This window comes from Myotis nattereri (assembly GCF_964212035.1).
Source record: "Myotis nattereri genome assembly, chromosome: 6".
In the NCBI taxonomy this organism is placed as follows: Eukaryota; Metazoa; Chordata; class Mammalia; order Chiroptera; family Vespertilionidae; genus Myotis; species Myotis nattereri.
In genome coordinates this window covers 59,799,760-60,088,117 of record NC_138081.1, presented here as the reverse complement: position 1 = coordinate 60,088,117, position 288,358 = coordinate 59,799,760, and the positions used below count along the sequence as shown (strand labels likewise).

Here is a 288,358-nt window from a genome sequence, read left to right as displayed (position 1 = left end):
ATAAGGTGATCTTTCCAAGAGTAAAGTTCCCTCATGGGTGTGACAAATCTTGAGGGTGACTGAATCTCTATGAAACCAAACAGGTTTAGAAGTAAGGAAGTGAGTAATTCCCTTCATGTGCTACCTTTCTGTATCTCTTATCTATGATTGTACTTATATTAGAGTTATAAATTACTGTTTTTTCTTGTGGTTACTGTGAGATGGACTTCATAATAGCATATCTAGGCTGCCAGAGATTTTTGGGTGTATATAAATTAGGCCTCAGCATTTTCTGGAGGAACGGCTATTCCTTTTGTGTCAGATAACAGAGACAATAATGTTACTGCTTCTTTGTCATATTCTGGCCTATTCATTAATTCATTTATCTTTTCAACCAATTTTTTATTGAGTGCCTGCTATATTTCTGGTAGAGTGCCAAGTGCTGTGGATACAGTGGTTACCAAAATAGACAAGGTTTCAACCCTTTCCTGATAACTTCCAAAGCCAACAGGTCATAAGTAAAGTGAAAATGAGGTATTCTCAGTTCTTCTCATCAATCCTTCCAGACGACCTTCCAGATAAAGCCAGGGCTGTGAGGGAAGCCTGGGTCCCGGGTGCTGGCCAGTGTCCAGAGGGAAGCCCGGGTCCTGGGTGCCAGAGGAAAGCCGGTGTCGGCAGCCTACTCTTGTACAAATTTTGTGCATCTGGCCTCTAGTAAAGAAATGAAGGGTAAAAAAGTAAGAAGCAAAGAAACCACCCAGATTTGATGTGAAGTACTTCATATGTATAATATCCAAATGCTTTTTTCCCAATATTCCCAACCTGTATGTTAGACAAGTCTTTCCCTCCCTCCCTCTCCTTCTCTTCCACTTCCTCCTCCTCCTCTCCTCTCAGCCCCCACCCCCACCCTTACTGAGTGTTCTGTGTGGCACTCTGGTGGCCTTGGGTCCCAGTGTTGGCTCTACCACTTTCTGGCAGGTGACCTCAGGCAAACATTTCTAAGCTTCTGTTTTTTCATCTATAAAATGGGATAATGCCAATTCCTATCTTACAAGGTTTTGTGACGATTAGGGGATATATATATATATATAAAATATATAATTTATAGGGGTAATAATATATATATTAATTAATTATACATATATATAAAGTGATTAATATTTTGCCTGATATAGATAATGTCTATAAGATCTGGTCTTCTCCATTTTTTATTTCTCTCCCAGAAGACTATGCTATAGACCTCTGTATACAGTGGGTGATTTTCTACCAAAATTTAAATCTATATAAATTGTATTCTTTTCCATTCTTGAATAATATAAACACAGCTGAGGATATTTTCTCCAGACGTTATAAGAGCATTCTTTCTGATATGAGATCAAATTTGGAAAATGTTGATTCAGGAGCAGAAATTTTCAGTAAGTCATAAGCAAGTGTTACATTTATAATGTAAATCCATGTTCTTCAATTAGCTCAGTGTCTGCTCCTTCAGCCCTTCAATAAATGTCATAAATAAATACTGTTGGATGAGTTCAGAGTTAAATTTTCCGGAATTAAATTTGTATCATTTTCTGAAGTTGTTTTAGTCCTAATGAGTAAATTCTTTCAGTAGACACAATAGTCCAAATCAGTGTCTGGCATTGCTTTAGGAATCCCAACTCACATTTTTAATGCATCTCAGATAATAAGAAAATACTTTATTTCCCTGTGTTGGCAGTTTGCAGGCAAAGCTTCCGCAAACTTTAGCATTCTTGCCAGTAACTGTTCAGTGGTCATTTCCAAACTTGTTTTGCTTAGACTACAGACCCATAGGAAAAGATTCAACACCATCATTATTACTCTCCCAACAGAAATGCTTCAAGTTGATCAGAAGACCAAGCTGAAATCATATCTTTTTAGAAGGAATTTTATCAGGGGAGGAAAATGAAGTTGCCTAGTGCTGATTGAACTCAGCTTAGTTGAGAGTCTAACATTCTTAGCCTCATTTTATGGGTGAAAGTTAGTTTTAAATTTAAGAGCAAGATGCCGCTCTCTTGTACCCAGTGGGATTTACAGAGTCAAACAGCACATCTATATCAGGAAATTCTATTCTAGCTTTTACTGTGCTGATGGAGAAAACATTTTTCCAGATGGATTTCTGTTTATACAGCCTTTAAAATTTTTACTTGCACCCAGTTTCTCCCATTGGCAGTACTTCCAGTTCTATTTTTTAAGACTTTAAGCCCACAATAGTGTTTATAGAACAGGAAGAGAAGTGACCTTCACTGAGAGAAAAGAAGGCACAAAATTCCTCATTTACTAGGACTATCTTTTAAAACATGATAAATGGTACTGATGCTTGTCATAGGATTTTCAGCATTTTATTAGGAAATGTTGAAGAAATTGTATAATGAATGCCCATATACCTACCAGTTGTATTCTATAAATTCTAAAATTTTGCTATATTTGCCTAATCATATCTTTATCCACCTCCATTAATTTATCTATCTTTTTTTTTTGGGGGGGGATACATTTCAAAGTGAGTTGCACACATCATAAGTGATGGACTCATTTTAAATCATGGATGATATCATCTAGCCATTTGGTATATTGCATCAGGAAGGACTAGGTTCGGCTGAAGCTAAAAGAGTAAGCGGAGTAGCTTAGTATGTTTAAAAGAGTTTGTTTTTTCTGATAAGAGAAGGCTGAAGGTAGGAATTTAAGGTTAGTATAATGATTCTAGCATCATCAGTGGCTTAAGCTCTTTCAATCTTTCTGGTCTACCATCTTAGCCTGCGGTGTTTATCTGTAAAATCTCTCATGGCCTGAGATGAATGCTGGAGCTCCAGCCATCTCATTTTCTAACAGTAGGAAGAAGGAAGGGACAAAGGCTAATTTTAATGGCCTATCCCAGAAAAATCAAAAATTTTATAATCAATTTCTCTACCCCAGGAAAAGAAAACTCGAAGAAATTTTACTGAGATCATATATTTATAGATGAACTTAGAAAAAATTGACATGTTTATGTTTATATTTTATTAGCCAGAACATATTTAAGAGGCTGAGAAATGTAACATAATATATTACTTTGATTATTTAGGTAGCTTATTTGTCTCAGCCATTTCATTTTGTTGGGAAAAAATCAAACGAGCTGAGATTTCCTGTACTAACCCAGCTGTGTGGCTCTTGGGTTACTATCAGAGACATTTGTGAGAGTACACAAGGTGGCTGTGAATAAGTTGTCACATAACTTGAATTCCACAAAACTCTTTGTCCAGTAAATTAAGTGGTCCTTATGTTGAAGAAATATCAATGTAGTACTTGTTTTATAGGAGGTTCATATCACTGTGATCAAAATGTGGTGTCATCAAAATGTGGTGGTTCGCCCAGCTGGGTGTGGCTCAGTGGTTGAGTGTTGACCCAGGAACCAAGAAGTCACTGGTTCGATTCCCGGTCAGGGCATATGCCCAGGTTGTGGACTCGATCCCCAGTGTGGGGCATGCAGGAGGCAGCCAATCAACGATTCTCTCTCATTATTGATGTTTCTATCTCTCTCTCCCTCTCCCTTCCTCTCTGAAATCAATAAAAATGTGGTGGTTTAAGGCCAAAGGACCCATTGGTTAGACTCACTATCCTCAGGGATACAATCAGCAGCAGCAGCAGCACAACCAGTTGTTAGAAATAAAAATTTTCAGGAGAGGACATTGGGGTGGGGTTGGGATGGGGAGAGAACATATGTAATACTTCTAACAATAAAGAATTAAAAAGAACAGAAAAAAGAAAAATTATCAAGTCCCTGTTCCATACCCATGAATCAGAATATGTAGGAGAAGGGCCCAGTAATTGGTGTTTTAACAAGCCCTCCAAGTGCTGCTGATGCAAAGTCAAGCTTGAGAACCACTAAGCTAGGTTATGTCTGAAGCTGCCTATGCCTCAAACTCTCCAGCAGCAGAGTAGGACTAGTCTTGTTATTTTCCCCATCACTGAGGTCACAAAGAGAATGCCAAGGCTGGGCTGATACACACTGAAGGTTGCAATGGGTTGATAATTTGGCTCAATGATGACAAAAATCCTGAGGAGTATTTTAATAGCATTGAAAGGGTTTGTCTTTGAAGAAGCAGCTTTATTTTCTGAAATTAAAAATGATTCACACCTCAGGAGGTCTTGGCAGAGGCAGAAGAGGGTTATAGGTTGATGATGTGGGGTGCCCCGTGTTATGAAAGATGTTTGAGGAGATCTGTGAGTCCATGTACCATGGATGACAAAAAGGGAAGGTAAGTTTTACTTTCATGTCCAAGAAATTAAAGTGGCTACCATAGGTAGAAAAATTAAACCATACCACCGTTCTTTTCTGTTTCCGACTAGAAGATTAGAACGCTTGAAATGAGGATTTCTCCATACCCTGTGTTTCATACTCTGAGAATCTGTTTGTTTTTTTTAACATCAAGAATGACTGTTCTTAAAGATTGTTTTGAAAATTTTAGCTGTGTTTAATTTATTTTCTCTCCTTTAATAAAGTATTCTCTTTGAACTTTGCCTATAATCAAAATGATTTTTGAAGTTTTATACTAAAGCCTGAAACAGAGACCAGAATAAAGCAGCGACTACCAACTCAGAGAAGCAACAGTCCTTCATGGAAGAATGAGGGTGGTAGAGGAGGGGCAGAATGGAAAATTAAATACAATTTAAAACATTTCACCCCCCCCCCTCAGGTTTTAGAAAATGATGATTTATCATTATAGTTGTAGAAAGTAAGTCCTCAGTTGCTCATTCTCTTTGCTGAAACTAAGACATTGTGTATTTGTGTCTTCTTTCTGCTTGTATTTCTTCTCATTATCTTGAGTTTGCTTCACAACTTGTTTGGTATTGCAGTTTCAGATCACTAGAGTATTGTTTAATGCATCCTTAGAAAACTGCACGTGGTTATATTTAGCTTTAAAAAAAGCTAACGTTCTTTGTATGTTGGAAATGCAAGATTAGAAATCTAGAAAACGGATGAGGATTATAATATCGTTGCTAGAGGCATGTAATAGAATTGTTAGCTATATGTAAATCCTGTAAAATATGAACTAGTACCATTTTCTTGAAAGATGTACAAGTATATTGACCACAAATGTGTTATTGCTTCTAAGTGAAAATCTAAACATTTCTGCCTTAGCCTGGAATGCTCAGAAAATGGAGGCCGAACCAAAGGTTTAAGTGCAAACCTTCATGAGGGGGTGAAATCCAGAAGTCACTGGTGATGGGCAGCATTGCAACGCAAGGAAGGAGGGAGGCAAGTGTGCAATATCCAGTCAGTCATAACTGGGAAAATGGTCACCTGATGCCCCAGGTCTGCTTGAGGAGCTGAATAAAAAGGGTTTTAGACTTTTCCATTTGGTGGGAAAAAAGATGGAAGCATTTGTTCAATAGTTCCTGTCCTCATTGGTTGAAATTTCACCTCATGAGTGTTAATTGCCCTTCTCCACAGTCTTAACGGAGAAGCCTTGGGGTCCAAAGCAAGAGACTAGCTTGAAGAGAGGCCCTTTGGGTTGCATCTGTGTGACGCCAGTTGGAATCTGAGCAAAACCAGTCGCTATAATGAGTGTTAGAATAAATGAAAGGTGAGGCAGAGAGAATGTAATACAGATCACACGGGGTATCAGTATCCCCCTCCCTGCCTCACTAACTTGTAGGTACAATAAAGTTACATTAACATGGTCATCAGAATCTTGCTGCAATGAAGCTCTGGCTGGCTCACTTGGGAACTCTGGGACTTTGCAGAGACTTCCTCAAGTGTTGAGGAAGTTCTCAGAGGACGCCTAATAAAAGCTCTTGTGGTATTCTCACTGCAAAACCCTTGGCTTCTGCTGGGCTGCCAATTCCCCATCTGACTCCAGAGCTGGTGATTCTTATACTTCTTTTTCAAGAACTCAACAGTCTCTTGCCAAGTGGGAAAAAAGTCATGCCTCAGGAGAATTGCTGGACCCTTGGAACCTTATAGGACTGAGTGAACCTGTTTTTTTTTCCATGAGCAAACCTGTAAGCCCAGTCACTGTCTATCCCTGGGGCACTCACGTGTCTCTAGGATTGATGGAGGGAAATGGTTCACGTGCCAGCTGCCATGCCAGACTCAGGCAGACTCTGCTCAGGTGCTTAGGCTCCCAAGGCCATTCTAGCAGGTGATACCTGGTTTGTCATATTCCTTTCCCGCATGGTTAGTTTTATTTTGGTGTGTGTGCATGTGAGGAAGGAAGAGACTTGAAATCTGGCTTCTGTTTCCCTCTCATTCTTCATGTGCATTCTTCCTCCACCCCACAAGTCTCCCCGCTATGCCTCTACTATCTGATTCTTGGTCATAGATAGAGCTTCAGATTTTCCCCAGAATTCTCCTTGGATCCTATGTAAATTAGGGGTGCAAACAAGTACTTGGGTGGAATTTGGGTGTTGCCTGATTCCACACATCAGAGAGATACAAATCTTGGCTCTGGCCCAGCTGGGATATGAACCCCATTACAAGTTATATATCTTATCTGTACACCTAAGTACTCTGCTGGTCGTTCTACAGATCAAACTGAAGAAAATCTTTATGAATATATATTTAGTTCTAAGTATATAAATATATATTTAATTTAGAACTAAATATTCTAAAGGCAGATGGTCCAACTTCTGTTTTTGAACAGACATGTATTTGACTTAAGCATTAATCGGCTTCAGTGAAGTGATTATATATACCAGAAGTATATATACTTGAGGTATATATCAGCCCAGCCTTGGCACTCTCTTCATGATCTTAGAGATGGAGAAAATAACAAGACTTCAATAGTCCTACTTTGTTGCTGGAGAAATTGAGGCACAGGCAGTTTCAGACAACCTACCTTAGTGGTTCTCACTTCTACATATTTTGATTCAGTAGGGATGGGACAAGGCCTGAGAATTTTTATTTCTGACAATTTCCATGGTGGTACTCATGCTGCTGACCTAAGGACCACACTGAGAACTGCTGGTCCAGTAGATAAAAGTCATTTCAGGTTGAAGCCTGATGACTATTTTGGCTTCTTTCATTCAGGCCAGAGCTTGTTTCATCACCATTTACTATATTAGAAGTGGCATTTAATATAATTGATCATTTTCAACTAGATTTTAATACTGCACCTTAAAAAAATTTCACACACGTGCCTTTGTTTTTTTTAAAAAATATGTTTTTATTGATTTTTACAAAGAGAGGAAGAGAGAGTGGATAGAGAGATAGAAATATTAACGAGAGAGGAACATTGATTGGCTGCCCCTGAGGATCGAGCCTGCAACCTGGGCATGTGCCCTGGCCAGGAATTAAGCCAGCAACCTCTTGGTTCCTGGGTCTATGCTCAACCGCTGAGACATACCGGCTGGGCAATACTGTACTTTTTGTATTAAGTACTAGTAAATAAAAGATTAGAAAGCAGGTGAAGTATCTACCTCCAAAGCAAAAGAGGGCTTTTTTTTTTTTTTTTTTTTTTTTTTTTTTTTTAAGAATGTCTAGTGCTCTGTCATGGATAGACAAGCAGTGGCCCATGGGCTAAATCTGGCCCACTGTCTGTTTGTGTAAATAAAGTTTTATTGGCAGGCGGCTACACACTGATTTCTGTACTGTCAGTGACTGCCTTCCTACTGTAACAGCAGAGGTGAGTAGCTGCAACAGAGACTGAATGACCCTTAAAGGCAAAAATATTTACTAGCTGACCCTTTTCAGAACACGTTTGCTTAACCCTGGTCTATATGTTCCTCTGAGCCACTGATGGCTGATTTAGGGAAGCTTTTCTCTTGAAACCCAGCAATAAGCAACATCAGTTTACTTTAGCAGATATGAAACTTGAATCCTAACACTTTTCTCCGCCCTTCCTCAACCCTTCTCCCCCAGCATGGAAAGTGGCCCAATAAGTGAAATGAAACTTGGCCAGATCAGCGATATTTAGAAAGTGGAAGGTGAAAGTGTTGACATCTGCTTGTATTTTGTGGTCTGAGCTTCTCTGGCAGCATGTGATATGGCGAGAGTGTTCTGGCCGGCCAGGCATCTCACGTTCTGTGAAACACTGTCTTGTGTTATTTGACCTTAGTTGCAGTTCTTGCCAACTAAGAAATGCAGTTTGATAGATCTGCATTCCTTCCTCTACAGTGGCTCCCTAGGTGAACTCTTCCTCTTTTCAGTTTTGATCATTTCAGTTAGTTTGAGTGCCTGTTGTATTGAGTGTCAGCATCTGCACCATATGTGCACATTAGTAAACACATATGTGTATTTTCAGGCATATGCGTATTTTAATACATAGGCATGTCTTGGGTTCTACCTCCTTTCTGATCTTTGTTCCAGGGCAGTTGGTTCACGTCCCCAGAGAAGCAGATGAGAGCACAGGATGAGAATATAACAGATCTTTAGGGGAAATGCCTGGGAAGGACTAAGGTGAGGAAGCAGGGTGCTTGGCGAATCTTCACTCTGCAGTGCAGATCTGACCGGAGGACAGAGGACCATTGCCTAGGAGAGGTCAGACTGCAGTTCTAATAAAGTTGTGGCCAGGTGGGTGGGGAGTCCTTAAGCCACAGTCAGAGGAGTCCCGTGTCCCACAGGCATGGTCTGTGTGAGTACCCCCAGCCATAGGTTGGGCACAGCCGAACACAATGGTGGACCCACAGGGACAGCAGCTGGGGTGGTCAGGGAATATGCTGCCCACAGCAGATCTGAGAGGCTCATTTCCATAGCCACAGCGCCCTTCTGTCTCTCACATATTGTCATTACAGCTACCATTTTAAAAACGAGACCAACCATAGGCTTTGGATGGTCCCCCTTTCCATGCAGAAGAAAGTCTGGGTCATGTAAGGCACGCTGCCACCTGACCTCGTTCGCCTTTCCAGCCTTTTCTCCACCACACACAACTGCCCGAGTGTGCCCCGCACTGTTTTTGTCTTGGGCAATGTTCCCATATGGTTCCCTTTTCCTCATCTGCCTTCCTCTCTCAGCCACCCATTAAAATTCTATTTCTGTTAAAAATATTTCCTCACAGAACTCTAAATGACATCAACAGCTCCCTCCTTAAATGTTTAACTCATATAGAAAACATTTGAAGTTATACGCTGCATGCTGTGAAGAGTACAGAGATGAATTAAATATGGATTCTGATCTGAAGGATTTACTTTAATAGGAAAAGTGGCATCCCGTAAACACTATATTAAAAGGAGAAAGCAAGAAAAGTCATAAGGTGGATATAGAGAAAATGTGGTGGGACTTTAGGAGAGGAAGTCCCATGTCAGAGAAATCTGCTATGAAAGGTAGGCCTTCAAGAATCACAAGGACTTGAGCATGAGGAAATAAGGGGATGGAGGACGGAATTCAGGTTAGAACAAAATAACAGGGCCTGCTGGTGTGGCTCAGTGGTGGAGGGTCGACCTCACAGTTGGATTCCTGGTCAGGGCACGTGCCGCGGTTACAGGTTTGATCCCCAGAAGGGGGCATGCAGGAGGCAGCAGCCCATCAATGATTCTCTCTCATCATTCATGTTTCTATCTATCCCTCTCCCTTCTTCTCTGAAATCAATAAAAATATATTTAAAAAAATAACAGGGGCATAAGCATGCATTTGTTAGAATAGCCTTAGTAACTAGGGTTTTTCAAACTGTACATAAGACCTGTTAGTGGTGTGCGAAATAAAATTGGTGTTCCTCTTATCAGAAAAAAGAAAGAAAGAAAGGAAATAGAACAAGCTGGAGAATGTTTGGAGTGCATAGTATGTCATAGAAGTATTATTTTGTGAAACTTTTTTTCTGGTTTTGATTTTTTATTTATTCAAGCATACACAAGGTTTATTTTAGTTTAACTTTTGTAAGGGGGAATTCTTTCATATCTAAAGAGAATTATTAAGCTGCAGTTTAGGAGGTAAAATTGTCTCTTTTAATTTAAATTTTTTATTGTTTAAAGTATTACATATTTTGTGAAACTTTTATATGTATATGTTTCAATATATAGAATGGGTTACTATATAAATGTATGTCTTACTGTGGTGGTCAAGCTTTTATTTAAGTTTATTCAAATATATATATATGGTGTCCCAAAAATGTATACACACTTTTAATAAGTATTAATTCCAATGGGTTAAATCTGAAAACAAAGAAACATCAGTTGAGTATACATTTGTGTCTACATTTTTTGGGGACACCCTGTATTTATGGAGCATCTCTTTCATGCTGGCCACTGGGCAAAATCCTGGGTATATGATGAGGAAAATACTGATGTAGTCTCTGCTTTCATGGAGGGCCCGACTCTCACACTTGAGAGGCATTAGAAATACCTGGAAGACTTCATAAAACACAGCCTGCCTCAGAGTTTCTCATTCAGCAGGGCTGGTAGGGCCTGGGAATTTGCATTTCTAACAAGTTCTCGATCGATGCTGAATACTGGTAGGGGATCACATTAGACGCTAGTTTAGTGGGTGACTTAAATAAATAGGTGATGACAAATTGTGCTAGGAGGGAGAAGAGCAGAGAACTATGAGAGAGAGAGAGAGAGAGTAACTGGGTAATCTATTTTATTCTGAATGGTCATTATAAGGTGTCTGTAAGGAAGTGACATTTATGCAGCTAGAACAGCATACTCAATGACCAGAGGACCTGAAAGCATGGAGGAGAGGCTTGAAACAAGAATGGAAAGGTGGTATGGGCTAGATCATGCAAATCGAGATATGTATATTCTTGGAGTGCATGAAGACTTTCTGAGGGTACACAGGCACATGGAGTTTTATTATTGACTTCAAAGAGGAAGGGAGAGGGAGATAGAGAGAGAAGCATCAATGATGAGAGAGAATCAATGGTCTGCTGCCTTCTGCATGCCCCACACTGGGAATCAAGCCCACAATCTAGGCATTGGCCCTGACCGGGAATGGAACCGTGACCTCCTGGTCATAGGTTGATGCCCCAGCACCAAGCCACGTTGGCCAGGCTCTCCTTTTTGTTTTTAATTCTAGATTAAGTTGCTGAATGCTTCCTCTTGCACATGGCCTTTCTGGAATACACAGAAGATTGGGAATATCTGCCAATTGATCTGAGTAGGATGGGGTTTTGGCTGCAGTGGGGCTTCCCCTTCTTAAGTGTTTTGGCTTTGAGGTTACTCTTCAAACACAGATTGCTGGCATTGGCCTGCTTGGCTTCAGGTTTCTTCTCCTTAGTTTCTGGCTTCTCAGCTTGTTCACCCATCATCTTGCAGGATGAGAAGGAGCTAGACTAATATACACAGGGTGTCTCCCAAAACTGTATACACACTATAACAGCTGATAGCTCAATTTTGAAAATGAAATGTATTTTAATAAACACTGACTTTATAATTGTTCAGCTTGTGTATACATTTTTGGGGAATATATATATATATATATATATATATATATATATATATATATATATATTTAGAACATTACAGCCATAGGAAAAATTAAAAAAAATCCTATCTTATCTATCTATCTATCTATCTATCATCTATTTACCTATCTTATCTATCAGAGAACATAATAAAATGATCAACAAAAAGATATTAAAGTAGAAAAATATATGAGGATAACTCTACCATAAGTACAATGGAAATATGAGTTTAAGGAGGAAGTGAATTAATGTACTCAGGTTGCCCTCAGATACAGAGGAAGAGTCCATACCTGTCTAAAGACTGGACTAGAGGCTTAAGTTTGTGAAGCAGAGGTTTCTGGAGGTGAGGGGATTAGCCTCAGGACGAGTAGAGAAAGGATAAACCAGGGCTGTAACCATGAGGTCTGGGGTGTGAAACTCTTATTCTTTTTTAAAAATATATATTTTTATTGATTTCAGAGAGGAAGAGAGAGGGGGAGAGAGAGATAGAAACATCAATGATGAGAGAATCATTGATTGGCTGCCTCCTGCACGTCTCACACTGGGGATCAAGCCCACAACCTGGGCATGTGCCCTGATCAGGAATCGAACCGTGACCTCCTGGTTTATAGGTTGACGCAGAACCACTGAGCCAAACTAGCCAGGTGAAACTCTTATTCTTATCTCTGCTCTTATTGTACTTCTTGAATTTTGAGTAAGTGTAACTGCCTCCTTCTACTGATCCCCCTTCTCCAGTTTTCTTCATTTCTCTTCCCTTCCTACAATACCCCCTTCATTTTCTTCCTTCCCCCTCTACCACAACATAGGGCAAATGAGTGCAGGATGGGGATACACATCAGGGATGGTGAGACGGAGAAAAATCAATGGATATGGGGAAGTTGGGGAGGGTCTTTTTCAGGCGGGGGAGGCACGGTGAGGTAATGAGAAAAATAATTGCAAAGCAGAAGCCATGTCATGTTTGTTTTTCTTTCTACTTTGTCCTAGGATGGATTCCTGGCTAGAGAAGCTTGGGAGGGCCTCAGTCCTATCCCTTGAGGCGGGTAGGTGGGGGAGCCGTCCTGGCCTCTCCCTTCGTCTAGAGGTGGGAAGGTTTTCTTTCCACGGAAGGGAGCTGGAGTACAGACAGCGATCTGGACTGGGAACCCGGGGAACTGGCTTCAGTCCGTTTCTGTCACTTTTTCTGTGACCTTGGGAAAAGCATCGGGATTCTTGATGCCCAGTTTGTAAAGAAGAAAAAAAAAAGGAATAAAGTGACCTGTACATTTCTCCCTACTCTAAAATGAATGTTTTAAATAATGAGAACTGGAAAGTGTTTACAGACGTCCAATAACTTTTGCTTTTCCTCATCGTCCTTAAAGAGAAAACTTACAGTGAACTTGCCAGTCCATTGTTTAGAAAAAAGAAAGAAAAGGGGGGGGGGGCATCTTTTCTCTTCTCTTTGAGAAACATCAAGATGTATTCTGCCTCTAATAGTTGCCTGGATAGAATTTTCCATCTTAGCACAAAGCAGCTCGACCGGCTTTCAAGTAATCCCTCCTCTGTATACCCCTAATTTAACAAGAGGAACTGGAAGAGGCAGACAGTGTGTGGGAAGACTGAAGAAAATAAGGAAGGTATAGAAACCGCTAGAGATGGAGATAAGTTAAACATTCTGGCAAATTGTCACGGTATATTGCTCATGCTGAATGGTTAGGCAGTTGGGAAGGTAGTTAAGAGACTGGCCCTAAATGCTTTATCTAATTGTGAGCAGCTGCCGATTAGTGCAGCTTGACCAACTGTTTCTAATTCCACTCAGTGGTGATGAAGAGAAGATTTTTAAGGGAAACTGGCAGGGGCTGTGTGTGTGTGCATGAAGTTGCTTACACTGCTTTTAGAGGTCAGAGAGTGCAGCGACTACTAAGAGATGCTCTTTGAAACCACTGCCGGCTTTCTTGATAATGATTTTCCTAAATTTTACCAGCTTTTGTTGGGCTTTCTCGGGAGGCAGACTTCTCTTGTTATCCAAATTCTGGAATGATTTTTCATGGGGAGTGATTCATCCCCCATCGGCGGGTGACAGACGGACTGTGCCAACACAGAAGCGATTGTTCAATGCAGGCAGTAAATCTAGAACAAGCGATAATACTACCATTTAGGAGTCTTCTCCTTAGGAACGTTTCATTTCACTTTTTGAATTAAAGAAACTAGGGAAAAATAAAAAAGTGGAAAGTCTTAGCGAGTTTTCTGTAGTTGTAAAACCTGCTGCAAATTACCTAAAATTTGAGAGTTTTCTGGAAGAACAAGGTTTGAGTAGTCCAGGCTAATCAGCTGGATACCTCCTTTGATGTTATGACTCTCTATTTCTATATTTTCTAACAAGATGAGTAATATTTCTTTTATTTGCTCCCATTACTCCTCCCCTGCACCATACATTTAAAACACAGTTATTTTAATGTGTCTGCATTGCACACTGAAGAGGCCATGCACTTGATAGAAAAGAAGGCTTCTATGAGACCAGGGAAGCCTTGCAGGTCTCACAGTAGCTGCCTAACTTGCCTGAAAATATGAAAAATGAGACAACCGGCCAACACTCCCCGGGAGAATAGTGCTACGCTCCTTCAGTGCCAAGGACCATTCGTTTTATATCCCAGATTTCGGTGTCCTAACAGAGAAAGTAAATTTCCTCATTGTGGACATGAGCAAAGATCTATCAACAAGGTTATTCTTCACAGCATTGTTTATAACAGCACAAAGTTAGAAATGTCCTAAATGTTTACAACTGGCATTAGTTACCTAATTTATGGTCATACACAAACATAAAAATGTTGTGGAAGAATATATAAATGACAAGGGGAAATGGGTCATAATGTACTAGGTGAAAATTCAGGATCAGAATATTATAAATTAAAATTGTGTGTGTGTGTGTGCGTGTGTGTGTGTGTATGAAAAACCAAAAAGAACATTCTGCATTTCTAAATTTCCTCTAGAGAACATTCATTACTTTTAGAGTTGGGAGAAAAAAAAAATCCCTTATTTTAAAATGAATTTCTCAAAATGTCAGTTCTTGTCAGGATGCAGCTAAGGAGGAGTTCCATGTCCGGCAAGGGAGGGAAAAAAAAGTCATGAGGGACAGCACTCAATAAACACCTAATTTTGTTTCTGATCTCGTGCCTGTTCGAAGCACTCACACTTGCTTGGACCCAGTTAGATAAATCAGCTCCTCTGAAACAGTCACAGTTTCCACCAGCTGTTTGGGATGTTTGAGGTTATGTTTTTGTTTCTGGTGAGCTGCACTGCCTATCCCTGGAGCTGGCTCAGGAACAATTGTAAAGGAAGTCTTTGAGGCCAACTCAGAGGAAAGCTGTTAATCTCTTGACATCCACAGGCATCTCAGAGGCAGCTCCATCTTGCTGTTGCCGTGTTTCTTCCCTGGCAGGTATCTTGGTGACAGAATGATGGCCACATCTTGGGTCTGCTTGTTGGATGGAGATCCATGACCACAAGTGATCACTCCTCCCGAGACAACAGGCATGTTTGACTGCGAAGATGTGAGTGGCAAGCCCTGGGCTTGGAATGCTTGCAAACCTTCTCTGGGTTCTGTTTTCCATGCTGTAATTCTTTTCCATGCGTTCAGGGTTTGTGAGTGCTCTGGCAGGAAGCTATTTATCATTGAAAGTCACCAAAGGAGTGCTGCTTTAAGAGCTCAGAGACTTTCCTTTAAGTTAGAAGCCATGGGTTCTCAATGCATGATGTGGCAGAGTTTCTGGAAACTGATTTGGGGAAGAGGAAGCTGACTTACGTGGGAGTCACCATCTCGGTTGTCAGTCTCTGGCACCCCGTCCCCTTTTCAAAGAAAAGAAAAATGGTGACGCTTCTAGTGGGAGCGGGATTTAGCGAAATATATTCTAGAGTGGAGTGAAATTTTACTAGACTTTGGAAACTCACCTTTGCAGGTCATTATTACTTGTTTTAGTTTAGTATTACTTCAAGGGTGCTTTGCTATCCTTGCTGCCCTTCTTCTTTTTTCTTTCATACTATTTGGAGGCAGACTAATTAGACCCAACCTTTTTATTTTTTTCTTAAAGGCTATTTGCAAATGGCCATTTAATTGAGCACCTATGTGAGCCAGCTACAGTGCATGGTAACCAAGAAGACTGCTATAAAGAGCAGCAGAGGCCTGGTGCATGACATTCATGCACTGGGGGTGGGGTGGGGTGGGGAGGGTTGTCCCTCAGTCCAGCCTGTGCCCTCCCGCAGTCCTGGACCCCTCGGGGGATGTCCACCTGCTGGCTTAGGCAGGTGGACATCCCCCAAGGGGTCCTTAGTGCTGCTGCAGAGGCGAGAGAGACTCCCATCACTGCCGCTGTGCTTGCCAGCCATGAGCCCAGCTTCTGGTTAAGTGGTGCTCCCACTTTGGGAGCACACTGACCACTAGGGGGAAGCTCCTGTGCTGAGTGTCTGCCTCCTGGTGGTCAGTGCGTGTCATAGTGACCAGTTGTTTCGCCATTCGGTCGATTTGCATATTAGCCTTTTATCATATAGGATAGTTCTTATATTCAGGGAGCTCACAGGAAATAAAAGAGGGCAAGTAAGCAGTGATGAGGCTAAGTGCTATGAAAAAGTGATTTGTTAGAGGAAATTTTATTCTGTAGAACCTTAGAAAGGCTGGCAAAGCTGTAGGCCTGACAGGTCTGTCCACCTTAAAAAAACCAGGAGAGCAATTGGTTAATTAAACATTCTAGACCAGAGCAATGCCTGAGTTTGCTGGTAGAATTCCATCAGTCAAAACTCTTTCAGTAGCGAGTGTTAGAAACTCAGCTAAGTTCAGGAATATTCTAACTTCAGACCCTTCCTGGATCTACATGATATCAGGAGTATGTCTCTCATCTCTTGGCTGAGTTTTCTTCAGTGTTGGTGTCATTCTCTGCCACTCTTTTCTCTGGTGACAATGGCCACCAGAAGCCTCAGATCTACTTCCCATCAGTTTGGCAACCCCAGAAGGAAAAGATGGTGCCTGTCACAACAGTTTCAACAGTCATCCAGGAATGATTCTCATTGGATCAACTTGGGTCATGCCAGCTCTTAACCAATCATTGTGGGCTGAGTGTGGCACACATTTTTCAGACAAATCTGAGTTTGGGATTCTCCCTTGTGCCTAGGGGGTGAGGTCTGTCTTATTTGAATTATAAGGACTGAGATCTAATGAATGGTAGCTCCCCAAGGAAAATGAGCTATTTATAGAAGAATTAATAAATTCTTGGCAGGCAGTTTCACCACAAGGCCCCTGATGTTCTTTTCTTGAAGAATTATTATTATTTGAATTGTCCTAAATCATCAGAATGGTTCTGGTAACTTTCATCCTCAATACAGAAGGGATTGGAGTTTTGATTTTCTGATTTTTCCCCCCAGAGGTTCTTTAATCCCTTTCTACATTTCCCTGCATATCAATGAGATCTTTCCTTCTAGGGGTTTATGGAAAGGTGCCCCTTCTCCTCCAGAACAATGGAGCCTACTTCTATTATGTTTGTGTGACTAAGAGGGTAACTCAAGTATTTAGTGCTGTTGTTCTCAAGGTTATGATCCCCACTATCACCTAGAAACTTGTCAGAAATGCAAAATTTTTGCCCCCATCCCATACCTACTTAATTCAAAACTCTGGGGGTTGAGCCTAGAGACCTAGGCTTTAACAAATTCTCTGGGTGATTCTGATATAAGCTCAAGTTTTGAAACCACTGATTAAGGGAACAGCCCAGTACAATCTTCTCTAGGAAGACTCAGAGGCCATCAAGACATTTCTGCTATATATTCTACCTCCTTAGGCTCCAGACACTAAAGGAAAGATTCTTTATCTCCTGATGTCTTTTGCTGGAGGTGCAGAGATTATTTTGTGCTTAGAGTAGGAACTTGGCAGTGAGCTGCAGCTGAGAGTCCCTCTGTAGACTCCTGTTGGCCACACATCAAGAAATAAATATTCCTGAAGATGTTGCAGCTTCCAGGCCCATCTTATGCTAAAAACTTTGGAAATCTTTCTAATTCTATGAGGGAATATAGATCTGACAGAGCTCTGCTACTGATCAGAGAGTCTGCAAATCACATATTCATGTGATTATGTAATCACCCAGTATAATAATACTGGGTTGGCTGCTGGACATACAATTGCCACAAAACAGACATGTTTCCTGCCCTCATGGAGCACAAGGTCTAGTAAAAGACAAAGACATGTAATAGGCATTAACAGTAGATTGTGATTTCATGGGGAAAAATACAGGTGTTTGGGAGTTCATTGCAGGCCACCTGACCCAGACTAAACTGTTCAGGAAAGGCTTGTCAGGGGAAGGTTTGTCTAAACTGGGACCTAATGGGTGAATAGTCATTGTTTGGCCAAGAAAAGAAGAAGAGAATGACAAGCAGCATGTACAAAAGCCTGTAACTGAGGGAGAATTTGGTGGCTTCAAGGAACTAGAAAAAACTCATCATGGCTGGACTGTAAAGTTTGAAGGGAGGGAAAGGTGAGGGGTAAGACGGTGGTATGGGCCAAATTATGCTCATCATATTTACTCATTTGGACCTTCTTATACTAAGAGCAGTAGTAATCCACTTAAGAGTTTTCAGTTGAAGAAGTGAGAAGATTTGATTTGTTTCATAATGAGCATTTGAAAATAGATTGGGGATAAAGTAGGGCAGAGTCATAGATCACAACCAGAAGCACAGTCAGAAGGCCATTGTGATAATGAAATAAAAGATGGTGGTTCATTGGCCTAGGATCATGGAAACGGGGTTAGAGAGCAGTGAATTAATTTGGGAACTGCTGTGTGGTTCAAGTGTGGGCCAAAGGAAAGAAAATTCAAATGACTCCTAGTTTGCCAACTTGGATAACAAATGCATAGAGGTACCATTTGCTGTAGAGGAGGCATGAGTCTCTAGGACAGGGGTGGGCAACCCCTGGCATGCGTGCCAAAAATGGCATGCCAGTAACTTTTGCTGGCACGTGAAACCCTCTCTTATAATCTTCCATTTATAATTTTTTTCTTAATATCGACTTTTTTATTTTTCAGATAAATTCAGTGTAGGTGCATCTTAGATAAATAAATAATTTTGCATAACAAGTTATCTTAAAGACCATAGACATGGATTGACGAGAGAGGGGAAGAGCAATTTCTATGCCTCTGCCTTAACTCTCCCTGCCTTCCTAGATCTGACCAGTGTTTTGGTTTTATCCACATACACTTGTGAATCTTTGTTCTCAGTGATGAATTTTGTTAAGTCTAGTAATAGGAGTAGCCTGATGGATGAAAGTAGTAGCTCATGCATATCTCTGAAGGTCACGAAATATAAACTTGATGTAAAATCTCTGTCATCAGTGATGCAGCGGCAAAAGTCCCACTGATAATATCAAACAGAGTCATAACATTTTCTGTCGGACTATCAGTGTACATGTATACATTAAAAAATAAATGTATTTTTCATCATCATATACTGTGTTTTTGTCACTCAAATGAATTTTATTATTTCTTCAAGGTTCTTCACATACGTACACCTTAAGAGATATCAAGTAGGCATAACATGTTCTTAAAAAATTAGGGTTGGCACGCAGAAGAATTTTGAGTCAGAGATTTTGCTGGTTTTGGCACGCACTCACAAAAAGGTTGCCCACCCCTGCTCTAGGAGAATGTCATGAGTTTAATTTTAGACAAGTTGAAATTGTAAAATGCCCACGAGGAGATATTCAATTTGTACTTGCTGTCCAGGTCTGAGCTCAGACAGGTGGTCTAGGTGAGAATAAGTATTTGACAGTCATCAACATATGAATAACACTAAAGTCAAGAAGCCCATGAGCCCTCCTAGGGAGAGTGAGTGGGAAGAGGAGGTCTTAGAGCCCCAAGAGCTCCAGGGTAAAGAGGTAGGCAGAGGAAGAGAAGACTGAAGAGGCAACTGAAGAATAGTCAGGGGAGGTCGGAGGACAATCAGCACATAGGATGTGGTAGACGTCATGGAGGCCAGGAAAAACAGGCTTCACTGCTTTCTAAAAGTACAAGATTGTAATGTCTTAGTTCTGTACCTGAGATCAGGCCAGGTCATCTCCAGGAAGTCGTGCAGTGCTACCCTTCACTTGCCAGAATCCTCTGTCTCTATTCCAGACGGGTTCATTCACAGAGGCACTTTTCAGGAAACATTGCTTTCCTGTAATTATTTTCTTAGACAGATAAAATAACACTTGCTGAGTCATAATTTACTTAAGGAGACCCCATCCCACACTTTCTTTCAGCTTGCTGTCTCTTCCTAAGTGAAATCAATTAGATTCCTCACATATTTCCCTCTCCTTATCTTATCTCACTCCACTTTCAGGTCACTGTCTTTCACGGTGCCTCTGACCCCCAGCGTGCTTTCAGACAGATGGCCACAGACAGATGTGCACTTTGCAGTTTAAGTTACCCAAATGTTGTGGTGGCAGTAGCACCTCTTCTGGTACCCAACTGTAATAGTGCTTTGTGGCCAACCTGGATCTTTAGCCACTAATGACTTCCCCAATTGAATTAGTATTTTTCTCCTCTTTTTCTTTCTCTTTCTACAGCTGGAAACTCCTGGGAGTAATTTTAGCTAGAATTAGATATGCACAGCTGATACTTCCAGCTGCACATTCTTTGGTTCTCTTTGTCTCTCCAAAAGCTCTTGGTGTTCTTACAATTTATTCAAGTGGAGAGCAGTAGGGATGGTGGCCCACCCGTATATTCTTTAAACGCATTAAAAATGATTCTAAATTTCTGTGGCCAATGCTGTCAACGGAAGCAAGTAGGGAGAATATTTCAAAATATATTGAGAGTCCAAATGAATATAATTCTTGGCAATTCACATTTTGGTTTTTAATTATTAGGTTTTTAGTAAAATGGCTATGGCATGGTAGGTCTAATTATGCAGTTCAGTACATAAAAAAGATATAGTATTTTTCAAAATTTTTTATCCTGCTCTACAATATGCCATGAAGACCAAAGATCTAACAGAATCTAATATGGTGAAAATATGGGAATTCATTCAGGGCGTTAGGAATAGCCCTCCAGGCTGATGAGTCCCAAATCTACTTCTCTAGGCCTGTCTTCTCCCCTAAAGCTTATCCATTGTCTCTATCCATTGACCCTTTTAACCTAAATGTCTTGCTAGCACTATCTCAAAGTCCATAGATTCCCGCTGAGCTTGTTTTTCCCTTCTCTAAGCATACTTCCTCTTACATTTTTTCTCATTTCCATCAGCTCTCCTGACCTCTCACTCAAGGCCTCTGAGTTGTCTTTGACTCTTTCTTCACCTGTACTTTTGCTACCCAGTCAGCTGCTCAGGTTCTCCTGGTCTTGCTACCGAATCACCCTTGCCCTCTTTTCCTCTCACTGTGGTTAGACCAGTTTGGATCCACATATTTTCATTGTTGTGGAACTATAAACATGTCCTAAGTGCTAAGTGGTTCTTCTTCCTTCTGTCTGTTCTCCTTTGAATCCATCACATAAAGAGATGGCAAATTAATTTTCTAAAACACTGTATTTCATCACAATGCTTTCCTATTCTAAAGGATTCTAAAGCTTCCTACTAACTGCATGGTGAGTCCAACACCTCCCGCCAAAAGACTTTAAAATCCTTGCATAATCTCTTCAGCTCCCCACTGGGATAACATTAGTGCAGCCACTCATTTTTTTATCTTCATTTTTCCAGATTGTCAAAATAATTCTGAGTCTTTCTGTCATTGAATGTGTTTCTTATCCAGCACAGTTTAATGTCAGTGCATATACAAGTATATACCTTGGCATGTGACTTGGTTGTTGACAACTACCATTAAATATGATGAAATAAGAACACAAGGGGAAGCCCTATAGAGTTCTGTAGGAATTATTATTATTATTATTATTATTATTATTATTATTTTTAACTCTGGACTAAGGTTGCCTTTGGTCTCAGAAAATGATGCTTTACCTTCCGTTGTATCCTTACCTAAACATTAAATGGCTCTTTGGCCATTTCTTTATTCATTCATCAAACATTGATTGAGCACCCTCATCCCCAAACACAATTCTTTTCTCTTTGAATAGGTAAAGCTGCTTAGAATCCACTTGTTTCATGAAATACTTAGGTCATCTTCTATTTGTTTGTTTACATTTGAGGGATTTGTCAGTGGTAAAAGCTGTTGATGGGTGTTGACTCCGGTGTAGAAAGTTGGACACTTGTTTTGACATCTAAGAAATAACTCTCATTTATCTATATTATTCTGGTTCCTATTGCTACATAACAAACACCACTCCAAACACAGTGGCGTCATGCCCTGGCTATTTTAGCATGCTTTGGGGGCAGGAATTTGGAAAGGAGGGAGTGAGGATGACTTATTTGAGCCTCCCCTCCCCTCCCCCATGTCTGAGGCCTCAGCTGAGAAGACTCAAAGTCTGAGGTTGACTAGACAGCTGGGGACTAGAGTCATCTGGGAACTTGTTCACTTGCATATTGGACACCTGGGTGAGGAGGACTTGACAACTGGGACAGCCAGCTGGAGTATTTTCATGTGGCCTCCCTGTGGGGTTTGGCTTCCTCACAGCATGGAATCCTCAAGCGAGTCAGACTTCTCACCTGCTAGCTCAGCGCTCCACTGATGACTGTCCCCCGTGAACAGGATGGCACTGCATTTTCCTCTTCAGCCAAGCCCCAGGAGTCACGCAGCTGCACTTCCAACATACTCTATTGGGTACAGTGAGTCACAAATTACCCAGGTTCAAAAACAGGAGAAACAGACCCTACCTATCACTAGGAAGGATACCAATGAATTTGAAGATATGCTTTAAAATTGGCACATGTGCCCGGCTGGCATGGCTCATCATGGTTAAACATTGACCTATAAACTAGGAGGTCACAGTTCGATTTCCAGTCAGGGCACATGCCCAGGTTGCGGGCTTGACCCCTAGTAGGGGGCATGCAGGAGGCAGCCAATCAATGATTCTCTCTCATTATTGGTGTTTCTCTCTCTCCCTTTCCCTTCTTCTCTGAAATAAAAAATAAAAATATATTTAAAAAAATTGCCAGATATATAAATTGAGGAGTGAGCTGTAGCTCCTGCCTTTGGAAACATGACCAGGGTTGGTGTGTGGGGCACTGTGCTGTCGAGTGCTGGTATGTCAGGGTAAAAATAATCCGAAGAAGAAATAGTAACACTCTCTATACTTATCAAAATTTGACTAGAGCTTGGTGTTTTTGAGGTTTGAGCCTTATCCTATCTAATAAAAGAGAAACATGGTAATTAGCGTACGACCGCTACCCTTCCCATTGGCTAATCTGGGCGATATGCAAATTAACTGCCAGCCAAGGTGGCGGCCGGCAGCCAGGCAGCTTGAAACTAACGTGAGGCTTGCTTGCTTCAGTGATGGAGGAAACCAACATTCCCCGCCTGCCTTGCCGGCCTCTGAGCCTGCAGTTTGAAACATTGTAACAAATATAGAAGCTAAACAAAACCCTAGAAACCTGCTTTCAGCGAGCTGGGATCTCAGAGCTGGAGTTGATACATTGTTTTGATTATAGAACACAAAATAACCAGATACCTGCTTTCAGCAGCAGAGGCCTCAGAGCTGGAGTCAGAGCTAAAGCTGGCCCAGAATAAAAAAAAGAAAAGAAAAAAAGGAGCAGTTGGGAGCTTCAGCCCTCAGCCCCTCACCCAGACTGGCCAGGCACCCCAGTGGGGACCCCCACCCTGAAGGGTGTGTGACCAGCTGCAAACAGTCATTATCCCCTCACCCAGGCTGGCCAGGCACCCCAGTGGGGACCCCCACCCTGATCCAGGACACCCTTCAGGGTAAACCAGCTAGCCCCACCCATGCACCAGGCCTCTATCCTATATAGTAAAAGGGTAATATGCCTCCCTGCACCGGGATCAGCAGAGCCGCGAGGCCTCCCAGCACCAGGATCAGTGGAGCCGAGAGGCCTCCCAGCACCAGGATCAGCGTGACAGGGGGCAGTGCCCAAACCCCCTGATCGCCCTGCGGCTCTGTGTGTGACAGGGGGCGGGGCCACATCCTCCCTATCCACTCTGCTCTGTTTGTGACAGGGGAAGGCACCCCAACCTCCTGATCAGCCCTGCTCTGTGCCTGATACGCGGGAGCTCCCCAACCCCCTGATCGCCCTGTGGCTCTGTGTGTGACAGGGTGCGGTGCCCCAATCCCCGGATCGGCCCTCCTCTGTGTGTGACAGGGTGCAGCGCCCCAAACCTCCCCCCCCCCCCACGGGCCCTGCTCTGTGTGTGACAGGGTAGAGCCATAACCTCCCCATCGGCCCTGCCCTGAGTGTGAGAGTGGCGGCGCCCCCACCCCCTGATTGGCCCTGCTCTGTGTGTGACAGGGGGCGGTGCCCCAACTCCCCTATCGGCCCTGCTCTGTGTGTGACAGGGGGCAGTGCCCCAACCCCCGGATTGGCCCTGCTCTGTGCGTGACAGGGGGTGGTGCCGCAACCTCCCCATTGACCCTGCCTTGAGTGTGACAGGGGGCGGTGTCCCAACCCCCCAATCAGCCCTACCCTGACCGTGACTGAGGGTGGCTTCGCAACCTCCCAATCCGCCCTGCTCTGTGCATGACAGGGGACAGTGCCCCAACTCCCCAGTCGGCCCTGCTCTGAGCCCGACCAGGGGCTGCACCTAGGGATTGGGCCTGCCCTCTGCCACCTGGGAGCAGGCCTAAACCAGCAGGGCGTTATCTCCTGAGGGGTCCCAGACCATGAGAGGGCACATCCCAGGCTGAGGGACCCCCCTTTCCCCCCCCCCCCCGAGTACACAAATTTTTGTGCACCGGACCTCTAGTTTATTTATAAAGAGAAGTCTATAAGAGCATATTTTTTTCCTTTTCCCTTCTTTAATAGGCTAGAATTGATATTTCTTTTAAGTCTTAAAAAAGGTGCTTCTGAGAGTTTCAACATTTGGCAGCTGGTAGTAAGTGGGAAATGCCATAACATAAACCTTGGTTTTGGTTAAGAGGCAGGTGGTATTTTTGGAGAAGTCGGTGTCAACCACCGACTGCAGCCACACTGACCACCTCCAGCCCATCTGCAGAGACATTTCTGTCTCTGGCAAGTAAAGCCCCCTCCTTCTCCCTGCTTTGACTGCCTCCCCGAGTTCCCCTTTTCTTTGACCTTGAGTTTCAACTTGACGAGTTGTCAAGAGGACAGGGTCACTGGATTCTACCTGTAAAGAACTTCAGAGGCTGTAGCTGTGGACAGAGGCAATTTTCTGCTCTTATAACATTTGTTCACATTCATTAAACAAATATTCATTGAGAGCCTTTTATGTCCCAAACATTGTGCTAGAAAATATAATTACAAAAAATTGAGCAAAATCAAACACTGCCTGTGTGGAGCTGAGATGGCAAGGAACACTGAAATTGCAATGTGTCCAGATACAAAGGAGAGATGTGAGGTTCTTTGAAAGCTTATGCTCAGGGGGTTTGACATTGGGAGGTGGGGGAAGGTTTCCTGAGTAAGAATTTGAGCTAAGGGCTGAGGCATGAATAAATAATAATCGGGAAATGAAGGAAGAGTGATCCAAGCAGAGAGAACAGCCTGTGGAAGGAAGGGACAGGATGAGTTGAAAGGATAAGAAAAGGATGAGAAAAGGCCAGTGTGAGGAAGAGTGGGAAGGTGTGGCTGGTGTGGAGGGTAGAAGTCATATTGTATGAAGCCTGGAAACCATGATCATGATATCAGTCAGGGTTCTCTACAGAAATGAAACCAATAGTACATATATACCATTTATATGTAAACAGAACCAATAGGATATATAACATATATATATATATATATATATATATATATATATATCTTATATATCTTACATAATAGGATACATAGCATATATATCCTCTATATCTTACACATTATGTATAATTTTAATAATATAATATTATAAATAATATGACATAATCCTACATAAATATATTAATTTATATATCTATCTATATACCTATCTATCTATATCTATCTATCTATCTATCTATCTATCTATATATTAAGAGAGCTGGCAAGTCTGAATCTATAAGACGGAAAGGCAGGCAGGCAAAAGTTGATGCTATAATCTTGAACCAGAATTTCTTCTTTTCTGAGAAACTTTCAGTTTTGCTTTTAAGGCCTTCAAATGATTGAACAAGGGCCACTACATAATTGAGGTCATCTTCTTTGTTTAAAGTTGACTGACTGTAGATGTGAGGCACATCTAAAAATATCTTCACAGCAACACCTAGATTAGTAGGCAACTACTGGGTACAATGGCCTAGACAACATGAAATACAAAACTAGCCTTCATACATGGCAAGAAGCTTTGTGCTGATCCTAGGAGGAATGGCAAGCACGTGAAGAATTTTAGGCAGAGATGGAATGATTAAATTTGTATTTCCCAAATGTGCTCTGTGCAGTAAGAAGAAGGTTCGTGTATATGACCATTCCAGGGTTCCTGTGACGGTCACATTAGATCATTAATCAATCAATTAATTAATTAACCATAATCAATTAATTAATTAGATCATAATCTATAAGGCACATTAGATCATTCATGGACTCTTCCAGAAGACATCTCTGTCCTACATGGTGCCTGGGGAATTGAATTGGTCAGATACCTTTTAAAATTACCTCACAGGCAGGACTTATGATGCTGTGTTTTATTTTGTGTGGACTTCTCTTTCTCTCCAATGAGACTGGCTGTTCTTTGGAGGCAGGGAGCATATCTTGTTCGCCAGAGCATTCCTAGTACCTAGAACAGTGCCAGGCATGTACCCAGGAAGCGTTGGTGGTTGGTTTCATATTCCCCCGAAAGCACCTTATGCAGAATCAAGGAATAACAGTCTGTAATTCTGCATAGCAGAAAACTAACGCTAACATGAAAATTGTTATGATTTTACTTCTAGTTTTTTTTTTCTTGGCATAATATATAGTTGCTCTTTTACTTACTTTACATAGCTTGCTTATTTTAGAATATGATAATTTCTTAAATAAACTTTTTAAGTTGAAATAATTTTAGATTAGCAAAAAAGTTGTCAAGAGACAATGGAGAGTTCCCATAAGCCCATCACCCAATTGTCCTAATGTTAACATCTTACATTACAAAATGAAGAAACTGACATTGGTACTTTACCACTAATGGGATTCTAGACTTTGTCTTTCAATAGTTTCTTTTTTCTTTTTTCAAAATTGATTTTTAGAGAGAGGAAGAAAGAGAGAGAGAGAAACACTAGTTGGTTGCCTCCTGCACTGTGTCCTGACTGAGTATCAAACCCATGACCTAGGTATGTGCCCTGATTGGGAACTGGACCCACCACCTTTTGGTGTACGGGATGATACTCTAACCCACTGAGCCACACTGGCCAGGGCACCAGCTTTTTCCTTCCATTAGCGTCCTCTTCCTGTCCCAGGGCCCAGCCCAGAACACTGCGCTGCATTTAGTTGTCACGTCTCCACTGGCCTGTGGCAGCTTCTCAGTCTTCCCTTGTTTCTCATGACTGTCAGTCTGAAAGATAGTACTGATCTTTTCTTTTCTTTTTTTTTAAATATATTTTATTGATTTTTTACAGAGAGGAAGGGAGAGAGATAGAGAGTTAGAAACATCCATGAGAGAGAAACATCGATCAGCTGCCTCCTGCACATCCCCCACCGGGGATGTGCCCGCAACCCAGGTACATGCCCTTGACTGGAATCGAACCTGGGACCTCTCAGTCCGCAGGCCGATGCTCTACCCACTGAGCCAAACCGGTTTCGGCGTGATCTTTTCTTATAATGAGACTGAGGTGATGGGTTTTTTGAAAGAATACCACAGAGGTAGAGTGTCCTTCTTGTCACATCATATGACAGGGTACACAGTATCCACGTGATATCTCTGAGGATGTTAACCTTCACCACTTGGCTAAGATAACATTGCCAGGCAGGTTTCTCCACTGCGAAGTCACTACTTTCCCACTTCCCTACTGTGTTCTTTGGAAGTGAGTCACTAAGCTTACCCATCCCCAAGCAGGGAGCAGCGAGGAAATAAGCTCTACCTCCTGAGACGGGGAGTATGTGCATACCTTGCTGAGAATGCTGCTGGAAGGAAGATTTGTCTCTTTTTGTCCATTTATTTACTCATTTGCTTATATCTCAGCATGGACTCATATATATCTTATACTTTGGGTTATAATCCTATAAAATGTTACTTATTTTGTTGCTTAAATTGTTCCAGCTTTGTTCACGGGGAACTCTTTCAGGTTGGTTCTTGTGTCCTTTTTCATGCCCCATCTTATGTTTTATTTTTATTTTTTTGAGCACTTCTCTCTTTCCTGGTATGACAAGGTGCTCCAGGTACATCTTGTGTTTTCCATGCCCCAGTCCTAGAAACAGCCATTTCTTCATGGAGCACTGGTTCCTTTTATGGTTAAATAGTATTTAGAAACCAGTGGTTCCTGGTGCTGGGTGTGCACATTGCTCTTGGGTCTCATTGCTCCTAGGCCCTGTCTGCAGATGGGAATATCTGTGTAATACTAGCCGTATAAGCACACATCTATAGTTATTTCTGTACCCTTTAATCTGAGTATATATTAAGCTAAATATGAGTTTATAGTGGTGTCTCTGACTCTAATCCACACCACAGGATTCATACTAGCCTTTCTTGCTTGCTTATCTGTAACTCTCTCCCACATAGAAAACCCTACTCCCACTGTCCACTGTCCATTTGTTCAACCATGATATAAATGTAAAGCAGTTTCAGAATTATTATCCTGTGCCCCCATGAGAAACAAATTTAGCAACTTGTGTACAGTGTTTATGTATGGGTTCTTTGCTTTTAATGTAGCCATTTTTTAGAAGGAAGTGGTGTAACATAATGGCTGAGAAGTCTCCAAAGCCCTCTTGCGTGGGTTCAAATCCTGGCCCCACCACTTAGTAGCTGAGTAAAGTTGAATGAATTACTGTCCTCTCAGATTTCTCATCTGTAGAATGGGGATAGTAATGATATTTACTTCACCAGGTTGTTTGAGGGTTAAATGATTTAATGTTTGTTAAGTGCTTAGAATTTTTTTGCATATAGTAAGCACTATTTAAGTGGTAATCTCTTATTGTTAGGGCAGAAATAAAGTCTATTTTAATTGCTATCAGTATAATGCCAGGTATATTGGGGCACCATATACTTTTCAATTCTCTCTACTTAAGAATCTTCTTATAGCACTCAGCAAAGGGATTGCTGCATAACTTCTTTCTGTATCTTCTTCTATTCAGCCATTCATGTTATCTGGAGTTAATTTATCATTCATTTCTTCAGCAGTTTTAAGAAAAGTTATTGATTTAAGAAAGGAAGGGAGAGGGAGAGATAGAAACATCAATGATGTTTTGATCAGTTGCCTCCTGCAACCACCCTCCCGCGCCCCCCCTTCCCCCCCTTCCCCCGACTCATACTGGGGATTGAGCCCACAGTCCAGGCATGTGCCCTGACCAGGAATCGAATGGTGACCTCCTGGTTCATAGATTGACACTGAACAACTGAGCCACACCAGCCAGGCTCTTCGGCAGTTTTTTGATTTAGAAAACATAGATTTAAGTCCAAGATTTTTTAATGTATGAACCCCAGGACTTTGGCCCCCTTGAGATCATGGGTCATACCTTCTCTCTAACTTTGTCCCCAGCATCTTCTAGAGCATTGCTAGAATAATGAATGAAGGATTGAGTCATGGTGACTGAGGAGTCCAGCAGTCTCAGCCACGTGTTAATTGCTGGTTTATTAGTCTATAATTAAGCCTGGTTTCTCAGTGGTTATCACTGCCTGGAAAATCAGATTTTTCTAAACCTTGAAATAGAGATTGGGGGCTTCACTCAAAACATGTATGATAATATTCTACCTATTGTTATTAATATTGTACAGCAAAACGTCTGTTGTGTCTGCCCAGTGGTAGTCAGCACTTCTGGGCAGCATCGTGTGTTACGGGCACTATAATTAGGCTTCACTGAGCCCAGCTGCAGCTGCGTCAGCAGTGTCTTAAACTATTTTTCACATGAGGTTCAATAAAATACAATATGTATTTTCCCCACCATCTTCCCTGCATACTACAAAAGAAAAAAAAAAAGCCCAACAACCAAAAAACAAAAACAGAAAACCCACATGAACCAAAACCACATACACATAGAGGTGCTTTTGAAGGTAAATTAATTTGATGTAGGGTTACTGACTGTGTCATGGCTAGTCATTTCTGAATCATTAAAATATAAAATCAAGCCAAAGCTGATGCCTAATCCTATAAGTCAGCTTAGCTGTTTTATATAATGTCCTGCCCCATAAAAACAGAGCAAACACTTGTTTTGGCAAAAATTCTGTGCAAATACCTTGGGATTAAATGCCTTCTTTCCCCTTATTTTAATTATCTTAAGGCATTGCAGATTTCAGGATTCGTGTTTGGAATCGCAGCCAAATATAAGGTGAGATGTTCAAATCCAGGTGGCCCGAAGTCAGTGGACATCATGCAACTGCCTGGGGACCTGCAAAGGGCAGATAGGCACTGTGCTAACTATAGTCAATAGCCTGGCAATTGAGGTCAAAACAGCTGGCCATCACTTAGCAATGACCAATGAGCTACTTTAATCTGTTGCTGGGGTTTTACCTCTCACCCACCATCAGACACTCAGGCCTCAGGCCTGGTTTCCCCTTGCTTTGCGAAGGTGGGTGATTTCTATGAGATACACCAGCTCTTGGTCTCCATTTCTTTACATGAAGAAAGTCATCCCAAACACTTTCCTGGGCTTTTTTTCTTCCAAGCCTGATCCCTACCTATTCTTTTTATAGCTGAGGAGGCTGTGAGGGTAGAAGTACTTATGGTTATTGTCATTTGAGTAGAACAAAGAAGAGACCAAGAGCAGGCAACATTCAACACCCAGGTCTCTGAGGGCCTGGAACACAGATGGAGCCCAGCACCCGCTGTGGGACGTCCAGGTGGGAGAGGCCGCAGGACTGTGCACAGCTGTGCTGCCACAGTGGTTAACCTCCCACAGGGGAATTGGTGTGCGGCGGGCAGCAGTAGTTACCAGGGGAAATGATTTGGCCCTTTCTGGGGGGAATTTGGTGTAAAACAGAGCTATGTATATAATACTTTTTATTGAGTGGCTCAACACACTTCATAGAACAAGAAACCTTACTGGCAAGGAGCAGGTCTCCATGTTTCACCAAGAGGGAAATCAATTCAGTTTGCCGTAGGCCTCATAGTCACTCAGAGAGGGGCAGAATCTAGAAGAAAGCATGGCTCTCACAACTCAGAGCCTGTGAACTCCCAGACCTGGCTTACTGACCGGATCATCCTGTTTGAGGCCAGTTATGAACTGGCCAACCTGCCCTCTTAACTCACCAGGCCTCCAGGCCCAGTAGCCCATCTGGACAGTTATCTGGAATCTCTTCTTATCATCTGGCCCAGATTCCCGACTTTCCCCCATCTTCCATGTCTGTCTCTAGCCTCATGAGAGACATCTGTTCCCCCTCTATTCTTCATCATGGTCACCAGGTAGTGGCTCCTGTTGTCCCGGGGAGGGGGAGGGGATCTTGGCTCATTTCCCCTTTAATGACATAATGTTTGATGGAAAACATTCTCCCTTCCAAGGCCTATAACTAAATCATAGGCGAATTGTTATTTTGAGAGAATGGTCACCTTACAGTATAAATCAGCAGTGACCAACTCATAGAATGGGGTGCTGGGATTACAGTTTTTCAGCTCAAGGGAAGGAAGGACAAGCTTGTCTGCCTCATTGGCCAGATGGAGGTTCATCAGCCCTGTCCTGGCCAGACCCTGGTTGCTGAGCAATACGGGCCACAATAACGTGGAGGAAACCCAAGCCACAGTCAGAGATGTAAGCCTCTAGTCCTTGTCCTCCTGTGACCTGCTTCTCCTGCCTTCACTCTAGACTGTAAGAATGCAAGAGGCAGGTGGTAACGTGTGATGGAGCAAAACAGGCGTCAGAGTCAATAGATCTGAGTTCAGAATCAGGGTCAAATGGGAATTGAAAACATCTAACTGGCAGGATTGTTATAAAGATTAGAAATAACCTGTGCATTGCCTGGCACACAATGGCGTTTGATTAACAGCAGCTTCACTAATAATGAACAAGCACTGCTAGACCAATGATGACAGTGCTGCAGACAGAAGAGTTTAATGAATCCACTTCTGTATCCCTAAGTCCCTTTAAAACATGCACCATTCTTTAAAATATTTTTCTTGGGGTCCTAAAATGAATGCATGTTCAATGTCATTTGTAAAATCCAGAAATTAGCTCCACAATTTTTATTTAGGAAATTTACTTCTTCGATAAATGGATTTAAATAAAATTCATTTTATGATTCATTTTATGGAGTTACTAGTGGCTTGGTGCACGAAATTCATGCAAGGAGGGGGGGTGTCCCTCAGCCTGGCCTGCACCCTCTCTAATATGGGACCGCTTGGGGGATGTCTGATTGCTGGTTAAACTGCAATCTGGGACTGCTGACTCCTAACCACTCGCCTGCTTGCTGGCCTGAATCCCCTGACTTGCTCTCCCTGCCAGCCTGATTCCCCTAACTGTCCTCCCCTGCCAGCCTGATCCCCTTAACTGCTCTCCCCTGCTGGCCTGATCACCCCTAACTGCCTCTGCCTTGGCCCCACCACCATGTCTGGAAGGATGTCTAGTCTAATTAGCATATTATCCTTTTATTAGTATAGATATCCTGTTTCTTCTCTCTTAATATTATAATAAGAAAAGCCTCTTTTCTTAAGTATCTTATTTCCATGTAACAAGAAATTTCTGCAAATGTCCTCTTTCTAATGTGTGTGTTTACTCAATCCAGAAGCAAATTCTTAGGAAGGTGTGAGAATTTACTAAATGCCTTCAGTTTTATAACCAAAAGGAAGCACAAAACCAAAGAGTGTGTGTTTAGTGACTGCGAAGGCCAGGGGAAATGGTGTGCTAATGTGACTGCTCACATGGCACATCTGAAAGAGTTTGTTTTGTATTATAGAAAATTTCAAGCATACAAAAATAGGATAATACACTGAACCCTCACTCCCCCTCCAGCCTCATCCGTTATGAACACATGGCTAATCTTGTTTCACGTCTCCTCCCACTCATTTCACCACCCACCACCCTCCCTGATTTTGACACAGATCACAGTTATTGTTGGGTTTCACCCACGGCACACTTTGGGGCCTGGTTCTGTGTCTCTCTGTGGTGTCTAGTTCACGCTCACTGGTGATGTGGGAACAAGCCCAGGATGTAGAATCAGACACACAGGGCTGTTCAAAGCTCTGCCACAAATTAGCTGTGATTCAGGAAAAACCAAGCAGTTGTAACATGGAACTAATGTCTCCCAGAGTGATGAAAGGAGATGACATACATAAAGCACCTACCTGTGCCTCCCCTCACCTCCAGCCTCCTGCCCCACTCCTGAGAGATCCTCCTTGGGACTGACCTCCATCCAGCCCTGAGCTCAGACCTTGCAGCCTGTCCCTCACAGCAGGTTCCCTCACTCCAGCTCCCACTGCTGAGGATGTGAGCTGCTCTGTTTGTGAGCCCAGCTTGACAGGGCCGGCAATTAACAGCACCTCTGCCACTCAGTGGGCGAGGCCTGGGATTACACTTATTGCCCCAGACCTGGTGTGTGCGGTCCCACTGAGAAGCCTGAATCCTAGTGTGCCCTGTACCCTCTCCCCTCCCTCACCAGATTTAACTAGTCTGGTTTCAGGAATCATGCATGTCCTTTTCCTGCAAGGGTTTACCTCCATTTCCCCACTGGGCCCGGCACTGTGTCTCTTATTGTTGGAGGGCCTAGATGCTTATGCTGGCTCCTGGTTGATTAATTGCTTGATTGAGGTAGAATCACCTCATGGGGGCATGAGCTCTGGGAGTGGGGCATGTCCTGTGTTTTCCATGGTTTGCAGGGTTGAGGTTATAAGTAAAGTGGTGAGTGAGCCAAGGCTGGACGTGCTGGCAGGGTGAAGTGATGGAGGGCTGGGCAGGCTCAGGGTACGATGTGGGAGCACTACTACTTTCCTTAGAGAAGGTTAATACTTGGGGAGGGGCAGGCACTTAGAAGGCCCTAGATCAGTGGTCGGCAAACTCATTAGTCAACAGAGCCAAATATCAACAGTACAACAATTGAAATTTCTTTTGAGAGCCACATTTTTTAAACTTAAGCTATATAGGTAGGTACATTGTTATTAACTTAATTAGGGTTCTCCTAAGGCTTAGGAAGAGCCACACTCAAGGGGCCAAAGAGCCTCATGTGGCTTGTGATCCGCAGTTTGCCGACCACGGTCCTAGGGCAGGGGTTCTCAACCTGTGGGTCGCGCCCCCTTTGGCGGTCGAACGACCCTTTCACAGGGGTCGCCTAAGACCATCCTGCATATCAGATATTTACATGATGATTCATAACAGTAGCAACATTACAGTTATGAAGTAGCAACGAAAATAATTTTATGGTTGGGTCACAACATGAGGAACTGTATTTAAAGGGCCAGAAGGTTGAGAACCACTGCTAGGGCATGAAGACACAGTATGGGGGAGGTCCAAAGGCTTGTGCAATGGGACTGGGTGTGACCTGCAAATGCCAGGGGGCACTGAAGTTGGGCCGGTCAGACCTTCCTTAACAGCCCAGGAGGCTTTGGCATGGATGCCCACAGATCTGGCTCTCACTCTCCAGATGTGATCATGGGGGAAGGTCTTGCAGGTCTAGGCTGCTCGTCCAGCATTGCACTCCCACTAACTTCAACCGTGAGACAGCTGGGGCCCATGTGGTCCAGTCTCAAAATGCTGCATTTAAAGAAGCATAGAAAACAGGAATTCTCATCTTTGTGAGACACTTGCTAACGTGGGAGAGTTTTACTGTACACTGTTTGCAACGATTTTCTTTCTTTCTTTTTTTACATTTTCTACCCTCTTCTCTAGTGCTCCCAAATTTTAGGGAGACTCTCCCTCTCCTCTTCCCCACCCTGCCCCCAGCTCCCTGTCACGCAGTGTCTGGGATCCCTCTCTTGTCTGCCTCAGACCCTCCAGCACGTGCCTCCCAATTTGTCACGCTGCCTACTCTCCAGCCAGCTCAGTTCTGCTTCTCTCTTTTTCCCTAGAGAACATACTGCTGTGGTTTTGGTCTTTCCTCAGATAATGGGGAAGGAGGAAGGAGCTAAACAAGAAACGCTTTCAGGCTTTGTTAGCAGGGGAAGGAAAAGACCTCTGTTTCTCCCATCATACAACTTTCACTGCTGTCTGGCCTCCTGCTCGCTCCCACCCCCCTCACTGCACAGGTCCGAGCGAGGTGCTTTGCTCGGCCAGACGCCCTTTCGGGGTAATGACTGTCTACCTGGGTCCGTCCAGCCCCACTGTTCCAGTTGCTCTGGCCTCACTGTGGCTTTTGACTGAGTCAAACCAATTGATGACCAAGACTTACGCTGAAGTTCCCTGAAAGAACTGGAGGAGTTCTAAGCCCTGTCCTCTGTGGGTCACTTGTCTTTGAGTTTTGACATCTGGGCTTCTGTCCTAGCCTTTGTACCTAAGTCCCCAACTTTGGAAACCGCCTGTGTCACAGTCCCTTGTTGTGTCTGTGAGAGACTGGATTCCTGCTGTGGAATCCTAAGGGGATAATCAAGGTTTGGTTGCTTGCTTCTTCTTCTTCTTTTTTTTTTTTTACTTTTGTTTTTATTTTCTTGTTCTTGACAAATAAAAATTGTATACTATATTTAAGGGATACAATGTGATATTTTGATATATGTATACATTATAAAATGACTACTGCAACCAAACTAGTTAACACATCCACCACCTCCCGTAGTTATCATGTGTGTGAACACTTGAGATGTACTGTTTTAGCAAATTTTAATGATAGTAACCCTGCTGTACATTAGGCTTCCAGAACTTATTTACTTAAGGTCTTAGGTTGAGCTTTAAACACTTTGTGAGACATGATCGTAAGTCATTTTTCCATTGGAATTTCAGATAGCCATGCTGGGTTACTAGCCATTTGGTTTCCTTGACCTCACTGAATCCCAGTCACTTTGGTGGTATTTAGAGGTGAAATAATCAGGTGAAATGAACACCTCAGCTATGAGTGTCTGAGGGAAAGAATTCTAAATATTTTGTAACTAAAAGCAAAGTACATACAATGTTGAATATGGGTATCGGCTTTATTCTACACTTTGATTTTAACATTAATCAATCAACTTCCATATAAGTGAATATTTGTTCCCTTAGATCAATATCTCTCCTTCCCTGTATTCCCACCCCCACTCCCCCAAACTTTGGTAACCACCATTCTATGTTACAATGAGTTCATTTTTTTTTAAGATTCCACATATGTGCAATCATGTGATATTTGTCTTTCTGTGTCTGGTTTATTTCACTTAGTATAATGTCCTCCAGGTTCATTCATGTTATTGCAAATGGCAGGATCTCCTTTTTTATGGCTGAGTATATATATATATATATATATATGTATGTGTGTGTGTGTGTGTGTGTGTGTGTGTGTGTGTAAAATCACATATTCTTTGTCCATTCATCTGATGGATGCTTAAGCTGTTTGATATCTTGGCTATAGTAAATAATGCTGCAGTGCACATGGGGTGCAGATATCTTGTTGAGACAGTGATTTGACTTCCTTTGGGTATATACCTAGAAGTAGAATTGCAGGATCATATGGCTGCCTGCTTGTCTGAGGCTGCTTGTGGCCTGGACATCCCTTCTCTTTCCTGTTGTGCTGCTCATGCTGCCAGCTGGGTCTGCACTTGGAGGCAGTGCCTGTTTTTGGGATGAATGGTGTCTGAGCGCTCTCAGTTGCATCTGCCCCTAGTGCACTTCCCACCATTGCACTTGGCCCCTCATGGTTTCCTTCCTGCTCCAGACATAAGGCCATCTCCCTTGCATTGCTGTCTTATTATTGTTGTTGACAGCTACCATTCCTAAGGTGCCTATATTGTGCCAGGTCATTTCCATATAGTATCTCATTTATTCTTCACAAAAATCCCAAGAGGCAGGTATTCGAAGTGTTTTACAGATAAGGAAGCTAAGGCTCAGGGACGCTTAGTAACTTCCCCGTGTATGTCCCAAAGTAATGGCAGAGTGGGATTCCAGCTGGAAAAGATAAGAAAGGACTACACACGTAAAAACAAAGCAAAACAGATTCTCAGATCTTACCATACAGATTCTACCAAAATGGCTTCTAATTTGTTGATGTTGTGTGGGGACCAGGAAATTTATATTTTTAACATTTGCATAGATTTTACATTGGTCCATGGGTTGCCTTTTGAGAACTATGCTGTCAACCATGCTTTACTGAGATAAAACTAACTAGAGCCTTTGTGGGTCTGATTTTTCTCATTACATCGTTAGCTCCTTTGAGAATGGAACACATGTTACACACATTTTGATTCTGTCTTCAGAGACACCCTGGGGCATATCTGTTGCAGGCTCAGAAGGCATACTCTCAAAATTTGGGGACCAGGTGAGAAAACCTGTCCCGTCAAACAGAAACTAGAAAGGATCAGCAGAACATGAAGGAGATGGCCTTAAGAGATCTTTTGTTAAAAAGCTGCTGATGGTCCTAGGATATTGTAAGCAAAAGCCTAGATGTAGCGTGTTAAGAAAGTCATGAGCTACTCAGCTGCATTGCAATTTGACTAATTGTTGGGCGGCAATAATAGAAGAGTATGTTATGTATAGGGCCCAGAAAAAGGCAAGCCAAGGAATGAGAAGTGTATCCAGCTGTATTTAGACAAGACTCATTGCTATGTCAGGGCAGCCAGCCTGTGTTCTTGGTATAGGAACCTCCTCCCTTGGAAGAGAGGAGAACTATTTCCAGCAGGAGCTGCTTCTGCTGGGAAGAGGAACTTGCTCCGTAGTTGCTCCATAGTGGGTCTACTGGATGGCCCACCCAACCAAGAAAGGGAGACCTCTGTAGGCTCAGTTCCCACACCAGGCCAGCTCACTAGTTCATTTGTGTTTGCTTGCTCAGTCGCTCTTCCTAGGCGGGTGGTGGCGGGTGGGTGGGTAGTGTGAGCCTGTTGCATAGAGCATGATCCCCATTGGCTCCACTGGCTGAAGCTGAATTTCTGAATCTCTAAACCCTCGTGTCTGTCAACTACCGATGCCTGTGAGATTCAATCCGGAACTACCAGCCAGACTTTCTTAGCTGCAAATAAATAAATAAATAAATAAATAAATAAATAATAAATAATAAATAAATATAAGGTATTTGTCCAGACTTAAGGGCCTCAGGGGTTCCTGGCCCCTTATTTCTTTGACTCTAAGAAGATTAGAGACTTCATTTTTCTCCTAAGGAACAGATTTTTGAAAAATATGCTTTTTATATTAACCATATATATAACTTAGTATAACGCTATATTTGAATTTTTAAAAATGGATAACTTTGTGTATCCCAGATAAGTGGGTAGATATTTGAATTACACCATGGAGATATTGGGACAAAGGGGAAGTGAATGGTTGCCCAGTGAGTCAGTGGCAAAAGCAGGATTAGAATGTGTGTGTTTCTGACTTCTCAACCTGTGCTCTGTGCAATTAAATCTCAGTTATTCCAGTCAGCGTCATTACTCTGTCTATATTTTCCTTCCATTCTGTTCCTCAAGGCACTGTCTTTTTACAGCCATGGACTCAGCTGGCTCATGAATTCCTTTGTCAGAGATCTTGGGACTTTATTTTGCATATGGTAAAGAGAAGCTTGCACACTGTGTTTGTTATGAACATAAAGAGATAAAGAGCTACAGAGCTCACTTGGGGCAGCTCTAAGTAACAGGAAGAGTAAACAATTCCTCCCAACCCCCACTCCCCCTCACCAAAAAGATGTTTGTGGGCTTTGCGGAGATGGGTTTTCTACAGAATGGAAGGCAATGGATGGGCCAGCAGAAAACCCAGCAATGGTCCAACTGAGATTTTGGTAAGGCTTATGAGGGAAGATTGTGGTGAGTGTGTGAAAGACTGAAATTTGAGCTCCCGCTGGGACATCTTATAATGAAGGTTAAGAACACAAGTTAAGCCACACACACACACACACACACACACACACACACACACACACACACACAGACACACACACACACACTTATAAGAAACCTCCTCTGCAGTTCCTTAATATAAATTCTTTAACAAATACATATAATAATTATTTTACAGCATGTCTTGCGTCCTTAAAAGTTGTATATTGAATCCTTTAACCTCCCTTTCTCGGATGTTGCCTGCCCTGTTTATCTGCAGTGAACACGCCTTGGAACACAGACTTCTTGTCCATCCCTGCCTCTTGTGTCCAGACTTAGCCCCTAACTCTCGGGCCTGCCCACATACTTGTTGATGGCTCTTTAAAAAAAGGCTCAGCAAACCCAAAGTTAAACTTTGCTCCACTTTCTGAGTGACCAGCTTGTGATATTATACATTTCCAAGTGATGAGGTTTTCCAGCTTAGGATACAAACAAAAATGCCACACCCAACACAGGCTTGTTATCTTTGAATTTATCCAAAAATCTAGAGTTCTCTGGCCCAAACAGATTATATTTACTGGAAAAGCAGTGAATTCTGCCTGGCATGCTTGGGATCGCTTTGAAGTTTCTCCTTCCAAGAAAAGGATATCCTTTTATATATGACCATGGCTTCTACCAGGTACTTGCAGTTTTTGAAAACAAGCCTCCAAAAGGCTTTTGCTATTAAGAAGTTACATGGGCCATGAAGTTGAAAGGTTGCCTGTCTGGCCTGAAAACATTTTGTCTGTGCAAAATACTAGGGGAGGAAGAAAAAGAGGTGGCCGGGGAGGCATAAACACAGCTGGATTCAATATTAGAAGCAAAGATAGGCATTTTGCTCTTTATTGTGGTACCTGCCTGGGAATCACGTGGGACACATGAAAAGCATTCGTAAGCATGGGAGTGTGTGTGGGTTCGGCATGCAGGCTGGGAAGGGAGGCTGGGGGCTCTGCTTCCCTTCCCCCAGGGCTGTGGTCACGTCGTCTTCCCCCTGCACCTCGTGTCAGCACTCTTGGTTTTCACTAATTGTGAAAGTTCCTCTTTTTGCAGAAAGATCTACGTCTTCTTTGCCTCATAAAAATTATCCCAAATTGAAGCTGCAACTATAAAAAAAACCCCAGCAAAGAAGAAGCAGCCTTTCTGACCTAAGTTATGGGAAAGTGGACTTTTGTTTTCTTTTTAGAGAAATATGAGTCTTCGTAATGTATTGGTAATTCTAGTAAAAAAAAATAGGTAATGCTTTAGATGGACTTGATTTCATACAACAAGATGATCCTTCAAATGCTCGTCCATTTCTGCTCAGAAGCATCACTTTCAGTTTAATGAAAAGTAAAATAAAAATGAAAATGAAGTCACTTGTCACTTTTAGTGCAGTGTTTTGCACACAAAGTTTAAGAAACAGGGGAAAATTATTATTATTTTTAACTATGAGAGATCCACCAAAGGTACTAGACCAGTGGTTGGCAAACTGCGGCTTGCGAGCCACATGCGGCTCTTTGGCCCCTTGAGTGTGGCTCTTCCACAAAATACCACATGCGGGCGCGCACGTACAGTGCGATTGAAACTTTGTGGCCCATGCGCAGAAGTCGGTATTTTGTGGAAGAGCCACACTCAAGGGGCCAAAGAGCCGCATGTGGCTCGTGAGCTGCAGTTTGCTGACCACTGTCCTAGACAGTGAGAATTTGGTATTTATAGTCAAATAAAGTAAATTTGAGCAGAAATTTACTGTGTCCATTACAGGACAATCTGTTCATCTTTAGTATTCCTTTGTGATTCTTATTCCTATCATACTTTCCAGTGCACAGTTTTCTACTTTAAAAATAGATCTAGGGTGCCTCATTGCTGAGGCTCTGCTCACTTTTAGAAGAGATGATTCATATATATATATATATATATATATATATATATATATATGATATATATAAATGATATATGATATATATATGATATATCATATTATATATGATATATATAAATATATATATATACACACACATATATACAAATATATATATATTTCCCTATATTTATCTAGCTATCTAGATATATTTAAAACTTTATTGTTGGATGTATGTCCCCTTCCCCCCCCATTGACCCCCCTTTTCTCATATATTCTATTCAGCATCAACCTCTCTCCTACATTTTAAACTTGAATGAGCAAGAGGAACTTCCAACTCAAAATATTCCAATCTCATCATCCAACACACAGTCCTCAAAACTGCTCCCCCTGTGTTCCTTTCCTACACCCAAGAAGGTAGGAGTCATTTTAGATGCTGTTCCTCCTCCTCATTCCTTAAACCCATCGTGACTCAAGCTCATAAACTTGGCTCCAACCAGCCTTGTTTTCTACATTTTTATGGTCCCTGCCCTAGCACAAACCCCCATTGCCTGACCCTGAATTTGGGTGATAACTTTCCATTGGGCCTCCCTGCTTTCAGTCTGGTCTTCATCTGATCTGCCCATTCCTCCTTAGGATGTTTCTAAAACACATTTTACATAAAGGGACTCTGTTGCCCCCAACTTTCTGCGGCACTCCCCAAGAGTGGGATGGAGTTGAAAATCCATTAGCCTGGTGTCGAGGGTTCCGAGTGCGCCCGCTATTTCACATGTCTGTGCCTTTCCGTTGAGAGTTCCATCTGCTTAGAATGCCACTCTCTCACTTTTCCTTGATAAGGTTTTTTCTTTAAGGTCTGGCTCGTGTCAGCAAAGCCCAGACCACGCTCCTCTTACCCAGGTGAAAGTAATCATGTTCTCCTTTATGCTTTGTATTCTCTTCACATCATGTTATGATGAGCCTTTATACTTCTATTTTTTATTTTTGGATGTATTTCCTTGTCTCTCTGTTGTACTGGACTATAAGCAGCTTGAGGTCAAAGGTTTTGTCCAACTTACATTTCCACCCTCCTCCCTCTGAACTCCCCACGGTGCCCACTACACAGCAGCTAAGTAGTCAAGGTGTTTATTGAGTGAATAAACCAGTGAATGCAGTGGCCTCCTAGGGTTCAACAATAAGTCTAAAGCACTCCTGGTATCCTGCTCTCCCTAACTCAAATGAGGAAAGCACAGGGAATAAACCCTGGCCTTTGTTTCTCACTTTTACCACGCAGTGCCCTTTAGACTGTACCTGTCCTTCGGTGCTCCCCTGGATGTTCACCCTAATCTGTATAAACCCCAAGTGGGCAGGAGGGTATAGATGGGTTTGTCTCCTCTTGAGACCACCTTGCCCACACCCTGCCTTGGGAGCCATTCGGGTAGTCCCCAAGTATTTGGGGCTTTGCCAGGAGAGCCACTAAAGCAGGAGGGTCACTTGTTGTGCATTCTTCAATCACCTCCTTACCTTTGCCAGAGACTGTGTTTTGTTTTTTTAAATATTTTTTATTTATTTCAGAGAGGAAGGGAGAGGGAGGGAGAGAGAGAGAGAGAAACATCAATGATGAGAGAGAATTATTGATCGGCTGCCTCTTGCATGCCGTCCCCCCGGGGATCCAGCCTGCAACCCGGGCATGTGCCCTGACCAGGAATCCAAGCGTGACCTCCTGGTTCATAGGTTGACATTCAACCACTGAGCCATGCCAGCCAGGCAAGACTGTGTTTTCTAGAGGCGCCCATAAGGCAAAATTTCACCCAGTTTGTAGCATGAACACCCACTTTGAGGGAATGATAGACAGAAATTGAAATTAATGTTATGGAGAGGTTAGAAGTGAATGATCATGTCACAATAGGCTAGTTTTCCAGGAGCCACTGTTGTTTCTATGCAGTGAACACTACTCGTTATTACACTGTCCTGGCCCAGTAGAGACTTTGCTGGCAGCAGTTCAGCAGACCATCCACAAGGCCATGGTTGCAATGGAGAGTTGTTTGCACTAAGCAGGATTTTTCATCTTACAGGAGTTGAATTTTATTGGATCAGATGGAAAACCTACTCCTTTGGGCGTTTGCTCATTTACTTGTGATAGAGAATCAGGAGCTTCAAGGACTTTTTAAATTTGTTTGCATCTGATGGTGAGCCACCAAAAGGCCCACTCTCACAGAGGCTTAGGCACGAGATTCCTCACTCACCCTCTCTCCTCAGAGTAGCTTGGAACCAGTGGCTAGTAACCCAGACACTTCACCTGGCCCGTTTGGGCCGCTGGTCCCCAACTGACGTGGATGAGAGAACGTGTCTGAGTTAGTTCAATCTGAATGTCTGGCCCAGGAAGAGCTGACACTGAGCAAAGGTGGGTGACCCACACAGTAATCAGATCTAAGCCTCAAGGCCCACTACCACCAAGTCTTAACCAAGGGACCCAGCCGACCATAGGCTCTGTATGAGTAGGGTAAAAAGTGGAAGAAAGCAAGGGCGACGAATCAGTTTCCTCTGAGAATATGAACACAGCCCTTTCTGAAAGCCTTTTGAAAGCTATGATAAAAAAAAAATTTGGACAGCCTGCAGTGGAAGTCACATTTGACCACCTCCAGACTCAAGGCTGTTATTTTTGTGAAAATCTATTTTAGCCAAAGGAAATCCTGTTTCCCCAGCAGCACTGGCAACAGCCCTGAGATGCACAGTCGTCTCAGGAGTGTTGTGAGGATACGGGCTCTCTTTAATCTCAGAATAAAAATATTTGATGTTTACAAGGTGTATTAGTATAATTGGAACGTGTCTGCCTGTCTGCTGGCCTTCCTTCCACGGGGGGACCTCATAATTAAAGAGCATCGTGTTCATGTGGTGGCCTGTTTATCCTTTCATAGCTTCTTGGGAGCGGTTACGGGCAAGACCGTTACCCTGGGCTCTTGGGGAGCTCATCCCTGCAGAGGCAGCTGCTGCCAGAACAAAGGGGAGGCTGCCCCTGAGACGCTCCTCTCTGCTGTGGGGCGAAGTGGGAAATGTGATGAGGACAGCGCCGGGGAAGGGATGCCTGGTGTCCCAGAACAACGTCTGTGTAATGTGGACACACACCTTTGTACAAATCATAGGAAGGCCCCAGAGTGATCTCCCTTTCCTTTGAGAAAGGTCAAGAAAAGACATTCCCACCCATCTCTCTTTGTGTGCACAGACTTTGACGTTAGGTTTTAAAAGTATTTCCCTAGTGCCAAAGGACTTGACTAGTCAGAGCCTCCTTCAACAGTCATGTGAGTATTAAGAAATCACATTTCCTAAGCTTGCTTTTATGTTTATTTTCACTTTCTCCTGTGACCCAGAACCTCCAGTGCCTGGCAAAAGGTGGGTAGTTGCATAAAATAAAATAAAATAAAATAAAATAAAATAAAATAAATAATGAATAATAAATAAATAAATAAATAAATAAATAAATAAATAAATAAATAAATGTGTTTTCAATGAATGAATGAATCCCCTGTAGAGTTCCTGTCCTCCCCAGTCTGGAAGTCCCCAGCAACGTGTCTGCCATGTGCTCGAGTGACTCTGTCAACCACAGTCCCTGTGTGACCTGTGGCTGCTCTGGTGACCCGCCCCCCCTTCCTCCCCCCCCCCCCTCCTTTTGTTGCCTGAGGGAGCGGTGGCTGCAGCTGCTGCTGACCCCACTGAGCACTCCGAGCTGCATCAGCATGGGTGCTTCCCTCCATCTCCCAGTGCCCTGGGACTGCACTGCCCACAGTGTCTCACCTCTGCTGCGCTGTCCTCCCGAGGGCCCACACCATCCACGGAGCAGGGCCGAGCCATAGCTTCGAACCTCCTTTGGCTCCCGCTCAAGATTTCAGGACCCCTGTCACAAAAGTCTTTCTTTCTCGAACGTGAAACTAAACATGTCCTTATCTTAGTGCTTTTCAGCGCTGATTAGACGAACATGTCTACCCAGGTCCCGCCCCCAGATAGATACTTTCATCCGATGGGTCGGAAGTGGAGTTGGGCCCTTGTACTTTTCCAGGATGTTTGTCGGTGATTCTGAGGCCCAGGCAGGCTTGTGGAGGACACTGCCTTAGGCCATCACGTTGTATCCGTGGACACTCAGAGGGGTGGTCAGTTTGGGCTCAGTGATGATACTCTGCTAGGAAGTGGCATCTTTAGGGAGGCAGGGTAATGTCTTTCAATTTTTTTGAACAGCACCGTATTTGGGTGAAGATCTAATGAATTCTTTTTCCTTTGTTATGCTAACCTAAGGGTAGCAGTTGTAAGAGAAGTGCTGAGCTCTGGCCACTGGAAACACCAGGAGAGGCTATGTGGCCATCCAGACGGGAGGCTGCAGAAGGGATGTCTGCACACGCTTGGACTGACTTTGAGATGCTGTGAATCAATTCATTGATGTAGCACACGTGCACTGAATCCCTAGTGTGTATTTGGTGGGTTACAGAGAATAATTAGATATGCACCCTACCCTCTAGAACAGGGGAGGGAACCTTTTGTCTGCCAAGAGCCATTTGGGTATTTATAACATCATTCCTGGGCCATACAGAGTTATCAACTAAAAAGGAGCCTGCTGCATTTGGTCAAACATTTAATTAACTCACCCCTAATGCCTTGGCAGGGCCAGACCCAATGATTTGCAGGCCTTATACAGCCCTCAGGCTGGATGTTCCCCACCCCTGCTCTAGAGCATAGAGTCTAGGGCAGTGGTTCTCAACCTGTGGGCCGCGACCCCTTTGGGTGTCGAACGACCCTTTCACAGGGGTCGCCTAAGACCACCGGAAAACACATATATAATTACATATTGTTTTTGTGATTGATCACTATGCTTTAATTATGTTCAATTTGTAACAATGAAAATACATCCTGCATATCAGATATTTACATTACAATTCATAACAGTAGCAAAATTACAGTTATGAAGTAGCAACGAAAATAATTTTATGGTTGGGGGTCACCACAACATGAGGAACTGTATTAAAGGGTCGCGGCATTAGGAAGGTTGAGAACCACTGGTCTAGGGGGTGGCTCTAGGTCTGTTCTCTACTGATTCACTGACTTTGCCAGGCAGTGCTTATCGTGCATCTACTCAGTACCAGGCACAGAGTTAAGCTCTGGGGCTGATGGTGAAGAAACAGAGCCCTGCCCTCATGCAGCTTCCATTCTCCTGGAGGTGATGGACAGGGGCCATCCATGCAAACATACTTGGAAAGAGCTATCAGGAAGGGGAGAGAATGGGAATGTCTTATGAGTATTTTAGATAAAGTGCTCTGAGAGTTCAGAGGAAAGATAATACCTATGTAGGTGGGTTAATCCTTTAAGAAAAAAGCAGTAAATAATGCAACACTTAGCTCATCTAATTATATATATATATATATATATATATATATATATATATATATATATATATCAGTTTTAGGTTCACAAAATTGAGTTGAAGGTAGAGCTTTCCCCTATACCTCTACCACAACACATGCATATCTTTGCCCATTATCAACATCCTCCACTAAGGCATTTTTTAAAATTTATGTTTTATTGTTGACAGTATTACAGGTGTCCCCCATTTCTCTCCCTCCTTGTCCCCCTCCACCTAACCCCTGCTCCACCCCAGGCATTTTAATAGATGGAATGAAGCAAGCTATAGAGGTCTTACATAACAGACGCCCTGAGTCGGTGCTCCTTCTTCTTGGGGGTGGGGGGGAAATGGTTCTCTGTAGGAGTTGGTTCCCTGGAGAGATGGTGGCAGAAACTCGGTCTTCATTTCTTGTATCACTTCAGCCCTGAGAACAGATCTTTACATATGGTTTGTGGAACTGAAATGAATTGAAATAAGTTGTCAGCTGATCTGTACCTGACAATGAATAAAAGACTCAGAGGAATAAGCTACTTGAGAATTAGACAGCATTTTCTATTTGAAAGTTGTTCTTAACAACCACAAATCTAAAGCGTGACAAAGGAACAATTTGTGATTCATTTGGGTAACACTGTCTTTCCTGGAATGAAAGGATTTCTTTTCATATAGAAATTGAAAAAGAAGCACGCCCTTATTTTGAACTTATAGTTGATACAGCTTTGTAAACAAGAAGAGTTCCAAGTCACAGAGATGTTTTCCCAGTCTGTTGTCTGTGAGTGGGTATAGTGCAGGAAATACAGTCCTACGGATTGGCCAATTGTCCTGGAGGCAACTTACTCCTGCCCCCAGACATGCACTAGCTTCTGTTCATGTCTCTTAGAATGCCCTTGGAGTTGCATCCATCCAGCACACATGGGCCTTCATTGCCTTTATCGATCCATGCTTTAAAGCCTTATTGAAAGCATTATTCAGTTATTTCAAACCACATGTAACAAGAAGGCAGAATATTGTATATCCCTGTCACTCTGGATTGTAAATGTTAGAGCTCAAGAATCTCTCCCTTCAAATTAGTTTTTAAAATATTCACCACCTCCCACCACATAGAACAAAGTTCAACATGTGACATTTTTATTTCTTAATAAATATTAAATTATTATTTTGAGCAAGTGGCTAGTTGTAGATAGCTGAAGATCCAGCACTAATTTTCTGATTAGTCAGAAAACTCTATGAGAACTTAGGCTAATATATGGTATTTGGTATAAGTAAAATGTTGAAGGAAAAAAAAGAAAAAAACATAAGTTCCCAATATAAGGAATTGTAGATCTGTGTATTCTCTTATTTATGCTGTTCTTTTTCTTTATCTTTCTTCCCTAAGGAGGTGTGGTTACCATGTTTTATTTTCTACTATGAGATTACCAAGATATGAATGTAAACTTTTAGTTTAAGAACATGCTTTGAAACACATTCAGTTATTTTAAGATTTACTTGCTGCTTTTTTCCTTGAAACAGAGTTCTGAATTTTCTTACACTTCCCTTTAGAAGTGAGGTTTCTTTGAATAATCGGGGCTTTAAGAAAGTTACAACACCACGGTCTTCAATCCATCCACCAGACAGTCTGCACGCAAACATCCCATTGACGTCAGCAGGACTTGGGTGAAGTTCTTTTTTTTTTTTTTTTTTCTATCACTGGGAACTGGGGAGTGGAGGTGGTGGGATGAGGTGCATGGGATAGTGTCTGAGTGCTAAGAATGAGTTGACTGTGGTGAACTTTGTAACATTATAGTTTTCTAATAAAAATGAGTCTTATGCTTTTTCCCCATAGGACAAGAAAAGAAAACAAACCTGAGAATAATACTTATTCCAGGAACTTTAAAATTCTTCCACCGTGTGTGATAGACTGGGGCTATTTTATGGTTTATGGGGACTGACCAACATGAAAGGGTTTGGCATTTAGTTTGGAAAAGTGTAACTGAGCTGTTCATGTGCCCTCCCACCCCCAGCTGATGCCTTAACATAGAAGGTGGCATGTTCAGAAACATGTGCCTCTTAAGTTGATGTCTGACTAGTTTCAGAAAAATCTACGGCCCTAAACCTTTCAGAGCTATAAAACAATTCCTATCCTACGATACCTGAGCAAATAATCATCTTTCTTTAGTCACTGTGTCTAGAAGTATCCTGTTGGGCTAGCAACTTTTGCTGGTGTGCTTCAGTGCCTAGCTCTGTGCAGATATATCAAAAAGTTTTGTTGTCCATTGGGGGAGATGGACATAAGCACAAGGCATTCATGAGAAGAAATATTCTTTAAGGTAGTTGAACATCTCAGTTTCATCACAGATTATGAGAGAGTGGAGTGGGGTGCTTTCCTGTAGGAGTAGAAGAAAGCCTCATAGAAGAGATGGGACTTTTAGTGGAGTTTGAAGACTTAGCATGAGATTTATCGAATATATAAAAGACAACAACACAGAGATGGGAAACTTTAAAAATTAATTATGGGCTTTTGGGGGTCAACCATGGAGTCATGTGTAGACAGTTTCAAGTTGAGCTATGTCTTCTTAGAGGTCAACATGTGCCTGTGAAATCTCATTAGACCGTGTTCCTTTTATTTATAGCTCCCATTTGATTGTGCTCATAAGATGGTTACTAATACTGATAAGATTTGTCGGTACAGAAACAAAGAACATTCCCTAAGTCATTTTAGTTCGTTAGCTACTTTGCAGGGGAAACTGAACAAAAAAAGAGTAACCAAATACTGTGAAACCCCAAAATGTCTTAACCCTAGGCCAGGTGCCCATTGCAAATCTTATTAATTCTAATCATTTTCAGCTTCCTTTAAATTAAGTAACATGAAGACTTTATTTTAAAATCCTTGTCCATTCAATGCAAATAGGGTTTTACATAGTCAGCCAGTCAACTAATGAGTATTTATTTGTTACCTATTATGTGTTCAAATTTTTCTTGTATCTATTATTTAAATTCTGCCTTTTAGAGCTTAAAATTCAGCAGCAGCAGAAAAAATCTAAGGCTGAATGTATTGAAGTGTTGGTGAGTAGCACAATGCTGTATGGGAGTGTTAGTGGTAGAAATCTGGGAGAGAAAGAATAAACACCTGGGGCAAGCATAGATTTGGACAGCCCAGGAGAAGGAAGGCCTCACCGGTGATTGGACGAGTAAGGGGAAAGCCCTGAGGCAGAAGAGTGGGATAGGGAAGCAGTGAAGGGATTAGAATTAATCTACTCTTTTCCAAAGAATTTCTACTTTCCTTGATGGAATGTGCAACAAGGAGAACCCTGAAATAGTTTTAACTTTGCTTGGCAAACAAAATTCCTTTTTCTCTGTCTCTGTCTCTGCACATGGGTGGGCGTTAGCGCGCGCACACACACACACACACACACACACACACACACACCTATATATCTATATAAAGTTCTCATTAATTCCTTGGATTATCTTTGTGGTTGATAATAAGAAATGCATATCTTTAAAATGATTGGCAGAAGCCCTAACTGGTTTGGCTCAGTGGATAGAGCGTTGGCCTACGGACTCAAGGGTCCCAGGTTCGATTCCAGTCAAGGGCATGTACCTTGGTTGCAGGCACATCCCCAGTAGGGAGTGTGCAGGAGGCAGCTGATCGATGTTTCTAACTCTCTATCCCTCTTCCTTCCTCTCTGTAAAAAATCAATAAAATATATCTTTAAAAAATAATAATAAAATAAAATGATTGGCAGAAAACTTTTTTGATAGTTACGTCCTTAATTTTTAAAGATTTCATCTGTGAGGTTTGTATTGGTAAGTAATCAGAGTTGTGATTATTACTTTTTAAAGACTCTCAGCAAATATTCTAAATATGTGAGTGCAAACTTTAAAAGTTTCATAAAGTTTTCAAGAAAAGTCACAGCAATCAAGACTTTTTTCCCTTCATCAGGCCATTTGGAAGTAAAAGTTAAAAACTAAGTATGAGAAATGCAGAAGTTATAAAGGGAACTTGAGATTTTATTTTTAGACTATTAACCAGACACACTTTTCTTGGCCAGCCCAAGGCCCATTGAAATAGTGCTCATCCGGAGAAACTATTGTCAAATCTAAATGATTGTTTCTAAATAATGCATACAAAGCATTTGCAGACTTACCTTTATAGGTAAAGGACAGCCATTTCTCTTAAAGCATTTTAAGAAATTAGTACTTCCCGAGTGTCAATGTGCATATGGATCACTTGGGCATCAGGATGCAGATTCTGTTTTGGCACTTCGGGGTGGGACCTGGGCTCTGCATTTCTCGGGACTCCCAGGTGCTGCTGCTGCTGGGACATGAGCCAAACTTTGAATGGGGAGGTACTAGAGCACCAACTTAGGAGTACATTGGCATCAATTTTATGATTTTTATTTACAAATAAGTGAACTGTCAGGGTGGGGAAGAGCTTTTACACCCGAAGCGTGATCCAGCAGTGTTGATCATTCATTAGTTAGTGCCTAGCTCATGGAGAACTGCATGGAGGCAGGGATGAGCCACTCTCATTCTTTACTGTATCCCGGTGACGAGCACTGAATAGATGCTAGTGAATAAATGCTTGGTGAATAAATGAGGCGTTGGCCTGAGAATGCCAGTAAGGTGTATGCTTTCCCTCGTTACACAAGCAGAATCTGACAAATCACAAAAGTCTTACAACATAAAAAAAAAGGTGACTTAGGCCTTAAGAATTTATTGCAAGAAAAGCAACTCAAATCTAGGTATTATAGAATGCACAGCACAACAAACCACTGAGAATGCAGAAGCTCAGTAGAGAAAAGAATCAAGTTGAATCCTGCCTTCCTGAAGGACTTTAAGACAAAGTTCTTGCCATGCACTTATGGCCTCCCAAGCCCCTTCTCTCATTCCCCTGTTCATCCTGAACTATAGCTTCCTGCCCCCTCCTTACTCTCCCCTCTGATGCCTTTAGCCCAGCAGCTACCTTGCTGTGTTCTTCACCTTTTCCCTTGCTTGTCTTGTCTGGCCCCCTGTCTGACCAGGATAGATGGTCTTGTCATGTACAAAGCAGGGTGCTGCTCTTTCCTCCTGACTGCCTTCTTAGTATTATCTTAGAATCACCTTAGCATTTGAAACATTATCTACATAGCCACTTCTTATACCTTAGCACTCCACACTATTACTAGAGTACTCAGCAGTACTCCACCTGGAGAATCACTTCTTTGCATACTTCCTCCCACCCAGCTCATGACAGCAAAGTACTACTTGTCACCTGCGTGACTAACCTAGAACAAGGACAGCACTGGCATTAGAGGGCACAACTGTATTTTTAAGGAGGTCATGAAGTTAATCCACAATGTGGTTATATTATTTTTTATAATCATTATTGAAGTAGAAACCCAATATAAAAAAATCCCTGAGAGCACTTGAGGACCACTAAGAATGCATCTTCAGACCTGTGGGGATTTAAAAAGCCCAACTGGAGAATTTCTCCAGATCTCAGGGCACCCCTTCTAGAAAAAAGAAGGCTTATGGCTCCTTGGTCTAGTCCAGTGGTTGGCAAACCGCGGCTCGCAAGCCACATGCGGCTCTTTGGCCCCTTGAGTGTGGCTCTTCCACAAAATACCGACTTCTGCGCATGGGCCACGAAGTTTCAATCACACTGTATGTGCGCGCCTGCACATGGTATTTTGTGGAAGAGCCACACTCAAGGGGCCAAAGAGCCTCATGTGGCTCGCGAGCCGCAGTTTGCTGACCACTGGTAGCCTATTTTATTAGAAGAAAACAGTAGGCTTCAAGGCAGAAGGCTTTTAAATAGTGGGGTTTGTTTGTTTATTAGGGCTTTCCCTTATGTACCTCTTGGCAGGTTCAGAATTGGTTTAGTCCCAGTCCTTGTCCTCGCTCAGTCTGCCGAACAAGCGCTTAGGGTAAGAGCTGCAGGCTCCCAGTGGAGACAGGTGAGTTCTGCCACTGGTTGAAGAGGATCACCAAGTTTTCTTTTTTATTTCACTAATGGCAATTAGGAATTAGTTTTGGTTATCCCTGAGATGTTTCTGAGTCAATCTTCTGAAGTTCAGGGTCTAAGTTTAACACTGTCCTCTCTTTACTTCTGCTCAATAACTTTCTCTGCAAATCAATCCATCCTCTCAAATGTGACTGTCCGGTTCTACCCTGAGTTCACACCCAGCTGGGAATCTTGACCCAGGTGTGTTGCTCAAGTCAGTGACATCTCATGAACACGGATCATTCTGTTGTTCTATGCAGGTTTTCCTTTGCTTACTTGCAAGGAGGCTGTATTCTTCAGATTGACCAACATCAAATTCTCCTTTCTCTAGCCCGCTCCTTAGACCAGCCGTGGGCAAACTACGGCCTGTGGGCCGGATCCGGCCCGTTTGAAATGAATAAAACTAAAAAAAAAAAAAAAAAAAAGACCGTACCCTTTTATGTAATGATGTTTACTTTGAATTTATATTAGTTCACACAAACACTCCATCCATGCTTTTGTTCCGGCCCTCCGGTCCAGTTTAAGAACCCATTGTGGCCCTCCAGTCAAAGTTTGCCCACCACTGCCTTAGACTGTAGTCAGTTGGTGCCTCCGGTTAACTTCCTTTCACGCCCTCTCTTTCCTTAGATGAAATGAACTAGGAAGTCCATAAATTCCATGCTACAAGAAACTGGAGTGTACAGTTTTCTCTTACTAGTAACTACAGTTAAGCTACTACAGTGGTATTAGTAAAAAAAAAAAAAATGTAATTAATGGAATTTGGAGTCTTGAAAAACAAATGAATGTGTTTCCTGACTTGAAAGCTTCCTTGATCATATATTGTGAAGTGCAATATTCTCTTCTTGAATGGTCATCTGGCAACCTGAGAGCCATCTTTAATTTCTTCCTATTTCCCGCTCCTCTGGATTTTCTTCTTTTCTTTTCTTCATTCCTATTGCTTCTAATTTGGTTTATGATACTATCATTGTCGCCATAATCTCCTTGCAACTTCTACCATCCCTATACTCAGTCTTACGCCTCTAAAGTGATTTTTTCTAAACACAAATTTGATCAATTACTCCCTGGATTTAAATTCTTCAATGACTTCCCCTCACTTCACAGGATGAATTCCAAACAGTATAGGTTGGCTTACAAAGTTTTCATGGTCTATCTAGACTCTATTTACTTCTCAACATCAAGTCTTGCCATACCTGCGTACACTCAGTGTTCTAGCCAATATAAATTGCTTTCAGTTCCTCTAAAGCAGGGTGCCCTTTCCCACAGCTAGTCCTTGGCATGTGCTGGCCCTCTGGGAGGAGTCTTCCTTCCAGACTCCTATTCCTCCTTCAGGAATTCATTTAGACATCACATCCTGGGATAAGATCAGCCTCCCATGATGCTTTGCATCTCTTTCTTCTAGAGTCCTTAGCATTCTGAATTAAATTTATCTGTTTGTCTCTCCCACTCAGGATGGTAAGCAACTCAAAGGCAGACATTGTCTTACATTCATCTCAGAATTTCAGGACTTTCCAATAGCCAATTTCATGGCAACGTAATCTTAGCAAGGGCAAAGGGAGATCAGTCATTCTGATTTTAGTTCACATCAGAGCATGGGCTTGTCTACTCCATGTAAGAAGGACTGATTTTTTCAGGCTTGAGCTAGTACCCTGATGAAATGAATTTATCCTTCCTTATTTATCTAGGTAAAGGTGACTCCACTGCCTGGCATGTAATATATAGTAGCTGCCAGATATAATTGTTAGAACTTTACCTGTAGGGCAAGTACCATTTAACCAAGGAGCTAGCAAGCCATGCCATTCATTTATTAATTAGCTCTTCTTCATTGAAGTCAATTCTACAGTTGGATTTCCAGGTAGATTTCTTTCTTTAAACTTATACTGATCCTCAATATGTCTAACCCTTATACAAAGAGGAAAGGATAAAATTCAGGAGATAAGAAAGTCCAGTGGGAGTAAGTGTTTCTCCAAGTACTTGGTTAAACTCTCTGTGTTTAAGGACCTGAACACATCCTCCTAAACAGAAATGTGGAAACTGCAAACTAAGTGAAACTAAACTGAATTCATCCTTGCCTAGGGAAAGCACGCTGCCTATCCTATATTTAAGTTTGAAAAGACAACTGAGAATAAAAAAATAATTTGTGTGTGTGTGTGTGTATGTGTGTACAAAATTAGCAAAGCAACATATTAAATGCTGAGACTACCTGGAAGACAATCCGACCCCTTGTTCAGACCATGTACTTCTTAGTCAATTTGATTTCAATAAACCCCGAAATGGGATCTCACAGGGAGAACATGATCCATCATTCATCCTTTCACTAAACAAATATTTACTGAGCTCTTTCTCTGTGTTTGGCATTATGCTAGGTACTGGGAACACCATGGTGAAGAAGGCCCCAGGCTGTCTTGACATGAACAGTCTCCCTCCCACCCTCCCATCCTCACTCACAAATACTTCATGTCAGTGTCACCAATCAGAAAGCTGAGGAATCAGCGTGTGAAGACCTTACCAGCTGTTAGTGAGCATGCAAGGAATACAGGGATGTCTATGTGGCTCCTGGTGACCCAGAGCCAGGGTGTACAGAGCAGGGGGCAGAGCTCCTAATTCAGTTAAGGGCAGGAGGCTGAATGCCCAGGTCCAAGAACAAAAAGGGGATTTTGCAAAGTAGGTTATTTCATTATGTGTAGCAGTAGCTCATTCATTCTTATTACAGTCTAGCATTTCATTGTCTGAACATCCTATAATTTATTTATTCTCTGTTGCTGATCAATTGGTTGCTTCCAATTTTGGTTCTTTGCAAACAGTTCTACATTTAAAAAATGTGTTTTGGTGTACACATGACAAATTTCTGTTGGTATATGAACAGAAATGAAATTTCCGGGTCACAGGATTTGCTTAAATTCAAGTTTGAAAGACAATGGCAAACAGTATTCTAAATTGGTTGTGCCAATTTACACTTTTCCCAGCAGCCTATGAGAGTTTCAGTTGTTTTTTTTCACATCTTTCCCAACTCTTGGTAAAATCAATTGTGGATGGTTTTTTCCTTTTAACTTTTCTGGTGGCTAAAATTATGAATTATATTGATTACTAATGAAGTTGAGCACATTTTATACATTTATTGGATATATATTAGATATATTTATTGGATCTTATTTTGTGCAATGATTAGTCTATTCTCTTGCCCAATTTTTATTGTTTTGACTTTTTTTTTCTTATTGGTGTGTGTGTGTGTGTGTATGTATGTATGTAAAAGGAGAGAATGATAGAGTGAGGAAAAGAGCGGGGAGATTTTGTATATTCTGTACTAGTTGCTCTGTATCTATGACTCTATCCTTATCATGATTGGATTTTCTTGTCACATCTCAGCTTAAATGTCATTTTCTGCTCATTCAGTCTAAAGGAACTGCCTTACTGAAGATTCATTTTAAGTCATAATCTGTTTGAATTTTTTGGTTCCTCTGGGATCAGTTTTCAAGAGTTGATTTTGATGTCTTCTTTCATCCTGCCATTGCACTTCAATTATCCGGTTTTCCATGCATTCACACTTAAGTTTAAGGGTGTGGGGCGGCTGTTTGGCAGTTCTGTGGATGGACAGGCTTGTTTACTTTAAAAAGAAAGGGTGGGGAGCTGCCTTTTACCCTAGATGCTCCCCAAATATTAGAATGAGGAGGACTTCATGTTAGCTTCCTGTGCTGGGCTGCATATCTGGTGCTTCGGCCAGGCGGGTCACGCTGTGCTCTCTGTTCCTAGAACACATAGATAGGAAGGTAGTCACTATACTGATACTGTACTGTGTCGGGAACAAATTGTGTAAATAAGGCTTTGTAACTAACTTTGTGGTTTCTGCAAATAAGAACGCTGTAACTCCTGTAGTCGGCACTGCAATTCAGCCTCTTGCTGGCCAGCTTAATAAAGGCTCCTAAATTTTGATCTGAGTCCCTGGTCATCGTCTCCGTGGGTCACCCCATTACACATCCCAAGTTCTCAGAGAGTTTATTTAATTTCTTTAGCAAAGAACTCTATCATTTTTGGGGGAAGAGCCTAGAGAAAATGTGTAGCTGTCAGTCTGGGTACAGGAGTGCAGATCAGGATGGGGGTGGGTGGGGGGGGGGGGGTGGGTGGTGGGGAGGCAACTCTTCCAGATGAACACCTTCAATTGGTCTTTATGTTTTCACCATTTGCTCATTCCTGCCCTCTACCACACCTGTTCACACCTGGCATGTCTTGCTTCCTCCTCTGCAGCAACTTCCTCCCCATGAATTTTAGATTTGGGTTCTTTTCATTCCATTTTAATTTATCAATACTTCTCCATTCATTTTCCAGAAGCTTTTGGCTGTCTCTCATGTTCATAGTTCCCCTCCAGTTTGTTCTTTTTGATATCATGAGCTTATACCTTTTCAATGTCCTTGATGTTTTCTTGCATTTGGGGAAGGAAGAGAGCCGTATTCTCATGTGGCCATTTTGTTCAAGTAAACTCACTATTTCATTTGCTAACAGAGACACACTTAAACTTTCCTGCTTTATCATTTTCTAATGCATGTTACATCCCCCATGAGGAATCAAGAGCATTTTACTACCTCTCACTTCCCTTTCCTGCTTCAACTTCTGATTTTTATCTAACTTGTCAAAGTTTGTGTCGTTTATATTTTTTTCTTTAGTAAAATTAAGCTCTTCGGTTATTGCTCCAAAGACTCCTAAAAATCCAAGGCTATGAAAACAGTAAGAACTCAGTCTTGTGATTGGGCCCCTTTTGAAGGAAAGGTAGTCCTGTGTCTAAAGATGTTGTTGCTCAAATAAACTCAAGTCTTCAGTGTCAAGGTCCAGTGGATCCTACTTTAATTATTTTTAGTTCTAAATATGACCGTCTGATGACACTCTTTAGAGAAAAAAATTCTCTTGTCATTCTCTTTCTCAAAGTTATTTTTTTTGGTATTGCTGTCACTTTCTTCAATAATATATTCACATTGGATCCTTGGGTGGTAAGATTTTAGTTCTTGCATATTTAAAAAATCTCTTGATAGGTAATTTGGCAGGGCATAGCCATTTTAGATTCAAATAAAATTCCCTTAAATAATTGAAGGCATTGTTTCTTCCTCTAGCAGTTAGTGTGGTGGTGAGAAGTCTGATGACAGTGTGATTTTTCATTTCTTGCAAGTAATCTCTCTATTTTCTTTGGAACCCACTGGAATTTTCTCTTTATCTAAAGAATTGTGGCCCTTGTTGTTGTTGTGAACGGTGGCCCTGGCTGGTGTGGCTCAGTTGGTTGGAGCATCCTCCCGAGCACCAAAAGTTTGCGGGTTCAATTCACGGTCAGGACATGTGCAGGAGACAACCGATCAGTGTTTCTCTCAAACATCAATGTTTCTCTCTCTCAAGTAAATAAGAAATAAAAATTAAAAAAAAATTTGAAACTTCACAATGTTGTGTCTAGGTGTGGATCTTTTCTTTCATTCATCTCGATCTTCACTTGGAGGATTCTTTCATTCTTTGGACTTGCAATTTTCCTCAGCTTGATAAAAATTAATTTTATTATTTCTTGTGATTAGATATTATTTATATCATCTTTCCCTTACACTGGAAAGGTAATCCCTGGATGTATCCTCCCACTAATAATATTTTCTCCCATATTTGTCTCTACTTTTGTTCTACATCCTGGGATAATGTTTGAACTTGACTATCTAGATCACCAACTTCTCTTTCTGTTACACATTTTCTACAAACACTTGGTAACTCATAGTTGCTAACTCATATTCATGAATAAATAAATTTATTTTTTATTAGTATACCTATGCAGTTGGTTAGGGCTTTCTCTACATTTGATTATCTTTTACTGCAATTTTAAAGGAAAAGTTTTCTCATTATATATTCACAATAGTAATTGCCTAAAGTATATAGGAATCTTAGCAGTTTTTTGATAGTTCTCACAGTTTTTTAAACTAATTTATTTTATTATTTTCTTAGTAAATTTTCAGATCGTCTTCAATTCATAATTTTTCTTCTTTCTACTTGTTTTACTTACTTTTTGTGTTGCATGTCTTATTGTTTTGATAATTAAATGGTGTGTTCGTGGCTCTGTGGTATGTACAATATACTTAATAATATGAAATAATAAATTACAATAACAACTTATAATATCCATTACTAGAATGCCAATCTTAATTATATAGGATCAGACAATACCAGAATAAATGAGGTCCCAACTGTTTTCAAGGCAAATAAATATCAAGGATTGAGATTTGGTAATTCACCATTGAATTTTGCTATTCTGGATAGGTTTGATATAAAACAGGCCACAAAAGAGTTTTGTTTGTATTTGCTTTTTGAACTGGTACAACTAGAAAATTTCCTCTTAAAATTTAGGAAGATTTTAAGATGGGAATATGGAATGGATCCTTTCTACCTTTTGGGGCTGGTTAGTTATTTTCTCCAATAGCTACTTGAAGCTTTCTCAAAATGTAAAACGGATGAGTGCGTCTCCATAAATCACTGCAGGATAACTCGCCTCTATGAAATCATCCCCAGAGTAATGGGATGGAGCTGCAACCCTCCTGCATCACATAATTACAGCAAAACAAACAAACAACAAACAAACAAACACAAAACCTCAGCAGCAATTGCACACAGATTTTAATGAGGTAGGATCTGATCTTTTACTTTATAAACAGGTTACAGGCTGTGCATTTTTTTGTTTTATGCCACTATGAAAAATACCTGTTACTTATTTCATGAGTTCTTTGTATAAAATATCTCAGTATTCTAACTACACCTGTTACTATAAAATATGGAACAGGTATATATCTTATTTGACAGACGGAAAAACAGTTTCCCTGAAGAACAGAGCCAGTGAGGCACAGTGTGAGGAGTAGAATTAGTTTCCCAGGTTTCAAAGTCCTGACATGAACAAGAAAAAAACCCAACATGTCATTGAATTTCCTTTTTCACTTTGTCTAACATGATTTTATTTAACAAGGAAATCTTGAGCTCAACTTGTGTAATCGTGAGAGCCTTAGCCTGCATATATACTTTCTCAGCTTCCCTATGGCTCAGCTTTCTATTCTAGTACATATTATCTCTGCCTCTGAATGGCTAACGTAATTTATATTTTTATATTTTGTCTTTGGATTGCTTTTAAGTTATTTCAAGTCTGTTGGGTATACCATAGGTGAGAGAGAGAGAGGGAGAGAGAGAGAGAGAGAGAGAGAGAGAGAGAGAGAGAGAGAGAGAGGAGAAAAGGCAGAGAGGAAAGAAAAGGAAGAGAGGAATGGAAGAGAGATGGGTAAATAGAGTTTACATAAAAATTTCATTTTAAAGCAAGATTTCCTGGTGTTTTTTGTTTGTTTTGAATTGGCTGTGGCCTAACACTAAATTGGAATAGCCCACCTCCGCCTCCCCTCTGCCCTCTCTCTTCTCTTGTCTCTTGTCCTCTTCTAGCTATAGCCTGACACTTGCCAGCAGAGGCAGACAATCCCAAGTAATATGTATTAATTTATTTCACTAAATGCTGATAGCTATTACCAGTCGATTATTACCTCCATTTTCTTTGATAGGAATAGAATCACTTACAGGCCCAGAGACCAATGTATTGTCCACACAATTCAAATGACCAAGGGAGCTCTGGGGTGAAGGAGGAAGGAAACTTGCTGTGTAAGAACTTTCAGTTCTACTTTTGATGGGAAAATGTCTTTACTTTTCTTATTTTGGTCTGGGTCTGAAACTCTTCATCGGTCCTCACACCCCCGGCTCAGGTACACGTGCATGTGTCTCATCCATTCAGCCTGCACTGTGTCTTTCCCCCATGAAGCCGGCCTGAACTACCGCTCTCGTCACTCCACCGTTTGTTACTCTGCATGCAAATTGGGCTTTCACATTAGTGCCAGAAGCATGTCAGTTTCTCGCCTGTGAGTACATTAACACAATCTTTAAAAAAGGAATTACTAAAAGGGTTGATTACAAAATTATTTGCATATTCAATAGCTCAACAAGTGAAAGATAAGTGGCTTGAAAATGTGATGTTATCAAAGGGTCTAGTCATATTTATTATTTGCTTGTTACATGATCATTTTTCCCCCTAAAGTTGATGAAACTAAATTTATCTGTAATCAATCGGTTTTTACAATTGCCTTTGAAGATTTTAAAAAATAAGTAAAATGAAAAAAAGGAAGACCCTTTGTGGCTGCATTGTGCTAGCCGCTGCCCAAGTTCTGCAGGGGGGAGCTTTCCTTCTCCAACCTCTGCCAGGCCTAACGGGTCTTATTCTCAACATTTGACCCAATGAAGCCCCCCACCTCACCATAACGAACAGAAGAGAAGATTAACATTGCTGTTACCCTAAGTCCATTGTTGTGCCTCCTGGTCTCTATAACCTTGGATAGACTTTCTACCAGTCATGCTGACCTTGGTACAGGCAAGCCAGGCCTCTGGAAATATCACAACTAAGGATCTTCAGATACTCAAAACTCTGCTCTGAGGCAGTGGCTGAAGCCACGGTGGTGCCAGGGCCTGCAAAGAGGTTGGCCCCGCAAAGATGTCACCTAGGCCCATGCTGGAAAGAAAGATAGATCAAAACACTCTTCATGCCACCATCTCTCTTTGATTTTGTATTTTTTTGTTGTTGAGAAAGGCAGGCCTCCTGCTGGCCAAGTCCCAGAGGTAGGGGGCTTTCCCAGGTAGTGACCAGCATGCTTCCCTTCCCTTGGCTCAGCACAAGCCTGTTTCTGATTCCTGGGTATGGCTCCTTAGCACCTGCTCCGGGCTGCAGCTGCTGCTGTTGGATTTGGCATTACATAACATTACCGTTGTTGGTTCGTCATTACATAATATTTTATTTATATTCACAAAACCTTAATGCCACATTGTTGTTCTTTTGAATAGAATGCACATTTCTTGGGGCTCTACAGAGGCGTGTAACCCTCTGACCCCTCTGGCAGGGGACGTTCGGATGGGGAGAAGGAACCAGTGATAATTCTGCTTTACCTTCAAGGAGGGGAATGTACATGTGCACTGATGGAGTCAGACTTCATCATAAACCTCTTGAAAGATGAGCGATGTTGAGAACTTCAAGAAAGTCTGCAAATCCAAAATATATTTGGTGGCCATGTGTAGAGGACATACTGTGTGTATGAGGAATCAGCTACATTGCAACTTTCTTTGCCAGCTCCTTTCTTTGGGCCTGATAGCCCTCTGGAAATGATTGTCCTGAGTGTCCGGCAGTCTTTGTAGTAGGAAAAATATCCTTCTTTAGGCTTGCCTCTAATGTTGTAAGACACACTTCACCAACATATCTTAATTAGGAGCCCTCCAAAGAGCTTATCTTGAGTTTTCTGGGACAACGTGAGAAAGTAAAGCTTCCTGCTTCCACATGGCTCTCACTTTTGTCAAACAAAGCCTTTTTATAGCCTGTTACTAATGAAGGCCCTGGACAGCATTTAGGTCCTGCTTCTAATTGCTCTCACTCTAGGACACGTGTAGGGCAGACAGGATAAGGGCATCATACAGACGAGTGAGAAGACAGTTAAGTGTTCGCAACATCAGCGGGGAGTTTCTGTTAAGAGAAGGGAGCGAAAGCCAATGCAGAGTGAAAGGGTTTATCAGGGAGCCTCATTTTAGGATTTCCTTTTCTGGGCAGGATGATGACATTTGTATGCTCCACGTGTTTCTGGGTTGCTCTGGGCACCGAGTGTATGAAGCAGTGGTCATCTGTTTGATCAGGTCTGGAAGGTGTTATTCTACCGTTGCCAGCCCGGTTTACGGTTTGAATTGTAATTAGAAGTAGATGTGGAGTTGAGGTCCTGCGTCCTGTCCTGAGGCATAAAACTCCCGAGGGCTGGTGGGAGGGACTCTGGAGGTGCTCCTCCCCCAGGACCACCGTGTGTGAGCAGACCCTGCCCCAGCCCTTAGGTGTCTACTGGTAGGCTTCCTTCTTAACCAAGCCGTCTACTCTCTTCCACATCATTTCCTTGCAGACAGAATGGCTAGTTATTGGAGAGAAATTAGCTCACATTTCAACCAAATGTAAGGACCTTTTGACACTAATAATAGTTCCCATAATGTCCATTATGTGCCAGGCAGTGGGCTGGAAGCTTTACATATATTCTCTCCAATCCCCACAATGACTGCAAAACCCAGAGTGTGTTTTCTGCTTTCACGGGTGAGAAGGCAAAGGTTCGGATATGCCAACAAATTTGGCCAGTGTCAGAGGGTAAGCCATTAAAGGAACAGGATCTCAATCCAGGTATGAAGGCCGAACCTGCCATCATCCTGCTGCTGGACCCTTCTGTGCCTCTTGTTAGCCTCATGCCATGAATTTACCAGCTGGACCAGAGAGCTCAAACGTCTCTCCCACAATTTTGAATTATAAAAGCTATCCTTGAAAATATCTTAACATGGACTAAAAGAAATAAGCAAATAAACAAACGTCATGCTAACTTTGGATTTTTATATTGAGATTTTAGGCTAAAGATAGTGGGCTTGCTGCCCACAAGTAATAGGATCTAGGGACTGGGGGGTACAGGGCAGAGAAAAGGAACTTTGAAAACAGATGGGTTTGGCCAGTAAAACTGTAATTCACCCCATGCAGTGATACAATCAAAAAGCACATTTTTTTTAATGCCTGAATTGAATGGACCTCAGGCAAGCTTGTGTATTAAGACTTCAGGTCACACTGGCTTACATAGCTCGAAGTCTGCAGGACACACAGAAAATAGAGAGGAAGCATTAAATCAACACAGGACATGGACGTGACCTGCTGGTATCTGGTGCAGATCAAAAGTGAGCGTGCCTGACTGGTGATGGGCTTGAGTCAAGTGCCCAGCTGGGGAGGAGAGTGCAGCGAGGGAGCATACTGCTAGAGCACACCCGGAGTTCTCCTGGCCACCACCCCAACCTGGGCTGCTGCCCACATACATGTGTGGACTGGTCAATAGGGAAAGTGACCGGCCCACTAGCATGGCCACATTCTTGGATTCTTGGTGGATTTGCTGGAATGAGTGGCATTTCCCATCATGGGGATTTTTTTTTTACCTGACATCAAAAATGACTCTGGAGTATTTCCTGAAGGTTGTTGTGGAAACGAATTTCTGATCCTGCCCAGTGCACGGCCCTACACGCAGGACCCCACCTGTGATGCTGTGGGGGCAGACCTGTGCCAGATCTCCCTCTCCCCTCAGCGTTGCAGGCAGATGTGGCCGGACAGCTGGGGATCGTTAGCGATAATCAAGGAGCAGCATTAAAAGGCAGAGGGCTGAGTGTCTTGGTTCTTTCTCTGGCCTGCCTGAGGAAGCCATCTGGACAGAGGAAATTTGCCTTCAACCTTGGCAAGAGAACTTTGTTCTGTTTGAACTTTGTTTAAAGCCTCAGAGTGGGTGATCATTTTGTTTAAACTTTCCTTAAAACAAAGAGTGGGAGATCCCCCGCAATTAACAACAGGAACCTTCTTCCCCTCTGAACAGATTTGGTAGGAAAAAAACACAAGGACTGTTCTGACCGCCATTACGTGGCTCAGTGAGCAGGATGGAAGGGAAGACATGGGGGAGTGGGAACCTGTGGTCTCAGGAGAGTTGAGGGAATAAAGATATAATCTCATCATGAATCCTCTTTGGTGGGACCTTCTCCCATCTGAGGACTTTCCACAGCGATTACTGAGGGCTTCACCTATGACTACCAGGCAGCAGCAATTTAATTTTCAGCCAGATTTCCTGCATTCACTATTCATTTTTTGCCCAGGAATTGACTCAACGCTCACAAATAATGGGATTTGTGGCTCTGCCTTAAAGTGATTCAATAGGGAAGTGCATCCTTTTCGTTGTGAGGCAGAAGTAGGAATGTGGCTGCTTTTTTTCTAGCCCTGACTGTTTATTTCACGCAGTTCCTATATTGGGCTTCGGCCAAATTCAGAGGGGATAGTAATGAGGTCAAAAGTTTTCTCTTTGAATCTAAAGGTTACTGTTACACCTGTGTCTATGTTGATATTACCTAGAGCACATGTTTATGCATGGGAATATGTATGTATTGAGCACCCCCAAGAAAGCTTACTTGGTGTATAGGCCTGTGGCAACAGTGTGTGGACTCACTTTCCTTCTCTGTGGTCTTCTTGTTTTCTGATTGTAAGTAGAAGTGGAGGCAAATTCAACCTGGTCTCTTGGGCAGTGGCTATGGCTGCCCTCCCAGTACCCCCCCACTCCCTGCCTAGACCATTTTCTCTCTGCATCTCTTGCTGCCCTGTGACCCTACCCTTCTGCTCTGGGCTTCCCCGCTTAGCATCTCTTCCCCAGACGCTTCTCTGGTTCCCTGGGCTGGCTCCTGAGCCCCGCCATGGCACTGCATTCCCGCTGTGCTGCCATTGCTGGTTTGTTTGCTTCTTTGATTGGACCATATACCTTATGGGGGGTGAGGCATTCATGGTGTCTACTGTTGAGTCCCTTGTGCCTACAGTAGCTACTGCATGGTGGTAAAATGGATTCAATAAATATTTTTTGAATCAAAGAACAAAAGGAGAAGCAAATGAGTGGATAAAAGAAAGAAACAAACAAGCTATTCCCTCATTCAAAGCTAAGAGGTGAGGTTAGGGAATCCCAGTGAAAGGGGTTGCTGCCTCCCCACTGGCCTGACATACCTGCTAAACTTGTACAGAACTTCCACAAACATTTAAAACCAGCCCCCCGATTGCTTCCTCATGTGTTAAAGGCATACAGGTCAGGGAAATAGTATGGACATTCTGAGGCTAGTGTGTGATGATTGTAACCCTTTCCTCCAGTGGAAGAGGGGCTGTGAATAGGAGGGGCCTCTGGAAGCCACAGGAACCCACAGACAGAAGACCCACATGTCTCTGCCCTAGTGGCCCTTTGTCTGGAGAGAGTATGCTCGCCTTTTCCCTTCTGTCCCTCTGTGAACACATCCTGCACACCAGGAGTTAGGTACGTGGGTATTGTTTCACCAGGTGGTGCAGATGCTGCGAAGCTTTGTAGGGATAGAGTTTGGGGTTCTCTACTCCCATCCTTGAACCTGACTTGCTTTACCCCTAATTCCACCTGAGAGCTCAGATTTATAATCAGGTAATTATACACACTATCAATTAAGTAAAAAGTAATTAGTCTTTCTTGCTGGAGAAATACCTAAAAATAAACTTGTGTATTGATCATCCCATTTTATAGGGGACTAAAACTTAACTCCAAATGTATGATCATTTTTCAGTTAAGAACAGCTAAACGTAATTGGTTAACTAAAAAATAAGACAAGTATGACTCTGTACATATGCTACATGTTAGAAACAAATACTTATAAATAAAATGTTCATACGCGAAGCCTCAATAATTTGATGTCTGAAAGTCTATATTAAGGAAATAGTTTAAAATGTTAATAGAAGCTTATGCATAAAGGTGTTCAACACAGCATTGCTTGTAGAGCATAGAACCCGAAAACAGCCTTGGTGTCTAACTTTAAGAGAACAGAAAAGTAAATAATAGCAGAGCCTACTAATGTGGTAAAGAAATGAAGCTATAAAAATGACTTTCCTAGGTGATTTTTAATGACTGTTAGTGCTGATGGTGTAATATTAAGTACAGAGAGCAGTATACAGAGGTGTGTGCATGGTGTCAGCTACTCAGGTCATCATGCAAAAATGAAGGAAAACACACCAAAATATGGCCAGTAATTGTCAGGTCGCCAGATTATAAGTTCTTAGCCTTTTTATCACATTCTGCAAAATTTTTATGATGAACCAGCATTACTTTTTTTATTTTATTCTTTATTTTATTTTTTTAGGACACGAAGTTTTCTTTATTTTTGGGGGGGAAGGAGCACCACACTTCTCAATTAAGAGAAACATTTTTTATCAGTACACAAGTTTTGCTTTTTTTTTTTTTCACTGATCAGGCCAAGAGTTCATAGGGAATCGGTCCAGCAGCTCAGGCTCCTTCCCATTGGTTCTAAAAGTGTGCTTCTCTGGGTGGAGCAGGCTGGCACCTGGTACGCAGGTACCTTTCTCTTTGGCCTCCTCCTTTTTCTGATCATTTCTCTTCACATGTTTCAGGGAGCTCTCTCGGCTTTAGAGTGCTTATATGCTCGATACAGACATTCATTCTCTTGGCAGGAATCTTGCCCTTAACTTGCTTGCTCACAACAATGCCCCCTGCATGCTGGGTGATACTGTAGACTCTTCCAGTTTTGCCATGGTAACATTTGTGGGGCCTTCCTATTTGACAGTGCCCATTCCCTTGATGGCCACAATATCACCTTTCTGGTAGATTCGCATGTATGTGGCCAAAGGAACAACTCCATGTTTCCTAAAAGGCCTAGGGAACATATAGCGGATGTCTCTCCTCTTTCCCTTTGTGTTAGTCATTTTGGCCAGTTACTGGAAGATGGCAGTTCCAGCCGAAAGGGCAGCATTACCTTTTTATTTTTTTCAGTGATCAATTTTATCGTAAGAAATAAATTATTATAAAACATCATAACAGATATTGTGCCTTTTAGTTGGTTATAGGCTAGGTCATTGCCCTTTGTCAAGGGTCATGACTTCTTTTCAAAGCTGCCAGAGGCACCAAAAACTACCAACAAGACTTTGTAGACACATACAACACAAGACTTGCTTCTCAGAGGGAGGGCATTATCATATAATCCTCACTGGAAGTTTCTGAGTGAACTGTGCTCTCTGAGCAAGTTTCCTTGGGATCAATAGTTAATCAATGTTATTAGCATGAAAGCAATTGAGTGGGTTTGTAGTTAACAGAACACCTTGTAGAGAGCTTGCAGTCTGTACCCATGAGAGTTTACTTCATAGTTCACATCACAATCCCACAGGATGGAAATAAGGTGATTCGTGTGTCGCTTTAGCTATTTGGGTACATTCAGTGACACAGACCTTGGTTATTATGGCCCAATCTGAGGTTGCTATGTTTTCCTGCAAACATTACTTATGAAGTCAATAGCCAGACAATATTAAATTAGTGGCAGCCTTCTTTAGGATGGTGCAGCTGCATAATTAAAGGTCTAGGTCCCGGTGCCTTTAGTTTGATGTAATATTCCTTTCCCTCTGAGGAGGCTGGTCAAACAGAAACTTCAGGTCATGTGTGGACAGGACTGTGGCCTCTGTAGCCTCTTTTACTTGCATTTCAAAACTGCCCATGATGTGCCACAGTAGAGGCCTTTTTATAAGAGGGGGAGATTGCAGTGTAGAAGGAAAAAGAACTCTATTAGAGTTGGGTCATAAGATTCTTGACTGCTCCTGTCTAGGTTGAATCCAGTTTTATTTACTCCTTTTTGTTTTTTCATTTGCTTTTCTGAATTTTGGAAAAGTATACTTCTCCCACTAATCTCAATGGAATGACCGAATTGTAAGAGCAATCACTATGGGAGGAGAAGCCTAGGTATGTGTTGAGAAAGAGAGTTAGGAATAAGGGGAACAAAGAAAAAATTCCTGTCTTCTGCATAATACTTACCCTGCATCCTACAGCTCAATATGCTCTCCCTCTCATCCCATCCTACCAGGGGCTTATCATGGTTGATCCCTGCACTAGTGTTCTATGGTGTCACTGAATCCTACAACCACCATTTGAACTGGGTATTTTTAAAATGACCAATTCGCAGATGAAGAGTGGCTAAAATAGAGGGTGATCCCCAAACCTCATCCCAGGATTTCAGATTATGGACCTTCCACAAAAAATTGGGCGTTTCTAGGAATCCCTTGCGATCCATCACACTGTATATTTCATTATCAGCATCATACTCCCAAACTGCCTCTGCACGTCCCTGTGTGTGGGACTAGAGCTGCCCTCATCCTTAGGTGTTTAGGCCCCTGCAATCACCAATTGGTTAGACAGTCTTGGTGAAATTAGGACTTGAAGCATTCCTCCCTCTTTACTTCAGAATTGCCAATAATGAGCAATGTAGCAAGACCACCGTTTTGTTGGGATGTGTCTTCCTTCCATGTTTCCAAGAAAGAGCCTGCACTGGGAAATCAAGATGGAAGTTTTGAGTCTCACCAGTAGTCATAATGCTGTTCCCCTTTTCTTGTGGAAGGTAACCCCAGTCATTCTCCTACATGTGGGCTCTACCCTTTAGACTAAACCTCCGGTTCCAACGGGTCTTGTAGGCTTTTGGTCAAGATTAAAGTGGTATAAGTAAACACAGGGAGGGAGCCTTTGGGAACAGAAATACCCATTGTAGAAAGGTAGCAGGGAGTTTATGGAACAGAAATGTAATGATCCAAGAAATGATGAAGCAATGGAGAATCATCACTCACGGAACTGCCTCCACCTTGATTCCAAGCAAAGTTACCAGCAAGTTATTTGGAGAAGAAATAGTTTTATTGTTTTTTGGAGACCCCTTACTGGCCTTTTTCTAGAAAGAAAACTGAAGTTTCTCTTTAATCAGGGAGAAGTTGGTAATTAGTATTGATGATTTACGCATGAGACATCTGCCCAAGTATACAGCTCTGCCCAAGGAGATTGAGGGAGAGTGTAGTCCCCTTTGATTGGGGCAAAGGCTTTCTGGCAAAGTTATCCTGAGAAAACATAGAAGAGCAAATACTTCATGCTCTCAGATGCATTTTCTAAATTGTTCACTGATTCTTCCACTAATTCACAATTTAGTTCAAGTGAGTGCTGTGTACTCTTTCATTACCTAGATGCTCACCAACATCATGTTTTCCTTTCCTTCTTGGGAACATGGGAGATTACATTCCCCAGCCATTTCCGGCCAAAGGACCACAAGCAGAAATGACATGTAGAACTTACAAGTGGAGGCAGCAGGAAGTGCTTCTCTAACCTTCAGGTGCTCCCTTCCCTTGCCAAGCTGGCCTGGAGACCGCGGGTTAGAATCAGGGAACAACAGGGTGAAAGCAGCCTGATTCCTAGGTCACTGGCTGGGAGAACTGCCCTGGAGAGCTGCAGGATGCACTGCAGGCTTGGCTTCCTTTGACATTGCAAGCCGCTGACACCACGGCAAGCCTCTCCTGGTTCATACATGAACTCTTCCGCGGGGTAGGCTCTTAGTGAATATTTGTCTTTTGCAAGATTTTTCTGTTTTCCAAACCTACTTGGAGTCTAGCCTAGTAATGAGACATTGCTGAAAACAAGTTTCCCTGACATCTGCAGCAGTTTTATAGCTCCATCTCAGGTTGCCAAGTATCTGAATTTTGCCCAAATGGTCTTGATAATAATGGTCCTGTGTTTTCCTGCATGTGAATGACTTATGTCCTGAAGGCTACACCCTGCTACAGAGTAAATGGGGGATGTGAGCCTCTTTGGATTTCTCCATTCAGATTATCTAAGCTGAGGGTGACTTCCTTGCATGGCTTTCTAGGACAACCAGTTATTTTCCTACCAATTCCATGATTTTTGTCATATCTTTATATCGCCTTTATTACATTTTACTTAATATTTTTCTCTAAGTTATTCACTTTTTGACAAATATGTTTTAAAAGTAACTACTTTGACAATACTTTAAATATGGAAATCTATCACTTGCTAGAAATACAAGGTAACTACAAACATAACTATAATGGAAAAAAGAGAATTGATTAAATTCAAACTAGTAAATGTTGTCTGTTGTTATGGACTGAAAATCTGTGTCTCCATATATTGAACCCTAACCCTTGATGTGATGGTATTGGGAAGTGGGGCCTTTGGGAGATAATTAAGTTTGCATGAGGTCATGAGAGTGGTTCTTATAAAGAAGAGGAAGGGACACAGAAGCTCTCTCTGTCTCCATGTGCATGCACAGGAAAGGCCATGGGAGGGTACAGTGAGAAGGTAGCTGTCTACAAGCCAGTAAGGGAGCCCTCCCGGCATCCAGAACTGTGAGAAATAAATTTCCATTGTTTAAGCCACCCAGTCTCTGGCATTTTGTTATGACAGCCTGAAATGAGAAATACTCCCACAGGATGCCCCAAGGCTCTGGGCTACCTTTTCTTTGAAATTTAAAGGGGGAAGAAAAGCAACTGTTAGAGATGCCAAGACCATAGTAGCCTAAACTGAGACTTTGTAGTTGATGTAATCAGAAGACTTGGAAGAAAACTGAATGGGGAAGAACTTTCCCTGAATCAAAATCAGACACCACATCTGATGGGCTCTCAGACTTAGGTATCAATGACCCAGAGCAAAGGAGAGAATCGGAACTGTGTATCCTAGGCCCTCAGCTGGATCCTGAACATCAGTCACCTTCTTCACATCCATCGTGTGTCCCTTATATCTTTTTGTTTTCATTTTACTCTTATCTAATTGCCCTTTGTGAAATATTAAGATATACTAATTAGGGAAAAATCAAGCACTGTTTTATATAAAATCTATATTGTTTTTCATTGTTAGCTGAATAGTGGGAAAATTTTGCATAAGATATATTGCTCATGTACATTTTATTTGATCTTATTAAACGCAAATAATTAGCTTTAACATTCAAGAAAAACTTAGGCAACAAAAGCAATCTTCTCACTGTCTTTAAGTCAATATGTTTGTTTAGTATTTAGCAACAAGTTTAATATAATTAAAAAGTGAAGCTCTGTGATTTGTTGTTTTCTTTTTTAAAGAGGCAATAGTTTTTACTTCTTGCCTACTTGTCCTTAATTTATTTAGGAACTTAGAAATCCAGTTTATCTATCAGCCATGATGATATTAGGGCTCTCAAAATTTATTATAGAACTCCCTGAATGAAGAACTCCACAATTAAATATGACCTCAATTCCCAAGTTAATTACCGCCCCCACCCAACCTGCAATTTAAAGTAGAATATGTTTGTTCCAAGAACAGCAGTTGACGAACAAAATGCAAAGCTTCACTCCTCCAAATCAGGGCATTGGCTGACATATTTGCTCCTGGCCCAGGAGGCTAAGATGGCACCTGAATCCAAACTTACTTGCTCCCTGCCACTTGTTACATGTGAGCAAGTGTTATGCAAAGGATAATGGCTTATACTGAGGTTCTCTCCTGGTGTTGGCCTTCAATGTTACCAATCACTTAATACCCTTTTCTCTACTCTTATTATCAATTCCTTTCCTTCATTTTCATGCTATCCCATGGACTATGAACTAACCATTTGGCAGTCTCAGGATCCCTTGATTTGAAAACATAGCCTTGGGAAATATGGCTGGATGCTTAAATAACAAGAGGGTCAGAAGAGAGCCTTGTCCTGGGTGCCAGGAGGCTTGGATGCTCCTCTTTGCTCCAGGGCATGCTGATTACCTTCCGGGGAGTGGGTGGGAACTGGTTTTATCCTTCCCAAAATGAGGGCTTGGGACCCCTCCAATGGATTCAAAGCTTCCTTTCTTCTATAGATTCATTTAAGTGAAATTTACCACATGGTATAATTCTGGCTGATGTATTCATATCCTTTTCATGTAAGTTAACTCCTCAGCCCTATTATTTTCATCATCCCTGGTTTGTTTTTTTAATTGTTCTTTTAAATGTGATTTTGTACTTTTATAAAAATGACCAAGCATATTGAGGAAAAGGGAAAGGTGGTGATGTTGATGAAGCAAAAGCATCATACTCTTTCCACTTCGATGCATTGTGCATGGGTTTCCCAGCAGCACTCATGCCTAAGGTATCGCCTTCCTCAAAGGCCTCAGCCAGCTTCCAAAATGGTGCGTGCCTGCTTTGCATTCCCTCAGTTGGGCTGAATCTGAGCGCCACCCCTCCTCTTTCCTGCATTCCTTTCTGCCATTGTTAAGCATGTCTTTATTACTTGTTATGTCTCAAACTGAGAATCCTGGCATCCAGGGAGTTTCCTTCCCTGTTCTCTCTTGCTAGAATAGTTTATTTCATTCTTCATCTCTGTCGTTGGTTGAGTCATTTTATCTCACTGCCCTTTATGTAGTCTTATCTTCACATCCCATCTTGGTGCAGTCCCCGAGACTGCTTGCTGCGATAGAAAGTTCCCCCTTCCTGTTCAAACAGCCAAATTCCATTTTTCTTTCAACCTCCTCCACAAAATATTCTCCATGAGCAAAGAGTGTAAACAGGCTATAAAACAGGACCATAAATGTCCACTGATGCAAGTAGATCTTCACATGGGCTGGTCTTCTTGCCTGGGTCCCACTCCTGGCTGCTGACCACATGGTTGCTCTGGGGCACCCGCCAGCATGGATCCTATCCCACAGCCTTACTGTTGGTGAAGCCCAGGAACCCAGACAGGGCTTGGCTCACACTGATTCACATGTGCAAGGCCATGCTTGTTACAGCCACGTGACTTCCTGCAGTGTGCACGTGTACAAACTGCTTTTCAGGGCAGGGTCTCTCCCAACTGATCAGGAGAAACCCCTGTCAGTAAAAAATTTTGAGCACATGCCTCTATTGTAAGTCATTTATTTATGGATAAAACATATGGATGTTCTACCACATATAAATATATATTTTTATAAAGTATATACAATATGTAAATTAGAAAGGCATGAACTATGACTACAATCAACAATGATTTAAGAATACTTTTTATTGTATTTGGTTCAATGGTATAAAAGACCTTTTGGTCCCTGCTGAGATAGATATTGTTAATCATATTTTTAATGAGAGCACTGTGATTTAATGTCAGTTCTGATGCTATCATTATAGTTTTTATCACATAATATGGATGATGAAAAACGATGACTTGGGGTAGAAGTGCTAGCTTTATCAGTTTCTTGTTGTTTGCTGATCCTTGTATTATTAGTATTATCCTCAATTCAATGTCATTAAAGGAAACTTTTTGGGTCACTTGACAGTTTTGAGAGATTAGTTTAGTTAAATCTGGATTATATGAGCTATAAGCACATATGAGTGCTGCCGTACATTGCACGTTCCCGGCCCCACTGTCCACCAAGAGACCCTCTCCCTGGCCCCCTCCTGAGCGGTCCTGAGGCCTTGACATCTGGACATATGGATGGGATGAGCAGGTCAGTGCCAATCTATATAGTAAATACTAGTAAAGCTTAATTTATAAAAAGGATTTTTTTAAATAAAGAAGCTTTATTTATGTAAAGCTTTTCATTTAAAAATATCTTTTACTGATTTCAGAGAGGAAGGAAGAGGGAGAGACAGAAATATTAATAATGAGAGAGAATCATTGATTGGTTGCTTCCTGCACGCTTCACACTGGGGATTGAACCCACAACTCAGGCATGTTCCCTGACCAAGAATTGAACTATGACCTTCTGGTTCATAGGTCAATGCTCAACCACTGAGCCATGTTGGCTGGGCTAAAGCTTTTCTTTAATGTTTTCTTTTCATACCCCAGTGGGTCATTTTATATACCTTGTTATTTCTTCTTGACATATTCTGAGTCTATTACCTTCTTGGACCAGCCCTGCCTCCCTTTTCCAGCTCCCTTAGAGTGGGTTCCCTGCCAATCCTCCTCAAGAAAACAGCCTTCTTCCTCAGGAATTCTTAGGTAAAGTGTAAATGTGGTTGATTATTCCTCTCTCCTCCCCCGCTTAACTGACTAGAATTTACCTTAGAAAATGGATGAGTGCAGGGGGATTGTTTGGCATGTGCCTGGTGCTTTATGGAGCCCATTTCATGCCACATTCAACAACCTGAGATTACATATGTAATATATATGAGGCCCTGAAGCCCAAAGATGTTTAGTAATTGTCCAAGGTAATAGAACTAATAAACAGAAGAACTGGAATTTGAACTCTGGTCTCTTTGACAATAAAGTCCACTTGTCTTTACTTTTATCAGGGGTTTACTGATGGGGAATCTCACTAGCAGTCATCACGAAAGCATTAATCTCTGAAAAACAAGGAGACTAAATCAGGAATTTTTCCAAGGAAGCACATCCATCCATCCAACCCTCCATTCATCCACCCAACAAAAAATGTTTTACTTACCATGATTCAGGTATTGGGATAGACACTGGGGATATAATAGTGAAGGAAACATGTAAGAGGCTGAGATGCAGGAGTGTAGGATGTGGTAGTATGGTACTTATTTGGGTGGGGGGCTGTGTAGCTACTGGTAGAGCCATACAAGGAGGGGAGTTGGGGGGTCAGGAGGTCAGGAGGTCAGGGCTTAGAGCAGCAGTGGTGTTGGCTTGGTATGTGTGGTTGAAGATAGAAACTGTGGATAGTTTTTTGGAAGTTGCAGATCTGCCATATGTTCCATCTGCCATTATGTGATACCCGCGTAGGCCAGGGCATGTAAGTGCTGGGCACCACCTGATACTGTTTCTTAGTCCCTGTGATCTCTTCCTTTGTTTCTCATAGCGACTTTCTTGAGCTAGAACTAAGTAAAATGCTACCTGAGTACTTACCCTGTTGAATTGATTTATATTTGGCTAAAGATCCATGCTCTATATAGGGTAAGGTTGTATCATTTATAGTTGATTAAAATGGGACCCTTGAAAAAGATCATAGCTTCTATAACATCAGCTTCTCTGGGAAAATCAGATCAATTTCATTGTATTCAGAGCATTTATTTTTATTTTTTTACTAGAGAGCCAATCCATGTAAGCTTGAGGCCTGCCTACCATAACATCCAAATGGGGCCCTCTGGGACCTTTTATTTCTTCCTCTTCCCCAGATGTTCAGGACATAACCAAAGTTAGTCATCCAGACATCTAAATCCAAATTTTTGACAATAGCTAAAGAATTGCTTCATAATAGTAACATGACGGGGAAGGTTTCCTGTCCCCATGAATTTCATAAATACAGAGCATCATCTGACATATTTACTAGTGAGTCCCTTGAACCCAGAATAGTTCCTGACATATAATAGGTACCCAATAAATATTTGTTGAAAAAAATGAGGTTTTTTTAAGGCAGAAAATAATGTATTATGTTTTATTTTGTACATTTTCTTTGGTATCTTTTAGCTTTTATCCTCTAAAGAAAATGTTAAGCCCAAGTAAGGAACTGTTTACTATTTTAAGTTAAAAAAAGAAAGTGTGTTTTGTGTTTAAATTAGTTTGGATCATAGGAAATAGTCCCTGAATGTACTCATGCTAGACTAGGCAGCTGAGTTATAGGCCCATAGTAACAGACCAAGTCTGAACAAATCCCCTTTTTTGTTTGCTACAAGTATTGAATTATTTTCTTTTAAATGTTGGTGGGCAGTACTCCAAAACTATTGTGTTAGGGATATTCTCCCGCCCTCACTGCCCCCCATTTATTCCTTTTTTAAGTCCATGTGAGTTTTCAGGGAAATGTAAGCCATAAGTTTTTGATTCATTGACACTTAACTCATCAAAATGTGGTTTTATGAGCACTCTTTGATATCCAAGAAGCCTTATGATCCTTTTTACTATACTGTTTCAGCTTTTACCCTTTTTAGAAATGGGAAGTTGCATTTGGCCAAGGAAATATACAATCATGCACCAACACACGTAGTGGGATCCAAACTGCAATATTCGAGAAGGCTATACACTTGAGAAAATGTTGTCACAGCTCAGTACTCTTCCCCCCATCCACGAGTGCTCCAAAATCCCAAACAAGACGGGGGAGCAATGTGCTGGATATGGCCTGGAAAGCTTTCTGGTTCTTTCTTTTGAGAAAGTTCCTGGAAATTCTTCTTTAAGGAAGTGAATGTATGTAGCTTCCCATGGATTTTAGCTGTCAGTGGGACAATCAAATATCAGTTTTTCCCCCTTGTACTTGAAAACCACTAATTTTTTTTTCAAGTTGTGGCAGATGATAACATGATATATGTGTGTTACGCACTTGCAAAATGTTAGTATTTGAAGAAATGAACACAATCTATGTATGAGGCTTCTTTCTTTCCCATTATCTGGGCAGAAGTTTTCACTCCTCAGAACCAGCATGCAAGATTGCTAAGCTATGTATGTAAATACCATGGTTACTACAAATACAGAAGAAAAATATTTTAAAATAGTACTTGTAGGCAGTGAATACAGAAATTGTATTTACTTTCAGAAAGTTTTTAAAAAAGACTTTAATCATTATTAGAGTCACCCAATTTTCCAAGGAAAAACCAAACCAAACAACACATGAGAAACCGAGATGCATCTAGAAGTTAACTGTTCTGAATCTCAAGGTTCTAGCTTTGCAATACACATAACTGATGAAAATATACACCTTATTTGGTTGCACATAGCATGGATTTAGGCCTTATGCTAATCTCTAGACCTTAGTAAACACATATTAACCCCATTTTCTGTAACAAATTAGTCTGAATGCTGAGCTGGCAAACAGCTGCCATGAGTTACATGAGAAAAATACCTCCACAAATGAGAAAATGTTATTGGTTCCTTAAACACTGGAGGTCAGGGCTTTGAGAAGACAGGAAACAAAGTGCTTTGGGGTTTTGCCAGGAGGCCTCATCAGTTTCAGCTGTGGATAAAGGCCCTTGTCTAACCCCAGGATTTTTCTTTTTTTTTCTGAGTCTATATGAGTGATCATGGACAGATGTCTTTGAAGGAAATCATTGGAAAGACATGAGAAGATGACGTCAACTCTCTTAAAATGTCCCACCTCCTGTGACTCTAAGGGTGTTTTCTTCTTGGTTACCTGGAGTGCCCTGGTCTTGCCTAAAATATCACCCATTAGTTAGACTTGGGTCAGCTTTTCAGACGTAGATGGGAGAGGACCCATAGGAAGATAAGATGAGGTTATGTTCCCAAATCCACTACTCTTGTCTGTGACCATGTGTCTATTTTGTCTCATGAATGGACAGTGAGGTATAGAATGGCTATACCTCATGCAAGGGTCAGACCCAACAAATTCAAAGGATTGAGGACTATAGTCTCTTCCAATTAAGTAAAATAATCCTTTGATATCTGCAAGGGATTGGTTCCAGGACCCTGTGGAAACCCAAATCCACAGGTGTTCAAGTCTCGTATGTAAAGTGGCATAGTATTTGCATAGAACCTGCACACATCCTTCCATATACTTGAAATCATCTCTATACTATAGTACCTAATACAATATAAATGCTATGTAAATAGTTGTTATCCTGTATTATGTAGGGGGTAATGACAAGAAAAAAGTCTGTACATGTTCAGTACTGACACATCTACTGTAGGCCTAGCTACATATCAGCAGCAACGTAACTTTTTTTCCAAACATTTTTGATTCACTGTTGGTTGAACCCACAGATGTAAAACCCACGGATACAGTTGAAGCAAGTAACTAGTGTCTTATGACTTATTTAGGCAGTTTTGCATATCACATTTTTTTCTAGTTACTTGCTTCAACTGAGATTCATATCCTGTTTTTGTAGCTAAAGACATGTAGACTATCTCAATCAAGCAACACTTATCTACAATGTAGATATTGCCAATGGTGGATATCACCACCCGTGTTCAGGAAAGACCTTTCTCTGACTACCTTTTACTACCATTTCCAGATGATGACACAATATCTCTACTGCCTTGACATATTTATTATAACCCAATCACCCAGCCAAATTCATTGGTGGGTAATTCCTAGAAATTTGGAAAATTCACCACATTTTATTTATCTTCTCTTGACTGGGAGCATTCGTATCTTGGATTCTTGCTTCAGAGAAAGCACAGAGCAAAAAGAATATACATGTTCCCGATAATAGAACCACTTCAGAAATGCAGTGATGGCACTTTGGGGAGTTCAGTTAAAAAAAAACTGATGGATCGATATGGAAAAAAGGTGGGAGATTATTAGCTGTTAGGTACAAATTAAGAAATTATAACTTCTGCCCAGCCAGTGTTACTCAGTGGTTGAGCATCATCCCATGCAACAGGAGATCACTGGTTCGATTCCTGGTCAGGACACATGATCCCAGTGGGGGGCTTGCAGAAGGCAGCCAATCAATATTTTGTTGATGTTTCTCTCTCATTGATATTTCTATCCCTCTCCCTTCCTCTCTCTCTAAAATCAATAAAAACATATTTTTTTTTAAAAAAGAAATGATAACTTCTTGAATGATGAGAGTTATAGGAAGAAGTGGAAATTTCCCCAAATGGTGAAATTCATCCCTCACCAGTCTTCCCCTCTTTCCCATCCTGTCCTATAGCACCAAGTGTGTGGAGATTAGGCAGAATGTGGAAAAAGAAGCCCATCTCCAGGGCAGACCTGATCTTGCCTAGCTTTCTTAGATATGGAGCAGCAGTGATTCATGCCTTCCTTTGCTGTCACACTGTCAGCATCCGCTAATCATAGCCCCATGATCACAGGACTTGTGCACATAAACAATTTCCAGGAGGTACAGAACAGCCTAGGGACCTCTCAGGCATAAACACCAGTTATTCTGTAATTCATTACACCCCCCTCCTCATCATCTTGACATGTGCTTGAAATAATAGCTTTCCTTAAAATGTTTGAACATGTCCGTGGACTCGATCCTTTCACTGTCCTAGGTACATGCACATTTGTTTCACTAGATCATCTTCCTTTTAGATGAAAATCTTTGGCTGTTCTAAAGAAGCTCAGTGGATTTGCTTCTTGAAGACTATTGAGAGGATACCGTGGTGGAATTCAAACACAAGCTAGTTCCTCTTGTGCTTTGCATGTCTGTGTTTTGGAGGGCTCAGGGCACTAGAGTGAGGCCCGTTAATGCTATTGTTAAGCGGAGTACATATATTTGGTGTTTTAATTTGTGTTTTCTTTTTACACTAGTCAGCTAGGCCATTTAACTCCCACTCCTCAAACAGAAATCTTCAGCAAACCAAGTTCCTCCATTCATCCTGTTTATCCAGCCTGAAAAGGAGTCAATAACTCACAGTTACTCTGACCTAATTAGCTTCTGTATTCAGTAAATACATATTTGTTGACTGCCTACTGTGCCATGCGTTGCAATAGGCATGAAGAGCCTGCAGTTTCTGCTCCACGGGAATCTAGAATTAAGCAAAAACATTTACCATTTGAAACCACAGTTATCCAGTGCCTATAGTCTCTGTTGGGTTTAAAATAAGAGTTGGTAGATTTCACAAGCCTCTTAATAATATTGAATTTCAAACATAGAAGAACATACGTTACCTACTCCGTGTATGTCTCAGCTGTTTGTCCTCGGTGTAGAAAATGAGAGGGTGTAACTCTGTGGGCACTTCAAGTGTCAAGTATAATCTTACTGGGGATTATTAGCTCTTTAAATAGTGTTTCGAGCTGAAACCGGTTTGGCTCAGTGGATAGAGCGTCAGCCTGCGGACTGAGGGGTCCCAGGTTCGATTCCGGTCAAGGGCATGTACCTGGGTTGCGGGCACATCCCCAGTGGGAAATGTGCAGGAGGCAGCTGATCGATGTTTCTCTCTCATCGATGTTTCTAACTCTCTGTCTCTCTCCCTTTCTCTCTGTAAAAAATCAATAAAATATATTTAAAAAAATAAATAAATAGTGTTTCGAAACTAAGCCAAAATTGATCATTTTTCCCACTTTACTATACATATGTAAGCCTGTCTCCCCAATCTTTCCAATAGACCTAGTGGGGATTAGTACATATTATCCCCCTGTACAAAGGAAGACACAGGCTCAGCACATTGACTTGATTTGCCCAATAAGTTAGCCCAGTGGGTATGCAGGGCCTGGGTTGAATCCCATGATGTGGTACGTTTGTCCTTTTTGTGCTAATTCATGAGAATGGCAGCCAAGGGTAAAGATAGGGAAAATGTTCTAGTTTAGTATAATTTAGAGACATGGACATGATTTTTAACTGTGCTTTGCATATCACATTGGAGGAAGAACTTCCAAATCACTTAACTATAACTTTAGAAGTCATTATTTTTCCTAATTATGCTTTTATGTCCATGCTCTGAGAACTAATAGTTTTAACTATTCAATGAAATGATAGTGTTAAAGTCTAATTGTCATGAACAGTTCATTCATAGACAGAGCATAGGAAAATAAAATGCTGACATGCTAATAACTAGCAATATACAAAATTAAATAATAAACTAATAGCAAATAAAATAGCAAAAATTAAAACAATACTTATCCCAATGAAATGGATCGCTTTGCTGTTGGCAGTTTAAATTAGGACAAATCCCCAGGACAGCGGTTAGCACTACCGAGAGCCAGAAAAATGCCTGTGCTCTTTGACCCTGTAATCCCCCTTCTGGGACTCTGCCTAAGAAGCACTCCAAAATCTGGGGAAAACGACAGCCTCGAAACAGCAGAAATATTGTAAGTGTCCAACAGCAGGGTCATGATAGATCAATATATTTTATGCCCTAACAGAATAAACCATTAAAAAGAATAGTGTAGTGACAAGATAAATATTTTGGGATACAATTGTTAACTGAAATTACTGCAAAATTAAACATGATGTAGTACAAATTGAAATGTATACAAATTTATCTTATAATTACAAATAGGAGAAAAGCAGATGCAGAGAGGGAAAAAAAAAAAAAAAAAAAGCTAGAGGAAACTTACCCTAGTACTAATAACAGAGGTTTAGTTAGGGTCATGGGACTTCTTGGTGGTTTTTTCTTTTTCTATTTTCCAAAAGTTCAGTAATGTTATTTATATTACCTTTATTCAAATTATCAATACAAATATGTCTAATTGCATTGTTCTCCACAGCTGTGTTGAGGCTCCCTGGTGGGGTTGGGAGTGAGTGGGAGGAAAGGGGTGGGGTCAGAGCCAGCAAGCAGAACTGCCCCAGAAGGCTCTGGCTGTCCTCCCCACCAGCTGCCCACGAAGAGGGACAGCTACTGAGGGGAGAGTTTCTGCCCAAAGCTCTGTAGTTATATTTTTAGCAGAAACACAAATAAAGGTAACATTTATTTGTTTCTTCATCTGAAGTACTGGTAGAGTGGTGTTTGTCTGACTTCCTTGCAATGTTGTTGTCGATACAGTTGTAACAATGCCCATGAAATGACACTGTGCCCCAAACACCCCATTCCATGTTAGTTACCATTGTTTTAAAATAACAATGGTAATGTTTAAATCTTGGTTTCCTTATTTGAGAAATAGCCACAAGCGTTTCTGTCCTGTTTTCCTCACAGGATTATTGTTAGAGTCAAAGAAAATAATGCATGTAAATGAGTTTTGTTGACTTTAAGTGTTATAGAAATGAAAGCGGTTATTTTTGACTGCACACCTGGTTTCCAAGATATCACGAATTTCGGAGTAATGCCGAGGCGAGGCCTAGTTTTACAAAATGGTGCCCGTTTCAAACGTTTGGGTTCACTCTTTCTCTGTGGAAGAGAAAGACATACTCCAAAGAGACTTTTCTTCTAGCTCCTGCTGATCCAGGGAAAGAAGATGCTGTTTATGTCAATGAAGTCAGTTGTTTAAGCAGAAGAGTCCACAGCATAAATAGAATTTACGGTCAAGATGATTTGTCACAGTGTGAGCCATCCATCTGAGGACCACTGGGTTGATTGTGTTGGCTGATGAAAGAATATGGTATTACTGCTCTCATGCTCCAGAGGTAGGGAGCAGCAACTGGCAGTGTGTTAGAAACAGTGTGGATCCTAAAGAAGCCGCTAGAACGGCAACTTTTGGAATTTCCAAGGCATTTCTCAATCAGAAACCCAGAATATTCAATAGGGAAAAAATCAGTTTCAAATAAATACCACCTAGCCCACGGCTGGCATGGCCCAGTGCTTGAGCATCGACCTATGAACCAGGAGGTCATGGTTTGATTCCTGGTCAGGACACATGCCCAGGTTGCAGGCTCAATCCCCAGTGGGGGACATGCAGGAGGCAGCTAATTGATGATATTCTCTCATCATTGATGTTTCTATCTCTCTCCCCCTCTCCCTTACTCTCTGAAATCAATAAATATATCTTTAAAAAATAAAATAAATACCACCCAAATAGATACCATTCTGCCAATTTCTCCCTTCAGAGATTGCGTCTATAATAGAAAACTCTTAAAGTTCCAGTTACTCTATGAATGGCAGGCAAAAGAGAGAAGATAAGAATGAGGAGAAAGGGAAAAAAGAAATCTTCCCAAGGCATTGGCTCAAAGTGTCATTTGTTCTTAAGCCATAGCCTCAGTGCCCAGAGTTACGTATATGGTATACTATAGATGATGATATTTGGAGCCAATATCTGTCAAGTTTCAATTTGCTTATAGACTTAGAGCTGGAATGATAACAGTTTGGAAGTAGCCATTTGGATGGGTTGAATTTGTAGAATAGCGTTAAATCTCCTGGTGATTACTCTGTCTAATAAGTGAGCTGGAGTGGAGGTAAAATCCTCTTATAATTGCATTTGGAAAAGACAACAACCTGGGTAACATTTCGCAGGAACTAAAAAGAGTGATGTATGGTGCTATGTCACCCCTCTCACACTCAAGTGAGAAAGTCCCTTCTTGAGACTTAACTGAGGTAGTGCCTTCCCCTCAAGGGTTCCACACCCTCAAATATGACCTGCCTTTTTCAGTCTGAAAGCTCTCTTACCTCTGGTTTTACACGAATGCAGTTTTCCTAAGAAGTTGTTTAAAATCAATACCAGCCACAAAGGAGAAAAACACACACAAACATTAAAATTGAAAGGAGTTGAGTGAGGGAAAGGAGAAAAAAGGAACTTAACCCCAAAAATATATTTAAAGGAATGAATATATTTGAAGAAATCTCTTTTTCTGATGAAGTAAGGCTTCATTGGAACCCAATTCTATAAAGCATAGAGTTAATACAAATGCATCTATCAGCCTTCAGTGGTGTTCAAACAGCAGGCACCCAGTTGCCACTCAGTTTTCTTACCTGGAAATTCTGTGTATGATAATTGCATAACATCAGTGAAACGCCTGGAACATTAATGTATCTGACATATTTTGATATATTGATCAATGTAATGCATATGTAAAAGGATCATATTCAAGCAATGTAAAAGCTCCAGAGTGGTTACATTTATACGTTTTTGTGAATTCAATCCATTTTTTTTACTGGATCACATTTTGAGAGATCCTGCATGAACTGGCTATGAAAAGGAACGCTGTAGCAAAATGCCTTATATGTTTATACTTACCTCCTATTTTATTGACTTGAAAATTGGGATTTTTGGGGGGGCCTTATTAGAGCATACCTTATTTTTAATTTTAGTGTTAAAAACACTTCATTTTATGTTTATTCTCAGCACGAAAAAATGCAATTATGTTATCCAACTTGTTTCATGGTAGGAGGGCACTGAGGCCCTGAGAGTTTAAATGGCTACGTAGTGGAAGACCCCGAAACCAATTTTATTAAGAAAATATTGTTTTCCTTTAAAGTGTCTCAGAAACAATCTCCATACAGATGATTTTTCTCTATGTTCTTTGCAAACATTCAAAACATGTATTGAAGAGTATAATTTTTTGCCCTATGAGACCTTCACCATTGGGTTTATATAATTTCCCAAGAAAACTCCCTTTCAAAAGAGGTTCTATAACAAGTAATCTAAAAGTGATTTTTTTTTTTCTTCAAAGAAAATTCCCTTTAGAAAAGAAGGAAGTAACCAACCAGGACACAGGCAGCCAGCTGAGATCAGTGACTCAGTCTGCCCCGTAAATTATGGCTCTGAAGTCCGTTTGAATGAGTGCTCACATTAAAAGAAAAAAAAGTCTACAATGGCACCTAAGGATGTAGAAAGAGATATAGAGGCAATTAGTTTTAGAAAACAGAAAGAATTATTAAGTGTATGAACCCCACATTAATGTGCACGTCCAGAAATACTTATTCAAACAGGGAATTGCCGAAGGACCTATGAGCATGGAGAAACTGTTCTCCTGACCAGCAGTGAGTTAAGTCTGTAGTGTGTATGGGTCGCAGGAGCAGGGCTGCATGCTCACCACATGTGACCTGGGCTGGAGAGAGAAGGCGGAGACACCACAGGAAGCCAGGTGGCCTGTTCTCCTCAGCTGGACGAGCACAGTGGGCCCCAGTGATCTAGTTTCCCAGGACTACTCCTTAGGCTTTTTCCAAGACCACTGACCATGATCCCGTGGGACGCTCCCTCTTAAATGGGTGCTTTTGATGATGATGAAAATTGGTCAAAGTTTGAAAACTCAACTGATGAGTCCAAGTTGCTGCATAGAAAACAGTTATGTTGGTGAAGATGTGTTCCTTCGAGACATTCAATAGCACATATTTTTTTTTATCACTATGTTCCTTAAACTTTCCTCTTGGCTATGGGGAGTGAGGGGCGGGGCGGGGGGGGGGGGGGAGGATGTGTAGGAACACGGAGTTAGAGGTCCTCGCTAATTCTGCATGTATAGATTCAATGGAGTCTTGTCAGTTTCCATCTCTTGCTGTGATCTCCTGCTCAGTTTACCCCCATCTACCGCCGTTGTCTGAGTCCTCCCCTTGCCCAGCGTTCGTCCAGGCATCTTTCCTGATACCTGGTGTCTTTAGGCTGAGTTCCTATATTTGGTGCAGAACTTGTCTCCATCAGTTACAAGATGCAAAACAGGACTGGCACTTCCGAAGCAGTGCCCTGAAATGTTTAGAGTTTTTTGAGAATGGAGAAAAAAGCACAGTGATTTCTGCTTCATCCTCCAGCCTGTTGTAAATTATGGAGCAGAGCTGTCAGCCTCATTAGCAAAATCAACTGAGAACTTCCTAGGAAAAGTGCATTTGGGTCTCCTCGAAGTTCTGCATAATTTTAGTATATGTTATTTTTTTCTTTTTCTTATATTGTTGCATGGTAGTTTCATTTGGAAATGAAATTGTTAGGGTGAAGTTTTGTCTTGACTCCCAAACAAGTATGGCTGGAACTCCCAAACAAGAGGCTTGGGACATGGTGCCTGCCTGCACTCAACATGTATTGCACGGATCCTGCAGAATGAATGGAGCATGCCCAGATGTACTTTGTGGCTGTTTAATTAGAGAATTCTGAGACCATAATAAATTATTCACTCTTGAAGTCTAAATAAGGCCTTCCCCCTTTGACCATTTCCTATGCAATTATTTTATTTATCTGAGAAAATTAATGGATTCACTAACTTTAAAACATCATTGGGCCCAGCCGGTGTGGCTCAATGGTTGATAGTCGATCTATGAACCAGGAGATCATGGTTCAATTCCCAGTCAGGGCACATACCCAGATTGTGGGCTTGATTCCCAGTAGGGGGCATGCAGGAGGCAGCTTATCAGTGATTCTTATCATTGATGTTTCTCTCTCTCTCTCTCTCTCTCTCTCTCTCTCTCTCTCTCTCTCTCTCTCTCTCTCTCTCCTCTCCCTTCCTCTCTATACATCAATAAAAATATATTTAATCAGATAATGAACTCCTCCAGTTGGCTGGTTCCCGCCTCCAGCTGCCTCTCCTGAGAAACAGGCAGGGGATAATGATGGTGGTTTATATCATCAACCTGTAAACATTTCAGGCACTGCTTCGGAAGTGCCAGTCCTGGTTTGCAAAACATTCAGGCCTCTATTCAGATCAAATGAGATTTCTTGGCATCGTGGCTGCTGTTTTCTATTCTATATTAATTTCTTTAGCAGGTTCCCCAGCCCACCCCATCTAATAAATCTGAAAAGATTAAAAAAACTGTTTATATGTAAATATTTTAGTAGCGGTAAATGTATCCACCTTTTAGGAGAAAATTTAGTTGAAAAACATTTTTAATTGCCTAAGAAACTGTGAACGGAACAGACTGAATTGTTTCTCCTAACCAGAGAGGAAAGATGTCATTGGCTGGGTTTTCCTGAGAGTTTCTATGTTTGCGTTTCTTGGTAACTTCTTTGCTTGCTCTTTTCTATCAGGTTGTTAGCTTCAGATTAAATCTAATCATAAGGAGCACCCGGAGTCTCCGCATACAGCCCAAATCTGGGCCTGTGCTCTTTGATCAAGAATTTAGTCTCTTTTACGTGCAAGAGAGGATCTGGAGATACAGTTTTGAAAGCTTAAATATTGGCATTCCTTCAACATTAGAATATGATATGTGGACAAGGCAGGGCATCTAAAATAAAGATTGTCTCACAAAATCCAGTATAAGTGGTTGCTTTTGTCCTTTTCAATGATCTGTACTTGGATGAAATATGAAATATGAAGCTTTCAAGTTATAGAATGGTGAAGGCCAGATTTTACATAGTGCATGGACTGGCACACTTTTTTGCAAAGGACCAGAGAGTAAATATTTTAGTCTTTGCAGTTATGTGGTCTCTATAAGAATGACTCAACTTGGCCTTTGTAGCTTAAAGCAGTCATAGATGATGAGTCAATGAACAATTGTGATTGTGTTCCAATAAAACTTTACTTAAGGACACTGACATTGAACTTTTGTATACTTTGTGTCACAAAAGTGTTCTTCTTTTATTTCTGTTTAAAAATGTGAAGCCATCTTTAGCTTGTAAGCTGCACAAAAAACAGTCCATGGGAAAGATTTTGCCTTTAAACCATGGTTTGCTGATTCGATGGTGAATTAGTAAGTTAAGGACCTGAACCCAGAAGAAGAAAGAGGTAAGATGTCATACACATTTCTTGGACAGACTGACTTTCTCTTTCTAGCTACTAGAATTTGAATATCATACTTGGTTATAGTTTGACTGTTTCTGGTAGGAGTGAGTGAGTATCTTAGGGAGCAGTAAGGGGCTTTATAAAGTTCTTTTTTTGCTCCTAATAATAGTACTTTAAATATGTGAAGAACTCAGCATCACTGGCCACAATATACACATAGGAGTTACATAAAAATTCAGTTTGCTAAGCTTTTAGCCTTTAAAGGTTCCCATGATGAGGAAATAATGTTGATAAAAGAAGTTTTTGTTCTTCAAAGGGTAATCTTCTTAAATATTTTGGCCGTGACTATTGCTATAAAAGCAAAGTCATGACTCAAAAAGAAAATACTGCTAGTAACAAGTATCAGAGACCAAACCTGGTCTTAGAAAATGACTCTCCAGGAATCCCCATTAACTTTGCATCTTCACTTCAGCACTTATGGAATAACACTCTCTCTCTTTATCGATGTTTCTTTTGCATGAAATGCTTCATTTGTTCCCGTTATTATTCGTGTGTTCTAAGTCGCACAGGCATAGTTTGATTTCCCCCTTTTTCTCCCTTTCTCAATTTAAGATATCAATACCCGGCCTCTACCCCAAGTGACGTTCTCAGCTCCGAGTTCCTTGTCTGCGTCTGCGTGCTGGTGCAGGCAGGTCAAGTGTGGGCTGGGAATTCTCCCTTCTAATGGACATTGTCCCTCAGTGGTATCGACATAACATTGCAATGCAGTGGCGATTTTCAGACAGAGAGCTTGTTTTTAAAGTATTGTCAGATGTATGTCTGTGGTGATGTCTGACTCAGAGCTGCACAGCTCTCCCAGGAGATCCCCAGGGTAGCTGGGGATCAGATTCTATTCAGGATTAGTCAAGACTATGACTTCTTGGACGGTACAGTCTCTACACATGCACAAGGACCTCAGCAGAATCAAGAAAATCATTATGTATATATATTTAACATTACAATGTACTTATACCTAATTGCCTCATGTGTGCCTGTACATTTTGAATACTTTACTAGTAAATGCATTGATAAGTACCACCTATTGGAGGTTGTAAAAGAATCCACCTCTGTTCTTAACACGAGGCTGTGGTTCTTACGTAGGCGGAAGCATTTCTGCCAGGCTCCAAGTTCTGCTAATGGAGAGATTTAAGGGAATGGAGGTCAGAAGCCAGAGGTGATTTTTTCAAATCCTTGAATAGAGTATTAATGTTGATGCTGTGGGTCAGAAGAATCATTTTAGTATCAATAACATACCTAAAAGTAAAAAGTTGAAAACTGATTTCAATTTCTAAATGCAAGTTTTATAAGACAGGAATTGTCTCTTTAGTGTCAGTTTTCTTCTTTTGTCCACTGATTCAGGTACAGTGGGGCCTTGACTTACGAGTGTCCCGACTAACGAGTTTTTCGAGATACGAGCCGACTCTCGGCCGATTTTTTGCTTTGAGTTGCGAGCTAAAATTCGGGTTACGAGCCAGCTTCAGATACCCCACCGCTAGTTGGTGCAGCGAACGTCACAGTGAATGCCACAACATCAGCCCAGCATCACGCGTCTCACTCGTTCACTTCTTGATTTGACATACTTTGAGTTACGAGCTCCATCACGGAACAAATTAAACTCGTAAGTCAAGGCCCCACTGTACTCTGGTCCATCTGAAAATGCCTGTTGACCTTTGCCCATGGTAACAAAAAGACAAATCAGTGCCCTGATCAGTTATCTGAAGCCAGGACTGGCACTGGTAACTTGAGACATATATGGTGGGTGTGGCACACAGGACCTCTGGGACTCCCACCCTGACCTCACCACTCTTTAGAAGGTGAGCATTCGCCTCTTCTCCCTGGGCGGCGACAGGTGGGTGCTTATGTGCACTTACCCTCTCCTCTGTGCCCTTGGGATTCCCTGACTTCAGCTGCTCTGAGTATCCAGCCCTTCTGGTCTTCATATTCCATGCCCAAGGGAAAAGGCCAGAACATTAATTCATCATTTTAAAAAATATCTTCCCACAAGGTAGAGATAATTACAGTGAAAGCAAAGAAAGGGGAGAACATGACAGAAAGATTAAAAGATAGGAAAGAAGGATACAAGCATAAAATTAAAAGCATTTTTACTAAAGAAAAGGATATCTATTATCACAACTGATATTCAACATTGAACTAGAAGGTTTAGCCTATGTAATACCTCAAGTAAACTAAATAGGCATAAAGATTGGAAAGAAAGAGGAAGAATTGTAAATTGTCATTATTTTGGGATGATATGACCATCTACCAAAAAAATGAAAAATAATCAACTACTAGAATTAATGAGAGTTCAGCCAGAGGCTAGACCTAAGGTAACACACTTACAAATTAATGACATGACATACTTGTTTTAAAATAATTGTGTAATAATAATTTTTAAATTAGCTGGAGAAAATTTGTCTAGAAATAAGACACATTTATATTTTGACAGTCTTCGGCAGGTTTAAAAATGTCTAAAATTATACTATCATCTTTAAACAGTTAAAATTCTTTGTGTCTTCTTTCCTCATGCCTCACTTTTCTAAAAATATGCTATGTGTAACAATTTCCACCAAGTTTCCCATACATGTGCAAGCTTTGTTTCCATAGTCTGGTTTCTTTCCCGTTTTCTGCCTTCTTCCTTAATGATCTTCTTGTGTCTTGACCTTGAAACTTGAGGATACTGATGGAGCTTGCCACTTGACCATGTTGCTTTCTGGACGACATTTCTTTATTGCGTGTTAAGCTTATTGAAAAGACCACTGTCACTCTAGCTGGTTTGCTCAGTGGATAGAGCATTGGCCGGTGGACTGACGGGTCCCAGGTTCAATTCTGGTCAAAGGCATGTACCTTGGTTGCAGGCTCCATTCCCGACCCTGTTTGGGGCATGTGCCAGAGGCATCCAATCTGATGTGAATCTCTTACAAAATTGTTTCTCTCTCTCTCTCTCTCTCTCTCTCTCTCTCTCTCTCTTCCCCTCCCTTCCCTCTCTCTAAAAATCAATGGAAAAATCCTCTGGTGAGGACTAACAACAATAACAAAAGACCACTGTCTCTGAACTCAGATATATTTAGTAAGTTAATTAACTTCTTTGAGCCTCGTTTTCCTCATCTGTGAAATGAGAATGATAAGAACTACTTCACTGAATTTCTGTGATGATTAAATGTGATTGAGGTATCTTAAGTGCCTAGTACAGAAGATGTGAGCTATAGGTTCCGGTCTCCAGGGCTCACCACTCCCCCCTGACGCCTCCCACCCCTGCCCAGTCTTGTCAAAAAGAATTATTCAAAATAAAGTTAAAATGAAGTAAATGATTTGGTACAACTGGTGACAGCCTCAGGTCAGGCAATTCAGGGTAAACTTGTTGAAGTCAAACAATATTTATGTTCATGTTAATTTCATTTTCTATTTAGTAAAGTACGACATATATATGGTAAGGTACAGCATCCTAAGTATGTAGCTCAAGTACTTATTATATGTATACACACTTCCTCATATACCTTGTCAGTCAATAACTAGCCCATCTTTACCATATGCTCATATTCTAACTTTTGTTGGCATTAGTGGGGAACACGAAGAAGACATAGCCTAGCCCTGGCAGATAGCCTCTGCCCTGCCAAGTCGTTACAACTACCTGTGTCAATTCTTTGGGTATAGACTAGACTTGACATGAGGTAGTAGTTAACAGACCAGATGGAAAGTTGTAGAAGCTGTTGTTAAAATGAACTTTGTAAATCCAAAACAGAAACTTATTTATTGTGCCAATTACTACTTTTACAGGATTTCCATTATCTACACACGCCCCACGTTGTGTTAAGCCTTGCTGAAGGAGATTGAAGATGAGTTAAATTTGATATCACTTGATGGTTTTCTCCTATGGCATGGTTTTAGAGCTAAGATATTTATATTTGTCGTCTTAGCCAGCACTAAGAAAGGAGCTTTCCATTGCTGTCCTTAGAGGCATCTGCAGGTCATTTACTATACAGAGAAAATTTGGTCCAATTTTATTTGATTAGATTTTAATTACTATATCAATACATAGGAAAGAGTGATATTTCCACAATTGAGAAATAAAACCCAATAGGGCAGAATCATTTTTTTTGAACAAAATTCTGATGATTTTTCTAGCTTCAGCACATTTCTTGTATCTCTTGCAAAATGGTGATTTGCCTGGAGTTCTACCCTGGGAGTGGAGATCTTGACCACCTTTTCTTTTCTTCTAGAAACATTATCTTCCATTGGTTTTTGTGATGCCTTATTCCCATGGTTTACCACAACCTCTAGTTTTCTCAGTCATCCCTGTGAGATAGCTCTCCCTTATATACTTGACTTCATGCATTTCCTGAAGAGTTTGCTTTAGACCCTCAGCTTTAATGAGATATAATTGACATTTAACATGTGTAAGTTTAAGGTATACAACATGATTTGATACATATGCACATTGTAAAATGATTACAATTCGGTTAGTTAACACATGCATCCCCTCACATAATTACCTTCTGTGTATGTGTGTATGTGGGTATGAGTATAAGGACACTTAATATTTACTTTCTTAGCAACGTTCCAGTATGCAATATAGTATTGTTAATTATAGTCACCATGCTGTATATTATATCTCTAGACGTTTTCATCTTATAACTGGAAGTGTCTACCCTTTGACCAATATCTTCCCATTTCCCCCACCCTGGCATCCACCAATTTACTCTCTGTTTCAATGACTTAAACTTTTTTATATTGTATACTGTATAAAAGTGAGATTACATAATAATTGTCTTTCTCAATCAGACCCTCTTCTTTCTCACTGTATATACTCTCCATGGGTAATATCCTGTGAGCCTGTAGCTTTAATTATCATCTCTATGCCTAGGAATATCAATTTCATATGTTCAGCTCAGATCTTCCTTCTGCGTTCCAGAACAACTTTACTATTGCTTACCTGCACTCTCCATTTGCTAATATCAAAGGAACCCCAAACATGCCTATTCAAAACCGACCTCACAGACTTCCCACACCTACCCCGGTTCCACCTACCTGCTCCTCTCTCAGTGTTCTCTGCATCTGAGAGAATTACCAGTTTCCTACACCAGAAACTAAGAAACCTTCCTTGACAGCTTCCTCTTCCTCGCATTCCATGCCACCAAGTCTTCTGTACTGCTAGTGCTTAAATGTTTCCCCAAACCTGCTTATTTCTCTCTACCTCTCCTTGGTCTGATCTACCTTCATGTCTGACCTGGGCATCTACAAAGGCTACTCCTTTCTAGCTTCCTTACACTTTTCCACGCAGCAGCCAGAGTGACCTAACTGTTAGAACACTTTTCAAAATCTTCAGTGTGGGCCCATCTTGCTTCCTCTGTCTCCTCTTATCCACATTCTCCCTCACTCTGTGCTCCAGCCCCACGGGCCTGCTTTCCATTCCTCAAAATATCACTGTCCTTCTGCTGCTGGGCTTCTGCTTAGTGGACAGTGCTTTCTTCCATTATGTATCTTGTCCTGCAGATAGATTAGTCCAAATGTCAGTTCCCCAGGGAAGCATCTCTATTTAGGTCAAATTCCTTCATGATACAGCCATGTAGCAACTTTTGTTCCTTTCCTTCAAGGCATTTGACTTGGGTTTTCATATATGTTTGTTTGCATGTGATTTTTTTTCTTCACAAAACGTGTATTTCCTGCATCAGACTGTACACTCCATAGTATTGGTTAAGTGTTCACCGAGATAGATGCACATACTCCATTTTTACATAGAGTCTTATGTTTAAGAGGTCTTAGATTAGCACTGAGAAATGCAGTGAGCTAGGAGTGCGATATGACCCCAAATTGAGGTAAGGCACTATGGTCACCAAGTGAGCTGCGATTTATTTTTCCATTCAGTACCCCAAACTTGTATTCTTATATGTAGTACAGCATTGAAGTAAATGACTGCAAAATGGCTTCAGTTAAGGTACGGCTGCAGTGAAGGTTGGCAGGACTGAGACTTCAGACGGAGGCACTGGTGGCAGAGAAGGTCTTTTTCTTCTGGCTCCTGGTCTTGGATTGTGATGCCAAGTTCCTTCAATTTTGTTTTTAGACTGTAGCAAGCATCAGAATCAACAGGAGGGCTTGTTAAAACACAGATTTCTGTGGCCCACCTTCAGAGTTTCTGATTCCATAGTTTTAAGGTGGGACCTGAGAACTGGCATTTCTAACAGGTTTCTATATGATGCAGCTACTGCTGGTGCTGCACCACAATGAGAGGACCACTAACTTAAGTAATTCCATCATGACACTCAGTCCCAGCGTAATTCCCCTTCAGGACGATGCCCTTCCAATCTAGTGCCTGCTTGTCTTAGTGGCTCTGGCTAGAAAGCTCATGTGCTTGAGGAAGTGGGCATTGGGTGGGCAGAGCATGATGATTCCACAGTTGGAGGGTTCTGACTAATTGATCTCACCAGTACTAACACCTTTGCCAGGTATTCCAAATAGTTAAACATGTTGCTGGTTACGGCATTTCCTAGTGTCTGAAGAAACACAGTATACTAATTAGAGTGTACAAAGAAAATAAAAAAAATAGCGCATCTTCTGTTTGGGCTAAACAACAGATGAGTAGTGTGACAGCATCTTTTGACAGGAGCAAGCCAGCGTTGTGGCACCAGCGACAGTGGATGAGGCTTAGGGGAAAGGTGAGATGTGGGCTCAGAGAGATGCAGGCTTTGTGGGCTAGATGGAATTTTGGTCTAGTAGTATCTTAGTTTGGGTGTCAAAAGACTTGCAAGAACAAAAGGTATGGAGATGACAGTGTATATGATTAACCTTTGAACTTTAACAAAATTTACTGGGGTGACAGTGGTTAATAATATATGGGTATCAAGTGGACAATTCTATAATACATCATCTGTTTATTGCATGTTCTCACCACCCTACGTCTAGTCTCTCTCTGTCACCATATATTTGACCGCCTTTACCCTTTTCATCCTCCCCCCAACCCCCTTCCCCTCTGGTAAACACCATACTGTTGTCTATGATCTTTGAACTTTTTTGATCACACATGCCTATAAGTAACAACAAAAACGTTTAGCACGCATGCTTCAAAGTGTATACTAATTTATACATTTTGTATACTAATGTATACTAATTTATACATCACTAATTTATGAATTATATGAATCTGTAAAATTCTAATATATTAAGTATATTATAAAACATACCCCTAAAATGGAAGTGTAAAAGGGCTATGATAAAATAAATAAAAACTATTGATCTAATATTTTTCCTACATTCTAATGGATCTTCTTGGATATCCCCTTGAGACCTCGGAGGCCACTCGTCCTGATAGTTTCTAAGGTTCTTTGGTGCTCTAACGTCCTATTGGTGTATGTGTGGCAATCCTCCCAGACATATATCTGCCAGGTGATTTTTGGCTGAATCAACTAGAGAACTAACTCTGAAGAATCTGTACTAATAGGGAGAAGAAGAGATGCAGGCAATTAGCAGTAAAGCGACAGCCTCACAGGGTTTAGGAACACAGCAAAACTGTCTTTCAGAGGCTGGTTGTCCCCCTCTGCTGGGTCACTGGCACAGCTTTGGCTGCAGTAGGCTGGGCATTGGCCAAAGTCAGTTTGAGTGGCTGTGGATAACTGGATAATTCGATATTCACAAGAAGAATATGTGTCCTGAACTTTTAGTTGTAGAAGGAGCCTTCGAACCAGTTAGTTCACTCCCTTCATTTTTCCCATGAGATCTTTGTATATAGAAAACTTTTGTGATAGCTAATCAGAGGCAAAGGTGGGCCCGGAACTCAGGACTTTAAGCATTCTCGTGTAAATGTTCTCCATGAAAAACATTTTTCTTTTTCAGTGCCTTTCATTTGAGGACAATCCCTCTTTTTAATCCTTATGAGCTACAAGGCAAGAATTCTTCCCATCCATCTGTAGATGAACATTTAGATCAAATGATTGTGTAGTCCCCAGCACACAATGGCTGGGGCAGCCCTGGTACTGGGGAAGGAATGCATGTTTTGTGCTTTCTTTTCCAGTCTTTCTAATTTATCTTGAACCTGGAGCATATGTGCACCTGGGAGCTGAAGAGAACACGTCACTGAACCGGTAGGTGTTCCAAGAGTGCTGCCACGTCTCTGCCTCCTGTGATCTGTTGTCATCCTGCGGTGCATGTGCCGGTGTTTGTAAAAGGAAAGGAATGAATGTCTAGTCCAGTATTTTCCATATGTCTTTGTGCAAATGCTTTCATGAATTCTTCTCTTTGAAGGAAAAAAAAATAGGGAGAAATTGCATACAAGGGCAGTTCATTAGCTTTCTCCTAAGGTTACCCCATCCAGTTTTATTTCATGAGACTTTAGAAAGTTGGGGATTTATTCTGGGGGTGAAGGAATTTGGCTTTGAAATAATGAGAGTCTCAAGTGTGTCTACTGCCAGGGTCCTGCCTCCAAGGGATCAAATATTTTAAGCAGGGCAGCTAAGATGAGACTGTCAGGGAGGCCCAGGATGCTGCAGGGGTTTTGCATGTTTTGAGCTGGGATAGGTGCAACAGTGTGATGTTTTAATAAGCTATGGGCTCTGCTGGGGGCTTAACAAGTGGGCTATGGGCCAGGACCAGCCAAGACTCTGTGCCACGTGGGGTGGGAAAGTGACCAGCCTGACTAGGCGGTGAGTAAGTGCAGCTTGTGCAGACACATCTGGTGTCTGCACAAATCCATTGGCCAGTCTCTTCCTTTCTGGATGTGCTTCTGGGCATTTCCCTTTCGAAAGGCTTTAGGATGGAAGTCCCCAAGGGTCTGTTCCTTTCCTCTAAGTGAATATTTCCATGGTAAGAAGTACAAAAATTTTCTGTGTGGGTAGATACCGGGAGTTCTCTTTTTTTTTCTGTCTCCCCCTTGAGAATGATGATGAACATTCCCTCACTACAAGGTCTTTTGGCACAAAAGTGTTGCCCTAGCTGTCTGATCCTACTGTCTCACTAGCTGGTTCTTTCTGTACAGATCTAATTTTAGCAGTAACTAACTGGCTACACACATTGAATTCTAGATTTGGAAGAGTTTTAAAGCCACCCAGCTCTCACTCCCTCTCTGTCATATCTTCTGGAGATTTATTTCATCACTAGTTCTTTCAGACATCTTGGTTGTTAGTTTTGCTTTGGGTGCAATTTAGAGAATATTCTCCCCCCCCCCCCCCCTTAGGCTTCTATAGTTAATCACTCAATGAGAGTTTATGTTCGAAATATTCAGTTTTTCAACTTTGTTAAAGAAGTAGTGATTTTGAATGAATATGAAAGAGAGGGGGAAAAAGTGAATACAATCAGAAGATTATAATCTGAGACTCTTAATTACAGTCCTGTCTTTACTTTCCTTTGGAAAGGCTAAAACTTTGCAACAATTCTAGGCATATTCACCCTCCCCCACCTTCCTTTAATGTCTGGGCTAAAATTTCCTCTTGTTCTCATCTTTGAATATAGATTTCCACCTCAGGAAAATCAGAGGTGACACAGTTGTCTCCAATGAAATGAGATCTGGTTCTCTGGATGCAATTTTACAAATGCAAAAGTTGCGGGGAGAAAAATCATCAAAATGAATCCAGGAGAGCCCAGAGTCCTTGGAGGGGAGTGTGGCTTTGTGTGTTCAAGGCTGGTACAAGGTTGAAAAGGTTTGAACCCTGATGCTAAGTGTCAGAGGTAAACATCCTTCTGTGCCAAACTGAAGAGGCTTGCGGGGGTGGGGTGGGGGGGGGTGGCGGGGGAGGGATGGTCTTTCTAGGAAGTGCTCAAAGCAGAGTTGACAGCATTTTCCAGGACAGAAAGTAAACAGGGGTTTTGTGTTGGTCTTTTGAATACTGACTGATAAAAGCCCCAAAGAGAAAAACAAAAATCTTTTACTAGAAAAGACATCATGTTATCTACCTCAATCCAGAAAAGGAAAAAACCAAACCAAACAAAAAAAACACCAAGGAGAGTAAACAGCACCTTCAATAGCTCTTCAAATGCTTCATTGCACATGTGAGCTGGTTGATTGAGTTTCCTTCACAAGTCTGAGGGGCATTGTTCCCATTCTCAGGGCTGACCTGAGACCTATAAGGTAATCAGGTGAATTGTCTGCTCCTGAATGGAAGCCTTCCTGTCCATGAAAGTTGCCCAAAAGCTAATCAGAGGTGATGTATGGGGACTACATTCCTTCTAAATGCATGTTTCTTTATAACAGTGTTTGCAGTTTGATTAGAAAAGAATGTCACCTCCACCCCCCACTCCCAGGCTATTCTCTGTGCCTCAAAGAAACCCTTAGTCTCTTCAAATGCTCAACCAGACTGAATGGGACTTGTCTCCTTTCCTTGTTCATGTGAATTTCTGTCATATTTATTCAAGGACTTCAGTATAACTTGACATCTTTCAAAACAGAGATGAAACTTAGATACCAAAGTCTTACATTCAGTATCATAGAGAATTGAAGATATGGCTTAAGGACAAGAGTCCTCATTCGCCCCTTCTCAGGTTTATCTTGATCTGATGGGATTCTTTCCTTTTTGGAAGGGATCCACTTCTTTCATGTAATGCGAATCCCTGAGTGATGCCAGTAGAAGAAGCCCGCGTGTGTTTCTAGGCAGATTCCCATGCTCCCTCCTCTCCAGTAGGTGTGGAAGACCACTCTCATGGCCCATGGTCTGTAGTTCTTACTGCACTCATCATCTTTGTCTTACACATCTTCCATCTCCCCTATTAGGTATCAGGCTCTTGGAATGTCAGGTTCAAGGCTTCTCATCTTATTTGCCTTCCCACCTACATCCCAGCAAAAAAGAGTAGCACACAACGAGTACTTAGTAATAATAATGTGTATGTGTAAAACACCTTACCTGTTACAAGGTACTTTCGCAGACATTCTTTTAACTAATAATATGAGTGGAATTGAAATGAACTGACGCGACTGAGTTGAGAGATCCCATTAGAGGGTAGAGACCAAAGAGAGGAAAAAGAAGTGGGACTGGAGAATGGATAATAAATGTGATGAAAGCACATAGGATGGGGGGTGGCAGAGAGCTAATAACAGTGACTTCAGGGCCATGCAGGCTCCACCAGAAGGCTTGTTCCTGCTACTCCTCGTGGGTAGATTTAGTCTCAGCTCTTTACAAAGAACCAGAGTTCTTAAAGCATCTAACTGGGGAGATCGACTGTAGAAGAGAGGTTCATTTTTTTTTTCTGTTAAGAAAGGTGCCATGAGGAAGAACTCAAGTTATGGTCACAACCTCTTTGTGTTTTTTTTTCTCTTCTGCTGAGAGAGGAATGGGGTTCAGTTAAGCCACATGAACGGAGAGAAATGTTTTCCTTTCCATTAGGGAGAAGCAGGAGTGGCAGCCAAGCAGGGAGAGCACTAGTGGGACTGGGGCTCTCTCAAAGTCTAAATGAATATGGTCAAACCTGTGAGCAGGAGCCAGGGCAGAAGGAAAACACAGTGCTTGGAAAGAATGTCCTTAAATCAGAAAAAGGAAAATGAGACTTCATTTCGGTAGTGACCAGCCATAAAGAGCAAGAGATAAAGTGTTTACAGATTCCCAAAATTCTACTCTGAATTGTACTGTGAGCCCTAACACTTAAAGATGTATTTTTCTATTGTTTTAATAGTTATATTTGAATATTGAAATACAAATATGTGTTTATATTTATATAGGGAGAAGGAAAATTAACTAGATCGTTTTCCATTCCTGTTTCTTCCTCTTCCTGTAGTTGGAAGAGAGTTTCACTGTTCAGGTGACTTATCACAGATACCAGAATGCCAGTTAGAACTCTGAGGAGGAAAGAGTCAGCTTTGATACAACTGTACTTGCCCAAAATCAAATGTGCTGAGATAATGCAAAGGTCTTATCTGTTCTCACCCAGTGCTACTTTTTTTGCACATGGTCTAGCTTATCTATTAAAAGGCATGAAGCACATTTTTTTTAAAAATATATTTTATTGATTTTTTACAGAGAGGAAGGGAGAGAGAGATAGAGAGTTAGAAACATCGATGAGAGAGAAACATCGATCAGCTGCCTCCTGCACATCTCCCACTGGGGATATGCCCGCAACCCAGGTACATGCCCTTGACCGGAATCGAACCTGGGACCTTTCAGTCCGCAAGCCGACGCTCTATCCACTGAGCCAAACCGGTTTCGGCATGAAGCACATTTTAATATCTCCACCATTGTCCTGGCTGGTGTGGCTCAGTTGGTTGAAGAGTCATCCCATACACTGAAAATAATGTTACGGGTTTGATTCCAGTCAGGGCACATAAGTAGATTGTAGGTTTGGTCTCCGGTTGGGGCATGTGTAAAGGCAACTGATCAATGTTTTGCTCACATCAATGTTTCTCTCTCTCTCTCTCTCTCTCTCTCTCTCTCTCTCTCTCTCTCTCTCTCTTCTCTTTCAAATCAGCAAAGACATGTCCTCAAGTGAGGATTAAATAATGATGATGATGATGATAATAATAATAATAATACATAATTTCTCCACCATTTTGTTTCAGGAGTTGGGGTGGGGAGATACTATTTAATGGTGATAAGGAGACTGTACTGTCAGTAAACACTGTGATAAAGGGAACAGTGCTGTCAAAATCATGGTCATTTCCCCCAGGCAGGTGTCTGTTTTAAGCCAGGTGAGCATGTACTTTCTCAGCTCTAAGAACAGGGAGCATTTCTGAAATATTTAACAGCCAAGACAGCTCTAGCTCTCACAGTTTAGGAAAGGTACCAGTGGGAATGCTGAAGGAGGGTTCTGAAGCCCCCAGCTGTGCTGGGACCCGTTACCCCTTTAGTTGCTACACTTCGGGATGGTTCAGGAGGCAGGTGGAGGAGGGCATTTCAGAGTCTCTGGGCAGCAGCAACCGAACAGTGAACCAGGGCTCTGACTGAATGTCCATCCTAAGAGCATCTGCAGTGAGTAGAGGGGAAGCTAGAGCCATACAATGAAGTGTCCCCTCTGTGCTCATAATTGGGCTGGGCAGAGAAGGGCTGTAAGATTAAAGGGGCCCTGACTCAGCACTTTCCTCCAGCCACAGAGTTGATCATTTCTTACTTTACACAGTTGATTTCACCTAATCCTTCAGACCTACCACTAAGTCCTGGTCATTTCCTTCCCAACACCCATCACAGTGTGTGTGACTTAAATACCTACATTTGTGTGTGTGTGTGTGTGTGTGTGTGTGTGTGTGTGTGTGTGAGTGTGCCAACACCCATCACAGTGTGTGTGACTTAAATACCTACATTTGTGTGTGTGTGTGTGTGTGTGTGTGTGTGTGTGTGAGTGTGAGTGCATGTGCTTATGTCCAGACTCCCAGTAAATGTAATCTCCTTGTAACCTCAGCTCCCAGTAAGGCGCCTGACACTTAGTGGGCACAGAATAAATATTTGTTGAACAAATGAATTAGTGGTCACACAAGAATTATCTGAGTACAATAAAACCACCCCAAACGATTAATCATCAATTCTGAGGAAGACACATCCGTATACAGCAGAAATGTAACATAAAATGCTGCTTTTAAACCCACCCTGAGGCACCAGAGGTCTGCTGGTTTCTGGGACACCCATAGTTAGCTCTCCCGATGGAAGAACTCCAGCAGTGAGCACCTGAAACTAGAAAGAGTGTGTGTCTACTTCCTGTGACCAGTCAGAGAATGGACACCATCAAATTGCTGGCCCTTTCAAAGATTAGGACATTCAAAGGGCCTGTGAATGGCCCGCTGAATAAATGACCCAAACTCTCATGAACCCATTTAAGTCATTGGAGGAAATGACAATTTTAAGTCTCAGCAAAGATTCCCCTCTAGATCAGCCTGAGTTGTTTTTACTTTCCCTCAATTTATTTGACTCATTTCACTGATCCTTGCAAACAAAACAGAAATAGCCTTTTGATATTTTCTCTCCCCCAGTATTAACTGTGTGAGTCCCTAAGATCTCAAAGCAAAACAAGGAAAAGAGTGGACCAAAACACAAGATAGTGCCATCTGGACGACTTCTGCAGACACTTCCATCAAGTTTCATGAGTCTTGAAGGAAGCTGAAGGCTTGCATTCAGAAAAGGAGTCTCGCTGGTGTCCTCAGGCCCTCTCTCTCTGCTTCCCCCAACCCCTTGCAAGTTCCTACCATACTCCCCAACCCCAGATCCTCCATCTCCACCCTTCCTTTCCGTTGCCCTGAAGGGGAGGACATGAGTCAGCATTCAGACTTGAAAGCGTGAGCTGCCTCTGAGTCCTCAGAATGTAATCATTTCAGAAAATCTAGGACACACAACTACAGAGAAAGTCACCCTCCCCAACTCCCTCTACTCTGTGGCCAGACATTTACTCCCACTCTCTGATTGCAATTTTAGCTGGGGTTGAACTTTAACCTTAAGAACAAAAACAATATTGCGGGGTGGGGGTGGGGGAGGAGGGGGGACGAGCGGGGCGGGGTGCGGGGGGGGGGGCGAAGAACAGCAGAGACAACCACCACCCAAGTGCAATGGGCTGTGCAGCTTTTGCAGAGAGCTCCAGCAGTTTACCACTTTGAACATCTGGTGCTTGGCTGTGTTCAGCCTGGAATGAAAAGAGAGAGAAAGAAAAAAAAGAAGTCATGTTCCGATCAGAGTCTCACTCCTGATTTTAGAAGCCAGGATTAATTTTCTCTCTTATTCTTCCAGAAGAGGAAGTACATTGGAATTCCCTTCAGGTATCTTGTTAAAACATCCAGGCACACCTTTAAACCCGTGCTTTTTGGAAGAGACCCAACTTCGTAGACTTTTTTCCCCCCCTTCAGTCAACATTCTATCAGTCCACACATCCAGGTTTTTACTTTGTGCTGGAAAAAAACAAAACTTCAGTAAACTTCCCTTACCCACCCAGAATGACTTCTTTTGTCTTGGCTTTTGGAGAAAATGCAGGCAGGCTCACACATGGGGTTGCTGCGGACTTCACCCCGGATCAGAGAGCTCCAAGGAGAACATCCACTTATGCTTTAAGATTCAACCTGTTTGGGATCAGGAGAAAGCCAAGACCTCACCTGCTCTCGTGTGTAGCAACTGACAAAAGTATAGAAAATTATGGTTCTTCAGCTATAGAAAGGGGGAGAGTGGCTGAGCTCTTCGTAACACTCTTTACCTGCTGTGTTGCTCATGCACAAACGCTTGCTCCTTGTTGAACCATCACCTTTCCCTCATCCAATTAGCAAGGCAGGCTCGGTTTGAAAAGGGAGAGTGAGTTTTGAGTGCTGCAAGTCCAATTGCTGAGTTCCTATTTCCAAGGATCTTGTTGCCAAAACAGACAGGAAGAGCTTTCAGCACGCTTTTATTTAATAAACTGGTCTCGGATGTAACCGACTTGCTCTCTGAGCAAACAGAAAATCAGACCTTGCTTAGACTCTGACTGGGAGAAGGGCAAGGAGAGCTCTCTCCTTCTGAGGAATTATGGAGACAGGCACCTTTGGAGTAGCACTGAACAAAGCTAAGAGACCACCCACAGCATGGGGAGAGGGAGGCCGAAGAGGCAAGGACCGCACAGCCAGTTAGTGGCTGATAGGAGTAGAATTCACTGCTCCTTTTGTCATCAGTCTCGGCCTTTTCCATCACACCACTCCAGCTGTGCTTTCCTTCCGAATAGGGTGAAGCTAGCCAGGCTGTGATTAATCAGCGGAAGGAGAGTGACTTTGCATATGTGTAAGAGAGGGAGAAGAGGAGAGTGGGGGGAAAGGGTGTGTATATGATGTGTGTGTGTGTTGGGAGGGTGCAAGTATCCAAACTGATGGAAGCATGATCTAAATGGTTCCACATTATAGAAAATAACAACTGCTTTCTTTAAGTTATTGGCAACTCCTAATGAGGAGTTGGCCCAGGGACAGTTCAGTTCAATACATTCTCTTAGGCATTGCTCTGTGCCCGGAAAGTGCTTGGGATTCTGGGTGACTCCAAAGATGAGTAAGCCCTGGGCTCTGCCTTTCTGAATTTCATAGCCTTTTTTAGGGAAACTTGAAGGTACAACAAGGTGATGACACTAGGAGTACTATGAGCTATGATCTAGTGAATACACCATGGCCGGAGGGCATGGGTGAGAAGCCCATCTATCTGCTCTCGGATCTGGGGAGGAGATTGAGCAGCTCTGCATGGCTGGAGCTCAAGGTGACAGAGCAACTGCGACTTGAAAGTCTTCTTAGGAAGCTGGTTTTGGAACTGGATTCTGGGGAGTGTCTACACTGGGTGTGGAGCCAGGTAGAAGACTCGGTCACAGATGGCTTATTCCTTTTCCCTTTGCTTTTTCTCCTAAATTTTTTTGGGGGATTTTTGAGGAGTTGTGTACAGTTAGTTCAAGTGATGATTATGAAGATTCCAGGCATTTCAGGGGCATTCCCAGCAACCATTATCCAATCCAGCCATGATCAACATGTTAGAGAGACGTGCAGTCTGGAACATCCTCTCAGATGCCAATGTTTTACTTCATTTATTTTTACTAATAGTTTGTACTTTATTTTACACACATAAATGTGTGTGTGTGTGTGTGTGTGTTATGGCCATGCCCAAAGAATAATATACTTATAAGGAAGTTAAAGTCAATCAAAGATTTTCCTATGGAACTTGTCCCTATTTTTGGTGTTGAAAATAGTTATGTTTATGAGTTCACCTTGGCTAGTGAGAATCAGCAATGTCTGCCTACCTGCCTGCCCGCCTTACTAATCCCCTCCCTCCCTTCCATGCTTCCTTCCTCTTATCTTCTGTTTGTTTGTTTTAAGAGATCTGAAAGTAGTATTGAGGGATTCTAGCACTTCAGTTTATTTTTATGAATTGAAGACTATTGAACTAAAGACCTAGTAAAATCCCCATTCCATGTAAATCCTAAGTAAGTTTCAGATATCAGGAAAGATCACTTTCAGAACTGTAAATGCTTACAATGGGGAATTCTCAATATAAGTAATGTCGACCAAGGACAAAGAATGGTCGTGCTATTGTCCCTGACACTGTGGTCTCTGTAGATAATTTTTTGGTGGTGAGCATGCTGTAGTGTATACAGATATTGAATTATATTGTTGTACACCTGAACAACAACAACAGCCAAAAAAGTACCAAACCCATTAGAATAGCAAAAACAAAACAAACAGCAGAAAAACCTGTAAAATAATGGTACTGAATGCTGGTGATATGGAGCAATTACAGCTCAAGAATCGTGTGGTGGGAAACTAACGAGGTACAACCCCTTTGTAAGCTGTTTAACCCTATTGACTGAAGCTGACTGTATGCATGCTGTATGGCCAGGCAATTCCACTCCCACAGCTATACCCAAGAGAAAGGAAAGCACATGGGCATCAAAAGTCACATACAAGAATGTTCCCAGTAGCACTATTTGCAATAGCTCCAAAATAGAAACAATTCACATAGCCATCAGCAGAGGAATGGATAAATAAATTGCAGCAATATTTACATAATGAACAAACCATGACAAACTACAGCGACATAGATGAATCTCACAAACAGAATGTTGAGCAAAATAAGCCAGACACAAAACAATATATACATTATAACCCTATTTTTACAAAACTTAACAACATGTAAAACTAATATATGACCTTAGAAATCAGGAAAGTGGTTTCCTCTACAGAAAAGTAGAGACCAGAAGGGGCTGGTCATGTTTTATTTCCTCATCTGGGTGCTGGTTACGTGGGTCTGTTCATTTTTATGAAAATTCACTAAGCTCCAAACTTGTGTGCTTTTCTGCATATATGTTAGAATTTGATAGTTTTTCTTTTTAAAATCCCCAAATCCAAATCATGGATGCTTTCTATTTCTTTATCTGAAGGCATCTGTTTTTACTATCCTCAGGTTTAGAGGAAACCTTTTATTTTCCAAACTAAACTTATGGAAGACTATATTCTACATTCAAATCTATATTTGGCTTAGTGTCAAGCAACATCATAGGTGACATATTTGAAATAACATCAAATACTTAAATGATCAACACATAGTCTATGTCCACATGTGACATCTTCCTTAACCTGGGAAAGGCACAGGGTATTTGTGTTTTGGAACAAGATAGGGAATGGGTAGCAGGTGGCAGGTGGCCTGAGGGAAATGGGTGGCGGTGTGGGAAATGAAGATATTGGTCCGGGGTTCCTGGCACAGACTTAGTAGTTGGTTCTTTAGGTTTCTCAGTCTTCTTGGGGACTATGTTGAAACCACGGTAGGACTGACCACTCAAGAATGATGGAATTAGTCATTTTTAAAAGCCCCTAATTTAGTAGGCTAGTTAAAAAGGCTGAGATGAAATGCCCAAATAAGAGCATTTTTGTGAGGGGCAGGCAGCCTTGGGCAATGGTTGCTGCCCAGCCTTCATTAGAGGTCCAAATTGCAATTTGTGGCTAGTTTCTGTTTGATTTTATCTAGTAGCCCAAATTCTGAGAAATGCAGTCATTGTGGCACTAGAAAGAGTCTGGGAACTGTAAGCGTGCGTGTGTGAGTGTGTGTATGTGTATATAAGAGAGAGTGCGTTTGTGAGGGTAAGAGAGAGTGTGTGCGTGCATGTGTGTGTGTGTGTGTGAGTGTGTGTGCGTGGTAAAGGGAGGATTAGTTCTACTTTAAGGATAATAAAAGTCAACCCAAACTTCTAGTTTTCATGTGGGCAAGAGAGTTGGGGAAAAAAAATACCTCATTTAACAAGTATGATAAAATATTTTCTATAAACTTTCTAACAAATAATAACTTTATATTTTTGTTCTCTCTAGCCAGAATTCTATTTCTTTTTTGCTAATGTTTATGAAAATATGGTTCATATTCTGTTTCCTTTCTCCATAATTTCTCTTTAACTCCCTGAAATCTACTCTCCATCCCTACCTTTTTGCTCCAATTGGACATTGACATCCTAATGTCCAACATCCTTCCTTTCAATCTCATTCTCACAATCCCTTCCACGGCCCTCATTACATTTTTCACCCACTCCTTCTTGGATATTTTTCGTCCTTTCACATTTCCAGCATTGTACTCTCCTTGTTTGCTAACTTTCTAATTTTCCTGAATTTCCCCATCTGTCTCTTGTTCCTCCTCATGCCTCCTCTCCCCCAAGGCTCTGTTCGTGGTCTTGTATTCTTCTTGCTGGGCACCACACTGCATAGAGATCGTCTCCATTCTCATGGCTGCAAGCACATGGGGCTGATGACTCAGATTTACAGCTCATGTCCTGTCCCTTGCTCAAGGTTTATTCCCACATCTCTGACTGCCCACTGGTCATTTTCACTTGAAAGTCTTCCTATCGCCTCATATTCAACACTCTCTAACTGAGCTCATCATCTCCCCCCCAAAACCAATTCCCCTTTCAAGTTCCTGGTTTCTGCCATGGTGTTCTTCTCTCATGGTTATTCCGGCTCAGAACTTTGAAGTCATCTCTAATCTTTCCCTTGCCTTTATCCTTGCTTGCCCACAGCCTTTCCCCATCATGCCTGATAATATTCAAGTTCTACTGATTTCCCTCCCAAACTTCTCTTGCCTTCTTAAATCCATTCTATTTCCTAATTTGGCTCTTCATCTCAGGGCTAAGTGTAATAGCCCCTTCTCTGCCAACCTGCCTGACTCCAGCCTCCCAACCTCCAATCTGATTTCATATGCTCAGTTGGTAAATTTTCCTTAAACTCTGCATTTTCTCATCTCTTGGTGTACCAATTATGTGCCAGGTGTTAAATGCTCGTCGGTGGATGATACAATTATCATTAAGTTTCATCATCGTAGCACTCAAAGGAAGCCCTCCCACTCCCACCTCCCTGCCTTTCCAAATTGAGAAGACAGACAAAATAATAGAAAGGATGAAGGAATAGAGAAACATTGGAAAATTGGAAGTGTTGCTAGTGTGTTGCTAGTAGCAAGCTCCAGGGATCCAAAATACTCACATTTCTGTAGTGGCATGTGCTAATTTCAAAGTTCTGCCTATCTTAAGTCTGGAGGGTGGTGAATTCTCCTAAGACCAGGAAGATAATAACTGGCCTGGTGAAGGAGGCAATGAAAGTTTGCTATTGATCATGTTTCCCCTTCTATGCTATGAGCTTTTTGAAGACAGGACCAGATGGTATTCTTCTTTAAATTTTACAGCACTGAGTTAATTCCTGGGCTCCCAGGAGGTTTTAGCAAATTCCCTGTTGATTCCCTGTCTGATGGGCCAATCATAGTTAATACTGCTGAATATCTTTGTAACCTCCACTGACTTAGCCAGTCACTGAAGCCCAAGCTCAGGTGACTGGAAAGTAAAGTTTTATAATGTAACAATGGCAGGGATGCAGTGTGCTCGATGCCTTGTTTTAGGCCAGTCACATCTACCTTCTTCAGAAAAAGGAACTAGGAAAGAACTTTTCAATTCAGTTACACCCAGATGCTGGGGAAGAATAAGTTGGAAGAAGATAAAATAACCAAGCAAATTAACTCAAGAGGGAAAGAGCCTAAAACAAGCCATTTGGTTTTAAAAACTCTTTTTATTTAAAAAGGGAGTATGATTTTCTACTTTGTTATTGAAATCACCCCTCCCGCCCCCCTTAACTCTAACAAGTTGATAAAATCCAGATAAATATTTAGCTAGATTAGCCCTCTGGATAACTTTGTCAAATGATAACTTTGTCCAAAAAGAGGCCATACATCTTGAACCCCAACATAGACCATTGCAAACCATAGGCCAACAGATTAGAATGCTAGACATTTTAATTCTATTATTCTTTGAAAACTCCAACCTTGGTCCACCTATTCACCTCATAGAAAAATACGCCTTTCTTGGTCTAATGATCGTGTAAGGTGTCTATACCAATAGAGCCAAACTGGGCAATGTTTACCGTCATGTTAGAAATTTTGCAAAATGATGTAATGTAGGCTGTACAAGAAAATGATACACTACTCAGGTGGTAGAGTAGGTCCTCTCTACACATTGGATTATGGAATCTGATACATTTCCCTGGGAGTCGAGATATTAAGGGAAAATGTGAAATGACATGAAAAGTGCATTACTTTAAGGATTGCAGCCAGATCTCAAGAACTCTTGGCATGAGAAACAAGGCAAAGACAAGTCTGGCATTAATGCTAACTTGGGTCTTTATTTGAGGAAGTCAACTGCTTCATTAAATTTCTTAGGTGGCTAACAAGTTCACATACTGGCTTGTACTTCACCTTGACTTACACTGATAAAACATTAGACTCTTTGAGGTCTCTTCTACACAATAAATTACAAGACAGGGTCTCTGTGTTATCTTTGGTTGAGGTGCCCAGTAAAATTGGCTATTGAATAATAAGAGGGTGGTTGTGGTTTTGCTTGCTTGAAAGAACAGGGAGCTCCCAGGATGGGCACAGGCCTGCTGCTTTCCCAAATCTCATTGGCAATGATAGACTTTTGTTTATAAATGTTTGTTTGATTTGTTAGCAGATATGAGTTCTGTTCCTGACTTCCTGTTTTAAGTACCACAGTGGTTTTATATAGTCCATAAAACAAAACAGAAGAATTAAACTATTAAGAAGCTCTTCATGTTTTGAAATGAAAATGCAGAATATTGGGCAAGTTAAGAGAATGCCTTTGATGTTGGAGATGTAGATAGGACCAGACATTATGGTGTTTTCCTGGAGGGCATTTTAAAGAGTGTGGATTCTGTTCTAAGCATAATGAGATGTCAGTGAAAGATTTGAATTTGGGGAGTAAAGTGGTCTGAGTTAAGAGACCACTTGTACTACTGCCATATAAGAATTGAATGAGTTTCCAACCCCCCTCCTTTGGATATTCTTGCTCCTCGGATCCCACAGCTCCTACCACGGCAGCTCTTTCACCTGGCTCTCAGCAAGAGAAGCTTGATGATGAGTCAAATAGAGCCTTCAAGAAGGAGGGAGTGGCCATCAAGGCCAATGCTAGCAAAAAGCCTAGTAAAATGAGAACAGAAAAACATCCAGTGGATTTAGAATGTAGAGGTCATCCGTGACCTGGCAAAAGCAGTTTTAGTGTCAGTGGCATGTTGGGGGTGGACTCCAGACAAGAGAGAATCAGGAAGTGAAGAAGTGAAAACAGTATGTCTTTGCAACTCTCTAAAGAAGAGCAGCTACAAAATGAAGTGGATAGGAGACGTAAGGGCAAATGGGACCTTTTAAGGTGGTTGATAGCAGAATCTGTTTATAGGCTTACATGAATGATCCAGTAGGCAGGGAAAGACTGATGATGCAGAAAAGAGATGATAACGTAAGGAATGGAGTCCCTGAAAGTGTAGCCAGAGGTGTGATCTAGAACCCACTGAAAGTATTTCTTTCACTATATCAAGAAGTTAGGGGAAGATGTAGATGCTGATCTAGGCAGGTTTAGAAGAGCAGTATTGGAAAGATTAGGAAGGAGTCGGTAGGATCCTTTGACTTCAAGAGACAGAAACTTAGTACGATTAGCTGAAGCAAAAAAATAAATAGATGAATTTTGAGTACCTTAAAAAAACAGACTGTTAATAAACAGTGATGATGCTCCTAATAAACCACAAAGGGAAATGACTCTCTTAAATATCTGGACAGCAAAGCAGGTAAGCGAAGTTCTTAACTCAATAATCTAGTACACATCAGGACTTCATTTCTTTCCCCTGCACAACTGTAAGAAGTCTTCAGGGAGAGCCTATTGCATATCTGCTCCTCTGTTCCACTCCCTCTCCTTTGTCTTCTTCTCAACCTCCTTCTCCTATTTCTTCCTCCTCCTCCTCCTCCTCCTCCTCCTCCTCCTCCTCCTCCTCCTCCTCCTCCTCCTCCTCGTCTTCCTCCTCCTCTTCCTTCTTTTTGGTTAATCTTCACCTGTGGATATTTTCCCCTTTGATTTTTTACAGAGAGTGGAAGGGACGGAGAAAGGGAAGGAGGGAGGGAGGAAGAGAGAGAGAAACATCGATGTGAGAGAGACACATGGATTGGTTGCCCCCCGTACACGCCCAAGGATCAAACCTGCAACTGAGGTACATATGTGCCCTTGATAGGGAATCGAACCCAAGAGCCTCAGTGCATGGGCTGACTCTCTAACCACTGAGCAACCGGCCAGGGCTCCTTTGTCTTCTTTTCCATCCCTCTGTTCCCTCTCTCAGGTCTCCCAGGGTCTAGGTTCTAACTTCCTGTAGGAAGCAGAGCATCTGTCTCCAGGAGCCTTTTTACTCCATTGTTTTCAGCGTGGGCCAGACACCAATGATGGCTTTTCACCTAGAGTTTGCAGCCTGGAGAGGTCAGGGTGGAGTGGGCAAGCAAGTGAGGCTGGTGGGGTGCTCCAGTTCCTGTTGGATCATTCAGGCAGTGAACAGTATGACTAAGTTTTCACAGGAAAAATGCTGCTAGGTAAAGAAATCTCTGATTGTGTGCAGAGGCAGCACAATTTAATCCCATACAAGAGAAACACATTTGACCCTTCCCTGCACAACAGTGACCCTGGTATTACTATGTTAAGGAGCACCAGACTGTGGTCAGAGCCCCTTTTATCACCAGAGTTGATGCTGTTGGCTGTAGCTAACACTGTCTCCGCCACCCAAAGTGGCCAATGCCAACTCTCATTGAATTTTTCCTCATCCTCCAGAAGAAATGGTAGTAGCCTCAGTTTGTCCTGCCTTACCATTGTGAAGCTTCAAAGCTAAGTGGATACGTAAAACAGAGACCAGGTGACCATTTTAGGAAAAATTTCACAGATAATCGTAATGAGCAAAGGTCCACTTTTTAGATTTGGATGTTAAAACACTTATCAGTACTCTGAAAGTTTTCAGGCTTTTGAGGACTTAGGCACGATTATCGAATTCCAAGTGACTTTTATTATTATTATTAAAATATTTTTCCAACTTATTAATTTAGGAGGTAATTCATAGGCATCAGAATACTTGTGTCAGCTGGGCAGCACACTTAATCTACTGGAAAAATCTGCATGGAAGACCATATTGCTACTCCTTGCTTCTTGGCCAGGGAGTACCTGGGATGGATTATAAAGATAGCTCCTCTCTGGTATAGTGTCCAAATCAATCTGGATCCTGGAGGTTCTAAACCCCACACAGCATTTTCTCTTTCCTTTTCCCCCAGTTCATTAACTTCCTTCATTTAGTTCCCATCCAATGAATTTTCTTCCCTTCACTGAACTCCTTTGAGTAGGGACAACGCATTCATCTTTGCATTGCTACATCTTCCTCCCAGAGGCCTGGGCAGATTTTGCATATGGTAGGTGTTTAAGACTTGTTGTTGTGATATCACCAGAAGGTTTCTTGCAAAACGACTTTCCACCTTGACCCTCAAGAGGCTGTGTGATGTATAGAACAAGCAGTGGACTCATGATCAAAAGTTTTAAATTTGATTCCTGATCCTGTCACTTACTAGCTATGTGACTTGAAGTTAAACCACTCAGCACCTCTGAGCCATGGTTTCTTTCATCTGCACGATGAACAATTCCCACTCAACAAGATTATTGTGAAGATCAAATGAGATCAGGTATGTCAAAGTGTTTTAAAGCCCCTATAAAACCAAAGATTTACTAGTGGTCATGGAGTCAGAACACAGGAAATAGGATGGCCTGAATGACTATTGTTCACACCCACCACTACTTTGGTCTACCTGTCTTTTCATCTCTAGATCTTTAGCACCTAGCATAGTGCTTTACAGAGTAGGTTCTCAATAGATGTTTTTAAAATGAAGGACGGTGTTATTAAAATAAGTTTTCCATCCTGCTTAGGTGCTTGCAGGATGGAAAACGTAGGGGTTATAGAAGGCAAATGGATCCAGAACAATTCATGGCAATATGGTGCATACAGAGATAGGAAATCCCTCTCCTGGAGGGGCCTTGGGAGGTTGGAGTGGTTCTAGACCCCCCTGGGGTTTGGAACATTGAAAAGTTGTGCCTGCCAAGCTCAGTCTGTGTTATCCCTGGAGCAGATCGTCCTGATGAGATCTCTTGGTTGTGGCTTTGTTACTGAGACACTCATGCCCAGATGCCACACAGTAAGCTAAGGGTCAAGATATTGGAAATGATGCTCTAAGAGGCACACTGAGAAAACCGGGTTGCTTTTGGAAAAGAGACAAAGAAAGTGAGCTATGCCAGTACTGACCACAGGCCAGGTGTGGGGAGACGCAGGGTGGGGTAGGGAGGAGAGGAAGATGAGAGCAAACCATGGCTGTCCTGTGCTATTGGAGTGACCGCGGGTGTGGGGTGTACAGAATCTTCAGTTACAAGAAACCAAACACCAACCTTCCCTGAAGACATCCTTTTGAAATTTAGAATAGTAATTCAACCAAATCACTTTTCTTTCAGTAAGAAATTGCCTAATGCAAAAATGGATTTCTAACATTTTACATTATAAATAAGGTTTAAATTTTATTATAATCCTTTGTCTCTCCTTCCCACATACCCTGAAAGAAATGGTTTGTCAGAAGCATATACCTTTTCTTTGTTCTACTGCAACTTATAGAAAGACACATTAATGAGAAGACAGGTATTTTTCTTTTCTTTTCGTTGTCAACCTACTGCAGAAAGTCACTGCAGAGGAACTCAAGGTCTAAGACTCTCTTTGCTTGTCAGGTGCTGGGTGACAAGACCCAGATTAGGAAAGTCCTCCCCAGCCCTGGTTCTTGGGACTGTTTGGAGCCTAGAGAGCTTGCTGGTGTTTGCCACATGTTGGTGTGATTGTCCTCCCCCAGGCAGGTGTCACCTCACCTGCAGGTGTCAGTTCTGCTGTTACCTCACAACTCAGCCAGGCCACAGTCTTTCTGGAGCAGCATTTTAGTCGCATTGTGAACGCATTGGACCTCATCCTCATGCTAAGCCTTTCTCAACAACAAAATAAGACCTCCGTGGGAGGACGTGGGATGGTTCAAGCCTGGCCTGACAGTGTAACCTGGAACACTGGGAGTGAACACAAACAAGGACATTGCAGCTCGAAGAAGAAACTTGGCAGAAGCAATGTGGATCTGCTGCCTTGGCTCTGAGCAGGACCGAGGAATCCAATTATAGCGCACTCTGTATAGAGAGTAAAAAAGTGCCTTTGTTTTGCTTTAATCCCACAGAAGTAAATGAGAGAATAAGAACCAGATTGAGAGTAAGTCTTTCGTTCAAGATTTTCCTTTAGACGGTGTCAAGATGGAAAACATCATTGGGAGACTGAGGAGTGCTCTCATTTGTAGAGCAGCTAATTAGAGCTTCTTATAACTTGCATGACCTGTTGTGGTACTCTACAGCTAAGCACAAAATCCTCTTCCTACAGGACAGAAGCACCCTTATTCGGTGCATGGGATGGGCTGCGTGTGCTCTCACTCCGGCGTGGAGGCCCAGTGTTCTAATGGACCTTCAGCTTCCTAGTTGGTTTTACTCTTCTACAGGAGATCCGGGTATCTGCACAAAGCTCCGGTGTAACAGAGTAAAAGCCTGTCACCCACAGCTTGAGGCTTAGATTTTGTCACTTTAAGTTTATATAATCTGTCTCAGGCATATGTAAATATGTGCTTATATATAAACACATAAACTTACATAACCTACAAGTATTCATTTTGTAATGGGAATAATTATCAAGGCAGTGCAGTTATTCCAACTCTTAGGGGCTTACCTCAGAACACTTGGAATGATTTTTGATAGTAGATGTTATGTCAATTGTGAAGAATCTGCTTTCTTATTGTTATGACTGCCTAGTATAGTTTCTGTCCTATGATCTTTCCTTGGGGCTTGCAATTAAATGAGTAATGATCTTGGAAGGTTAAGTAGATAATATGATTGTGAAAACCTATTAAATCCAATTATTTTTTTTCCATGACCATGAAACACAACCTCTGAAAGCTGAGGTTGTGCAACTCCTTGGAAGGTTCATGGTTCAGCTCCACGTTGCATCTAATGAAAACAAAACCAAAAATAAGACACAAGTAATCCACGAGGCTGGCTCTTTGAGCCTCATTGCCTATAATTGTAAACATCTGAGCTTTGGATATTCAGGAAAAGTTCTGCCCCGCAAGACGTGCAGAAAGTCAGGAGTAACCCAGTCCAACTGTTGTCTTTGACCTGTGACTCTTCATGCTACTTGTCAGGCTTAGGGCAACCCAGATAAGAGAGGTGTTTCTTTCTGCCTTGAAAAGTTCCTGTGTGTCCTGAAGAGCAAATAACTGTTGAAGTCCAGCTTTTCTGAAGGCCTCCCTTGGCCAACCAAGATCCTTAGGTGGAGATTGTCCATGATGCCCCAGTGCTGTGTCTGGGGATTGATCTTCATGAGGAGGTGATGATGACCATATTGACACTGCTATTACCTGCACGTAGGTGTTTTCTTGGTGGCAGTTGTACTCGATACCAAGAAAAGGGTGAGTTATGCCACTGTCACCGTGTTTTGCTTCAGTGTAGGAGGTGCTCCAGTTGCCTCGGTGCCTATGTTGTCATAAGGTTTAATAATCTTTAAAGGGTGGAGCTTCCTCTGATGCGTTTCTCCTGATGGCTGGCATTGAATTCTCTGTCCTCTCCATAATGCTAATAATAAAGCTATGGCTTCCTTTGCTAAAGGCATTAATGTTTAGTCTTACGTTTATAACACATGTTTGGGTGATTATTGTGCTTATGGATCCAGCATCCTCCAATCACAGAAACAATGGTTCACAATAAAAAAAAAATGATCCCTTTCATTTGAAGAACACATTAAGTTTTATGAAGCACTTTTACACTAATTATCTCCTGTGTCTCTCAGGCAAACCCAGCAGCTCGACATGGAAGGCCTTCTTCCTTCCCTCAGCCCCCCTTTTGAGAGTAGAACGTGGGAGGCTCTGAGTGTTGAGAATCAAAAAGTCTTCTAAGTGGTAAACCATAAAGCCAGGAGTAAAATCTATATCTTCTAGTTCAAAGATTAGGGCTCTTTTTGCCTCTCTAACATTTTGAACGTTTGGTTGCAGAATTATTTGATAATTTTTTTTAGGACAAAAACATTTTTTAGGACAAAAATACTTCAGGAAACAAAATGATACTACTAGTAAGGTCATCTGTTGGTAGTGTCTCCAGATTCCCTGGTCTTTTGCTTGATCTCAGTCACAGGGAGAGAAATAATGGTCTTCTGTTTGAGAGACCTGAGCAGCAGGCTGACATTGCTGGTTATTCAAAATATTCAGGGTCCACAGCGCTCAAGAGGAGACAAGATGCCTATTAGTGTGGTTTTCTACTTCAAGGATGTAAAGCAATCAGGCCCTGGCCCAGTGGCTCAGTTGGTGGAGCATCATCCCATACACCAAAGGTTGCCAGTTCGATTCCTGGACATACACTGAGATTGTGGGCTTGATTCCCTGTCAGGGTGCTTATGGGAGGCAATGTTCCTCTCTCTCAGAGCATTTTGATCTAAATCATGAAAACCACTTTTCCTCCAATGAAGAATGTTATTTAAAATTCAAGCTCCGCATGTCCTAGTCTGCCCAATGGGAATTATGTAGAGCAGCGATTTTCAACCTGTGTGCCACAGAAAGATTTAAAACATGCAATACCTGACTATTTAGTCAGGGGCACTGACCTCTTTTCCCTTAGATTGTCAAATTAAAAAGTGACAACAGCCAACACAATAATAGCCATCCGGTGTGAATGAATCAAAATCATACCTAATTTTTTGGTGTGCCGCAGAATTTTAGTAATTAGTTTATGTGTGCCACGAGATGAAAAAGGTTGACAATCACTGATGTAGAGTGACTTGGATCAGGGTTTTTGCAATGTTTTTATGTGGAAGTGGCATATCCATTCCACAGATTATTATTATTTTTTAAGCTATTTTGTCAGGGGTGCATTGTGCTTGGATCAGTGTTGGCCAGTCCCCCTTGCGTGGAATGCTGAGCAGAAGCAGGGTATAGATGGAGAAGCCACTTCCTTCACTGCAGGGGTGAAAGGTCCCTCCATGGGGCCAAGGGTGCTGTCACAGTAACTGGGGCACAGCCTGGATCCAGGGGTCCAGGGCTCTGGGCTGGCTTGTTTGCTCCTTGAATGTCTGTTTGTCTAAGTTGTTGATCACAAACACCAAGGCAGAGACTGTTTCCTGACTAAGAAATCCCTTTGACACTCTAGCAATGACTCATGGAGTTACTTCGTGCCCGCAGAATAGCCAGTGTCACCTTGTGGTGTTCTCAGCCTGTTACACGTAAAGCACATAAATCACGTAAAATACGGAAATGAGTTTCTCCTGTGTCAGCCTGCACTCTTGAGAGGCTACTTTCCTTTGTCCCCTAAATGAGATCTCAGGGCAACTGCGGGCTCCCCCAGGGCCCCGACTCACCGCTCTCCCATCTCCAAACTCCTCACTCCTCTTCACTCCTCACACTGGTGTTTTCTCTAAGCCATTTTTGTCATCTTTTTGCTTTATTCTAATTTTCCCGGCATTGTGACTCCCTGTCAGAGTACAAACACATAGTAAGTGCTTAAAAACATTGTATGTATGGTTAGCTGCCGTGGTCATGAGAGAAGATTCCTCATTCCTTCCTCTCTTTGTCACCTCTTTCTCCTCCCTCCCTCCCTCCCTCCCTTCTTTTCACAAATATCTACTGCAATAAGAGATAGGCATCCTGCCTGGTTTGGGCAGAGGGTAGGGAAGAAGGCAGGTGTGGCCTGATTGTCATGATTATGATGACTTATGATTTTATCAACAATTCATAGCAGATGGAGCACTGGATGGAGAAAGCCAGGCTTCCTCCTTTAATTGGGAAGTGGAGCTGGGGAGGAAGAGCATGTGTTTGAAGGAGAAGCAGAGCTGGAGGCGTAGTCAGGCTCTGAGCATTTTGGAGGCTGGGGTTTTGGGCCCCTGGCGCTTCATCTATAAAATGGGTGGCTGTGAGGGTTCTATTATTTACATGAAAATGCTCCTTAAACCCCTACTATACAAATGGGAAGGATTTTATTTTATAGGTCACATCACATATTTTTTCCCCTTTACAAAACTTGACCTAGATAGATGCTACCTCTTTTTGAGCATGTGATCATAGGTAATAGGCCAGTTCTTTGGGGGGGAAGAATGAAGAACCTCCATGTGTGTTAAACACAGTGCCCCCCCTCCCCCCCCCCCCCCCCCCCGCCAAAAGCACACGTATTTACTACACTGAGGCAGCATTTTGTTACATGACACAGATGGTACCTGAATGAGTTAATACTTTCCAGTTGAAGTCACGCTTGGAAACTATTCATAATGCAGAATATGGTCCCATGATGGTTAAAAAAAAAAAAAGCAAAATATTCTAGGGTGACACAATTTAAGATCAAAACTTCCATTTCTGAAATGGTAGAGACAAACCTCCTCTCTCTCTCCTCCCTCCCCCTCAACACGCCCCCCCCCCCCCCAAATCAACCAACTCAAATGAAAAGATGACTCCCTTCTAGATCTGGATCCTCTCCCTCCCTTGTTACATTTCACCGTCACTGTGGCTGAGGGCTGGACCACGGTACCCAGGCGTGATGCTTCAGTGTGGCTCCCTCCTCTTGGAAGGGGGCTGCAAAGGCCGAATGCTCACCCTAGTTTCTTCATCGGTTAAATGAGAGGCTCAGTATTCATCTGATTAATACTCATTTTTTTCTGGAATAATAATGAAAGATCTGTAAATTTTCCTGGTAAACCATGATGCAAACAAGGCAGGATATGACTGCTAAACCAGTTCCTGTGGATGACAGCCACCATACAGCACACGTCGCTTTCACTGGGAGCCACTCTTGGTGCCCTGTGTCGTAAGCCTATGTCTCATTACGTAAGAAGAGTGGCTCCTTCCCCAGCCTGGGCAGAGCTGCCAGACAGATTGTTCGCACTGGTCTATGAACTTTAGACCGTGCTTTCTCCATGGCTCTAGACAGACTGGCTCTCTTTAGCGAAAGCCTATGCTAGCCGACTTCCAGACTGGCTGAGATCCCATTTGCAATGCACAGGCTCACTGGTTGTAAAGGTGGTTTCTGCAAGGTAATTCAATCAAATCAATTTTTTGGGTTCTTTTTGTTTGTTTTCAAAAGTCACCAACAGCAGAGCAATTCTTTCCAGAGACTTCTTGAGTAATAAGGGTACATTTGCCATACTCGGCCAGTTTCTGGTTGAACCAGAGAAAATTACTGGGTGTTGGTATGATAATCAGTGATAGAGTAATATATTGACCACTGATAATATCTCTTGACCTTCTCCATTTCTGAGACACGTTGGTCTGACATTTACAGCAAAGTCTTTATACTGGTACCTACATGGAGAAGGCCCAGCACAGGACAACACATTTTCTCCAGTGCATTTGTCCAGGACAGTAAGCAGTACACGTGCCATTGATGTAGTTGGGTTTAGAAGAGTCTTGGAAACATTGGCCTTTCCATAAATAAACAGGCATGGCAAGCTCCCAAGCCCCACCTGGGGTAACTACTCTGTGATTCTCTAAATTAGTGACTATCTTCTGGATGAAATGGAAACAATGAACTCTGCTTTATTTCTATCTTTGCTAATAACTTGCTAAATGACCTATGACTTCCTCATCTGGGTATTGGGCTTGTGTGCTGACTGTGTGTGTCCTGCCCTCTGGTGTACATTCTTCTCCCTTTTTCCAGAGACTCAAACTCTCAGAAGGCCCGGGAAGGGACTAGAAAGCACCCTGGGAACACAATATGGTCTCTGTGCCATGGCTGAAGTTTGGAAAGACAGGCTAGGCCTGTGGGTAGAACTGGTGAGGGGGAGCCACAAGGATCTAATTTCCAGCACTGTTTCCTCCTCTATGACATAGGGCACCTCTAGTTTGAAGTACTCCCCACAGCTGGTTCCTTTTGATTCCCAACAAAGAAAATTGGGCATCAACAGGCCATTCCTATGATGTACATAGTTAACCAACAGGGCAAGGAGGCCTCAAGGTATATTTGGGAGGGGGATCTTCCTTTATCATTCTCCCTTGTGTAGCTATTAAATAAGAGGTGGGAGGGTAGCTGCCTGTTGGCTGAATGTGGCCTGTTAATACGTTTTATTTTGTCTACTTGGAGTTTAAAACCAACAAGCACATTTTTAAAACTCAGGAAGTATGTTGATTTACATGGCAACATTTGTAAAGTCAAGATTTTAATAAATCCAAATTTCTGATTTTTCTCGTTTTACTATTACTTTTTCTGTAGGGCCCCAGTAGTCATTTCAGTGTGAAACCCTTGGACTCACTTGCTAAGTGGACAGTGGCACAGGAAACCTGGGCACAGAGAAGCAATTTCACAGACAATGAGAAGCCCTTTGGGGGTACAGGGAGGTAGGAAGCAGTGAGGTGAGGTTCAGGAGGGAGGTCCTGCCCCAGGCTCTGGGTGATCACAAATGTCCCAGGTCAGGGCAGTGGAGCAGGCAGGCACCTAGAATGAAATGCAACAGCACGCGAGGGCGGTGCCTAGGAAGGAGGACCGGCTTCCTTGTCACTGGCCTTGGGTCAGCCCCATGGGTGCACTTAAGTACAGTCTCAGCATGACTTCCTCATACCAGCAGGGAAGATGAGCTTGTAAACTTATCAGTAAAGTAATATTTAACTTTCTGTCTCCAACTCTGATCATTTTGTGGAAAGTATCCCCAATGTCCTTAGATCTTAGAACCCCTGAGTGAGGGAGGATGCCCCACAACATTTTAGATTTTCATGGTCCTTATATTTCACAACAGGGAGTTTAGCTCTGTCAATATTTTCATGTCCTAATAACTATAATCAAAGCTCAAGTTGGCCATACGGTAATAAATGGTCGCCCATCTGGGACATGACCCTGTAAAACACAGAACAGGAAACTCCACATCATATGGAAAGTTGTACTTTTAGTTTCATAACTCATGTTTTGCCTAACAAAGATAGCACTTATTGAAACTGAGCCCTTAAAGCATAAGAAATATATTTAAATATTTTGTGATAATTGTGTCTTTGTACAAAATATTTTCCAATATGTCATCTGTATTACCATGATTCTCTGTTAGGCAGAGAGGTTATTATTATAACCAATTTATAAAAAGAGGAAATTTCAGTTCAGAAAAATTAAGTGACTTTGTTCATGTCATACAATTAGGTAAACAGAATCATAATTAGTTCCTGAGGTTTTTACATCTGAGTCCATGTTTTTTTTTTCCACTCTCCCTCCCTCTGCTGCCTCTGTTTTTCATGGTGTGTGTGTGTGTGCGCGCGCGCACGCACGCATACACATATAATAAAACAGATGTATGCCAGTGCAGAGAGGCAAAGGTTATTTTATCTAAGAAGAACTTTTAAAATGCTTAGTTTGGAAAATGGCAAATGTTTGCCTATAGAATATGTTTGGTACTTAAGTAAGCATTAGAGAGGCACTTTTTGAAAACTTCTAGAAAAATTCCATTTCACTGAGGGGATAACACTACACATAATTTTATAAGCTTATTTTTCTTTCTGGACTTATGGCCTCTAATACAGTAGTGTTTCCATGAAGTGGTTAAAAGACAATGTCTATAATAAATGACTCTATATGGGAAATGTTTTTTCTAGTTGTTAACTCTGTATTGGCTACTTTGTACTTTGTATATCTAAAATATGCTAAAGAAAACACAGTTCACAATCCTTATTAACTACTTGTAGCAAGTATTCCTATAGTCCCACCAGGTTTTATAAATTGTCCAAGTCAACCCTCCACATTTGTTGTTGTTGCATTATCAAAATAAACTGGAAGTGAATGGAACACGTTAGACAGGTTGGTGGTTTGGACGCTTGCAGCCATGATGAGGGATAAGTGCAGGCGACCTCCCCTTCCTCTTATTGAGGTCAAGCTCTGCCTCTTTAAGTTCCAATCCACTCCAGGGAGGTTGGGTGTCAGCTTTCTTCACTTGTCTTTTTAACTGTTTTGGTCTGGGATTTGGGGTTTTTGGGGTTTTTTGTTTGTTTTGTTTTTGCCAGTTGGTAATGTATTAGAAATATACTAAAAGCAAATTACATTTTAATTAAACTTTACTGCCGTGAATCTTCACAATGTTTGACGACTTGTAGAACTTTGTGTGAGGATGGAAACTGTGGTGTATTTTTGTTTATAAAGAAGAGATACTCACATAGTATAAAAAAATTTCTTTGAAATGCCTGAAGTGTTTCTTCCAAATACTTACTTTGTGGAAACAGGTTTTTGTTTTTTTAAAAACAACAACAACAATTATTTAACATTTTTATGAGGCCCAGTGACCTTATTTCAATAAAGGTTTTCCAAAATAGAAGATATGTTTTTTTAAAAAACAAATGAATATCTGAACTTATGTTATTTTCAGGAAAGTATATGATGTGTAAATAGCTGAACATTTGAGTCTTTTTACAGAAGATCAGGGTTGGCTTGACACATGTAGGAAGTGATCTATCTTCATTTACTGTATCTCCTTCCTGAATTCTGGCTAACTTTGACCATTAATACCAAGTTTTCATGTTAGAAAACAAGCTACAGAATGTTAATACTTCACTCTTCCTCATCTTTAGGAAACCAGAAGGCTGTATGTGGCCATTTCTTCCTATTAAGTTTACAAAGAAAACTATCAAACTGTTCAAATTCTTTATCTGCTCCTTTTCATTTCCTCATATGAATCTTAATAATGCCAGTTTTAGCATGAATCCTTTTATTGTTTTCTGCATGGACTTTGAGAATTTCTAGTTGTGGGTGTTGGATCATTGTCATTCTCACAAATTCTCCTCTCTTCCATTTTTATAATGCAAGTCCTCTCCCAACCTTAAGATTTACTGCAACTCTCACGTTCCTCATCACATTTTCTCCAAGTAGGTGTTTCCTCTAACTCCTTTACAGATCATGTCTAAATCACTGTTTTATTGTTGAACATTCATTATTCATGAATTAGTTTTGAGGACACAAAGGTAAAATAGGCATTGATCGTTCAATAAGCTTATAATTTAGTAGAGACAACAGCCTATATGTTGCAAAGAATATCCCATGAGAAATAGGAGAGATAGGGGAACCCGTGAGAGGTAACATCTAGTATTTTTGAAAGCTCTTAGGACAGTACTTGGTGCATACAAAGTGTGTAGATAATTATTAGGCCCTTTTGGGGTAGGGGGAGGGGAATCTGGAAAGGCCTCATGGAAGAAGTGGCCGCGAGTCTTGCTCAAATAGGTCAAGCCTGGCTGAGTGGAGAGGAGGGAAAGAGAAGTTTCTAGGGAAGAAAACTTAGTCTAGGCTAGCAAGTCTCAAACTTTTTTGGTCTCAGGATTCTATGCTCTTAATACATGTTGTTTATGTGGATCGTATCTATCAATATTTACCTTATTAGAAATTAAAATTTAGAAGTTGAAAAGATGTTTATTAACCCTTTAAAAATAATAAGCTCACTACATATTAACATTATGAACATATTTTTACTGAAAAGAAGCAGGTTCTTAAAAACCAAAATATTTAATGAGAAGAGTAACTTTCGTTTTTCACTTTTGCAATCTCTGTACTTGCTGGCTTAATAAAGCCAGATTTCTTATCGGCTTCTGCATTCAATTAGTTGCCATATCACAGAGCAAGTAGCTTCTAGAAAACTCTATTGTACTCATGAGCAATATAAGTGAAGAACGTGAATAATGTCTTAGTATTACAAGGAAATAGTTTTCCCCTGGTGAAAGATTCTCAGGGTCCCCTGGAAGTCCCTGGACTACACTTGGAGGACTGACAGTTTATGCTATACATGGCTGTCCATCTCTTTTTAGGGATATTCTGTGTTTTCCCTCTGTCTCCTTTTCACTATATTGCAAGCTTCTTGAGGGCAGAGACTGTGATAGGTACTCAATAAAATGAATCGTTGCTATTGATTTTGATGATGGTGTGTGTGTGTGTTCACACTTAAAACTACTTATATACATACATACATACATATATGTATAAATTCATATATATGTGCATATCTATCTATTATGAATTTTTTAGGGAGTAAAATTTCAAGTATTATAACTACTGATAAATGACAGAGCTATCTATTAATGACTTGTCTAGATGTAGTAATAGAGACAACATTAGTAATAAAGCTAATTTGTCTTTCTACAAAAAATATTAGTCAGGAAAGAATATATGCACCCCTAGGTTCATGGTAGAGTTATTTACAATAGCAAAGATCTAGAAACAGCCCAAGTGCCCATCAGTAGATGAGTGGATAAAAAAGCTGTGGTACATTTACACAATGGAATACTGTGCAGCTGTAAAAAAGAAGAATCTCTTACCCTTTGAGATAGTAAGGATGGACCTGGAGATTGTTATGTTAGATGAAATAAGCCAGTCAGATAATACCACATTATCTCACTTATATGTGGAATCTAATGAACAAAATAAACTGAAGAACAAAATGGGCCCAGAGGCATGGATACCTGGAACAGAATGACAGATCTCAGGCGGGGGGAAGGTGGGGGGGGGGGGTAAGGGGGAGAAGAGATTAACCAAAGAACATATATGCGTGTATGCATAGCCTATGGACATAGACAATAGTGTGGGGAAGGCTGGGGTAGTATGGGGGCTGGGTGGAGGGGGGCAAAGGAGGGAAAATGGGGGACATCTGTACTACTGTCAACAATAAAAAAAATATTAGTCAGAAAAGGAAATTCATATTGCATAGACAGGATGGCAAACTGCCAGTTTCACTTTTGCAAATTTTAAATTCCTAGGGCTTTGGGTACCACTTCATCATGTCCCTTTCCTCCCTGGTGACAGATGGCAGGTGTGGTTGTATTTGCATGTGAATCAAGCATACCTGGAAGTTCAAGCCTTGAAATCTGCCATCCAAGTCCATATTCTTTAGCAATTTCTCACGAAAATTGCACCTGGAAGAGCTTAGTAGGTTCTTTCAGGAATCGGTGTTCCTAAGGCGTACTCGCGGCTCTGAGAGAAAAAGGAAATGGCCCCAGCCCCATACCCGCTCCTCAGACAATGTCCTTTGCGGGCCTATAAAACAGGGCCAGGCCTCGCATTCACTTCCTTCAGTGTAAGCCTTGGCCAGACTTGATTTGCTTCCATTCATTCATGTAAGGTGAAATGTAGCTACAGAGAGAGTTTAAAAATCACGCGGCATTTAAAACTGAGAATTCGTATGTAAGACCCCCTGGAGGTGATGTGCTTGTCTCTCTCTTGTAGGTGGAAAGAACAGGTGAGTGCAGATCGAAGTGATCAGAATGCATTGAATAAAATACCATAAACTTACACATTTTTAAAAGCTAGCAGGAATTCAGGGATTGTTTCATGAGCCCAATGCTCTCTTTTGCAGGCGGAGACTCTGAGACTGTGGGACTGTGAGCTTTCTCTCTCTGAGTCTCTGAGCTGAAGGTCATTCGAGTCCCATCTTATGCACCAGCCCATTGAGTGGCTGAGCTTAGGCTAAATGAGAACCAGGCCCATCTTCCTTAGGAGCTGCACCATTTCCTGTACTGAGAGAGCTTGTGCATAATGCGAGGTATTGGGGACATGGTCTCTGGCACCAAATGAGTGAGAAGAGGCTCTTTTGTTTTGCTCTTAAAGGGGCTGCAATACTTCTGAGTGAGGCTTTGAGCAAGTCATGCAATAGACCAGCGACTCCAGGCAGGTGGTTCTCAGCCCACTGCCCATTCCAACCAGCTGCATTGGTTTACAAAATCCCAAGGCTCTGGTCCCCAAACCTAGGTCAGTTAAATGCGAATGGGGCTGGGAGAGGGAGTGGGGGATAATTCTCAAGCAGAGCAGAGTAGCCAGTCTCTGCATGGGTGTGTGGCTGTGGCTGTGCTTGGAACCTTGCTCTCCCCTTATTCTGAAGATGGACTTAAGCTGCCCACTTGCATCCTGTAGAAGAGGCAGGCCTTGCTTCCAAATTTCAGGGAGAACGTGTGGATTTGCCTGGGGAGGGAGTGTACTGCCCATCAAGGCAAGTGGCCGCCACCTCCAGCTTCGTGAAGGACAAGTACCCCTATGACACGCAGCTTCCTGCTTGTCTGCACGCTGCCCACCGCATCGCACGTCTGGCCTTCCATGAGCAAAAGTTTCACTACTGAAATCAATAGGTGACCTTTCTCGCTTTACATACACCCGCGAGGAAGAAACATTTTGCTGTCGAGTAGGTTTGCTATCGAGTTTAATGCTTCTGCAAGTCAGGAGCCTGAGTGAGGAGCGTTTCTTTTCCTGCTGCCTTTGCCTTGCACCGTGCGCTGCGTGAGGCCTTGGTTATTCTGTGAATGTCTTCAATATCTTTGTAACCCACTGAAGAGATGTACTCACAAAATAGCCAAACACGGTGTGGTCAGGCAACTCTTATTTTCTCCCCCATTTTAGTCCATACGAAGTGAGTGGGAGATGGCAGCCAAAGTGCTGGCCCCTCCCTGGAGGGTTTGGGACCTGAAGCCAGGCCAGTCACAGCGATGCGCTGCCTCTTCCCCAGTGTTTCAGGGAGTGGGAGCAGAACAGGATCAGCATATGGAGAAGCCTAGTGGGGAAAAAGAGAAGGAGCAGACCTCAAGCAAAAGGTACAGTTATCATGCAGACAAGCTCTGCCTCTGCTCCGCGCCCTGGCTCCTCCTGCAGGCCTCCTCCCACCCTGGCCTCTTACCTCCCTGGCTACACGGAGGAAGCGCCAAAATCCTTGGCAGCCAGGGCTGGTGCCGGGATCCAAACCGCCCAAGGCTGACCTTGCATTCTAATTATTCCAGGGAGGAAAAAGCAAATTCACTCACTCCCCTCCCACCTTCCCTCCCCTTAAGGAATTCAGTCCAGAGGCTCCCGTGGGAAAATGATAAAATTAAATATCGATGTCATAAATTCCATGTGAGCAAGTAGTAATTTTATTAGCAGAAACTTCTATTTTATATGTGCATTTGTAAAACAGCAAAGTATATCATATACTTAGATATATTATATTCATTTGATAATATTTTGTTATGATTTACTTATTCTGTTCCGATAAGCAGTAGGCAATGTCGTCAAAAGTTGAGAAAATTTTGTGGGAAAAACAAATAAGGGTGGTGAAAGTCTGCCCATCACCTGTTTTCCTCCTGGACAGACCACCGTGAATCTATTTCAGTGGGAGGTCATGATGGGCAAACTAGTAAAGGCTCAGGAAGACCCCCCACTATCTCAAGGGGAGATTCCGGCCAGTGCTCTGCTCCTGACAAGCCCCTGGCTTTCGACAGTCAGTCCCCATCCCTGCCTGAAAAACGATGTCCACACTGCTGGCCCCTCCAGCACACTGCGCAGTAAGGTTCAAGCTCAGCTGCCAGCGGCCAGGAAAGGAGAGGGGAGGCTTCAGTGTGAAGAAGATGGCCCAGCACACACTTGATGATAGCAGGTGGCAACCGGCCAGCACACAGGCAAACGGGGCCTGTTCCAGAGCCAGAGCCAGAGCCAGAGCCTCCAGGAGCTGACATGTCACCGAAGCATCTGAGGGAAGAGCCTGAATTTCAGGCTTGAAGGGGGAGAGTCAGGAAGGGAGGACCCATCCATGGAGAAAGCAAAACCCGAGTGGCGAGAGAGAGCCAGGGAGGAAGTTCCTCGTCCTCTGTCAGTTTTAATTACTTCCTCTACAGAGGCCCGTGGAGGAAAGAAGGGAGGGCCGAGCGGAGGAAAGAACTCGCCCCCTTTAGGCCACGACCTCCTGGCTCTGCGGGGAAGGAGCTGGGCCAGAATATCAGCTCTAAACCTTTAAAAAAATCCCCACCTCCCTTTGAACATTGTAGGCACCTGCTGCTCTCCCTGCCCCAGCCTGGACAAACGGTCCCCTTCAATAACTCCCAGCCCTGGTTGTGCATCCCTCACTGATCCTCACTCTTCTGAGGCTGACATGGGTTGTTCTATGAATGGAGAACAGTATTTGTTCTCAGGACAGTCATAAAGGACGGGGTGACATAGAAACAGAGGGTTCAGCACGAGTTCTGCTGTGGGTGCTGCCCTGGAAGAAATTGTCCAACAGCCAAAGCTTAGGTCAGGGTGGGAGCAGTCAGCTCGGGTGTCACAGGTCCTGGGGGGTTGGCATGGAAGGGGGTTGGAGCAAGAACACCCCTTACTTGTGGCTCATTCCACAGGGGGGCTCTAGGAGGCTCCCCACTGCTCTCCAGCTCCAAGTGACGTCCTGAAAGGCCTGCCATCAGGGTTCCCTGGATATTTCAAATCAGTACCTTTTCCCAACTACTTAAACGGGGAAACCTGGCCAATCTGGGACCGGCCCCTCAGCCCTTGCATTGGCAGTTCTTCTGGCTTCAGCCCCTTTCTCTTTTAACTTCCTTTGAACATCTCTCCTCATCTTCCCCTTCATTAATCCTTGTGAAATGGGGTTAAAGTCTAAAGAGGTAATGTTGCCTAATGGTTAAAAAACAAAGTGGAACAGAACAGAGTCTGGAGCTACCCTGCCCCAGTTCAAATACAAGCCGACGAGCTGTGTGTCCTTGGCAAGCTTGGCAGCCTCTCTGTGCCTCATTTCCTCATCTGTAAACTGTGGTTAGGAATCCTCTGGAGCTCATAGAATTGAAAGAAAGAAATGAGTTAATAAGTATGGAGTGTTTAGAAGAGTGTCTGGGGCAGACTAAGTACTACCAATGTATTAGCTGTTATTATTTTTCAATTTCTCTCATTTCCCTCTCTTCCTTAAATTATTTCCTTTCTCGTGTGTGTGTGTTTGCAAAAGACAAAAAGCTGAGAGCACACCAAAAAGCAATTACAGAAAATCAGTAGACACAAGTCTGAGAAATCTCCATGCTCCCTTTTTTCTTTTACTCTAACTTGGAAAGGAATCTTGGTCATTATTTCTAATCACTCTCATAGGTAATCGTATCACCTGTAATCATCTGATTTTGTTGTTGTTCAAAATTACAGGCCAGTGAACTTAATGGGAGTAGGACTTGGGAGAGGGGTTGGGGTGGGGCTTCTCCTTCACTCCCGGGTCTCTGTCCTCCTCCAGCCCAGCCTTCAAATCTGGAGAGATTTTACAACCACAAAAAATTCCCCATGGCTTTTCAAATTCAGGTTTAAATTTGAAGCTAATTTTCAGATTTAGTTTTTTAACTAATCAATTAAAATCTGATGGAGAAGGAAAGAGGTGAGTTGTTCATTATTCCAAGCAGTAGGAGAAACCATAGCAAAAAAAACACTCTGCAGGGTTTAAAAAAGGTTGTCTGTATAGAATGGGAAGACCTGGAGAACACAACCCTAAAAAGAGAACAAAGCGAGCCTTTCTATACCCATCGGGCTTTGTTTGGTGATGTGGGTGTGGGTGTGTGTGTGTGTGCACGTGTGTTTTTTATTTTTTAATATCAACGGATTTTACCACCCCCCCCCCCCCATCAAATCACAAACACTTCCTGGCTGGGTCCTATCAACTTTGCAATCACGTTTAACCTTATGCACCCAGACCCAAAAGTCCCTTAATCAAAGGAAAGTCACCTACCCACATCCCAGAACAGGAAAAACAGAAGTCATAGTATTGTGTGAGCCACTTTCTTTCAGGCAGTACCTGTTGTGATATTTCGTTTATTCATCATGAGCTGGAAACAGTTCTGGCACCTTGTTTACAGGAAGTTCTTTCACTAATGGGCTTTACTAGCTTAACTGAACTTACACGGAATCGTATCACTCAGAACCCCACCTGTAACTATTTTCTTTCCTTCTGACCTGACCTGCTGAGGAGGTGTGGAGTGGGGACCCTCTGAGGACAACATGCTCTTCTGGAGGGTTTCTGCCAATCCAACAGCAGTTGGGAGAACTGGCATACACGTACCTTGGAAGTGCAGGAAATTTCTTGTGGCTTCTACACACTTTGCTACTTCTAGTTTAGTGCCAACCCTGTGGTATCTACCTGTCAGGCATCTCACCAGATCGTGAGCCCACCCGGGAAACATGGGACAATGTCTTACTCATCTTTCATATCCTTAGTACCTAGAAAGGTGTCCGAGCTTCCTAAATTATCATGTTATGGCTTTTAACATTTCATCTCATTCTGCCAAAGAACTCAAGAGGTGCTCAAAAGGCACTTTTGTTGAATGAATAAATGTTTTTTAATTGCATGGACTTTGATACAAGTAGGCAGTTGTCAGATCAGGCACTCCTTAATGACACTGCAGAGATGACTGACCTCCCACCTGGGGGCGGGGTGGGTGGGGAGACGGCCTTGGTAGAGTCATAGGGTGATGGAGGCCTCATGAGCGGGAGGGTTTACCGAGATTCCCTCTTATCCCTATTTGTGTAATTCCCCTCTCTGACTCTATATGAACCCAGACAGTTGTCTGGCACCATCCATGTCTGTTACACAACCGAAATGTGTTTTCATGTAAGCTTTTGATTTCCCTTAGCAAACAGGTTTTGGCTTCCATAACTTGAAAAACAAGGGGGGGAGGGGAGGAAGGAAGAAAGGAAGGAAAGGAAGGAAGGAAGGAAGGAAGGAAGGAAGGAAGGAAGGGAGGAAGGAAGGGAGGGAGAGAGGGAAGGAGGAAGGAAGGAAGGAAGGAAGGAAGGAAGGAAGGAAGGAAGGAAGGGAGGGAGAGAGGGAAGGAAAGAAGGAAGGAAGGAAGGAAGGAAGGAAGGAAGGAAGGAAGGAAGGAAGGAAGGAAGAAAGGGAGGAAGGAAGGAAGGAAGGAAGGAAGGAAGGAAGGAAGAAAGGGAGGAAGGAAGGAAGGAAGGGAAGAAGGAAGGAAGGAAGGAAGGAAGGAAGGAAGGAAGGAAGGGAGGAAGGAAGGAAAGATGGAAGGAAGGAAGGAAGGAAGGAAGGAAGGAAGGGAGGGAGGAAGGAAGGAAGGAAGGAAGGAAGGAAGGAAGGAAGGGAGGAAGGAAGGAAATCTATGGGTGTGTATAGTGATAATCATCACCAAGTGCCAGCATGGGGAGCCCCACTGTGCAGGTGAAGAAATGGGAGCCTTGAGGTTGTTGTCCTGCCCCAGGTCAGGCACATGCTGTCCTCTGGGGGAGAATTGGCTCTGCCCACATCTGCCTCACCGGCTATCAGCTTGACCTACTCTACTGTATGTACCTCATTGTGTTTTGGAGGACACTTTGCTGTTGAAACAAAGATGTGGGATCTCCAGTTAGAAGCAACGATTCACCATGAATCAATGTATTCCATCCCTTGGCCCACAGGGAGAATGCTGGGTGGGACACCACAGCTCCATGGTGGAGCCTAAGCGTCTTCTTCAACAAAGGATGAGTTTAAGGATGACCACAGGAGAACAATGCTTCCCTTGTTGTGGAAAACCTCCTGTAATTTTTCTCCTGGCTGTGGTGGCTGCGAGGGCTGTTTGTTCATGCAAGTGTTTATAGCATGCCTTTGCGCTTTGTCAGGGGAAACTGGCCTTCCATCCTGCCATTTTGCAACATTACTTCTGACTGCATCTCATTGATCCTAATAATAGACATTGTGACAACCACCTGCACTTAAGGTCATTGCCTCCTGGGTTTCACTCTAATGCTATTCTTCCTGGTGTCGTTGTCATAGATTGAATAGGCACACCCCTTCCTAACTACATGCAAATATGTCATTAAAACACACACACACACAAAACAACTTGCTTCTCCATTAAAAACTCATGACTGACATTTGACGAAGGATAATGTTGACAAACCTGTTGTTCATCTTCCCTAACCATGAGTTTGGTGGATGTCCACTACCTGAATCACCAGGCAGTCTGAAGGAAAGTATTTTTTCTGTTATTGTTTAGCTTATACGTGAAATGTACAGTGAGTCTATACTCACATTACACAACTGGATTCAGTCACGTGCACTGTGCACTGTAATTCAGGCAATCCAGCCCTACAGGTAATTGACACGTCTCTTTCAGGTTGGGTACCTATTTACACAGGTGATACCTGTCTTGTAGCACACACTGTATTCTTGAATAATAGAAATGAAGATGAGTAAAGCCCCAAGCAACAAGGTACCGAGAACTCTCTGGGTTGCTTGGCTATGGGCACTACATTTCCCTCATCCTTAATTTGTGTCATGATCCAAGTTGCTTAATCTCTTTTGTTTTTAGTTCATTCATCTCTAAAATGGAGATTATAATAACACATTGCCTTAAGATCTCATTCTGAAACATGTTGTTATGCCGCCAGTACAGAATTTCCCTGCAGGTTTGTTTTTGAACTGATTTAAATGAATGGATCTTTCATTGAACTTGAGATTAGTGCAGTTGAACACAGCCAGTTTACACCCTTGCTACCCCCCAGTCTTAATAACAGATCAGGTGGCTTTGGATGGTTACAGATCACAAATAAGGAGTCACTATATGAGCTCTCTTGTCAAGATTGTGGGGTTTAAAATTTTGGGTAGGGATTTAAGTTAGATGGACTTAACCAACTCAGAGTGAGCTTATCCTGATTCCAATTGTGCAGCTTGGTGGGCGTCACAGACATCTTCTTTGTGTTCGGTTTCAACACACAGGAGTGGAATCTTCAAACCATACTGTTCACTCTCCTTGTTTCAATTTAGGGTTAAATGTCTAATTGTAACTTGCTTTCAGCCCAACTGGGTCAGTGGCTTTAAGGGTTTTTTATAGATGAAACTTTGAAAACAATAACAACCCTAAGAAATGACTGTTGGGGATATATTTTAATGATCATCTGCAAATGGTTACTACATAGTATTTGTCGTTAACAAACTGAATTACCCAACCGTCTTCCTTGCTAGATGTGCTGTATTTCCTGCATGTACATCTGTTTTTATCACAGCTTGGCATCATTTTTAAAACATCTGGGTCCTGATAAAGGGGATTTGAATACAAAAGACTTCTACATTAGGTAAAACAACAACTTTCTCCCCTCTTAATGTTCTTTTCCCCTCTCTTCATAGCTCCTCAGACCGTGGAAGGAGAGACTTAAACCCAAGCCCCTATACTCCATGCTCCCTACCCAAGAACCCCACACACCCAGCAAACCCACTCTTTTGCTTTTAGTCTGTCTACTGAAGTTAAATTTATATCTCACCTTGTCTAGCTTTGAGTTTTTCCAAACTTTTTATCACAACTCAACACATACTTACTGTATATTATGCTTGACAAGTAAGGTTCTTAGTATATCCCAGGCACTATTCTAAGTATCTTAAAAATACAAAGCCACTAAAGCCTCATAATCCTATGTGTTAGAAACTATTATCCCCATTTTATAGATGAGGAAACTGAGCAGTTAAAAGTTCAAGTAAGTTCCCCAAACTCAATGTTAGTAAATTGCAGAACCCATTATGAACCTAGGTATGGATTGCACTCTGGTCTATTCTATTCTATTCTATTCTATTCTATTCTATTCTTTCTTTTTTTTTTTAATATATTTTATTGATTTTTTACAGAGAGGAAGAGAGAGCGATAGAGAGTTAGAAACATCGATGAGAGAGAAACATCGATCAGCTGCCTCCTGCACATCTCCCACTGGGGATATGCCCGCAACCCAGGTACATGCCCTTGACCGGAATCGAACCTGGGACCCTTCAGTCCACAGGCCGACGCTCCATCCACTGAGCCAAACCGGTTTCGGCTATTCTTTCTTTAATCAAATGTTAGTTAGAATCCACTAAGTTCTTTAACATCATGAAAAACACTAATGTATCACTTTATCCCTCCCATCATTGTAGTCTGATACCAAGAATAAATCCTCTAGATCACTAACTCAGCCCTTGTCAATGCTGTTATTTATCTTCGTATACTTTAGGTGGCTGTGGTAAAGCCTGTGTAACTCAGATTTGAAGTGATATGCCAATGTCAATGGTTAAGTGAATGTTTTTTCCAGGCTTCAGGGCCAGAACACACCCTTGTGGATGGAGGTGATGGTTATCTTAAGGGGAATGGCTATGTCCTCTGTCAGACATCCTGAGGAGGGTTTAATATTGAGGCTGAGAATGGAACCTCAGAGTGAAAGGTGTTACTTTGGGATGGTGGTGTGGGTACTTCCTCTTTCTGAGCTAGGGGTGTGTCTGATCTAGACTCTGAGGCATGAAGAGGTTTGGAGTGGGTCCTGTGGTGGAGAGGCGCTCTTTTGGGCTATGTGGTGGTCATTAGAAATGAAACAGGGCAACAGACAATGAGAGAGTGAGTGGGGGTGAATCTGGGTTGTAGGCTAGCTAAGGAGGTGAAGTAGTTGGCGGTAGCCGAGTCCTCTCTCCTGAGACCACAGTGGGAGTACAGTCCTGTAATGGAGAACCCAGGATATTCTTTCATCTGGTTCTTGCTGAGCGTTCCAGGGTGCAAGAGGGCTGTGCTATACCCAGCCATTTAGGGATCTGAGTCCCTTCCTGGAGGTGTTTCTATTGCCATCCCTTAGGGCAGTGATGGCGAACCTTTTGAGCTCGGCGTGTCAGCATTTTGAAAATCCTAACTTAACTCTGGTGCTGTGTCACATATAGAAATTTTTTGATATTTGCAACCATAGTAAAACAAATATTTATATTTTTGATATTTATTTTATATATTTAAATGCCATTTAACAAAGAAAAATCAACCAAAAAGATGAGTTCGCGTGTCACCTCTGACACGCGTGTTAGGTTCGCCAGCACTGCCTTAGGGCATTCTTTGATTCTCAAAGTGCATGGATCTACAGCAAGCATGTGAAACTTGCCACCCATGGGCCGCATGAGGCCCACAATGAATATTTTTGCGGCCCAGCCAATATAACAGTATGTAAGAAACATTTTAATAAAATTTTCATAATTTAATTTTTACAATATCCTGTTATACATAATTATTAATAACGAACTACAATGTTCTCTAATGACAGATCACTATAATCATGTTGCATTCATTTCCCTTACGGGCCTTATGCGCTGCAGGTGCACCATTTCTCTCCACTAATACCAGCAACGAATATTTTAGCAGCCGATTGCCATGTCATTAGTCTTGGACTGACTTGTTTGGTGTGTGCAACAGGAAATATTTCACTTTCAGAGAACAAGAAAAATAGGTTTATTTGCATTACGCTTATTAACTTGTGCAGTTATTCAGTGTTTGGTAAGTTAATGTTCAAGAAAAACTTTAATTTTTATCAAAATGTTCTATTATTTTATGTTAATGACTAGAAGCCCGATGCACAAAATCCATGCAAGGGGCTTGGCCCTCGCAGCCCCAGCTTCATTCGGAAGGTCTTCTGGAAAGATGTCTGGAAGAACGTCCGGAAGGTGATTTGGCTGTCCGGTCTAATTACCATATTACATTTTTATTATTATAGATTACTCATTTATTTCAGCCCTTTGTATTCAGCATCTCTCTATTGAAATAAACCTACGTTTCTATGAAAATTGAAGCTTTTGTTTTTTTGCAACCCACATAAACTTAAACCTTGTTTATTTGGCCTGTGTTAGCCTTTGAGTTTAACATGCTTGGTCTACAGAGTCAAAGCTATTTACATAATAATACTAAGATTTTATTTGCTTTTTTTACTTTCACTCTCTCATGAGTGTACAGTTTTCCTGAGGCTACCTGATAGGTGACATCACAACAAATTGAATGTAAAAGTGGGTATGAGGATCATGCCATCTACTATCAAGCTAGACTTTAAAGAAATTTGCAAAAATTGCGAAACAATCCCATCTCCTCACAAGTTTATTATTTTTTTGAAATATAGTTGGCACTAAAAGTAATATGTAAAATTTAAAAATAAAATGTTACTGTTAATAGTAACATGTCATGGCTTTATTATTTTAATGAATGAATATATATTTTAAATTTCTCGGTTTTAATTTCTAATAGTAAATATCGCTAGATATAACTGATAAACAAACACTTACGACAGCATTGATAATTTTTAAGAGTGCAAAGTGGTCTCTAGACCAAGAACTTTCCAAAGTGCCGCGTTAGGGACCGATGTAGGATGTAGGCATCGTCAGCTAGGGTTCCCCGCCTTGCCTGGAATGAGAGGCATGACGAGGGAGCGAAGTCCTGTTATACTTGTGTCTCCCCATGCGGCTTATCGAACTTCCCAAGATCACGGTCACTGGGTTCCCAGAGAGAAGCCTCCCCAAATCTTTTGCCCATTTTAAATATTGGGTTGTTTGTTTTCTCATTTTGAGTTTTGAGAATTCTCATAAATTCTGGATGCATGTTCTTTATCAGGTATGTGTCACAAATATTTTCTCCCAACATGTGGCTTGTTTTTTTTTAATTTTTAAAACAATGCCTTTTAAATTTTGATGAAGTCAAATTTATTACTTTTTTCATTTTATGGGTCTTTGTCCTAGCTAAGAAATCTTTGCCTGTACCAAGGTCACAAAGGTTTCCTGATACGTTTTTTTTCCCTAAAATTTTTATAGTTTAAATTTTATATTTAGGTCTATGATCCATTACGAGTTTAATTTTTGTATGTGGTGCCAGGTATGGATTGGGATCTCTTTCTTCCTTCCTTTCTCTCTCTCTCTCTCTCTCTCTCTCTCTCTCTCTCTCTCTCTTTCTTTCTTTCTTTCTTTTTCCTTCTTTCTTTCTTTCTTTTTTGCATATGGATATTCCATCACCATTTGTTGAAAAAACTAAACTTTCTTCACTTAATTGCCTTGGCACCTTCGTTGAAAATGATTGACCCACTGAATGGATCTATTTGTGGACTGTATCCTAGTCCCTTGATCTATGTCTAGCCTGTGCCAATATCACACTCTCTTGATTACTGCAACTTTCTAGTGGATCTTGAAATCAGCTTGTGTGAGTCGTCCAGCTTGTTTTCTTTTTCAAGAGTGGCTATTGTAAATCTTTTTCCGTTATATCGGTTAAGTTACTTCTGATCTTCAAGTTTCTCACCTTTAAAAAGATAAATAATGATCATACTATACCATAGAGATATTATAAAGGTTTAATGTTTGTAAATCATTTGGTAAGGTGCCTGGCACATATTAATCTTTCAGTAACTATTAGCTGTTATTATTATTGTTTTCATTCTGTAATTTGCATGGCAAATTTTCTGCTATTTCACCTGAAACCTTGTACCTTGCTTTATTCTGAAAAAATAGATACATCTACTACAATTTTATTTTTCTTTGATGGAGGCTCTCTTCTTGTAAACAACATTTTGAAGTAGCACTTTGTCCAATTGAGTTATAATACAAATTTGAAAAGGAGCATCCTGATATGGAAATATTCCTTGTGTGTCTCAGTTTACTAAGTTTTTGTGGGGAGCGATAGTGGAAAACAATGAAGATTAGTAAAGGATGCAGTTGGCATTCTGCGTGGAGGGAGAAACACATAGAGATCAGCAGCAAGGCTCTGTTTCCAGTCAGAACCTATCTCGACTTGCAACTTCCTAGCAATGAAACCTCCAGTGCACCCTGTTGTAGCTTCAGTTTTTGTGGTGAAGATAAGTGAACTGAGAGCTGTGAAAGTGCTTTGTAAAGTGTAAAAATGTTAAACCATGATTCGCAAGGTGGTCAGCAAACTCATTAGTCAACAGAGCCAAATATCAACAGTACAACGATTGAAATTTCTTTTGAGAGCCGCATTTTTTAAACTTAAACTATATAGGTAGGTACATTCAACTTTAAATTCACGGTTTTCGTCTTCCATTTTTCTTTGCTTCTTCTTTGTAGCCATCTCAAACAGGACACCTAAAAAAATGTTTCATTTTATAATAATAAAGCCACCAACACAAAAGAATTACAATTCTTAAATTGATGACAAAAATACCTATAGGATTTGCAGCTGGTTGGAAAAATACAGGTAACTTTATGCTTTGAGTAGGTACTTTTGTCACTTTTGCGGACGCGACTAGCACTAACCACTGCACTGAGACTGCTGACTGACTGGCTCACTCAACTGGTGCATGAATCGCGCGCCTCCCCCGCACTGCGTATCCCACAGCCCACCTGAGCTGCGTCTCCCATTGCTCCACCGACTGACCGACACCCCCCACTTCTTCTAATGCCACTTCTTCAACATAGACTCGCCCAGGCCGAAAACCGACTTCTGCGCATGGGCCACGAAGTTTCAATCGCACTGTGTATGCGTGCCCGCACTGGTATTTTGTGGAAGAGCCGCACTCAAGGGGCCAAAGAGCCGTATGTGGCTGGCAAGCCGCAGTTTGCCGACCACTGGCCTAGGGTGCCATAATGAAGTCTTTAAAATTGTCCATTCAGTTGCAACTACTGGTTATAAGGTATAGCCCTTAGTACTTTTTCATATTTAGACATTCTGTCATTATTCAAGAAAATGTTTTTAATCATGCCAATAAATGTTTTGGGAGATGAAAAAAAAAATTGTCTTAGGAAATACAGTAACATCTGTTTAACACTGCATGAATCATTATAATGTGTTGTTTGGCCCTAACTATTTAATAAATAAAAATGTTAGATAAGCATTTTGGTGTAGGGCTCTGAAAAATTCTATTGGGTCATTGAAAAATACTGTGAATGAGAAAGTTTGGGAATCTGCATGTTAAACAACATCCATTTACAAAAGCCTTGTAGGTGCTGAGTGCTTATGTGTGGCATAACTGTGAGTTGTGTGTGTGAGGAAACATTACCAGAAGTATTGGAAGAAACTTGTAGTATCAGGTATATACATGACCTGGTGAACAGCCACCCCATCTTCCCAACCTTCCCCAACAAACACAGTGATCTTTTGTGCTAAGGGCTCTTCATATAGTAACTCTTTTAGTCTCTGCCACATGTTGAGAGAGGCATGTGAACATTCTGTTACAGATGAAGAAGCGGGTTGAAGAGATTAAAGGGATGGAACCAAGGCCAGGCCACAAAACTAGGTGAAGGATGTTTGATTCCAGCACCTTTGTGCCCTCACACAGTCTTCTCAGAAAGGCAAGGATTACAGGAGAGGGAATCCTACATGATTGATAAAGTCCGATATATTTCTAAGGATCTATTTTATCTTTAGTCTCATTTTGATTTTTAACTGTTTGAGGAAAAATGCTTGATGAAGTTGAATGGAGCTTATCTGTGGTCATTCTTCTTAATAGCACAATCGTGTGGTCTTACAGCCCATACTTGGCTCTACCAAGGGCAGTGTGTTGTAGACCCAAGAAACCATCAAAACACAGTTCTTCTAAGTGCAAAATGTTATACAGATTTTTTTAAAATACAAAAAAAATAAAAGAGGGATAAGATGCCCAAATAAAAAATTTAATCTCCTTTTTTCAAAGAAAAATAATGGTTTCATGATGTGGTAAGTTACCATCATTACCAGAAGACATATGGTTTCATAAACACAGTTGGTGAACTGAGGATGCTTGTTCAAACGTTTTGGCCATGCAGCTTTCCAGTGCTGTGGTGACTGGCTGATAATGAGAGGCAGACCTTGCCAGGACTCCATTCCTTCTACATTTTGTAATATCAGCCAAGAAATTCCATGGTTTGTCTGCACTGGCCTGTGCCTCCTGCCTCATCACCTGGGTACCCTCTTTGGTCAGCTGCCTTGTAGCTTTGCTTAAGCACCTGCAGTTATTCCCTCAAACATCTGTTCTTAGGTCTCTGTGTTTTCACTCCTCTTTTTGTTCAGAGGCGGTGCTCTCCCGTAGAACTTCCTATAATGATGTCTGATATGGTAAAAAAAACACCTAGGCACATGTAGATATTAGGGCCTTGAAATATGGCAGGTGTGACAGAAACGAAAATTTAGATTTTATTGATGTTTAATTCCCTTAAATATCCACAAGTGGCTAGCGGCTGCAGTATTGGACAACAAAGTTCAGATGATCCTTCCCCTTCTCGGCTTCCTCCTCAATTTCTAGATCCTTATTGTCAGGCCACCTTCTACTCAGTCTTCAAGACTTAATAGCCAATATCCAGAGAAGCCTTCCCTAATATGGTTGTACCTTCTCCCTCTCAAGCCATATACAGAGGTCTGTGGCCCCATCTTTTTTTTATATATATTTAATTGATTTCAGAGAGGAAAGGAGAGGGAGAGAGAGATAGAAACATCAATGATGAGAGAGGATCATTGATTGGCTGCCCCCCCCACCCCCCCACTGGGGATCGAGCCTGTAACCCAGGCATGCGCCCCAGACTGGAATTGAACCCAGGGCCCTTCACTCCACAGGCCTACACTCTATCCACCAAGCCAAACCAGCTAGGGTTATGGCCCCATCTTGTACCCATAACTCCTTGATCCTAGCAGCACTATGATAAATGTTCTATCCACTAAACTTGGAGCTCTGTGAGGTTTTTGAACTGTGTCTTTGAATCTCCAAGTATGCATCACACTGCGTGATAACTCATCAGTTCCTCATTGTGAATTGAATAGGATTGGAGTCAGTGAACCTTTGTTGTAAGATTTTATGACTAAGTAGGAGAGAGATTATGGAATGTTGCACTGATACCATCCATGAATAAAAAGGCTAATTGACTTTACCTAAGGGAAACTTCAGACCCACCCAGAGAATTGAGTGTCATTAGATAGATGTCACCATTTAAAATAATCATATTGGAGGCTACAATTTCTCTTGATATTGTTGAGGAACTTAACATAGTGCTCTTCATTGCTATGTCATTTCTTGGCTCCTGGTTGCAGGCATGGTCTTATTTTTATAAATCTGAAAGCAAATGTTCCAGGAAGAGGCAAACCAATTTCTCAGGTTGGGAAGAATTGAAAAAACTACCTTAGAAAGTTTACCTGGGTATCCCAAGCTCCTCACCTTCTCTCCTTGCTTCTGGAGGTGAGAATTTAACAAGCTGGATATCTTCCTTAAGGCAAGGCAAAAACTTACTCCAAGGAGTAGTTTGTGTATAATCCTATACTACCTCCCAAGGCCATCCAGGCCTTTTTTTTCTTGGTTATAATAGGCATTTTCTTTTTTTTGTTCTCTTTTTGTTTCTCTGAGAATTTTTAGAAATTTGGCCCTTTTATTCAAAATACTGATTTCTAAATCAATTGTGAAGATAGTAGTAAAACCCATTAAAATATTAAAACAAAAATATTTTTCTTACACAATAATAATATAGCAAGTAATAATAATAAAGCTCTTAGTCCCTTCCTTATTAGTTTAGTCACCTCGTCACTGTTCATCTCACTTTATGTAACTGAGGTGGGGGGTCATTTTTAATGCCTTAGAGGTTTATCATATGGGTCATTAATATATGGAATACAAATTCAAACAACGTGCTATAATACTTAGCATTTGGTAAAATGTTCTTATGCTAAAATAATAGGTTTGGACTCCTGACACTCAAAATTGTGTATATTTAGTTTATGATTAGCAAGTTTTAAATCACCTATTCCCACCCCCAAATATCATATACAGACATTTGAAAGTCTTCAAATGGTTTTGTATAAAGTGTTTTCTTAAAAATGTTAACTTAAAAATGTTAATATTCAAATTCATCACATAATCAGTGGATGACAAAAGATGCAGCAGCAATCTTATTCAAGGAATGAACAGTTTCTGGTTAACCAAGTTGAGCAAGATGTACTTGAATAAAGTTGACAGTTGATTCCAGACACCGTAGGGGGGTCCTGGGGCATAAAGCCAATATTGTCCTCAGCACATTGAGTCATTCAGGTCACACAGGAGAAAAACTGGCCTAGCAGCTGGTTCCATGTGACTCAGCCTGGTGGTTGGTTTTAGTCAGGGGAGTGATTCTTTGATTGGAAGTATCAGCAATGGAGAAATCAGCTTCTAATAGCATCAACTGAACTGTTAACTAATTTCATTGATTTTTTTTACTATCATTTTTTCCTAACTCACCCAGTCAAATCTACTCCTTTAACTTTTAAGATCTTCTGTTGCCTACCATGAATTGTACATTGAATATAAAACCAATTCATTCATGGATGCATGCATCCATCCAGCAAACATTTACTGAGCATTTACTGTCAGCCAGGCACAATTTCCTGTACTGGGAGTAAATCAGTGACTAAAACTTAGTCCTTGCCTTTATGAAGTTCTTTCAGAGGCAGATAGACAATAAACAAATGAACAACTAAACACTTAGAGCACATCTAATGTTCTTACGTGCTAAGAAGAAAAAGAAAGTAGATTAAGTTATTGGGGGAGGGAGTGCTTTTTAATTAGGGTAATCAAAGAAGGTCTTTCTGATTAGGTAATGATGAACAGAGACCTGAGGTGGAGAGAGTACAAACCAAATGCATGATCTGAGGAAAGATTTTCCTAGGCAGAGGGAGCAGCAACTGCAAAAGGCCTGTATTAAAGGGTGGGCTCAGAATATATGAGAAATGGAAAGCTCTTAGAACAATAATATCAGAGAAGGACTGAGGGGAGGTGGGCAAGACTGGGAGCAGTGAAACAGGAAGCTGTATCAATAACCCAGCTGAGACAGACAGATGAGCAAGAACACTGATGGGAGGTAGATTTTGCAGAGGTGGCCAGGGCCAGGTCATTCCCTGTGAGTGAAATGGAAAGCCCCAAAGTTTTGAGCAGAGGACTTCTCTGACATGTTTTAAACAGTTCCCTCTGGTTGTTGTAAGAAATGAGGATGTCGGGGGCAAGAATGGAAGCAAATAATGCAGTTGGGAGGCTGTTGCAATGACCCAGAGATGATGGTGGTTTGGATTGTGGTTTATCGTGGTGAGAGGAGAGAAGTGGTTGGATTCTGGGTATATTTGGAAGATGAGACCTTTAAGATTTGTTGAAGGATTAGAGTTGAGATATACTAGAAAGAGTGAAGTCAAGGACCGCTTGAAGGCTTTGGTCTGAGTAACTGGAAAGGTAGTAATAGAGTTGCTATTTGCTGAAATAAATAAGACTAAAGAAGATGAAGGCATTACCTTACTCTGGGAGGAGTGGAAAAAATCAAATGGTTGGTTGTGAACCTTTTAAGTTTGAGGCTTCTATTAGATGACCAGATGGAGATGTCTAGTGGGAAATAGATGTATGAATCTGGACAGTAGGTGCATGGTCAATGTTGGTAAATATAAAAACTGGGAGCCATAAAGCCATGGGACTATAGCTATCACTGAAGGAGGGAATATGGATTGAAGACAAGGTGGTTTAGGGCTAAACTTTAGGAAGGACAGCAAAAGAATTTGAGAAGAACTTGCCAGTGAGGTGCATGGAGACCAAAAGTGAGGCTGCCTTGGGAGCCAAGTGAAGAAGGCCAGGAAGAAGGGAGGGATCGACCAGGGCAAATGCTGCTGAGAGGACAAGTCAGAAGAAGGCTGAAGATTAACTATTAGGTTTGGCAATATGGAGGCTACTAGTAGTTCTAATGGGAGGTTTTTATGAAGGGTGCTGATGAGGAACCAATAGGCATGGGTTGAAGAGGGTGAGAGGGGAGGGAATGGAATCAGTGGACGGACATAGAGGGTTGTTTTGAAAGGTATTCTTGTAGAGGGGAACAAAGAAATGGGGCAGTAGGCTGGTACTGTATGTGCCAGTGTGTGGGCATATGTATGTGGCCATCAAGATGTGTAGCAATCAAGAGAAGTTTTCATGCTGGCATGTTTTGATGCTTATGGCAATGGGCAAAGATCTTCTAGAGAGAGAGATCATATTTGAGATTGGGTACATTGTTAATTTGGCTCTGTGAAATAGGAAGGTGACTGGAGAAAAGTGTCTTTATTAATAACATAATCACTGCTTTCTCTTTTCCCCCACTATTTTTTGTTTAGACAATTATAAGAAATCATGATTTCTTTCTGCATTTTATAATAAATAACAGCATACATTAAAAAATCTTTACTGTACACAGGAAGTGTGCTAGCTTATTTTAATTAATACTTAAGGTAATTAGATGGTGCCGGGGTCCAGCCCCAGCGGGTCCAGGGGTCCCCAAAGGTGTAGACGAAGTCGGCGAAGAAGGAATAACACGGAGACAGTGTTCAGTTGATCAGCAGCCTAGCCAGGATCTCCAGCCAAGTTCTGGTCTCGATCTCCAGAGAGGTTCTGCTCTGGATCTCCATGAAGTACCCTGGTTAGGATCTCCAGCCAGGTTCTGTGTCCATGTTCTCTTGCTAGGATCTCCAGGATCTCCAGCCAGGTTCTGTAGCCATGTTCCCTCGTTAGGTTCTCCAGCCAGGTTCTGTCCAGGTTCTCCAGCCAGGTTCAGTCACCAGGTTCTAGTCAGGTTCTCTTGCCAATTTCTATAGTCAGGTTCAGTCCAGGATCTTTTGCCATGTTCTCGCTAGGTTCTGTCTCTAGGTTCTGAGGCCAGTTTCTGCCCAGGATCTTTTGCCATGTTCTCTCCAGCGAAGTTCTTCTGTCTCTAGAGAACATTCTGTGTAGGTTCTGTGCCAATTTCTGTCTCTCCTCTGTCTCTTGCTGTCTTGTTACATCTGTATTTATACCAGTTGATTCAATCCTATCAATCTCTATTTCAAAGGTTAGGGCGTTTCTTATCTCCATTCCAGGGAGTAAAGATTATGTAGCTTAAGCATGATTGTTCATAGTTAAAGTGATTAATTACCCACCTGGCACTTAGTTAAGAGGTTTTATTCCCTCCCTAACTTCAGGGGAAAATCCCTACCTGGGGAAACAACCTTTCTCAGAGACCTTGGTTAAAACACATAGTGCCTAGAAGGTGAGCAAACATATTAAGAACAGTATGCCATATATGCCAGGTCCCTTGAAACAGCAAGCATGGACCGGCTCCCGGCAGATGGGATATCTAATCTTATTTTCCTGTTTTATGGATGAGAAAACTGAAGCTTGAAGAGATTATTTCCAGTGCCCAAGATCACAGACTCAGGTTTTTGCTCAAATGGTTTTCACCTCAGAATCTGAATTCTTGACCACTATATGTTTATTTTCTCCTCTATTTGTAAGTGCATTATTTATATACTAGAGGCCCGGTGCATGGATTCATGCACCAGTGGGGTCCCTCGGCCTGGCCTGCACCCTCTAGCAATCTGGGACCCCTCAGGGGATATTGGAGAGCCAGTTTCAGCCCAATCTTCGCAGGCCAGGCTGAAGGACCCCACTGGTGCATGAATCTGTGCACCAGGCCTCTAGTGTGCATATAAAATCTTTGGTTAATCTGTACCTACCCACCCCTCTGAGATTCAGCAGTCTGTTTCATGTTTCCATGCCTGTGGTTTCTGCTCCTGTATTGAGCATCTGCCCCCTGGTGGTAAGTGCATGTCATAGCTACCGGTTGCTTAGGCTTTTATATATACAGACTAGAGTCCTGATGCGCAAAATTCGTGCAAGTGTAGGCCTTCCTTCCCCTGGCTGCCGGAACTGGCTTCCCTCTAGCACCTGGGACCCAGGCTTCCCTCGCAGCCCTGGCTTTGTCCAGAAGGTCGTCTGGTCTAATTAGCATATTACACTTTTATTATGATGATTATTTGTCCATGTTATTATATGCATCTATTTGCTTCCTATTCCTAATTTGACCTCTTATCCTTCCTGGCTTGTTCATGGTGTAGAGCATGTATTTCTTGCATTATCTCAAGAGAAAGGTGAAATAGTTTGAGGAGAGTGATGTATGCCTCAAAAGCTCTTAATAACTCACAACAAACCTGAATTATTCAAAAGCTCAATTACAAAATAAAAGAAGATAGTGGGGAAAGTCTTTTGTTTTTTCCATAAATCAAAGATATAAAATATATTAACTAGTTTTATCTATGCATCAATGAAACAAGAAATTGAAAGAAAATAGCATAAGTATATAAGGAAATTAGCAATAATAAATCAAAATGATGCAATACAGTTCTTTAAAATGTCCTGTTTTTAGGAAAAATGAGATATCTCTTTATTCAATTAACAAGGTACAATGTATCTATCTTTAGAAAGAAATGGAAGAAACAATAAAGTAATGAAATTGGTTACGTTGGACTCAGGTGTCCCTTTGGGGTTAACCAAATCAGTTAGGTTTACAATAGAGAGATAACCCCACTTTACTTCAACCCTGCTCTAAGCTCTGCAAAGTAGCTAATTCTTAGAACTTTATCTCTTCTGTTAGTTAGATCAATCCTTCTTAAAGGTCTGGTTGATACTAAAAAACATGTCTATGTACATTTCATTTGTAAGGAGGGAAGGTATGAAAGAGCTGAAAATGGAGGATACTGTACTTTTCTTGATTTTTTGCTGTTCACTATCACTTATGAAATTATTAAGGGTAAGTAAAAGTTTTAGTCTAAAGCAGGGGTGGGGAACAGCCAGCCCATGGGCCCTATGAGGTCCAAGAATTATTTGGTCTGACCCTGCCAAGGCATCAGGAATCAGTTAATTAAATGTTTGACCAAATATAGCAGGCTAATTTTTAAGTTGATAATTTTTTTTAAAATATATTTTATTGATTTTCCACAGAGAGGAAGGGAGAGAGATAGAGAGTTAGAAACATCGATGAGAGAGAAACATCGACCAGCTGCCTCCTGCACATCCCCCACTGGGGACGTGCCCGGAACCCAGGTACATGCCCTTGACCGGAATCGAACCTGGGACCTTTCAGTCCGCAGGCCGACGCTCTCTAAACACTGAGCCAAACCGGTTTCGGCTAAGTTGATAATTTTGTATGGCCCACACATGATGTTATAAATATTCAAATGGCCCTGGGCAGAAAAAAGGGTTCCCCGTCCCTGGTCTACAGACACCTCTAAATTATAGCAAATAATAGTTTGAGTCTCTTGATTGAAATGTATATATGAACAGGGCATGACTTAAAATCTGATACATGAGAAAATGTGTTAATACTCTGTACTCAGGTGCTTTATAATTGGATTGTTGAATAGATTATCAACTCTTCATAAATTAAGGATTGGACTAAATGCATTGTACTTGTCCTGGAGAATCTTTGGGTCTTGTTTTAAATATGATGCTTTATTTTTCTTCATGGATTTCAGGCTTGGCAGCTGATAATTTGCAGATTTTTATAATATAAAAAGCCCCACATTGTTAAAATTGCTGAAAAGAGTGTAGTTCTCTAATTTCTTGTAATATTTGATAGTATAGTTTGTTTATGAGCAATAGACATATTGCTGAGATGGGTACTGCATGCGTTGAGATTCTAAAACCACTGTCTTGCATCTTTGAAATCCTCAGCTCTCTGCTGTGGTCTCTTAATCTCCTCACTAGGAAGAAAGCAGGTACAAGATATTAGCAAGTTTTTGTTCCTAATAGCTGGCCAGCACCCTCCACCAATCAGACCAAATGCATATGCACCCGTAATTGGGGCATAACTACTGCTACTGCGGCATCCTTTTCCTTTATAATTGAGGATGACCTACATCAGCATTTTTAATATTTTTTAAAATTGATTTTAGAGTGAGAGGAAGGGATAGAAAGATAGAAACATTGACGAGAGAGTAACATTGATTGGCAGCCTCCTACATGCCCCACACTGGGGATCGAGCCCACAACCCGGCATATGTCCTGAGTGGGAATCAAACCAGGGACCTCTTGGTTCATAGGTCAACCCTCAACCACTGAACCACACCAGCTGGGTTAAGTCAACATTTTTTATTTGGGGAGGCAGTAAAAGATTCATTTGAGCATTTCTTAAGCACCTATATAATGATACACCTAAAACCAAGTTCCTAAATCCTGTGAATTTCCATGACTAAGTGACGTAGCTACATATGCCTGGGGCAGTGTTATGCTGGAAATGTTCAAGTTATACAATCTAGATTTATTTTTATCTTCCATATTGCTCTTTGAAATGAAATTCAAAAATAAAAATGTTAAGAAATGGCAAATGGGGATTTTGCCACAAGGGAGACACCTGTAACTTTATATGGCCAACAGTGGAAGTGTGGGCATAGGAGAGCTGACCCTAGAGAACATGATTCTGCCTTAAGCTCAAGAATATCTGAGTCACGCTATCAGTGTAATTATTTGCAATTATATTTCTGGAGTAAGTAATGTTTGAGATTAGTTTTCCATGGCCAGAAATTCAAAAAGTGAATTTGTTGTTCTCTGGTAAGTTAGAATTGGGAGCTTGTAACAGGAATCAGTGAACTTGTACAAGTAAACAAAAAAGTACATTCAAGCATCACTACCTGTGAAGATCACAGATGTTGTGGATGCAGAGGGCAGGATGCAGAGTAGATGCAAATTAGACAGTTTTGTTGAAGGTAATAGAAAGTCAGTGATGTGGATACCGATTTGGGAGAGGTGGTTTGTGTTACTAGAACCCAGGTTATATATAACTGATTAATTGTTTTTCTGCTACTCAAATACAATAGATTAGCTTTCCATAATTTCCATGTCCTTTCTCAAAGTGTCTGCTCTAACAGACCTGGCTGAACAGCACACATGTCTTTTCCTTCTAATCAGCGGTTCTCAACCTGTGGGTCGCGACCCCTTTGGCGGTCAAACGACCCTTTCACAGGGGTCGCTTAAGACCATCCTGCATATCAGATATTTACATTATGATTCATAGCAGTAGCAACATTACAGTTATGAAGTAGCAATGAAAATAATTTTATGGTTGGGTCACAACACAAGGAATTGTATTTAAAGGGCCAGAAGGTTGAGAACCACTGTTTATTCTTGGATCTAGAAATTTAGAACTGCCACCTTGAGAATGTCCTTGGTCTCAGTTGGGTAATGTTAGGGTGATGCTAGAGTAGCCATGTCTGAACCAAGTTGTGTGTGTATGGAGAAGTGGAGCATAAAGATCCAGTTGTTGTGTGAAAAGGGAAAAATAAGAGGGGAGAAGAGAGAAAGATAAGTAGAGAAACCTGGGCCTGCCTGAGAAGGAACCAGACTCCTCAACAGTTAATACAAAATGATGGGGGAAATGAGGGGCCGGGTAATGAAGTCTTTCACCTACAGTCTCTTATAAAATTGACACATTCAGAATGGATCCTTCTTGTATTAAAACAAACACCTGACTTGCACAGCATGTCACTTTGCAAAAGTCAAGCTATCTTTGTAGAGTACAATGTGCTGACGCATCACAATTTGCAGAAGTTTTAAAACTTATCTGCAAATTCCTTGCCCCTCCTCCCACTGAGAAGTGAGGCTTGTGTTCTACCTGCTTAAATCAAGGCATGCTTGGGAGTGCTTCGACCCTCAGAACATTGTGAAAGTGATGCTGTGTGACTTCCGATGCTTGCATATGAAAGGCCATGCATCTTCTGCCTGGTTCATTTGGAGCGCTCACTCTAGGGACTACCATGACAGAGGCCTTGCTATTCTGAGACTACTGTGCTGAAGAGGCCACATGTAGTTTCTCTAGTCAACGGCTCCAGCTGAGCTCTCTGCCAATAGCTAACATCAAATTCAGCCGCAAGTATGAGCTGTCTTGGATGTTCAGTCTTCAGATGACGGCAACCCCAGCCAACATCTGTCTACATCTGCATGAGAAACTCTAAGCAAGAACTTCTCAGCTGAGCCCTTATCCAATTTCTAATCCACAAAACCATGAGTAAGAAAGAAGACGGGATGGCTATTGACCAGGCAACTAACACTCTCTGCCACAGGCTGCTTGGCTAAAGAACACCTCTTGTTCTTGCTTACTACCAAAGATGTCCAGCAGGCAGATGCGCTGGAGACCTCTGAACTTGGTTGGCTACATAACATTGGCTAAGAAGGTCAAGGATATTTTCATATAGTTCAAACTCTGTATGGATGAGCTAACACCTCTTATTCCTGTGCCACACGAAATGGAACTCTGAATTCCCACTTGTCTACAAGTTTATAGCATGAATCACCATGTGTTGGGGGCAGGGTGGGGAACTGGTGAGAGTGCATATGGGCCAGTGCAAAGTTGGGAAACCGCTACTGGGAAAATTCAGACAAATGCCTCATAACAGTGCTGGGAAGAGTCAGAACCATGGGGCAGGAGAAAGTAGGAAAAGGAATGATATAGAGGGAGCGGCAGTGCTCACTTGATTGTGTGCCAACCATCTTGGTCTTCAGAGGAAGTGGGAATGCCAAAGCCCCTCAGACTTAAACTCATGACATCTTTAAGACATTCGCTTCATTGGTGCCTGACTCTATCAGATCGCAGCTTCAAGCATGCTATTTCATGAACTTATTCTGATTCATGGAATCAATTATGTTGCCTTTTAATATACCATCTGAGTGCTCAATGTTAAATTGACTGCTATCTAGATTTAGTCAACATGAAACTATTTATATTCAAGAGATATAACCCAAAGGGCATGCTCTCTGTTCAGTCTTCTAGATCTAAGCTCACACATGCACAGGTTTCCAGGGGCCAGGCCTGTACGAAGGAAGCCTTCTAACTGAGATCATGATGCACACATAAATGACCCTTCCCAAGAATAAGTGCCTGCTCAAGGCCATCCAATGGTTATGAAGAAAGTGATTTAGTTTGCCAAATATTGCAGCCTTTTTTTAAAAAAAACCCAAAAGTAGATTTTTATGTAAAATCTGATTTTTGAATGTTGGCAATGGATTAAAAAATTTTAATTTTAGAATAAAACATCTTGTGCACTAAATTCAGCTTGTGGCAGGCATTTTGAATCCTTTCTAGATTCTTTAAGTTTTATTCCTGCATCAAGCCAGCTCACCAGTAAGCAATATGCCATGGCTATGTTACCTTGACTCCTTATAGAAATATTCACTGAGCTTTGTTTTAATATGATGTTCTTGACTTTGATCAAAGATCAATGTCTATTTTTCTATGCAATATCTATACTAATAAAAGAGTAATATGCTAATTAGACTGGGAGACCTTCCGGACAAAGCCAGGAGCTTGGCTGGCCTGCAAACTACCCTCAAATGGCCCTCAGCCCCTTGCCCAGGCTGGCCACGCCCCCCAGGAAGGACCCCCACCCTGAAGGGGGTATGACCAGTCTGAAAATGGCCCTCAGCTCCTCACCCAGGCTGGCCCATCAGGGACCCCCACCACAAAGGGTGTGTGGCCAGCCTGAAAACAGCTCTCAGCCCCTCACCCAGGCTGGACACACCCCCCAGTGGAGACCCCTACCCCAATGGGGGCGTGGCCAGCCTGCAAACCACCCCAGTTCCTCGCCCAGGTCGGCACTGCCCCCAGTGGAGACCCCCACGCTGATGGGGGCATGACTGGCCTGCAAACCACCCCAGGGCCCTCACCCAGGCTGGCCCTGCCCTCCAAGAGGACCCCCACCCTGATCTGGAACCCCCTTCAGGGCAAATCAGCTGGCCCCCACCCAAGCACCAGGCCAGTATCTATACTAATAAAAGGGTAATATGCTAATTAGACCAGGAGACCTTTTGGACAAAGCCATGGTGGCAGGGCCAAGGCAGAGGCGGTTAGGGGTGATCAGGCCATGAGGGGAGGGCAGTTGGGGGTGAGCAGGCCTGCAGTGGGGGACAGTTGGGGGTGATCAGGCCAGGAGAAGGGCAGTTGGGGGAGAGCAGGCCAGCAAGGAGGGGCAGTTGGGGGTGAGCAGGCCAGCAGGGGTGGCAGTTGGGGGCTAGCAGGCCGGCGGGGGGGGGGGGAGGGGACAGTTGGGAGCAATCAGGCCAGCAAGGGGGCGGCATTTGGGGGTGAGAAGGCTGGCAGGCAGAAGTGGTTAGGGGCGATCAGGCAGGCAGGCAGGTGAGCGGTTAGGAGCCAGCAGTCCCGGATTGTGAGAGGGATGTCTGGCTGCCGGTTTAGACCTGATCCCTAAACCAGCAGTTGGACATCCCCCTAGGGATCCCTGATTGGAGAGGGTGCAGGCTTGGCTGAAGGACACGCCCCCCCCCACGTCGTCCCCCCCCCCCTGCACAAATTTTGTGCAATGGCCACTAGTTTCTTATAAAAAGATGTGCACAGCTAATTTCTACTAGAAGTCAGTAGAAAAAGAAGTCGTCTTTCTAGATACACTTGTGTGCTTCCTTTCATCAGATAATTAGAACTATGTCATTCATTATGTTTCCTCATTTGGCTTGATTTCTAAGAAGCTCAGAGTTAAATATAGTGCTCCTATAAACATGCTCCATGTTTCTGGTACTATGAACTTTCACTTTTGTCTAATTTCAAAGAGTTTCTAAGATTCCTTTTATATATCTGTAACTTACCTGCTTCTAACACATCTTTTTACTATTAAGTGGCCAAACTCCTTTTTTGGGATTTGTCTAATATATATATATATTGTATATGCATATATTACATAACAGGTCATATTTTATATGTCATATAACATATTTGTGAGTTCAATACTGTTTTCACTACTTCATATCACTCTTCTACTTTGTTTTTTAAAAATAAATTCAATAAAATGTTAAAGAGTTAATGCTTTGTCCAATTATACCTGACTGTCTGGCTATTTGACTATCTTAGAAATAACCCTTAGAACATCTAAGATGTGCTTTTTTTAGGTTTCCCACATCTCAAATATTAAAAAATTGCAGATAATTTAAATATATATAAATAATTTATATTTTTATTACACATGACTACTACCACCAATTTTATTTTCTCCAATATTTTTCTATGTATAAATATTTACTATAAATAATATAGACTATATTTTTATATAATATATGCTATGTAATACTACATACTATTAATATTTACTATATGATATGTAATATATGTTTATATTATACAAATGATACATGAGATCATTTTTTAAATACAACTGTAGAATTTTTTCTTACATTAAGCCTTTTCCCATGACCCTAAACATTTTTGAAGAAATACTTTTAAATATTTTTATAGTATTCGGTTATGTGAATAAACCTTAATTAATTTAACCCTTCTCTTATTGTTAGATAGACATTTGAGCTGTTTCCCCACTTTCAACATTTAAACAGTACTACTAAGAATGTAAATATTTGTCTGCTTCTCATAATATTACTTAGAGTAAGTTCCTAGAAGTAAGCTTATGGGGTCAAAGGGCACACCTTAAAAAAAATACTAGCAAATTACTTTCCATAATGGTAGTATTAATTGAACTAATATACAAGTGTCCTTGTCTCCTGACACCCTGTCAAAAATGAGATCATCCTATAAAAATATTTTTTTCATTTAATAGGTAAAGATGGGGCCTTATTATTTTATATTGCATCTCTTTGATTATAAGTGATGTCAGAGTATGTTTTTGTTTTTGCTTTGTTTGAGTCTTGGCATTTATATTTCTTTTTTGGCAAACTGTATGTTTTTTGGCATCTTTTGCCCACTCTTGTATTGTAGTGTTAGTTTTTTTCTTTAGTTTAAAAAAAGACATGTGGGCTAGACATTAGTTCCATGACTGTTACACTAAAGTCTACTAGATACCATCCAATTACATACAGATCTGTAGTTTATTGAAAGGGAAATTCTACTGCTTTGTAGTGACTCTCACTGTTGTTCGCCAAAGTTCATTTCCACAAATTGGTACTAGTAGACACTGAGATGAGATCCACACTCTTTTCACTGCCTCTGAGACAATGAGCACTTTTATTTCCTTGTCCAGCAGCACCGAATGCTGCTGCCTGCAAGAAATCCCACTTGCCATCAATTCAGTTTTCCATGTGGGACTTTCCTGACGGGGCTTTCTTGATTCTTACTCATTTATTTCTTTCCTGGCCACCTCACCCCCTTCTTCTAATAATTTAGAGTTCTCTTTCCAGAAATATCAACCAGGCGGGTACACTTTTTCAGTGCTTCCTACTCAGTGACGTAAAACACCCACAGAAAATGTCTGCTAGTCCTAAGTAAAACAAACAACAACATGTCAGCAATGCTCTTGGAGCCAGATCATGCAAGTCAAATACTCATCTACTGGTAGCAAGACCAGTATTGTGGTGTGCATGTTCTGGAGAGGGAACAAGACGGCTTTTGCTCATACCTCTTCTGGCCACTATTTAAGGAAATCAAAGATATCTGTTTTTGTTTGTAGGCTGGAATTCGTGCCTCAAAATAGCTACAGTTTTCTCAGAATTTTGCATTGCCAAAGAAGCAATTTGTAAGCTATAGTAGTGAGACAGAGCACAGTTTCCTTTCAACTTTATTATGTGCATATTACATTTTGTTATTGTGTTTACATAAAGCATTTCTTTTGAAACACGGCATATTTGGTAGAATAGGAAAAGCAAACATATTTAGGTGGCATCACTGTCTCTGTTTAGCTTTGAGAGAGACAGGAAGGACACAGAGTTTGTCACACTCTTTGCTGGGCTAGCCTTCATACTAGGAGTGTGTATAAGAGCTCTGGACTAAAGGCTCCAATAGGCAATCCTCATAGGCATTCCTGGCCACATGGCAGTCTTGTGAAAGATGCTACTTTATTGACTTGGTGCCCTGAAAGCCACTAGAAATAGTGCAAACAAATAAGATGAACAGAACCCATACTCTCCCTCTGATTCCATGAATATTACTGTGCACAACCCACCACATCTCCACCTTATACTTGCCTTCCACTTCCCAGAGCTAAGGGAGCTCCCAGGAATTCATATCTCAGCCAGTGACTTGATGCAAGGTTTTTCAAGACAGAGGAATTAAGAAACCATTCTGGTTATATAAAGGAATGGATCCAAGTTCCCAGGACTAACCCCATATCGTGGGCTACTCACAGCATGGGTGAACTATCACCTAGGGTGGGCCTAGGAGTAGAGGTTTATTATTTCTATTGGACATCTGTTGGTCTGGACTTTTGGTTGATAGGGATCAAACCAAAAACCAAGACAAAACACTCAAATGAGCTTAATCAATAAAATTTATTCGCTAATGTAGTGGAACAATCCAAGGGTAGAGCTAGTTGTTGACATGGCTGGAATCAGAGGCTTTAATCAGTGATTCATTTTATTCTTCCTTGGTGAGTATGATGGCTGTTCAAGACCTCCAGCCTATCAGCTTTATAACCTCAGCAGAAAGAGAGCATCTTTCACCAAAAGAGAAAGGTAGGGAGGACTGGGGAGAATGGAAGGCGGACCGGCTTGGATCAGCTGTGTCCTTTAATCAAACAGAGGAGATCTACATTCTAGATTATATTCTATTCCTAAGTAAGAGAGTAGCCCCTCCTCCCCCCAAGGCATGAGAGATCAGAAAAAGAGGATTCTGTTGCTAGAAGAACCAAAGCTATCACAGTTCCCTTCATCGTGGTGTGCTAGCAAAGGCACTAGGCTTGCAGCCAGTCCTGTCCCACTCTGCCTCTATCGTCTGTTTGTCATCTTGGGCAAGACAGCTCTCGAAGCCTCAGACCCCTTAGCTCAGTGTTTCTCAACCTTCTGGCCCTTTAAATACAGTTCCTCATGTTGTGACCCAACCATAAAATTATTTTCATTGCTACTTCATAACTGTAATGTTGCTACTGTATGAATTGTAATGTAAATATCTGATATGCATGATGGTCTTAAGCGACCCCTGTGAAAGGGTTGTTCGACCGCCAAAGGGGTCGCGACCCACAGGTTGAGAACCACTGCCTTAGCTGTTCAATGGGGACAAGAATATGCATACGATCATTTCACTCTGTGAAGATGCCACCGTGTGAAGGATACAGAAACAATAAGAATGTAAAGGATTGTTTCTATTATCCTTTTCTGGCCCCTGGAGCTGGCTATTGCAGGTCATCTGTTTACTTGTGAATAGGACCCCATTTAATTTCTAAGGTTCTGAAAGGGAAGGTCATTGCTTAATGTTGAAACCAAAGAGCGGCCTTCAACCTCCCCAGGTGTTCAGGCAGTACATCTGCTTCCCACCTGCTCTACCCAAATGATGCAAAGACGAGCGCGTTGGTTTCGACTTCCTAATCATGATCATCAGGACACTGAGAAGCGTCTCTCTGTGATGCAGCTTCACTCTGAAGTGTTGGGTTTCTACTTGTGACTCTTTTGGAAACTGTCTTTGATGTCTAAGAACCAAAGTATTTAAAATATCCATCTTTTTTATCCCTAAAAACGAGATAGGAGGACTGGCACTTCTCCTAAAGCCTCAGCCACACCTGCTGTTTATCCTGTACTAACACAGTGATGACTCTCCCCTTGAGTTCATGGCATTTCCTTTGACACATCAAAGTGAAACTCCTAGAAGATAGAAACAACATGTCTATTGTTAGATGAAGAGTAAATGCCCCATTTCAAGGTGAAATCTAAAACACCAGATTGAATTGTGGGTTTTAAAAAGTCCTACTACCCTGAGTGTTGAGATTTGAAGGATAGCTGAATGGATATGGGTGAAAGTGCAAGCTGTCATTCTTGTAATGCCATCCCTTTGAAAAGGGACAATGTTATAGAAATATCTGAAAGAGAAAAACAGACCAACTGAATTCACAAGAGTTTTTCTAAAAGGAAAAACGTTTCAACATACTCAGCTGGTCACTAGCTCCTTTATTCTTTGGATTTTACATTAAAGTGTATCCTCTCCTTTTCCTTCCCCACTGCCTTAGTTCTGGTACCTTCTTCTCTATGTGGATAGTCCCTACTGACCATTTCTAATGTGTTCTCTTTTCAAACCTGTCTTCTCTCCACACTCTCTTCCTCTGAGCCTCATTCATGTACACACACATTTGAGTCACTTGGGTCCTTGGGTCACTTTATTAACTCTCTGTGGCTTAATTTTCTTAGTAGTCAGTTCAAAGGATTATGTGAGAATTAAGTATTAGCTGTTATTTCCTGATCCTTGTGTGTTCCAGCTTAAAATCCTTCACCATCTTCGGGTCAAAGAAGAAATAGCTCTGCACCTGTCATGATCTCCTCATGGCTTGACCCCTTGCTATGGCTCCAGCTCTTCTCTCACCTCCATCCCTCACATGTTCTGTCCTCTGTGCCCTAGACACACAGAGGCAATAGGTGTGTTTTACCCATATGGTTTCTTCTACCTTCCCTCCATGACCATTCTAGGAACTCCTCATTCTTCAAGGCTGTGCACCAGTGAAACCTCCTCTAGACATCTCCAGGGAAGACTTAAGATGTCTTTTTTTTTTTTTTTGGTACTTTCTTCTATGTAGCACTCATCCTACCACATTTGAAAATAATGGGATATTTACTGCTTATTGGATTATTTAGAATGTGCTAGGGACTTTATATATGTAATTTCATTTAATCCTCACAACAAAAGGAAACTGAGGTTACTTGTCCAAGGAAGCAGTGGTGCCAGGGTTAACACTCTGGTCTGATTGTGGAATCATAGTCATTTGATGATATGCCATGTTCGTTTTCGGCATAGTCATTAGCTTCCTTGACCTCTCTCCTCCTTTGAACCTCTGGGCTGCCACAGTGCTGTGAACAGTAGCCTGAGAATTCCCTCACTGCTCATGGAGGAATCTGTGCCCAATAAAAGTCCCTGTGAACGAGGCACCCTTGGCTCAAAGAGTCTTCCATATCCTCCTCCATTTCCAAATGGGTACCATTGCTCTCCTTTGGTTTCTTCCATTTCTGATTAAGAAGTAGGTATTTTCTTCTATGCATAAGACTTTTTTACATGATTTCTGACATTGTTTCTCTAGAAGGGAATCAACAGCCCACTTCTTGAGGGCAGCCCAATATCTGGCATACAATATAAATAATGGTTAAATAAATGAATGATTGGAAGATGCAATGATAACCAGTCAGCAGTATATATTAAGCAGAAATGGAAGCCAAGTAATGAGCCGCTTAGAAAGGTCAAAAGTTAATGATCTCCATTTTCCTTCTAATGAGAGACGCATCAGTGACACATGGCAGAGAGGTGGGGGAAGCAGAGGAGCTGAAGAATTGCTGTTTGAAGAATGAATTGAGACCCCCTCCTCATGCCATCATCTACCTACATGCTAATCAAGGCAGCAGCGATTCCCCTAGCCAGCCAGACTTGAGCTAAAGGACCTTCCCTTCTGATAAACCTTTCTCTCAATTATTTACTTACTCTTTAGCCCTTTGAAATTTAATAACTTTTCTGATGTATATTCATTCTAAAATTAACAAATACTTTGCTTCAAGGAAATGAGATAATGAAAGCAAAACACCTTAACATAGAACCAAAATACTTTAACATGCTTGTATAGAATGCTTAATCTGTGTGCTTTGTTTTCCATGTCTTCTTTACTGAAAACATGTTGTTAATGTCCAGTTGAAAATACTTGCTGCAAAAGTAGATTCTTCATGACAGCTAGTCAGTCTTCTAAGAAATAAAGTAGAAATAAGATTTATTAAGAAAATAAAACCCGTGAGAAAGCCAACGCCATCACCAGGGAAGATAATGTATTTTTGTCCCTACTATCAGATATGGGAACCTTGACATCCTCTACTTTCCAGAGGCAAGTAGACCTCCAGGACCGATTTCTCTGAGCTCTTCAGACATTTGCTCTCATTTGGAAAAGGTGGGCAACACTGCTGACAAGGTTTGTGTTTGATCCCTTGTGCCTGCATTCCATGTCTCTGCTCTTGCAGACTATTCTCAACTCTGTTTCCAGCTAGAGCTTTTCCCAAAGCTGATAGCCTTAGGGTCCTATTGTTTCCTCACAAAAGGAAGTGACCTTCCCCAGTCTAGAAGCACTTCCCTTTCAGCCCGTGAGAGAATTAGTACTAGTTGTTGTCCCAGCCAGCCACTTTCTCAGATTAGTATTTCCAGGCTCAACAAAACTTGGCAGGATTGCTTGGCAGCTCCCTAAGCTTACTAGAAATACCAGAAGCCCACAGTTTGCATAATGCTAATTAAGTTTTCAGCTCTTTCTCCAAACCCGTATAGTGTTTGGAAGATCCAATAACTTGGGAAATGTCCTATCTAGGGATTGGCCAGGAAAGACACCAATCCCTACCCACCCACTCCCCCCCCCCCCCACCAAAAAAAAAAAAAAATGAGGCTGTGGAATTCACAAGTAACCTTGGCAAGGGTGCCCCACTGCTTCAAGGAAGTGCTCTCTTGGGGATTCTTCACTTACAGTAAAAATCCCCCCAGGATCACCTCCTTTTCTAGTATCACTTCCTGAGGTGCCGCTATGGATTTCTCTCCTTTGGAAGTGTTTGGTTTTCACTGAGCCATCACACTTACTAGGCGTGGCGATACTCCTGTTCTGCCACACCTAGGGGTGTGACAAGACAGGGTACCTGAGCCAAGTAGACTCCCCCACCCAAGGTGTGGTGATATTGCCCATTCTTACCACATCTTGGAGTGTTCCATTAATCTCTCATGTAAGTCAGCCAAAATGAAAACATATTGGTCTGGTCCTTTAAGCCCCTTCTTCAAAATATTGGTTAGTGCTCTAGAGCTCATAGTATATAGCAAGGATCAGGCTTTTAATTTTCAGAATTTCATACAAATTACTGCAATATCTTCTAAGAAAGAAAAATGCCAAGTGAGGAAAATGAAGTAGAATGGGAGATACTGGACTTTCCCCTTTATTTGAGAAATTCATATATTTAGAGAGCGTACAAATTAGGGAATAAACTTGGTCAATACTCTCTAAAACTTTGAACTGAGAGTTTCAGTGCCCACGTGGATGTTATCACTATTGATTCAGTGTAGTCAGGCCATGTCAAAAGGCTTTGGGCCAGAGAGGTGGGTGGACAGTGACCCAGCCTAGTTCCTATAGGAGTGCCAGGGGAGTGCCAGTCCTGCCTGGCAGGGAACCACAGGCTCTGATTGTGCCTGGTATGGAGTCAGTTTCCAAGGGAAAGAAAAATAACGACAACATTAGTTCCTTTTGTGGAGTGTTTTTGATCTTATTGAACAATTAAAACTAATGTGAGAATTCATCAAGGGTTAAATGGTAAGTGGTCTGGCATGGATGATGAATTCAATGGGAGAGCAGAGCAGGTAGACGCCAGGAGGCACAGGTAGCTGGAGAAGGCTTTCTGAGGGAGCGAGGGCTGGCAGGAGGCCCAGATGATGGGTACAGTTTGGGAAGGTCCCTATGAGGGTTTTTATAAGTTTCAATTTTTATGAATTCCTCTGCAACAAACATTGCCTTGGATGTTGGGAGATGTAGAAGAAACAAAGCAAAGTGCTCTGTTTTCACATACTCAAGGTCTTTGCTGAGCTGCTTATGAGAAGTAATTTATAGAAAACACAACTCAATTTAGAATAAAGTAAATTAATAGGATTTTTTTCCCAATGAAAGAACCCCCTATAACAGGAATTAGCAAACTGCAGTCCTAGGACCAATCAGGCCCATTTGCTTGTGTTTGTACCAACTCAAGTTTGTACCAACTCAGGTTTTTTTATATTTTTACATGGTTTTTAAAAAAATCAAAAGAATGATATTTTGTGGAAAAATGAAAATTACATGAAATTCAATCGTCAGTGTCCAGAAAAACAGTTTTATTGGAACACAGGTGTGCCCATTTAATTGTCTGAGGAGTTGAGATGGAAGCTGTCTGTGGTCCTTTCATTGCTTTGCACTATCACTTCATACGCTAAAAATGTCAGGGACATGCTGATCAACCAACAGTGTTTTGGGTGCTGTGTGGGTCACTAATAAATGTGAAAAGACATTGTCAAATATGAAATACATAAAATCTTATTGCAGATCAACATTTTAAAAATTTAAGTATGGTTGGTATACAATATTATGTTATTTATCTTAGTTTCAGGTGTACAATATAGTAATTTGTCATTTTTATAACTTGCAATGTGATCACCCCACTAATTCTAGTAATCATCTGTCATCATTTAAACTTATCACAATTATTATTGATTGTATTCACCTTCACCTTTTTTACCCATCCCCTCTGGCAACCAACAATCCCTTTGGTTTGTTTCTATGAGTCTGTTTTTATTTTGTTTTATTTTTTTGTTTGTTTGATTTGTTTTTTTTAGATTCCACATATAAGTGAAACCATGTGGTATTTGTCTTTCTCTGTTTGACTTATTTTACATTGTATAATGGGTCCATCCATGTTTTTGCAAATAATAAAATTTCATTTTTTATTTCTACATAACATTCCATTATACATATACCATTATATTCATATATATAGTTACTTTTTTATCCATTTGTCTATTGATGGACACTTAGGCTACTTCTGTATCTTGACTATCTATTGTAAATAATGCTGCAACAAACAGAGGGGTACACATATCTGTTCAAATACTGTTTTTGTTTTCTTCAAATAAATACCCAGAAGTAGAATTGCTGGGTTGTAGGGTAGATCTATTTTTAGTGTTTTGAGGAATTTCTACACTGCTTTCCATAGTGGCTGCACCAATTTACGGTCCCATTAACAGAGCACAAGGGTTCCCTTTTTCTACATCCTCATTATCACATATTATTTGTTGACTTTTTGATGATAGCCATTCTGACAGGTATAAGGTGATATCTCACCATGATTTTAATTTGCATTTCTCTGATGATTAGTGATGCTGAGCATCTTTTCATGTATCTGTTGGCTATCTGTATGTCCTCTTTGGAGAAATGTCTTTTCATGTCTTCTGCCCATTTTAATTGGATTATTTTTTTTTGTTATTGAGTTGTATGAGTGCCTTATATATTTTTAATATCAACCCCTTATTGAATATATTATTTGTGAGTATATTCTTTCATTTAGTAGGTTGTCTTTTTGTTTTGTTGAAGGTTTCCTTCACTCTGAAGAACTTTTTAGTTTGATGAGGTCCCATTTGTTTATTTTTTGCTTTGTTTCTTTTTTTTTTTTAATATATTTTATTGATTTTTTACAGAGAGGAAAGGAGAGAGATAGAGAGTTAGAAACATCGATGAGAGAGAAACATCGATCAGCTGCCTCCTGCACATCTCCCACTGGGGATGTGCCCGCAACCCTGGCACATGCCCTTGACCGGAATCGAACCTGGGACCCTTCAGTCCGCAGGCCAACGCTCTATCCACTGAGCCAAACCGGTTTCGGCTGCTTTGTTTCTTTTGATCAAGGGGACATATCCAAAAAGATATTACTCTGATTGATGTCAAATAGTTTACTACCTATGTTTTCTTCTAGGAGTTTTCTGGTTGCAGGCCTTACATTTAAGTCTTTAGTAGATCAGCATTAATGGATGAACATTTGCAACCAATTTGGATGATAAAAAACACTAATTTTAAATCCCAATTAAGGAAATGTTAGCTCTTCCCCCCAAAAGAATTTCATTCTTATTGGTAGACCTGTAGTACAAAAACAATTATACTCAATTATTACATTTTGAGTTTTGTCTAAAAATTTGTGGAAATTGTTTTTTTTCTCTTATTATGTAAGTAGCTACATAATATCCTTGATTTTGCCTCCTGACCCACAAAGCCTAAAATACATATTTACTATCAGGTCCACAGGGAAGGTATGTTGATTGACTCTTGCTCTAGAATAAGGATTTGATAGTATACCTGACATATGCTTTAGGATTTATTGTGGGGTTTTTCTCTACCATCTCATGTGGACTTTATAACTTTATGGCTGGTCAAAATAGGTAATATTATCTTTATTTTTTTAAAAGAAAAGTTGGCAGGTATGTCCTGCCACTTGAGTAGCCCTCTTAGTTTTGGAAATGTACATTGAATAATCATAGCCATTGCTTGGGAGTAAAATACTGTGATGCTCTAAGCAGCGGTTCTTAACCTGTGGGCCGCGACCCCTGAAAATACATCCTGCATATCAGATATTTACATTGTGATTCATAACAGTAGCAAAATTATAGTTATGAAGTAGCAACAAAAATAATTTTATGGTTGGGGGTCACCACAACATGAGGAAGGGTCATGTATTAAAGGGTCACGGCATTAGGAAGGTTGAGAACCACTGCAAGACAAGCAAGATGCCAGGTATCAAACCCTGTCTCAGAGGATGAGGGGGAAGCAAAGGGTTTTCTGTGAGAAAAAGAATCAGGACCGCAACTTCTGCTTCTAGACACTCAAGGTCTGGGCAGCCCGAGATGCTGGGTCCATATTAGATTGAATATAACTGAATATGAATGTTCATTTTGATCTAGTGATATGGGTTAAATTTATGCCCACCCCCCCAAAAAAAACATGTTGAAATCCTTACCCCCAGTACCTGTTAATTAACCTTATTGGACACAGTGTCTTTAGAAAAGTAAGCAAGTTAAAATGTCATTAAGATGGACCCTCGTCTAATAGGATTGTTATCCTTATAAAGGGGAAAATTGGACACAGAAACAGACATGTAGAGGGAAGACAATGTGAAGACTCAGAGAGAATGCCATCTGAAAGTCAAAGAATGCCCGAGGCCACCACGACTAGGAGAGAGGAGTAGATCCTCCCTCACCACCCTCAGCAGGACAAGCACTGCCTGCATCTTGATTTTAGACGTCCAGCCTCCAGAACTGGGAGACAATACATTTCTGTCCTGTAAGCCACCCAGTGTGTGATGCTGTGTTACGACAGCCCCAGGGAACCCGCACATCCACAGCCTCCCCAGTGCTGTGGGTATGCTTTGGGGACAGTATGTGACAGTAAACTGATGAGCTTAGCAATGAAATCCTTATTCAGTCCTGCTCCTGGGCTGGGCAGTCCGGACTTAATGGACAAGAATGACCAGTCAGATCGTACGGGAGCAGAGAGTAAAACACCCGGAGCCTCCATGTAACCCTTTGTGGCAACATTTGTTGTGAGCTGGTCGGACTCCAGAGCTCTGCACAGTGGGGCCTGCACGTGCCCCGGACTTCCTGATAACTTGCTGGGTCTTGCTCAAGAGGGAGTTAACAGGTGGCTGGTGAATGGAGCAGATTAAATCTTAAAATAAATAATAAAAACAAAGTGTTATTCCCTTTGCACTTCTAGTTTGGGAAACAGCTCACCCTGTTAAATTTACAAGTAGGAATTAGCCACACGCAGGTTCTGAGATTGTGCAAGCAGCAGGGCCCTGGAGAAGTAGCAACAAACAAATAAAAATGTAGGTGTCCGGGCTCTGACCCAGTCCAGGTTCATCTCACCACACCCTGAGTTAGTGACAGGCTTTCAGCTGACTTATGCATGGTCACAAATATGTTAGTCATCAAAGGATTTGATTTTAATGAATTTTGTTAAGAATGGTGATGCTATTTACAAGAATATATTCACTTAGAAAAGGTTTAGCATTTCAAAGGCTATTCACAATTCATACCATTTATTCACCAATTTAGTTCATGCTATAAAATTTATTAAATTTCTCCTGAGCACTGTTGGTGTTGACAAGCAATAAATATGGCTATTTATTATTTCTCCTTATTTTATTCTCCAATTTGAGTTTCTCAGCATTGCCCAGAGACTTTTTTTTATTATTATTAGTTAAGGTATTACAAATGTGTCCTCATCCTCCCCCCCCACCCATCCCGCCCCGCACACTCATGCTCCCATCCCCCTGTTGTCCATGCCCATTGGTTTGGCTTATATACATGTATACAAGTCCTTCGGTTGATCTCTTCCCCTTACCCCCGCCCTCCCCTACTTTCCTTCTGGGGATTGATAGCCTGATCGCTGTTTCTCAGTCTTTGGATCTGTCCCTTTTCATCAGTCTATGTTGTTCTCTATAATCCACAAATGAGTGAGATCATGTGGTATTTATCTTTCTCTGACTGGCTTATTTCACTTAGCTTAATGCTCTCCATTTCCATCCATGCTGTTGCAAAAGGCAAGAGTTCCTTTTTTTTTTTTTTTACTGCAGCATAGTATTCCATTGTGTAGATGTACCACAGTTTTCTTGCCCAGAGACTTTTTAATGGGTCTGCTACAAATACGAGTGCATGGCTCGCCCTCAAGTCCTCCACCTGTCTGTTCAGAAGGCACGGGCAAGGAGAGAGTGTCAATCTCCATATTTGGAATCAGTTTGAAAATACCAAAATGCCATTCCAATTAGCCATGATATAGTCACCAAATACTTATGAATAAATTTTCATTTGAGCCACTCTTGCATGTCACTCCGGGTTGACAATTCAACCATGAATAAATTTTCAAATATCTTCTGCATATTTGGACACATTCTAGGAAATCCTCCCTTGTGAAGCACCGAAAGTAGCAAGACATAATAGCAGTAATTTGAAAGCACAAAGTTGAAGCAGGAGTGAATGTGACCCAGAATGTGTTGCTGGCTAAACAGGATCTATATGTAGGAGAATAAGCAACCCCAGGACAACAATAGCTCTAACTTCATCATGACTGCTGTCATCACAAAATAAAGGTAGTGAGAGTCTACTGGCTTCCTCTGTGCCAAGGTAGAGCAGTGACCTGTCTGGTGTTAGGCAATGGCTGAGTTTGTCGTTGATTAATGTTTTCTCTGATTTTTCGCCTTCTCACCTTCTGCCTCTTGCAGTATGACATACTTGAGTGAAACCTAGGGGAAATGGAGCAGAGATAGGACCCTCCCTAAAGGTGACACGTGACAGAAGCAGATGAAGGGCTCATGGCATCATTCAGGCATGATGCAGAGGTTAAGGTGCATGCCCTCTGTGGGTTGTGCAGCAAACAGTGTAAATTAATGAAACAAGAAGTACCCAGCTCATGGTAGGGAGGCCGTATTGTAGAGGGGGACATACCTCCGGAAGATGGAGAAGATCTCACTCCTGCTGTCAGCATTGCTCAGGAAGCTCCTGAACACATCTCTCCACAGCTCAGGCTTCCACCTCTTGTCTGTAGAGTGAAGGGCCTGCAGTCAGAATTTCCCATGGGTCCTTGTGTGTGCACGTATGATTGTGTGCGAGAGTGAGTGTAAGAGTGTGTGAGTGTAAGTGGGTGTGTGTGTGAGGTGAGGGATGAGGATGGTAGTGAACCAAGCAGTGAGTGAGTTCAAGCTCATTTTTCTAAAAATAATAGTAAAAATTTATGGATTCCAGGCCATTTGCTGTTGCCTCTTGAGCCCAAAACCACTCTCGAGGCATAATTTCTTCTTTCTCAGGGGACCTCAGTCTTTCTCTTAAAGCTTTCAACTGAAAAGCAATTAGTATTGTCATTATTTTACAAATGAGAAACTGAGACTTAGAGAATGCATTGGGGTTTTCAGGAGAAACAGAACTAATAGTGTGTGTGTGTGTGTGTGTGTGTGTGTGTATTCATCTTACTATCCCTATCTATCTATCTGTGAAAAGATTTGTTTTAAGGAATTGGTTTACAATTGTGGGGCTGGCGAGTCTGAAACCTGCAGGGCAGGCAGGCAGGTTGAGACCCAGGAAAGAGTTGATGTTGCAGCTTGAATCCGAAGGCAGTCTGGAGACAGAATTTCTTCTTTTTAGGGGGCAGTGGAAATTTTATTTTAACACTAGAGGCCCAGTGCACAAAATTTGTGCAGGGGGTGGCGGTGTCCCCTCAGCCCAGCCTGCACCCTCTCCAATCTGGGACCCCTCTCACAATCCAGGACTGCTGGCTCCTAAACACTTGCCTGCCTGCCTGATTGCCCTAACCGCTTCTGCCTGCCGGCCTGATTGACACCTAACTGCTCCCCTGCCAGCCCAATCTCCCCCAACTGCCTTCCCCTACTGGCCTGGTCATCTCCAACTGTCCTCCCCTGCCAGCCTGATCGCCCCAACTTCCCTCCCCTGCTGACCTTATCTCGCCCCAAACTGCCCTCCCCTGCCGGCCTGTTTGCCCCCAACTGCCCTCCCCTGCCAGCCATCTTGTGGCGGCCATCTTGTGATGATGGGGGGCAGCCATCTTGTGACAACATGGGGGGGCCATCTTGTGGCGGCTATCTTGTGATGACTTGGGGATGGCCATCTTGTGATGATGTGAGGGTGTTGCGTGAGGGAGCGAGGGCCACCTAAGCTTTTACTAATATAGATAAAATGTGAACCCTCTATGATCTTACAGTCTCACTTCTAGGAATCTTACTTTCCAAATGGATAAATACGTGTGTATATATTGATAAACCTAGAAAAATGTCCATGTATACACATGACACTGATTCTCCTGGAGAGAGGAATTAGAAGAGAGAAAGGAGCACTGTCTCTTTACTTTGACACATGCTCTCTATGTTCTCTGAATATGTTAGAGAGTTTCTATTTATTTAGACATTTATTTTGTTACCAAATTAATCTTGCAAAAATGAAGAATTACTCTTGTAAAACATTGAATGAAGATTTAAAGATAACATTTTCACCTTAACCTACTTTCTTTAATATTGCTCTTCCCCACTCCCCACTATGGGTCTATATTGATTTTCAGAACTTTGCTAAAGCATTTAGGAAGGGAATAAGAAGGAGGAGCCCACCTTGACTTTATAGGGACATTTTGGGAAGACATCCCTAATCTGTCCTCTTGACCAACAGACATTATGACACCCACAGGGAAGTGTTTCTGGCAGTTCTTGCCCTCTCTGTGGCTGGTGATATCCAGACTGATGGAAAGGTGTGGTGTTTAGGTGAAGGCAATTTCTTGCTGATATATGGAGACAGAGGTGTGAGTAATAGTGACAGCGCACTGGGCAACAACCCTCATGGAGATCCTATGGCCTTCTCTATTAGGGGAGTGATTAACGCAGGCCTAGAAAGCAGTGATTTAGCTTGAACTGTTGAGCTCTTCTAATTCTTGAAGGAATTAGAAGTCCTTCAATAATAATAATAATAATAATAATAATAATAATAATAATAATTTGTTTTCCTCTTGTAATACACAGCTATTGGGATGTATTTTTCTTCACCATATAAAGAGATAACAAGAAATTTCAGGCAGAGACTGTTTCTCTGCTCCACACTATTGCTCTGAAGGGCTTTTAGAAATTTCCATCCAACCAGAGCAGATCTCTGAGTAATTAATATCTAGGTGTCATTAGCTCTCAACTGTAGGCTTTCTGAGGACAGCGACTGCAGTCTGTTCTTCATCTCAGTGTCCCCAACAGCACTTTGCCTCTTGTGCTGGGTGCTCGTGGGTAAGCCGAACTCTTCTATAGATTGCTCTCTAGAAAACATTTACAACCCAGACTGGGTGCTGATGCTTCCCCTGCTGAAACTCTTTGGTGCCTTCTTCTGGCTCCAAGCATCAAGTCTGGAGCCATAATATCCTATGAGGCCTCTTATGAGAGGCTGATGGTCAGCTGGTTGTACTGGTTCCACCACACAGGTTGTTGACAGCCAGCCTTCCTTCTGACCATCTAGGCCTGTGCCTTTCCAAATTGCTCAATATTTAGAACATCACCCCTGCTTATGTTACCTGGTCCTTGTCCACTTCTCAGTCTCATCTCCTGCTCACCACCCCTGGGGTTACACTCTGGCTTCCTTTGGTTTCCTTGAATGTGCTGGGCTCCAGGACACCTCTGTCTCCACTCATGCGGTGCCTTCTGCTAGGGGATTTCTCCAGTATTTCTTCACCCAGTAGTTCACTCTTTCTCACTCTTCTCATCTCAGTTGTAATCTGAAGTCTACAGGCACCTTTCCTGAACCCCCACCCCTCTGACAAAGTTAGGAGTCCCTTTAATATGCTCTCAAAGCACGTGCAGTTTCCTTCAAGTGCTCCTCCCAACTTCACTGAAATGATTATTTGGGTGGTTGTTTACGATAGGCTGCATGAGGCCAGGGCACTCATCTTGTTCTCACAGCACCAATGTTTGCTACAGAGAAGGTTCTTCATAAATATTTGATGGAATGAAAGAATAAATAAAAGATTAGGCCAAAGCAATGGGAATAATTGGCATCTTTTTCTAGAGCTACTCAGATTCTATAAATAACCTTTGTTGAGAGGAGCTCTGACTCAAGTGCTGCTCACACACTAACCTCATCCATTTCTTAAATGCAGCTTCTGAGGGGTTTTAGCTCTATGGCAGCTCGATAATCAACTTGAACTACAAACTACTTAAGGGCACTGCTTTGCTTTAAAAACAAAACAAAAAAAAAACTCCCTTTGCCACTATTTCCTGATTACATCTCTAGTCTCAGGGGTCATGGTCAAGTAATGTTAAGTTTCATCCACATACAAAAATTCTGTGAAAACCAACCAATAAACAGAAATAAATGGGAGAACTTATTGAATTTCTTTTAAGCTGTGTAGCCTGACTTATTTTTTACTCTAAATTTGAGTACGTACTAATTTGTCTGTTTTGTTTGTCTAGATCAATTATACTTTCCTGTATTTATTTGAAGTAAAAATATTTTCCCACATGAAGGAGCCATTTTGAGTAATATTATACCACACCAAAGTTGGACACGCACATCCTGAATTCTATTGCTAGTATTTCTCCTTCTCCTTCTTCTTTAAATTTGGTTTTAATTAGTTTTATGACCCATAAAATAGCCATTTCCATGAATAAGTTCTATGCTACATGTAGCACCAATGGCCAGCCATTTCATTCAACATTAATAGTCAAGAAAAACTTCTGCATGAAACCTTAAAACACAGTTCCAAACATCCAACTAAAACCCCCCAAACCAAAGCAAACAACACATAATAATTTTTTTTTTTTTCAGAATGGAAAACACATTTTTCTTTGGATACTGTCAATGTTCACTTTTAAAAGAGATACATTTTCCAAGATTCTCCTCAAGGCGAAATGACTCTCTCCGGAGCCTATAAACCTGGAATCATTAGATAAAATCAAATCCCCTAAACAGATTTTAATGTGACCACATGGAGAAAAAAAGAATGATGGTGAGCAAGAGAGAAGAACATTCTTCTTAGATACAAACTTTTTAAAAAAAAAAATTATGAAAGACCAGAAAAAGTCCTAAATGGTACAATTTAGTTTCTGGTGAAAGTCAACTTACGTGCCCCTGAGTCCGGGAAGGAGATAACCTGGTTAATCCCCAAATAGATTGCCAGCCCTCCAGGCCCCTCCCTTAGCGAGCACAGGCACCCCGATCTGGGGGGCATTCCCCAGATGAGTGCGACATTGGACTAGATGTGAGGACGGAAAACGCAGAGAGGTGCAGTTAGGTAGCAGCAGTTAGTTCCTAACTCAGTGCTCCATTGAAAGAGTCTGGAAACAGTGAATTTTTTTCAGTGCCCTGGGGATTTGTCCACCCAGGAATCGGTATCCAGACAGATATCAGGTGAGAAGCACCTGTGGGGCAGCTTATTATCAAGGAGCAGGACGAAGCCTTGATTAGGAAGAAAGGAATCTCCTCATGGCCTCAGCCCAAGACATCCTCACCCTCTGCCCCCTCCCAAAATGGGCTGCCAGCCTATGAGGGAACCTCTACCCTGTTGACGGAAGGAGCAGCCGGCTGAGGACAAAAGGCTTTAGCTCTTATTAAAAAGAAATTCTACAAAAACAGCCAGAACATGGGGCTTCTCTCAGTTCAGTTGTAAAACTGTGCTTGAGGCAACTCTGTTTAATTCCCTTAAAAGCTTAAATAGTGACAGGTTGCATCCTGGAGTTCTCATATTGCCATATTACTGAACAACCGTACTGGGGCCTTCCTTTGGCAGAGGGAATAAGTGATTTCATTTTCAAGCCATCACAATCACAGTAGAAATTTGGCTTTGGTTGTTTCCATGTTGTTTTCCTGAAAAGGGAATATAGATGGTGAATGAGAGAAGCATTTTCAAGTTCAAGGTAATGGTCTCCAAATTGCTATTGTTATGAGGTCTAATAAAATAATGATTTTAGTGTGTAATTTTAAAAGTTTCTATACTTGTTTTTAACCAGTCCACGATTAAAAGAGGGTTAGAAGAGGCCCACTGGTTGGCCAGGATTAAGGCATGTTTTAAAACTTGACATTTGGTGATTATTGCACTCAAAATTTAAACTAAGAATGTTTGCCAACAGAGTTTACAGGGAAATAATTTTTATGTTTCTCTGATCTCATGGTTTTAATCTGACCATCAATATCAGAATGCTTTTGGTTGTAAATGAAGAAAACACAATTAAAAGTGACTTACGCATTAAGGAACATTTGTATGTCACATAACAAGTTATTTGAAAGTGTGGTGGGTCCAGACTTGTTTGATTTAGTGTTTAAGTGATAGCATCAAGGTCCCCAGTTCTTTACATCTCTTCTCTACAGAGCAAGTTGGCTTGTCTTTTAACTGAATTCCCTCATGGCCCCAAGATGACTGCCGTTATTCCGATCCTCAAATGCAGACACAAGATCCAGAGGCAGCAAAGAGTTCATTTCCTCTTGTGTGTCTCTTGTTATCAATAAGGAACCCTTTCTCTGAGCTCCCAGCATTCTTTACATATCACTTTGGAGAGAAGGAGACATGAGGGTGGGGTTAGCTGTTTAGTGGGCAATAAAAAGCGTTTATCACAAAATTGGAGTTTGACACACACACCAGGAATAGACAGACTTTCCTAGGAGAGACTGGCCTTCTCATGGGCTGGATTATTGACAATATTTTGGCTTCAAACTTTTCCCACTTTCACAAAGAGGTGAAACAATTTCTTTTTTGGAAATGAAAACCAAGGAGAGATGGAGGTCAACAGAACTTGATTTTAGATGTTATATTAGAGGATTCTCAAATGGGAGCAATGTTAGGATTTCTTCTGAAGTTCATTGTTCTTAATAACTTTTTCCTTTTATAAGGAGAGCTCAATGTTTTAGAGATCTGGAGAACGGTGCCTATGGTACCTTTTCCTTCTTAAATTTATTGAATGACATAGGTAGAAATCAGAGATCTATTCTCTGTGCTCTGACCTCTCTCTGAAGTAAAATGAAAACAACAACAACAACACTCAAGAACTTTGTCAAAGACTACAGGTAGATTGAGGAGACAGCAGGGGGGTCACGACAGGCAGGAGCACGGATGTCTATGGAGTCTAGAGATGCAGAGGTGGCAGTCTCCTCGGGTGACTTATCTTGGGGTTCACCATCCCCTCACTGAAAGTCTGGCCAGTTCCCTGGTTTTGTCATGAAAAGGGATATCCATTGATTTCCATTTGCTATGTAATGATCTTAGTTCTTGAAAAATGACTAAGAAATGGGGATAAGAAAAGTAACTGAGAAAATCCAAAAAGTGGAAGGGAAGGCAGGGGTGAGAAGAAACTTCAAATGACTTGCATATTTCAGAAACAGAAAAGAGGAGGTTAGTAAGCAAAGGAAACTGTGGGAACAAATAAAAATGTCTGCTTCTCCATCTTATTTAAAAATATTATTTGTAATATTCTGGGATAGAAGTTAAATGGTGAAAGAGTGGCAGTAGAACAGAGGATGCTACATTTTCTACATTTCAATTTGAAAGAAAACAGTCAAGTACTCTATACTCCAGTGGTGATTACATTAAAGCCATTTAATTTTGTTCAGTCTTTTTTGTCCCTGGATTCCCTAGTTCCCCACAGTTTTATTTTTAAAGCCTTTGTACAATGTGAAATGACCAGAGCAGAGTTGTTTTTGAAAAAGGGGTTTGAAGTTTGTTTGCTTAACAAAGTGTTTGCAGTCATAATTAGGTTGCATATTAAAGTTCAAACTCATCTCATGTTGGAAGTGACTGAAAATTGTTACCATCTGATGGCTTTGCGGGCAGAGCTCTCACAAACGACACAGCACGCACTAAAGGCCCGGTTTCTGGGCATCACCCCGGGAGACCTCAAGCGTCTGGGCAACACTGACTGCACATTTCCCAGAGTGGCATCATGGGCCATAAATCTAACTGTCATAGCGCTGTGGCCTTGAGCTGTTGGAGTCATCCCAATTCCATCCAGTTTTTTTGCAGCTTTCATCCCTTTCAAGTTCTCATTTCTTATCTCTCACCCACCAATCTATCTGGGGGGACCAGAGAAGCCCTGATGAGTTGTACATTCTGGGTACCATTTTGTTAACTCTCACCACAGAAAAATCCATCTCAAGAGTCAGGTTTTCTAGGGGGAGGGAAAGAAAACGGGAGAGAGAGAGACTGGTTAGTGTGTCCGGGATGAGTCAGCTCTTCATCTGTTGTGTTGAAAGGCAAAACTGTCTTTAATTGTGACAGTGCTCCACTTCCATCCTCACTGGCATGTGAAGCCTATTTGGGAACAGAAAGAGAAGTTTTATAGGGCACTCGGCAAGCATTCTGCTTCAGGCAAGAACCTCATTCTTTCTGAGAGGGAAAGCTCTTTCTTGGCCTGCACACCTGAGTCTTTTATTTCTACCCAGAAAGAAATGGAACAATGGAAGCTCAGTTATTCTGGTGATAAGCCCAAGGCAAGAATCAAGGCTTAATAAACCCTGTGATGGGGCATAATTATACATGAGCTAGTGCATATGACTATGGTGTTGGAGGCCACCACAGGCACTGTTTGCTGAAGGCAAGCACATGTTGAAGTAAGAAAAAGAATGGATTTTTTTTCTTTCTTTAAGTAACCTCTGTATTGAAATCATAATTTAATTTGAATCAGTTTGAAGATAAATTTTGGTTATTCTCTCATTTGCCTTTCTGAATGCTGTGCTTGTTCCCATTTATTTATTTTAGGATATTCTTCCTGATAGGAAATGCTTGCTAGAATACCCATTCTGCTTAATAAAATAAAGAAACTAAAAAAGTGGGGTCAGAATTTGGAAGATAGCCAACATCATCACAGAAGAAGCAACCAAGTCTTTGGTTTTGTGATTCAAAACAGAGAACAGCTTGAGACAAAATAAGAAGCAAAAAAACCCCCATAGGCTGCACTTTTACAATAAGCAGAAATGTTCTTTGGTGGGGGTAAGGCTATATATACAGAAGGAGGACAAGATAAACAGAATTATTTTTAAAACTTTTCTGAAAGCTAATTTTGGAAGATTTATTTGAAATCTACATCAATACCAGGTGCTTTTAGCAGTGCTTACAAATAAATGTTGTCACCCTCTCTTCTTACCCTGTAATCACAATGCTTAGAAAACATCAGCAAGTAGACAGTCATCATGACATTCTGTTTGTACATAGACCGCCACAATATAGATAGTAGATGTACCACTTTAGTCAGAGAATAGAATCAATTTGGACCGATGATGCTACAGTATACACTGGTTTTGCAATGCGACCCATTATTCATGAGCATCTAAAAATCAATGGGATCTAGTAGTACAGAAAAAATATAGTGACAGGGAGAATCCCAATTACTTATGGCTCCTGTGCATTCTGGTTGGTCAATGACCATGCTATCCTAGTTGCTGAGCATCTTAAATATCATCTCCACCTTCTGATATTAATGACCAGTCATAATTTCCCCAATTAAAAAATTGAACTTTGCCTCATATCAAAACTCTGATTTCATATCAATTCAAAGCTTTTCCCCTTCCACATCATGCAGGCTCAGCCCAATCTCAGAAACCTGCAGTGCAAAAAATAGACATGGCCTCTTTACTGTTTCTTCCCCTATCCAATACTCCCAGCAATGTTCTAGCTCTCCAGGCTCTTCTAGGGTTCTGAGTTGAGTACTCCGGTCAGGCTCACTCAGCTTCCTACATTGCTTCTAGTAGAAAGGGTTGGACATGTGAAAACTATGCAACTCAGACTCCCTTGCAGCTAAGTATCTAGATGTGAATTTGTTTCTGTCAATTGGATTCATTCACCAGGAGATTGGGAAGGCAGGAATGAGTTGGGGATCATCTTCCTGAGGCTTTAGCTATGGTTTCTAACAAGTAAAATGGTGGAAACATGAAGCTTTTCTGCAGAACTATTCCTGTGCCCACCTCCACATTCCTGTATGAAGAGAAGTAATGGTAGACATTACTTTCACTTTTTAGCCCAAGCGGTGGCCTCAGAGGTGCTAGCTCCCCTACTGGGTCGGTTCTGTGTTGTTCTGTTGTTCATGACTGATGCAAGTGCCTTTGTGGGTTCTTGATGAGACCACTCCCCACCTCCCCAGAGGACCTCCAACATTACCATTCCTAGAGCAGGAGATGTTCCTCTGGCTGGTTTCTTGCCATCCCAGCCAACTTTTGCAACTGATGGATCACTCACAGACTTTTTCTATTCTTTAGACTCTTCCAGCTAAGAATTGGATACAAGTCTCCACAGAACAGGAAATGCAGGCCAGGTTTTCCCAAGGAATATGTAACCAACCAGATTTTGTTCTGGATCTCTGTTTAGGGAGGGTTTGGGAAAGGGTTGGCAGATGTATGAATGGGGCGAAATGTCAGTATCCCAGTATCCCCTCCTGGCAAGCCCATACTCTACAGATGGTTCTTGTAGAGACTCTCTTCCTGTGTCTTTTTAAAAAATACATATTTTAATGATTTCAGAGAGGAAGGGAGAGGGAAACAACCCCCACCCCTCTTCTCTAATAGTGCCCTTCACAAAAACCCTCACTCACATCTCTTCTGATCAGGTGGAGGTAAGGGCCACTTCCTTGGCAAGCTCTATGGACAGTTTCTTGTCTCTGTTCAACTAGTCTTGGAAGTAGTCATCACCAGGACTCTCAGCTTTTGGACCTCAGCTCAAAGGAAGATCCCAGGAGAGTTCTCATTTATCATCCAGTTATACTACTATGGCTGATTTTTCAGATAAGAGGCCAGTATCCTGCTTTGAGGGTTGTTTGGGGGAGAGGGAGGCTGGTGGCCAGTTGGGCAGTCAGCAAGATGAAAGTTGTCTGCAGTAGCATTGAGGAAAACTGTCAACTTGGGACTAGCTTTTAATAAGAACTCTGCCTGTTAAAACAGTGTTTCTTCCTTCTCCATATTCATTTCCATTCCAGCTTTGTATTTTAAAAAGCATTTGCTGTATTTTTTTTTAGTGTTTACATGGTGTGTGTGTTTTGTTTTGTTTTTCTGAAAAAGCTAATGGTAAAATCTGAGACTGAACCCAATGGACAAGAAACTTTTAAAATGTACTAGTCATTCAAAAACTAATGTGGCCACATTTAAAAAAAATCTCAAAGCAAAACCAACAAAAAACAGAATCCAGGAATATTTGACTTTTAGAAAGAAAAAAATAATAACTAGTTCACATGTGTGTGCCTCAATTTGCTAAGTACAAAATGAATAGTTGAATTAGCCAACCATATCCTCTTCCAGTTCTGATATCAGATGGTTCTCTATGAGTCAACAGAACCAAAATGGCCAAATGTCAGCTACTCTAAGAAAGCATGGCTCAAAGAGCTCAGACAGGCTAAAAACAAAACAAAATACCAAGTGAATTGAACACCTAGGTCACATAAAAACCTGCATACAAATGTTTATAGCAGTTTTTTCATAGTTTCCAAAAACTTGGAAGCAACCAAGATTATCCTTTAGTAGGTGAATGGATAAATAAAATGTAGTATATCTAGATTATAAAATATTATTAAGCACTGAAAGGCATGGAGGAAACTTAAATTCATATTACTAAGTGAAAGAAGCCAATCTGGAAAGGTTACACACACTATAATTCCAAATATGTGATGTTCTGGAAAAGACAAAATTATGATGACACTAAAAATATCAGTGATTGCCAAGGGGTTAGAGGTTAAGGAGTTAAAAGGAAGGGATAGATAGGCAGAACACAGAGAATTTTTTGAACAGGGAAACTATTCTGTATGACTCTAAAATGGTAGATACATATCATTATATATTTGTCTATGGTCATAGTTTTACCAAGAGTAAACCATAATGTAAACTATGGACTTTGGGCAATAATGATGTCTGTATAGGTTCATTGATTGTAACAAATATACCACTATGGTACAGATGTCACTAGTAGGGGAGGTTGTATGTGTGTAGGATGGGGGGATATGGGAACTCTGTGCTTTCCATTCAGTTTTGCTATTAACCTAAAACTGCTCTAAAAAATAAAGCTTGTTAATTAAATAAATAAACAAACAAAACATAGTTAAACCAATATTAGTCTACGCCCCTTGAGAAATAATGACATTATTAGGTAACATAATTTGTTGTAATCCATATTTAAGCTAAAGCTATTCATGTACCACAAAAGGCAACATAGCCAGGCCATATTGTACCAAATATTTTTAGGAAGCTCATGTGAAAAAAAAATCAAAGAAACAAGATATTAACTGAAGCCAGGACCAGCTTTAAACAACTTCCAACAATTTCTCCACAATTGTCAGGTTAGAGATGAACCATTGGCTGACATCCAGAGGTCTTATATGAAGAAATAGCAATCATCCTGTCACATTTTCTGAGAAATACAGATCGAACTATGAACATATCTATCTCTAGAGTAGCCATTAGTTGAATGTTGGTCTTGGACTTGTAATGCGTATGATGAAAAAATGATTGAACAGGAAATGGATTTCTAAGACATTTGCTTACTTTTAAGAATCATATTGAAGTGTCCCATTTTCTGCTGGTCATATCCCCTCTTTTATGAAATAAATCCTCTTGGTGTGTGATGTGAGCAAGAGAGCTTCCTTGAAAGGGGTCACTCACACACGTTTGTGTCTTTCCATAATGCCAGGTTCATTAGCCATATAAGCCAATAGAGTCACACACAGGTTACACACAGAGGAGACGAGCTTACTCAATAGAAGCAAGCGTCAGGCCGAAGTCCCGGTCACTGGCAATGCCCACAGGTGGGGAGGTGGGCCTTGTCTCCAGCCAGGCAGCTCCGTGGTGGCATGTGTTCAGTGGGGTGGAAGTCCAGCAGGGCTCAGAGCGTGACCCGTTGGTAACATGGGGTTTTAGGCTCTATCTCCAACTCTGCCAAGTGTTCTTAATGCAGATTTAATGGAAGACAAATGAGTTTATTTTCTTTACAATTCCATTGTTATCCATTTAAATGAGAACTGTGAACATGAAGAACAATGTTTTCAGAGTAATCAATTCAAGAGTAATCAATATTCAAAGTATTTTTTAGGTGCATAGCATCATGATGCCCTCTAGTGGCTAACCCACAAGAAAAGTGCCGTAAAAGTCCCACAGAAAATAGAACTTCTCCCCTTTCACAGGTGAAATAGTGTATCAATTAAAGTACGCTGTTATCTTTGATTCCTTTAATGAAAGCAGCAGGACTTTATTTTCAGCCACCACTGCCTTATTTCCTTAGTACCCTGAAGATCAAAATTAATAATAACTATTGTGTCAAAAGGATGGTAACCATTGAGTACATTCAATGTGTAGATGTGATTCACTACAATTGGGTTTGTCATCTCAGAGTAGGAAAATACACCTCTGAGGGATGATGAGAAAATTCTCCTGGGATTGATCACTCTGTCACTATTAATCCTTTTTCATCATTGAAATGGCTATCTTGGGGGTGAACTGTGATTCCTGGGCCAGTAGCAGCACTATTCCAAAAACAAGAAACAATAGACCTAATTGAAAATAAATCAGAAAATTTATCCCACTCTTTGGTGAATGACTTATAGGAATTGTGTTCTATATCCTTGAATTCAACAGCAGCCATTAGAGTGTGTGTGTATATCATATATAAAAGATGTTTTATAAGATTGAATAAATGTTCAATAAAATTAGCCAAGGTCTTAAAACTGTTTCTTATTCTAAACTTCAGATGGTTTCAAGTAATTTAAAACTTAAAAATGCTCATACATTGATCCTTTGTATATTTTCCTTTGTCCTGTTGAAACTAAACTTATTATTTGAATAATTTTGAAGACATCTCTTTAATTCTCGCTTCTGGGTAACAAATGACAAGTTTCACAGTCTTCTATTCTTCACTGATAAATCTATGGTTTTTCAGATAAAGTTCCATGATAATAGATAGACTTCAAAGAAAACATTGTTTACAGTAAAGTTGTTTAAATGATCTGACAGACATTGGTCCTTGATAGCAGTGCTTTTTGGAAAGTAATTGAAGCATTTTCTCCATAATAAATGCAACAAATACTTTTTTATTAGTCTCTCTCCATGTGCCTGCTAGTCTCTATAATAAAGTTAACTAGTTGTTGGCAGTTGACACTGGGGAGAAAGACTGGAAAACGTATTGCAACATAGAACCTAAAAGACCTTACATCCTGCCATTAAGTGGACATCAACTTTCTTTTCCTTTTCCCACATTAAACATTCTAACCATCTCCACAGGGAAATTAATAATAATAATAATAATAATAATAATAATAATACAAAACAAAACAGTATACACACAATCCCCCCCTCCCCCAAAAAGGATTTGGAGTTGGCGTTAGGAAAAATAAAATGGGAGAACTGTCAGAAGGTGGAATTTAACTTTCGCATCAACTCTCTTTGTTTTCCTAATTTTTATTTACTCCTGGCATTGGTGTCCTCTTTTCCCCAGGCCCATAAGACTGTGAACATTATTTCTAGCACTGTATCTTTTATCATAAAATTACCCTTTCATGAAATGATTTATCAGATTCACATTTTTTATGATTTAATTTATTGGTGTAACATTGGTTAGTAAAACCATGCAGGTTTCAAGTGTTCAACTCCTTGGTGTTGAGTTGTATAAGACATTATGTGCATAATGCATCATGTACTCATTGCCCAAAGCAAAGTCTCTTTCCGTCCCGATTTATCCCTCCTTGGCCCACCTCCACCTCCCTCTATCCCTCCCTTCCCCCACCACTTCCCTCTGTTTATCACCATACTGTTGTCTGTGTCTACGTGGCGTGTATATATATATTTGTTTTATTTTGTTTTGTTTAATTCCTTCACCTCCCCTGCCACCCCTCCAATCCCCTTTCCCTCTGACAGCTGTCTGTCTGTTTCACGTATCTGTGCTTCTGTTTCTATTTTGTTTGTTAGATCATTTTGTTCATTAGAGTCCACATGTAAGTGAGATTATATGGTATTTGTCTTTCTCTGACTGGCTTATTTTACTTAGCTTAATAATCTCCAGGTTCATCCATACTGTTGCAAAAGGTAAGATTTCCTTCTTTTTTACAGCTGAGTAGTAGTCCATTGTGTAAATATACCACAGCTCTTTTTATCCACTCATCTATTGCTGAGCACTTAGGCTGTATTCAAATCTTGGCTATTATAAATAATGCTGAAATAAACATAGGGGTGCATTTCTTTCAAACTAGTGGTTTGGGTTTCTTTGAAAATATTTCCAGAGGTTGAATTGCTGGATCAAAAGTCAGTTCCATTTTTAATTTTTTAGAAAACTCCATACTGTTTTCCACAGTGCTGCAACAGTCTGCATTCCCACCAGCAGTGTATTATGGTTCCCTTTTCTGGACATCCTCAACAGCACTTGTTTGTTGATTTATTGATGGTAGCCATTCTGGCAGGGTGAGGTGATATCTCATTGTGGTTTTAATTTGCATCTCTCTGATGATTAGTGACGTTGAACACTTTTCAATTTGTCTATATGTCCACTTTGGAGACGTGTCTATTCAGGTTCTTTGCCCATTTTTAAAATTGGTGTGTTTGTCTTCTTAGTGTTGAGTTGTATAAGTTCTTTATATATTTTGGATATTGACCCCTTATCAGATATATCATTGCCAGGTATGTTTTCCATATAGTGGGCTGCCTTTTCATTTTATTAATGGTTTCTTTTGCTGTGCAGAAACTTTTTATTTTGATGTAGTCCCGTTTGTTTATTTTTTCCTTTGTTTCCCCTGACAGAGGAGACATATCAGCAAAAATATTGCTACAGGAGATGTCTAAGATTTTATTGCCTATGTTTTCTGTTGCAACTTATGTTTAGGTCTTTTAACCATTTTGAGTTTATTCTTGTGTATGGTGTAAGTTGGTGGTCTAGTTTCATTTTTTTTGCATGTACCTGTGCAATTTTCCCAACACCATTTATTGAAGAGACTGTCTTTATTGTTTGCTCTTGCCTCTCTTGTCATATATTAATTGACCATTAACATTTAGGTTGATTTCTGGACTCTCTGTTCTGTTCCATTGATCTATTTGCCTGCTCTTATGCCAGTACCAGGCTGTTTTGATTACAATGGCCTTGTAATATACTTAGATATCAGGTAGTGTGATATCTCCAATTCTGTTTTTCTGTCTCAAGATTGCTGTGGCTTGCGGGTTTATTATAATAAAATTTACCCACTGTCCTCTGAACTTGTTCTATTTTCTCCAATTTTCATCCCTGCTGATTCCAAAGCTAATGCATTCCATGATTTTCAACTCTTCCTTTCACTTTCTAAAGGCATTCTAAATCTCATCCAATCCTGAGTATTGAATCTAGAAATAAGCGGGTCTTACATACATTTGATTCAGATGATCTTAGGTTTACAGGATTCTCAGAGAAGCCTAGTTACTTTCAAGTGACCCAAGGGGTCAGGTCATGCTGAGCCTACTTCAGAGTACATCTGTTTCACTGGGTTAATGTTGGTGCTGACCCTGCCTTCCCAGTTTCCTCCAATTGGCCAGCAGCCAAGTCTGGGCTGGAGCTCCTGGAATCCTTCAAAGAAGGGATTAATTAATCTGGATGGAGATGGTAAATTTCTTCACATTATGCAAGCATGGCCTGGGGGCTTGTAGAGGCAGGACAGAGTGAAGAATAAGTGTTTTTTTTCTTCTTCTGAGAAAGGGAAATAAAATATATGCAAAATATTTTCAGCTGTCTTGACAAAAAAAGAAATGTTTTTTTTTTTTAAGGAAAACACAAACATATAGCCCAATTTGATTAACACTAAACTGGTCAACTCAGAGTGCTAATTATAAAGATGCAATTTAAAAACACAAACTCATTTTCTAATTATACTGACTTTTAATTTTTAAGTATCTAAGTTTTAGTTACAATGGAGTTACAGTGAATCACAATTTAAGGTGTCTAAAATGATGATAGCTTTTGCTTATTAAGAGAACCAAGCAAAGAACAGAAGCAAACATCAATAGTAGAATAAAATAATGAAGCGATATTCTGATCTTAATGTACCCCACAGTGTCCAAAAAAGACATTGAGAAATAAACAGTGATGGAAAAAAACATTGAGCACATATTTGCTGTGTATCTGGTTTTTGTCTTACGTTTTTTGAATAAACACCATTAAAATTTCATTTGTTTTTACTTTGAACATGTCAACATACTTTTATTTACCTTGCTTTTCAATATTATCAGATTGGAATTTTTTTTTCTATATTTACTAAGCATTTGTATTTCTTCTTTCTGTCAGTTGCTAGAGTACACTTTGTATGTATGTGTGTGTTTAACTGACATATTTGTCATTTTCTTACTGATTTATAAGATTTCTATATATTAACCTCTGGTATTTACTCTGTAAATATTTTCTCCTAATTGATTGTTTTTTAATTTTATATATGCTGTTTCTTTTAGGTGCAAAAAAAAAAAGATTTTTATAATTGTACTTATCAATCTTTTCCTTTGTATTTTTGTCCTTAATATTATACATTGAAATTTTTTTCTACTAAGACTATATAGTAACTTTTATTCTAGTATAATTATGATTTTATATTTTTGCATTCCAATCTTTAATTCATCTGGGATTCATTTTGTTGCCTTGTATGTTGTAGTAATTTAACTTTATATTTTCCCACATAGTTAGCTGGTAATCTTAACCAGAAGTTGAGTAATCCATTTTTTCTTTGATGGTTTGAGATGCTATCTTATCATGTATTAATATTTTATATCATGTAAGACTGTTTATGTAAAACTATTAACATCCCTTTATCAAATAAAAATTCAGCATTCTTCTATTTCCTCTTTCTCAATTGACTTGCTGCTCTTATTTTTATTATGTTCTAATAATCCTTTACATTTTTTGTACTCTCTTTCAAAGTTTTTTCTTGAAATTTGCTTTAAGTTTAAAGAGTATTTTTTCAGAATGAACTGGTGATTATAATAGAATCAGGGACATAGAAAGGGAGTGGACTGACTATTCTTGGGGGGGAAAGGGGTGTGGGGGATGCAGGAAGAGACTGGACAAAAATCGTGCACCTATGGATGAGGACAGTGGGTGGGGAGTGAGGGTGGAGGGTGGGGTGGGAACTGGGAGGAGGGGAGTTATGGGGGGGGGGGGAAGAGGAACAAATGTAATAATCTGAAGAATAAAGATTTAATTAAAAAAAAAGAGTATTTTTTCAGTTTGCCTTTTTTTGTTAATCTCTAGGTCAGCTAGTATATTTTTAATTAAAAAGATAAGAAAGGATGAATGGCCCTAGCTGGTTTGGTTCAGTGGATATAGTGTTGGCCTACAGACTGAAGGGTCCTGGGTTCAATTCCGGTCAAGGGCGCATGCCCTGGTTCTGGGCTCCATCCTTAGTGGGGGGTGGGCAGGAGGCAGCCAACCAATGATTCTCTCTTATCATTGATGTTTCTCTCTCTCTGTTCCTTTCACTTCCTCTCTGAAATCAATATGTATATATATATTTAAAAAGATGAATGATTTCTGGTCTTTCTTTATCTTTATAGGCCCAACAATAGTCTGTTGTTTTTATACCTCAGAAACGCTGAAGATGAGGACAAAATTTGGGTAGTTATTGTTGTAAGGGATGAAGACAATGATAACTGAAAAAGTTTCCTTTCCTAGGACATTGATATTGTTTATTTCCCTATATGAGGCTTATAGGATTTTTCTTTTCCTTTGAAATTCAAAATGTTGACCCACTTTAAGTATTTTCATTGATTTTCCCTTATACTTTATTAACTTTTTAGAACTAAGGGTCTAAATCTCTCATTGTTCAGGCCAAAATTCTTCTATAGGATTTTTTGTTAGCTTTTTGTCCATTTGCTCTGTTTTCTTCTGGAATTTAATATATAGTTATTATATATTATGACACCTTATAATTTTAAGATTTTTTTCATATTAATAATCTCTGCATAATTGAGCTAAGTGGTAGCTTTATTTAGAATTTTTTGATAATTTTCTTCCTTCTGTTTGCAATTTGTTATCACCTTTGTGCTCCAAGCAACTAAAAGACAAGACTGTGTTTCAGATCTGTATATTTGTAATTCCTAGTACAGTGCTTGGCCTAGAGAAGATGATAAATAGAGGTTTATTGAATTATATTGCAATAAAATTGCTCAAATATAAAAAAACTGAAAAATTATTAGGAAATAATTTTTAATGGTAATAATAAGTGTATCTTGGTGTAAAAATGACTGCTATAAGCTGTATTAGCTATGAAGTCTTTTCAGAAATTGTGGTATTATACAAGAACTTTACACTAGCACCAGGAACTTTAAATCAAACACAGCTCAGCTCCAGCCTCCACGCACATAATTGTAGTAGGAGTAAAAAGACACGTATCAAAGTATTGAAATCATGGCTAATATTGGCCAAGGCTTACAAGGGGAAAGACCAAGCCAAGGGCTCTACATTTATACTCACATTTAATCTTCTCTATATATTTGATAGGCCTTTTATTTGCTGATGAGGAAACTGAAGTTTAGAGGGTCATTAGCTAAAGGTCATACAACTGGTAAGTAGCAGAGCTGGGATTTGAGCCCAGGTCTGATTAATTCCAAAGTCTGTGATCTAATCATTAAACTTTTCCTTTTCCCAGTTCACCCAATGCTGAGGTTCAATGACACCGTAATATTTATTGGCTCCTTTATTTATTTATTTATTTTTCCTTTCCAGAACTCTGATTTGGTTCCATAAAATCTGAATCTTTAAGATTATAAGCCATGGAAATGGGAAGTTTACCCTAGATCTAAAACTATTAAAGTCAAAGTCATCACCCTTATCCTCATTATATTTGCTTTTATCCACATAATTAAATGCCTATTGTTCACTGTGACTACAAAGAAGCAGAAGAGGGTCATGGTCCCACAAAAGACTTACAGCTGCACAGGACAGAATAGTATGTATAGAGAGAGACATGGCCTCACATTGCTCCTTTTAAAACTATTTATCTTTGCAATTGCTAGGTGTGGTGTTTCAGGTTACTCTTCATGATTCTTAGAAGGATAAAGAGATTCTGATGCTGGAAGGGTTGTTCCCAGTCATTCTTTATTTCAAAACTTTAAAAACCACACCTTGCCCATTGCAAGGCAGTTTAGAGCCCTAGATTGGCCTCCCCGGGTCCTCCAAGCCTGCAGCCTGTGTCAGAATGATATGCCGAGGAACATGAGCTTTCTGTCTTGTGTTGCATCGTAGTGCCAAAGAGGATCATGGTGACTCTGCTTTGACCTCTGTCTTACTTGTTGGTGACTGGGGCTAAAGCTGCTTTAAGGAGTGGCAGTGATAGCAGAGATTATGAAAAGGATGTACAGGAAGCAGTATGGTATATTAATGAAGAAACTGAGCTTTGGATTTAGAAAGCCCTGGTTTCAAGTCTCTTCTCCACCAGTTATTCGCTCCATGACCTTAGACAAGTTCCTTAAAACTCCCTGGGCCTCACTGTTCTCACATTTTACATTAAGTACTGAATAAATAATAGTTATTACCTTTAACATGAATTCATAGGGTGGAGTGGGCTTTTTGTTTTCCTACCTAGCATTCATTTTTCCTTCTTTTGGTAGCAACATATTGATTTTCTTTTCTCTTCTTTGGTGTAATTGCTGACCAAAGTTCTCTGTCCTCTCCTAAGCAAGGCGTGGACACATGGCTGGAGCTAAGCCAATGAGACTTTTTTGGGACTTTGAATCTTGAATTAATTGACACTCTGAAAAAAACTGTCCATTGATTTGTGCTTTCTGGACCTCTAGAGCTGCCTCAATTGCTATCTTCTTTCAAACTTGGGACTTTGGCTACCTCATGTGTTTCTGTTAAAATTGGCAAAAAGCTGGCCAGCCTTGGTGTTGTTGACACCCCAAAAATCCCCTGCAACATCTAGTCAATCTTTTCCATTTGTGTGTGATTGATTTATCTTTGATTTACTCTAAGAAACCAATCGATCGATTACTGTGGTCCTAAACATTCCTCTTGAAAATAAATAGTCATCCTAGGCGTTTCTTATATTATTTTATACTTCATTATGAAGTGTATTCATTTTCTCCAAAATGTTTCTGGGCAAATCTGGACCTCATGCGATCTGTGGTAACCTCATTCATAACTGAGAATAATGAATCTATCTTCTCCATGACATGTGCACCTATGTTGTTGCTCTGCCTGTTCACTAGGCTGAATGTGCCCAGATTTTTCATCTGCTCTTATAGGGTTTCATTTCCAAACCTTTTCTTATCTTGGTTGTCCTCCTCTGAACTCTTTTAAGTTAGCTGGAAAGTGAACTCTGTCCAATAATATCAGTCATCATGGAGATCATGGAGGCCTCATCCTGTCCAGGGGCAACCATGTGGCTCCAGGGCCATGACATTTATTGTTAATGCCTAAGGTAGCTGTGAATGATCTGGGTCTCCTGCCCAGGCACACCTTCAGCGCGCAATAAATGGGAAAGGCTTAGAAGGCAGGTACCCACGAGTTTCGGGAAGAGTCATTGCTCAGTTGAGCCGCACTAATCAGTTCAATTTCTCTTTATGGCTACTTTGAACTGCAGCTTTTTTTTTTTAAACTCCAAACACCAAAACTGGGTGATAGCTAATAATTATTGAGTGCTTATGATATATGAGGCACTGTGCCAAATGCCTAACATTTATGAACTCATTTACTCCTTTACATTAGGGTATTATCTTCATTTTATAGATGAGAAAACAGTTATGCTGGGCCCAGGCTACATGGCTAGGGAGTGATGTGGCAGAAATTTTAACTACTGGGTTTGATGTTGAAGCTCTTGTCCTTAACTATGACCTTTAATTGTTTAAATGCTCAACAGGAACAGGCTAGAAATAGTTGGACAAAAACTTAGTAAGGATTTGTGTTTTTTAAAAGGAAGAATCTTGCAATTCATGTAATATGGAAAAATAATTTCATGGTAAAAAAATGTGAGAAATGATTCATGCATGTTTTTTTTTCCTGGGATTAAAAAATGAATATTGTATATTAAGGTAAGAAACCTGTTGAACCCACATTATCTAAATTTATTTGAACAGAAAATACCCTCCTGTACCAAGAGTGCAAAAATATACAGTAGACTAAACTGCTTGTTAAGGGGCTACACTAAAGTATGCATGCATCATAATAAAAATACATTATTTTATAGGAAAGGAAACTGACTCCGGGAGAGATTTACCTCTCCAAAGGTGTGTATGGTTAAAAAAAATTATTGATGAGTGGTCTTATTTCAATTTTGTATAATTTTAATGTCCTTGCTTTGCTTGCATGCTTAAAGTATTTCTTTCCCCCCACCTAAGACCTCAAATGAAGAAAATTCCATTCTAAACGTTATTTTCTCATCTTCTCTTTTGGATGACTTGGTCCTGTGAAGGAAGCATGATAAAGAGGAAAGAGAACTAGCTTGGTGTCTAGAAGCTTTAGGTGGGATTGGATTATTGTCTCTTCTACTTATAGTTGGCTTTCCTGAAAACATTGCTTAATATTTGGGCCTTATTTCTTTTTCCTTCCAGTTCTATTGAGATGTAATTCACATATAACATTGTATAAGTTCTAGGTATACAACATAATAATTTGAAGTATGTCTACTCTATATTGTGAAATAATTACCACAATAAGTTTAACATCTATCATCTCACATATACAATTTTTTGTATGTGATAATGATTTATTCTCTCTCAGCTTTCAACTATACAATACAGTATTATCATCTAGAGTCACCATCCCCAGGACTTATTTTATAACTGGAAGTTTGTACCTTTGGACAAACTTCACCAGTTTCCCTATACCTCATACCCACCTCTCCCCCTTCCCAAATCCCACCTATGGCAACCTCCAAAAATATTAATATAGTTTTATACATTATTATTTTATTAAAGTATTTTATTTAGGAGCTTTATAATAGAGCAATCCAGAAAATTAAAATTCTTTGCATGTAAAGTTAACAGGCATTTAGAAGAGGAGGGAAAGAATATGAGTCAAGAAAGCAATTAACTGAGCAATTAACCAGGAGGTTAGAACTCATGGAGAAAAGTATCTACTGAGAAATAGTAACTAGTGAGACATCTGGTGCCAGTAAGTCTGAGTCATTTCAGAACAAGGCGGTCAATTTTAAGTTGTCTGTGGTTCAGTGATGTAAGCCCCCTCTACCATACCAAGCTTTAGTAAAAATTAACTGCAATACTGTCCTGCACTGGTGGTACTTTGAAAACAGGAAGGAATCAGGCCGATGTCCAGTGCAAGTCCACACACTGTAGGAAAACACACACATTGTAGGGAAATGAGAGCACACAGAACTAGGCATGTTGATTCACAAGATGATCTCATCCAGTGGATTTGGGGGTAAGAAACCATCCTCGATGAACAAAAATAGAGAGTCCTCCAAGATTCTCAGGAGGGATTGGGATAAACATTGGGTTTCCCAGGCCATAGGTAATGATGGTTTGAGCCAACTTATTTAAAGCCCACAGGGCAGGGTGACCTAGCTGATTTCAGGTCACTTGTGCAACTGAAGAACAAAGAGACAGAGTGCAGTTTTATGGTGTGGCTATGTCAGTAATATAAATCTTTAGGTTCGTCTTTCCCAATCAATGTTTTTCCCAGAAGTTACTTTCATTAGTAATTAATTTATGTGTTCATTGGACAAGTGTGTATTCAACACCTACTATATGCCAGACTATAGCAAACATAGCATATCTATGCCATTTGGAGTAAGTTGACTCTACTCAAGCCTTCAGACTGGCTAGTCATTTGGCTCAATTCAGAGGTGGGCATTTAGCCCAGTGAAACACACAGACACCCATGCTGGGTTGTTTGGGGGAAAGAAGCTGCAGCTATTTTCTGTAGGAACTTCTGCTCACCTTCATGAGGGGAGCCTGTTGTGCCTCAAAAAACTTAGCATTATTGCTCCGTGTTCTTTGTTTTATGTTTTATTTTTATTGATTTCAGAGAGGAAGGGAGAGGGAGGGAGAGATAGGAACATCAATGATGAGAGAGAATCATGGACCTGTTGCCTCCTGCACACCCCACACTGGGATTGAGCCCACAACCTGGACATGTGCCTTGACTGGGAATTGAACCGTGGCCTCCTGGTTCATAAGTGGATGCTCAACCACTGAGTCACGCTGGCCAGGCTTGCTCTATGTTCTTAACCTTTTCATTAACTTTCTGATTTTCCTTACTCTTTCTTGTGTGAACTAAATTTCAAAAATAGTTTCCTTATATAGCCAAAATCTTTTGTAATTTACTCTGATACATAGCTTGCTATGACAAAATTTTTGGTGTATGATCTAATTATTTCCTGAAAAGGTCAAAATCAGTTCTTGAATAGAGCACTTTCTAAAGATTTAAACAGAAAAATAAAAAAGCCCAATGTACTTTAGAAAATTGTTTGGCAGTATCTATTAAAGATATGCTCTGGCCAGTGTACTCAGTGGTTAGAGTGTCGGCCCACACACCAAAGGGTCTTGGGTTCGATTTCCAGTCAAGGGCATATGCCTGGGTTGCAGGTTTGATCTCAGGCCTCACTAGGGGCTCATGTGGGAGGCAACCGATTGATATATCTCTCTCACGTTGATGTTTCTCTCTCTCTCTCTCTCTCTCTCTCTCTCTCTCTCTCTCTCTCTCTCTCCCCCCCTCCCTCCCTCCCTCCTCCCTACCACTCTCCCTAAACATCAACTGAAAAAATATCCTCAGGTAAGGATTAACATACAAAAAGAAGATGAAAAGACATAACCTATAACCCATAAATTCTACTCTTAACATATATACTCAACAGATTTAAATAGATTTATAGATATATAGATATACTCATAAATAGATACAAAGACACAACAAGAATGGTCATGGCAGTATTATCCATAATAGTGAAATGCTAGAAATAACCCAAATGTCCATCAACAGTAAAGTGGATAAATGAATTGTGACATATTCAAACAATTGTAATCTATGCAACAATGAAAATGAGTGGAGTAAATACAGTAATTGAAAATTGAGGCAAGAATCGTATCCTGGAAGTCATTATGTATAGATATTCAAGAAGAAAGGAAATGGTCTGCATATAGGTATTAGAGTTGGTGACTAGGTCACTAATGACCTTGATATATAACATTGCAAGAGCATGTTAAAGAAATAAAGCAGTTGGCAGTGGGTTGGGGCCTGAATGAGGGTTGTAGAAATGGAATTTGTGGGTATAATAGGTATAAATTTTTCTTTCAAGAAGTTTTTCAAGAAGGGTAGAATAAAGTTGGGATGAACGGGAGGTGGGAATTTAAGTTTTATACAAGGCAATGGTACAAAGAGAGAAAAGAAAGCTATTTTGAGAAAATTAAATTCCTGTGTGATTGAAGGGAAGGCTGCCATCCTTAAAGGAAGCACCCTAGGGCAATAGGGTGCTAGGATAGCTGAAGGAAAACTGGCCAATGAAAAGGCAGATGGTAAATATCTCAGGAAAGTTAAACCAGCCTCGTAGAATAGGAAAACGTAAGATAGAACTATACTCAACCACTATCTTGACTTATAAAAGGAAAAGATAAGTCAATGATTGTATTTAGGAAACAAGAGATATTTTCAGAGTCTGTTTTGTAACCAACTTAATATTAGTAGTAACTTTGAATAATATTCCTTTTAGACATGGTCAGTATTTCTTTGGCTGGGTGGGAGTTGGGACATAAATTCCATTTTTCAGAATGATCGTATTTACTATTCACTATTTTTGAGACTTTAATCATATCACCTCTTTGACTTGATCTGCCAAATCTGAGATTTCTAATTCTTTTAATATATCTCAATTTTGATATCACTACAAATAATTTAATTTTTACTTATTTGGGCCATCTCTCAGACTGTTTTGACTGAATTGAGGTATGGCGACATAGCTGTTTTAGTACAAGGCAATGATTCTATTTTCTCTTCTATTTGAATATGCCATTTAAGGATGCTCAGAATTTTTGTGAGTCTTTTGACCACAACAACACTCATGCCTCTGAGAATAGTTGTCAAAGCTTCTGAACCTCACTCCCAGGTACAGATTGATACATCAGAGTCATCACTCAGTGATTCTTTTTTTAAAAATATATTTTATTGATTTTTTACAGAGAGGAAGGGAGAGGGATAGAGAGTTAGAAACATCGATGAGAGAGAAACATCGATCGGCTGCCTCCTGCACACTCCCTACTGGGGATGTGGCTGCAACCAAGGTATATGCCCTTGACCAGAATCAAACCCGGGGCCCTTCAGTCCGCGGGCCGGCGCTCCATCCACTGAGCCAAACCGGCTAGGGCGAAGTGATTCTTGAATTCAATTGATTTCAGATACTTTCTTCACCCCACTCACTTCCTGCCTTTTAAGACTTGTGTTAACTTGGTTTTGAATTAGGGGCAAAATGTGGTTTAATTTGTAGAGGTCGCCAAATTTGTGTTCAAAGTGTGTCTAATAGTATTATTGGAAGAGAGGGAGCAAATTACACTCAAAATTCCTTTTGAGTTTTCTAGCCATGACCTTAGAAATTATGGAGAAAACCATAAAACCAAATGTTACTTATTATTATATATTATTACATGTTATTATGGGGCACTTATTATTTTATATGTGTGATGATTAATGAGATTTCCCCCTATAAAATTAGAAAGCAAACCTGCATTTTTGGTAATTCCGTCCTTGTGTTTGGTACTGTTTTCATACCTTTGATTTAATAAGCACATTGAAAATTTGGAATCAAGTTAGGAATTAGAAGGCAGACTCTCAAACTTTTTATTTAATCCCTAACTATTAAAGCTAGGCACAGAACCATGAAAAGAAACCCTTTATAGGTGAATATATATGTAATAAAAATATCTCCACCTAGCATGTCCTATATTCCAGGAATGGATTTTAGCACCACCCTGGCACCAATGGCATTGCTCCCGAGTGCTCTGCAGTTCCACCACAGAAGCGATAGAAGGACTTTGCATTTACGCCACCACCATGATGCTGCCAGAGCCAGGACCCTACTGACCTTATGTGGTGGCTGAGTCTGTTGAGGATTCATATCAGAGGATTCTCTGCAAAGTCAGCTGGATGAGGCAACTCCAAGGGTTAGAGCACGGATGGGCATGATTCCTGCTAGGTGCCCACGACAGTCACCCCTGAGATATGGAGGCAGGGAAAACAGAGACCCATTCTGGGGCAAAAAGAAACTGTCATTGGACAAGGATGAGAGTGACAGCTCCGTGGCCTAGGGAGTGGGTGAGAGGGACCAAGTTGTCTGTGGAGGCTAGAACCGTCCCCATGTGGGCTCGAGGGCCCTGATGCTGGAGGGCTTCTCAGGGAACCTGGATGCTATTGTGTGGCACATCCAGAGGGTCGCTTCTCATGTTCCAACTTACGGGTTGAATTATGTCCCCCCTGCCCCCCGCCCAACCATTCGGACATGGAAGTCCCCAATCTCAGTACCTCAGAATGTGATCTTATTTGGAGATCAGGTCTTTACAGACGTAATCAAGTTAAAGTGAGGTTATTAGGGCAAACTCTAATCCAGTATGACTGGTGTCCTTATATAAGGGAAATCTGAAAACAGAGACACATGTAGTCACCAACCTAGGCAACTAAAAGAGAGGACTCACGGATATAAAGGAAAATGCCAGGGGAAAAAACCTTAATTACTAAATTTTACTGTTTTAAGAACATTATCATGCTGCTTCTATGTAAATATGGAGCTATCAGCACAGTTGCCCCAGAATGGGCCTCTGCTTCCCCTGCCTCCATATCTCAGGGAAAGTAAAGCAAAACAAGGAAGTAGGAGGATTGAAAGTTAAGGAACTGCTCAAGCTAGAAAGCCTTGGATGTTTTTAGTATAAGTGGCGCTGTCAGCGTGTCACAGTAGCGCAGCTATAGGGAAACGTTTTTCAGGGTCTCATTCCACACCACTGGTGGTTTCTGAGGCACAGCCAAGGGCTTTTGGGTCTTGGAGTGAAGTGTTTACATAATAGGGTGGGAAATGCCAAGATGAGTCCCTTTCAACCTCCAGAGAGAATGGGAGCAAATGGAAACTGGATCAGGAGAGCCAGGCTCATGCTCATTATAAAGCATTTAATACAGTGGCTCATGTTGAGCACTCAATAAATGTCTGGTGTTATTATCACCATATTTCATTAACTCTGAGGTAAACTTTACATTTTTTTTTTCTGGAGTATTTTAAAGCAACATCAGACATCATCTCACCTGAAAATGCTTTCAGTATGAATTTCCAAGTTGTTGTTTTTTTAATTAATCCTCACCCAAGGATATTTGTCCATTGATTTTTAGAGAGTGGAAAGGAGGGGGAGAGACAGTGAGAGAAACATCGATGTGAGAGAGACAAATCGATTGGTTGCCTCCCACATGACCCTGACCAGGGCAGGGGATTAAGCCTACAACCGAGGTGTGTGCCCTTGACTGGACTCAAACCTGGGACTCCAGTCCACTGGTTGACACTCTATCCACTGAGGCAAACTGGCTAGGGCTGAATTTCTCTCTCTCTCTCTCTCTCTCTCTCTCTCTCTCTCTCTCTCTCTCTTGAAAATTAACAACTGCTCATTAAGATTTTCTGATTGTTTTCAATTTTTGGCTTTTAAATTTCTCAATCATAACAGAATTTCTGCAGACTCCCTTCACTATATACACCCACATACCCATCTGCACCATAGACTTGACCTCCTCCTGCCTGTTGCTGTCATCAAATTCATTGCACTCCCCCACACATCCAATCCCCCATGTTTGCTCTGATTTCCATTTCCTCTTTCCCACTCAAAGGATATTGCTCCAGAAATTCTTCATTTTATTTCTTACATCTTTTAATATTTCCCTTTCATTGAATCATTACATCAGCACCCACACATGCTGTGTTTTCTAACAATTCTAAACTTTCTCTTGGATCCACTTTTCCTTCCAACTAGACCTCATTTCTCTCTCCCTTTGCACCAAAACTCCTTAGAAAAGTTATAAGGCACACTCCCCACCGCCCCTCCTCAGATTTTTAACAGCATTGAAATCAGAGTTCCCATAAAATGAATACTCATAATCATTTACATGGGTCTAGCAATGATTAATAAAGAGCAGACCTGTGGCTACTTTTTTTTGCTGGCCTTGCCATGAGTGTCAGAAGCTCTAGTCGAGCTGTACTGGTCTGAGTTGATTCAAATCCTGGTTCCTCCAATTATTAGCTGTGTGATCCTGGGCAAGATTTTTTTTTTTTTTAACTCTATAAGCCTTAGTTTATTCAAATATAAAATAGGGGAATAATAATGCAGTTACTAATTATTAAATCGTTTATAAGAATCAAATCAGATAATATATGTTAAATGCTAAGCAAAGTGCTTGTCACAGGGTACTCATCCTCATAATCGTACATCATCTTATGTGCGCTGGAAACACATGTATCATGATTAATGATGGGCCATACTAGCATAATCATAAAGGGTTTTATTCACATTATATAATAAGCAGGGCAACCTTTTACTCTTTGCCCCATCCTCTCTTGGTGAAAATACCTGCCACTCAGCATGACACAATCATAGTGTTATCAACCTAGCAAGGACCACCAGAATATTATAAAAGGCAAAGTCTTTTTTTATGATCTTCAGCAATCTATTGACAATTCAAATGTAATTAGTGGGGCAAAACAATAGTTTGCCTCTTTTAATTATTGTTCTATTTTTTGACATAATGTTTTAATTATTGTTTTCTTTCCTCTTCTCTTCTCTTCTGTTTCTATTGATTTGTTGCCAGTGTATTGTGCCACCAGGACCTCCCTGTTCTCAATGAGTTTCCCTAAGGGGATTCTGTCTGCTTCATTGTTTCAAAGTAAACCAGATCTCCAAATACCTACAAAACTAAATCAGAACTTGAAGGGATCTTTCTAAAAGGAGGAAAAACTAGGAGGAATAAATGAAGCAGAAGCTTCAAAGTATACAGGGAAGTTTAAAAGAGAAAGCCACAGTTACTACCTTTAGATCTAAAAGAATGGTTATTATTAATAAATGTAATTATTATGAATATATCTACTTAAAGAATTAATGCAGAAGAGAAATAAAATAACAGATTTAAAAAAGCTTTTTGCTTTTATTCACAAACCAAATTATTTTTTCCAATCATATTAGGCAAGCGGTATTCAGGTGAGAACAGCCTAAGGATGGATAACCATTGTGTAGTATATTAGTCAAGTCTATTTATCAGTGAATTGGTGTTCTCTGTTGATTCTTGATTTGTTGAAAAATTTCAGTGGACTCTAGGGTGCAAGTTTAGTGAAAGAACTTTAAAATGGCAGTGAAAGATAGGACATCTATTAATGTTTGTTTTTACGACTAGTAAGCAAAGAAGAGATGTGTTCAAGCAGGGAAGGGCTTATTCTATGTTGGAAACACCATGAGTGATGACAGTATTATCTCCAATAGACTTGGGTTTGAGTGTTGACTCCACCACTCAGTGGACCTTGAGCAAATTACTTAACTGTCTGAATCTCAATGTTGCTACCTAAAAATGGGGACAATGTTAGAACCTTCTTTATAGAGTTGATATGAAGAGTTAAATGAGACCATTCATATAAAGGATATAGTAAGTGTTCAGTTTATATTGGTTATTTCTATAATAGAAGTATGAAGCCAAGTCTCAGTGCAGAGCCTGTTCAGTGAAGGTACACATAAATACCTCCCCACTAAGGCAGCAAAAATAAATATCCAGAGTACTGCAGAGTGATAGGGCTGGGAGCACTGGCTGGGTTTTGGTATCTTTGTCTGAGTGTGTTCTCTTCTCCCATTCCCAGGAATAAATGGCATTCCGGGCCCGGCTGGTGTTGCTAAGTGGTTGAGCACTGACCTAGGAGGTCATGGTTCAATTCCCAGTCAGGGCACATGTCCAGGTTGTGGACTCAACCCCCAGTGGGAGGCGTGCAGGAAGCAGACAACCAATGATTCTTTCTCATCATTGATGTTTCTATCTCTCCCTCTCCTTCCTCTCTGAAATCAATTAAAAAATATTTTTAAAAAATGACATCCTGGAGCCGCTGTCATGGTGTAGGTCCCAGCGTTGCCCCAATTGAAACTTGGTTGTTTCTTGAGAAATTTAGTTTGATAAGGATCTTGAAACAATGATATAATACAGTATTTCACCTGACCCATAGTAAGACATGATGATTTGGCACATATGATCATACATACACAATGGAAATAAAAGTTTTATAAAATAATACTCTTATGAGGTGTCCTCTTATATTTTCTCTTCTCTTTTCTTCCCTGTCCTACCCTGTTTCGTATTTTTTTAAAGTATTTGGTTTGACCAAATTGATTTCACCCCCTGCTCCGCCTACAGTCTGAAAGATGTGCTGTCATGGACACTGTTCTCTACCAGTTTCCTGAGGTCGTCTTTGCTCTCTTTGTTCATTTTTCAGCATCGTTGTCATCGTATCTCGCAGTGAAGCAGGTGCTTGTTACATGACAGGTAAATCTTACTGGCAGCAACAGCTTTCTAAGCTGGATGAGAATTTCATTGTGAACAGGCTTTTGGGGCATGCTGAGATATAACCTCTGAAACACAGAATTTGAAAGCAGAGAGGGTTCTTTTGGAGTTGCGGGTCAGGCCCTAACACCTTGCTGTTTCCCAGAGGGTTGTGAAATATCTCTGACGCCTACATGTGCTCCCACTTCCTGAGCATAGTCATGGACATCAAACCCTTCAGACGACTGATCGAGGCCTGCTCATTTACTCCTTCAGCCCTTTTGGGTCTGGATAGACTCTGTGACTGCTGCCTGTGCTTTTCTATAAAGGTTACTTGATGAGGAGGAGCAGGAGGAGGGGCGGGAATCTGCTCATTTTCAGCAGTGCCTCATGGCCAGAGCTGCTGAGACATGCAACGCAATCAAGTCTGAGCATTCTCCAAAGCTGAGAGGTGTAACACCAATAGGGCTCGTTGGGAAACTGGCATGGGGCATCAATGTTAATGCACCTTATATGTTAAAATGTTCAGGACCCAGCCGAAACCGGTTTGGCTCAGTGGATAGAGCGTCGGCCTGCGGACTGAAAGGTCCCAGGTTCGATTCCGGTCAGGGGCATGTACCTGGGTTGCGGGCATATCCCCAGTGGGAGATGTGCAGGAGGCAGCTGATCGATGATTCTCTCTCATTGATGTTTCTAACTCTCTATCTCTCTCCCTTCCTCTCTGTAAAAAATCAATAAAATATATATTTAAAAAAAAATGTTCAGGATCCAGAGAAGCACCTGCCTCTTTTAAGTTGGCATCCTCAGCAGAGAAAAGTATCATATGCTACATAGCATTTTTGTATATCATATCTCTTCATTAGCTCACAAGCTCCTAACCAATATGTATATATATTCCTCTATAAGACATACACATTGATTGTTCACACTTAATCAATATGAATTGAATGAACAATAGGCTATGGCTACATTTTCCAGATTTGCTATTTAATTTTAGTTTGCTCTATAATATGAAATGTTACTTTTCCTCCTGGAGTCTGGGTTGACTGCATTAGATTTGAAAGTTTTAGAGAGAAATGTAGAAGAGCTGACAGCTTGTGACTGTGCACAATTAGTTGGTTATCTGTAGTAATAGGGATGTCTGAAGTCTGTCTGATGACATGAATAGAATGTGTGAAACTTGTAAGAATTCAAACAATTCATACAGCTCTAAATATCTTGGCAATTTTATTTTTAAAATTACAGACGTGATGAGAGAAACTTAGGATGAGTTGGGCAAATTCTCTTCCAGACTGTTTTGCTTTGATTTGTTTCCTTAACAGTACTGAAGTGACTACAAACAGAAGAGCTGATTAAGATGCAGTTCTTCTTTTGTTTCAGTGTTTGAATGGTTTTCCAAAAGGCCCAGTTTGCAAATGCAGTTTGGGTGGGAGTAAACTTGCCCCTGAGCTAAAACCCCAAGTTGCAATAAAGATCACATTTTCTGATAGAGTTAACATAAACACATGAGACACAGGGGTTCTGCAGAAGGCATCCGGGAATGAGGACCGACCACTGGCTCAGGTTTTCATCTTTTATTTTCCTCATTTCTATTGAGTCTACTGATCTCTAATGATACTTAAAATAAAAAGAAACAACTTCTTTTCCTTAGAGTCCTATGAGCTAAAGAGAAAAATGTAAAACTTTGAAAAAGACCTCAAATCTGTAGGTTTCATTAAAAGCAAAACAAAAGAAGAACCAACTGTAATTTCACAAGGACAACAATGGCCATACCACCCAATGAATTGGTGACCTCCTCAGTCACAAAGATACGACATACACTGGAAAAGATTGATCAGCTAAGGCCAACTGGCAAGTAAAAGGCAGAATTGTATTGACAGCCCAAATGCTGTCAAGTGCCTTGTGGTTTGAAGAGTGATTCAGAAGAGCTTAGATGAGAGACAAAGTGGCCATTTGAATACTGACAAACTCAAGAAGCGTGGGAGTTCATTAGGAACTGGGGGCTTAACTTCTGCATTTTAGGGGATAGACGAGAGTATGTGTATGAAGTTGGTGAAGTGTAGCTAACAGAATGAGGTGTTCCAAGAGTGCAGTCATCCATTAAACATAAAGTGAGTACATACTATGTGGTTTATATTCATCTAATTGGCGGAGAAATACAAAAGCTCCTACTTAAGTGCCTAAAGTTGGAGCACTCTTCTTTCTCAGTTCTCTCTCCCCAACTCCCTAATTCTCCAATGTATTCCCTTCCCATCTCTGCACACCACAGCTAAATCCAATTCAGGATTCAGTTTTCAGCTTAAATGTGACTTCTATGGAACAGCCTCCTGCTTGCCCCCTATCCCCTGCCCCAACTTGGCTGAATTCCATTCATACAACATGTCATTCTTGTCCTTCCCAAACGTTTAACACAACCACAGATAAATAACTACCTATATAATTATTTGTTTAATGTTTGCTTTCCCCACTGGGCAGAAAGCCTCCATGAAGGCAAGGAGAGACCTGCCTCGTTCACTGTGTCCTAGGACCTAAGCAGTCTCGAGGCAACAATAAAACAATTAGAGGTCTGCCTGCCACCCCCCACCCTCCCCACCCCCCACCCCATTATGTCACTGAAACCAAAACAATATACCTGTGTGGAAATTAACAAACTACTTTTGGATTTTTAGGTTTTTCTGACCATAAAATGTTGGATCCACAGCTGTTGCTTTCCTGGAAAGGTCTAAGCAGAACTTGATGGCCTGCCAAGTCATCTGACTTGCTCACATGGCAATTTTTCTAGATTCACATAACTTAGTCAGTGGGAAAGCTGGGATTTCAACTCAGGTCTGACTGACTGCAAAGTCTGCCATATTCCATCACACCAGGCAGGAGGAGCAGGAGAGGAAAGGAAAAAAAAGGAGAACAGCAGAAGCTGAGATATGGTTTCCGCCTTCACGGGACTGGCCTATATGTCTAATGCTGTACTCTAAATGTCTAGCACCAAGTTCGGCTTCTTGTAATCATTCATTCATTCATTCATATAGTTGGTATTTATTGAGTATCTAATGTGTGAAAGGCACTGGGAGTACAGAGGTGATAAACTCTGGCTTATGAATTTGAACAGCACAAGGTGTCGTGGGGGTGACACACGAGGCAGCAGATGGACGGTGGTTCAACATGGTCACTGTTGTGACAAAGTAAGAACAAATTTCTGAAGGAACACAGTTCTAATACGCAAGGTCTCCACTGGCAATAACACTTATTTTAGAGTAATAACTCTTTATTTTAGAACAATTTTAGGTTCCCTTTAGTTAAGCTTGTAGCATTATTGACATATCCCTTGAATGTTCTCAATCCAAGAAATGCTACTTTATGCTCATAAGGCAGACACACACACTGCATATCTACATTGAGATTCTCATGTAGGAAAAATACTCATTATGAAAAGTCCTATAGCACCAAAGAGAAGCATTTAAACAGGCTTTGGATTAAGATCAATATTTTTCTCTTTTCCTACCCAATATTACATTTACCGGAATCAAATCCAGGACATCTTCAGTCTTCAGGCCGATGCTCTATCCACTGAGCAAAACTGGCTAGGGCCAAGGAATGATTTTAAATGCATTTCCTGCTCAACCCTCCCAATCCTGCTCTCTCTACTACTGAAGTTCTCATTGCACTTGATGGTATCTTCATCCTTCCAGTTGCTTAGGGATCTTTAACTCCTTTATTTCTCAAGTTCTTTTTCTATATGATAAGAAATCTCATGCATTACACTAAAAATATATCCTGCATCTGATCCCTTCTTCCTACCTTGGTAGGCCTCACCTTCATCCTTTGTTTGGATGGTAATAGCCTCTTAATTGATCTCCCTGCTTCTGCCTTTGCCCACTCACTCACCTTAGTGAATTCTCCACATAGCAGCCAGAGTGATCCTTTTAAAACTGCCCAGTGGCTTCCCATTATAGTCAGAGAAAAAGAGGCAGGATCTACATCTGCCTATAAAGCCCAAACAGATCCTTCCCCGCACCTCTCTGACCTTAGTCCACCTCCCCTCCCCTTCATTACTCCACTGTAGCCATATCTTGCCTTCAGTTTGTGTCTTAACCCTGCTAGCAAGCTCCTGCCAGACCAGTGACTCTGAGCTGTGATTTTGTTTTCTTTATCCTCCAGGGGACTTTTGACCTTTTGACAATGTTGGGAGAACTTTTGTTGTTACAACTGGGTTGGGGTGTGTGCCATGGCCTCTAGTAAATAGAGGCCAGGGCGGCTGTAAACATTCTTCAATGCATTGCGCAGATCACACCGCGGAGAATGACCCAGCCCGTAACGTCAGTAGTACTGAGGTTGAGAAACCGGATTATCTACATGTCTAACTCCCTCACTTCCTTCAGCTCTGGGCTCAAATGTCACTTTTTCAATGATGCTTACCCTGATCACCCTGTTTACATGTACATACTTCTGCTCTCCCTTATTTTGTTCGATGCTTTCCTTTTACATAACACTTTTCATTCACTGACATTCTATACGATTCACTGATGTTTATTATTTATCTTTGAGAGGGAGCAGAATATATGATGTCAGAAGATGCCACCTTGTCATGTGGATTATTTTGAACTAAAGGCAATCAACACCCAGCAGATTCAAGAAAAACACTTAACTCCTAAAAGAATTTTGAAAAGGGGACTGGCTCAGAACGCGAATTAATACCAGAAATAACTTCCATGTGAGTGACCTACCTGAGTGGCAGGACAGACATCTAATTAGCAAATGTCTGCTCTTCTCATCATCCTGTGAGTTACTCTCCTCCCCTTTGAAGCTCTGTCCCATTTCCTAGCTCAGGAGAGCATGTCTGGCTTGTCTTTGGGTCTCATACCCTTGTGGGGGACCCCGTATGTATATAATTGAATTTGTTTTTCTCCTGTTAATCTGTCTTCTTTTAATCTGATTAAACCCACCAAAGAACTTAGAAAAATAAAAGGACAAAAATTTTTTCCATTATCTTCTGTCTACCCAGCTAGATTATAAACTTTAGGAGAGCAGGCGTATTTATATTTGTCTGCCTCGTTTACTAATGGGATCAGAAGAGTGGCTGGCAATAGTCAGCCATAAAATATTCTGTTTTATAAATAAAGTTAATGCTTATATATAAGTGAAAGACTTGCCGTGGGCCTTTGGTAAGGTATGAACTTTCTGTCCTTACTTGCAGCTCAGTGTCCTCCTTAGAGGTTTGTTAAAGGAAATAATCACCGTCTCAAAACCATCACTGTGCATCATCTATTGATGGGTAGTTTGAGATTCTGAATTTGGGGGCTTGGTGACCTTTTCTTTCTGTATTTTATGACGTCATTTTAAGCACTACCAAAATACCTTTGAAATAATTAAAGTAATATTACTAAAACGCTCTGTGTTATTTTTCTCCAGGTATAAATAAAAGATGTGCATTTAGGCAACACCCTTTCTTTGTAATTAGTGTGACTGTCAGGCAATATTTATTTAACAATTTTACAATTTGACTAAGTGATGATTTAAAAAAGGCCAGTAGAGGATATTTATTATTTTTAGACTCCGAAAGAAAGAGAAGCTTAGATCCTTTATCCCACCAATGCTATTTTGTAGGCGTTACTACAAATTCTAGTGTTTTACCCTCCTCAGTTTGAAATGTCGCCAGGCATAACGAATTGGTTATTTCCTTTCAAAGTTCAATAGCCATGATTCCCAGTAGGTTTTTATAATGGTTTTCTTTTCTTGTTCTTTTTTTTTTAATTTTCACGCCGCAGTGATTTTGCTTTTACTGTAAGATGATTTTTACTAAATAGATACCAGTTGGATATACTTTTTTTGGCACTTGGAGGTCTCTCTAGCCTGTTCCTCTTTAAGAACATTTGTCTCTCTGGAGGGGGAAAAAAGAACTAGTTTGAAAATGCCCTAGCTTGTTTGGCTCAGTGGATGGAGTGTTGGCCTGTGGACCAAAGGGTCCTGGGTTTGATTCCGGTCAAGGGCACATGTCTTGGTTGCAGCTCCTCCCCAGCCCAGGCCCTGTTCAGGGCTCGTGCAGGCGGCAACCAATTGATGTGCTTCTCTTACATCGATGTTTCTCTCTGTCTTTCCCTCTCTCTTCCACTCTCCCTAAAAATCAATGGAAAAAATATCCTCAGGTGAGGATTAACCCAAACAAACAAAAAGTTCAAAAAAATATTGCTTACTCTCATAATTTTGCAAATGTTTTCATTCAGATCTTATCATTCCCATCCCCCCAACCTGTTTCACACGTAAGTTGCTCATCACACAAGTTGTCTGGAAATTCAGTACAAGGCCACCACACATTTCCAAGTAAATTACAAGTTTTGAGAGGATAGAAGTTTGTGGTCTGGGCACACACTCTGATTCTTTTCTTTCCTAAGAAAGAACATGTACGGTTGCTTTGCTGTTTAAAGGGTGTTCATTCTGCACGTGTCCCTCTTAAACCCAATGAGACAAAAATACGGGAATCCTTTTCTTTGTTCGGATGGCACATTGGGCTGGTTGCGACACACAGGAGGGAAATTGGCAAATGGCTTTTTACTTTTAAGCAGAGCTTTCAAAATAAATTTTCAGGCAAATGTTTGGAGGCATCTCAAGAAATGCCCTGTGATCTTCAGCTGGACTGTCAAGTTATTTCCCCCCTTCTAAACATCAGTAGCTTTACTGCTTTTCTGTGAAATAAACAGAGCCAATTTGGGAATGGGAAGGGGGGGGGGAATCAGTAATTACATCTGATTTCCATTAGAATTTCTCTTTTCTGTGTTAAACAAAGAAACAGACTACCAAAGCAAAAAATCTCGTTTTACTTTCATGAATTTTGAATGCATAAATTGTTAATAATTTTATAGGGTTCCCCAAAACTTCCAGGAGATAAATGTGGACAATTTCAATCTTGTGATTATTCTTAGTTTCTTGACATTTGCCCTCTTTCATTTATAAAGTAACTTTCTTCAACCAGAATTGGTAAAGAAATAAGAGGTCTGTGGAAAAAGTCCCAGACTTCTTAGGGTTGACTTTATTTGACTTTATTTGCAGCAAAAATATGACTAGTCTTTCATGGATGATGATTAAGTGGATCATAGAATGTTTATGCATTTCATAGACTTATATCAGTGCCTTTCTTGAACCTATTTTCTTAGGTTTTCTCTTGGAAGACAAACTATTTATTTGGTCCATACACTAAAGTATTTTTACATCTTCTATATAGCAAAGTGACATGAATATGTTATTAATATATTTATGATCTAGTCTCTCATACAGGTACAATTAGAACAGCTCACGAGTTCCAGTGTTTAGTTTTTCTGAAATAAACAAAAATTATATTCTGAAAATTATCATTCAACAATAGTAGACATAAAACCTGTCAGATCATTGCCCTAAAGGTCTCAAGCCTACCAATATAAACTACCAGTCAGAGAATACAGTGGCAATTGTATAATTAAGAGTAGGCATTCCGCTAAGATCTTCTGGAGAGATTTTTCTAGGCCTAAGAAGACAACAATCAAGTGGAAGGCACTCAGCTATTTGTCATAACCAGTGACCTTAACGGAAAAAACGTGACTGTAGACTTGTTTCCCAAAATGGTACGCTGTCTTGGTGACTCAGAAGGGGAAGTACACGTTTTAAAAATGGCTTATGTTCAGGAACAAAAGTCAGGTCTCTTTTCTGTTCCTATAGTGATATATGCCAGAAAATAAGAGTTGATTCTCAGTCTGATCTGTCCACAGATGCATGGTTTCTTTCTTTAACCAGCTGTAGCTAATTGCATGAGGGCCGCCTCTTGTGGAGAACATGAAAAGGAAACCTGCAATTTATTGCAACAGACCATACCATTTCTGCTGTACAACTGCCTTTTCTGTCATGTCAATGAGTGGATTTCTCATGGTACATTGGCAGCTCAGAGACTGGAAAACAGCATTAGTTGGAGAGAGAGAGAGAGAGAGAGAGAGAGAGAGAGAGAGAGAGAGAAGGGTTTCATGTACTTTACAGAGAGCTCAGTAAAAGAATAAACTGGAAACAGAATTTCCCTTTGCAATCTGCCAGGGGCATCTTTCTTTTTCTTTCTTTCTTTCTTTCTTTCTTTCTTTCTTTCTTTCTTTCTTTCTTTCTTTCTTTCTTTCATCTTTCTTCCTTCCTTCCTTCCTTCCTTCCTTCCTTCCTTCCTTCCTTCCTTCCTTCTTCTTTTTTATTTCTATTTTTATTTTTTTGTTATTTACACAGAGCTCTCTGAATTAACTACACTGACTTACTAAGACACAGTGTGTGTTACGTGTGACATGCAGCATAGGATTAGTTTCTGTTGAGCAATCATTCTCATAAACCCAAAGAAGTGGCAGATGAGACCTCCCACTGTAAATAGAGTAGGTCCGTCCCGTCCCGTCTCCCGCCCCCCCCCGCCCCCCAACATGTGCCCTCTGTCTTCCCCACAGGCCTTTCATGATTTCAAGGGGCTCAAGAGTTCAGCTAGGTATCACATAGGCATGAAATAACTGGGCCTGATTTTTATGAACCAGATCTGCCCATCAAGGTGTTTACTAGAAAATTAGTTCCTAATGAACTAGACTCCTCCTTGCCTTAAGGCCCACTTGTAAATACTTGTCAAAGTGGTGCCTTCTTTTGTTGAGTGGAAATCCAAATGAAAAGACATGCTATTTTGCAGCAGTGGAAAGAAACAAGTTGAGAAAGTACCATGTATGTTTTCCAGCTGACTCATGGCCCCTCAATAGTCCTTTTGTGTGAGGGTGGTAGGTTTTCCCTTGACACTCTCCAAGTGTGAGGAATGAAGCCCCTGGCATGAAAATTCCCACACAGTGGGGTTGAAATTTCACTAGCGTCCCCAGACTGAGCTGTTCTAGTTATGTCCGGTGTATGAGGTACCTGGAGCCACATGAGTTGGGTGATTTATGTGCCCACCCCATGCCAATAGTTTGGGAAAGAGTCTAATTATGCAGACTTCTAAGGAAGGCCACTCATCTGCTCACCCGCCCATGACTGGCTCTCCAGATATTCCCTGGGGTCATTCCAATCCCTGTTACTTCTCAGTACAATTTGAGTCGATTAAAAATACCCAGTTTTGCTTGTGTGGTTTCAAGAAGCAAATCCTGCTGCATTTTTTTCTTCCTGTCCATTGTTAGGCAATGATATCACTAAGGAAATTAACAATGGCATCCATTAAGTGATGAAGAAATAACCGAATAACATATTAAAGTATGTTAAAGAGAAAAATACCAATTGAAATATATACATATATGGATCAAATATATGTGTATGTACCTCTGTGTGTGTATATGTGTATATACACACATATATATACACACACATACACACACATTACACTCTAGCAGTGATGTCTGATCAAATTAATATTTTCTAACTGGAAAAAAATAATATGATTGTGTACATCCAATTCACATGATATCTATTTTTCATCCTTTGTGGAAATAAGGACTAGCGAAGGGACTTTTCACACATTTCAGCAAGTGAATAGTGACCAGTTTTCCAACCGCAACCCTCACATTTTTTATTTCCTTTTCTACTTTTCCACAGGGAAGTTGTTCCTCCCCTCCACAGAGAAAAGTGATCCATAAAGCAAAGCCACACAACCATCTCTGTCTATGACAACATATACCTTTAAGTTATAGGGGGTCTAGAGTTGTTATAATATTACTAAGTTCTCTTAATATTCAAAATATTTTGGCAAAAGCTCAATATTTTTGCATTAAAAAACTGAAATAGAGAGATTATAGTACACAGTTTTAAAAATTAACCCTAGAAGTAGTTTTTTAATACATCAAATATAAAAGGGTTCCCTAAGAACTTTAATTTCCAGGAAAGTAAATTTTCTTGTTTCTCATATACACATATATGAAATATTTTTTTAATTTTTATTAACCTTTTGAAAATTAACACTACTCATCTACTCTCAAATATATTCTTAGAAAATCTTTTCAAGACTTGCATTTAACTCAAAGATTTCAAGAATTTTAATTTACTCAATTAAATTGTACTCAGTTCAAGAATGTATTTAATTGTTTGAGATTACAAATGGAATTCGTTAGTTTTTAGGGTTTCTGGGAACATTCCACATTATTGATTTTGTTAGTATTGAGGTTCTTGAAATGATTGTCAGTCCAAGACTAAATAGGGATCTCCCTAGGCAGATTAATCTCAATTCTCCAGACTGAAACACGAAAAAATTGTACCTTGATAATAAGAAGTTTCCATTTTATTTGGAAGCTAGACCAGTCACTCAAAATGCCTGAGAACATAGGATGAAATGTTATGCAGTGAGATATCAGGTTTAATTGTTGTGGGCCAACAGCAGAAGAGGAGGTTAATAAGGGCTGCTGTAGTCAAGGAAAGCTTCATGGGAGAAATAAATGAGTTTCTTCATGATCACCTGGAGTATGGGAGGCCCTGGAGGTCAGGAGAACTTTGGGCCCATTTGGTTTTCCTAAGGCAATAATTTATACATATCTAATTAACTGTAGCTTTGTGAAAACTTATGAAGAACTGATATAAACTGGCTTTATATAAAAGGCAGAGAGAAAAAGTAGAGAGGAGCAAGAGAATGAAAAAGATAATTTTTGATCCCTTATGTGCCAGACACTGAGCTGGGAGTTTTGCTTATATATATATATATTGCAACCTTAATATGCAAAATGAACTAATAAGACAGTTTATCATCCTCATTCTATTGGTGCAGACACAAAGGCTCAGGGTGATTAATAGTCGTACTTGTGGTCACACAGCTAATAACTATTAGAGCCAAAATTTGGACCTAAATAGGTATCGTTCCAAATCCCATGCTCCTTCCTCTATTGTGTATTGCTCTTAGCAAACTCAACTCTGAGGAGTCTTTTTAAAAAGTTTGATTCTTTGCACTAGAGAGTAATTGTTAAGTATATAATAAATGTAAAAATTTCTTTACCTTGGTACAAATTTATACCTAAGCTCATTCATAAAATCCTTAGGCAAAAATCTTTCTTTAGACTGCATTTTGATTTAGGGTTCTGAAAATGGGGTATCTTTCCTATTAAGAAACACTTTTAAATTTGCACTAAACAGGAGATAATGAAGAAAAGGGGATTCAGTTATAGAAATATGTGGGGAGAGCAGCAGCAGTTAAGATAAAGGGTGGGGAACATCCAGCCTATTAATCGTATAAGGCCCACAAAATCACTGGGTCTGGCCTGCCAAGGCATTAGCGGTGAGTTAATTAAATGCTTGGCCAAATATAGCAGGCTAAGTTTTAAGTTGATAATGTTGTATGGCTTGTGAATGGTGTTATAAATATCCAAATGGCCCCTGGCAGAAAAAAGGTTCCCCATCCCTGCTTTAGAGAGAGGGGGCTCAGCATCCAGTTTTAGCCTGGCCACTCTCTCTCATGTATTCTGACTGAGGCTCTGTCTGATTACCCTGCTAAGCATCTCTCCTTGCTCCTTTTCTGTACTCTGAGACAGAAGAGAAGTCTTCAGACAGGCTCAATCTGCGTACATACCCATGAGGAATCGTTATAAAATAGTTTTGTTTATAATTCAAGAAAAATATTAATTTAATAAATGTTAACGTTGACTGAGACTCTGATTTTAATAATCAGCTGAGACTCTGATTTCAATTGCAGATTATGGTTTGAATTGTATTGGAGCATTATATTGATGCCATGCAGATCTGGAAATTACCAGCCTTAGGTCCTATTAGACTGACACTTGAAGACAAGGTATTCCATTTTGGGTGGAAATAAAACATCAAGCAAATTTATAGCTTGAGTTTACTATTGTAGGATGAGTGGGGTACAAGCATTGAAACTTATCTCTGAGTTATTTGGGTGGGGTTTAAGTACAGCATATGTGAGTGCAGATCTATACATTTTAAGTTGGACCTCGCTGTCTTGCACCTGCAATTGAATCAACCTGGAGAGATAAGGACCAGTGGTCACTGATGGTCACAGGTGGTGAAATGTACCATTGAGTTGGCACTCACAGGCACTAGGCAACTCTGCCCACATCAAAGTCATGAGCACACTTTGATTTCATAGCCTTTTGATTGCCTTTTTATGTTACTGTGACAGAGGTTTCTGTGGTTAAAATCAGGTGGTGTATCTGCCATTCACCCATTCAGGGTAAGGTGCCCAGAACTTTAAAGAAGTATAAGGAACATTAGACGACCAGTGAGCTGCTTCTGCTTTTCAGTGGTCTACAGTGTAGACGCTACACCAATGACTGACACCAAAATACTGAGGGTAACATTTTTCAGAGCTATACAGATTTTAGGTTTAAGGCAAGTCATAGTCATCTTTCAAGGAAGAAAAGGGTGTGTTTATTCTTGAACATAACCACTCACTGTGTCTCTCTTTGTTTCTTCCCTCCCACACCCTTGGCAATGCCCGTTTCCTTTGTGTTGTTGGGACGTGCACCTGTGGCATGCCGCAGAGTGTCTTCATGTGGTACAGGAAACTCCCAGATTCCAAGCTGCCCCTTCCTTGTCATTTTGACCCCTTTCTGAAATATGTTGTTCTTGCCAGAGTTAAAGCAACATGTGGAGAAGAGGAACGTAGGCACTGGGTCAGAGCAATTAGATGCACTGGTGACTGATTCAGCCTCTATTTTTGGTCAAACAGATTCCCTGTTTCTACTTGGGATACAAACTCAACCCTGTGGCTGGACCCACTTGTCGTTCACAGAGGAAGGCAAAGGTCTTAGCTCTGGTGACAAGTTTTTGCCATTCTTATTGTGTTGGGAGAAAACAATGTGGCATTTTAGTTCTAATAAATCCTGAAAAGAAATCTAACCATTCCAAAGACTCCATGGCCTTGTCTAGTGATTCTCAAACTTTATGAATCTTTTATTAAACCATATGATGTAAAAGCTCCTGGCTTTCTATTCATGATGAAAATAAAGGCTCACTTTTCTCCAAGAAGAATAATTATAATATACTGATCATTTATGATGAGTTTTTAGGTACTCAAAATTCTAATACAATTTTTTAAAATAAATCTCTGTTGTTGAAAGTATTACCTACGCCCCTTTTCCCCCCATTGACCCTCCTTCCCCCAAGCCTTCGCCACCCACTGTCTGTGTCCTTGGGTTGTAAAATTTATTGTGCACATCTTTTCATCAAGAAAAATGGGTGGAAGCAACCTAAGTGTTCATTGATGGATAAATGGACAAAGAAAATCACACACACACACACACACACACACACACACACACTATGGAATATTATTCACCCATAAAAAGAAGAAAATCTTGCCATTTGCAATAATGTGGATGGACCTTGAGGGCATTATGCTTAAAATAAGTCAGACAGAGAAAGACAAATTATTGTATGATCTCACTAAAATGTGTAATTCCAAAAAACTGAGCTCATAGATACAGATAATAGATTGGTAATTGTCAGAGGTGAGAGGTAGGGTGGGGTGAAATGGGTGAAGGTGGTCAAAAAGTACAAACTTCCAGTTATTAAAAAACATCATCGGGCCGAAACCGGTTTGGCTCAGTGGATAGAGCGTCGGCCTGCGGACTGAATGGTCCCAGGTTCGATTCCGGTCAAGGGCATGTACCTGGGTTGCAGGCATATCCCCAGTGGGGGATGTGCAGGAGGCAGCTGATCGATGTTTCTCTCTCATCAATGTTTCTAACTCTCTGTCTCTCTCCCTTCCTCTCTGTAAAAAATCAATAAAATATATTAAAAAAAAAACAAAAAACAAACAAAAAAACATCATGGGATATAATATACAGCATGAAAACAAAAAGAAACTGGACAATCTTAGTGCGACATTTTGTGGAGTGGATCAAACCATGAGAGGTCTGGGGACTCAATGACTTCTGAAGTCCCTACACACTGAGAGTGTCTGATTTTGTTAAGCTTATACACCAGAATTTCAAACCGGGACAGTGCCTTTGACATTATATATATATATTCTTTTTTTATTAAATCTTTATTGTTCAGATTATTACATTTGTTCCTCTTTTTCCCGCCCATAACTCCCCTCCACCCAGTTCCCACCCCACCCTCCTCCCTCACTCCCCACCCACTGTCCTCATCCATAGGTGCACGATTTTTGTCTAGTCTCTTCCCGCATCCCTCACACCCCTTTCCCCCCACCAAGAATAGTCAGTCCACTCCCTTTCTATTCCCCTGATTCTATTATAATCACCAATTCATTCTGTTCATCAGATTATTCATTTGATTTCCAGATTCACTTGTTGATAGATGTGTATTTGTAAATGCCAAGAGCAAAAGACAAAGAGAGAATCTTAAAAGCAGCAAGAGAAAGAAAGTCAGTTACCTACAAGGGAGTACCCATACGAATGTCAGCTGATTTCTCAACAGAAACTTTGCAGGCCAGAAGGGAGTGGCAAGAAATATTCAAAGTGATGAATGCCAAGAACCTACAACCAAGATTACTTTATCCAGCAAAGCTATCATTCATAATTGAAGGCCAGATAAAGAGCTTCACAGATAAGAAAAAGCTAAAGGAGTTCATCACCACCAAACCAGTATTATATGAAATGCTGAAAGGTATCCTTTAAGAAGAGGAAGAAGAAGAAAAAGGTAAAGATACAAATTTTGAACAATATATATATTTTCTTAATAATTAGTTGAGTTTTTAAGTTGTTATGTATATAATTATAACTTTTTCATGCAATTAATTTCTTCTTCTGGCAAAAAAGTAACTATTAATGCAAAAAAAAAATACAATTAGAATAAGCCTAGAATGCCCAAGGTTATACTATTTCAAAAGTTCTCACCTGAATATGGCAAATCCACTTAGGGCCAATTCTCTGCTATTGCTACATATATGTAGGTCTCATGTAGCTGCAAAGCATTAGCTGAAAACTGGCCAGAAATAGGTTATTGGATGCTCATGCCACACTGACCTAGACATTCTGGAATCACTGGAATGTTAACTGGGGCAAAAGGCCTGGGAAGAATATCTTCAAGCTCTGTTGGGCAGGCATCTGAGCTATTTATTCACCTCAAAGACCCTAGAATGTTTTGGAGTGTGTGTGTGTGTGTGTGTGTGTGTGTGTGTGTGTGTGTGTGTTGTGGGGTTAGTGGTTGTTAGAATTTTCCATAAGTGGAAATACTAGGTAAAGACACACACACACATAAACTTTCAGCATTCTCCACTTTCTTATGCTGTTGTGTTGGAGACTTCTCATTGGCACCTGCCATTAAAAGTGCTTGAATTTTTGCCATTTTGGAACCCTTACCCTTTTGTACTTCCATGTGAAAACGTCTGGAAAGTTTGATCCAATGGTGACTTCATTCAATGGCAACTAAAATTAACCCTAAATTTAAAAATCAATCAAGTATTTTCTTGTGTTAGGAAACATTCTTCCATCTGGTTCTTCCTATCAATATCTCTAGTTGCCTGGCCTGTGTTATTTTGTCAAATGTCATTCCTCACCTCACACATGTCATTTTGTTTGTTAGTTGTATATCCCTCCCACTCACCCCTCTAGAATGTAATTTCCATTAAAGTCAGGGATGTTTTGCTTTCTGCTCTATTAAAATGGTGCCTGACACATGCTGGGTGCTCTATAAGTAGTTATTGACTCCTTGAACAATTCAGCAAAAGCGAGAAAAAAAAGTAAGAATTTATTCCCTTTCTTGAGAGGAAGACAAAGAATATCAGCCCTGGTGGCACATCTGAAGCTAGAGTATTAATTTTGTGTGTGTGTGTGTGTGTGTGTGTGTGTGTGTGTGTGTGTGTGTGGCAGTGGGGGTTTCTCAATAATTTTAAAGATTTTAAAAAATACTGTGTGGTTATATAGGAATAAGTCTGATTTTCCACCAAACTAACCAAACTTCTACACCCAAATAACTACAATCCTTTATAATGGTACTGTTATGAGAACATATATCTGTTCAAATAAAGTTCAGAATATTTTGAAAGTGTCTCTTTGAAATTACCATAATGACTGTTTGTCAGCTGTTTAAACAAATTGACCCCATTGCTTTAAAAAAAACTCATATTTAATTAAGTTTTGATTAGGCAATACACTTTCATGAATATATCATTTACATTCTAAATTGTTTTTAAATTTGTCCTTATTGCTGAAAGTATTACAGATGTCCGCCTTTCTCCCCCATTCACCCCTTCTAGCCAGCCCCTGCAGGTCTTCACCACACTATTGTCTGTGTCCATGGATAATGCATATATGCATACAGGTTCTTTGGTTGCTCTCTTCCCACCCACCCACCCCCACCTTCCCTCTGAGATTCAACAGTCTGTTCCATGATTCTATGTCTCTATATCTATTTGGTTCATCAGTTTACTTTGTTCTTTAGATTCCACATATGAGTGAGATCATGTGATACTTGTCTTTCTCTGATTGGCTTATTTCACTTAGCATAATACGCTCCATGTCTCTCCGTGCTGTCTCAAAGGGTAAAAGATCTTTCTTTTTTACTGTTGCATAGTATTCCATGGTGTAAATGTACCATGGTGTAAATGTACAGCTTTTTAGTCACTCATCTACTCATAGGTACTTGGGTTGTTTCCAGGTCTGAGCATTTATAAATAGTGCTGCTATGAACATAGGGGTGCACACGTTCTTTCTGATTGGTGTTTCGGGTTTCTTAGGATATATTTCTAGAAGTGGGATCACTGGGTCAAATGGCAGTTCCATTTTGAATTTTCTGAGGAAACTCCATACTGTTGTCCATAGTGGCTGCACCAGCTTTAAAAGTTTTCTCACATGCATGTGCTGATTATTACCCAGGTAAAGACTTAAGAGGAACTTTCTGTAGATGTTCAGATTCTCAATCTCTCTCTCTCTCTCTCTCTCTCTCTCTCTCTCTCTCTCTCTCTCTCCCTCCCTCCCTCTCTCTCAATAGCTCTCTCTTCCTTTCTCTCTCTCGGGCTCTCTCCTCTTGATAACACATCATCAGTTAAACACAAGACTGAATTTCCCTTGAACTATCTCTCTTAACCTTCAACTCCAAAATTCAGTGATTTCCATTCTTGCTTTCAACTTGATATCAGTAGATTCGTTTAAATGAGAAATGTCTTATTATTTTAAGATTTTGATTCCTGCAAGAACATTTTTTATTTTCCTTATTTTTTTCAGATTTCTTGACAAATTCTCTTGGGATTTGAGATTCAGAAAAACATAAATTTTCTAAGAAAAACAGAATGAAATTTCATCACTAGTTCACAGTCTCCCTTGCAGTTAAACTCGGCCACATGACAAAGTATATGAGTGAAAGGAAATTGTGCAACGTTGTTTTTAAAAATGAGCCACTTGCTCTGCCCTTCCTTTGTCTCCCTTCTTGAGTGTTTGAGGCTGATGAGCCAACATAGATAATGTGGCTCGGGCAGCATCCAGGCCACAAGGTAGACAGAACCTGAGTCTCTGTTTGGTTTTATGGAATAGATTTTCCTTGCAATCCTGGAATGTTTATTTCTGGACAGTTTTATAAGAAAGAGAAAATTTTACTTTATTTCATCTACTAGGTTTTAGAGTCTCTTTGATGTAGCAGCTTAAACCCTAACTAATACAATAGGTATATTAGTCGGTTTACAGTTACCATATGGCAAATACATTTGGTCTTGGTTCTGGCATACTCTTTTATGCTTATTATTTTTTTATAATTAAAACTTAAATATATAGTTCATTTTCTTTGCTGTATGTATGTATTTATGTATGTATAGTTTTTCAGGAAAGTTTGTATTTTTTTTCAACTAATTGCCTTTATAGCAATTTTCCCTCTTTCTTTTTCCTTTTCCTCTCACAATTTTTTTGTAGTGTTTCTATTTTGTCAAAACATTTACATTCTATTTTGTATCAATTAAATGTATTAAATATTTACTTCCTGTCCAACTGTCATAGTTTGTCTGGTCAAACTTTTGTGGGTTTATTTCTAATAGAATTCTCAAAAAGGGCTCATGAGAAAAGTATTCCTATAAAAAGCTGTTTGTTTGCATCTTTTACACTTGCTGGCTATGAGATCTTAAGACCACATTTTCATTCCTTGAGCATCTATAAGGGTAATTAATGTTATCTTTTGCATAGAAAATTGATACAGAGAACTCAGCTCATTTTCGCCCCCAAAATCTATAATAATAAAAGCGTAATTTGCTAATTAGACTGAACAGCTGAACAACCTTCTGGATGTCCTTCCGGACTGAAGCTGGGGCTGCGAAGACCGAGGCAAGCCACCAAGTCTGCAAGGTCCGAGCCCCTTGCATGAATTTCGTGCATCAGGCCTCCAGTAGTTTTATAATTTAGTCATTTTCTCAGAGGTTGTAACCTAACATGCTGATTTAGAAAGTGAAAATGAGAAAGGATAGATAGATCATACTTTGGTTTTTGGTATGTCTGACATTGTTTTTTATCTTTAAAGTTTATATAAGGATAGAACACTGCCTCAGGGAGGATAAGAAATATAGATAATAAGAATGGAGTCTATACATGTAATTCATGTGTACATATATTAAAGCTAAAAGAAGAACATACTTATAATGTCATTAAATTTACCAAGGATATAATGTAAAACCCTCTCACCTTTGTTGCTCAATTGAATCTATTTATTGTTATAGCAGTGACCCTAAGGAAGTCATATGGATGGAGATTAAACCAGGCGCCATGTTTCTTTAGTTTATATAGGGGGAATTGGTGTTGCCTACAAATCATTTGAGGTAAGCCTAAAATGGTTTTATATCTGAAATACATAATGCTGGCATATTTGTAATTACTCACGGATAATTCAAGTTCTATGTAAACTAATGGCATTTTCTCTACAATAATGCTGAGCTGGCCAGAGACAAAGTCATTTCATCATCAGTGCTGAAATTTTTAACTAGTCTTTGTCAAAATCTTATAATTTTAACAAGGATTTCAATTTTCATCTTTGCCAATTTAAGTATTTGATGTTCTCGAAGCGCATTTCTACATATAGTCTTATACTGTGTTTTTTCTCTATTTATTCAACAAATATTCATTGAGTGTCTACTATATGTCATGCAGAGTATCAGAAACAAAAACAAACGAAGTCCTGGTTCTCTTGGAATGTATACTTTAGTGTGGGAGACAGACAGAAAGACAGGCAGAAAACCAACCAACCAGCATCTGAGGTCAGATTCTTCTTACGACCACCCAGCCTGGATAGGGATAGACCTATGGGAACGGGGATATTGCCTCAGATAAACTGGTCAGAGAAGGTTTCCCTAAGGAAATGAGCAGAATCCTAAATGGGAATAGCTGTGAAATGGGTTCCTAGCAGAGAGAATGCTAAGAGCAAATGCCCGCAAGTAGGGACATGTTATGTATTTAGGGAATTGCCAGAATGCCGCACAAGCTAAGGAAGTGAACACAGTTGGAGAGCTGGTGTGAGAAGATGTGGATCATGTAAGATCTTGAAGGCCATGTCAAGTTCCATGGACTTTATTCTATGTAAAGAAGGAATTTATATTTATATATCTATGGAAAGATATTGAGAAGCTATGAATAGAAGAGTGACATGACATAATACACATTTGAAAGAATCTGTTACTGCCATGAGGAAAACATGCTTTAGGGGCAGGGTGGAAGCCTGGAGACTGGTTAGGAAGCTATTGCAATAATCTGGGAAAGAGATGAAGGTGGTTTGTCCTGGGATGGTAGCAATAAATAAGAGGTGGTGAGCACTGTTCAGATATAGGTAAAATTTTGAAGATTAGAGCCAATAGATGATGCTGTTAGATTGAATGACATTATATGAGAGAAAGAGAATAATTCAGGAAAATTCCAGTTTTCAGCCTAAGTGCATGACTGAATGATGGAACCATTTACTGAGAAGGGAAATATGAGAGAAAGTGTTGGATGACAGGATTTGAATGAGCTCAGTTAGGACATGTCAAAGTGAATACTCATTTGGTGCCAAGGTGGAGAGGGTTAGTAACCAGTTTGATCTACAAGCCAGGAGTCAATGGAGGGTTCAAGGCTGGGCTTTCTTCATATATGTGTTAAAACTATCAGACTAGACAAGGTTACATGAGATGTAAATTTAGATTAATAAGAGAAGTACAAGGATTGGGCCCTGGGACACGCCAATATTTAGAAATAGGGAAGAAGAGAAGAAGTCACATAATAGACTGCGAAGTGAATGGAAACAAAGAAAGAGTTTAAAGAAGGAAAGAAGTTTTAAAAGTTTTGAGCATAATCACACTATGGTTATGAAAGGTACTACCATTAGAGAAAGCTGGGTGCTATCCTCAGGAACTCTCTGAACTCTTTTTGCAGCTTCTGTGTGAGTCTAAAAGTATTTGAAAGTAGACATTTAAAAAATAGTTAAAAGCAGTTTCAAGAGGAGGAACAAGCAAATGCTGCAGAAAAGTGGGTTAAGAAGAGGACTTGGAGTTGAGTATTTCTTTGGGCAACATGGAACTCAGTAATGACTTTGCTAAGAGCAATTCCATGGAATGGTAAGAACAAAAGTTTGATTGTGAGTGTTTTTAAGAGAGAATGGGGGGAGGGGGCTGAGGGGAGGAAGGGGGTGAGACAGTAGGTATTTGTAATACTATCAACAATACAAAATACATTTAAAAAAGAGAGAGAATGGGAAATGAGGATATTAAGACAGTAGGTAGAAACAATTCCTTGGTGGAGTTATACTATAAAGGAAGAGCTTATAAACTGTAGCAGACAGAAGTGTTAATGGGTCTGAAAAGCATCTTGCAATACAGTTAAAAAAAGAATTTGCTTGTCCTGGCCAGTGTGGCTCAGTTGTTTGGAGTGCTGTCCTGTGCACCAAAAGATCGTGGGTTCAATGTGTGATGAGGCCACAAACCCAGGTTGTGGGTGTGACCGCCGGTTGGGATGCATAAGGGAAGCAACCGATCAATGTTTCTCTCTCTCCTTCTCTCTCACTCTTCCTTCTTCTCTCTCTAAAAACAATAAAAAGCATATCCTCTGGTGAGGATTAAGAAAACAACAACATAGAACTTCCTATTGTTTAAAACTCTACATTTTACTAGCCACTATTTCGTGTTGTGATATTTGAAATCATTTAGTTCTCGTTTTAGTTTTTCATTTTCTCTTGCCATTCATGAGTTTGCTTTCTTTTTTAAAATTACAATCGCCTTTTGAAATTAGTTCCTTCGATTTTACTGTGTCATCTTTGCAACTAGTTGGCATTATTTGAAGTGTTGTCAGGTGTATCTTCTGCAGACTGTCTCTATCCCTTCAACATATATCTCGAAGTCTTCTCAACAATTTCAGAACTCCAATAACAGTATAACATTTGTGTACGTGTGTGTGTGTGTATGTGTGTGTGTGTAGCAGTGAATCAACAGAATTCATTCAGGAAACAGTGGAAGAAACAGGGCGCTGGGTGCTGCAAGGATACAGAAGGAATGGAGCCTGCTAAGGGCTATGGGCCTCCCGTGACTGGGGAAGCCTGGGCACTGTAGTTCTCTGTGGTTATGGCTTACCTTAATAGGCTGACTCATTTCTGTGGCTGCTTTATACTTTTGTATCTCAAAGGACCAACGTCTTAAATGCCTTCGTTGTCTCCTGTGCACTTGCTGTCTCCTGACAACACTTGCAATTGAGGTTCAATAGGCAGAGCAGGGCGCTGCTTTCTAACTGACAGCACACACAATGTTTGCCTAAGTGTATTTTGGGAAAAGACACTGAGACTTCCCCTCTCCCCGTGGCTTGTTAGGAAGATTCAGCAACAAAAGGCAAACACGGAGTTTCACAAAGCACATTAAACAAGACAAACAGGCCTCTCACCAATGATTTAATTACAGTATAGAGCATTCATTGTGGCAAACCATGCTTAGCATTTCCAACCACTCCATGTGTTTTTCAATAAAAAGGAAAGCTCACCCCAAACCTCACAAAGCTTCTCACACCCTGAAAAACCACTGGTGTCATAGGACAGCGTTCTGTTTGTTTTGCTCTTGAGTTTTCTAACCATCCCAATTTAATAAGAGTTGACTGACTTTTAGGGACTCCTTTATACCTCCCCCACATTCTAGCCAGTCTGATTGTCTGTCTTTCTGCCTGCATACCTTGCCACCCCCAGGCCTCGCTTTATTTAGGAATTTTTGCAGAAGGAGTTTTAAGTGCAGGTTTCTAAGCTAATCACCATTTCAAGGCCCACTATCATTATTAGTCCAGTCAAGACCTCTGCAAATCAAGATTTAATCCTTTTATTCCTTTATTCCTTTATTTACTTGTGTCTTCAAGGCCTGCTTAGGTCAATCTATATATTCCACTTCCATTTGCTCATGGAGTGCTGGTGTGCATGCCCAGCTTTATGCGTGGTGGGTCAGATAACACACAGGTAGTTCATGGCGGGCAGTTCAGGGCACATGGCCACTTGGTGGCCCATGTTTAAGCATATAGTCTTACTAAGGCCAAGTAGCAGGTAGAGAGCCACTTCTCAAAGGCAGAGCAGTGATCCACAGAGGATAGCAGGGCTTTGCACAAAAGTCCTAGGGCCTGTACTGCAGTTCACCCACAGAGCCTGCCACAGACTCCAAACAGCATCCCTGTCGCTGACATGTCAGGTATCATTGGATCTCTTGAGTCATATGGCCTATGTAGCCTGGACCCGTGGTAAAGCCTTCTCTTATTCTGGGCTTCTCTCAACGCCAGCCATCCTCCAGAACTGTGAGGATACATTTCTTCTAGTAAGCGACAAAGTCTATTGTAATCTGTTATGGCAGTTTGGGCTATCAAAGACAAATTTTAGTACCAGGAGTTAGGTGCAGCTGTAACAAATACCTGATAATATGGAAATAGCTTTGGACTGGGTGATTGGTAGAGAGTGAAAAGGTCTTGAGGGGCATGCTAAAAATATGGATGCTACAGGTGATTCTGGTGAAGTGTCAAAACATGTTATTAAAAACTGGAGGAAAAGTGATTCTTGTTATAAAGTGGCAAGGAACTTGGCAGAACTATGCTCTAGTGTTTGGGGGGAGGGAAAGTTGAGAGTGATGAAACTGGATGTTTAGCTAAAGAGATTTCTAAGCAAAATATTGAAGAATTGGCTTGATTTCTCCTGACTGTTTATGATAAAATGTGAAAGGAGGGAGATAAATCAATCTCTCTCTCTCTCTCTCTCTCTCTCTCTCTCTCTCTCTCTCTCCCTCCCTCCCTCCCTCCCTCCCTCCCCCCCTCCCTCCCTCCCCCGAACCCCCCATCATCCTCCATATAAGGAGACAGTAAAAAGGCAGCCATCTGCAAGCCAGGATGAGACCTTACCAAACCTGACCATCCTTGCACCCTGATTTCAGACTTTCAGGACTGTGAGATTATAAATGTCTGCTGTTTAAGCCACCCAGGCTACGGTATTTTGTTATGGCAGCCCAATCAAACCAATAAATGGTCAATTGATATTTATCCCAGAAATGCAGGTTGGTTTAACATCCAACAACCAATTAATGTAATACAGCACATCTAGAATAAAAGGCAAAAATCACATGATCATATCAATAGATGATGGAAAAAAAGAACAACAAAATTCAATACACCTTCATGATGAAAAAAAAAAAATTCAACAACTAGTAATAGAAAGGAACTTCCTTACCTGATGACATCTATGAACATCCCACAGCAAAGTTTATAGTTACTGGTGAAAGACAATATGTTTTCCCAAGAGAAGGATGTTCAATCTCACCACCTGTACTCAACATTGTACCGAAGGTTCTAGTCAGGATAATTAGGTAAAAAATGAAATAAAAAGCATCCAGACTAGGAAAAAGTAAAACTATTTATATTTGTAGATGACATGGTCATGTATATAGGAGGTCTTAAGCATTCACTAAAAAAAAAATATTAGAACAAATAAGTAAATTTAGCAAGGTTACAAGATACAAGATCAATATACAAAAATTTGTTGTATGTCTATAACTAGCAATGAATGAACTGTAAATGTAATTAAGGAAACAATTGCATTTCCAATCCATCAAAAAATTATAAAATACGTAGGGATAAATTTAACAAAAGGAGTCTAAAACTTGTAGTCTAAAAACTATAAAGCATCATTGAAAGAAATTTTAAAAGACCTAACAAATGGGAAGACATCCCATATTTATGGATTAGAAGCCTCCATATTATTAAAATGTCAGAATTCTCTAAATTAATATACAGATTCAACACAATCCCTATCAAAATTCTAGCTGTATTTTTTGAAGAAATTGACTAAAATTTATATGAAAATTCAAGGGACCCAGAATAGCCAAAACAACCTGGAAAAAAAACAAAAACAAAATTGGAGTACTCCCACTTTCTCATTTTAAACTTATTAGGTAACAAGGACACTATGTTTCTGGCATAAGGATAGATATATAAGTCAATGGAATAGAATTAAGAGTCCAGAAATAAACCCATACATTTATGGGAAATTGATCTTCAACAAGATCATTCAATGAGAGAAAAATAGTCTTTTCTACAAATATTGCTGGGACAATTGAAAAACTACATGCAAAAGAATGAAGCTAGACTTGTACCTCACCTTATAGATAAAATTAACTCAAAATTATCAAAGACCTTAATGTACCAGTAAGTGCTAAAACTATACAATTCTTAAAGAAATAATAAGTGTAAATCTTCATGACCTTGAACTTGACAGGTTTTTTTTTAGATAAAACATGAGAAGCACAGGCAACCTAAGAAAAAATAGATAAATTGGACTTCATCAAAAGTAACAAGTTTTGTATTTTAAGGGATACTACTTATAAAGTGAACAGACAACCCATGGAGATGGAGAAATATTTGTATATCATATATATGGCAAGTATTTATTATCCAGAATATATGAAGAACTCTAGTAATTCAGCAATAAGAGGATAAACAATCCAATTTAAAAATGAGAAAAGCATTTGAATACATATATTTCCAAAGAAGATATACAAATGCCCATAAAATGGTACTCAGCATTATTATTCACTAGGGAAAGCTACAATAAGGTACCAACCACTTCACACTCACTAGAATAGCTATTCTAAAAGAAATGGAAAATAAGTGTTGGGAGGATGTGGAAAAATTAGAACCCACACGCATTGCTGATGAAAATGTCAAGTGGTGCAGCCCTTTTGGAAAAAAGCTTGGCATTTCTTTAAAAAGTGAAATCATAGAGTTACCATGTAACCCAATAGTTCCATTCCTAGATATATACCCCCCAAAAAACCATATTTACACAAAAATGTGTGCACCAATGTTCATAGTCACATTATTCATAATATCCCCAAAGTGGAAACAACCTAATTGTATAGCAACTGATAATGTATAAACAAAATGTGGTAATTCCCTACAATGGTATATTATTCAGCAAGGAAAAGGAATGAATTACTGATACATGCCACAATATGGATAAACCTCGAAAACATGCTTAGTGAAAGAAGCCAGACCTAAAATGCTATATAGTGTTTAATTCTATGCATATGAAATGTTCAGAATAGACATAACCACAGTGATAGAAAGTTGATTAGTGGTTGCCAGGGCCTCGGGGAAGAAGGGAATAGGGAGCGACTGCTAATACGTGTAAGATTTATTTGTGGCGTGATGAAAATCGTATGAAATTGGGTATGGTGATGACTTCATAACCTTGTGAAGATACACACTCGTCCCCCCTTATCCACGGGTTTGCTCTCTGCAGTTTCAGTTGCCCTCAGTCAACAGCAGTCTAAACATATTAGATGGAAAATTCCAGAAGTAAACAATTCACAAGTTTTAAGTTACACACCATTCTGAGTGGTGTGACGGAATCTTGCACCGTCCTGCTCCATTTCGCCTGGGACCTGAATCATCTCTTTGTCCAACACATTCACGATATATACGCTACTTGCCCATTAGTCACTTCGTAGCCACCTAGGTTATCAGATTGATTATCAGAGGGAGAGAGAGAAAAATCAAATTCACGTAACTTTTATTACAGTATATTGTTACAATTATTCTATTTTATCATTAGTTATTGTGAATAAACTTACTGTGCCTAATTTATGGATTAAACTTTATCATATGTATAGGAAAAAAGACCATACAGAGTGGGGCAAAAATAGGTTTACAGTTGTGAGTACGTGAAACAGTTATTCTTATATTCTTATTTATTAATTATTGTGTTATTTATTTCCATTACAACAGTAAGCCTGCTTTTGTCCCACCCTGTATAGGGGGTTCAATACTACTTGTAAGGGGGTCCATCGTATTCACATTTTATGATAAGTGAATTACATCTCTAACTAAAAATATAGTATCCCTTTATTGGTAAAACCAGATAATAAGACTTAATAAGCTCATCCTAGGAAACATGAGAGAAATCGGCCTTATGATGCTCTTTCTTGGTGTTTCTGTTATTAAGCAATCATGTCAAGCTGCACCTGGTGTGTTCAAATGATTCCTCAGATACAAAGCCTCCACTCCATTAAATCATTACCCCTCACCCTAGCCCATGTCTACGCGGGGCTCCAAGGTCACCCCTGGGCTCCTGTGCTAAGGAGTGTAGTCAGCCACTTACATATCAACTCCCTTGCCCTCTGGTGTCAGTGTCTTGGGAGCATGCCCACTGTGGTGCCTGAGAGGGAGAGACTATTCCCAGAAGTGATGAGCTGATCTCATTTTTATGGGGCAACATGAGGTGTCCTTGGAGCCTGGGTCAGTTGACTGTGATGGAAGGCAATGAGTGAATGCTATCTTCTCTCATTTTTACCTGCACAGACACCAGAATGCTATCTGTCTGTCTGGGATTCTGCCATTCACCTCAGCCAGATTAAGCCTTTCTTCCCACATTCCCATGTGGATCAGGGCCATGGGAAACCTACTACTAATGGGAACGTTTTGTACCCTCAGGTATGGCTGTGTGGAAAGGAGGATGAAAGTCACTCCAAGTCCCAGCCCACTGAGCAGATGCTTATCTTCTGTTTTGGCTTCTAGGAAGAACAGTCCCTGAAAGGAATATCCAGGTATTTTAAGCTTCTGACAGTGGAAGGGAAAATTTTCTCTTTATGCTTGGAAATTAAAGTTGGAACAATATCCTGGGCTCTTCTAAAACTATTTTCCTTCAGGGACGAACATAAATTACAAACCAGAATCAAAGATTTAGAACACCATTAGAACTTATAGATTTTACTTCCCACTGAAACAAATCTGTTAATTCTCATTTTTACTTATTTTTTAAGCCTGCCCTTTCTTAACTAAACGTGTATCTTTTCTGGATTCTTCCTATTCAAATATCTTTCTTCCCCTTATCTCTAAACAAAGAAGAACCAAGAAGTCTAAAATTATCTACTTGCTACTGTTGTTGACCTCTGGTCTTTTCCCTCTTTCATCATTGTATATCTGAAGAGTGAGCTGGTAAAGTTAACTTTAGTCTCAATGACTAATAATACTTATCTTCTTTTCAAAGATGATGTGAGAATGAACACCTTATGAGTAATGTTCACAGGAAAAAAAAGTTAGTTACCTAGGTATTAAATGATCATTTGGGTAATATGTATTGAACTCTTTTTAAAAAAATACGTTTTTTTATTGACTTCAGAGAGAGAAAGGAAAAGGGAGAGAGAGAGCAATAAAAACATCAATGATGAGAAAGAATCATTCATTGGCTGCCTCCCGTATACACCCCCTACTGGTGATCAAGCCCATAACCCCGGCACATGCCCTGACTGGGAATCAAATTGCAATCTCCTGGTTCATGGGTCGACGTTCAACCACTGAGCAACACCAGCTGAGCTGCACTGAACACTTGATCTAGAGGTTATTAGTCTGTCTCAGAAACCACACTTCATCATGATGTTCCCCTAACACTTATTTATAAGTCAGAGCTTTTCAGAATATCTATCTTGGCTCAACCAAGACTCCATGTACTAAGTAAGTAAACAACTGAGTCAGAAATAATTGGCCATGGAGGATGTTTTCTATTTCAGACTAATTAAAATACATAAACTATGATTCAGTTGCCTTTTGGATTACATTCAGTAAAAGAGGTGTACTCCACCTATTTATTTTTACTTTTTTAAAAGCACTTTGAATCATTGACCTCTCCTTTTCTTTGGTCAAGATGCATGAAAACCAAGAGAGTTGAAATCTGGTTTGCACAACCAGCATATAAATTCAGGGTCTAAATCACTGCTTCCTTCCTTTTGCAGTTCTCATTCCTTACCATACTTTAGAGGGTAGTTTCACCTGTTGACTTATGTTTTATGAAAATTCCCCATTTTACTCTACTCATGACAGAACAATTTCCTGTAGTTACTATTCAGTGTGGTTCAATCATAAGAAAATGAATGGGGAAAAAGAAAAGGAAATGAATCTATATTGTTGTTAAAATTCTCATCTATTTAGCCAGATTTTTGCTTGGCATTTTCAAACCTTCAAGTTTTACTCTAAATTGTAATTGTATCACAACTCATCTCCCTCTCTGATGAACCTATTGCCTATTCCAACGTTTTCTTTTTGTGAATTCCTAAAGGTCTATTTAACAATGTCTCCATCCCTGTAAAAAGTTTAGCATCAACTAGGGACCAATGAGTCATCATTGTTAACAAGTATTAATGGTAGAGTTGATTTATTATTTTATCCTGGGGTCAGTTCTAAATGGAACTGTATCTATATGATGCCACACTCACCATTTGATGGGTTCAGGAAGAAGTTAATCCTTTGGTTATGTTGTCTGGAGTTTGTTTTCTTCTTTTTCTTTGTCAAAATTAAGTGCTTTGTGTAGACCATGCAAATTATTTATTTCAGCATTAGGTGAACCTTATTAATCTTAATCATTTTTAAAAGTCATTTGTGGAAGGTAATTAATTATATGATTGAGATGGTATCATGCTATTCTTGCTATTTCAAGAATGGCTGTCTACTAAACTGATACACCAGTAAAGGTGAGAAAAATGCACTGTAAAAGTTTTTCAGATGTCACCAAGTGAGAGTAATGAGTTTAATCATAGTGTCCTGCCCCCTCTAATTTTGCTTTTAATTTTAAAACCTCTCTCCCTCCTCTAGCCCAAGCATCACCATTTTTCATTCATTTTGTACTTTTAAACATGATATAAGATTTCATGTATAGCTTTTACAAACTACTTAAATCAAAAACATCAGTTCTACAAATGAGTGTAATCACACAGAAGCAAAGGTTAAGTGATTATGTTGCTTGAGATCTGCAGATATTGATGTTATAATAGTGTATTACAATATGAATTGTTATTGAGAGCTCCTGTCAGGGTTAAAGAGATTGCAATCTCTTTCTTATGGGTCCAGAATGTTGTTGTTGTTTTTTTGATTCTCAAAAGAAAACTAGTTCCTTAGTTAAAAAAAAGTTTGAGCCCTAGTCCATTTGGCTCAATGGATAGAACGTCAGTCTGCGGACTGAAGGGTCCCAAGTTCAATTCCAGTCAAGGATACCTGTCTGGGTTGCTGACTCAATCCCCAATAAGGGGCGTGCAGGAGGCAGCTGATCAATGATTCTCTCTCATCATTGATGTTTCTATCTCTTTCTCCCTCTCCCTTCCTCTCTGAAATCAATAAAAAACATATTAAAATTTTTTGAAAGGCCGAAACCGGTTTGGCTCAGTGGATAGAGCGTCGGCCTGCAGACTCAAGGGTCCCAGGTTCGATTCCGGTCAAGGGCATGTACCTGGGTTGCGGGCACATCCCCAGTGGGAAATGTGCAGGAGGCAGCTGATCGATGTTTCTCTCTCATCGATGTTTCTAACTCTATCTCTCTCTCTCCCTTCCTCTCTGTAAAAAATCAATAAAATATATTAAAAAAAAATTTTTTTTGAAAGACCAGAATGCCCGAATATTTATCCAGAAGTAGTTCAAGAAAAAGCTAGGGGTTTTTTTGTTCGATTTTATTTTGCAGAGGATTAGAAATGGAGTTCAAACACAAAACATATTTCCAGAAAAGAATCATTGGTATATTAAAGAGTGAAATAAGAAATGTCAGGAAATGAAGAATGATTAATAGAAAAATTAAAATGAAATAATAATATGTAGAATTTATATGCATGTAGAGCTTTAGAGTTTATAAACTATTTTTATATATTAATTCAGCCTATGTGATGTAGTGGGACAAAATCTATCTTTTAAGTATGAGAAAACTAACGTTTTGGAAAGCTAAATAATTTGCCTGCCCAAGGTTGCATAGCTGGTACCTTGTTGAAGTGGGACTTGAACTTGTATCTTCTGATTCTCGGAAGTGATTATTCTGTGCTTTAGAAAGGAAGATAAATCTATTTTACCATTAGCTGGTTTCAGAGAAATCAGAAGATAAAGAAAAGCAATATTTCTAACAGCTTGATTTAAGATGAATTATTATCTTTATATCTTAACATGGATACCATAGGCATTTGGTCAATGAAAATACACATCTGTCTATTCTAATTACCTGGTTGCATAAATTTTGGTCAGGGGAAAAGGGACCTGCTTTTAGAGCTTCATTGGATTGTCTTAAGTCACCTGTTGGGTACCATTCCTGCCACTTCTTACCTAGTGCTTTCCCTTTTTTGGGTATAATTCTAGCTACATCTCATTCCCAGTAAATGGGTGGGAAATGCAAACATAAAGGGAATGGGTGAGCAGGTTGGTAAGAGTGAGTGGGTATTGGGGAGACAATAAGACACAGCTCAGCATAAGAAAATGAAGAACTATTTCTCTCTTTCTAAAACTCAACCTCCCTAAACATTGAGTTTGAGGGCAAAGAATTGGTGGATTAAAAACGGAGAAATGGTCATGGGAGGACTCATTGGTGTACTTGCCACCCAAATTAGCACTCACACATGTGGATGCATGGGAGCTCTTTTGCATAGTTACATTGACCATCTATGGCTTTCCTCAACCTAGAGGAATTTACCAACATGAATGAAAACAGATGAGAGAATTCTGAGGTTGATTAAGTTTTTCACTTAGTTCAAGGATGGGTTCTAAATAGAAAATGGAACGGATAAAGAAGCAGATCTTATTGAAAACAAAAAGTAATTTGAACAGCTTTTCCAGAGGGGAGACACCCATTTCTAGGACCTATTAAATTCTCAAGGGTGCCATGAAAAAAATAATATACCAAACTTTTTTCATAACACAAACTATAGAGAATGAACTTCTACCAAATCTTTTTAGCTGAAGGGGCACTTTGGAAAACCAGGAGAAATCATCTGGGCCAGGAGCAGAAGTTTTAGTTAGAGATGTTTCAGACACCCTAAAGCAGTGGTTCTCAGCCTTCCTAATGCCGCGACCCTTTAATATAGTTCCTCATGTTGTGGTGACCCCCAACCATAAAATTATTTTCGTTGCTACTTCATAACTGTAATTTTGCTACTGTAAACAGTATGTAATTATATATGTGCTTTCCGATGGTCTTAGGCGACCCCTGTGAAAGGGTCGTTCAACCCCCAAAGGGGTCGCGACCCACAGGTTGAGAACCGCTGCTAAAGTAAAAGGTACCAGCAATTCCTAGAAGGAAGCAGTTGTGTGAGAAGCAGGGATTACCCCAACTCAAATGTCAGTGAAAACTGAGAGCTCCAGTGACTTCTGTTTGACAAGGAGATTGTCACTGTTGACAGGGATGGCTGGCAGGGTGGGAAAATGAGGAGGGATCAAGCCTTCGCAAAAGACTTCAAAGGAAATTTGACACCTTCAAAACCGCAGGTGTGAAGGTAAGTGAAACCAGTAAGTAAAAGTTGGTGTTGCTTTTCGGGATCTGACACTACATACTTTTTGTTTGAAAGGCGGGAGTTTGAGTGGACCATGTGAGAGAAGTGTATTCGATAGTACTTACTCCAGCTCTCAGAAGACGGGCTTCCTGCACCAGCTCAAGTTCCTGCTTCAATTTCCAGGTTTCAATGGACTTTTTAACCCAACTCTCAGTGGTCTTTTATTGAGTGTCTGAGCTTGATGTGTGTGCGGATATAAAAAAAAACATTTTAATAGATGGTCCTTGCTTTCAAGGATTATAATATTCAATAAAAAAATAGGACATAATGAATTCAACCTGAAGACAGATTATTCTCAAATAGAACTAACAGTCAAAAGTAAAACATCGCCCAACTGGCATGGCTCAGTGGTTGAGTGTTGACCTATGAACCAGGAGGTCACTGTTCGATTCACAGTCAGGGCACATGCTCGCGTTATGGGCTTGATCCCCAGTGTGGGGCGTGGAGGAGGCAGCCAACCAATGGTTCTCTCTCATCATTGATGTTTCTATCTCTTTCTCCCTCTACCTTCCTCTCTGAAATATATATATTTTAAAGTAAAACATAAATGCCAAGTAAGTATAAATACTGTTTTATAGGAATTTAGAGGGGGGAGCTCGAGTAGTTGGAGAAGCCTTTTTGGGAGAAGTGAAAGTTGAATTATACCTTAAGGCTGAGTAGAGTTCAGACAGCCTGGGTGAGGATGGGTGGGCATGAGGGAGTGTGAAGAAATGGCAGAAGGAATGGGAGGAACACTTCCCAAGGGTCAAAGACTACTGGAACTACTCAGATAGTTTAAATTCACTAATCTTTGAGAAGATAAGGTTGGTCATTAATTCATTCAAAATATTGGAACAAAGAGATAGGGGTCCAAATTAAGACCCGGAGATGTACCATCTGAGAAACCAAACTGCTGTTTGTAACAATTACTTTTGCTTAGCTCTTGCAGCTAAACATTTGAGTTTGCTGAGGATATAAACAGTTCAGTGTTTTAAATGGGATGGACTGACCTAAAGTGGATTAATGAATGGGCTCTGGGGGACCGCGCCTAGGGCTCAACCCTGGTTCTGCCATTCTTCAGCTGCTTGGCCTCCTAGAAGTTCACCTCTTTATGCCTCAGGCTCCTCATTTTTAATTGGGGATAATATTAGAGTCTAATTCATCTGTTAGTTGTGAGGTTTAAAAGAGATAAAATATTTAATATGTTTATCGTAGTACTTGGCCCAATAAATCTTAACTATTATTTTTATATTCATATAATCATAAATAATATTAATTACAATAAAGATAATAAAATTTCAGAGCCAAGTAACATCATAAATTCTTAATGTATACATGAACACAGAGGAGATCATTTGTAAAGAGTGGGTCTTCAGAACCTACTATTGTTTTCTGATCTCTAAGAAAGATGGAGAAAAGAAAGCAGTAGCTGTTTTTTTTTTCCCTCTAACCCTCCCCCCAGTCCAAGATTCCTTTTAACCCATCATGTGGATCCCACAAGAGGCCCTTCGCTTCCCCTGGTGCTGAGGGGGAAGCAATGCTCCTACAAGGATTATGACTCCAACTCAAGCAAAGATGGGAGCAGAATGCTTTCCTGCATTTCTGTTATACTATGGGAAGCTCAGTAACCAGCACTCTCTAATTGTAATTCACATTAAGTTGTTTATTTCTTGCTTCTCGTTTTAGCAGGGTAAGCAAGTCGACGCAGGCCACTTTCTAGTAGATTGTGAGAAGATAGATCATAGCATTAGCTTGACTTGTGGGTCTGATGAGGAGAGAAAATAGTCAAAAGGAAATATTCTTGCGGCTTTCTATATGACTGAAAGGCAGCTAAGCTGTTGTTTGCTAGAGCAGCCGACTAAGAAGAGTGACATTCTGGCCACCAAATGTTAACAGGCCCAAGTGGAAGTGTGCTGACCAAAGTTGAGTCATAACTTGAGAGGAAACCAGTCTTACCCATGTTTTTTTGTTCTTTAGTGGAGACCTTTAGTAAGCTCTTCGAAGACAGTGGCTTTCTACAGAGGAGAGCGATAGTAACCGTTGGCCACAGCAAATGGTTCTTCTCACTCTTGTGTCGGAACAAGAACCAATTATGAGAAGCCTGGGTTTGGCTTGTTTTTGGTGTGGTTAATGTTGGTGGGAAGGGTAACTGCAGGTCTCTTCATTTATTAAGGCATTGGGTCTAAGATAGGCCCTCAAGTACCTTCTATTGTGACTAATGGTCTGGCTAGCTCTGTCTAGGTCATTGACAGAATTCAAACCACCCCCTGTACCCCTAAGAATGAGTCCTTACAAAGCCCCCCTCTCTCTCTCTTGGGGTCATGTGATGGATCCTCTGATGTCTTTGGATGTGAAGCCTGAGTGACCCAGCGCCGTTCCTAAGGAGTGGCCTAAGATATGGGTGTTTTGTGATTTCTCCAGGGCATTCTTGCCAGACAATAGGAATACAGAGCGCCTCAATTTCAATGCTAGAACCCACATCCTTGCCCAAGAGTTATTCTTTGGAACTCTTCAAACTTTAGGGAGAGCCCAGTGTCCATGCAAGAGTAAAATATGCAATTTGGACCAATTCTACTGTGGATAAAATTGAGTTTTATGGGAACTGAAATGAACAATCACTAACACTCCTCCAACCCAAATGAAACAAAATCATGCTCATATTTTCATGTTAGCACAGGTTTGACCTCATTGTTTTTGTCACTCTAAAACTGGTTGATGTTATTTATCTAATTTGCAGATATTCTCAGATCAAAACGTTCCATGCCTAGCTATCTTTCTTATGCAAATAAATCTTGTCCATTGATCTGTTTCAATTAATTTACTGGATGAAGCATTTTTTGTAATACCGGTTGTCACTTTCCACTTGGTTCAAACTCAGATTCAGGGTATAGATTGAGAATTCTTTCCTTTGAGGAGCTCCCTGGTAGCACTTGGACAGGCCAGAAATTAATACCTGTCCTTCACAGAGGGGACTCTTCTAGTGTGGAAGTGCCAGTAAGCACACAGGTAGATTGTTTTTTTCACTTACACATCTTTCCTCAGGTCAGGCAGCAAACTAACCTCTCAAGGAGAAGCACTGGAAAACAATACCACTCCACACTGCCTTCTCTGTACCATCCTGTGAGAGGTTGTTCCATAGCCGGCCTCCAGGGATCTGCTAGATGCTTATTGATCGATCATTCTTTGCATGCATCAGATACTCCTTTCGGCAGCTAAACTTCATGTTACCAGCAAAATTCAGGCATCCTGCTTTCCTATTAGAAGACACCTGTAGACCTCTATCCACTTAAGAAGAAAAATCTATGTGAGTAACGGGTTGCATTCCATAGTTTAAAAAATGAAACTTAAAAATAAGACAAACAAGTGGGCTTTCTCGTTCTGTTATCTGAATTGACAAGATGGCCAATCGGGAAGCCTAGAGATTTTGCAAAGGGCAACCACGTGCATTGTAGGTTCAATTCTCCGGTCAAGAAGGGTGGCAGAAAATACGTCCCGACCAGGTATTTCACAGTTTAGGGCCTGATGAGTGCAGTTTTAGTGCTGCCTCTTCTCATAAATAAGATCTCTACAGTCAGTCATTTCCAAGTAGAGTTTGCTCTTCTTCCTGAAGTAAAAATAGACTTTAAAAAAGTCTTCTTCATAGTGGTAAGTGGTAAACAACTCTCTGAAGTAAAAGTCATCTAGATAAACTCTACGAAAGACCTCTGTAGTTATTCTACTCTGGTTCTGATGTAATAATGCGTCAAAATTAAAAAGAAAAATCTTGACTCAAGCTTTACCAATAAATCTTCTTTCCCAGAGGAGCTGACATGGGGGTGAATGGGGAAGAAGTACAAAGTCAAGTGTAAAATCAATCATAAGAATCCCACTAGGATGCCTGTCAAACTTCAGTGGGAAGGCGGGGGAGGGGGATTAGAGATCAACCAAAGGACTTGTATGCATGCATATAAGCATAACCAGTAGACACAGACACTAAGGGGGTGAGGGCATGTGTTGGGGGGTGGCGATAGATGGGAGGAGGTCAATGGGGGAAAAAGGAGACAAGTGCAATACTATATCTAATACTTTAAACAATAAAAAAAAGAATCCCACTGGGAATTTTTCATGTTCTCTCAGTCTGGCCAATAGTTTTGAATGCATAAAGCTATTATGTCTCATTATGACCTATTGTCTCTCTGCATCACTCCCATCCTTCTACCCTCTGCTTTGGGATGCTGGGTGTCTGCAAAACATATTTATTCTGTTGCTACTAGTTTCCTGTTAGGCTCTGCCTGGAAGGAGTGCTAGAGGGAGACTGCAAGCCTGAAGGAGAAAGTCCGTTTTCCTTCCTGCTACCCCTGAGTCCAGTTTTGCTGGCTGTTCCTCTCAGTATCATCCAGCCACACTTCACCCAAGCAGTGGCAGCCTGTTCCAGTAGCAACCATCAATGCCAGTTTGCAACTTTCCAAAGCTGGCAGAACTAGTCTCATGGAGTCCCCCTCAGAGACACCGTGTCAGCTGGCAGCATCTCCTCCTTCACAGTCTGGGCCAACCTCACAGGCCCCTCCGCTGCCTGCTGCCTGAGATACACCAGCACCAGCCAGCTGCCACCTCCCCTGGGAGGTCTGAGTGTGGCTGCCACAGGGCCATTCTCCAGGGTCCGAGGTCCAGTGCTCCCTCCTCAGACATCTGGGTATCAGATTCATTGGGGCCCTTTCTCAAAGCTTCTGCTTTTAATAATTCTCACCTCTTCCTTCTGTTGCCCAGGCCTATAGTTGGCAACTGTGTTCTATTTCCATGATAACTTAGTGTTTCCTTTGTGCACGTTCAGTAATTAGTACCTTGTAATTATTTGTATTCTTCATATTAAATTCTCTCCATTGGTGTAGTTTATCTCTTGACTGGCCCTGAACTGATGAAATAGGAGTCACTTCCTTTATTTCACAGCTTTTTCACTAGATCTTACAAGACACACCCGCTATAAAGAATAATACCCTTTGGGGGAGAGGGATATCTTGTCGCTATTTATTCCCTGTGCCTAAAAATCCAGGGTTAATTACGAGTTCTTATACTGGGCACAAGAAAGATGAGAGAGGCCTACTTACTAGCTGAGTTAGCCTTTGCAAGGGATGGGATGAGGACAGTCTTTTCCTTTTGAATTGATAAGGAAGACTTACCGAAGCTCCATTTTCTCATTCCAAGTCTGTGGTAAATGAAAATGTTAGAGGGGTTCATTTCACTCTAGGCATCATATGTTATGGCAATAAGGGATCCAAAAGATTTACAGCATTAGGCAAGGGGAAAATGTTAATGGGTTTAAGTGACATAATTGAAGTTCTCAATGTCAGAAACCCCTTTTATAAGCTGGGGCACCTGAAGGCTTGGCATATATCCATACCCGTTAGCCATCCGTATCATTACTATGTGTGTGTATTGAAGGATTGAATGAATCATAGACATGTGATCACTGCATGGCAAAAAAAGGTGTTGTGCCCAGCATACTCTTTTCCATAAAGAAAGCATCATTGGGAAATACAAACATGTAGAAACAGGCCATCAAAAATGCCGCAAATTAGTCTTTATTATCCACTCATTCACGCAGGGAACTTTTAAAAGGTAATAAAGTCCTAGGTTCTTAAAGTTGGCACTTCAGTCTCACTGTTTTTAAAGTATATAGTGCTGGATAACCATGGTGCATCTAAGTATTTAGTTTAGGTTTTAACTACCTTTCAACACAATAGGCATTTTAAATCATGCTGTCACCTGTTCCCAAGTTTTCCACTGAAGGTTAGCATCTCAAACTACCTCATTAAAATAAATTAAAACAAATAGGATTATCCAAGTGAAATGTCACTAATGCTATTATAGAGTAAGAATGTTTTGGCACCATTTAATAAAGCTACAATTCTAAGCTATAAATTTAATCCATGGAAATTCAGATGACATCTCAACTCATTAGTTCTTATTTTCATATTTGTGCTTGCACTTGGAATAAATGATAATGTACTTCTGTACATTCACAGCATCATAAGGGTCATTGTTTTCTCTAATGAACAATGATGCCATTCTATAGTTCCATTATCCTTGTTTTTTAAGTATCCTGTTTATTGTAATTTCTGAGCACAGTGAATAATCCTATAATTTAAATATAAGTATGCCTGCACCCTAAAAGTTAAACCTATACTTTTTAAACCAGTTTTTTTCAAGTTGCTTTCTAAGTTGTTGGGGGAGGGGTTGTGCTGAAAACCTAGATGAACTATGTACCTATTTTTCTAAAACTTTGAGCCAGAAGTACTAGTTTGAAATTCAGTATGCCTTTTATAAGACATAGCCTACCTAACTGAAAGAGAGAGAGAGAGAGAGAGGAACCAAAAAGAGATGAACCATCAGAAGTAAACATGATGAACTACCAGAAAAAAAGCACAGGAACAACAACAACAAAAGCACAGTCTGACTCAGGAGCATCCCAAATACAGCATAGGTGAGCTGATACAAACTGTGAAATGCTGTTTAGACTGCAGTTTAAAAGTTTGCTGCAATCCAGCATGCTGCAACCACTGTGTGTGATGGCACGGGGCACAACTGTATGCCCCCAGTGCTTCATCCGGCCATTCTTCAGCCAGATGTACAGGAAACTGAGAATCAAAGCAACCAATGTGGCCACATGTAAACAGCACATCTGACTGGGGGAGCATTGGCTTTTTAAGCACAGGACTCACCACCAGGGTGACAGACTCTAAGGAGTGAACAGAAAAAAATGATGATGTCTGAGAACTTGAACATATGCTGAAGCCATGGTAGGGAAGAGTTTGTTGACAGTGTAAAAAATCTCCCATTTAGGCCCAAGAGTCATCTGGGAAATAAAGCTATATCCTATGAGTCTTTCTTTAAGTAGCTTCTTCCTTGTAAATGACCATGTGCTGGTGTTCTGCCTTCCCAGTGATAGGAGATTTAGCACCTTCCCCTCCATTGGATATTCCCCCTGTGTTTTTGTCTTAAAGTTTCTGTCATTATCACTGGGAATAGCGAGTAGGATGAATCCAATAATGAAATAAAGAAACTCAGGTGGAAGTGAGAAAGCACAAATGTTCCTTTAGCTGGCTCTTACTAGCTGTGTGATAATAGGCAAACTATCTACCATCTCTGAGGCTTAATACTTTCATCTTAAAGCTAAGTATAAAACGCCTATCTCATAAAATGTCTGGACTGATTGACATGAGATAAACTTTATAATGCTTTAAACACAGTGTAACTTATTATTTCAATAAGGAAGAGAGAGAGATAAAAACATCAATGATGAGAGAGAAATAATTGATCGGCTGCCTTCTGCACGCCTCAAACTGGGGATTGAGCCCGCAACCCTGGGCATAGGAATAGAACCCTAACCTCCCAGTTATAGGTTGACCTCAACCACTGAGCCACTCCAGCCAGGCTGTTATTTAGGCCCTGAATTTCCCAGGATGGTCCAGGATTATTGTGTTCTCTCCGCATAGTGATTAATAATACCCACTTTGTCCTCCAAGTGTCACAGTCTCAGGAAGCTCATTCTTGACTAACACCTGAGTGCACAGTAAAAAAATTACTGGGGACAGCTACCTCAATGAAGGGTTTTAGATTTTTGATAATTCACTTATTTGGGGGCCATAATTTACATAACTGGCTCATTTGTTTTCTCTCTTTTTCTCAAAGTATACATTTTTTCATGTACTTTTAAGCTCTCCATTTGACTGACTTATCTTTTTGTCCCTGAGTACTTATATGCATTTAATTACCACAGTCTTATAATATTTCTTGATATCTGATAGGATATATTTTCCCTCACCCAACTTTTTTCTTATTTGTTAAAAAATGCTTGACTGTACTTGCAAATTTATATGTAATCTGTTCTTTACTGGAATGTCAAATGACAGACTCTTATTTACACTTTGCAAAGTAGGAATATCAAAGCCCTATAAAATTCCCTTCTACCAGTCTAACCTGTTCCTTCTTAGGAGCTCAGATTTAACTATACACCTGGATTTAATTTTTCATAAGTTTATACATGTTATGGATGGGTGGTGAGATGTGCTCGTCTTTGGTGACAAGTGTTATGAAATAAAATGTCTTTCTAATTCCAAGCAGACTATTAACATGATGGTACAATCAAGACATTCATGGAAACTTAATGACAAAAACATTCCAAGAACTACAGAAAGGCACTTCCCTCATCTTTCCATCCCACAGCCGTTAAAATGAGAAATCCTTTTGGCACAGCTAGAGTCGAGGTAGAATGAGTAGTTGGATTGTACCAAGCTATAAAAGGTCTTTCCCCCTTTAAATTAGTACAAACTGATATTAAATGCATATGAAAATTATGTCATTTACAGTAGCTGTGGCATTTACAGCTATTGTCATAGTGTTTGTACAAAAGCCTTCACATTAATAGTTTATGTTTAACAAGTTCATCTTTGAAATGCTTCACAAATTGGGAGAACCTTAAAATTGCTGAAGTGTCAGGGTAAGCCACAATGGGACTTTGCCGAGTTGTGCCCAGAATTAGATCTTGTCCTAAGCCCCTAGCAGTATTCATGCCAAGCTTCCCCAGTTGAGTTTATTGGGTATGGTGCTGCTATTTAAGAAGAGATCTACCTATCTGTGGATTTCCCTATGAAATCTGCAGGTCTCAATATAAATAATGGGCTTGGATGTACTACAGCTGTGGGCTAAGAGGCTGCAGATGCAGGTTGAATGTGCATATGATATTAATCAAAACCCATATGTAAAACTGGCCTTCCTTTATCACCATGGGGACAATGCTGGCTAGGACATAGATTTTTGTAGGACAGAGATAGGTGTTCCTATTTGGGCTATTCACTTAAAATACAGTATGCTCATTATCTAACTTGGGTGCCCCAGATCTCCATATTCCCAACAAACTAAGAAACTTACCACCCACACTCACCTCAGCCTCCTACGAAGAAATCCTAACAATGGAGGAGAACTTTCCCCCGTAGCCCTTCAGTTCATCTCCAGAAGGGAGAATAAGCTACTATTATGCCAGCCCAGAGTCTCTGCCCAGCAAGTCAGTTAATACAAAAAGCCCTCATTTTTATATCACGTTCCCATTTATATATATATATATATATATATATATATATATATATATATATATATATATATTATTGATTTTTACAGAGAGGAAGGGAGAGGGATAGAGAGTTAGAAACATCGATGAGAGAGAAACATTGATCAGCTGCCTCCTGCACACCTCCTACTGGGGATGTGCCCGCAACCAAGGTACATGCCCTTGACCAGAATCAAACCTGGGACCTTTCAATCCGCAGGTTGACGCTCTATCCACTGAGCTAAACTGGTTAGGGCATGTTCCCATTTTTCTTATCTGCAGGGCTCTCCAAAGTAGGCCGACACACACAATCATGGAGGAACCCTCAATAGTTCCTCCTCCAGTGTCTTCTTTGCTGAGTAAGGGCTGAAAGCCCTCGGCTGGCTTTTATGATCTCTCTTTTTCTGTGTCCTTCTATGGTTTTATTTGAAAATTCAACCCCAAAATATTGAGCACTTATTATGTGCCAGTCTCTGCTCTAGATGCTTTAGATACATCACTGAACCATGCAAATATCTTTGCCATCGTGTGGCTAACTTTCTAGCTGCTTCTCAGAAGTTCTACCCCCCCCCCCCCCTGAACTGGTTGAGGAAAGCTGAGCTCCAAGATAGCATTCTCCTAACAAAGATAGATTTGTACCTCTTAGTCCAAAATTGAGGAACAATTGGAATTCAGGCATATTGATCTGTGAACCAAAGTTATATTTTTTTTATTTTCTTTAACTTACAGGAAATAACATGAGTCTGTTTTCAGCTTTTGTTATTTTATCATCATATTTGTCTATGCTATTTCCCTTTGGTAGTTTGGACATTATGCATTATTGCAAAGGCCATGTCTTTTGTACTTTATGTCAAATGTTGGTGACAGCTGCTACAAAACTTAGATTTTAATTCCTCTGCAAGAACTATAGTAGCACAGAAGCTGTCAGATTATACCGCAGTTTCAACTGATGTGAAAGAAAACTATATTTCATCCTCTCATGCTCTTTTCACCTTAATGCTATAATGCATTTGACTGAAAATACCTTTATTTTACCCTTCCTCTTGAAGGACAGTTTAATCAGGTACACAGTTCTAGGTTGTGTACCTAATTAAACTCATTTTCTTTCTCAATCACCATTTTATATGCACTTCTTAATACAGATCCAGGTTCCACTCAATATTCAGAACTCCTCAGTTTCTTCAAAAATGTAATTTACAGTTAGTTGGTTTGAATTATGTTCTAAACAAGATCAACACATTGCATTTGATTATTAACTCTCATAAGTTCTTTTTCAAGCTCAAACATTATTCTCCTTTTCAAAGGTATAATTGACATATAAGATATTAGTTTCAGGTGTATAATATAATGATTCAATATTTATATACACTGTAAAATGACCATTATGTCTAGTTACCATCTGTCACCATACAAAGTAACAAATTTTTTTTCTTTGATGAGAACTTTTAACATTCTCCCTTTTTGATGCCATTTTTCTATTGAGAAAAATATCCTTTCTCATATGGAATACCCTTATGTTCTGAGTTAGGTGGATTGCTTCCTAGTAATGTCTTTTAACTTGTTTCTCTAACCTCTGTAATTCCTGTAAACTTACATTTAGAGCCTGAGGCTTGATTTTTTTCAGGCTAAGTTTTTTTGGGGTGGGAGTTGGCAAGAATGTTACATGGGTAGCTGCTGTGCGTGTCTTATTGCTTCACATCAAGAAGTACAAGATGTCTGATTAAAGGAGCTGAAACTGTGGGTTTAGGTAATGTCAGTCCAGTCCCTCTGTTATAAAATTCTGGTCAGTTGGGGGGGGTTATTTCTAAAGGTGTTTTTCTGAATATATAAGTAATGTGTATTTCTTTCAAAAATACAAATATACACTAAGTGGAATATACAAAGTATCCTCACTCCTACCCTCCAAATTATGTATACACACACACGCTCTGTGTACAGTTTTGTGTCTAGCAGTTTTGTTAACATGAATGATAACAGTGTTTAGATGCACTGTGCTATGCAACAAATAGGAAACAAAGAGTCTCCTTGGCAGAGGTCTTATTATCATCAAGTTTCTCTGGATTCCTGATAGGAGTCAACCACCTTATCTACTCTGCAGACCTCCAAAGTAACATGAAATGCACACCCTCTAGACCCATATCATCATTGCTAGGGTTTACTGGAGAGGTTTCAAATGACTTAGGTTGGGAAACAATCCGTGTATTCTGCTACTCCAGGAAGCTTTAGGCTGTGTCTTTGAATCAAGCCCCCACCCCTTCCAAAAGAGCTTTTGGTGGCCCAAAGAAACTAATCATCAGATATTAAATATGCAACCAAAAATGTGACTCAGTATTATGCTGAATCTAAAAGCAAGATCATTGGCAGGTAATCTGATAATCTGTATATTTAAATTGAATAAAACCAGATAAGCCCATATAGCAAGCCTATATATTCTGATACCCAGAAGGTCAATATTTGGCTATGTAGTTAAAAAAAAAATCCACAGAAATATTAAAGCAGATTTTTATTTGTTTTGAAAACATTCGAGGCCTGGATCAGCTGTGTCCTGCTATGGTACAGAACTCAAAGTTTATATGTGCCTCTGAGCAGAGGTCTACCCAGAGCCTCTAGTTTATTTTTGTTAGTTGAAGTTAAAATAATTCATCTTAGAAACCAATAATTTGCCTGGCCAGTGTAGTTCAGTGGTTGACCCTTGACCTATGAACCAGGAGGTCATGGTTCGATTCCTAATCAGGGCACATGCATATACCCAGGTTGCAGGCTTGATTCCCAGGGGAGGGGTGCAGGAGGCAGCGTATCAATGATTCTCTCTCATCATTGATGTTTCTATCTCTCTCCCCCTCTCCCTTTCTCTCTGAAATCAATAAAAAATATATTTTTAAAAAAAGAAACCAATAATTCTATAAAACAATCAAGAAGGTAGATTAAAATGTATGTCATGTTATTTTAAAATATACTCTGAATTCTAGGAGAAAGAATAGCTTTCGCATAACAGTGAAATAAAGAAAGGATTGACTTTCAAAAGGTTTTTTTTGTTTGTTTGTTTGTTTGTTTTTGGCCAGCCAAGTGCCAAGCTCCAGTGCTGCAGAGGTGGGCTGTTTTGTTTTCTGTGTCACAGTCCTGGGCACTGAGATTTATTCTCAAAAGAGGAAAGAAGCTCAGGGCCCACCTCTGATGGTGCCTGTGGGCACATAGACTGGTGCGTGCCTCTGTGGGAGAGGAGTCTGCGGTGGGAGGCAGCTTCCGTACCCGTGCTTGAGCTCCTCCTGAGCAAAACCCTGACTTCTGGCCTGCTGGGAGCTCTTCCTTCAAGAGAAGACAGGGTACAGTTGTGTGCACTAGAGAACACTGGTCATGCTTCTCTGGTTTCTTGGTTGAATGTCAACCCCTTCCCCCCATCTACTGCACAAAGCTCCAAAGCAACATACAACACACAGCCTCTGTAGCCTTATCGTTACTGCTTGAGTTTACTGACAACTTAGGCTGGGAAAGCACTCGATAATTCTGCTACTCCAGAAGGTTTTAAGATCTATTCTTGAATAAGTTTGTTCCCTCTTTCCCCCTTCCCTCCATGAAGACTCCTCGCTTGAAGCACTCGAATGGAAGCTCTTAAAGAGCTGCTTCCACTGAGCTGCTCTTTAACGTTATGCTTCTGGTTTTAACACTTTAAAAAGGTGAGAGAGAGGAGGGGGGATAGCCATGTGAAAACTGTTTCCGATTGGTTATAAAGCGTCTATAAGTCACTCAAGGGAAGGCTACACTTGAACATTTTCTTTTGGGGTTGAGAGTTAATCTAAACAAAAAGGCTTTTCTTACAAAACTGGACTTTCTCCTTTGTAATAAGTAGAGTGTGTTAGCCAAGCCGCTATGACAAAGATATCCCAAAATACAGTGGCTTACACAGGAGGGAAGATTATTCTTATTTTGTGTAATATGCTCCAGGTAGGTGGTCCAGAGCCGGTGGGAGGCTCTGTCATCGTCAAACACAGCTTCTGTCTTTGGGTTCAAAGTGATTGCTCCAAGGAAAAAAAAGACAACGGAGCTCAGAAGGGGCTTACTAGTGCTCACCTCCCATTGTCCAGACATTCATCTTTTGGACATGCCTGTGTTTGAGGGAGGATAAGAAGAGCTTGACTATTAAAGGAGAAAGGTGACGTAGATACTGGTGGACAAATAGAGTTTCTGCTGGAATTTGCCACCCGATATCTATGTGTGCCCTTCTTCCCACACATAGGACATTCTCCACTAGGCTTCAAGCCCAGAATCTCTGCATAATGTGCAATCCTCTCCATCAAGTTTAGATCTAACTCAACTCCTGTGATCTGATAACCTAGAAATTAAGAGACAAGTTATCTTCAGTCTCACCTTCTACCCAAAATACCACAATAAACAAAGCTTTGTGGTCATTTTACTATAGGTAACCACAATAACAGCTGCCATTCAGAAAAGTGAACAATTAGGAGCATACAGTAGCCAACAGTCCATAGCAATTGTCAAACCCCACTGATGGGAATGGCAAACTATGTGCTGTCTGTACAGGGGTCCCCGGGTGAGACTGGGATGCTGGGAGCAACACCCCTGTGGGCTGTCCTTCCTGGCCCTTTGGGAGTTGTCTTGACCTTTATCCTTGATGGCCACATATGAAGTGGGCATAGCTGGTTGCTTGCTGGTGAAGGTTTAGGAGGCTGGGGATTACTTTAAGTTTCAGATAGCCACAGGCTTTTGCAGGCCAGGCCTGTGGTTTCTTTGGCAATACAATTCTTTTAAAGCCTAATAGACGTATAGTCTGCTTGCTTTTTGTCAGTTCCAGATGCTAGTAACCCCTGCCAGAGATCTCATCTATCCATAACTCTTAAGCCAGAAGATTCTTTTCTTTCATTTCCTGGTCTTCATGCTGAACATACCTCTTCCGTATTGCTGGATACTTCCTGGACACCATCTGAAACAATAGGTTTGAGCGAGAAGGCAACATGCTGAATCTTTACCTTGGGTGTAGTCCCCTTGCCTACTATGGAACACTCAGCATTAGGCTCTGAGAAAGGCTTGATGTTGCAGTTTCATCTCTCAGTGTTTCTGGTTGTACAAAAGCAGTTGTATTGTTCAAACCTATGAATTTAAGAGTTTACTTCAAATTAGATTGCAGGCTGCAGGCAACAGAGAGCCTCACTGTTTGCAAGCTGACTGGCTATCATCTAAGTTAACCTTCCTTGTAAGGCTTTGCTAAGAGTGCCAATTACCAGTCATCTATCACTGTGGATAATTTTGATCAAGTTTACCATGACATGACAAGGGTCAACAGCTTTACAAATTACGGGTTTGTTTTAGTGCCTATTGCCTGACCATTAAGGCATTGTCACCTGCTTTAGGGTTTGTTTTTAGTACAGATTCTACTTCTAGATATCAGCTTCTATATTGGGAGCGTTACAATCTAAACTGAGGAAACAAAAAGATTCAAAACTGTAGTAGTTTCAACAAAGTAATAGCCCAAAGGTCAGCAGTCCAAGGCTAGTACAGAGGTTCTGCTACACAGCCTTTCTGGGTTTATACCTTACTCTCATATCTGTGAGAGTATTACTAAAGGGTATTACTTGTAAGTTGCACTTATATATCCTACTAGAGGCCTGGTGCATGGATTCATGCACTGGTGGGGCCCCTCAGCCTGGCCTCTGCCCTCTCGCAAACTGGGCCCCCTTGAGGGATGTTGGACTGCTAGTTTTGGCCCGATTCCTGCAGGCCAGATCGAGGAACCACACTGGTGCATGAATCCGTGCACAGGGCCTCTAGTATGCATATAAGATCTTTGGTTAATCTCTTCCTGCCCTCCTTTCTCCCCCACTTCCCTCTGAGATTCATCAGTCTGTCCCTTGTTTCCATGCCTGTGCATTGAGCATCTGCCCCCTGGTGGTCAGTGCACATTATAGCTACCAGTCAAATGGTTGAATGGTTGGATGGTCACTTAGGCTTTTATATATAGAGACTAGAGGCCTGGTGCACAAAAATTTGTGCACTCGGTGGGGAGAGGGGGTCTCTCAGCCCAGCCTGTGCCCTCTTGCAGTCTGGGACCCCTCGGGAGATAACAACCTGCTTGCTTAGGCCCGCTCCCGGGGGGCAGAGGGCAGGCACAATCCCTAGGTGCAGCCCCTGGTCGGGCTCAGAGCAGGGCCGATTGGGGAGTTGGGGCGCCGCCCCCTGTCATGCACAGAGCAGGGCGGATTGGGAGTTTGCGATACCACCCCTAGTCATGCACAGAGCAGGGCCCATCAGGGGGTTGGGGCTCTGTACCCTGTCACACTCAGGGCAGGGTCAATCAGGGGGTTGGGGAGCTCCCCCGTCACTCACAGAGTTGGGCCGATAGGGGAGTTGGGGCACTGCCCTCTATCACCCACAGAGCAGGGCCGATCAGGGGGCTGGGGCGCTGCCCCCTGTCACGCACAGAGCAGGGTCAATCAGGGGGTTGGGGCGCCACACGCTGTCACACACAGAGCCGCAGGGTGATCAGGGGGTTGGGGCACCTTCCCCTGTCACGAACAGAGCAGGGTGGATAGGGAGGTTGTGACCCCGCCCCCTGTCACACACAGAGCCGCAGGGCGATCCGGGGGTTTGGGCGCTGCCCTCTGTCACACTGATCCCAGTGCCAGGAGGCCTCGCAGCTCCGTTGATCCTGGTGCTGGGAGGCATATTACCCTTTTACTATATAGGATAGAGTCCTGGTACATGGGTGGGGGCCGGTTGGTTTGCCCTGAAGGGTTTCCTGGATCAGGGTGGGGGTCCCCACTGGGGTGCCTGGCCAGCCTGGGTGAGGGGATGATGGCTGTTTGCAGCTGGGTGGGGGTCCCCACTGGGGTGCCTGGCCAGTATGGGTGAGGGGCTGAGGGCTGTTTTCAGGCTGGCGGGTGACTGAAGCTCCCAACTGCTCCTCTTTTTCTTTTTCTTTTTTTATTCTGGGCCAGCTTTAGCTCTGGCTCCAGCTCTGAGGCCTCTGCTGCTGAAAGCAGGTACCTGGTTTGTTTGTGTTCTATAATCGAAACAATGTATCAACTCCAGCTCTGAGATCCCGGCTCACTGAAAGCAGGTTTCTGGGGTTTTGTTTAGCTTCTATATTTGTAACTATGTTTCAAACTGCAGGCTCAGAGGCTGGCAAGGCAGGCGGGGAACATTGGTTTCCTCCATCACTGAAGCAAGGAAGCCTCATGTTAGTTTCAAGCTGCCTGGCTGCCGGCCACCATCTTGGCTGGCAGTTAATTTGCATATCGCCCTGATTAGCCAATGGGAAGGGTAGCGGACGTATGGCTAATTACCATGTTTCTCTTTTATTAGATAGGATTGGCTAAAAATTTATCGCATAGCTAGGGTAGCTGTAAAGAAGATGTGAAAAGTTATCTTAGAAAGGAATAGACATTGTGCACAGTAACAACTTCCACTACAGAATTAAATTTTCTTCTTCTTTTTTTTTTTTTTTTTTTTTTTTACCCAGGCAGTCAGAAAGCTCAAAGTTAAATTTCTAGCATTTATGTACATATTTAAATATTAGCTATATTTAAACTAAAAAAGTTTAAAACATTTTCTATGCATTTTTTCTTTTCATAGTATTGATTTTCTATTTTTATTTTATTGAACACTTTATACAAACATACTTTATTGTGAGCTGACTTAAGTCTTTTTCAGAAAGGCCTATGGTATAAACAAACAGTAAATGTGAATATGAATAATTATAATTATTGGCCAATGAGGAACATTCAGCTTCAGTTTCCCATCTGTGATGGAAAATGTCAGTCATCTCAAATATATCTAGAATGAACTCCATTTAACTTGAATTGTGATGACCTGCCTAATGTATTAGCTGAGATTCTACCACAGAAAGCTTCATTTCTTGGCTAAAGATTTATGCTATACTAAACTGTAAATAGTCTTGGGAGGAGTAATAATTTAAAGTAGTATCATCATCACTGTTGTAGTGATAATTGGCTAAACAGATGGGTTTCATCGTAATGGTTGCTAAGAATGTAATAGTTGAGGAAACGTGACACAAGACCAGTGAGCATTAATTCTGGGCAGGGTGGGAAGCACCAGAGTGGGTATAAGTGGACAGACACTACAGGAGGCAGCCCAGTATCTGACGGCTTACTGAGAAAGACTAGGGCAGTGGAGGTGGGGGGACGTGGAGGAGGAGTTTGGTAATCATGAACTTTTATTGTGTACTTACCTGTGCCAAGCAACTTTTAAGGGATTTATGTGCATGTATTACCTCATTTAATACTAAGAGGCCCTAGAATTCAAACAGGAGAAGACAGACTTAGTGTGCCAGGAAACTGAGTACAACTGCTAATCTTGCCTTGTCCTAGTTTACCAAGAGCGTTCAGAGAGGAGCCCTGCTGGATGGGTTGGAAAAATATTAAAACACAATGCCCTGAGAGGACAGGTGATAGGTAAGTGGCAGAGCTGGGACCCCAGCCTGCATCTTTTCCTCTGATTCATCTCAATGCACCACAACCATGCCTCCTTATTCTGCATCATTTCGCAAACAGTTGGTTTCACATCTACAAACAAAGTTTGGGGATGTTTCTACGTGGGAACACATGGGAAGATTTTTATATTAATAATGGAATAAAAGATTTTGTAAATGGAGGAGAGTCGTCCTCATCCCCAGCTGTTGCTTGTGGAAATGGAATTCTTGTAATACCCCAAGAAAAAGAATTTTCTGAGACTCACATGGGAGAATAAATGATTTTTATTTTTGTGGTGTCAAACCCCTGAATTTCCAAAGTTTCATTCCCCTCAGTCCTGCTAAGGAAGGAGTCCCATTTTGGCCCTACATCGGGGCTAAAATCAGAGCCAGTGTCCAGAATTTTCTTTCCATGATGCGCAGTTCAATCCAGCATCAGGCTAACTTAATTTGTGTTTCCTGCTATAGTCCATCAGTCCATTGCAGGGGGTCCACAGGTTTACATGGCCCTGGAGGAAACAGGTGTATGCAAGGAAGCCAAGAGTGAACCAAGAGCACAAGAGAGAAAATACCTTTGTTTAGGAGATTATGTATTTCCATATTTTCATGCATTTGCAGTGGCCACACCCATTCTGGCCAATCCATGGTTCCTCAGGTTTGACTAACAGGCAAGTACCTTCCCTAGTCACCCCAGCCTCACTGCACATGTGTCTACTCCCCTTTATCCAGTTCCTTCCTCCAGTGTTTTGGGGGGAATAGGCTGGTGGTTCCCTGGGGAGTGCAAAGTTGCAGCTTCCTGGTGAAGGTGCCCAAATGACCTGCCTACAATGTCTGGCTTTCCCTTTGCTCTTTTTCTATTATTAATAACTAGTTAATTACAATGGTATCAGTTTCAGCATGAGAACATCATAAACAGTTCACTCCAAAAGCTGAGAAAAATATTATTCCTGGTGGGTGAGGTGTTAGGTCTCTTGTTTAGGCCAGTCCCTCCTTGTGCTTGTGTCCTCCATCTTGGGAACATTTTATTTACTCTTTCCTTCTCAAGGGGCTTCTTACCTGTAGCCTCTCAACATTTTTGTACATGAAGGGAAGCCCTCCAAGCATTGCCCCTAGCTTTTCCCCACTGCTGCTTAATTCAGACCATCCTTGGTTTCTGTCTGGGAAGTGTCAGTAGGTTCCCAATTGGTCCCACTACATGGAGGCGCATTTCTTTTTCATCCAAGCAGCTTACTAAATTGGTCTTGCTAAAACACAAATCCAATTCTTCTTAAAACGCTCAATAATTCTCCATATACTACAAAACAAAATCGAAGCCATTCTGTAAAATCTTCAAGAGCTGCAGCCTATTTTTCTACCTCCCAGCTTCATTTCCTGCTGTTCTTCTGCCTATTGGTCCTTTCTTCCAACCCTCCCTTCCCCCATTTCTTTGTCTGGTAGGCTGTTATCTCCAAACTCTGTCTATAATCCTGTGTAATCTCTATCATCTACTCACCACATTTTTCTGAGTGCCCTTAATGGAGATAATTCCAAGTACCGTACTTTTCCATGTATAAGACTCTATTCTTTTCTAAAATCGTTAGACTGAAAATTGAGGGGGGTCTTATACACAGAAGTCAGCTGAGGACAGAGCCACGTGGGTGCATAGCTGCCCATACCTTGTCAAGCAGGCTTCCTCCAATCATGAGCCTTATTGTTACTGATATCAGCTGATGCCATAATTGGAGGTGGAGAGTGCTCAGATGCAATAGGGACCAGAGCTTTCTGAGCCCATAAAGATGTCAAAAAATAAAAAGATAAACACTAGTAAGTGATTGTCTTATTCTGCAAAATTCAAACTGAATATAATTAGCTACACAAAAGAACATGGATATAGAGCTGCAGAGAGAAAATTTGGACCTCCTCCCACTGAGTATATGATCAGACAGTGGAGAAAACAGGAAGAACAACTCCTTAAGATGGCAAAAAAGAAGAAGGCCTTAAGAGGAAAACCAACAAAATGGGAAAACTTGTGGCAGAGCCTTAAGACTTGGATTATGGAGCAGCACCAGAGTGGCTTATGGGTGTCAACCATGCTTATTCAATGTCAGGCAAGAATGTTTGCAAGTGAAATGAACATTGTTGATTTTACAGGAAAGACAAAATGGTACTTCAATTTCATGAGGTGAGAAAGGTTGGCCATGAGAACATGAACAAAGTTAGCTCAGAAAATGCCACTAGTTTATGAGGATGATCCCACATATATAGAGAGTGACTCAGAAGACAACAGTGATACAATAGAAGTTGAAGAAATTGATATGACTGGAACGAATAGTGATGAAGAAGAGAGCAGTGATGCAACAGAGGCTGAATAAGGTGATATACTGCATAATATCATAGTATTGGTATGTAAACATTACCTTCAGCAATTACTAAATAAAAATGTGTTCTGTTTTATGTTTAAAATATTGATTACTTAATTTTGGGTTGGAAAAGTGGGGGGCGCCTTATACATGGAGGCATCTTATACATGGAAAAATACGGTACATTGGGACTATAGAGAAAGGCACACCTAGCTTGCCTAGGGAAATCTGCATGGAAGAATATAATGCGTGTGCTGAGCCTTGAAAGTTGAGGAAAAGCCTGTTACATGAAGCCTTCCTTGACCCCTAAGTGTTGGTAAGTCCTATCTCTTTCCTGTATTACACTTCTGCCCTGCTGCATGGACTCGTTTGTTTCTCCAGTGGACAGTGAGCTCTATTAGTGTAGAGACCACATCATAGTCCTGGGAGTGCTGAGTACAGTGCCAGCACTTTGTAGGCTTCAATAAACTTGTTAAATTAGATTGAATCAGAGTAGCTCAAGGCCATGGGGCTTGTTAGTGGCCTGGCTGAAGAGAAGTGGCACCCCATCCTTAGGAAGACGGGGCCTGGAGTCTTGACCTCACTAGCACCCTGTTCCAACCTAATCTGACAACTGGCTCTAACTTTCCAAATGTTAACAATATACATCAGTACGTTTGAGCAAAGTGTGTGCACACCAAGTATCAACATGGCATGTGGATATGTAGGATGTGGAAACTAAACTCATTTTACTCAGCAAATTTGCAGCCCTTTTAAACCTCCTGGGTTAGTTTTGAATCAAACCCAGATTTTCTAGTGTCTCAGTTCATTTTCTGTTGGCAAACACATCTTCCTGTTGTTAAGAAGAAAACTTTTACAAAGATTATTTAAAAGTTTAACTGGTTTCTTGAATATCAGCTAGCTCTTACAATATAGGATTTTAAGGGTCCGAGTGTAAATGAGTGTAAATGAATGAGAAACACATGGATTAATCCTCCTAGAATCTTCAGGCTGTTTAAAAATTGGGAGGAGATAGTTGAGGAAAAATATAGTTGAGATCCCTTCAGATTCCAAATGTAGAACATTTTAAGATATTTTATGAGCTCAAAGTGTAACTTTGTAAGCCTGTAGGAAGATCATTTCATGAATATCATTTCATGAATAGTTATTTCATAACTGGAGTTATCATGAGTGGAGTCTAACTCCTTAGTCTACAAGGTCCTATTAAAGCAAATTGACCGTTTCTACGTGTGATCCAACCAGTAACAAAGAGAAGCTTTCTTTCAAGTTTAGGACAGCAGCCCTGTGGGGTTGTGGCCTACGCGTTTCTTTAGGAGAGCTAGATATGGGGAGACATGGAGCACTCAAGTGAAAGGAAAGCAACACGGGATCCAAACTGTCTCTTTAATGGAAACTCTTTTTTTTTTCATTATGAAACTACTGTCTCATTTGGCACTAGTTGAGCACAGGCTGGGAATAGCAGGGTAATTGCAGGTCATGATGATCTAGTAGGATTATTTCGTTTGTATAAACATGTTCCAAGTACAGCTATGTTTCAGTTAAGCTGCACACAGAGAAATACCAAAGTGGGCCAGCCTTGGTTCAGTGTCACAAATTGTTTATTTGTACAAGAGATCCCTAGAAGTCTGCTAAACTAGGAGACAGCCATTTTAGGGAATTAAAGGAACCCTCTCTGTAGTGGTTTTTTTTTTTTTTAAATCAGATTAAACCAGGCCCTTGAGAAAGCAGCAAAGAAAGCAACCTCACATGGAATCTGTTGTGAAGCAAGAACAGCGGGTCTTTTGAAAGAACTTTCCTATCACGGATGTCTATTGATTTTGTTTGTTGAGGAATATGAACCGTTAGGGGTACGGGGCTGTGGCTTACACATTTGGGTAAGAGTGATGTTTAGGTAGTACACCCCTTCTGTGTCTCAAGTGCTTCTCTTTTTGCGTGTTGAGAAATAGCTGTTGCCTTCCTGGGATTCGAGTGGGTAATCATGAAGCTTCTTTTGCATTTTGATGTCTCTAATGGAAACCACAAGTGGAAGCTACACTGGGTATTGCGCACTAAACATTTATTGGGCACTTCCTGTGGGTTAGGGACTGGGTTGGGGACTAGATACATAGATGTTAAAGCATAAATAATAGGAAAAACAATGAACATCTTCACGAACATTAAGGTCTGGGTCTGCAAGGGAGAGGGAGGGAAGACACAGAAACAAGGTCAAGAACAAAGTGTTAGGTGGGTACAAACTCCACAGGGATGGAAGCAACTCACTTTGGGGAGATCAAGAAAGTCCTCCCAGGGGAGGTGATTTTGAGGTAGTTCTTAAAGGAGATCTGGAGTTTGGTAGTTGATCAAGGTCAATGGTACCAAGGGAAGGACAGATAAGTTGGGAGATCAATCGGAAAAGAAACTTGTCCAAATGGGCTCCATAGAATTTGCTTTTGATTGGTAACCTTTGTGTGTCCTTTTAAAGAATGGTTTGGTGTCTGTCTTCCTTATTTCTCTAATTCCCTGCTTCTCATTTGTCATGTTGACTTTTCCATCTCATCTCCTTTGACAACCTTGATTCACTTCAATCCAGGATTTGTTGACATAATGTTCCGTTCTGTATGGGCCCTGTGGGAGATACAAAAGGAGGAAAACCCTGTCCCAGCCTTCGCAGAGGGTGTTCTCCAAGGCTTGTGTTGGCACGTCCCTGGCGTCCTCATTGCACTGCTCTGGAGACAGGTTGATGAAGATCATCCTCTGGTCTTTGAAAGCCATCCAAATTGACAGTTGATAGCACAGCTTTGTCCCAGATAGGTTAGTGAAAATGTCACAAAATATGCGAGGCATGTAGTTGAAGTTTCCAATGTAAACTGTTACTGAAGCTGAAGATGGTGCAATATAAATGGTTTCTCTTGACAAACACCATCCCAGGAGTGGGACCACAAGCTGATTCATTTATCTTTTGCATGTTTTAGGACAGACACAATTTTTCCAGGCTCTGAAATTGTCTATTAGAAGAATATATGCCTAGGGGAGATATAACTAAATTTTCCTGGCACTAACATGTCCTGAGCTATAAAGATAAGGATCCCTAGGACACAACTCTAAAAACCTACAATGTTACATGAAGTTTCTCTATCCCTCTTACTGCTTAATTGCTTTTATTTTACTGGTAGATTAAGGGAAATACTAACCTAATTATTATTTTGACTCAATAGAATCTGCTGTCTGATAAAAGTGACATGAATGGAACAACCCCAAAATAAATTCATTACCACTCACAGCTCTCTTCTATCTTGAGGAATAAAAATTATTTGTACACAGTGCTTGTATTTTGCATACCTGGAAAATCTTGGAAAATAGAAAGGAAAAAGTTGTGCCATGGCCATTAAGACCAAGAGAGATAGCATTGGGTCTGTAAATACCAGGATGGGAGTGATACTGAGGACTTCTTGGCACTTGCTCAGGACACACTCGATCCTTCTCACCTAGATATGCAATAAGTAAGTCCAGAATGCTTTGCTGCAGCACTTGGCATTTGAATTGTCCAGACTGACCTCCAGAATTCTCAGCATTATTGCGAGAAAGAGTACCACTCAATGAACTTCCAGCTAAAGACTATTGAATTCTGGAATCAAATTGAGTCAACAAGAAAATACGTATTAAACTATTTAAGAAGTCTTATGACTATACTTTGATACTGACTATAAAAACAGGAAGCCTAATCTCTTGAATTCATTTGTTTTTGTTTTTGTTTTAATTTTGGGGTTTTTGTTTTTTACACTTCAGTCATTTCAGCATTTAGCAAGTGACTAATACTCTTTGAGAATACCAGGACCTTTCGTTTAGGCCAAGTATCTCATGATTTTTCAGGTATTTCTGTGGGGTTAGCTGACCCAATCACATAATGCTCTGTATGGTCTACAAAATATTTTCATTTAATCCTTAAAATTGACCTATGAAGTGGAATGGAAAGGTTTGATTACTGACATTTCACAAATGGGGGAAGTAGACCCTGTGAGACTAATTGGACTTAATTATACTAATTTAAACCTTGTTAAGGAGCAGAGCTGAGACTTACACTAAGTTTCCCCTTTTCAGATTCAGACTCACCCCCACTGCCCAGCAGGTAGTCTGTAAAAAAGACATCATGAGATGGGTGTGAATCCCCACCCTGCCAATGACTGTCTGTGTGACTTGGTTATTTTACCAGAGATAAGACCTTTTGGAGATGCCAGTGTCCTAGGCAGGATGACAGCCTGTTGCTTCTTCAAATTGGTAAATGTTTATCTTTATTTAGTGATTTTCTAATAACAAATACTCAACATTTTTAAACAATATGTCCATCTTCTTGTTCTATGGCTCCAGCTCCTGCACATCAAAAGCATTAATGATCTGCATCAACTTCATCCAAGATGTAGTGGAGGAACATAAGAAGGAGCATGAGGAGGAGGCCACGGGCAGGGCACACAGCACATTAAGGAGGAAGATCCTTCGGATACACACCCCTCTCCCAAGTCTCTCTTCTCTCTCTGCTTTCTTCTTCAGGGCTCAACCTTCCCAGGTTTGACACCCCATTCTCAGGTCTTATATCTCCTGAAATATCTTTCCCTTTCTTAGCAAAGTTAACTTGGACTCAGCTTCTCTCTCTAAACATGCAACTTTCTCCCACAGAATAATATAAATCTTTGTCAAACACCATTTCACTGAGAAAAAATATTCTATTAAGTTCAACAAATCAAAGAACCAGGCTTCAGTACCAGACTCTGAATGAGACAGTAAGGAAATTGTTAAAATGTATTTTTAACAAAACATTTTTTCTTGTTATTTGATTAAATTCAAATGAGGAACTAATACATGTGCTAAGCAGAAGTGGGATCAATATATATTTCATGTGTAAGAAACCATGGGATAAAATTATTCTGACTGAATAGACAATATATTCCAGATTTTAAATGTTTGAATTTATTTTATCAACTCACTTGGAAGATTTAATAATTCTAAAATAGCCACAAAATATATAAAGCAAAATCGATAGGACTAAAAGGAGAAATTTGTTTCCATATTTTGGCTATTATGAATAACGCTGCAATGAATGTGGGAGTGCAGATATTTCTTCGATATCCTGTTTTCATTTCCTTGGGATATATACCCAGAAGTGGGATTGCTGGATGATATGGAAGTTCTATTTTTAGTTTTTTTGAGGAAACTTAGTACTCTTTTCTATGGTGGCTGCACCAATTTACATTCCCATCAGTTCTTTTAAAATGGTTCTTCTAGCAGCTGTTCAGTTGGAGTGCCCTTTCATTGGGCTCTTCTTCTAAACCTCAGTTTCCTCATCTGGAAAATGGGGATAACACATACACTTGTTTGGTAAGAAGGTGCAGAGATTTTCCATATAAGCCCTGTTTTCACACATGCACATCTTCTGCCATTATCAGCATGCCCCACCAGAGTGGTACAATTGATGAACCTACATTGTTATCCAAATCACACAAAGTCCATGGTTTACTTTACAGTTCATTCTTGGTGTTGCACATTCTGCAGGTTTGGACAAATGTGTAATGTATCTATAATGAAGTGTAGAATTACATACTTATATCCATCATTGCAGTATAAGACAATATTTTCACTTCCCTAAAAATCCTTTGTGTTCTGGAGAACAACCAAGATGGTGGCATAGGTAAACACCTGTACTTGCTGCCTCTCACAACCACATCAAAACTCCAACTAAAAGACAAAACAAATATCATCCAGAACAATGGGAAAACTGGTTGAGTGGAAGTTCTACAACTAGAAGGAAAGAAAAAAGTGCATTGAGACTGGTAGGCGGTGCAAAGGTGCAGAGGTGCGGAGGTATGGAGGCGCATGGGAAACAGGCTGGCAACTGGGTGCGCTATAGTTTTTTTCAATCATGAGGGAGATACAAGCTCCTGATTGCTCTGAACTCCAGTTCTGGGTGAGACTCTGGGGACCCAGACTCATATGGGGAGAAACTGGACTGTCTGGCATCGGCCTGAATGCAAGGGCAGCTTTCTCTCAGAGGTGCTTGCAGCGATCATTGTTCCTGCACAGGGGGGCCACAGGACACAGAGACCCAGGGACCTCTCCAGGGCAGGCCTGACTGGCAGCCATTGCTGCTTGCTCTGCCCTGGTGATTCCCTGAGACCCCACCCCACCCAATTTACAACCCAACCCAAGCTGTGCGCGGTGGCTTATGCATATGAATGGCCTGTCCTTTTACAACCTAAAACCTAACAAACTGCAGCTGGGTCAGAGAGCTCCAAAGCTTCCAAAAGAAGGCCTAAGGCCCTGCAGCAGCAGCCTGCATTGCTTCACAGCTGGGCCTCAGCTGGGCACTTCCAAACCCCAAACAAAGAGGAGGAATCTTCAGATCTCTCTGTAGCTCCTGCTGGGTGGCCTCAGGCAGTGGCTGATTTTGCAGTTGCTTGGAGACCCAAGAGCCAGTGTACCCAGTGGTCAGTGTGAGACCATACCAGATTACAACTCTTCACATCCATAAGCAACATATCAAGGGGCAGACTCAGTGAGCACCAAAGCCCCACTGAAGCAAGTCCTGCCCCATAAGGGTGTCTCCAGCACAGCAGTTCTCCCATTGTAGACACAGCTGGTCCACACAGCCAATTGGCCTGGAGGTCAATTCCTCCCAGTGATACCAACAGCAATCAAGGCTTAACTACAACAAGACTGTGTGCACAGCCCACAAAGGGGTGCACCAAGAGTGCCCACCTCAGGTAATTGGGGAGGCTGAGCCACAGGACCATATAGGACACCTACCACACAAGGCCACTCTATCAACACAGGGAAGCAGCCAAAATGCGGAGACAAAGAAACATGTCACAAATGTAAGAAATGGAGGAAAGCAAACTACTGGATATAGAGTTCAAAACCACAGTTATAAGGTTACTCAAGAATCTTCTAGAAACCTCCAAGAAATTTAGTGAGACCCTCAAGGATATGAAACAGGACCAATCAGAAACTAAGCATACACTGACTGAAATAAAGAATAATATACAGAGATCCAACAGCAGACTAGAAGATCCCAAGAATAAAGTCAAGGATTTGAAGTGTGAAGAAGCAAAAAACACCCAACCAGAAAAGCAAAAAGAATCCAAAAGTATGAAGATAGTGTAAGGAGCCTCTGGGACAACTTCAAGCATACCAACATTCAAATTATGGGGGTGCCAGAAGAAGAGAGAGAGCAAGATTTTGAAAACCTCTTTGGAGAAATAATGACAGAAAACTTCCCCTACCTGGTGAAAGAAATAGACTTACAAGTCCAGGAAGCACAGAGAACCCAAAACAAAAGGAATCCAAAGAGGACCACACCAAGACACATCATAATTAAAGTGCCAAGGGCAAAAGACAAAGAGAGAATCTTAAAAGCAGCAAGAGAAAAACAGTTAGTTACCTACAAGGGAGTACCCATACAATTGTCAGTTGATTTCTCAACAGAAACTGTGCAGGCCAGAAGGGAGTGGCAAGAGATATTCAAAGTATTGAATAGCAAGAACCTACAACCAAAATTACTAAACCCAGCAAAGCTACCATTTAGAATTGAAGGTCAGATAAAGAGCTTCACAGATTAGAAAAGCTAAAGGAGTTCATCACCACCAAACCAGTATTATATGAAATGCTGAAGGGTATTCTTTAAGAAGAGGAAGAAGAAAAAAAAGGTAAAGATAAAAATTATGAACAACAAAGTGACAACAAATACATATCTATCAACAAGTGAATCTAAAAATCAAGTGAATAAAAAACCTGATGAACAGAATAAACTGGTGAATATAATAGAATCAGGGGCATAGAAAGGGAGTGGACTGACAGTTCTCAGAGGGAAGTGGGTGTGAAGGGTGAGGAAAGAGATTGGACAAAAATCTTACACGTATGGACAAGGACAGTGGAGGGGGGCAGGTAAGGTCATGGGGTGGGGTGGGAACTGGGTGGAGGGGAGCTATGGGGGAAAAAAAGAGGGACAACTTTTAATAATCTGAACAATAAAGATTTATTTTTAAAAAATTACAACTAAACTACAGAACAACCATCATTCAGAACCACCTGAAATCTGGCTGAATGGAAGTCCTACAACTGGGGAATTAAAGAAGCCACACAGACTAGTAGGAGGGATGGAGACTTGGAATGGGATGGCCCCACACCCATGTGTGGTGAATAAAAATTGGGAGATATCTCAGCTTCAGAGGTCCCCCTGAGGAGGGAGGGGTCCCAGCCCCACACCAGCCCCTTTCCCCCCAGTCTAAGGTTCTAGTGCCAAGAAGAGAAGTCCCCATAACTTCTGGCTATAAAAACCAGCAGGAACTGAGGCTCAGGGAGGCTGAGGGTTGCTGGAGGCCCAGGAAGTTCCTCTTTTAAAAAAAATCCTTTGTGTTCTGCCTATTTATTCATCCTCCCCTCCCGTAACCCATGACAACCACTGATCTTTATACTGTGTTTATAGCTTTTTGTTTTGTTTTGTTTTTTGCTTTTTCCAGAATGTCATGTAGTTAGAATCAGAGAACATCCAGCGTTTTAAGATTGTCTTATTTCACTTAGTAACAAGTTTCCTTCATGTGTTTTCATGGCTGGATAGCTTATTTCCTTTCAGTGTTAAATAATATTTCACTGTTTAGATGCACCACAGCCTATTTCTCCATTAACCTACTGAAGGACTCTTGGTTGCTCCCATGTTTTAGCAATTATTAACAAAGCTACTATAGACATATATGTGCAGGTTTTGTTTGGACATGAGTTTGCAGCTCCTTTGGGTAAATACCAAGGAACACACTGGTTACATTTTATAGTATATGTTTAGCTTGCAAGAAACCACCAAATCATTTTCCAAAGTGGCTTTGCAATCCCACCATCAATAAATGAGAGTTCCTATTGTCCCTCATCCTCTCCAACATTTGGTGTTGTCAGTGTTCTGGATTTTTGCCATTCTAGTAGGTGTATACAGTGTTATCATGTTGTTTTAGTACCTTGTGTTTTTATCCCTTATGCTTAGCATAATGTGGCAAATGCTGGGTTTATAGAAGTCACTTGATAATGTTTCTCAGTTGGCTTTTCAAATTAAATAGGATCTCCTTTCTTTCTCCTCCCCCCCCGCCCGCACCTATATACATATATACCCTTATAAGCATATGCATATACATATTTTAGTCTGAACATTTTTTGTATTTGTTAGCAACACACTTTTATATGTCAATAAATATATTATCTTTAGAGATACGAGATAAGAAGTCTGGGTTGCTCATGGTAAGCCATTGATTCTTACACTTGAGAAAAAGTGAAAACACCGATGTTCATTGAAATGATGTCTGTGGTAGGATGCAGGACCTTAGTCCGCAAGGTTCCTTCTGGAAGACAAATGTTCCTCTTCTTATTTACAGGAATGATTTCTATCTGCCCACGAAGGATAAAGGGGTCATTTGAAGTGTCGGAGACCTAAATGCTGGTTCCAAGAAATGTTGTTGCTGGTTTTATTAATTCTTCCTCTCTGGATGAAGTGTAAACGCCCCCCCCCCAATTGAATTTGCTATCTTAACTCATGTTTTGTTTGACTTTATTCTTAACACTTCTATGGAGTGTTTTGTAGAGTAGTGTTGTGTTTTGGAAATATAAAAAATGTGCTGGAAAATTACAGTAAGATTTTAAGAAATTGACCATTGACTTGGTCAATAACATCTTCCTAGCAAGAATTTTTACATTTGGCCTTTTTAGTATAAGAATTTTTAGGAAGTATATTATGTACTTCATAATTCAATCATAATAATATTTTCTATTATTTTTTCTTACTGAAATACTACAGAGTTTTTTTCTCATAGGTCTTAATTATTTCACACTTTTTGTTGTGAGCCAATGCTCAGTCAAACATTAAGCAATTCTTATGTGTCCTAAACTCTGTTAGACAAGATACTAGTCTCCTAACATTTGTGTAAATATTTAATGGTTGCAAATGACAGAATATGATCCATCCTCCTATCATAATAAATATATATTCACAAGTACATGGAAGGTCAGGTTCAACTTTAGAAGTCCTCAATTCTTTGATATCCCAGGCTCCAGCTCTCAGCCCATTTGCATTCTCTCCAAGTCTAATTCTGGTCTGTATCACTTGGCATCTTACATGTACACCTGTGTAAAGTTTAGCTTGTTTATACAAGCTCTGTACACAAGCTCTGTACAAATAGCTGGCCTTGGCCATCCCTTGGATTTAAGAGTGAGTACACCAACCACTTGGTCCCTTCTCTGGGAACAGATCTAGGGAAAAGGCCTGTGTAGTCCCTAAAAGGAAAGCTCCCTGGCCATTTTGACATGGGATTCTTGGGATCTGGGTAAGCAGTATATGGTCTTGAAGTAGGGACCATAGGGTCTGGGGAGGCACATCTCATTGGTCCTGCACACTTACCACCTCATGTAGAGAGACACTGCTGGAGTAGGGTCAGAGTGAGGTCCTGAAGCATAGAACCTCCTGTTTCCAGGAGTAGGAGCAATGCTTATGCTAGATAATGAACTAAAATGTGAGTAGGTTGAAGATTCTTACCCAATAGTCCACTGGTAGTGTCAGGAGAAGTGTTGTTTGAGCTGAGTCTTGAGAGATAAAGCATTTGCCAGGCAAATATATGCCTGGATATAGTTGGCAAAGAAGAGAGGGGTAGGAAATTAAGCTGGAAAAAAAATAGGCTGTGGTCAGATTATGAAGAGCCTTGGGGTTGAATTTTATTTTGGTGACGAAGGGGAGTGTGAGATAGAGAAGAGTGAGGAGAAAAGCTGGAGATGGAAAGGAAAATGGTCACATTCAAATGATATATAGGAAATGTGATTCCATTGTAATTATGATTATGATTATGAGGAGAGAGAAGAAGGACCTGAACATAATGTGCAAATGAGGAACATAAGTAATATAGAAACTAGTTATTACGTATCTAAAATAAATGTGATTTTGAGAAGAATCAAACCTTCTGTTAGTTTGCCTTGTAATGTCATATGTACCCACCATAGGCTGTGCACACAAATCAAACAACTGTTGACATACTCTCTAAAGAAAGCATGACACAAGCTTCCAACATTCCTTAAACCCAACTGTTTTCATGTTGACGAATGACTTACCCGATGTAAAAACTTAATTGACCTGATTTAATATTATTCCACAAAGATTTTATGAGGCCCCTCTCATTCCCCTTCTTTATGTGCATCCTTTGTGGGAAATTCAGGAAAATAGTGACATCCAAAAAATCCAGAATTTAGAACTTCAGGATATGGAAGAAGGTTTGGTTGAAGATGGATTTATAACAATGTGGAGGTCTTAAAACTATATATATTTACTTTTTAAGGCCATTTCTGTCCTTTATTTTCACTGGTAAGAAAGAACTGGCTGTAACTGATTTCACATGTAATTCTTTTTTAAAATATATTTTTATTATTGGTTTCAGAGAGGAAGAGGGAGGGAGAGAGAGATAGAAGCATCAATGATGAGAGAGAATCATTGATGGGCTGCCTCCTGCACGCTCCCTACTGGGGATTGAGCCTGCAACCTGGGCATGTGCCCTGACCGGGAATTGAACTGTGATCTCCTGGTTCATAGGTTGACGCTCAACCACTGAGCCATGCCGGCCAGGCATCACATGTAATTATTAGGTTTAATATCCCTGTTATCATTTTCCCCACCCCAGAAATAATACAGAGAAAGCACAATCATTCAGTTCAGTTCTTCTATGTGTGTAACTCAACTTTTTGTTCCTGCTGGCAACAGTATTTCATGTCTAATAATTAAGAAGAAATAATGGGGCACGCATTTCTCTGACAATGTAGGAAACAGATCAGTTGAAAAACCATGCCCTGAATAGCTAAACTCTTCTTAAGATTGGGTCAAAGATCAGGAAAAATATATATTGTTGTTCAAATTGTTGCCCTGTTTAGCAAAATCTCTGTTTAGAAGCAGCATATTCAGGGAAAACCTTCTGACTTGGTTTCTATTCATGTTGGCACACTATGAGATATTGCTTCACTTTTCAGTATAAACTCTCCTATCTGCACAAGAGGCATTTGATGGTGATCTTCCCATCAACAAGTATTTATTAAGCGTCTATTTTCGTGCGCCACTGTACCAGGTACAATTCTAAGATGCCTACCCAACAGAGATATGGAAAAGATCTATGAGATAACAAAATGTTTTAAATAACTTTAAAGGAATGGAACAGTGCCAAGCCCAGAATTTAAAGATTCATAGGGATAAAGATGGGCCTTCACAGCTTCTTTTATAATTTTAAATTTATTTCATTGGAGATCAGTATTAATCCCACTAGAGAAGAGTTAGCATTTCACAGAGAGAAAATGTTTCAGGGCCTGGAATACAAATACAGATTATAAGGTCTCCAAGGTGGTCAGGACATAGAGAAAGTCTGGATAAAATAGTTGTAAATTTATCATAAACACTGGCAAAAAAAAACAACAACAACTGAGCAAAATCATTACATATGAAGAACACTATGATGGTTCTGCTCCAGTTTCCTTATCAAATTCTCTGCCTTTCTCCACCCTGATCTATGTCCTCGGCAGCTGACCCCTGGGGACTATATCACCTCATCTCTCTTGCTACTGCCTTCCGGTTGAGTTTGGCCAAAGAGAAGCACCAGTAGGAGATCAGAAGTTAGAAGGAAATAGTGCCTGGGTATTTTTTCCTGGAACCCTGTCTTCTTTCAGTGGGTCACTGGCAGGGACTGTAGCCTCCACTAGGTTCTACTGGGTTCAAGTAGCACTATTTCTCCCCTTGCCCTTCAGATCTAAGAGTGGTAACAGCTTCCCACTCTTGCTGGTCTCTGGGTGTCTCAAAGTCTCATTTGTTCCTTTAGCCTGCCCACATCTCTGTAAATAGTCACATATTAAACAGTCTTCACTGGAAAATTCTGGGGTAAGTGCTGTTTCTTACCAGGACCATAACTAATGTATTCATGTAACAATTTTTAAATAAAGATCCTTAATGTAGACACAAAGATATTTTACACATAAAAAAACAAAAATACCTAAGTCTTTGAATCAACCTCCGCACAAGATGTTCCTGAGATGTTTGGATTTCATTTCTTTGAGTTTCTGGAAATGTTCACACAGGGGCATTAAAGTTCTCTTATGAAACCATTTTAAAGCTGAGAACTCATTGTGAGAATATATCTTTGGAGGGTCAAAATACTGCAGAGAATACTTCGCACATTGTCCTTTCCTTTATATGGTTGATGACATGCATTTTAAGTCAGAAGAAAGAAAAACATTCAGTAATTCTGGCTTTTCTTGGTTAATAATGGGTTTTGCAGGTCTGGGGAGAGGATTTTATTTAAAATGTCTGAGCACACATGGATCAGAGCGTTGTGTCACACAGAGAACCCAATAAGGTATCGGCAATCTGAAATCTGGGAGGACACTCACTTGATCCAGAGTGGACCTTTTGTGACTCACTTTACACACACACACACACACACACACACACACACACACACACTCACCGCGGTATTAACAAACATACTACCAAATGGGGAGTTGTAAATGAGTCCATTTCCTGCAAATAAGATTTTAATGAGTCTCTCTAGCTGGTCACATACCAACACAGAATGATAAAATGTTGATTGTTGATCCCCTCCCACTAATGATGTAAATCCTGGTCAGTGTTCTTAAAACAAACCAAATTTAATTTTAGTTTACAAAATCATCATGGAACAGAAAAAATAGGTCAAAATAAGCCTGTGTCTGGCGGTGGCGACAGGGACTTCTGCACAAAGGGAAATTGCAGCAGGAGCCCATCCCCACTTGATCTAGTGGTGTGGCAAACATATTTTCTAACACCCATGCTTCATTTGGCAGTCTTGGGCTAACTGATTCTTCTTGAGCTTAAAAACTGGGACATTGAGGGGGGTTAGATACAGAGGAAGTTCTATTCCAACCTTCTCTCCATGGGCCTTGGAAGGTCTACAGGGTAAAACATTAGTTTCCTCCCCATAGTTGTATCCGTTCTCTTTTTTTTTTTTTTGAAGGTATTGATGTGCAGGAAGGGCACAAGGGGTATAAATATGACTAGAAACCAGTGGGCAGGAGCTGATGGAAGAGGAAGAAATGGGAAAACCAGCTTTTTCCCTCATTGCATTGACTATGCCTCTCAAGGAAAACATTGCAAGTAGTTTTAACTTTTAGCTTTTTTTATTGTTAAAAATATTACAGATGACCTCTTATTATTCCCCATTGATCCCCTCCACACACACACTCCTGTGACCCTCCCTCTCTGCCCAGCCCTTCACCACAGTTGTCTGTGTGCATGGGTTATGCATGGTTATCTCTCCTCACCCCTTCACCGCCCTTCCTTCTGAGATTCATCAGTCTGTTCCATGCTTCTATGTCTTAAGATCTATTTTGTTCATTAGATTCCACATATGAGTGATATCATGTGATACTTGTCTTTCTCTGACTGGAATATTTCATTTAGTATAATATTCTCCATGCTATTTCAAAGGGTAAGAGATCCTTCTTTTTTACTGCTGCATAGTATCCCATGGTATAAATGTGCGATAGCTTTTTTATCCACTCATCTACTGATGGTCACTTGGGCTGTTTCCAGGTCTCAGCTATTATAAATTGTGCTGCTCATTATGAACATACAGATGCATATGTTCTTAAAAGTGAATCACAAAAGGTCAACTCTGGATCCCTCTTTCTGATTGGTGTTTCAGGATTCTTAGGATATCTTCCTAAAAGTGAGCTCACTGGGTCAAATGGCAGTTCCATTTTTAATTTTTTGAGAAAATTCCATACTGTTTTCCATAGTGGCTGCACCAGTCTGCATTCCCACCGGCAGTGCACGAGGGTTCCCTTTTCTCCACATCCTCTCCAGCGCTTGTCATTTGTTGATTTGTTGATGGTTGCTCTTCTGACTGATGTGAGGCGATGCCTATTGTCATTTTAATTCGAGTCTCTCTGATGATTAGTGACTTTGAGATTTTGTCATATCTTTTGGCCATCTGTATGTCCTCTTTAAAACTCCAAATGATCCTGTTCTTTTAGAACTTAGCCTGTTGCTTGCAACATCTCTCATTGCTCCCAAGATTAAAGAAAACGAAGGGGGATAAGAAGAAAAAGATGGGGTTGAACAATATTAATAATTTTTTTAATTTTAAGTTAATTATATGTGGATTAATTTATTCAACAAATATGTACTAGTCACCTATTATAAGCCAGGTAGTAATATAAACAGTGTTGATCCATGGGTAGAACAATACTAATTGCCTATCCCCAAGGAGCTTCCTTTTGAGTGGGGGAAACAATAAACTGCAAGTCAAATCCATATATAATCTGATGTTTGGTATCATAAATGTTAATAATATGTTAATATGAGACTCTGTACCAAGAATTTACTTATACACAACTTATCTACTTCTCAAAGCAATTCAAAGAGGTAGGTTCATTATATTTTTTTCTTTTTTTCTGAGAAGACATATTCAAGCAGAAAGGAATTTTCCCCAGATCTTCCTAGACAGAGCTGAGCTCAGGTCTGCTGGGCTCCCAATGTGTAGACAACCAGGTGGGTGCCTTTGGCCTCCCCCTCAGCCGACCCACATTCTGCCTATCCCGAAAGCAGCCTTCCCAAGCTTACCCTCTGCAAAGGTCTCAGAGTACTTCCGGCTGGTAGAATTCACTGGGCAATTAGCTACATGGGAGCTGACATCTCTTTTCATTTAGATGTCATAGAAATATTTCATTTTTACTTAGCTTAATTAAAAGCTTGATTATGATTACAATTTTTGTAAATGCCTTGAGAGTCAGAAATATTGAAAAGCTTCTTATCTTGGACACTGTGGGAGTGCTTCTTGAGCCAACAGTTCTCTTTATTATACAATCTCTTCTTTTAGGCCCCAGCCACTAGAACCTCTCTCTGAGGCACAAGCCAATGGAGCCCACACTCCATTCCTCTGTATGGTCTTTCCTTATTGTTCAGCAGATAGATGTCTCCTCTTCATGGAGGCTTTTGGAAGCCAAAAGCTTCTATTTGCATAGTCTGTGCAACCATGTTGAAACTCTATTGAATTAACAAAGTTGTAGTTTGAGGTAGAGTACTAAAGAAATGAAAAATTTCCTGGCTCCTATTTGTGTAATATCTCCGTGATACAGGACAAAAAAACCATCCGCTGTTTTCCCAGCTCTGAATCAGTGATGGTCATAATGATTTGAATTTAAAACCAAAATAGGGTAATTTGGAAGTTGTGGAATATGAGGAAATTATGGATTGAATCAAAGAGTTATATTCCTCTGAGGAAACTGCAGGTGGGAAAACAATAGATTTGAGCTTGGTTTTGAGGATTAAAAGGGGAAATTTCCTTTCAAGAAAAAAACATAAGCAGTATGTTACTCAAAGATGTCCACCATATGGACTTGAATGGATCCACTTTCAGGGAACAGTGACATCAGAGAGCAATTCCCAACTTCTGAAGCTCTGTGAGCCCAGGAAGCAGGGGGAGCTTAAAATGCCCTGAAATTAATTTTCCTGCTTTTATGATTTTAGCGAGTGTTTTCATTTTAGTATTGATACCCAGAAGCAGTTTCTCAAAGGACCATTTTTTAAAATCAAATAAGCAAATGACACTATTCATTAACTTGAGTGACTAGAAAATGAACTTTAAAATTTGCTGAATTGTGTCAAATTCAAATGACCAGCATCAAATTTGCATATATTCAAGTCAACTAGGAGCTTTACTCAAAATTATTATGACTTTGAAGTCTGTGTTTAAACAAGCTACAGGAAGAAACAGTGGTAAAATCTGAAATCAACAACATGAAAATGTTTCACTTTATTTTATTGTTGTCCCTGAATTGCTCTGAGATTTTTGATAAATCTCTATTTGATTTAGTTTATCCATTTCTAGCTACTATTACTATATTCATAAGCTCTTCCACATTTGGCATAATGCCAGGACAATGCAAAGGTCTATTAATTAGTATAAGTTTCAATCATAGTCCCAGCAGAAAATGTATACATTATCTAGTCCATTCATCTCAGTTGACCAGTGAAAAGGAGAAAAAGCATTTTCCCTGATACAAAGAGATATAGTGGTAGAGATGCGCACAACTGTAATTCCTGGGTCCTCCATTCCAGCATCTTCTCCCATCCACTCTTTTTCCTGGAAAATTACCCTCTCCAAATGCCAGGAACCTTCTCCTGTGTCCTTCTGCCAGCCAGGACCTGATTAACTGGATATAGGTTGGAGTTAAGGATGGAAAAGGATCATGGGCATTATTGAGGTGTGGGATTTACCACAAATCAAGGTCAAATTCAGATGAGTTGTTTGAATTGTAAGTTGTTCATCAATTATTCACAGTCCTCCTTCCTTTCATTAGAACAGAGATTGACCACTTAAACCAGTCATCAATCTACATTTTTTAAGCCATAATTGTTCCACTGTGGAACAGTAAGTATCCTCATTGCTTCTTCATCATGTTTACAGATATTATAGGCCTTTGCTGGACCAAAGTTCTATATGAAAAAGGCTTCAATTTGAGGTGGGGGGCAAGTTCATTCACTTAAAAAAAATCATTACCTACCTCCAATTATTTGCATACACAATACTGTCCTCATAAAACTTATAGTAGTAGAAATTTTAAGATTAAAAAATGTAGTTTTTCAATTAAAACAAATTCTTAGGCTGCCGGTTAGTAGCGGCTGCATGTTCCTTCTGAATTTACTGGAAAGGGAAATCCTATTAGTTTAGTGGGAAAGGCATCACTGGGGTTTTCCCCTGGCATTCTAAAAAGGACGCATGCGAGATTTCAGACAACACAATCGGTCTCTTCCAGCAAGAAGGAACTAGTACAGCACCTAAAAGGGGTTGGAGGCAAAGTTCCAGAGAAAGTAACATGGGCAAGCCTTCAATCAGTCCTAGGGGACTGTTCGTCTCCCTTCGGTTTATGAAGCTGGAAGAAAAGCAAAACAACAGAAGCTATGTCCCGCCCACTGCTCTGGGAACTTCTGCTGCAGGGTGATGGCATTCTTCTCTCTCTCTGCCCTGGCTTCCCTTATTTTGGGGGGTGAGGTGACTTGCCTCTGGAATTCCTCTAGGCATAATGAAAGTATTTACTAAAACGTCTCCTTATGAATATGAAATTCTTCCTTTCATAATGGTGCATGACATTTTTATTTATGAATGTGAGATGTTGACTTATGAATATGTAATGTGCCATTCTCCACAAATGCCTGCCCGCATTTAGCGCTGCTGTTTCTCCCCTGTTTCCTCTGGGAGACCAAATGCTTTGGCCTCTCTCCAGCAAACGATGCCGCCAAGCGCCCATTCCCCTCAGGAGTTAGTCACGCCCTATGTTTTTCAACCCGGTCTTATGTTGGCCAAGCAGGTCTGCCTTCCAGCCAGCTCAGCAGATGATAAAGGAATAGGAGCAATTAGTGAAGGAGCTTGAGAGGCAGGTGAGACTCAGTATTCCATTCTTAACAGAGAAACTCACTCTTGAAACCTGGGACAAACTTGAGGACATTCAAGAGGACGTGAATGCGTAAATATCTAAGCCTTATGCTTTGAGGTGTGGGATTTACCAAAAATCAAGGTCAAATTCAGATGAGTTGTTTGAATTGTAAGTTGTTCATCAATTATTCACCCTAGCAGTGGTTCTCAACCTTCCTAATGCCGCGACCCTTTAATACAGTTCCTCGTGTTGTGGTGACCCCCAATTTGATTGTTACAAATTGAACATAATTAGAGCATAGTGATTAATCACAAAAACAGTATGTAATTATATATGTGTTTTCCGATGGTTTTAGGCGAGCCCTGTGAAAGGGTCGTTCGACCCCCCAAAGGGGTCGCGACCCACAGGTTGAGAACCGCTGCTATGGCAACTCTGCAAAGTTGAAGCATTGTAACCCGGGAGCCGCGGTTTGGTAAAGGGTAACTGCAGTTACTTTAAGATGAAAGGGTGTGGAATGATTCGGGTCCCCCTCGAGATGATTTGGCACGTTTGTCTCTTAGGAAGAGCGGTTTAGATGCAGATGTGTGTCCCTAACGGAGCCTTTCTTTCACACGCGTCAAGTATAAATAGAACCACTTAACAGCTACCAAGGCGTGAGCCAGCCTGAGGAGGGTTTTCTGAGTTTGAAGTGTCTGTTTTGCTCTGTTCCTGGGCAGCGAGGAATGGAGATGGGGCTCTCCTGGACGCTGTGCTGTCAAGAACCGGCCCAGGGCTGGCCTCCTGTGCTCGGAGCAGAGCATGTGAGCGCACCCGCGACCTCACGGTCACCCCAAGAGAAAGCCCTGCCCGGATCAAAATAGTTCTGTTTAAATCCCGCCTGGAGAAACCGTCCTGCGGGTGATCGTTGGTGGCGTCAGACTTGTGCGTGCCTTTCCTTTCCTTTCCTTTCCAGGGTCAATCCCTCATGTTTAAAGTAGGAGACTCTCAAAGTCAGGAAACTGGTCAGACGTCCAAACTCAGCGGTGACGCGGGGCCCCTGTGAACCGGAAACAGGCATTTGCAGTCCCTTCCAGCGCGGTCAGCTCCAAATTCCCACCTCTGATGCTAGGGGGTCGGCTGCTGGTCCAGACTCTAACCTGGGCAGGGTCCATGGACAGTTCACCGAGGTCACTTTTATTTTTTGTTTTGCTTTTTTTTCTGTTTCAAGAGAGAGTTGGATGAATAATGTTGGCACTTTTACAAGAGGCTGGTCAAGGGAGAGGAAAGAGGAAAAAGTAAGACTGTTTTCAATTCATCAAACTGCTCCTGATTTCAGAATAATAAACACAAGTCTGTTTCCTTGATTATTTTATAAATAGCAAATATTTGGGTAAGGAATTTGATAAGTGCTCAGACTATAGGAATTGTTTACCAAAATGATGCATCAGTTAAAAAAAAAATCAACAATCCCCCCCCAAAAAAGCCTTGAGTATGTCTGTGAGATTTGACGGTCTGGTTCTCAAGGTCCTTAGTCATCATTTCCCTCATCTTTTGAACGTGATCAAAGCAACACAGGGGCCTCGGAGGGGAAAGATTGGTTCCATTATGCAAAAGGCAATAAGGTAGTGCCCTTCCCAGCAGTTAATAGACAGGAATGTTGTAAAACACCGTGTGGTTTTCAAATACCAAGGCGGAAGTTTTCTGGTTTATAACCTTCCTAGTCATCTCGACTGGCCTCCTGGCTTTCCCAGGCATTGCTAACTGATTCCATGCTGAACCACACTGGTTAGGCCGCAAACCTGCTGCCCTAAGTCAGCTGGCCCTCCGCCTGCTACTTAACTCGAGTGACCCTCAGAGCCACCAGCCCTGGGCCTCTCCTCCAAACCCAGCCAGAGTTCTGGGATTTCCACAGCCCCGAGTTTACTGTAACAGCCTCCCAACTGAAGTCACTGACCCAAACACGCAGAAAATTGCATTTAAATGAGCAACGCATGCCCTGAGGAAAACAGAAGGGAAGATATAAACTGTGGTCACTGCATTCTTCCAATATTTAACATTTTTAATGGAAATATTTTGTTCACTTGGATTTCTGGGAAAGTTAAGATGGGAAAATGCGTCTGAAGTTCTTGTAAGTAGGGTATCAGGTTTTTAAATGAATTATTACCAAAGGAAGAGTAATGAAGTGATGTTTTATTTTGTTTGTTCAATGAATATTTTTGTGAGCACCTATCATGGCCAAGGCTGCGGCCGATTCTGAAGAAGAAATGATGGTGAACAGGATGGGTCTGGCTCAGATGGCTTATCAAGGATGGAAAACACATACAACTGGAATGATGGTTCTCTCAAGGTGAAGAACCTCCTTACTGTGGAAAAAGAGCATCCCAAGTGAACTATCCATCTCGCGGCAGCATTAGGAGCCTCCCATGTCTTCATATTTGTTTTTTCAACCTAGAACCTCAAGAAGTTAGAGGCCATTAAAGCCCACACCTCAGCAATGCTCTGCCTGATGGCTCCAGAAGCCTTGAGTCCCAAAGACCAGCTCGGTGCTATTTGTAGGCGGGAGAGGTTATTCTTTCTGCTGCTGGAGCATAAAATTCCGTGTGAGGGAAGGAATTTATGGGACTCCAGCCATGCAGCAGGGCTCCCCTAGCCCTTGAGACAGGATGAGGTGGTTTTGGTGTGGTCATCTCTCTTGGAATGCCTCCTTGATCAAGCTTGTGAAGTTAGTCCCCAATCCTCGATGAAGAAAATACCTGCTTTTAACCACATTTGTTTCAGGGTCTTTGAGTCACTTGATACCTCCTTAATCCAAATCACAGATTGCTCTAGGAGATACAAGGACTCAGAACAGCTTAACTGAGGCACTGGCAGGAGAAGACTCTGTCCAGTTTATATACCCAGCCAGGATGAAGCGGGAGTCTCAGGCAGCCCAGAAGAGGAGAGCTAATGGCAGATGGTTTATAAAAAGAGGCTTCCAGGCAGCGGTCTTATTTTCATGATGGAGAATTTTAACATGGTAGACACTTAATTCATTTGCCCAAGAAAATGATTGCATTTAGAAAATATTTTTCTTTTGAGGAGTTTAAAGAAAACACCACTGCATCAACCACTAGTTATAGTGGAGACTTTATGAGAGCCTGACATCATGCTAACTATATAAGTGGCATTCAAGACAGCTTTCAAATTTTGTAAAACCATGTTATTCTTATACAATACCTTTTATTTGAACACTTATTTTCCCAGTACTTCTGCAAGGGTGTAGATAATTTATGGCTTATTTTATGGGTAGAGAAACTAAAATGGCTAACCATTAACAGGTTGTGTTTTCTCAAAGTTACCAAGTGGGTAATTAGAAGACTTAAAAAAACAATCCAAGACTGCAAATTCCCCTGTTTCTTGGCCTTTCCCCTTAGACCTTTACACCTTAGTCGATCCTAAGTGCGATGCCATAAGACTCTAAGAAACCCTGTATTAAGGACCTCAGTAGACTATTGCCTCATTAGCATCATAGAATATTTTTGATTGGATGCTTGATAGTTCCTGTGTATGAATTTCCTGCAAATTTAATACTGCTCTGAAAGTAAGGCAAGAGGGACTCTTGCCCCGGTCCCTTAGCTTCAGAGGACACCACATGCCACAGACACATGTTCATTAACCAGCACGTGGATGCTTAGTGCTGGCACACACAGCTCATACTCCTACACATCTACCCTGATGGTTACCACTGTTAGGGCCCCAGGGGAACACTGTTGAACGTCTCTTGCTCTATGTCCTCAGGCCAAAAGGACTGTGACCAAATGCCATTAAGACTTGTGGGCAGTGCCACTGCTGACACCAGAGATGGGCACTGCTTTGGAACGTGGGTAATATTAGGCAGCAGGAACACTCAAGACAAATTAGTTAACTTGTCAAGTCCTTCCTTCAAGTTGCAGAATTAACTATTGCTTCCTAGTAGTGCTAAGCTTTCGTTGTTTTCTTGCTCCTCTTCAAGTTCCAATTGGTGTTCCTAGATATACTCAGGTGTGGGATATTCACCATAATTGCAGATGGTGGCTGAGCAACGTTTTATACTAGTAGACACTTTGTATTACTCCTAAATTTGTACATCTATAGGGATAAATGTACCCTTAGTGAATCATGATATTGATTATTTTTTTGAACATAAACATTAAAGCATATATTAAATAAACCTCAATTCATACAACAGACTCCACAAATACTATATGTGGACCTGTTCATGAGTTATTATTATGTTACTGTGGGACCTTGGGTAGGTTGTAACTTCTCTGAGCTTCTGTTTCCCCATTTCTAAAAGAACAGTATTGCACTAGATGCTATCTAAAGTCTCCTTCAGCTCTAAAAAGATTTTTAAATGATTCTACTCATTTATAAATATATATGCTTTTTATAAACCTTATATAAATTCTACCATAAACATTACATAAAAGCTACTATAAACCTTATATAACCTGCAATGACCCTTACAAACTTTGTGTAAAAATATAAATCCTTCTTACTAGTATTCCTCGTTTTGCCTATTTAGCCTCATATATTCATTCATCAGGCATTTATACAGTACCAAGTATATGACAGACATGGTGTTCTACTTTGGATAGGAACACAGCAATGACTAAGTCACAGTTTATTATGTGCTCAAGCATCTCAGAGGCCAGAAGGCACATAATTAGATTAGCAGGCTATACTAGTAATAAGGCCAGTGGATGAGGGCTAGGCCTACAGAGCACTGGGTCCCTTATCTTCCCTAAAGGATGGTGGGCTAGAGAAGGATCATTGGAGAAAGTAGTATGTGAGTTGACTCTTTTTTTTTTATTATTGATTTCAAAGAGAAAGGGTGAGGAAGGAAGAGGGAGTGAGAGGTAGAAATATCAATGATGAGAGAGAATCATTGATTGGCTGCCTCCTGCACACCCCACAGTGGGGATTGAGCCCACAACCCGGGCATGTTCCCTGACCAGGAATTGTACCGTGACCTCCTGGTTCCTAGGTTGACACTCAGCCACTGAGCCATGCCGGCTGGGTGTGAGTTGACCCTTCATGGATGAGCCACAGTGAGCCCAACGGAGAGAAGGGGGAGAACACCTCAGGTGGAAAGGACAGCACAGCAAAGAGCAAGAAGCAGGAGGAATGCAAGCATGAACATCCAGCCTGAGGCAAGGACATGTGGGGTGGAGCCTGGAACAGCCAGCAGGCACTGGGAATCAGAGGTGGACTTGATTCTGTAGGTGATGGGAGACTCAAAAGGTTATATATGAATAGGGTAATGACATAATAGACTTAGGTGGGAAATGAATCTATTTGACAATGGTCTGAAGGTTTAAATTAGTGGAGGTCAGTTTAGAATCAGAGGAACGAGTTGGGGACTGCAGACATAATTCAGGGGAGAGATCCTGAAGGCCCAGGGTGGGGCAATGACAGTACAAATGGAGAAGAAGGGTGGGATGAGAGTCGTATGTAGGAGAATGACATGGATCCATTTAGGTAACAACCAAATTCAGAGTGTCCATTCCTACACAGTCCATTTAATTCTTCCAGCAGTACAAAAAAACAAAACAAACAACAACAAAAAACTTTACCTGCTTCAAGGTTACAGATTTGCATTCTTAAGCTAGCGTGCGCCACTTGTTTCAGACTCTAACATGCAAGCTGAAAGAGGGACTTGGATGCCACACATTCTAAGAGGCTCATTCATGGGTTTTCATCCGCTTTGGAAGCTGTGAGTAAATCATTTGCAGTCTCACTTTGTCATCCCTTATGCATTGTAAAAGTGCTTTTGTGGAGGGGAAGGTTGCACCATTAAATAGGACTCACGCCATCCACCCCATAGGTTTTCCGATTTCAACAGAGGGAGCCTGTTCACAGCCAGGAACAGCAAGCAGTCGCTTCAGTTTAGGCATCTGCAACTCTGCGCAAATGAGTCAGAAGCAGAGGGTTAGGTTTTCCTTAAGAAAAGCAGATGCCTTTAAAATTCAGGGGCAAATTCTTGGAGTAAATGGAGTAAGATTGCCCCAAATTCTCCAGAAAAGAAAACTGAAGGTTGTTGGTAAGGTTTGGCCAGCCCAGAAGACAAGGGTTCCACCAGGGAACCAGCCATTGCCCGGGAAGCTCCAAAAGGGAACGAGGACCAGTCCCAGCCTGAGCTCTGATGTACACGTGGCATTTACAGGGTCTGCGATGTACACAGATTTATATAAGATGGAAGATAGTTTATGAAATCTGTTCCTACAATTACATTTCCTAGGGATTAGACTGTCACTATTCTCAGACACTCTGGCACATCATTTTATGTAAAAAATTTATATAGAAATAAAGAAAAGAGAACGATCAGCTGCCAATTTGTACGAGCTTTTCCATACAGAGGCTCACTGTGGCCAATTCATTCTGATTTATGCACAATTGCCCGTAGCCAGCTGGACAACAGTCATCTTAACTCCTTAACACTTTTAGAACATTTTAAGAGTAAGCCCTAATAAAAGCCTTCCTTTCTATTATCCCTGTCCTTTGGGATGAGAAAATCCCCCACAGAAATTGTACACATTTTGCAAAAGCCATAAATTCTAGAGGTGACATTTTAATCAGTGCATAATAAATGTCTCGTCATAAGTTACAGGCTTTCTGGGATGTGTTGACCTTTGAAGTCTTGCCAATAGGTAGGTTTTCTCTCTTATTCAAGGCTACCATATATTGGTTTTAATTTCTATTAACCCCAACATTATAATTAAAATTCTTCTGAAATATTTGACTTTTTTATAGCCTGAGATGATGCTCAAACTTGGTGACATGAATCACTTTATTTTCCTAGCACTGAAGAATGAAAAAACAAATATCACATTCGGGAAGGGGGACACATTTAAAGTGAATCTCTTAAAAAATTGTAATGTGCATAAAAGGTCTGGGGCTGTGCTGAAGGGAAGTGAATGCCACTCATGTTCTGTATGATACATTTCTGTAACATTTGACTATTTTTTCAATGAGCATGAAAATTGGCAGTCAGAAAAAAAGATTTTTTAAAATAAGAAAAACATAGTGATATGCTTTATGCCAAACAACCTCAGCTAATTCTTTTTCATTTGAGTTGATAAAAATAATTTAGGGAATATTATGGTAATATATATACATATATATATATATATATATATATATATATATATATATATATATATATGTATATATATATGTATACACACACACACACACACACACATTCAGAAGTCCCCTCTTATCCACAGGGGATGTTTCAAGACCCCAGTTGATGCCTAAAACCACAGATACTACTGAACCCTATATATACTGTTTTCTCCTATTCATACATACCTATGATAAAGTTTAATTTATAAATTAGGCACAATAAGAGAGTAACAAAAATAACTAATAATAAACTAGAACAATTATAACCATTTACTGTAATTCCTTATGTGAATGTGATCTCTCTCTCTCTCTCTCTCTCTCTCTCTCTCTCTCTCTCTCTCAAAAATACCTTATTGGGCTGATCTCATCCTTCTTCTCGTGATGATATGAGATGATACAATGCCCACGTGATAAGATGAAGTGCGGTGAATGACGCAGGCCTTGTGAGTAGTGTTAGGCTACCACTGACCTTCTGATGATGTTTAACATGCATGTATGGCTTCTCTCTGGCATATCTGAATTTCCAGTATCACTAGTCTTGCGCTTGGGGCCATTATTAAGTAAAATAAGGAATACTTGGACACAAGCCCTGCAATACCATGACAGTCAATATGATAACCGAAGTGGCTACTAACAGGTGGGTAGCGTATACAGTGGATACACTGTGTACACTGGACAAAGGGATGATTCACATCCCTCGTGGGATGGAGCTGGATGGCACCAAATTTCATCACGCTACTCAGAGCATCATGTAATTTAAGCCTTATGAGTTATTTATTTCTGGAATTTTCCATTTAATAATTTTATACCTTGGTTGATCTTGGATTATTGAAACAGCTGAAGGTGAAATCGTGGAATGCACGGTGTGTGTGTGTGTGTGTGTGTGTGTGTGTGTGTGTGTGTAAATCTTTGGGGGGGATTGGGGGTAAAGGACCATAGCATATATATTCACCAAGTACTAGTTTTTCCAAATCCCTATAATTCTCTTTTGCCCTTTAATGTCCTAAATCAGGGAGGATTTAGCATGACTCTCAGGCCTTGTTTGGAGCAGTCCCTTTGTGGCGGGGTCATAGGGAAGGCCTGGATGAGATGCAGTCCAGCAGTGGAAACTTAGATGCTGTGTGAGTCACTTGGCCACCTTCCCATAGCCATACCACTGGAAAAGGATATTTAGTTAGTCTGATGGGTGAAAGGCCATTTCTGTCCATAACCCTTACTCTTGACCTTGTACCCAAAAATCTTTGCTATCTTGTGGGTCTCACTGAGATGTAGCAAGCAGCTTCAGTTTTCATTTGACTTGTGGAGCACTCATTTGAAGTTTTTCATTTTGAATTGCCCTGAATCTGGGTCTCAGACCTGCAGAGTGGCAAGCTCTTACATGGTGGAGATGGCCTCGCCAGACGTGTCTGTACTTTCACTTCCCACCCAGATTCTTGAGTACAGACCAATGGGAGATTGCGTCAGCTTCGCCAAGGCAGACCAATTAGACAAGCCTGAAATCCCCTTGATGACACAGCGTGCATGAAAGCCTGTTTGTACCATATCACATTGCTAAATTTAGATGGAGTCTGGCGATTTTGCAGAATGAGCTCTTGAAAAGAGGCAAAGAGGCAATCCAAGGATATGGGAAACCTGCCTGGGCTGGTAAGGTTTTACTTATTTTGTAATGCAAACAGAGGAGGAGTTAATTCCAACCTCAGCCAGTTGCAACAGAGTCCTGATTTCTGTGAAGTTCTCTGGAGAAGGAAGTGCCTTCTAGGTGCGGGGAGCTGACGTCTGCCAAGCCCACACAAGATGTAAGCTGGGAAGGGTAATTGGTGCCCTGACAAACAAGTCAGTTTATCCAGCACTCAGTTACTGACAATATCATGCACATGCTCCTGGCAAATAACACGCATAGGAATCAAACCAAGTATCCCCAAAGGAACAACACTCCATAGCCAAAGTATTAATAGTACCAAGAATGTCCTTTATGTTACTAATGTAGTATTTAGAACACTACATCAGGTAGACCTTTTAATTAGCGTAAAAATATTCTAACCCTAGGAGGTGTTGCGTTCTATAAATTGTGAAGTTTTAAATGTGTTCAGTAGTTGGTACCAGCAAGAGCAACATTATCTGTTTAAGACACACTACCTGGTATTTTGGAGGATGTCATAGGTTCTCTTTTCCATGTAAAAAAACAACCACCACCTATCGGAGTATGTTACACATTTTCTTTTAGAAAAGCCAATCTTCTCCAGAGTCTTTCCAAATATTTTAATTTACAGAACAGTCTTTCTACTCATTCGGAACAATGGGGCTTGAGAGCTAAGGTGTACTTAAAACGTTTCACATGTTGGCACCTCACAGTACTTCATCTGATAATGAGTTGATAGATAACATCTCAGATGGATGGAGAGAAGCACAAATAAGAATTGGGCTACATGTGGAATTCCAAGCTGCTTTGGAAGACACGGAAGTCTAAGTCACCCCAAGACAGTGGTTCTCAACCTTGGCTGCACATTATAATCACCTGGGAATCTTTTTAAAATTCTGATTTCTGGGCCTCATCCTCCGGAAATTCTGTTTCTTTGTTATGGGGTGGGACCACAACATTAGTAACAAAGAAACAGAATTTCCAGAAGATGAGGCCCAGAAATCAGGATTTTAGAAAGATTCCCAGGTGATTCTAATGTGCAGCCAAGGTTGAGAACCACTGCCCTAAGAGAAGACAGATGAAAAGAAATGAATACAAGACCCCTCCATTGTTTTGATAAGAATGCCAGTTACTGGGTTCCTCTTTCCCACCTATCAGTCAAGAAGGCACTGGCCCTGACTGAATACGTGTGCAGTGAAACAGATGGTTTTGCATTCCAGAACCCATAAATTCACCTCTGATTCATAATCTCAAACAAAGCATTGGAGTGATTACACAAGCAGGAAAAGAAATGAACCTCAAAGAGAAGAAAAAGAAATGAATTAAATAAAAGATGTAAAAAACAAGCCCCCAAACCCTGTCTTATAAAGAATCATCATAATAAATTCTGTATAATTTTATATCAGTATGTATAAATTATTTTATGTTGATAATATTTATGTTAATAAAGTATAGTGCCTTTACAAATATCTCTTAATTTTCAGTATGCAATGCTTTTAAATATCCTGAAATAGAGATTTTTAGAAATATCCCTTCTGTATTGTTCTGATTTGTCATCTATAACCCAAAGTCCCTAGTAATCAAAGTTACTGGTTGCATTTGTAGTTCTTTGCTTCAGCCACCAGTCTAAAATGAGAAGAAACCAGTGTATGGTGAAAACAATTTAAAAATGACTTTTCTAATTAAAAAATATATATACCTTAATTCTAAATATGAGATGAGTCAAAGGGGGGCATTGCCCAGAAAGAAACACACACACACACACACACACACACACACACGCACACACACACACAGAAAATAATACTATATCATTAGGCGATTTTGTTCACTTTCCAAAAACAAATGATTCATTCATCAATTCATATACCACCTCTATCACAGGACTTGAATATAGAATTGTATCTACCTTTCAACAACAGCAAAAGCCCCCAAGGTCTCCCACTACCTCAGTTTCCCCTAAGTTTCTTAACATGCTAACCCTGTTTATTACCCTCAAGAATAGCTGATCTTCGGAACAGAGAATATTTCCTTGAATAGAAAAGAAAAAACAATCAATTATTTTTCTACTTTGCTAGAGTCACTCCTCTTGTCCAAGGCTCTCTCCCCTCTCCCTTTCACTGGTAGCTAGCAATACATACATACATACATACATACATACATACATACATTGTCTTAAAGGAATAATTATTCAAAATCAACCCTATATAGCTGAGTATGGCCTAAGATATGGCCTAAGACTTCAGAAGAAAGGCTCTAAAAAATGCAGCAAATAATGACTCAACAATTACCTCAGGGAAAGGCCAGCAGCATTATGTTTGGGGTCTACTGGCTGTGTTTTACTTGGAGGTGAGGCTTGTTGATAACTTAAGCTTCTTTCTGTCAGGGCTTTTGCCACAGGAGTGGGAAGGATTTTCTGTCTCCACATGTTCTGTGTGACCTCATACTCTCCAGCTTTTGGGTCAAGAAGTGTGGATTTTGTGTTATTAAAGTACACAAAAGATAGATAAGTGAGTAGATAATATCAACTTCATGTGTATACTTCATGTGTATATAAAGCAAAACCAAAACATGTCAATATTGGCCAATGCTATGTGGTGGGCACATAATTTCTATATGTTTCTATTTTTTTTTAACATTTAAAGCAAAGAGAAATCAATAAAAGGAGCTTCATGATTCTACAGAAAAAAATTGTTTACTTCATGAATCAATAAAATAAATAGCCTGTGAATCAGTAAGATGAATATCCTTCTGGTGTTCTTTCACAAGGAAAAGGTTTCCACAAGTGTTTCATTCCCAGAACCAAGGCAGAAGCTTTTTGCGTAGAGTGCCAGCCAAATGTTTGCTGTTTGAGATCAGGAAATATTAAAGTCTATTTAAGAATACATAAAGGAAATTATACAGTAGGATCAAAAACAAATGAAAAGTACCAACATATAGAGGAAATAAAAGAAAGGAGTCTGACTTTTAGTCTAAGTTCTGCTAACTTATTGTTGGAACGAGGGTAAGTGTCTTCATTGCATCTGGTCTCCGTTTCCTTATTTTAAAAGTGGCGCTAATCTTGCTTTTTGAACTAATTTACTGGATTTTTGTGAAGGAAAAGTGGAACTTTCAAAGAGCAAAGCACTGTTTGAGTACTAGGCAGTTCCAAGGAAAAAATACGGTACTATCTTCTGATTTTCTTCTTTGATGAATGCCATTAATAAAAATTATGCTTAGAGTGAGACTGGAATTAAAAGTATATTCCTAATCTACGCACTCTCTATTACATTGCCACAGGCATCTGGGTGCTTAATGAGTCTTATATGATGGTCATGACCCACCGTCATGCACAAAGAAATCCATTCTCTCAAGGCCTGATTCTAAAGTGACTTCCTTTTCCCATGCTCTTCACATCTACATGGAAGAAGGCAGAATGTCCCTGAAGTGTTTGATAGATCCATTTAAATATGACTTAAGTGTGCAGTGATTAATGTTCTCTACGTACGTTCTTTCTAATTTGTAGGCTTTTGAATTGAAAGTGGCCCTAACCATAATCCCTTTGGTCCCCTTTTACATGTAACACACTCTTTCTGAATCTGGTTGGGTTGAACAGTTGTTCAATGGGCGTCTCAGTCACAGATGTAGTAAAGTTCTCAGTTGAGTACAGCAGTCAGTCTAGCATCCTGGGAAAATAGTTGAGCCTGTGTGATTCATGTTGAAATAATGCATTGCTTTCTAGTAAGAGATTCCTTAGGGTTGTGTCTACAGTTTCAGAGCAGATGACTTTTACAAGAACATTTTGCCGAGCAAAAATTCCCTTCATAACATTGAGAAACTGAGTTTTCACAAGCGTATTTGAATAGCATAGGCATTACTGAAGAGTGGCCAAATCCGGTAGTCACCTCACGGAATTTTCCAACTCCTGAATAAGCAATAGTCAAAGCTGAGGTTGAGATTCCATGACTTTCCAATGTGGTTTATGTTCTGAGGTGATTTATTTTCCTCCCTGAAGTTTATCACATTTTAAATCTTGGGAATGGCCGGCCCCCACTAAGAGAATGTTTTTAACAATCTTGGTAGTTCCTGGGATGCTTTATGTCTTATGACTAAGCAGCAGATTTAAAAACACAGGCATTATGAAGATCCCCAGGTCTTCTCTTAAGGTGCTATGAAAGTTTAGGCAAAATTATACGCTCTATCCATGCCTCCGTTTTCTCATCTGAAAACTGGAGAAGAGGACTATCTGCAACACAGGGCTGTTCTCTGACTTCTGGGGGGCAGCGTTTACCAGTAAAAAGTGCTGCTAGATTATCAAGTCAAAATATTTGATATTGTGGGATCAAGAATTTGTGGGGTCAGTCCTGGTATTTGGGCACTTTCATTTAGGAGACAAATATTTTAAAATGGGGGAGGTGTGTCATTTAAAAACTCATAGGAAAGAAAAGCCAGCTTTTTGTTGTATTGAGATAATAACTCTGTCAGGATTAGGAGTCAACCTACCTAAAGGAAATGACTAACTTTGGAGACATGTCCAAGAGTATTTGTATCTCACATCATCAACACTGTCTCAAGAGCACACAGGTCCATTTGTTGACATTTGGTATCTGAAAAACTAAAGAATGTGGAAGTTTGTGCCTCTGCCTTAGTAGATGATATGTAGTCTAGAAAATAGAACCAGGACCAAATTTCATTGTCCTATGTTCCAGACTTACATGCAAATCCCCACAATTGATATTTTATATCAGGGCTCCAAATAGCATCTCCCATGGACCCTGAGAAGAAAGTGTAAATATTTCCTTAGGCACACTTAGCCCCAGCTCCATTTTCTCACCAAGTCACTAGCCAGGGTGGTTGAATTTCTGTGGTATGATAAACAACATGAAGCCATTTTATCTTACACAAAATGTGAATACATTGATGAGTGCTCACCATACAAAAGATGCTGCCCAAAAGATAAGCATGGTTCCTCTCTACTCCCCTCCTTGGTGAGGCTAGGTTAGGGGCCACTTCTCTGCACTCAGGAGGCCCCTGTGCATTCCTCCTTCAGCTGTACCTATCCCATTGTTTGGTAGTTTCGTGCATACATATCTGTTCACTCACTAAACTGAATCTTACCATAAAGCTAAGCACACAGTGGGTATGCAAACACTGTAAGGCCTTTTTTTTTTCTTTGCTCTCCTCTTTCATGAATTTATTCATAAATTTATTCTTTTATCCAACAAATACTTTTGAGCACTTACGATGTACCAGCCACCTCAATACATTATTTCATGTAAGCTTTACAACTCCTCTATCACTCTCACTTTAAAGATAAAGAGATCAAAAGTTAGGTCACTTGCCCAAGTTTGGGGGAGGAGAAGGGGAGGATGAAATCAGGATTTAAAATTAAATCTCTGTGGCATCAACATCAATGCATTTGGTGCTATTTCCCAGGCCCGGTTGTTACATAAAAAGCAATGGAAATGAAAATAATGCTTAGAGAAGAATGTGTATGAGCTCTTTATCTGGGAGGAGATGAAGGACAATTGGAGATACTGTAGAAGGCTTAGGCATAAATGGTGACTGACACACTGAATGACATTCAACACAAGCAAGTCCTAATGTGTTTTGCAAACTTTGAAATAACTCGTACAGCGGGTCAGTTCTGTGAACTGGAGATCACTAGAGGAAGATGGAAAAATCCAGTGCCAGGGCCTCGAGGAGAGCAGCAGGACAGTGCAGAGCCTGGGGTGGGGCTCTGGTCAGGGCTGGAAACCAAGGCACAGCTTCAGAGAAAAGATGTTGAAGTCAAAAGTGCCCTTAAGGCTGATCTCTACAGCTGGGAAAGGAGAATTCAAGACTTACAGGAACAGGTACCAATTAACATTTGGCAGGAAGGCAAAAAAGGCCTCAGGAAAATGCCAAGGATTTCATCAGGATAAACTTGTACAAGAATGTTAACTTCAAGAGCACCAGATGGCATTTTCTGAGGTCCTTGGTATTATAGACAGAGATTTCTGATATAGGCATTTCCTCAGAGACAGAGGAAAAGTTGTCCACAGATTTTTATTTGAGGACTGATAAGTGTCACTAAAGGAAGCCACCCACACATGGCCGTGCCTTGTGGAGACGTGACCCAGACAAGAAAGCCGATTCCTTCCGTCTGTCTGCATTTGTTTTCTTTGGTCTCCTTGAGACTTACTGGTAATAGCCAGGCTAAAAAAAAATAGCTTTCAATATCTCCTTGAGGAAACACACTTCTCACTTCTTTTTCTAGAAACTGGAAAGGTTTTCTGCTGTTGTTCTGTCTATCACAGGAAAGAAGGTTGAGATGTTCTCCTGGATAATGTATGGCACAGTGAAGCAGTAGAGAAATTTGTTTTCATTCTTGTTAATAAATAGGCAACATTTTTCAAGATGCTAGAAGTCGGGCATTTGTTTCTACTTTATACACAAAGGTCTCCTGAATTTGTGTCCCTTCCTCACTCATTTCCTTTGCTCTCTGCCTTCCCACCCCACCCCCACAGCCTGCCCAAGCCAAAAACATCTTATATCTTCTTTGTTCCCTTTCTAACTTCCACCTCTCTGTATTTTTCCACATGAGTCCATATGCTTTACATAAAGGCCCATTGTCCAACTGACAGCCACTGTTCTCCTCTCTCATATTCCTCTTTATGAGTCACATCCCCTAGAAGTCCATCTTCCTTTTGGAGTGTCTTTCTTTCTGACTACTTCAGATCCTGAAATAATGAAGAGAATCACAATACCATATTTTCCTGACTTCTTTGTCGCATAAACAGTCTCAGAAAACTTCCTCTCAGAGATTTTCAACCTTTTCCTTTTGTGATGTCTTTTGAGGGACCGTTGCAAGTCCAAGAGGCAGACAGGCTTTGGGATTTGGCTCTGTAACATGCTTGTCAGATTTTTAAATGTCACTTAGGATATGACTGTGGTAGCAGTAATTTTAAAAAAGTGAGGTTGTAGTTGATGAGCAAAAAGCACGTTTGTTTATAAAAGGCATTGAAAAGTTCAAATGAGCCCATCCTATTTCAGAATACACATGCCGTGAGAAAGCTCTAGGCTAGGGCTGTCTTCCACTGAGGGAAACGGACCTGCTAGAGACTAGACCTAGACCATCCTTCATGGAGGAGAGACAAGAATGACAAATCTGGGTTTGAATCCCAGCTGGTGGCGTTAACTTACAAGTTAACCTCTCAAAGCCTCAGACTTCTCTTCTGTAAAATGGAAATAATACTCAGACTCAAGGCCTTGCTGTGAGATTTAAGTGAGGTAATACATGTGAGTTGCCTGGCATGGTTCCTGCTAAAAGGTGAATGTTCAAATACATTGGAACTGGATTGTTAGATGCCCAAGGAGCTTCTGGAGAGTGTGTAGAAGTTTGGGGAAACAGACAGCAGCACACAACCCAACACAAAGTAGCAGACATTAGAAACAGATGCGGGGATGCGAGGGTTGGGGGGCTCCATTTCCTGGGAAGGCAACCACCCAGCCCAGAGAAACTGTGGGAACAACAGGGTACTAGAGGTGGCTCAGGCTTCACACCCAAATCAGGAATTCATGAGTGAGGACCAGGTCTTACAAGGCACAAGCCCATACATTGGAACAAGGACTCAAGGTCTTGACTGGAGGAATCTTAGGGATGCCTCAATGGTGAGTTCCCATCAAGTTCCTTAGGTCCCTCTAACTCAGACCAGGATTGATTCCAAGATTAGGATGGGCTGGTGGGGTCTGGAAGTTGACTGAGCAGCACCTTTCCTTAGAAGTCTGACAGAACTATTACTTTACCTTACATGGTTACCATGCAGACATAAATTTATTGTCAAATGAATCATTGAGAGAGGGCAGTTTGAATTTTCTCCAAGACAGCTGCGTTTGAAAGACTCTTTCCTCAGGAAGAAATTCTTAGGTTTCAATATTCCATTCCAACCAACAAACTCCAGGGTTTTCTTCCCTTTATCCTGTTTGCCTGAGCCATCATTCTGCAAGTCCTGCTGGGGTCAACCCTTGCCCATAGGAGTTTTAGACTGCACCCTAACATGATCTTTAGACTGAATTCATTAACATTCTTTTTGATTCAGAGACATAAAGGTGACAACTAATAGAATTTAAGTGTCTCCTCAAGTGTAATAACTTTTATTAATGTGACAGAGAAGCATCATATTTTTTAAAATACTTATTTAGTATACCAAGTTTGAAAGTGCTTAGCTCTGGTGGCAAATAAAGACCAAATCTTAGGCACTTGTTTTTCTTTTTGTTGTTGTTGTTACATGTGTAGGCAAATCAAAATAACACTTTATTGAATGATTACACCCTGGAATATGCACTGAATTGTGGTGAGTTAATACATTCATAGGGGATATTTTAAAGAAGATTTCTTTTGTCATTTCAGTGCTGTATTAGGTGACTACTTCCTGAAACCCACACAGATGTTCTATTCCTAAGTTTTCTGAATCCTGCAGGCCGCACTTAATCTGTTGGTCGTTGTTATTGTTGTTTTATAATCCCTACAGAGGAACTCCTACCAGGCCCTCCCTGCACACATTAGTCACTCAAAAAATACTGTGGACAGACTGACAAAACATCAACAATGTACGGTATATCCATAATGATTTACTTTTTATTTTTCATGTATTTATTGCAATATTGGGGAAATTGTCCAGTTGACTTTCTCCTATCAAGAAGAAAGAGCTGCTACTTGAAAATCCTGAAAAATCTATGAAATAGGATAAGCTAGGTTAGGACAGAGAAGGAGTGAGGGATTGTACTGGGCAAAGAGGCTTAGGTATTTCTTCACAACCATGCATATTGGAGCAGGGGAGCTTTCTATGGCCGTCGATCTAAACCACCAAGTAGAAAGTTTGTTTGCAGGAAGTGTCTAGTGGAATTTCCCAACTGAATGCAGATAATCTAGGAGATGGGGCAAGTGGAGAGTTGCTAATAGCCTCTGGGTTATGACGAAGAGTGTCCATAAATCAGGCCATTCTTTACTTTCCTGACAAGGTTGGAGGGATTCCAGAGCACCTCCAAAAGAAACTTTAATTTTTAAAACTCTACTGCATTGTAGTACTGGAATAAAGGGAGAAAGACATTACCCCCAAAACCAAAAGAGTACATTTAAAAGAGGTCAGTGATGTCTGAAACAATGGAAGGAAGAAATTGCTCCTTGTAGTATATGTTTATCACCATCCATTTTTTATGTCTCTTCTTTTCATGCATGCTAGTAAAAGGGAGCAAATCATATGGCCTCGGTAACACTTTATTTGTTGGGTGGGAAGTGAAATAGTCAGGCTTTAAGCTCTTTTTCAGTCTCACATACTTGGAGAAGGGGCTGCATTTGGAGAACTTGCTGCTGGTGCTCCGGGGACCCCTGTGTTCATGGCTCCAGCTGCTGGGCTCTCCAGGACCTCTACCTGTGGCACCAGCACCAGGAACCACATTGTTCCACCGGGGGACCCATGGAGAGCCCTCTCATTGGAATAAAGGCCTCTGTATGGGCTGGGAGGAGTATTGAAAATACCGAGATGCTGAAGTAGGCAAGACCAAGTGATGTATTCTCTCAAAGGGTGAAGAAAAATAAAATAGGAAGGAAAAATTATTTTTCTCTTCCAAAGGAAACCATAATTCAAATGGTTTCAGAGGCAACAAGTTTCATTCTACTACACTTTTCTGCAATCTGTATTATTTGTGCAAGTCAAGAGGAAAGAACGTTATCCATAGAAAGGCTTTGCAAAGTGAAAAGAGTTAGAATTCCATTATCAGATACAGTTACCTAAATCTGCATATTTGGAGTCTACACAGAGACAGAATGCATAGATCTTTGAATATTGGCCTTTAGCTCTAAGTGTATTTGAATATTTACTTCTAGCTCCTAAGTGTATCTGATCCTCCAAAAATTTCCTCCCGAGTTAATTGTTTTAGTGGATCTTATTCAGCCCTTGGCATTGAATTTTCATCTGATCCTTTCCTCTTATGGATATGAGCCCATCAGAGGAGGGATGATTTTATTGGAGAGCAGAGTTCTAAAGCCTCCTAGGACCCTGACCCTTGCTCTCTTTGGCACAAGGCCCCTCTCTTGGCATTTTCCAGCCAGACTTCCTAATTGTCCCTTTGACCTCAGTGAGTCAGGCCAGCACAAGTTTAAGTGAACCTCATACTTCCCAATCCAATTAGCCCAACATAATTTACTATTTCATGTTTTGCTCAAATTTATCCCATTTCTTCTTTCCTCTTTTTTCCATTATTTCTTACCCCTTAACCGTATCTTGATACCCAGGCTCTCCATATCTCCCCTGAACACCCCTTCCCCATTCCATACCATCAGTACGTCTCTCAGTATAAGTGTAACTCAGGAGCCTACTAAAGCCTTATTCCCTAATTGTCCCCCCAGGACAACTGAACTGAAGATCACTGTCGGCTATGCCTTATAGAAACTAGGATTTCCAAACCTACCTACTTCAGAAATGTTAAAACTAGATTGAACCATAGAATGAGAAGAAAATGGATCACTCCAGCTGAGACAACAATTATTTCCCCCCTCCCTGAGGATACTAAATATATCTACTTTTAAAAAATCTCCTGCTATCTGACCACAGGACACACTAGTATTTTACAAGATATATGAGAACCCCTCTATCCTCAACATTTACCAAGGTTTGCACCACATAGAAAATCTTCAGTGTCTTTCAGGTCAAACCCAAGAAAACTATGTATTTTTTAAAAAAAAAAAATCTTTATCTACTAGTCTAATCTGTTCAGACTTCATCCTTGTGCTATTATATATACTTTATTGTACCTTCTCTTTATTGGGTAAGACATTCTATCTCCTGTGACCATAACACGCTTGCTTCAATTATGACCTTTCATTTGATACTTTCTAATCCCTGGATAAAATGGAGAAATAATTGGGCAAATCTTGGCTGCTCTTATAAAAATTCACAGATGCTGCTTTGAATAAAACAGTTCATAATGGTTTAAAAGAGGCTTTCTACTCTAACTTTCATCTCGGCACATGAAGTGGGTGGTGGGGGAGGGAGGAAGTGGATCAATGGCCAAAAATCAAGTTTTGATCCCAGCTCTCCCCCATGCCCCGCCCACAAACACCAGCCAAAGCAAGAACATTTGTCAGCACTTCATTCACGAGCATCATCGTTAAGATTCCACATTCACTTCTGGTATCAAAGGTTTGTTCCAATGGAAATAATTTAGAAGGCGTCTTCTCTGTGAAGAAGTGGGAAGGTCCATTTGGAATCACTGTGATCTGAGCCAATTCCAGGCTTCTGGGTGGGAAGCTCGCTGCAGCCCCCGCTGAGATGGAGGCCATGGATGTCACCCAGCACCTGGGGAAATGAGGAACTTGAGTGTGTTAGGAAGGAAAGTGAAGAGCAATGTTTTCCCTTCTGACATTTCTCTAACAACTGTGTCTAACCTGCAATGTGGCTCCAATCCTTCCCAGAATTATTATTTTCTTTACAGCAAATTTCTAAAATCTTGGTTTCTTTTGATTTCCCTCCCCTGGCAGGAAAATGAAACATTTGGGGCCAAGGCATGAAAGCATGGTCTCTTGGGAAGAGGGGGGAAAGCTATTGCTTTCCAGCCCACAAACAGTTGCAGGTGCAAAAAATGTGCGCCCGAAAAAGGGAGGTCTGGTAGAGGCCCCCTTTAAACGGCGGCCTTTTAAGTTCAATAAATCTCTTTGCTCTTCCCTTTGTGAGCGTGTGCTTCCCTCCCACGCTCAGATGCACGCCCCAGTCCTCAATGTGGCCTCCAGAAGGAAACTTAGTGTTTGTTGTGAAGTTTTCCGTAATTACATAATCGGTGAAGCCTGTGAGTTTGTGTTGAGGTGGCTGAAAAATGCAAGCCTGAGGATTACAGTAATAGAATTAGATGGCTTCCTGTAAGAGCCAAGAGACTGTTCGCTGTGCTGACTCCGATTGGCTGCCCTCCCAGGCCCTTTCCCTTCCCTGGTGAATCACAGCTCGATGGGCATTTCTGTCGCCAACCGCCCCGAGGAGATTTGCGGGGTTTGTGTTGTGGGTGAACTGTACATACACATTTGGTGCCCGTTTGATGAAGAAGGCAGGAGCCCCGAAACCAGAGGACTGTGGTTTCTGAATGCCTCTGTGTCTGTGGGTGACAGAGCCGGTGCTTAGCTTGTCTGGGCCCCAGTACCTTGACTCACCAGCCATGTCTAGAAGCCTTGATTCCTCTGCCTTAGGGCTTTAGGGGCAGGAAGAAAGGAAAGGGGGAAAGGCCACGGCCAAGTGTTAGGTGTGTAATAGAATTTGGTACCTGTTATGCATCATTTCTCATAAATTTTTCCCAAGTCAACTGGATATTGAAGATTATATTGTAAAACACAGACAGAGCCAGAAATCCCCTTTTATTTGCCTGCAGTGATATCGCCTTAGAATCCGCTTTCCAAGTACCTAACAAGCCTTTGAAGTGATTCTTCATGTGCTCACCAAGGTCCCCTCCTCCCCTCTCCCCCTCACATTCATTTGTGTGTGTAGACTAGGATTTTTTTTAAAGCCCTGGCAGAGATGAGACATCAGCTGATTGTTTTGAAAATAACTTCATCATATAGGAAATCTTTACATAACTACCTTGTTATTTAGCTGGTTTCCATGGAAACCCCACCAAAAGACAGCCAAGGGGTAGCTATGACATAAAAAAAGATGACCAGGATGGAAAGCTCTCCTTTTATTTTGTTCTGTTATAAAGAGCTAGAACCTCAGATTCTATAACTGATGCTGAATTTAACATTTGCTTTTAAAAAAACACAAATGGGAAGACAGGTGGGTCGTAAGTGGAAACAGTATACATCTAATTTTTAGAGTCAGGACTGGATGGATTGCCAATTCCTATATTCAGCAAACACAAAGTCCCTCTCTGGTGCAGACTTGATCTGGCTCAGATCCGCAAGTATTCATTTTCCAGAGGAATCTGTTCGCTCCGTTGCTCTGAAGATTCTCTTGTCCTGCTCTCCGGCCCCTCATGTCTGCTGCCATCAGCTGCTCATTCATTCTGTTGCTCTGCTCTCAGAGTTACTCTAGCTTCATAAGCTTATACAGGGAAGCATTCTCTCTTTTTCTATACCCCTCCCTCCAAAGTTTAAATAACATAAATCTATTTCTTAAATATTTGAAAGAATCACTTGGAAAATAGAGTCTTGTGCCTTCTTGAGAGATAACTTCTTAATAACACATCTTCTTGTTTTTGAAAAGCAACTCTTCTTGATTTTGTCTTTGCCAAGTTTGAGCTCCAAAAAATACAATGGATAATGATGTCTCTATATAAATATTTGCTCCTTTGCTTTATACCATGAAAATTAGATTTGTTTGGAAATTTTCAAATTTTCATTATTTCAAAATGATTGCAATAGCTCTCTTATTAATCAAGTGTATGATAAAAGAAACATAAACTTGACAAATCAAACAAAAAATATAGCATTCCTGGTTTATGTTTAAGTAAAACATATTCAGGTTAAAAAGAGATATACTCATGCTCATGCACAACTAATATGATAATTGTCAATAGAATAATGAGAGAGAAAAGAGACTTTTTTTCTATAGATTTAAAAGTCCTTGTCGACTGCACTTCATGGGTTAACTTAATGATTTGTCAATGTCCTCATTGACATTAATATATTTTTAGTCCCAGGATAATCAGTGACTAAATTCCTATAAAACTGATTATGTATAAAACCTCAACTGAAGAGAAAACCTCCATTCTAATATTATATAATATTATATAACATAATATATAAGTAATATAGAGTTTATTTATATTATTATTTTTATATAATAATATAAAAGAATATATATAATTTATTATATAAATTAACCAGAATAATTTTATTTTATTTTATCTGTTACACTGTTATGTCTGGCTATATAACAAGTTATCCCAAAATTTATTGACTTGAAACAAATATTTATTGTCTCGTGGTTTCTGCAGTTCAGGCATGTGGGCATGACCTAGCTGGATACCTCTGGCTCAAGGTGTTGACTGAAGCTTAACTAAGGAAGTGTCCTCACTTATTGGTAGGATTCAGCTCCTTTTGGACCGTTGGACTGACCACTTTGGTACTTGCAGGCTGTTGGCCAGAGATACCATTTCCTTGCTAAGTGGATCTCTACTGGGCAGCTTATGACATGGCAGTGGATAAGAGAAGGCAAGCAAAATGGAAGCCTCGTGATTCTTTATATCCTAATCTTAGAAATCACATCCTATCTCTTTGGCCATATTTTACTATTTACAAGCAAGTCTCTAAACACAGCTGGTGCTCAAAGGGAGAGAATCATATAACGGCATAAATACCAGGAGTCAAGAATCATTAGGGGCCATCTTGAAGGCCAACGAACACACTCATTATCCAGAGGAATTCCAGTTTCTTCCTTATAATTACCGAAAGACCCTAACAATAATCAGAAATTGGGTCTTCTGGAAGAAATAGGACAAGATATCAGGAAAGGGTGAACTTTTAGCTTTCTGCTGGTTCAAGATCTAAAGTCAGTCTACCTGAGCAACTGAAGTGGCACATTACTTCTCAATTCTAAGATCACTCTAGGGACTATTTCATTAAACAAATAAATTCATAAGCTCCTTCTGTAGTAGAAATAAATAAATAGTAGACACTTTTGTCCAAAGGTTATGGAATTTTCAAAACCATTGATCTTGACAATTAGGAGGTGTGAAATTAATCCTACATTCACTGCCAAAGATAAATCATCAATGTCCAAATTAAATGAAAAGGTCATTCAATATCTATCGTATTAATGCTTTATCTTGATATTAGTTGTTTATTATATTAGTTATCTATTGCTAAATAACAAGTTGCCCCAACTTAATGGCTTAAAACAAATAAATAAATATTTACTTTCTTACATAGAGTTCTGTGGGTCAGGATTGGGAGTGGCTTAGCTAGGATGTTCTGGTTGGTGTCTCCAGGAGGTTGTAGTCAAGATACCAGCTAAGGCTGCAGTCATCTAAAGTCTTGAGAGACTGGGGGGTCCACTTCCAAGGTGGCCACAAATTAATGATGGTTGTTGGCAGGAGGTCTTAGTTCCTCACCACAGGGATGTCCTCAGGGCTGCTTGAGTGTCTTCATGACATTACAGCCAGCTTTTCTCAGAGAGAGAAAGAAATCCAAATTGTTTACGGGACGTTTGAGATATGTTTGAACTTTTAATAATGATCGATCCCTGCCTTAGTGTTTGTCCATGTTTCAGACACAATATGTGCAATCTTCAGAGTATTAAATTCTACTCAGGTGCTACCATGCCAAATGATTCAACGAATATTCACCCCCCAAAAAAGGACAAGAAGCCCTGTTGCTTATAGAAGCCAAAAAAAAAAAAAAAAAAACCTTCCACAAAACTGTGATATTTGATTACCAGCTACCAAACTGCAGTGCAAATTCATTGGACCGATACCTATCTCCTGGCCTCTGCATCTCTTAGATGTATGATAGGATTGCCAATACACAGACAGCAGATAGGAAGAAGAATGATATAAAAGTATTCATGATACTTTGGCAGAACCTCAAGAGAATAAGTACAAATATGACCACATAACCAAAAAGTCCTGGAGATTTTATTCATAAGACAAACAAAACAAAACCAAGGCTAAAGGACTCAACAAAATATTTGGAGCTCACATTCATAGAGAGACTGGGCTTGTCATCACAGGCAGAGTGGCTCTGAGGAGGTGGAGTAATAGGGCTGTCAGGTGTGGCTGTCATCAGGGGCCAGTTCTACAGCAGCAGGGTCTCTGACAAATCTTAATAGGACCTTCATTTGCTAAAACCCATTTTCTAGAAACCATAGGGTACACACTTGTAGTAAAAACGAAAATAAGTTAGATTGATGTGGTCTCCTGCAGCAAGAGACAATCCAAAGTAGAGGAGCCATGAAGTGAGTCAAAAGGGAGGAGCTTAGGGACAGGTACTTGTAGGACCTGGGGCTGGAATTCGTCATAAAATGGGCTTGGCATGGATTGTTCAGAATCTGTAAACAAGGCAGGCAAGTTGCTGGAGTAGTCAGAAGTCTCATTTTTGGAACACATGATCTTTGTAGAATTGCTGTTACATCATTCTGACTATGGTTCGATCTTGGAACATATGAACCTAAACAAAGAGGTTTTATACAATTTTAACCTTCGGCCATTTATTTGAAGACTATTGTGACAAGCTACGGTTTCTGTTTCAATTCTCACTCTCAATCTATGGAAGGGAATCTGAACTAGCTCCGTCATGTCCCATGAGAAAGTCTCTGCCCAAAGTGTATTTGATGAAAAAATTCTTTCCCTCCACTCATGCTGTTTCCTTTTCCGAACAGGACCCACTCCCAAGCTTGAGGGGAAAGAGAAAGCTCAAAACTGGTTCAATTATATCATTGCCTTTGCACTCAGTTTTTCTCTAGTCTTAATTTCACTGTAAAAATTCTACCCTAATATCCAAATCAAAATCCCATCCTTTAAAAAGTATTTTTCAATGTCTCTCCCTTCTCTCCTGCCCATCTTCAGCCCCCCACCCCTGACTTGGAGGACAAAATTATACTCCCTCATTGCATTCCTGGTACCTAGTAGAATGCTTGGTGCCTAGTACATGGTTAGTCAATATTTTTGAATTGCATTGTAATATCTAACTAATT

General features: G+C 40.7%; 1 pseudogene across 1 annotated transcript; it reads right to left on the bottom strand.

Moving 5' to 3' along the window:
• Positions 1 to 65,046: 65,046 nt before the first annotated feature.
• On the bottom strand, positions 65,047 to 65,762 carry LOC308521285 (large ribosomal subunit protein eL21-like; annotated as a pseudogene). The gene has a single exon. The product of its transcript is annotated as a large ribosomal subunit protein eL21-like (transcript).
• Between the last annotated feature and the right edge of the window lie 222,596 nt (positions 65,763 to 288,358).